Source organism: Giraffa tippelskirchi, chromosome 4 (genome assembly GCF_054371585.1).
Source record: "Giraffa tippelskirchi isolate mGirTip1 chromosome 4, T2T-mGirTip1v1.2.pri, whole genome shotgun sequence".
Lineage (NCBI taxonomy): Eukaryota > Metazoa > Chordata > Mammalia > Artiodactyla > Giraffidae > Giraffa > Giraffa tippelskirchi.
The window spans coordinates 90,445,297-90,688,939 of record NC_137278.1 but is presented as its reverse complement, the minus strand read 5'-3'; the positions used below and the strand labels follow the sequence as shown (position 1 = coordinate 90,688,939).

The 243,643-nt window shown below is 38.1% G+C and overlaps 3 protein-coding genes, 4 long non-coding RNA genes, 1 other non-coding gene and 1 pseudogene across 54 annotated transcripts; 5 read left to right on the top strand and 4 right to left on the bottom strand.

The window, feature by feature from the left end:
• Nucleotides 1-5,065: 5,065 nt before the first annotated feature.
• On the bottom strand, nucleotides 5,066-5,169 carry LOC145504037 (U6 spliceosomal RNA). Its single transcript, XR_014052029.1, has one exon. It is a non-coding gene; the product is annotated as a U6 spliceosomal RNA (small nuclear RNA).
• A 4,499-nt stretch (nucleotides 5,170-9,668) lies between these two features.
• Nucleotides 9,669-19,012, top strand: TPRKB (TP53RK binding protein). Of its 39 annotated transcripts, none has more exons than XM_081483048.1 (8): nucleotides 13,304-13,329; nucleotides 14,135-14,236; nucleotides 14,654-14,695; nucleotides 15,345-15,421; nucleotides 15,735-15,897; nucleotides 16,777-16,899; nucleotides 18,191-18,367; nucleotides 18,885-19,012. In XM_081483048.1, the coding sequence occupies exons 4-8, from the start codon at nucleotides 15,417-15,419 to the stop codon at nucleotides 18,969-18,971; spliced, it is 555 nt and encodes a 184-aa protein (XP_081339174.1). In that variant the 5' UTR covers nucleotides 13,304-13,329; nucleotides 14,135-14,236; nucleotides 14,654-14,695; nucleotides 15,345-15,416; the 3' UTR covers nucleotides 18,972-19,012. The 39 variants fall into 39 exon arrangements, 34 of the variants coding, with proteins under 34 accessions (XP_081339164.1, XP_081339166.1, XP_081339165.1 ...); XM_081483046.1 differs by lacking the exon at nucleotides 13,304-13,329 and adding an exon at nucleotides 13,332-13,443; XR_014051515.1 differs by lacking the exons at nucleotides 14,135-14,236; nucleotides 15,345-15,421 and adding an exon at nucleotides 17,650-17,836 and having other exon boundaries at nucleotides 9,669-13,443; nucleotides 15,798-15,897.
• A 9,717-nt stretch (nucleotides 19,013-28,729) lies between these two features.
• Nucleotides 28,730-32,718, top strand: NAT8 (N-acetyltransferase 8 (putative)). The gene has a single exon (XM_081590478.1). The coding sequence runs from the start codon at nucleotides 32,014-32,016 to the stop codon at nucleotides 32,716-32,718; it is 705 nt and encodes a 234-aa protein (XP_081446604.1). The 5' UTR covers nucleotides 28,730-32,013.
• An 864-nt stretch (nucleotides 32,719-33,582) lies between these two features.
• ALMS1 (ALMS1 centrosome and basal body associated protein) lies at nucleotides 33,583-230,222 on the bottom strand. Of its 9 annotated transcripts, XM_081483028.1 has the most exons (24): nucleotides 229,812-230,222; nucleotides 203,031-203,156; nucleotides 195,418-195,613; nucleotides 191,784-191,901; nucleotides 188,895-190,660; nucleotides 188,536-188,639; nucleotides 188,283-188,432; nucleotides 183,497-183,656; nucleotides 170,017-174,921; nucleotides 168,816-168,949; nucleotides 128,026-129,869; nucleotides 112,051-112,292; nucleotides 106,576-106,701; nucleotides 86,056-86,226; nucleotides 77,212-77,349; nucleotides 75,555-75,725; nucleotides 72,405-73,570; nucleotides 46,189-46,306; nucleotides 44,342-44,545; nucleotides 43,665-43,894; nucleotides 42,760-42,943; nucleotides 37,943-38,006; nucleotides 35,145-35,244; nucleotides 33,583-33,940 (listed from the first exon to the last, which is right to left on the bottom strand). In XM_081483028.1, the coding sequence occupies exons 1-24, from the start codon at nucleotides 230,100-230,102 to the stop codon at nucleotides 33,896-33,898; spliced, it is 12,753 nt and encodes a 4,250-aa protein (XP_081339154.1). In that variant the 5' UTR covers nucleotides 230,103-230,222; the 3' UTR covers nucleotides 33,583-33,895. The 9 variants fall into 9 exon arrangements, 7 of the variants coding, with proteins under 7 accessions (XP_081339154.1, XP_081339152.1, XP_081339157.1 ...); XM_081483026.1 differs by having other exon boundaries at nucleotides 188,536-190,660; XM_081483031.1 differs by lacking the exon at nucleotides 188,283-188,432 and having other exon boundaries at nucleotides 183,497-183,587; nucleotides 190,185-190,660.
• On the top strand, nucleotides 51,299-56,641 carry LOC145503498 (uncharacterized). The gene is made up of 2 exons (XR_014051510.1): nucleotides 51,299-54,940; nucleotides 55,161-56,641. It is a non-coding gene; the product is annotated as an uncharacterized LOC145503498 (long non-coding RNA).
• LOC145503500 (uncharacterized) lies at nucleotides 53,456-58,910 on the bottom strand. Its single transcript, XR_014051512.1, has 2 exons — nucleotides 55,216-58,910; nucleotides 53,456-54,993 (listed from the first exon to the last, which is right to left on the bottom strand). It is a non-coding gene; the product is annotated as an uncharacterized LOC145503500 (long non-coding RNA).
• On the bottom strand, nucleotides 102,241-106,239 carry LOC145503499 (uncharacterized). Its single transcript, XR_014051511.1, has 2 exons — nucleotides 104,049-106,239; nucleotides 102,241-102,273 (listed from the first exon to the last, which is right to left on the bottom strand). It is a non-coding gene; the product is annotated as an uncharacterized LOC145503499 (long non-coding RNA).
• On the top strand, nucleotides 133,771-137,480 carry LOC145503501 (uncharacterized). Its single transcript, XR_014051513.1, has 2 exons — nucleotides 133,771-135,475; nucleotides 136,088-137,480. It is a non-coding gene; the product is annotated as an uncharacterized LOC145503501 (long non-coding RNA).
• LOC145544534 (F-actin-capping protein subunit alpha-2-like) lies at nucleotides 204,453-210,230 on the top strand (annotated as a pseudogene).
• Nucleotides 230,223-243,643: the final 13,421 nt, after the last annotated feature.

The following is a 243,643-nucleotide window of genomic DNA, read 5'->3' as shown; positions in this document are numbered from 1 at the left end:
AAAAGGCTGCTCTTGTGGAATTGTTCCCTCGCATACATCATGAACTCTCACTTGGAAAGAAATTGGAGCAGGACAACTGGTGAGGCAGAAAGAGAACAACCAGGGACAGGTGTGGGATTCCAGCTAGTCTAATATTCTAAGGAGTTCCTTGGCAAGCAGTTTCTGAGGAGGACGTTGCCAGCACACGTGTTGTCATACAAGCAGTGCCACCTTGGAAAACCGTCTTCAATCCTGTTGTCCTCTCTGTCCCCATCTCATTTCAGTTATCAACACAGCTTGTTGAAAACCCTCTTTTCTTGTGTCTCATTTATTCTTCAACACACTGGTTTTGGCTTCTGCTCACATCATACCGCTGAAAGACCTCTGGCTAAAGGGACCAGCAACTTCATCTTTTAAAGCTGTATAGTGGTCTGTTTAAGCTTTTAAATGTTTTATTTTCATCACATCAAAAAACACATACGAGGAAAAAAACACACGTAAGTAAGTACTTTAAAATTAAAATATTTCTACTGAGATTTTTATGAAAAAAGAGTAGTCTTCCCATGAGCACAACTGCCCTACCCCCTGATTGTCATTCCCTAAGGGCAACACTTAATGTATTTTTGCATTATTATCTAATATTTGCCTCTGTTATTCACATACTAGGCTTATATGACCACTTCTTGATTTTTCAGTTTCTAGTACTTTCTGTTGATTTTCTACCATGGAAGATTTTTTAGCTCTTTCATATCGTTTTTCCACATACACACTTCGGTTCCCGCATATTTTTAGTATAGTTATTTTGCAGCTTTTGGTTAAATCAATATTCTAAGTTTATGTTATTTTCTAGGTAAGTGTTCACCTCTGAACCAGGGTGTGCCATGGTTATTCTTACACGACTTTTGCCTCTACATTTTTGTGTCTTTTCCTGTGGACCTAATGTGGATAGGGTAAACACATCAAACTCTTTTTTTGTTTGAAATCTTTCTTGGGTTGATTGGATTTGTTCTTGACTTGGACAAGGTTGGGCACTGTTTGCCAGGGCTGCCATAAAAAAAAAAATCACAGACTAGGTGTTTTAAACACTGGATATTTATTTTCTCACAGCTCTGGAGGCCAGAAGTCCATGATCACGGTATCAGCAGGGCTGGTTTCTTGTGAGGCCTCTCTCTTTGCCTTGTAAATGGCCATCTTCTCTCTCGGTCTATACATGGTCTTCCCTCTGCATCTATGTCCAGATTTTCTTTTCTTTTAAGGAAACCAGTCACACTGGATTGTGCCCACCCTAATGAACTCATTTAAACTTAACTTTTTAAAGACCCCCATCTTCCAAGTACAGTCACATTCTGAAGACCAGGTGGGAAGGATGACATCAACATACAGCTTTCGCAGGGACACAACTCAGCCTATGACAGGCACATAGTGTTGGTTGTTCTCTACACCAGGGGCACAGCTGTTGCCCTGGAATTTCTCTTTGCCTTCGCCTTGGTCATTTCTTCTGTGCCCCTTCTGTTTCCTGGATCCACAGCTGCTGCTTTCATGGTTTACTTCCCTGTGCAGTGGAGCATATGTTCTTCCATGGTTTCCCAAGGATTCAGTCAGTTCAGTTGCTCAGTCGTGTCTGACTCTTTGCGACCCCATGAATCGCAGCATGCCAGGCCTCCCTATCCATCACCAACCCCCGGAGTTCACCCAAACCCATGTCCATGTCCATTGAGTCGGTGATGCCATCCAACCATCTCATCCTCTGTCGTCCCCTTCTCCTCCTGCCCCCAATCCTTCCCAGCATTAGGGTCTTTTCCAATGAGTCAACTCTTTGCATGAGGTGGCCAAAGTATTGAAGTTTCAGCTTCAACATCAGTCCTTCCAGTGAACACCCAGGACTGATCTCCTTTAGGATGGACTGGCTGGATCTCCTTGCAGTCCAAGGGACTCTCTTGTCCAACACCACAGTTCAAAAGCATCGATTCTTCGGCACTCAGCTTTCTTCACCGTCCAACTCTCACATCCATAAATGACCACTGGAAAAACCATAGCCAGACTAGACGGACCCTTGTTGGCAAAGTAATGTCTCTACTTTTAAATATGCTATCTAGGTTGGTCATAACCTTCCTTCCAAGGAGTAAGCGTCTTTTAATTTCATGGCTGCAATCACCATCTGCAGTGATTTTGGAGCCCAAAAAATAAAGTCTGACACTGTTTCCACTGTTTCCTCATCTATGTCCCATGAAGTGATGGGACCAGATGCCGTGATCTTAGTTTTCAGAACATTGAGCTTTAAGCCAACTTTTTCACTCTCCTCTTTCACTTTCATCAAGAGGCTCTTTAGTTCTTCTTCACTTTCTGCCATAAGGGTGGTGTCATCTGCATATCTGAGGTTACTGATATTTCTCCTGGCAATCTTGATTCCAACTGGTGTTTCTTCCAGCCCAGCATTTCTCGTGATGTACTCTTCATGGAAGTTAAATAAGCAGGGTGACAATATACAGCCTTGACATACTCCTTTTCCTATTTGGAACCAGTCTGTTGTTCCATGTCCAGTTCTAACTGTTGCTTCCTGACCTGCATACAGGTTTCTCAAGAGACATGTCAGATGGTCCGGTATTCCATCTCTTTGAGAATTTTCCACAGTTCATTGTGATCCACACAGTCAAAGGCTTTGGCATAGTCAATAAAGCAGAAATAGATGTTTTTCTGGTCCTCTCTTGCTTTTTCGATGATCCATTGGATGTTGGCAATTTGATCTCTGGTTCCTGTGCCTTTTCTAAAACCAGCTTGAACATCTGGAAGTTCACGGTCCTTTTCATTATAGGGGACTGGAATGCAAAAGTAGGAAGTCAGGAAACACCTGGCGTAACAGGCAAATTTGGCCTTGGAGTACAGAATGAAGCAGGGCAAAGGCTAATAGAGTTTTGCCGAGAGAATGCACTGGTCATAGCAAACACCCTCTTCCAGCAACACAAGAGAAGACTCTACACATGGACATCACCAGATGGTCAACACCGAAATCAGATTGATTATATTCTTTGCAGCCAAAAATGGAGAAGCTCTATACAGTCAGCGAAAACAAGACCAGGAGCGGACTGTGGCTCAGATCATGAACTGCTTATTGCCAAATTCAGACTTAAAATTAAGAAAGTAGGGAAAACTGCTAGACTATTCAGGTATGACCTAAATCAAATCCCTTATGATTATACAGTGGAAGTGACAAATAGATTTAAGGGACTAGATCTGATAGAGTGCCTGATGAACTATGGACAGAGGTTTGTGACATTGTACAGGAGACAGGGATCAAGACTATCCCCATGGAAAAGAAATGCAAAAAAGCAAAATGGTTGTCTGAGGAGGCCTTACAAATAGCTGGGAAAAGAAGCAAAAAGCAAAGGAGAAAAGGAAAGATATTCCCATCTGAATGCAGAGTTCCAAAGACTAGCAAGGAGAGATAAGAAAGCCTTCCTCAGTGATCAATGCAAAGGAATAGAGGAAAACAACAGATTGGGAAAGACTAGAGATCTCTTCAAGAAAATTAGAGATACCAAAGGAACATTTCCTGCAGATAGGCTCGATAAAGGAAAGAAATGGTATGGACCTAACAGAAGCAGAAGATATTAAGAAGAGGTGGCAAGAATACACAGAAGAACTGTACAAAAAAGATCTTCATGACCCAGATAATCACGATGGTGTGATCACTCACCTAGAGCCAGACATCCTGGAATGTGAAGTCAAGTGGGCCTTAGAAAGCATCACTACTAGCAAAGCTAGTGGAGGTGATGGAATTCCAGTTGAGCTATTTCAAATCCTCAAAGATGATGCTGTGAAAGTGCTGCACTCAATATGCCAGCAAATTTGGAAAACTCAGCAGTGGCCACAGGACTGGAAAAGGTCAGTTTTCATTCCAATCCCAAAGAAAGGCAATGCCAAAGAATGCTCAAACTACTGCACAATTGCACTCATGTCACACACTAGTAAAGTAATGCTCAAAATTCCCAAGGATTAATGGGATGCAAACTTTTTGAGGCTTTGTATGTCTGAAATGGGTTTATTTTATTCTTTCACCACATTGATAAGTTGATATGCTATACATTTGTAGGTAGGCAGTTTAAAATGCATTTATTCGTTATTTTTTATTTGTGACCTGTAATTTTTATTTCTGAAAGCTTTAGGACCTTTATCTCAAGTGTCTTGAAATATCATGATAGGACTTACCGTGGGTAACATTTTTGGCTGCGCTGGGTCTTCATTGCTGCGTGAGGGCTTTCTCTAGTTGGGGCAAGCAGGGGCTCCTCTGTTGCGGTGTGCAGGCTTCTCTCATTGCTGATCATAGGCTCTAGGGCACATGGGCTTTTTTTTTTTTTTTCTGGAAATGAAAAAGATTTATTTTTGTGTTTAAACATCATTCTCCCATTCTTGAAAACACGGACCATCCCCCACTTCCCTCCCCCTCAACCTTCCCACTTTGAGACAAATTACTGACAAAGACATGGTTTGGTGTGGTTTGTCTGTTCTTCCGACCCCGGGTCTAGAGTCTCTGAATTGTGTGAGCTGGGCCAAGGATCTAAGCCACCCCTGTCCTTGTGAGATCAGAGTTTGTTTGGTTCAATTTCACATTTAAATTTCATGTTATTGGAACAAATTTGGAGTTCATTAACTAGATAATTTTAAAATAGAATCAAAAGGGATAGCGCACCTTTCATTTAAACAAAGTCTTTCCAGACTAAAAATAGATTTATATATATATTTTTTATCCCTCCCTTTTAATTCCCCCCACCCTTTCCCATCATCCCTCCTCCCCCCACCCCCTCTCCCTGTCGTTTCAGCTTGCGGGCTCTAGAGCAGGGGCTCAGGAGTTGGGCCTCACAGGCTTAGCTGCCCCACAGCATGTGGCATCTTCCCAGATAAGAGATCCAACCCATGTCTCCTGGCATTGAAAGGGGGATTCTTAACCACTGGACCACCAGGGAAGTCCCTAGTGTGGGTATTTTTAAAATTCGTAATGCAAATGAGGCCTTCCAGTCTGGCAGGCTATGTGCACCGGTTCTGGGAAAATTTTTTGTCACTTTCTCTTCTCTATATCTTTTTTCTTTTCTAAAAAGTGGAACGCTTCCCCAGTTTGCATGTCATCCTTGTGCAGGGACCATGCTAATCCCTATATTGTTCCAATTTTAGTATATGTGCTGCAGAAGTGAGAACTACCCTCTCTGTTTTCTTTTACGGGAACTTCTATTAGTTGACTATTTGATTTTCTGAAATGCACCTCTTAAGTTAATTGTATTTTTGTCTCTTATTTTCCATTTTTAATCTTTTTCATTTTTTTAATCACAAAAATTTTCTCAGCTTTATTTCTACCCTTCTATTGGTTTTTTGCTACATATTTTATATCTATTTTTTCTTCTATATGTTTTTAATTTCCAAGAGCTAGCTCTTCTTTTCTGAATGGCTATCTTTCCCTGGCTCTTCATTCTTTTATTTTTATTTTAATGAATGCATTATCTTTTCTCTCTTTATAAACGTATCAGTTTTTAAGTTTCTTGTGTTCTCTGTATCAGCTGTTTTTGGTTTTGGTTTTCTCCTGTTTGTTGACACCTTTCTCTCTTGTTAGATGTGATCTTGGACTATCTGGTGATCTTTGCCTGTTGTTTAGTACTTAAGATTTGAGCACTCAGAGCGGATGGAAACTGCTCATGTATGGTAGACTTGTAATAAGGCAGTCACTCACCTTGCTATTTTTGTTCAGCTTCCCTTTGCTGCACAGAATCAGGTTTTATTTTTCTCCATTTTTTTTTTTTAAGCCCTTAAACATTTTTTTTTTTTTTAATTTATTTGTGGCTGTGCTGGGTCTTCGCTGCTGCACAGGCTTTCCTTTAGTTGCAGCAAGTGGGGCTACTTTCCAGTTGCAGTGCACAGGCTTCTCATTGAGGCGGCTTCTCTTGTGGAGCACAGGCTCTAGGGCTCCTGGGCTCCAGAGCACAGGCTCAACAGTTGTGCACAAGCTTAGTTGTTCTGAGGTATGTGGGATCTTCCTGGGCGAGGGATCAATCCTGCATTGGCAGGTGGGTTCTTTACCACTGAGCCACCAGGGAAACCCTATTTTTCTCCATTCTGACAGTTAATATTTTTGAAATTTTTACTGTACTCTCTCTCATCTACCATTCATCATCCCTCCCCTTCTCTTGTGAGTTTTTAATCTTTGGGAGTTTATCTTTTTTGGTGGGGTTTGGGTGGTGAGTGGAGATACAGACATGAGTTCAATCTAGCCAGTATAATGAGACTTTGTCAATTAAATGAGTTTTGGGTTTAACATCAGTCTGGTAAACTTGATTTTTAGGCATCACATCCCAGGATTGTAGGCCACTCAGTGCCCTAAGTCATGATCTGGACCCACACAGTCAACTACAGACACTCCTACTATGGAGAAAGCCCTACCTAGGATCCTGCCTGAACCACCTTTCTAGTGTAATTCTAACAGCTGCCCAGAATTATATCCTAAAACAAACTCATGAAGTGTTATTCCCCTCTTGGAAATTTTGAATGGCTTATGGCCTTTAGAATCCATTTCCAACTCCTTGTCAAGGCCTTGTGTGATCTGACTCCCAGCTGACTTTTCAAAGCCTCTGCCATGTTCCACTCCATTCTTCCGTGTGCCAGCAGTTCCTGAGCACATACACGTTTATGCCACGGTATCTTTGTCTTTCAGATTGTTCCTTGGCTGTGACAGCTCTCCTGCAGCCTCTATGAGCAAATCATTCTCGAAGCCCCATTTCCTCAGTAAAGCCGTCTCTCCCAACCTTACCCACCTACTGATTATTCCTTTAGCTACAAGGTACTTTGCAGGACTATTTAGCATTTATTTCATTTATATCTCCTGTTATGTGAAATACAGATTCCAAGAATGGTCTCCTCCTCCTTCCTGAAAGTGCCATCTGCCACGTGGCCCATGCTCCCCAGTTTTGCCTTTGCAGGCAAACCTAGCACTCCCTAAGCTGACTGGAGCTCAAGTTAGACTCTGGGCCTGCATGGCCCTTACAGCCCCTATATGAAGCCCTCTCTGTTATCAGCCATACCTCCACTTTGGAGTTGGAGATGCTGCATATCAGGCCACAAGCTCTGGCTTTATGAGCTGCCATGGAAGGGTGAGATGATGTACAGAAGTGTAGAGCAGTTGACTTCCATGTGAGGAACCTTAAATATTGAAATGCAGAAGAGAGAAGGGAGCCTGGCAGGTGAATTCCCCCTCCATTCTCCCTTCTGTGGAATATCTTGGAATGGCTTTTCCTTCCAAGCCTTCCAGAGAAGAACCAGCCTACTGAGGGAACACATATACCAAACAACCTATGTCTTTTTGGCTCACTGTGTAGCCTGTTCCTCACCCTCACCACTTTGTTCTCATATACCCCCAACAGAATTGTTATTTAGTCATGTCTGACTCTTTGCGACCCCATGAACCGTAGCCCACCAGGCTCCCCTGTCCATGGAATTTCCTAGGCAAGAATACTTGAGTGGGTTGCCATTTCCTTCTCCACAAGTAGGTGGTAGTGGTTGCTAATACAATGACAACATTAATGATTTCAGAAATCAAGAGTAAAGCAGAACTACCTCATGAGACCAACTGTGACCACATACACAGAGATTATAAGGGAATATTAATAACATCAAAGGTAGCGCATAGAAAATGGAAACATCAGAGCCTTCTTTCCACCTGCCAGAGGTTATGGTCAAGAGAGAACATTTCAACAGCCTGACACAAGGCATTTTTCTATTTCCTTATGAAGCAATTCAGCAAATTTAATTTCCATTTTATTTAAACTAGTTTTTTATTGAAGTATGGTTGACTTACAATGTTGTTAGTTTCTGCTGTACAGCAAAGTGAATCAGCTATACATATATATTGACTATATATTCTATTTCTTTTAATATTCTTTTCCATTATGGTTTATCACAGAATATTGAATATAGTTTCTGTGCTATACAGTAGGATCTGTTCTATATAAATGATGGAATCACGGGATACACTATTTTTATGTCTGATTTTTTTTCAGCATAATTTTGAAATTTATCCATGTTATTGTATGTAGTAATAGCTGATTTCCTTTTTACTGCCAAGTTGTGTTCCATTGTATGGATATACAGTTTGTTTATTCACTTAACAAGGGTTTGGGTTGTTTCTAGCTTTTGGTGGTCACAGACAAGTCACTTTGAACTGGACAATTTTTTTTTATATCTATTTTTTAATTGACTTTACTGAGACATTTTATAAAATGTACTCTTTAAAATGACAAAATTTGATGAATTTTAATACAGGTTCCCTTGTAATTAACACCACATTAGGATATAGAACATTGGCTTCATCACAAAGTTTCCCTTGGATTTTTTTTTCAGTGTCTGCCACTCCCCCATCCCTAACAACCACTAATTTGCTTTCACTCTAGAATAAATCTGCTATATTTGCAATTCCTATAGTTTTGTAGAAATGGAATCATATAGTAACAATTTTACTTTGCTTTTTTGCTGAGCATGTTTTTATTTATTTATTTATTTATTTTTTATAAATTTATTTATTTTAGTTGGGGGCTAATTACTTTACAATATTGTAATAGTTTTTGCCATACATTGACATGAATCAGCCATGGGTTTACATGTGTTCCCCTTCCTGGACCCCCCACCTACCTCCCTCCCCATCCCATCCTTCTGGATCATCCCATTGCCCCGGCCCTGAGCCCTTGTCACATGCATCGAACATGGAATGGTGTTCTGTTTCACATATGATAATATACATGTTTCAATGCTATTCTCCCAGAACGTCCCACCCTCACCTTCTCCCTCAGAGTCCATAATTGTTCCATGCATCTGTGTCTCTTATTCTGTCTCGCATATAGGGTTATCGTTACCATCTTTCAAATTCCATATATATGCATTAGTATACTGTATTGTTGTTTTTCTTTCTGGCTTACTTCACTCTGTATAATGGGCTCCAGTTTCATCCATCTCAGTAGAACCGATTCAAATGTATTTTTTTTAATGGCTGAGTAATATTCCATTGTGTATATGTACCACAGCTTCCTTATCCATTCGTCTGCTGATGGACATCTAGGTTGCTTCCATGTCCTGGCTATTGTAAACAGTGCTGCGATGAACATTGGGGTACACGCGTCTCTTTCAATTCTGGTTTCCTCGGTGTATATGCCCAGCAGTGGGATTGCTGGGTCATATGGCAGTTCTATTCCCAGTTTTTTAAGGAATCTCCACACTGTTCTCCATAGTGGCTGTACTAGTTTGCATTCCCACCAACAGTGTAAGAGGGTTCCCTTTTCTCCACACCCTCTCCAGCATTTATTGCTTGTAGACTTTTGGATAGCAGCCATTCTGACTGATGTGAAATGATACCTCATTGTGGTTTTGAGTTGCATTTCTCTAATAATGAGTGATGTGGAGCATCTTTTCATGTGTTTGTTAGCCATCTGTATGTCTTCTTTGGAGAAATGTCTGTTTAGTTCTTTGGCCCATTTTTTGATTGGGTCGTTTATTTTTCGGGAATTCAGCTGCAGAAGTTGCTTGTATATTTTTGAGATTAATTGTTTGTCTGTTGCTTCATTTGCTATTATTTTCTCCCATTCTGAAGGCTGTCTTTTCACCTTGTTTATAGTTTCCTTTGTTGTGCAAAAGCTTTTAATTTTAATTAGGTCCCATTTGTTTATTTTTGCTTTTATTTCCAATATTCTGGGAGGTGGGTCATGGAGGATCCTGCTGTGATTTATGTCGGACAGTGTTTTGCCTATGTTTTCCTCTAGGAGTTTTATTGTTTCTGGTCTTACGTTTAGATCTTTAATCCATTTTGAGTTTATTTTTGTGTATGGTGTTAGGAAGTGTTCTAGTTTCATTCTTTTACAAGTGGTTGACCAGTTTTCCCAGCACCACTTGTTAAAGAGATTGTCTTTTCTCCATTGTATATTCTTGCCTCCTTTGTCGAAGATAAGGCGTCCATATGTGCGTGGGTTTATCTCTGGGCTTTCTATTTTGTTCCATTGATCTATATTTCTATCTTTGTGCCAGTACCATACTGTCTTGATGACTGTGGCTTTGTAGTAGAGCCTGAAGTCAGGCAGGTTGATTCCTCCAGTTCCATTCTTCTTCCTCAAGATTGCTTTGGCTATTCGAGGTTTCTTATATTTCCATACAAATTGTGAGATGATTTGTTCTAGTTCTGTGAAAAATACCATTGGTAGCTTGATAGGGATTGCATTGAATCTATAGATTGCTTTGGGTAGTATACTCATTTTCACTATATTAATTCTTCCAATCCATGAACACGGTATATTTCTCCATCTGTTTGTGTCCTCTTTGATTTCTTTCATCAGTGTTTTATAGTTTTCTATATATAAGTCTTTTGTTTCTTTAGGTAGATATATTCCTAAGTATTTTATTCTTTTTGATGCAATGGTGAATGGTATTGTTTCCTTAATTTCTCGTTCTGTTTTCTCAATATTGGAGTATAGGAATGCAAGGGGTTTCTGTGTGTTAATTTTATATCCTTTTGCTGAGCATGTTTTTAGATTGATCCATGTTGCAAGTATGTTCATTCCTTTTATTACTGAATAGTATTTCATGACATGAATTTACCACGATTTACTTACCCATTCATGTATTACTGGGCATTGGGTTGTTTCCAGTTTGGGGCCATCATGACTAAAGTTGCTATGAACATTCACGTTCAAGCCTTTGTGTTGGGAGCCGCGGGCATTACTGACAAAATGGAGGCACAGCCCCAAACCCCTCTCCTCATCCCGCAGGCATGGTCCCGGGATGAAGGAGTTAGGTCTTGTGATTCTGACTTGTCCTTTCCTTCCTTCGGTTGAGTTGGCTGGAAAGAATGTTAAGGTGCTTATTGTTCTCACGAGGAGCATGAGAAAGCACAAAGTCTTCTGCAGTTATGCCCAGGAAATAATCCATAAAGTTAACTATTGACATTTGTTCAAGGATCTTTACAAAGAATGTTCCAGGATGAGCACATAGGCCGCAGCTTGAGGCCATGGGAAAGATTGTTATCTGAGAACTGCTTGTGAGGGAAATGTTTATGGCAAAAGAAGTTTGCTGAGTTTAGGGTTTAGGAATAATTAAGAATAGTTAGAAGCTAAAAGTTTAAGGAATGTTGTGGTGTTGGCATATTTTACTATAGCTTATAGAGACTAGGAATTATAGAGATACTAATAGCTAGAAGCCTTTTTAGGAGATAATGAGCTTAAGATACTAGGGGCTAGCAGGATTTAGAAAGATAAGAAAGAAACAGGAACGTGGTATGCAGCCCAGAGACAAACATGAGTTACAATGTAATCACAAGGACACTTAAGAGGGAACTCTGAAGGACAACAATGATTTATGGAGACAGTAAATCTGGGTGAGGGGAAACTGAAGATGTCAAACCTCTGACCTAATGCTTTTGTAAAAGCGTAAAAGCAAACCTGATGCTTAAAATACACATGCAGTCCCGCACTTTGAGTCAGAGGCTGCATCATTCTTCGCTGACACTGCTCATCCCTTCAGGCTGATTCCCTGGCTGCTGGAGCTGGACGCCGGCACCTTTGGGTGGACACGTTTTCACTGCTCCTGGTTAAATACCAAGGAGTGAAACTGCTGCAAACCGTAAGTATGCACGTGCAAGGGAGTGTGCTCAGTTGTTTCAACGTGTCTCTTTTTAACTCTATGGACTGTAGCCCGCCAGACTCCTCTGTCCATGGGATTCTCTAGGCAAGAATACTGTAATGGGTTGCCATGCCCTTCTCCAGGGGATTCTCCTAACCCAGGGATCAAACCAGCAGTCTCTTGTGTCACCTGCATTGGCAGGTGAATTCTTTAACACTAGCGCTATGCATTTAATTTTTTAAGAAACTGCCAAACTCTTTTCCAAAGTGGTTACACTATTTTTATTTTATACTCCGACTAGCAATATGTGAAGGCTCCAGTTCTGAATGTTTGACAACACTTGATATTTAAAATTTTTAAGGTCTTTCAAATTTTAGCATTCTTATGGGTATGTAGTAATATCTCATTATGTTTTTAAATTGTATCTACTTCCCTGATGACTAATGATGAGCATCTGTTCATGTTTTTATTGGCCTTTCATGTATCTTTCCTAAAATATGTTCAATTGTGTCATCTATTCTTAATCAGGTTGTCTCTTACTAATTTTGAATTGGAGTTGGTTATATAATCTGGATACCAGTCTTTCCTCAGAATAATTTCATATATATTCCCACTGGGCTCAAGCCACATGGTTCTCTTTGCTCTTTCTTAAATGAGGCCATATCTGTTCTCAGCCTTTTAACTCCCTCTGTTCCCTGGAATTGCTGCTCTGCAGATAACACACAGAATCTGCTTCCAGACCTCCTCCAGTCACAAATGGCCCTTTTTGGTGAGATCTTAACCATCCTATTTTAAATAGTAATACTCAATGACATTACCCCTCATTCTCTAGTTTTTTCTCCATAGCACATATCTATCCTAGTTATTATTTACCTGTCTTTTTGTTTAAAGAAAAGCATTGGATGGGATGGGGAGGGAGGTGAGTGGGGGGTCCAGGAAGGGGAACACATGTAAACCCAGGGTTGATTCATGTCAATGCATGGCAAAAACTATTACAATATTGTAAAGTAATTAGCCCCCAACTAAAATAAATAAATTTATAAAAAAAAAAAAAAAGAAAAGCATTGACCCAGATGAGCCCCCAAGCATAAAAAACATGAAGAATAACATGTTACAATAACATGGAAGAAAAACATCCATTTAGCGGATGACCTCCTCTTTCGGAGGCTGATATACTCAGGGATGGCAATCAAACTCGTGAGCCTGCTGGATGAAGAGGTTGTCGTGTCACCTCTCTCAAGTACCCGAGGCAGATCGCCGAGCGCTTTCGGCTCCAGGAGATCCTGGCCAAGTGGACCTTGCCCAGAACAAGAAAAAACTGAGTCCTGCTTGCCTCGAAAAGGAACTGCAAAATCTCAAGCAGCGGAGACATATGTAGAGCTCATCGGCGCCATTACTTTTCTTCGCATGGGACGAAACAGGATGTCTAGTTCCAAGCCAAGCAGCTTAAGGACGCGGCGGAGACCCACACTCAGCTTCCGGCCCGGCCGGAGGAGCCTCGCCGCCTCTCTCATTGGAAGTGGCGGACCGAGCCCCTGCTCCCTTTCGGGTCAGCAGACGCGACTCACGCAGGCGAAACCATCTTCCGACCCAGACCTGCAAGGACGCTGCAGGGTCGGGGAGGGCGAGGAAGGAGCGCAGCTGCGGCCGATCTTCCGGAAGTTGAGGGCTTTGTTTCCGTGGGGAAGATCTTACGAGACGGACAGAGACGCGACGGTGAGTACTACCGGCGCTACAGCGCTGGCCGGGTCGGGCGGGAACTGGAGACCAGTGATTTTCCAGATGATACTTGTGATTCTCGGCGCCCTCGTTTATCCAGCGTTTGCCAAGGTCGGGTCCTGGGATCCAGCCCGGTCACTACCGGGTTTCGCCTCCCTTCGAGGGCGGACGATACAGCATTCTGATGAGCCTGAGAGTCACTAAAGTTGTAACAGAGGAGCTCGTAGAATAGGAGACTAGTCCTGGGGTTCTGGGAGCGCTGGTAAATGGGCTCTTACTGGCCAGTCGAAGGGAGGAAGGATTAATTGAGTAACTGCCTGTCCGAGGGGGCGTGCTGGGTAGGGACTGGGGCGGCGGTGGGGGAATGAGCGCGGTCTGCAGGGGTGCGCTAGGAAGCGGGAGAGGGAGGAAGGTCTCAGATCACCGAGTTTGGGACTCCGTAACATAAAAGGACTTTATAGCAGGGCAAGATTTGGTGTACATTTTGAAAAGATCACTTTGACTCCCAGGTGGAGGTTGGATGATAGGAGGGAAGGAATTGTGAGGCGACCTCTTCTAGGAGGTAACCGCTGTTGGGAGAAGGTGGCCAACGGCGGTGGCAGAGTAGGAATGGGAGAGAATTGGACACTTCAAAATGATACTTAAAAATTGACAAGAGTTTGCACAAGATATGGGATTTGAACGTGAAGTCGCTTAGTCGTGTCCGACTCTGCGGCCCCATGGACTGTAGCCTACTAGGCTCTTCCGTCCATGGGATTTTCTAGGCAAGAGTACTGGAGTGGGTTGCCATTTCCTTCTCCAGGGATCTTCCCGACCAAGGGATCGAACCGGGACCTCCCGCATTGTAGGCAGACGCTTTAGTGTCTGAGCCACCAGGGAAGTCTGTATGGGATTTGAGTGGGAGGTAAGGATCCAGCGATGGTTTGAAGTTTCTGACCTAAGTGAGTGAATTATATAAAACAAACCAAAACCATTTTTGACGTTTGATAGGCGCCCTTTTCCCTCTACTTTAAAAAAACAAAAACCAGAAAAAAATTGTTTCCTCCCTGGTTATATGTACTCATTGTATTTTCTGTGCTCACTGTAGAAAATTCAGAACATGCAAAAATATTTTTTTCTAGAAAACAATTATCTGTAATTCTGCTACCCAAGATGGCCATATTTTGGTGTGCTTCATGTTTTTGTTTTCTGAGTCCATTTTTTTGTATAATTGGGTATACATTCTATCTATATATATTTTTTCCATTGGACTAACATCATGATAATAAAGATTGTGTGGTCCTGCTGTGCCAAGGCATTATTCACAATTTTATTTTTCCAGATTGTAACAGAAAAAATCAGATGTAATTCCAGCAAGTCAAAGGTAACATTTCGTTGTTTTTTCAGTAGTTTTCTTTTTGTGTACATTTTTAAAAACCCACATATTATGCCACATTTTGTGTTTTGTTTTCCAATCAGATGTTAAGTACTTAATGTTATTTATTACTATATTTACGCATCCATAACTACTCTTTAAGACTACAGTTTTTAGTGGTTGATCGGTAAAGCCACTATAGTTGGGCCTGTTACTAGTTAGGTAGGTTTTCAGCCTTTACTCTTAGGATGATAAGAAAAACATCTTATTACGTAAATCTTCATATTGGCAAATTATTCCTTCAGAAAAATGGTGGAAATAAAACCTCCTAGGTAAAAGGATAAAGTGAACTTATATAAAATTGCCTCACCTAAATATCTCTGAGACTTTAATTGAAATTGTTTTAAAGATTAGATTTTTGCAGTGTTTAGTTTTTTCATTCAGATAGATTATGTCTCTCCAGTTATTTGTTGTTTATGCTGCTTTTATGTTTTTGTATATACCCTGTCCTTTTCTTGTTAAATTTATGTCTATAAAGGGTGTTACTATTTAAGAATTGTACCTTCTAGGCTTAAATTCCCATGTATGTAATGAATATCTTTGAGTTGTGTCATACTTTCTTCTATAAGATTGTTTTCTGCCTTGTATTTATGTCTAGATCCTGCTAAAATATAAATGAAATGGTGAGATTAGAAAGCTAAAAAGACTAAGTTGGAGTGAGGTTTCCTTAATGCTGTAAGTAACCTGTGGTCTAAAAAGTGTTTGGTATTCTGCTCCTAGTTGTCTGTTGAGAAGATGCCCCTCATCCAGAGCCTGCCTTATCTGTACAACTAGGGGACCCGGTGTTGCCCTTGATCCTTTCCCAGAATGGAAGCTAGAACAGCTTAGCAGGGTTAGGAAGACAGTCTAGTCATGAGGTTGCCAGATGTTTTGGGGTGGATTTTTCAAGTTTAACAGTTATTATTAAAGTTATAATACTTTAATTGTGAGCAAGGGTATTTGTTAGTGACTTACAGTTGTTAACTTTTGGTCTTTTGGTCTTGTGCAGTAGCATCCTGCTTATCTATGAAATGCAGTTAACACATCAGCTGGACCTATTTCCTGAATACAGGGTGACCCTTCTGTTATTTAAAGATGTAAAAAATGCTGCGGGCTTGAGAAAAAAGGCCATGGAAGGTGCCATTGATGGCTCATTAATAAACCCTACAGTGGTAAGTACTCATGGCAATAAGTGAGCTTTATGGGGAGTTTACGAATCTGATGATTTTTCATGATGTTATGGGTTAGCCCAAAATTGTTATCTTCAAGTAAAAAGGACTTGTCTAACCTGTAGAGTGGATTCAGATTTGGCCAGCCTTCAATTTAACAGTGAATAGAAGCCAAGTGCTGAGCCCTGCCCTAGGAGACGTGAAAGGTGGTCTCCCTCTGATACGATGGCAGATGCCTATATATCCATCTTCTTGTCTGACCTAGAAAGTCTCTGTAAAGGAGGCATTGCATAGTGGTAGAATCACCAGGACTTAAATCCCAGTTATGCCATTTATTATGACTTTGAGCATGTGGTAGCCAACCTTCATACAGTGCTTATTTGGTAAGTTCTTTATATATACTGCTAACTCACTTAATCTTCACAACAACTCTATGAAGTAGTGAGATGATTATCTGCTTCTAAAAGATAAAATGCTAAGGAATTTGCCCAGGTTCCCTTGGTGGTAAGTGGCAGAACTGAAATTCCAACCCATTCTTTGCCTTGGTTTCCTCATTTATTGCACATAAAAAATAATAAAGATATCAAATGGGGTAGTTTTGAGTAGAATAGAAAATGAAGTTTAAATGTTGAGAATATGGGCTTTCCCATAATAATAGTCCTCAATAAGTTGTTTCAAAACTTTTTGTATCTTAATTGCCTGCAGCTGTAAAATTCTGTGATTTTTCTAAACACCTAGGCCCTTGAGATTTTGGAAATTTTGAAAATATAGAAACTGTGATGAAGTAAAACAGCCTGACACTGGAGTTACAATGGTACAGGGCATACATCTTCAGAGTACTCCAGATTCTTTGTGTGTAATTCTTTTTGTTCTCTTTGGTAGATTGTTGATCCATTTCAGATAATTGTGGCCGCAAACAAAGCAGTTCACCTCTACAAACTGGGGAAAATGAAGACAAGAACTCTGTCTACTGAAGTTATTTTCAATCTTTCCCCAAATAACAATGTAATTAATATGGAATATATACTTTCTTTATATCTGTTGACCTTGTCATGGTAGCCTGTGTGTGACTGAGTGTTGGGTTGGAGCCTATTGCTGGTAACAAACCAAAATAACAGTGACGATTGAGTGCTAGAGAGAGTTGAGGTTTAGCGTTGCCTCCTACTAGACAAGTAAGCTTTGGAGTCACTCACGTGAAGTTTTGCTAAATTAAGTGAGAATAGTTTTATTTGTCCCTCCTAACATAGAGAGTCAGGAAAATGCTATTTAAATCTAATGATAAAAAATTAGGCACGGGTATTTGTGTGTTACCATGTGCATCTTTCATTCTCCCTATAAACTCTTTGAGGATAGAACCATGTCTTTTCCATATACCAGAAGTCTGCCTGGTACCTAGACTAGCTCTTATCACGTGCTCATACACGCAGTACATAGGAAGAGTTTGTGTTTGAGATACTGATAGTAATCAAAGTTTTTGAGTTAAAAACATCCCACCTGGGCATAAAAAAACAACTAATTTTGCTGACGAAGTTTAATTATTACTACTACTGAACACAATCAAGTGCTGATGTGGAGAGAAAGGTTAGGAAACCTTGGCATGGTTTAAAATACAGATGTTTGAAAATTTTATAAAATGTGTAATAGAATTCCCCAGTATCTTGGGGAAAATGACTGGGTAATTGTTTCTTTGAGATCACTGAAATAACTCAGGAGACTGCAGTTCATAAACATGTGTTGAGCTTGTCCCTGTTCCAGTTCTAGGGTCAGAAGTGTTCCCAAGAAAGGCAGATGAACAAGACCAAGTTGAAATGCCCTAAGATAATTGATACAATGCAATAATAATGCAAATCCGTGGGAACAAAGAAGCAATTCATTCTATAAGGAGGAAAGTGCCAAAGGAGGGACATTTGAACTGGACCCTTGAAAGATGAAGGCAGTCCAGGTAGGGGACAAAGTGCGGGCACAGGCAAGAAAAGTATGAAAGGATGGGCGCCCCAGACAGTCCCCACTGGCTGGAGGGCAGGAGTGCGTGGCTAGAGGTTCTTTGGGTCCAGGAGGAAGGCCATTTGTGCATCCAGTCAAAGTCAAGGCTTGATTCTATGGGAATGAGGTGCAGCTTTGAGCAGGGAGTACTCTAGAGGCAGAGGTGGTAGAGATTAGGAAGGGAAGTTGCAAAACTGTAGGCAGAGAGAACCACTAGGATATGAAAAATAAGAATCTGACCGGGCAAGGCTGCAAATGGGGAGAGGTTTCAGATGTTGAGACTACTGATTTTATTGTCTTTTTCACCCCTTAGATTTCAGAGGCCTTGAAAAAATTTGGTAGTTCAGCAAATGATACTTCAGTTCTGATTGCTTATATTGAAGAGGGTGAAAAACAAATAAATCAAGAATACCTAATATCTCAGGTAGAAGGTCATCAGGTTCCTCTGAAAAAGCTCCCTGAAATAACAAATATTACAGAAGTCAAAAAGGTTTGTAAACCTGTATTTTTAGAAAGAGCATGACAGATGTGGAATAATACTGTTTGCTTATTGATCACCAATGCTTCTATATTGTTTTAACTTTTAAGAAAGGTTAATATAATTAATAAAAATTACTTGAAAAATGATTAGAGATGCAAAGAAATGCATATTTATGTGAGATATAATTAGAAACTTAGTTGATAAAAACATTCTTTTAAAAAGGATAACTTTAAATATCAAGCTTACATTTGAAATGTAAACTATAGTATGAAGTTAATGTCTAGATGTGTGCTTTTAAAATTGGTACAAATGTTTCGATGTTTAGAGAGTTGTCACTATAACTGCAGTTGAAACTTCTGACATAAATGATAAGTTGCTGTCTACTTTGCATACCTTAATCACATTGTGATTCCATCCCATTATCCCAAAAATTGAGTAATAAATTAGGTCACATATGTATTGTATAATGAAAATTAGTAGTGCATGAATATGTCAGCATGTCATAATCTGTCTTTTATGCTTACAGGTATATAAACTATCTTCACAAGAAGAACGTATTGGAACATTATTGGATGGTATCATTTGTAGAATGTCAACAAAAGATGTTTTGTGAAATGACAGAAATATTAAAAGATTTTCAGCTTTTATAAAAAACACTCATTGTTTTTTCTAGATCATAAAATCTATTATGTTGTGTTGTAGGAAGTTTTAAAACACAGAATGGTAACAAAGGACAAAAAAAACCACTCCTGGTCCCACTTCTTCATATTTTAAAAGATAATCATGGTTACTGTTGTTATTGTCTTCTGTTTCTGTCCAAATATATTTTACTTTCATATAATTGGAATAATTGCAAACATTTATTGGAAGTCTACAATGTACTAGGTTCTTATCTAAATGACTTTATATCCATCAACTCATACTCTTGCACTTAATTCTGGCCACTCCAGCATCACTGTTCCAAGCCTCCTGGTTCCAAGTTTTTGTATGCAAGAATTCATTTAATTATCACAGCATTATATGAAGTATATTACTCCCATTAAAAAGTTGTACAAATAATAATGTACACAAGGTCATACAGCTAAAAATCATGTTTTATAAATGGTTTGGGATTTTTTTTCATATTTTGTCTTAAAATATGATTGTGTCAGTTAAGATGGAGTAGGTTACAGGCCATATGTTAATGTTTTGCTAAGTTTGCTTGTTCTTTGTCTTTTCTATGCATGGGCAAACACTTCTGAAATATTTGAAAGTAAATTGCAGTCCTCGGGGCACTTCACCCTCCATTGTATTTAGATGTCATGTCTCAATTATTTTTTAATTGAAGGAGAATTGCTTTACAGAATTTTGTTGGTTTCTGTCTTATATCAACAGTCATGTCTCTTTTAAAGGCTCCTTTAATCTAGAACTATCTTTTTTTAAAAAAGGTGATGTTGACATTTTTTGAAGAGTACCCCAGATGTCTTTCAGAATTTCGGAATGAGTTTGTTTGTGATTCGAGTTAGTTTAAATATTTTGGAGAATTATAGGTAGATTTTGCGTCCTTCCAATTTTACATCATTGGAAGGCACATAATGTCACTTGGCCTCATCACTGGTGATACAGTTTGGTCGCTTCGTTAAGGTGGTACCCCAGACTTCATCATTATGGAGGCATCTTTTCTCCTGAAGCTTAGGGAGAAGTCAAAGCTGCCCTAAAGCTCAAAGTGCCTGTGCTCAGGATTAAAACTCCAAGTGACCCCTGATTCCATGCTCCTAATGACTTCTTCACACTGCCATCACTATCAAACATATTCTTTGTAAAAGTGAGACTTCACATAATGTAATTCTATTTTTATACATTAACATTGCTTTCAGTTTTTCATTTTGCTTTTGCAAGTAAATCTCTGTACACATCTTTTTCTGTAGGATAACTTCCCGGAAGTGGAATTACTGGGGAAGAGGATATGAATTTTTAATACCAGAAAGGTGCCGCTTTGCACTTGAACTAGCAGTGCTCAAGTGTGCCAATCTCAGCACACTCACCAACAATGCCTTTAAACTTCTCAACATTTTCACCATTTTGAAATGTCAGACTACTGGTGAAGCTGAACTATGTTTATTTGTTATGAAGAGTTTTGAAAGGGTTTATACCTGTAACTATATAGATGTTTTTTTAACTCTATGAGCCTTTGGGTAAAGAAGGAAAAAGAAGTAATGCCATTTCCTGGGAAAGAAGTTAACATAAGGTCCACAAACTTTTTCTCTTAAAAAAGTCGAGCCAATTTAGGAATAATGTTCTCTTTGTTCTTAAATTAACCAGTTTGCTTCAGAGCCTAAATGCTCCCCCAGCAAAAGCAACCAGTTGCCGGAGTCCAGCTCCGACAGCCAGGGAAGCACTGAAGGGATGAACGGGGTCAGCGAATGATGCAGCCTCTCACTCATTTGGACTGCATGTTATTTTAAGCATCAGGTTTTCTTTTATACTTTTACAAAAGCATTAGGTCAGAGGTATGACATCTTCAGATTCCCCTCGCCCAGATTTACTGTCCCCATAAATCATTGTTGTCCTTCAGAGTTCCCTCTTAAGTGTCCTTGTGATAACATTGTAACTCAAGTTTGTCTCTGGGCTGTAGACCACATTCCTCAGTTTATTTCTTACGTCTCTAAATCCTGCTGTCCCCTAGTAACTTAAGCTCATCATCTCCTAAAAAGGCTTTTAGCTATTAGTATCTCTAAAATACCTAGTTTCCATAAGCTATAGTAAAATATGCCAACACTACAACATACCTTAAACTTTTAGCTTCTAACTATTCTTAATTATTCCTAACCCCTAAACTCAGCAAACTTGTTTTGCCATAAACATTTCCCTTACAAGCAGGTTTCAGATAACATTGTTTCCCATGGCCTCAGGCTGCAGCCTATGTGCTCAACCTGGAACATTCTTTGTAAAGATCGTTGAACAAATGTCAATAGTTAACTTTATGGATTATAACATTCTTTCCAGCCAACTCAACCGGAGGAAGCAAAGGAAAAGTCAGAATCACAAGACCTAACTCCATCCCGGGACCGTGCCTGTGGGATGAGGAGAGGGGGTTGGGGCTGTGCCTCCATTTTGTCAGTAAAGCCTAACGCGGCTCCCGACAACCAGTGATTATAGCGCCTTTGATGCTGGAAGAGAAGGCATGCAATTTGGCAGGCCACCCTCATTTGGCTCCTTGGTCAAGGGTTATAGGGTTAACAAGGGATACTAAGGCAAAAAGCTAGCTGTCGCTAGGATAACGTGAGGGAAGGGGGCTCTGTCATCCAGGCAATCGTTGCTCCCCATCTCCCCAGTCTTGGGAACAACGAGAGCTGCCACTACAGTGGCAGAATCTTTAATCCCCTGCCCCTCTCCCCACCTCACACTCAGGAAAACTATGAGAATGCACCTAAGCACTGTGCCTTCTTTTTAGGAGCCCTGGGGCTCACAGGCTTTTTCAGGCCACCTGCTGCTGAAGAAGGAATCCATGGGGCCTGGACTCCATCTTAGGCCTGTTTGTTTGGCCACCTCTCTAATGGACTCTGAACTCTGTGCTTAGCGCCTGTGGAAACGACAACAGAAGGATAAGACCCTCTCCGGACAGGGGAATCTTGAAGATTGTATCCAGGTTACTCATCACCTAAGAGAAAACATACACTAATCCCCCTACCTCCAGACAGGTCATAAATTTTTTCTGTCACCTCGGGCTTATTGATAATTGATTGTTTGAACACATAACACATAACACATAAATGATGGGGTTATTGTGATTGTATTTACCATTCCTTTGTTTATGTAAGTCACAAGGAAATGGGGGTGGTGGGTTCAGACACATACACATGGGGTATAAAAGATTTTCACAAATGCTGGTTGGGGTCCTTGGCTAAGAGGAGACTCTGCCTTGGGCCTGCTGGTGTAATAAACTGCACTTCACTATCTGCATCGTCCTTCGGAGTGAGCTTGTTTCCTGGAACGCGTGGCTATAACACTGCCATTCTCATTTTTGCTTTTTTTCTATGAAGACTTTTTTGCTTGTCTGGAAACCTGGAACCTGTGCTAGGGTTGCGGCTGCTTCTCTGCACCTTGTTTTGTTTTGCTGACTGATGTGCTGTCTGCACTGTGTTACAAAACTGAGTAAAGCACAACTCTCGAGGTGACTGGTCTCAGAATGAGCCAAGTTTGTATTTTCATAATCCTCTGTGCCAGTTACCTGCCACTGTTCCCTCCAGCTCACTCTTCTCTCTGCCCTGGAGGCTGACTTACCTTGTACTCAGCAAGAGATCCTCCCTTCCCCTTGGCTTCTGCTTGGGTTTGGCCAGTGTATGGAGTGGAGAGGCTAGCAGGGGAATGAGGCCAAAGGTATTTATTTTCCTAGCCCCTCGCTGCAAGGATCCCTAAGCTGGCTTTGGCCTTGGACCTCTCAGGGTGGTCTGTGCTACTCAACTTCTGGGTCAGGTTCCTGTCCCCTCACCCTCCTGCCTCATTTCAGGCCTCTTGAGCAATAACATACCTGGTTCCCCTTTACCCACCCACACCTTCATAATTAGGCCCTTTGGTGATCTATATAAAATGAGCTTGGGTTATCCTAATTTGAGTGTTGGGGCCTGATAACGTCTCCCTTTTGTTAAAAGGCTAGATTACTTATTTCTATAGAGCTAGAATCATCATTCCAGTATTTCTGAACGTCTTGCCAAGGAGCGACCTATTGGCCCACTTTCTTTCCTCTTAAAATAATTTGCTGTCACTTCCTCTCCCTCGTTCTTTAATTGTGAGTGCTCAGTGGGAATCCAGGGCACTGACCTGAGGCTGGCTTACTGGGAATCCTGAGGAGAGATCAGGGGAGATGATGTTCTTCCAGGACATTTTCCTCCTCTTTCTGAGACTTCCAAAACATTATACTGCTTGGTTGTCCAACTTCCAGTTCATTGACCCATTTCTGGGCTTAGCTGGTCTAATAGGCAAGTGTTCTTCATAGATGCAAGCATGGGATTTCATTGACGTGCTGCTCTCAAGTCCCACAACTCTGGGAGTAACAGGGATTTCAAAAATATAACTACCTATTATAATCAGGTTCCTATAAGGCAATGGCAACCTACTGCAGTACTCTTGCTTGGAGAATCCCACGGACGGAGGAGCCTGGTGGGCTGCAGTCCATGGGGTCTCTAAGGGTCGGACACGACTGAGTGACTTCACTTTCACGCATTGGAGAAGGAAATGGCAACGTACTCCAGTGTTCTTACCTGGAGAATCCCAGGGACGGGAAGCCTGGTGGGCTGCCGTCTATGGGGTCGCACAGAGTCAGACTCGACCTGAAGTGACTTAACAGCAGCATGGGTAATAGAAAAATAAAATAATTTGTCAGGTTACTAGTAACTATTTAACTGTTAATACATTTACAGTTTTTTAAGCAAGTAACAAATTAACAGCAATATAAGTGCTGAATGAGAAGTGCAGTCTTCAAAGGAGGGAGCAGAAATGATCCATCTGGTTGGCAGGAGTCAGAAATCTTGATGGAGAAGGTAGCACTGAACTGGAGCTTGAGCCTTAGTCACATGCTGGATCTTGGTCAAGTATGGCCTGAACATAGGGGCATGATGAGGCTTAGAGATGAATCTTGCATCCCAGCAGACAGCTGGTTTCTTTTGGCACACAGTGCTTTATACTAATTAATAATTCAAACACTTGTCAGATACCTGCCTTTTCGGGTCAGCATGTGGTACTGAAAAAGCAAAATGTTCAGGCCTTCGAGTGAAAACTGCCAAGGCTTGGGTGCCACTCTGTCATGGGTAGTATATCTCAGGTTTGTGAGCCTTGGTTTCACATTTGTAAAATGGAAGCAATATGAGCCTTACCTCTTACATGGTTGTGAATGTCAAATAGTACAGCACAGGAAAAGTGTTTTATCACAGTGCCAGGTATCTAATATCTCAGTAAATAACAGCTGTCTGAATGTACCAGGCATAATACTGAGGCATACAGTAAAATAAGACCCATGCTGGTGGGAAAGTAAAACTTAGGACAACAGCTTGGCAGTGCCTCAAGCTGTTAAAATAGACTTACCATATGACCCAGCAATTCCACTCCTAGATATATACCAAAGGAATTGAAAACAGGTGTTGAAACAAACACTTGTACAGAATATTCATAGCAACATTATTCACAAAAGCCAGAATGTGAAAACAAGAGTCTATCAGTGGAGGACTGGATAAACAAATGTGGTCTATCCTTTCCATGGAACATTATTCAGCCATAAAAAGCAATGAAGTACTGATACCTGCTAGGACATGGGTGAACTTTGAGAACAAAAAAAACAAGAGTCTATCAGTGGATGACTGGATAAACAAATGTGGTCTATCCTTTCCATGGAACATTCAGTTCAGTTCAGTCGCTCAGTCGTGTCCGACTCTTTGTGACCCCATGAACTGAAGCACGCCAGGCCTCTCTGTCCATCACCAACTCCCAGAGTCTACCCAAACCCATGTCCATCGAGTCGGTGATGCCATCCAACCATCTCATACTCTGTCGTCCCCTTCTCCTCCCGCTCCGAATCCTACCCAGCATTAGGGTCTTTTCCAATGAGTCAACCCTTCGCATGAGGTGGCCAAAGTATTGGAGTTTCAGCTTCAACATCAGACCTTCCAATGAACACCCAGGATTGATCTCTTTTAGGATGGATTGATTGGATCTCCTTGCAGTCCAAGCGACTCTCAAGAGTCTTCTCCAACACCACAGTTCAAAAGCATCAATTCTTCGGCGCTCAGCTTTCTTCACCATCCAACTCTCACATCCATACATGACCACTGAAAAAACCATAGCCTTGACTAGACGGACTTTTGTTGGCAAAGTAATCTCTCTGCTTTTAAATATGCTATCTAGGTTGGTCATAACCTTCCTTCCAAGGAGTAAGCATCTTTTAATTTCATGGCTGCAGTCACCATCAGCAGTGAATCTGGAGCCCCCAAAAATAAAGTCTGACACTGTTTCCACTGTTTCCCCATCTATTTCCCATGGAGTGTTGGGACCAGATGCCATGATCTTAGTTTTCTGAATGTTGAGCTTTAAGCCAACTTTTTCACTCTCCTCTTTCACCTTCATCAAGAGGCTCTTTAGTTCTTCTTCACTTTCTGCCATAAGGGTGGTGTCACCCGCATATCTGAGGTTATTGATATTTCTCCCGGCAATCTTGATTCCAGCTTGTGTTTCTTCCAGCCCAGTGTTTCTCATGATGTACTCTGCATATATGTTAAACAAGCAGGGTGACAATATGCAGCCTTGACGTACTCCTTTTCCTATTTGGAACCAGTCTGTTGTTCCATGTCCAGTTCTAACTGTTGCTTCCTGACCTGCATACAGGTTTCTCAAGAGGCAGGTCAGATGGTCTGGTATTCCCATCTCTTTCAGAATTTTCCACAGTTTATTGTGATCCACACAGTCAAAGGCTTTGGCATAGTCAATAAAGCAGAAATAGATGTTTTTCTGGAACTCTCTTGCTTTTTCGATGATCCAGCGGATATTGGCAATTTGATCTCTGGTTCCTCTGCCCTTTCTAACACCAGCTTGAACATCTGGAAGTTCACGGTTCACGTATTGCTGAAGCCTGGCTTGGAGAATTTTGAGCATTACTTTACTAGCATGTGAGATGAGTGCAGTTGTGCAGTAGTTTGAGCACTCTTTGGCATTGCCTTTCTTTGGGATTGGCACGAAAACTGACCTTTTCCAGTCCTATGGCCACTGCTGAGTTTTCCAAATTTGCTGGCATATCGAGTGCAGCACTTTCACAGCATCATCTTTCAGGATTTGAAATAGCTCAACTGGAATTCCATCACCTCCACTAGCTTTGTTCGTAGTGATGCTTTCTAAGGCCCACTTGACTTCACATTCCAGGATGTCTGGCTCTAGGTGAGTGATCACACCATCGTGATTATCTGGGTCATGAAGCTCTTTTTTGTACAGTTCTTCTATGTATTCTTGCCACCTCTTCTTAATATCTTCTGCTTCTGTTAGGTCCATACCATTTCTGTCCTTTACTGAGCCTATCTTTGCATGAAATTTTCCTTTGGTATCTCTAATTTTCTTGAAGAGATCTCTAGTCTTTCCCATTCTGTTGTTTTCCTCTATTTCTTTGCACTGATCACTGAGGAAGGCTTTCTTATCTCTCCTTGCTATTCTTTGGAACTCTGCATTCAGATGGGAATATATTTCCTTTTCTCCTTTGCTTTTCCCTTCTCTTCCCAGCTATCTGTAAGGCCTCCTCAGACAGCCATTTTGCTTTTTTGTATTTCTTTCCCATGGGGATTGTCTTGATCCCTGTCTCCTGTACAATGTCACGAACCTCTGTCCATAGTTTATCAGGCACTCTGTCTATCAGGTCTAGTCCCTTAAATCTATTTGTCACTTCTGTATACTCATAAGGGATTTGATCTAGGTCATACCTGAATGGACTAGTGGTTTTCCCTACTTTCTTCAATTTAAGTCTGAATTTGGCAATAAGCAGTTCATGATCTGAGCCACAGTCTGCTCCCGGTCTTGTTTTTGCTGACTGTATAGAGCTTCTCCATCTTTGGCTGCAAAGAATATAATCAATCTGATTTCGGTGTTGACCATCTGGTGATGTCCACGTGTAGAGTCTTCTCTTGTGTTGTTGGAATAGGGTGTTTGCTATTACCAGTGCGTTCTCGTGGCAAAACTCTATTAGTCTTTGCCCTGCTTCATTCTGTACTCCAAGGCCAAACTGCCTGTTACACCAGGTGTTTCTTGACTTCCTACTTTTGCATTCCAGTCCCCTATAATGAAAAGGACATCTTTTTTGGGTGTTAGTTCTAGAGAGTCTTGTAGGTCATCATAGAACCGTTCAACTTCAGCTTCTTTGGTGTTACTGGTCGGGGCCTAGACTTGGATTATCATGATATTGAATGGTTTGCCTTGGAAACGAACAGAGATCATTCTATCGTTTTTGAGATTGCATCCAAGTACTGCATTTTGGACTCTTTTGTTGACCATGATGGCTACTCCCTTTCTTCTAAGGGATTCTTGCCCACAGTAGTAGATATAATGGTCATCTGAGTTAAATTCACCCATTCCAGTCCATCTTAGTTCGCTGATTCCTAGAATGTTGACGTTCACTCTTGCCATCTCCTGTTTGACCACTTCCAATTTGCCTTGATTCATGGACCTAACATTCCAGGTTCCTATGCAATATTGCTCTTTACAGCATCGGACTTTGCGTCTATCACCAGTTGGGTATCGTTTTTGCTTTGGCTCCATCCCATCATTCTTTCTGGAGTTATTTCTCCACTAATCTCCATTAGCATATCGGGCACCTACTGACCTGGGGAGTTCATCTTTCAGTGTCCTATCTTTTTGCCTTTTCATACTGTTCATGGGGTTCTCGAGGCAAGAATACTGAAGTGGTTTGCCATGCCCTTCTCCAGTGGACCACATTCTGTCAGATCTCTCCACCATGACCCATCCGTCTTGGGTGGCCCCACACGGCATGGCTTAGTTTCATTGAGATAGACAAGGCTGTGGTCTGTATGATCAGATTAGTTAGTTTTCTGTAATTTTAGTTTCAGTGTGTCTGCCCTCTGATGCCCTCTCACAACACTTACCATCTTACTTGGGTTTCTCTTACCTTGGGCCTTGGGTAATTTCTCTTGCCACTGCCGCCGGCCCCCAGCCATGGAACATCATTCAGCCATAAAAAGCAATGAAGTACTGATACCTGCTAGGACATGGGTGAACTCTGAGAACCAAAGTGAAAGAAACTAAACATAAAAGTTCACATATTGTGTGATTCCATTTAAGTGAAACATCCAGAATAGGTAAATCCAAAGAGACAGCAGGTTAGTGGTTGCCAGGGGTGTAAGAGGCGTGGAAATGGAGTGACTACCTACTGACTAAGGGGTTTCATTTTAGGATGATGAAAATGCTTCAGAACAAGACAGAAGTGGTGGTTATACAATACTGTGAATGTACTAAGTGCCACTGAGTTGTACACATTTGAATGGTTAATTTATTTTAATTAATTAATTTATTTTTTTGTTTTATAGGCACTGACATTTTTGTCAGTGTTTTCTTCAATAAAAGCATTTAAAATTCTGTATTATACTGCTGTAGGTAGAGTCATTGAAGTCTAGATTCTGAGTGGTATTCAAAATATTGAATTTCCACAGTATAACATGATACTGGATTTTGCTTTGCCAGGGTTGTTTTGTTGGAGAGGGAAGAATAGGGGAGTAATTAAAGATGAGTTAAGTTGAATGCTGTTTCCAATTTTTTTAGGCTTGACCCCACTGAGAAACTAGTTTTTGTTTCTGTAAATATTGCTTTTAGACTGGAGACAGTGGTTTCTGTAGCTGGCTTCTCTTTTGCTTTTTATTTTTTTTTATTTTTTAATAAATTTATTTATTTTAGTTGGGGGCTAATTACTTTACAATATTGTAGTAGTTTTTGCCATACATTGACATGAATCAGCCATGGGTTTACATGTGTTCCCCATCCTGAACCCCCCTCCCACCTCCCTCCCCATCCCATCCCTCTGGGTCATCCCATTGCCCCCGCCCTGAGCATTTGTCTCATGCATCGAACATGGAATGGTGTTCTGTTTCACATATGATAATATACATGTTTCAATGCTATTGTCCCAGAACGTCCCACCCTCACCTTCTCCCTCAGAGTCCATAAGACTGTTCTATGCATCTGTGTCTCTTATTCTGTCTCGCATATAGGGTTATCGTTACCTGAATGGTTAATTTAAAATAATAGAATAACACACCTGCCTTACCTTCAGGAATTCACAATCTTTGATGAGTCTCTTTAGACCAACTCTCAAGAGTTGGCTGAAGCACATTTGCAGTAATATAGATGGACCTAGAGAATATCATGCTAAGTGAAGAAAGTCAGAGAAGGACAAATACAAATACCATATGATACCACTTGTATGTGGAACCTAAAATAGGACAAAATGAACTCATCTACAGAACAGAAACAGAATCAGACTTAGAGAATACACTTGTGGTTGCTATGTTGGAGAGGGAGGGAGTGGGAATTTGGAATTAGCAGATGCAAATTATTATACACAGAATGGATAAACAACAAGGTTCTGCTGTATAGTACAGGGAACTATATTCAATATCCTGTGATAAACCATAACGGAGAATATGAAAAAGTATATATATATATGTATAACTGAGTCAATTTGCTGTGCAGCAGAAATTAACACATTATAAATCAACTATCATTCAATAATTTTTTTTTTTAAAAGGAGTTGGCTGAGGCAGAGACAGATTCCCAAGCCTCAGTTTCATCATTTGAAATCATGGTCAAGAGCCTGCAATGTGCTGAGACTTCCAGATTTGCATCTCTTACACAGAGAATTACCCATAATTCATCTATCCAGAGATAAATGCTTCCAATGTTTGGTGTAACCACTGAAGACCTTTCTCTCTGCATGCTTGTGAGTATAAATCATATTTTTTCAAAAATGAATGAAAACATACTGTTTTATAATCTTTTATAGCTTGACAATTATTTTTCATGTCAATAAATCCTCATGATCATCATTCATAACTATGAGGAAGGTTAAAAAGCCTAAATGTAAACCAAGGTCACTGGGCTGTGAGGGAGCCACAAAAGTTGGTGAGAATACAGGAAAGGGAGGGCAGGGACAGACAGGACATCTGGCCCCTCAGTTTGACCATTAGGTTTCTGATTGGTTAATATTAGAGACTCATTAGGGTTACTCAGCTATACTTTGGAGCCTTCTATTCTCTTGGTTCCTTGTTCAAATTTGCTTAACATTGAAATGTTAAAAATGGCTTCTTCGCGGTGATCTCTTTCACAACTCTGAGGCATCCTCCTAGTTGCTCTTGCCAGAAACCTAGCTGTCATCTCTGACCCCTTCTTCATCCTCAGATTAGCATTAATTTGTCATTTCTGTTTCCAAAAGATACTTCCAAGAGGGCCAGTTTACATCCATGGCCCCATTCTGGTCCAAGTTACTGCTTTCTCTTGTAGGATCCCCGCTAGCCTAGATAGCTCCTTTGTGAACATAGAACAAGGCACCCCCCTTCAACACTGACACAATCTGCTGGACACATAGTTCAGTGGGCAGTGACACCTTTGAGCAAAATAAGAAAAAGATGCCTTTTCCTTTGGTAAGACAGCTCTGTGCCCAGGGCTCGTGGATTTTAGTTCCCACAAGCCTTCCTTGACAAGGTGATCTTGTGAAGTGAGCACCTGTGTATCTGTATCCAGAGGCCCTTCTGCTTGGACTGCTGCACTAGCCTCTGGGGGGCAGGGGGATATAGACTTCCATTCTGGGCCCTTTCAGTCCATTTTCCACAGGTCACCAGAATCACACACACATACCACACAACCCACCGCTACCTCTGGTTATGTTACACCCCACCTAAAAGAACAGCAGTGGGCTCCTGATGTTCTTAGAACAGAGCCCAAACTTCGTAAACTGGATGATAAGCCCTGCATGGCCAGGGCCCTGCTGACCTCATCCAGCTGTGAAGGACCTTGTATACTGAGCCAGCGGAATTGGACTCTGGCCTGTGATGAGCACAGGGTGAGGGACGAATACTCCAGGGTCATAATAGCTGTACAGTGGGGCCAAGCATGGACATCAGAGAGCACCAAGGTGCCAGGTGAACTGCCATGGTTGGGGGTGTAGGCCGGCCACAAGAGCAAGGACCCCTGAGCTATTCCAAACCCTGCGTGATCCCTCCAAGCTAATTCCCCAGAGTTCAGAGAACAGAGAATGGACTTCTTGCTCTATCATAGCCTAGTCCCTTGAGCTTGGGGTTTATGATTAACCAATATTCAGAAGCCAGCCAATAAGGTACCACCGAGGACCTGGGCCCCAGAAGTGGAACAGGCCCTGCACAGTCTCTCTTGGATGCCAGTCGGATGCTGAGGACAGAGGCCAGGCAGAGGCTGCCCTGGACACCCCAGGCTCTTGTGATAGCAGTTGAGAGGACATGGGTGGAAGGACAGTGCTCTCAGGTGTGGCCTGGAGCTCCGGACTCACCCTGGCCTTCAAGGCTGGATCACTTTTGGTGTTACACTCTTATGTCACCTCAGTAGCCTGAAAATCTGCAATCAAGGGGGAAGGAACCTTTGCTGTTTCCAAGTCTCTGTACTTGGAAACACAGGCTTCCCCCAGTGTAGGAAGGACCAAAAAGGAGGAGGGACCAAAAGGACCAAAAAGGAAGAGGGACCAAGAGGAGGAGGACACATGCGTGGCTGCTGCGTGGAGCACCAATGTGTGGAGAAACTGAGAAGAGAGCTAGGGAACGGGGAAAGACAGGGAGGGTACTTCATAATCAGAGCTTTGTTTATGTTATTTCATTAAATCCTCTGAACAACCTCAGAAGGCAGATTCTTAGAGATTATATAACATGCCCAAGGTCATGCATGAAGTCATGATCAAATGCAGGTCTTTCGGACTCTGCACCTTCTCCCAGTGGCTGTGGCCTACTTCCTCTTGGGTAGAAGCAGAGAGACAGATCTTTGAGCAGGGTCTTCCTGGTTCTGGTAGGTGGGCCACTCACATAGCTTCCTCTTTCTTCCCCAGGGCTGCTGGGCAAGCAAAACGGGACACCTAGCTCTCTCTTGAACGTCAAGATCCAGACAACCAGAAGTCTTCTATGGCTCCCTATCACATCCACAAATACCAGGAAAATGACTGCAAATGGGTCCTAGACATGTTCTCTAAGGCGATGGCTGAGCACATTCCTACCACCTTCCGCCACATCCTGAAGCTGCCCCAAACCCTTGTGCTTTTGCTTGGGGGACTCCTTGCCCTAATCCTAGTCTCTGGCTCCTGTGTCCTGGCTTTCATGGCCAGCCTCGCTCTCCTTGCTGCCCTGAGGTTCCTTGCCAAATACCCCTGGAAGCAGCTTAAAGTCATGTCTTTGCACACAGACATGTCTGACATCACTAAATCTTACTTCAGCGAGCGTGGCTCCTGCTTCTGGGTGGCTGAGTCTAAGGGGCAAGTGGTGGGCATGGTGGGAGCACTGCCTGTTAAGAAGCCCACCCTGCAGAAGAAGCAGTTGGAGCTGCTTCACCTATATGTGGCCCGTGAGCACCGAGGTCAAGGGATAGCAAAAGCCCTGGTCAGGAGTGTCCTCAAGTTGGCACAAGACCAGGGCTATGCTGAAGTGGTCCTCATCACCAGCATGCTGCAGCACTCTGCCCTGGCCCTTTACCAGCGCCTTGGCTTCCAGAAGATGAGGCAGTTTTTCTTATTCACAAGCTGGAGGCTAATTTATGTCTCTCAAATTCAGTTTACCTACTGTCTCCCCTCTGCTCAGGTCTCTCAGGCACTAGAGCAGGGAGGGGGCCTGTGATCTGTTTTCTAGCGGATTAGTCAGGAGGAATCGGCTCTGCTGCAGAGACAAGCAGCCCCTGAAGTCTCCGTGTGATGGCAGGGTAAAAGCTTATCGCTTGTTTGCGCAGTGGCGCTGGTGGTGGGGTGGCTCTGCTCCATTCAGTCTTTTGGGATTGCTACTGTTTCATTTATCTAATGCCAACAGATTGTTGCGTGAAGAACTACCAAAAAACAATAATAAACCTTTTTCTTTGGCTCATGAGTCTGTGGGTCAGCAGCTTAGGCTGGGTCGCCCCTTTGGTGTCCAGGTGTCATGCTGGGGACCCTCCCCACTTTTAGTGAAGGAAATGCGAAATCATGTGAAGAGGGTGTGGAGAAGGCGTGTGAGAAGAATCCATGTGAGAAGGACTCAGGCCAATGATGCCATCAATCTGTTATGGTTCCCAAGGTCTCTGCTGAAGGGGAGAAGGCAGCCAGAGACAGGACTAGACCTAGAAGTGGCACTACCTGCATCTCACTGGCCAGGACCAGGTCATGATTTAAATCCACCTACTGTTGTCTCCTGAGTTGTGTCTACTAAAGGCTAGTGGCCCTGAGGGAAGTTGGAGTGAGGCTACGATGTGGCTCTAGACCCAAGGTGCTTGGGTCTGCTGAGTCTCTGGACCCACTCAATGGCTACCTAAGCAGACACTGTCTCCACAGAATCAACAGAAGGGCTCTCACTACATTACATGGCATTTCTAAAGAAAGACCACATTTTATCTAACAGCCCATTTCCCTCGACTGACACTTTTAGATTGAAGTCTCCCACATACCCTTGGGAAACACTGCATAGCTCCAGGCACCTCTCCAGATAGAAAATAAAAAACCTGCTGCTGCTTGCTTTACTATGAGTCAATCAGAAGTTATTTATTTTCTATAAAAACACATACAAAAAGTGCCTTACTCTTGGCTAGAATTAAGGTAGTATCATTGTAACAAATATCCTTGTGGGTAAGGCCACTGTGGAGAAAGTACTGCTTCTAAACCATTAATAATCTTAGTCATCATTCTATCCAAGATTCTTTAGAAGGTAACTACTTCTACATTACACATGGACAACAAGTTTTATTAAACCAGACTCATAAAAGTAAGGATTGTGTTCCTCCAAGCTGATAAAATATAATTCCAAGGCTCTGAGGAAAATACTCTTTATTTCAGTCCCACGGAACTTTTCTCCCCAAGAGTTGATTGGTCACTTTCTGTGGAAGAAAAGAAAGGGAGGAAAGAAGTTAGATATTCTTGCCATCAGAGGCAGACAGCTGCTCCTCACCCTAGATGTGTTGCTGAAGAGACCAGTGTGGTTCTCCCAAATCTTATCTTTCCCACCTTCAGGAAATAAGGTAATTATAGTAAAAAAATACTTCCTCAAGTGTTTAGGAAAGATGATCTATAGTCTGTTATAGTCTACACGGAAATATTATATTAATATTATCCTAACAGACTAATCCAGCTGTCAGTTCACAAACACACAAGAACGATGAGAAGCCTGGCCTTGTGATGCTGATACACCACACGGCAGCGCAGTAGTGCCTGCGCCTGCCCCCTTGAGGGAGCCCAGCCCGAGCTGTGGTGCTTGCTCCAGGAGCAATTCTCGAATCCCACATGGGTCTCGTGTGAACTCGTCTCTTGGTTCCTGACTTTCGGAGTCCTCTGAGGGTGAAACAAGCGGGTTGGGAAAGAAATGAGAACAGTGAAGGACCTAGACCTTCAGGTCCATCTGCTTTCTCAAGGAATTAATTGGCAGCAAGTCCCCTGGCCTGTGAGGTTCTGGGACTTTTAGCACCATTGATTCTACTGGGGCTATGGGTAGGAAATGGTGGTGGCTTCAAGGCCCCGAGTCCCCAAACTACCAACTTGTATGCTACACTTGGACATTTTCCAATTTATTTGAAAAGTCCTAATGGTATATGATTTACCTATAAGGGACATAAAACTACCATTTGGGACTCAAATGAAAGCCCAACAATTCTGAAGGATGTGGGGATTTCCAGCATGGCATCTAAACTGACACCTAAGTATGAAATTTGGTTTCACTCCAAATGTGTCTGGAAGGTGACTTATTTACCTATTGAATAATTTTAAATAATTAAAAAAAAAATTTTTTTTTTGGCCACACCATGCAGCATGTGTGATCTTAGTTCCCAACCAGGGATTGAACCTGTGCCCCTACAGTGGGAGCAGAGTCTCAAACACATTGGACCTCTAGTGAAGTCCCTGAAAGGAGCCGTTTTCAGATTTTCAGATTTGAAATCTAGTTACAGGTGCTTTTGTCTTCTAAATTTCAGCGGTGGTACAATGTATTTATTAGCTTAAGTTCACTCTCCAAATATGGTTAATTCAAACAGGTCTCGATTCCTCTTTCCCCTGGTAAACCTCGTCAATCCTGCTCTAGGACCGGCTGACCTTTTTATACAGCTGGGCTCGCAGCCGGTATGACTTATATTCTGATCTTCTCTTTTCTTCTTCTCTCTTTTTCTGTACTTCGGGAAGCTGTTCATAAATCCTTAGAAATGGTACCAGTGGAAAGACAGAAAGCAGTGAGGTTACTGACCACAGAGGCACACAATCACTTCTCCCCACATCTCCTAAGCTCTGCTGCTCTCTAGGCACTCAGTCCCTCAGACAGGCTGTGGGCCTGTTGTGGGCCCAGCTTCCTGTTAGACACTTGGACATAAAGAACCCTGGCCTAGAGTGTTCAAGATCTGGAAAGAGATACAGCTAAACAAAAACATAATAAAATCCCGCTGATAGTGGTCACTTCTGGGAAAGGAGTGGAATAAAGGGTGCGATGAACTTCTTGGCACTCTATATGCAAAAATGTATGGTTTCAATATAAGAAAATGACTACGTATTACTACCATACTTCTCAAGATGAAAAATAATGCAAAAAAACTACAATGGGTCATATCTACAAAATGCTACACAGAGTTATAGGAAATGAAAAAAACATTCTGACGAAAGGAGGTCAACGAAGACCAAAAAGATTAAGTTTGAGGTGGGTCTTGAAGAAGTTAGGAGTAGAAAGGAGATGGGAGGAGAAGGGACTGTTGGTAAGAATGGAGTCAAGGTTTCATGGAGAGAGTGAAGGGGAAACAGATGGGGTGAAGGTCTCAAAGTCAAGTGAAAATCTTGGGCTCTGTCCATCACGGATTGGATGCTACTGATTTTAAAGAATCATGTTGTGAGGAACATGATCAAAGATGCATTTGATATATACACTTTAATTGGAAATTATCTAAATTTCCAACAAGAAAACAAATTATGGACTATAATAAAATTATTACAAAGCACAAAATATTTCAAATGGCTTTTATGATATGGGAAAACATTCACAATACTCACAATATAGTGTTAAGCAAAATAAAATAGGCTACAAACTTCTATATATAGTATGATCAACCATTTGGGGAAAAAGAAGTATTGCGTTGGCCAAAAAGTTCCTTCAGTTTAAAAGTGAGAATTAAAGACATGTTTTTCATTTTCACTAAGAACTTCATTGAACAGTGTATTCACTGTTTTGTTCCACTACCTTCTGCCATTTTCCAGGCAACTTCATAATTCCATCCTCCCAAAACTTTTTATCTTTTTGAGTAAAGAACTGTTTCAAGTGCCTTTCGCAGTCTTCCAGGGAATTGAAAAATTTTCCATTAATTTTATAAAGACCAGAATAAATGTAAATCTGAAGGTGCAATGTCTGTTGAATACAGCAGATGAATCAAAACTTCCCAGCCAAACAGTAACAGTTTTTTCTTGGTCAACAAAGAAACATGTGGTCTTGCATTATCCTGATGAAAGATTATGTGTTTTCTGTTGACTGATTCAACAGAATTAGTCTGACTCACTTTTCGTCGAGTGTTGCTTTCAGTTAGTCTAATTGGGAGCAGCACTTGTTGGAATTAACTGTTTGGTTTTCCAGAAGCAGCTCACAATAGAGGACTCCCTTCCAAACCCACCATATATACAACATCACCTTCTTTGGATGAAGATTGGGCTTTGGTGTGGTTGGTGGTTCATTTTACTTGCCCCACGATCTCTTCCTTTCCATATTATTGTACGGTATCTACTTTTGATCACCCGTCACAATTTGTTTTAAAAAACAGAATGTTTTTGTTATGTTTAATAGAGAATCACATGCAGAAATATGGTCAAGAAGGTTTTTTTCGCTTAATTTATGTGGAACCTAAACATCAAAGTGATTAACATAACCAAGTTGGTGCAAATGGTTTTTAAAGACTCAACATTTCATTTGGATACATTCAGTACATTGGCTGTCTCTTGCGAGGTATAAATTGATTGTTCTCAATGTCTCAATTTGATTGCTATCAACTTCAACTGATCAACCTGACCACCTGTGGAGCTTCCAGCAAGAAATCTCCAGCACGAAATGAAACTTTGTAAACCACTTTTGATACATTCGATAAGTCACAGCACCTTCTCCATATATTGGACAAATGTTTTTTTTGCATTTCACTTGTGTTTTTATCGCTCTTGAAATAGTAAAGTATAATATGCTGAAAATTTGCTCTTTTTCTTCCATCTTCAATATTAAAATAGATACACAAAAACTCACCAACTTTGATAAGTTTTAAAATCCATTCTGATATGACAGACAGCTGTCACAATACAACCTAACAAAATTGTTCTGAAAGAAGTTAAAGACAACTAAGTGCTACTAGAGCCATCTTTTGGAAAATACTGAATTTCTGCCAACCCACTATATGCATCTATGTAAGCACAAAATGGTGGCAGTGTACACATGATTCTGAAACTTTATTTCAAGTTTCAAACTTTATTTAGATACAAGCCTAATGCATTGTGTCTTTGAGATTATTTCCTTATCTCTTATTATATAGGATACAATTCCTAGAAAAACGATTGCCTAGATATAGAGCCCCAAATAAGTATTTACTTTTATTTCAAAATATTTTTATTTATATTTAAGTTTCTAACAAAAACAAGCCTGACTAAAGCATAAAAATTAGTGGCAATTCTTTGTATTTTTTATATATGAGGCATCCATACCATGATCTGCTATTTTTCATTTCCTTTTTAGAACCTTAAGTGAGAAACTATTTCTATAGCTAATTTTCTCATACTGTTTTAACTAGAGCATAATGCCTTTATTCTGGGCCAAGCTATAGCTCCTGACCATTTGGTGGCCTGATTTACACTTTTATAGTTACTTATTCTTTTGGCCTTACCGTTTAGACCTCTCAATCATTTCCTTTTTTCCAATAGGCCTTTTCTTCTGGGCTGTCAGGAAGCCTACACAAGAGAAGAGGTTTTTTTAGTGGATTGTGCCATTTTTTCTTTGAAGTGAAGTATAGTTGATTTACAATATTATGTAAGTTTTAGGTGTACAACATAGTTATTCACAATTTTTAAAAGCTATACCCCATTGATAGTTATAAAATATTGGCTCTATCCCCTGTGCTGTACAATGCATTCTTGTAGCTTACTTATGTCTGAATCCTCAATCCCTATCTTGACCCTCTCCTCTTCCCTTTCCCCACTAGCATAACCACTAGTTTGTTCTCAATATCTGTGAGTCTGTTTCTTTTTTCTTATATTCTTTACTTTGTTGTATTTTTTAGATTTCACATATAAGTGATGTAATACAGTATTTGTCTTTGTCTGACTTATTTCACTAAGCATAATAACCTCCAGGTTAATCCATGCTGTTCCAAATGGCAAAATTTGATTATTTTTTATGGTTGAGTATCAAGTGGTGTCATCATACCAGCTCCTAAAAACTGTGGACCTGGGACTTACGTTTCCATACCAGACCCTGAGAGCTGGACATCTGCCCTGATTTATCTCTGTGTTCATTTCAAAAGTACCTGGCATTTGGCAGAGATGTTTAGCAGCTGTACTTTGAGAGATACATGCTTTGAGAGATATATAGTAATCAACTGCCCCAAACGGGTTCTGACTTGACCACCAGAACGAGCCTGTGTGGATGCAACCTGGAAGTGTCCCAAAGTGACTTTTGCTTCATTAACATGCTAAGGTCTCTGTCCAAAGGGGGCATTTGTACTCTGCTAGGCACAAAGTTCCAAAGAATAGCAAGGAGAGATAAGAAAGCCTTTCTCAGTGATCAGTGCAAAGAAATAGAGGAAAACAACAGAATGGGAAAGACTAGAGATCTCTTCAAGAAAATTAGAGATACCAAGGGAACATTTCATGCAAAGATGGGCTCAATAAAGAACAGAAATGGTATGGAACTGAGAGAAGCAGAAGATATTAAGAAGAGGTGGCAAGAATACACAGAAGAATTGTACAAAAAAGATCTTCACGACCCAGTTAATCACGATGGTGTAATCACTCACCTAGAGCCAGACATCCTGGAATGTGAAGTTAAGTGGGCCTTAGGAAGCATCACTACGAACAAGCTAGTGGAGATGACAGACTTCCAGTTGAGCTATTTCAAATCCTAAAAGATGATGCTGTGAAAATGCTGCACTCAATATGTCAGCAAATTTGGAAAACTCAGCAGTGGCCACAGGACTGGAAAAGGTCAGTTTTCATTCCAATCCCAAAGAAAGGCAATGCCAAAGAATGCTCAAACTACCACACAACTGCACTCATCTCACACGCTAGTAAAGTAATGCTCAAAATTTTGCAAGTCAGGCTTCAGCAATACGTGAACTGTGAACTTCCAGATGTTCAAGCTGGTGTTAGAAAAGGCAGAGGAACCAGAGATCAAATTGCCAACATCTGCTGGACCATCGAAAAAGCAAGAGAGTTCCAGAAAAACATCTATTTCTGCTTTATTGATTATGCCAAAGCCTTTGACTGTGTCGATCACAATAAACTGTGGAAAATTCTGAAAGACATGGGAATACCAGACTACCTGACCTGCCTCTTGAGAAACCTGTATGCAAGTCAGGAAGCAACAGTTAGAACTGGACATGGAACAACAGACTGGTTCCAAATAGGAAAAGGAGTATGTCAAGGCTGTATATTGTCATCCTGCTTATTTAACTTATATGCAGAGTACATCATGAGAAACGCTGGGCTGGATGAAGCACGAGCTGGAATCAAGATTGCTGGGAGAAATATCAATAACCTCAGATATGCAGATGACACCACCCTTATGGGAGAAAGTGAAGAGGAACTAAAAAGCCTCTTAATGAAAGTGAACGAGGAGAGTGAAAGAGTTGGCTTAACGCTCAACATTCAGAAAACTAAGATCATGGCATCTGGTCCCATCACTTCATGGGAAATAGATGGGGAAACAGTGGAAACAGGGTCAGACTTTATTTTTGGGGGCTCCAGAATCACTGCAGATGGTGATTGCAGCCATGAAATTAAAAGATGCTTACTCCTTGGAAGGAAAGTTATGACCAGCCTATATAGCATATTAAAAAGCAGAGACATTACTTTGCCAACAACAGTCCGTCTAGTTAAGGCTATGGTTTTTCCAGTAGTCTTGTATGGATTGAGAGTTGGACTGTGAAGAAAGCTGAGCACTGAAGAAATTGATGCTTTTGAACTGTGGTGTTGGAGAAGACTCTTGAGAGTCCCTTGGACTGCAAGAAGATCCAGCCAGTCCATCCTAAAGGAGATCAGTCTTGGCTGTTCATTGGAAGGACTGATGTTGAAGCTGAAGCTCCAATACTTTGGCCACCTCATGTGAAGAGCTGACTCATTTGAAAAGACCCTGATGCTGGGAAAGATTGAGGGCAGGAGGAGAAGGGGACGACAGAGGATGAGATGGTTGGACGGCATCACCAACTCAATGGACGTGGGTTTGGGTAGACTCCGGCAGTTGGTGATGGACAGGGAGGCCTGGCGTGCTGAGGTTCATGGGGTCACAAAGAGTCGGACATGACTGAGTGACTGAACTGAACTGAGGCACAATCTTTACCACGTGCAAAGGACCATGGAGGACTGTGCATGCCCTGGCTGCCCCTGAACATTTCCACCCCTTTCCTCAAGCCCTAATCAACCTATCTGCCTCCTAATCCTTCAATTCCCTTACTCCGCTCCTGTTTAGAACATGAGCTCTATTGGGACTTCCCTGGCAACCCAATGGTTAAGACTTCACCTTCCAGTGCAGGGGGTGAGGATTCAACCTCTGTTCGGAGAGCTAAGATCCCACATGCCTCTTGGCCAAAAAACCAAAACATAAAACAGAAGCAATATTGTAATAAATTCAATAAAGAGTTTAAAAATGGTTCACATCAAAAAAATCTTTAAAGGAAACAAACAAAAAAAAAAACATGAGCTTTCCTTTCTCCATTCTGTGATCAGCGTATAAAGCTTATGTTCTGCTATGCTGAACCTGGTCTCATTCAGTCAATATCTGTGACTCTGGGCAAAGGATCCATTGAGATCAAAAGTTGGCTTAAAGTTCAACATTCAGAAAACTAAGATCATGGCATCCGGTCCCATCACTTCATGGCAAATAGATGGGGAAACAGTGGAAACAGTGTCAGACTTTATTTTTTTGGGCTCCAAAATCACTGCAGATGGTGACTGCAGCCATGAAATTAAAAGATGCTTACTCCTTGGAAGGAAGGTTATGACCAACCTAGACAGCATATTTAAAAGCAGAGACATTACTTTGCCAACAAAGGTCTGTCTAGTCAAGGCTATGGTTTTCCCAGTAGTCATGTATGGATTGAGAGTTGGATGGTGAAGAAAGCTGAGCGCCGAAGAATGGATGCTTTTGAACTGTGGTGTTGGAGAAGACTCTTGAGAGTCCCTAGGACTGCAAGGAGATCCAACCAGTCCATCCGAAAGGAGATCAGTCCTGGATGTTCATTGGAAGGACTGATGTTGAAGCTGAAACTCCAATACTTTGGCCACCTCATGCGAAGAGTTGACTCATTGGAAAAGACTCTAATGCTGGGAAGGATTGGGGGCAGGAGGAGAAGGGGACGACAGAGGATGAGACAGCTGGATGGCATCACCGACTCGATGGACATGGGTGTAGGTAGACTCTGGGAGTTGGTGATGGACAGGGAGGCCTGGCGTGCTGTGATTCATGGGGTTGCAAAGAGTCAGACACGACTGAGCGACTGAACTGAACTCACCCTTAGGGGATCGGTAACAGAGGACTGTGTCTTAAGAAGCAAGGGTGTGTTGCTCAAGAACTGTGAGAGGGAGCAGCTAGGACTTTGTGCCCCTATCCTAGCTGGCAGTGCAGGCTGGTGAGCAATGGCCAAAGCCAGGGTTAGATGATGATGACTATGACAGCAGCCTAAGGCTCCTAAAGACACGACACTGTGGCACAGACTAAACAGTGTGAATTGAAACACTGACCTGTTTACAGGTAAGGCAGTGATTAAAGCATTAGGGAGTACTTTATAGTTTTCACAGCTTTCACATATTATTTCATTGAGATAGTACATCTAGCATAATTGTTACGAGCACAGTCTAGCACCAGCCCACTGGGGTTCAAATTCATTTGCGCAAGGTACTTAATCTCTCTTTGCCTCAGTTTTCTCATTTGCGAAAAAGGGATATTAATAGTATCCACCCCAGAGAAGTGTTGTATGCATTAAACATGAATAATATTCTTGTTTAGTGAGCAGAACATAAGAGCTATGTAAGTATTTATTATTATTATTACCCTTTGAGGGAAGCAAGCCCTGTCAAAACATTATACTTTTGGAACTAACTTGACATGGTGACAGAGCTGTTTTCTAAAAACACCATTCTCAGGAATTCCCTGGTGGTACAGTGGTTAGGACTCCACATTTTCACTGCCGAGGGCCTGGGTTCAATCCCTGGTCAGGGAACTAAGATTCTGCAAGCCAAGCGCCCATTCTCACTCCACACTCTCATTTTTAAGATGTAGTGACAGGGCAAGATTAACTGTGCTTTCTGGATCATGAAAGTGCTGAGAGCTTAATTAGGCAGGTTCTGCTATCTAAGGAGATTTGAGTCTCAACAAGTGAAGAGTCACTTTGTGAACTGTAATTGGCCTGGCATTGAGCAGTGCTGCCTTACGTGAAGCAGACCTTGCCCTTTCTACCAAGTAATCGGAAAGTGAACAGGCAGAGTGTACCTCTCTTACGGAGCAGGTGCACGGGGTCCCGGCAGCCCTGCCATTCTTGCACAGTATTGAACAGTGCCTCCCGTTCACTCTGTAACATATTCTGCAGCTTCCTCTCCTGGACTATTAACTTCAAGCGCTTTATCCGTTCCCCAGAGCGGGAGATGAAGTCCGGTCTGTGAAGCTGAAGTGATTCCTGAGGAGAAGAAAAAGCCCCCCAACCTCATATTAATGATGCAGTCTTTTCTCCAAGGGCCTAGAAAAACAGTACCTGCCCAGCAGGTGTGGAAAGCCTGTTTGTAACTTACAGAAAATACCTAGAGCTGAAGGATGATCTAACAACTCCCCGAGTAGGAGAGTTCCAGTAGGAAAATCAGAGGGATCAAAGAAATGCCTTTGGAATAAGTCAAGAACTAAGATTATGGCAATTACAATTCTCCCCACTGTGGATGGGACAAAGTTTGGCTCACTGTGCAATTTCAAATTTCCCTTCAAAGAAATACATCATTAAATAACATTTTCTTTGGCTCCCAAGTACTTATAAAAAAGAGACTTGGTGTCTTTTAAACCCTGTGCTAAGTTGAAATAGGAGTTATATAAATGGAGGAACAAATATAAGGCTGATGCAAACATCAGGCCTCTACTACACTCCACGTGCAGGTATCTATCGACAAACCCAACGAGCAGCTACACAACACCTTCCCTTCTACTGCCTTGACCCTCTCAGATACTAAGGGTGATATGTGATTTACAATATTAACAGTAATGTAGCCTTTGATTAATGAGTGTGAGAACAGGTGAACTGTGGAGGTGCCAGAAACAAGGGTCACATGACTATACTTCAGAATGCCACGTCATAGGTTTACCCTTTCTTCCTCCTTAACTATACAGCTAAAATTAAATCAATCTCACTGTACCTGGAGGGTTGCTCTCACAAATGGCTTTAGTGGATCTCTGCCTGGGCCAGCTAGTGACCTGTGACTGTCCATGTGCTGTCCCTGCCAGTTCTGTTCCCGCAGTGGCTCCCTCCAAGGTTTGGTGTTGGTTATTGGTGCAAACCAGGAGACACCAGGGCCATGAAGCTTGGGCGTGTTTTCCTTCTTAGGACCAGACTTCATATTTTCCACAGGAACAAACCACGAAACTCCTATAGGAAATATTTTTAAGAAAGAAAAAGATTTTTCATTTTTCTCATCAGAAACATATGCATAATATAGGATCTCAGGGAATCAGCTGTCAGGGGCCAGCAAAATGCCCTAGAGTCTGCTTACTGCAGGTATATAGACTCTAACTGTAGCATTAAATACAGTCAGCCCTCTGTATACATGCATGCAGAATCCTTGCATTTGGGGGACAGTGCTAGGCCATTTTATATAACAGACTTGAGCACCCACAGCCTTTGGTATTCAGGAGGGGTTCTGAATCCAAGCCCTTCCAGATATAGAGAGATGACTGTACTTTGAAAATGTGCCAAGGTGGTGCTGGGGGAAGACGGGGTCAACATTAAGTTGTTTAGAAACGAAGAATCCTAGCATTCCAAGAGAACAGAAATTCACAAGATTTTCTACTAAGAAAGCAGGAATTAGAAACTGACCTTCACAGCAGCTCCTCTTGTTCTTCTTTAACTTTTTGTCCCTAAGATAACTGGTAAGGAGCCTTTTCTCTTCTATTTTTCCTTCTGACCAAGAAGTCACATCACTGTCCTCTTCTACTCTAGCCTCACTAGAACTTGGAGTTGGGAAAGTCATTCCAACATCTCGAGTGTTTTTTCTGACACCATTCACAATCTCCAAGTTACCTGAGGGTAAAGATCACAGACCTCTTTGAGAAAAGCCTCGAGATTTAGTTGGCAGGTACATTTAAGTCAGTAAATGAAAACTTAAAAAATTAATCATTTATTTTCTAGTCTGCAAAAAAAAAGAATTGAGATCTATCATCTTCATAACTACATCTGGTAAAATAGGGAATTCCTGAGTGGGCCAGTGGTTAAGGTTCAATGCTTCCACAACAGCGGGCACGGGTTTGATTCCTGGTCAAGGAACTAAGATCCCACATGCTGTGCAGCGTGGCCAAAAGAAAAAGTAAATAAATAAATAAATCTGGTAAAATATTCGAAACAATCATTGAGACACATTTTTTTTTTCTTTTTTTTTTTTGAGACACATTTTTAACAAGTATCATCATGTAAAAATATTTGTTGAAGACAGTGCACTGAATGAATATAAGCAAAAACACAATGTAAGCAGAGTTGTATTAGAGGGAAAAAACTACTAATATGGATTCACTAGGACAAAGATTTCAGTTCTGATCCCAAGTAAGAAGGACAGTAAATGCAGTCACCAAGGTAAGGAAGAGGTTAACAGATGTAAAGACATGACTTGAAGGGAAAAATAATCAAGGGGCAGGTTTATTTCTGTTTTTTAAAATCAAAAGATATAGGAAGTCATAAAGTGAAAAGCTTCCTTCCCATTCCTGTTCTTTATTAAGTTTATAACCCTGTGATTCCAGAGAATTTTTGCACACATTCAAGTAATTCTCTTCATTTTTCAAATACATGTAGTAGCGTGCTCCATACTGTTCTGTACTTTGCTTTTTCTTTTTAATTATATATCTTGCGGATCTTGACACATTAGTAGGAAAAGCTTCTTCATACTCTGTAGGACTTCATTATGTGTGTTAGTTGCTCTGTTGTGTCCGACTCTTTTGCGACCCCATGGACTGTAGCCCACCAGGCTCCTTGGTCCATGGGATTCTCCAGACAAGAATACTGGAGTGGGTTGCCATTTCCTTCTCCAAAGACTTCATTATATGGATATGCAATAATTTACTTAACAATTTAGCTACTGATGGACATCTAAGTTGATTTTACTTTTCTGCTTATAATAAAACAATACTTCAGAGGTTAATTCTGTCATTAACCACTTGTCATTTTACACATATGCACCATATATCTATAGGCTAAACTCCAAAAGTAAAAGTGCTGGGTCAAAGTAATTTTGATAGAAACTGACAAGTTGTTAGTCATAAGGGTTGCACTCCCAACTTACATGCCTACTAGAATGTACCTATTCCCTTACATGCTTGCCCACAAACTTGCTATCAAACTTAGATTTTTGTCTATCTGATAGGTGACAAATGGCATTTGAGTATATATCTTTTATAAATTAAAAATTTTTACTTATTTATTTTATTGTCTGTGCCAGCTTTTAATTGTGGTGTGCCGGCTCAATAGTTGCCCTGCAGCATGTGGGATTTCAGATCCCCGGCCAGAGACCAAATCCATGTTCCCTGCACTGCAAGGCAGACTCTTAACCACTGGACCACCAGAGAATATACTCGAGTATATTTTTAATCTTCATTTCTTTTGTTGTGAGGTTGAGTGTCTTATCACAGGTTTAAGAGCTACTTATATTAATATTTCAATGAAAATGTTTAATTTACCTGCTTGTACGCCCTTATTTAACATATGTACATTTTGCTTGTTGCAAAGGGTAGAGTTCGAGCTCCAGAAACTACTGGTAGAAGATGAACCAGAGTCAGAGGAGATATGGTCTGTCACCTGGAAAGACAAAAGATCATGTTATCATTACTTGTGGTCAATGGCATAGTTACCTACAGAATAAGAAAATATACAAGTCACCAAGAGCCCTTTTCTAATCCAGTTCAAATTGTTGAGATGCCATCGCCAGGAAGCTTGCAGCAATGTGAACATGCTACTACATATTTTGTGATAGAGAGGTGGATGCTGTAGTTAGATAAGGGCCCAAGCTGTTTTAAGAAGCTAAGACAAGACTGGGTATGTTCCCAGGACTTGAAAACACTCTGAAGAGGGTGCTAGACAAAGATTAGCCTGGTGTGTCTTTAGAATGAAATTCTGAAGTGACACTACCACAAAACTGATAAGAAAGAGGGCAGAGGATAATTAAAGAGGCTCAGTGGTGAACTGCAGAGAGTGCTTTTAAGTAAGATCTGACTTAGGCATTTATTCAAGGATAAATGCCAAAAAGCTGAAAGGCCCTATAAGAAGTCCTGAATGTGAGGAATATTCCAAAAAGCACTTAAATATTTGAGCCCCAAAGGTTTTTTAAGTTATATTCAGAGCAAGTAGAGCAATGAAGGGAGCTGATGGTGGAATGTTTGTGAATAACCAAAAGATTACCAAAATATAGTCCAAAAATTTGATATAAAATGGTTATTTCTTAAACTGCTTCATTAGAACACTCTCCCAAGGAAGGATCCTAACCTAGAACAATGAATTGGAGGTTGCAGGTGAGGGGTCTGAGCATCTATATTTTGAATAAATGCCAGGTGCTTGTCTGATTAAGGATTTTTGGTAGAGTAAATTGAAGCCCAAGTCAGGAAAGGAAACAGTTATCTCCTCCCTGAACTAGATAAACTATATTTTAGGACCTTCAGGGAGCTTGCAACAGATCCTGCAGCAGAAGAGCTATGTTAGATGTCTGGAGATGGGAAATTAATTTCTAAAAAGATAAGCATAGCAAACTGCAGGCTTTAAAAATGATGACTTGTAAAATTCTAGAATGGATCACAAATTTGATTATTTGCAAGCATATGCAGGTTAAAAAAAAAGATCAGCAAATTTTAGCCAAGGTTCACTAAAGCAGGCAGAATAAAACCCTGCAAGGTTAGCCTTGTTTTTCCTAGTAGACATGGTCATTTAACTGGTAGACCAGAATATATAGCAGAGAACAACTAGATTTGAATAAAACAACAAAACTTCTCATAGCATACTTGAGGGCAAGATGGAGTTATAGAGGCTGAAGGATAAGTTGATGGAACCATCTTTCCCATATAAAACATCTGGAAGGGCCTAAAGGGCTGTCAGTATCCCTAACAATAATAGGAATGATAGACCAAATCAAACAAGGGATAATTGTAAAGCCTTACGCATCAGGCAGGAAGAATGGCAATAACTTTGATACAGTAGAAAAAGCTGTGAGTCTGGAGTCCAAATACCTAAACTAGTCTCAGATCTTCCCTTTACCAGCTGTCTCTACTTGAGCAAGCCATAATCTCTGTTGCCAGTTTCCTCATCTAGAAAAGGGAACACCTGCATTCCTGAAATTATGGAAGTGTTAAAAAGAACAAATGATTTAGATGAAAAAAATGTAAAAAGCTAATATAAAATTAGGAGACAAAGTTCACGTTAAAACAGTATGTAAGAAAGTGTGGTGAGGAAGATTTGACTGACTGGTAATACACTATAATTTTTCTGCAGCTGTTTTTTAAAAAAGGGGAGAATAATTTACACTCTAAAATGGACTTTCAATATAAACTGTCAAATACAAAAAGCAAAGTTTGCTGCCATTTTTGTGAAAAGGGAAGAAAATATATGCAATATATACAGTTACTTGCTTTTTATGTATCAAACACCTGTGAAAGAAAAGAACCCAGATTGGAAAGGAAGAAGTAAAACTTTATTTGCAGATGACATGATGCTATCTGTAGAAAATACTAAGGAAGCTATAAAGTATTAAAACAAATAAAAAAGATTAGCCAGATTGTAGAATATAAGGTCAACAAGATAAAAAGTCAGTTGTATTTCTATATTCTAGCAAGGTACAATCTGAAAATAAAATGAAGGAAACAAACTCTATTCACAGTAGCATCAACAAGAATGAAATATCAAGGAATAAATTTAACAACAGAAGTATAAGGCTTGTACAATGAAAACTATAAAACATTGGTGGGAGAAATTAAAGGTCTAAATAAGTTGTGAGATATTCCACGTATGTGGAATGGACAAAAGATTTTAATAGATATTTTACCAAAGAAGATGTAAGAGTGGCCAATAAACAGATGAAAAAATTTCAACACTATCAGTCATGAGGGAAACAAACTAAAGTCACAATGAGATGCCACTTTACACCCACTAGGATGGCTATAACCAAAAAGATGTGCAGTACTAAGTGTTGACAAGCAAGTAGAGAAATTAGAACCTTCACAACCTGCTGCTGAGAATGCAAAATGATACAGCTACTTTGGAAAACATAAACTTACCATATGACCCAGCAATTCCACTCCTAGGTATATACTCAAAAGAAATGAGTCCACATAAAATTTTTTGCGTCCACACAAAAACTTCTACACAAATATTCATAGCAGTATTATTCATATTATTTCTCCCCCCCAAATCAAACAATCTAAATGTCCAACAACTGGCAATCAGATAAAATGTGGTAGAGCCACACAATAGTAATCAGCAATAAAAAGGAGTACTGATACACACTATAAGGGTGAATCTTGAAAATATCCGTAAGAAGCTAGATACAAAAGACTAGCTATTATGTAACTCCATTTATATGAAATATGCAGAAAAAAGGAATATGGGAGGTTGTCTTGGGCTGGGAATATGAATTGGTTATAAACAGGTATGAGACTTTTCTGGGTGACTAAAGTGTTCTAAAACTGAATTGTGGTGATGACTGCACAGCTCTGTAAACTTACTTCAATAAAGCTGTTTAAAAATCTCTAAAGATATGCAAGAACTAGTAATACTGAGTAACTCTGAAAAGATGGGTGCCTGGGGAACAGGAGAGGGAAGATACTTTATCAAATACTTACATATTTTAAGTTTTGTACCATGTGATTGTATTATAAGTTTAAAAAATGAGAATAAATAAAACAAAAATAAGGAAGTGTGGCAATAAAGGTTTAATGGCTTTGATGAGTTCAATAGGAGTAAAACATATGTTAGGCCATAGAAGTGTTCTAGTTTACAGAAAGTGAAAAGTGAAGTTGCTCAGTCATGTCTGACTCTGCGACCCCATGGGCTGGAGCCTACCAGGCTCCTCCGTCCATGGGATTTTCCAGGCAAGAATACTGGAGTGGGTTGCCATTTCCTTCTCCAGGGGATCTTCCCAATCCAGGGGTTGAACTTGGGTCTCCCGCATTGCAGGCAGATGCTTTACCAGTTTAGTTCACAGAAAGGAGGATGATAAATCTGCTGTCACTATCTGAGGCTTAGCATATGTAATTCAAAGGAACATGTTTAAAAACAGGATATCAACAAATAGACCCAGAAGCTGCCAACTTAGGAAAGCGGAGATGACCTGTGAGAACTGGTTCAATGAGTGAAGGAAGACCTGAGAGAAAATTCAGGGAAGGAAGTAGAGGCCTGAGAAGTAGATTAGATCTCTTTTCTGTGCCTTCACAGAGCAGAACTGGGAACAGAGCCAGGAAATCTAATACAGGCAGATTTTGGATCTTTCTAAATTTTCAAAACCTTTGCCAACTAGTGCCTAGACAAATGAAATGAGGTGCCAATGAGCAGTGAGTGAGTGGTGGAGCTGTTGAAGCAGAGGCTGGAGCACCTTATGGGGCACAGGCAGCAGAAGTGTGGACGGTCCTTTCCAAGAACGAGTCTGAGGACCTCCTGCACTTCCAAAGTACACAACTGGTCATGGTATGCACCATTGGGTGTGAAAGAACACACGTTTACATCTGATTAAATGAGGAGTCTTGGTATGCGTGTTTCTGTTTCTAGTTTAAATCTTTCTGATTAAGTTCATTCCTGCCTGTAAAAAGGTAAACATTTAAAAACAGAAAATAGTCTAAAAATCAATTCTTGCTCAACAAGATGTATCTAGTTAACCCTCTGCTGCTGCTGCTGCTGCTAAGTCGCTTCAGTCGTGTCTGACTCTGTGCGACCCCATAGATGGCAGCCCACCAGGCTCCGCCATCCCTGGGATTCTCCAGGCAAGAATACTGGAGTAGGTTGCCATTTCCTTCTCCAGTGCATGAAAGGGAAAAGTAAAAGTGAAGTTGCTCAGTCGTGTCCGACTCTTAGCGACCCCATGGACTGTATGGTGCAAATCAAAAGGCCAGACAAAAACAAGTGTTTTCAAGGATGTGGAGAGATGAGAACCTTCACATATTGATGCTTGGAATGAAAAATGGTAACAATACTTTGCATAACAATCCGGTAGTCCCTCAGATGGTTAAATATAGACTTACCATATGATCCAGTGTCTATCCACTTGTAGGCATATGCCCCAAAGAAATATAAACTATGTCCACATAAAAACTTGTATATGGATGTTCACAGCAGCTCTGTTAATAGTAGCCCCACAGTGGAAGAAATCTAAATGTCCGTTAACTAATGAATAGTTAAGTAAAATATGGATATTCATACAATGGAATATTATTTCATCATACAAAGGAATGAATACATGCTACACTACAGATGAATATTGAAAATATTAAGTGAAAGAAGCCAGTCACAAAAGATCACATATTATGTCCATTTACATGAAATGTTTAGAATAAAGAACTCCAGAGAGATAAAAAAGCAGATTAGTAACACTGCCAGGGCAGGGGCAGGAAGTTGGAAGAAATGACTGCTAATGTGTATAGGGTGTTTATGGTAGGTATTGAAAACACCTTAAAATTAAATTGGGATGATGGTTGCACAGAATTGTGAATATACTAAAACCCACTGAATGGTACACTTAAAATAGGTGAATTTTATGGTGTATGAAACATCTCAAGAAAGCAATAAAATGTGTATATTCATGTATGCAAACTGAAATACAAGAAGATTATGAAGTCTTTATTTGGAGAAAAAATGCTGCTCATGTTTGGTGGTCTTATATCTCCCGTTACTGAATCAGGGATACAAGGACAAAGGAAGGTACCAAGAGTGTCATTTTCATCTTATAGTAACAGTTTTAACAAAAATGTGGGCACTGGATATTGTACATATGGTAGCACTGTATACACACTATGGCTAGAGCTAAATGCAAACTGTTAGAATGATGCAGTCATGCCACGTTGACTTCCTCAGATTCAAACAACAATCACAATTCACAGCCCTGCACTGTGTCTGACAACCTGTGCTGAGGACCCAACATGGGATAGAAGGTAATTTTTTGCTGAATTCATTTACAGATGCTGTTGGTAACCCACAATAACCCATTTTCCTTAGTCCAAGGGAGAGTCTTAGGCATCTCCTACAGTGATCTCAGCATCCCTCATGGCCTGGAGGTGAATCAGCCCACTCAGTTCTCTGCAGTTGGGCTTACACAGAAAGATTTAAGTGACTACAAGTCAACTGACACTACCAGCTACCATGGTTTTTAAGCTTTCTGTTGCAGAGTTGAAAGGAGATACATACTGGCTGGCTTCTTCTATTTTAATTTCTATTATTGTGAGAGTAAACTCACCTGTTGATGCCTGATTACAACTGGGAAAAAAGGAATTGCCACCATCTCAGAGATGTTTCAGGTTTTTTTTTTGTACTTCTTAATTAAAATCAAGGTGAAATTCATTCCCATATTCATTGGTCAGACACATCACCAGATAGACCCAGAAAAAAAAGCTTTTCAAATAATTGTTTTTCAGGTGGAAACTGAGCTTAGGAAAACGTATCAAATGTAGGGAAAAGTCTATGTTTTCTTACAAGACTTTATATGGCGATTCTTCATGTATGAAGATTGTTACTGTTGACCTGCCAGCAAGGTGCCTGCTGAGAGATACTTTTCTTTCAGAATAATGGATTTACGCTAATTCATTTATAACTACTGAAGTTTAGTACTAGAGATACACATTGATAAAGCAGAGTCAAAATCAGAAATACAGTCAATGGTACCCAAAGACAGTCTTTCTTGTGAAAAGTTTTTAGATATGTGCAGCTCAAACTGGCAACTGTAGATTCAATACTAAAACTTATTAAGCAGTAAAAGATGACACAATCACAAAGTGTGTGTGCTCAAAATAACATTTTGGCATAGATTTAATGCTGAGGCAAGATTAAATCTTAAGCAGAACTCAGGTGAGAACTATTATTCACCATGAGAAAATCAGAACTGGTCAATTATTTCTGCAAGTATGGTAGATGGTAACTATAAAATATCCTGCCCCCTAAATTAAAAACGTATTGTGCCTGCAGAAAGGTCCTCAGAAAATTTCTTTTCATACAAAAATGCATAAAGATTGCAGAGATGTAATGAATCTGGATAATGCCAAAATTCAAAGTAAGGCCATGAGACTGTATAGTTAAAATGTAACAGCAGTACTTGTCATCAGAACTGAGGTTAAAAAATCTCCAACAGGATAGTAAAGTTCTCCAGATAATGGTTGGGTTTGGGGTAGAAAAGAAAGAAGACCAAGAGCTGAAGTCCTCAATTAATATATGGGAAAAACCAGAAGGTTAGAAAATGATCATTAAAATTTTATAGAGGGTGGTAGAGCTAGATGACATAAGTCTCAAAAATTATGGTCTGGAAGTGGTCCTCTCACTCTCTTTTTTTCTTCTCTGCATTTTCTCAAATCTTTCCTCTTGGCTTTAATATTTATAAGGATTATGATCACCTTTACATGGATGGCTCTAAAATCTTTATTCCACTCATGAGGTCATATATATCTATGGTTTTAGACGTTTTCACTTGGATGCGCTGATCCAACTTCAAGCTTAATAAATAAAACTCCGTATTTCAGTCAGAATTAGTTTCCTCTTCTGATTGCTTCATTTTGATTACCTTATCACATAGGATTTTAGTTGCTTTGGGCAGAAATTTCAAAAGAACCATGGCCATTAATTACCAAGTCCAACTGATCAAAGCTCAGCTGAAAAATATTAATTTTTCTCATAAATTAACTTGTGAATATCACTATCTTTTTTAAAAATCTGACAATTAGCTAAACATTAGGCAATAAAATTATACCTAGACACACCAAAATAAATTCCACATTGATTAAGGATTTAAGTACATTGTCTTCTACCCTAAACATGATAAAACAACAACAACAAAAAACCAAGGAGAATACTTTCTTATAATCTTGAGGGTGGAGAGACCTTTCTTAGCATGTGACAAATAGAGTTGAGTATACAACAATGCTGTTACACCATTAGATGGTTTTAGATAGTGCATGCTCAGACATGTTTGATTCTTTGTGACCCTCTGGACTGTATGTAGCCCACTAGGCTCCTCTGTCCATGGAATTTTCCAGGCAAGAATACTGCAGTGGGTTACCATTCTCTTCATTAATATCATATAATTAATGCTCAACAATTAATAAAAATTCTTCAGAGAAAAATGTGTGAAGTATATAGGAAGTTAATTCTCAAAATAAGAAATGTAACAAGCAACCTCTGAAATCTAGTATTTAAAAATGTAATTTAAAGTAATGAGTTTTTTCACACATCAGATTAACAAATATTAAAAGGACTGATACTACTCAAACCTGGCAAAGGAATGAAGAAACATTCCCTCATAATTTTGGTGGGCACATATATTTGTACAAAATTTCTGGAGGGCACATAGTTAGGGGTGGGAAGGTCTATAGATTTACTGAAGGTCTTTAAAATTTCTGTTGTTAATGATCTACTTAGAATATTTTCTTAGAAAATCATCCATCTAATTTAGGTTTTAAAATATATCAGCCTCAAGTTGCACATAGTAATCTTTAAGAAAACCACATCTTTGACTGGAGTTATATTCTTCCAACCTATTAACACTGACCCTTTTCCTATGGTCACAATAACTAAAGATTTGGTCTTTTTTTTTTTTTTTTAAGAGCCAGATCTTGGTTATATTGATCAATTTGGGGGACTGATTTTTAGAATGCTTACTTTAATTATTTCCTAGTTGAATTTGCTCAACTAAAATATTAAAGGCTCTATATTTTCCTCTAAATATAGGTTTAGTTACATCCTGTAAGATCTGGATATTGCTTTTACTCTCATTAATGAAAAAAAATTCTACACTCTCAATTTTCACTTATCCTATAGCCCAAAAGTTTAGAATATTTTAAAATGTTTCCTTAAAAAATTTATAGCCATTAAATACCAACCTTACTGTATTGTGGTTAGAGAATATAAGCTTAGTTAGTAATCTAGTTTGGGGATTTATCAACATTTTGCCAAAGTGTACAGTTAATCTTTGTAAATATTCCACAGGCATTTGGAACAATTGTGAATGCTGTGTTTTAAGAATAAAGTTTTATATAGATATTTTAAATCAGCACTGTTAATACTGCTATTTTACCTGCTACATATCAAAATCTGATAAAAAAACAATTAAAATATTCCATCCTTGTACTTTTGTCACATTCCATATTATAATTATGTTTGGATGAACATATGAATGCATTCTGGTTGCAAGCACAGCAGTAACTTTGGCAGTCTCTGACAGGCTCTTTCTTCCCTTGGAAATTACAGAGTGTAGATAGGGTAGATTCTCACAAAAAGTAATGTTTAATTAAAAATGACCAAAAAACCCCAATCTGATAAAAAAACAATTAAAATATTCCATCCTTGTACTTTTGTCACATTCCATATTATAATTATGTTTGGATGAACATATGAATGCATTCTGGTTGCAAGCACAGCAGTAACTTTGGCAGTCTCTGACAGGCTCTTTCTTCCCTTGGAAATTACAGAGTGTAGATAGGGTAGATTCTCACAAAAAGTAATGTTTAATTAAAAATGACCAAAAAACCCCTAACCTTTCAATGGTATAGAAACTTGTATTTCTAATCTGGCAAAAATATAAATTATTGACCAAAAAATCAAAATAAAGGAATTTTCATGCACTGCAGGTAGAAATATAGACTAGAAATTAATTTGGTACTAATGCAGAAAATTATGTATACATATAATTTATGATCCAAGAATTCTACTTCTGGATTTATGTGCCAATGATAGCCCTACAAGGTCCATAAGGCAATATGAACAAGGATGTGCACCGCTGGTGTTTTGCATTGTTGGGAATTGACAACAACCTGGGTGTTAATTACGGGGAAAGGTAAACTGGTAGATGCACTCAATGGAGGACTGTGCAATCATCATAAACATGAATTATATGTATGAATAGTAATGTAGATGCATCTTAAAAATACAATGCTTAGTGAAAATAACAAAAATAACGATATACATTTTACATGAGCTGGAAATACATGACAACTACAGAAAATATATTTTTTAAGAACTCAGATTCTAAGTGAAAAGATATTTACATAATAACGCCAGTTGCATATAGGAGGAGAGGAATGAGGATGGGATGTGTGAATCAAGCTTTTAAAGAGACGCCATGAACCTAGGAGTATATTTAATGTGATCCTTGGCAGCTGAAGTTAAAATTTTATTTTATTTTGGCATAAAAACTGTGTATAGTATTTTTCTAATTCTATTCTTTTACTCTGCTTCTCAAAGGATTTATGGTGTCTAGACTGGAATTCAAATAGGCACTTTAGGCAGAAACTATAACACAATAAGAAGCTTAAGAATTCTGTTTTCCAGCTCTTAAGTAATGTTTTGTTTGTTTGCTCAGTCTCGCTGAGATCACTTTTTGGGTAGTGCCACAAAATTTTTTTTATGGTTTCATATTAGAAAATACTTGATTCTTATTTAAAAAAAACATGAAAAATTAAAAAGAAAAAATGTATCAACACACAATCTTAAAATAACCTGCTAATATTTTTGTTCCAGCTATATAAATAGATGTGTATGTTATAGCTTGCTTTTTATCTCTTAACACATAATGAAATTTATCCTTGGGTTCAAAGATACTGCCTTTGACTGTTTTCTCTCCATATATGTGTGACTGTGAAGAGTGATATGATATTAGCCTGTTTTATAAAAATGTAAGAACACCAGTAAACATTTAAACACTACTAAAGCTATCATTTTATTCTCTCATGGATGTCTCCTTGGTAGTTAAGGTTGTTCATTTGCCCAACTGCTGGTAACATGGTCAGTTGGAAATAATGAGAGGTCAAAAATACAAAAAAATCATTCATCTTTAGCTTTTTCTTCATAAACAAAAACTGAATGTGACTTCTTTTGTACTGACAGTAGTAAACTATTCCTTTTCTTTGACCCCAATGTACAACCAGACAGTGAGAGAGGGGAAAAGAAAGGAAAAACACAGGGAGGGAGAGAGCAGACAAGCGCAGCAAGAGCATGAAAGAGAGAGAGGAGGAAAGGAACAGCTTTCACAAGAGATACACAGCAGAGACAGTGAGACAAGAGCATGAAGTGGGGTGCGAGAGAGCACAAGTGAACAGAATGTGGGTGCACAGAGGCAAAGAGAGAGAACACAGAAGCAGGCAGAGTGCAAAGATACTGTAGTAAGAAAGAAGCATGAATTACAGAGCGTGGGGAGAGCCTGCACAGACGCATCAAAGACAGGCACAGAGAGTGAGCCAAAGAAAGAACAGGTGTAATCAAAGGAAGAGGGGAAGAACAAGCAGGCACTTGTAGTTATTCCCTTCTATTGACTCTTAAACCCTCACATGTACATGTCCTGGAAACACATGCTCAGGGAAAAAAAGCATTAACATATCTAAGGACACCTGGGTTAAAGATAAGATAGGCAATTCAAAAAAGAAATACAGAGAAGAAAATAAAAACTCAATAGGTGTGATTAAAGAAATACCGATCAGGATAGATACCGTTTTTGTGGCCTCTATGGCAAATATTAACAAGAATGCTACTGGCAGGTATTGAATCAACATTTCAAGAGGATAATTTAGTAGTGTGGATTAAATATTTTTCATGTACGTACTTGGTAACCCAGAAATTCTATGTTTAGAAATGTTATCTCTAGGAAAGAAAAATTCATAAAGATGTACCAAGACTACCCATCAAAGTGCAAATTATGATAAAGTGCAAAAAAAACCCTTAAAACTAACTAACTAAATATTGTATTTATACAATGGAACTCATAAAGCTATTAAAAATGACTAATAAATCTTTATTTATGGGCATAGAAACATGTCTATGATATATTAAGTGTAGCGTTTCAAAACAATATACATAGTATGATTTCATTTTTTTTGGACCGTTGTTTTTTCCATATACAAAAATGATTGTGAAGACTAATATGAAATCAGCCAGTTTTATAAAAATGTTAAGAAACACTGATAAACATTTAATTGGACATTAATAAAGGTCTCATTTTATGCTCTCATGGAGGTTTCTTCATTTGATATTTAGTTTCATTAGAATGCTGATCAAGCAGATCCAGGGTAAGTAGTAGGTGTGTGCAACATAAAATATAAACCTGGAAGCTTATTTATGTTAATGTTAATTTATGAAAATGTTAATCATGACTATTTCAGGATGGTGAGAATTATGGGTGATTTCCAAGGTCTTTATATTTTATGTATTAAACTCTTTATATTTAGTTATCTCTTTACTTTTATATTCAAAAGTAATAAAATAATATCTTTTTTGACAAAAATAGGTGTTACTAAAGAGAAGAGAAAGATGTAAAGCGGCTGAAGCATCAACAAAAGCTATCAAGACAGGCAAGTCCTCCACTACAGTCTATGATCAGCACAGTTTTAGTTGAGAAGAAGGAGCCTATAGAAAAAGAAGAAAGTGAATATGAAAGAGAGAGAGGAAAAAAAAAATCCTAAGAAAACACATGATAATGGATTTTGGAAAATATGATAGCACAGAGACAGGCTTAATGAACCTCTTTCATAACTGAAATATACAAACAAAAACCATCAAAAAGTGAAAAAAATATTCAGAATCTAGGGAATAGACTCAACTCATGCCACAAAATTCCAGAATTGATGTCTAAAGAAACAACTTGGGAATAAATTTAGGGAGCCACCACAAAGCTCTTCCTACACAAAGGATCATACAGAAGGGTAAAAGGTGACTCACCTGAATTCAAAATATCCCACTGGTATCTCAGAAAAGGGACTGATTATAATAAGCGGCCCAGGACAAAGAACATGTCTCCCAAGTGGAGACACGTTCCCAGTGAAAAAATCGCTTCTTCTGTCCTAGCCAGAATGGTTTACTGTATACTCTCTTTGGCCAGGAAGAAATCAGAAAAAGGGATAGGAAATAACCTCTTAAGTCTAAAATTAAGTCTTTAGTTTCATTACCAAAATTTGCCAGAAAAAAAATAAGGCCTCTGCTGTATCACTGCCCACACGAAACACAATAATGCTATGAAAGCAGCTACCAGCTGACTTTAGAGCAGTACAACAGCAAAACTCAAGGGCATGTCCTATAGAACCAGATACTTTTCTCACCTCCACACTTAGAAAAGTGGCCATCAGTTTATGTTTCAAAATAATGGCAGAGAAAAATATCACCTGCTGAAGCTGTCCAGAGTCCTAGAATCAATTACTATCTTTCTGCCTTTCCCAAACTCTGAAAGGCAAAAAAAAAAAAAAAATACAAGCCACATACAATCAACCTTCAGGTTCATGTCCTAGGAAGGGGACTCAGTATCTTGTAAACAGGTAATAAGGCAGTCAGAAAGAATTTAACCACATTACTTGGGGTCAAATAAATGGTTTTCACAGAACTGTTTAGAGACAAAGGTAATCTGAAAAAAAGAGAAGATAATATGAAAATATTCTATAGCATTAAAGTGGAAGAAAGGAAGAACAAAAAAGGGGGGAAAGAATTTACTTTGCCAGAAGGTTTACCCATTTCAGTCAACAAAGAACTGGGGACTTCCCTTGTGGTACAGTGGATAAGAATCTGCCTGCCGCAGGGGACATGGGTTTGATCCCTGATCTGGGAAGATTCCACATGCCGTGGAGCAACTAAACCAGAGTGCTGCAATTACTGAGCCCATGTGCTCTACAGCCCACAATTCACAACTACTGAGTCCCTGCTTCTAGAGACTGTGCTCCACAATGAGAGAAGCCACCACAATAAGCCAGTGTACCACAACATAGAGCAAACTCCCACTTAATACAACTACAGAGTGTGGGTGCCCAGCAACAAAGACCCAGTGCAACCAAAAATAAATAAATAAAAGAAAAATAATTTGTATTTTCACTTTAGAGAAAATTTAAAAAGAACATGGATTAATGAAATAGATCCAAGATAAGCTGGGAAAACAGGGAGAGGTTAACAGGTTGTTGACAAAATTAACACGATTCATTAAAAAGTTAATGGATATATGCCATATGTTGGAAAACCAATGCCAGGCATCAAAGGAAAAAACTGAAGATGGTAATTATGTCATTATATCATTGCAGAATTAATTTGTGCAAAATAAAACCAAAAGTTGATTAAAAAAAAATAAAATTTAGCCAGTGGTGCAGAGTACAGTTTAAAAAGGTCTCCTGAAATGTAGGGAAAAAGGTGAAGGGAATGAAAATAATTAGAATGCAAGGAGAGGATTATATATGTGGCACTGGCCCCAACACTCACTTGTAAGACAGAAAACAGGTTGAGAGGAAAGGAAAAAAATTCTAGGATACAATTTTTAAAAGTTTTTGCTGAAATTAAAAGTAAATCTGAATGTACAAGGGACACAGAGTTACTTGGTACCAGAAAAAAATTAATATCCAGAATACATAAAGCAAAAGTAACAGAAATACAGGGAGACAAAGACAATTCAACAGTAATAGCTAGAGACTGCAATATAACACTTTCAAAATGGATAGATAAATTTGACCGACCAATAAGGAAATTGAAGGCTTGAATAACACTATAAATCAAGTAGATCTAGAGACATATACATAATACTCCAACCAACGGAAGCAGAATACACATTCTTCTTGAGGGCGCATGTAATGTTCTCCAGAAGAGACCATATGCTAGGTCAAAATAGTCACAATACATTTACATATCATACACAGTACTAATATGTTCTCTGACCACAATGGAATGAAATTAGAAATCAATAAGGAACTCTGAAATTTCAGAAATAATAGAAATTAAACAACACACTCTTAACTGCCAATGTTCAAAGACAAAATCACAAGTTAGAAAATACTTTAAGATGAATGAAAACGAAAGCAAAACATAACCAAACTTATATGGGATGCAGTGAAGGCAGAGCTTACAGAAATTTGTACCTCTAAATGTATATATTAAAAGAAGCAAGATTTCAAATCTATAACCTCATCTTCAACCTTAAGAAACCAGAAAAAGAAGAGCAAATAAAATCCAAAGCAGGCAAAATGAAGGAAATTATGTAGATTAAAGTGAAAATGTATGAATCAGAAAATCAAAAAAAAAGAGAAAAGAAATCAAAAGTTTGTTCTTTGAAAAGGTCCAAAAAATGGACGAATTTTAGCTAAACTCACCAAGGGGAAAAAAAAGGAAAAGGTAAATCATTATATATGCAAAGATGATGTTCTAACATCAAAATTTTATATAGGCTATAATATCAACTATGTGCAAGAAAAAACATGAAGCTAACAAAGTATCAGATGAAACTTTTTAAAGTGTGGATTCAAGAATAAAAGAGTTCTTAAACCCTAAAAAAAAAAAAAGAATGAACCAGGGGGTGTTACTATCAATCACACAGAGATTAAAAGGGATCATAAGGCAACATTATGAACAATTATATGTCAACAAATCAGATAACCTCGATGAAACAATTTCTTAGAAAAATAACCTACCAAAACTGACTCAAGCAAAAACAGGACGTATGAACAGAACTATAATAAGGAAAGAGACTGAGTCAGTAATCAGAAAACATACACCAAAGAAAAGCCCAAGCCTATATTTCACTGGTAAATTCTAAAAACACCATTTAAAATAGAATTAACAATAAGCACTCACAAACTTAAAAAAACAACTACTTCAAAACAAGAGGGCTTCCCTGGTGACTCAGTGATAAAGAATCTGCCTGCTAATGCAGGAGACACAGGTTTGATTCCTGAGCCAGGAACATCCTACATGTTGTGGAGCTCCTAAGCCTGTGTGTCACAACTATTGAGCCTGTGTTCTAGAGCCCGGGAACCAAAACTCCTGAGCCCACATGCCCCAACTACTGAAGGACACACACTCTAGGGCTTGGCCCTGCAACAAGAGAAGCTACTGCAATGAGAAGCTCACGTACTGCAACTAGAGAGTAGCTCCTGCTTGTCACAACTAGAGAAAACCCTGGGCAGCACTGAAGACCCAGCACAGCTAAAAAGAAAAAAAAACAAGAAGGATCACTTCCCAAATCATCCTATGAGGATGAATTGTATTACCTTGAGAAAAAAAGGCTAAGATATAATAAAACTACAGACCAGTACCCCTTATCAATATAGAAGGAAAATCTTCAACAAAATACTAGGAAACTGAATCCAGCAACACAGAAGAGGAATTATACATCAAAACCAAAAGGGATTTATCTAGGGAAGGCAAGGTTGGTTTCATATATAATTATCAGTCAATGTGATACACAATATTAATAAAGAAAACATATATTATTTCTTATACATAGAAAAAGCATATGGCAAAACCTGAAACCCTTCCATAATAAAAACACTCAACAGGGACTTCTCTGGTGGTCCAGTGGTTAAGACTCTACCCTTTTACTGCAGGAGGTACAGATTAGACTAGCTGGGGAACTAAGATCAGGCATGCTCTATAGTGTGGCCAAAAAGTAAAAAAATAAAAAAAATTTAAAAAACACCAAACAAAATAGGAATAGAAGAGAACTTCCTCAATCTGACAAAGAGCATTTATAAAAATCTCAGAGTAAACATCATCCTTAATGACCAGAAAGATTTCACCCTAAAATCAGGGATAAGACAAGGATACTCATTCTTACCACTTCTATTCAAGATAGTACTGGAAGTTCTAGCAAGGGCAACTAGGCAACAAAAAAAAGAAAGAAGGAAAACAATCTCTATTTGCAGATGACACAATATTTTAGATAGAAAACACCAATGAACACACACAAACTCAAACATACTCAAACTTATAAACAAGTTCAACAAAGTTGCAGTTACCAAGATAAATATGAAAAAATCAGTAGATTCCTGTACAGTTCAGTTCAGTTGCTCAGTCATGTTCAACTCTGTGCGACCCCATGGACTGCAACACGCCAGGCTTCCCTGTCCATCACCAACTCCCGGAACTTGCTCAAACTCATGTCCGTTGAGTTGGTGATGCCATCCAACCATCTCATCCTCTGTCATCCCCTTCTCCTCCTGCCTTCAACCTTTCCCAGCATCAGGGTCTTTTCCAAGGAGTCAGTTCTTCACTTGTTATACTTGTTAGTGTACACTAACAAGGAAGAGTCCTAAAATGAACTTCAGAACACTAGTAATGTTGGTATTAAAAAAAATAAAGAATAAAATACTCAATATACTTTTAACAAAAGAAGTGCCAAACTACAAAGAAGTGGAAATTATAAACATCATTGAAAGAAATTCAAGATGACCTAAGTAAGTAGAAAGACATCCCATGTTCATGGATTAGAAGATTTAATATCATCAGAGTAACAATATTCCCTAAATTCTTCTACAGTTGCAATGCAATCCCTCCCCAAGATTCAAGTTGTCTAGTTTTTTCTTTTGGGCAGAAACTGACAAGCTGATCTTAAAATTCCTATGACCTAAAAATAATAAGATTGAAAAGGAAAAAACAAAGTTGGAGGATTCACACTAATTAGACAGTGTTGTAGTGGAATAAAGATTGACATAGGTTTAGTGTCCAGAAATAAACCCTTACATTTATAACTTTTTTATCATTAAAAAAATTAAAAAAATCTTTTTCCCTTTATGATCAATTGGTTTTTGCCAAGGGTGCCCAGACAATTCAATGGAGAAAAGAATAGTCTTTGCAACAAATGGTACTAAGACAATTGGATATCTACAGGCCAAAGAATGAAATTGTACTACCTCAACACCACATACAAAAATTAACTTAAAAAGGTTCATCAAAGTAAAAGTAAGAACTAAAATTATGAAACTTTTAGAAGAAACAAAAAAGAGTAAATATTTTATAACCATGGGTTAGATAACAGTTTTAGATATTACACAAAAAGAATAAGGAACAAAAGAAATAACAGATAAATTGAATGTTTTTGTCAAAATTGAAACTTTTGTACCACAAATAATATCATCAAGAAAGTGAAAAGCAAGTCACAGAATGTAAGGACATGTTTGGAAAACATAAGGGACTTGTATTCAGAATAGCAAAGAAACAGTAATAAAATGACAAATAACTCAATTTTAAAATAGGCAAAGGATCTGCATAGATATTTCTCTAAAGAAGATATACAAATGGCCATCAGGCATATGAAAAAATGCTCAATATCAGTAGCTGTTAGGGAAATGCAAATTAAAATCACAGTGACATAACTCTTCACATCCATAAGATGGCTATTATCAAACGACAGAAAACAAGTATTGATGAAGATGTAGAAAAACTGGAATATTATCTAGGTGGGAATATAAAATGAAGCAGCCACTTTTGAAAACACTTTGGCAGTTAACTCAAAAGCTTAAACAGAGTTACTACATGATTTAGCAATTCTACTCCTAGGTATATATACACCTAAGAAAACTGAGGAAACATGTTGACACAAAAATTTGTACATTAATGTTCACTGCAGCATTTTTCATAATGGCCAAAAGAGCAGAAACAATCCAAACGTCCAACAACTCATGAATAAACATGTTGTACATGCACATGAAATACTGTTCGGCCGTAATAAACAACAACTGACTCATGCTACAAAATGAACCTTGACAAAATTAAGGGGAGGCTAGGAGATGACTGTTAATGGGCATGGAGTTTCTTTTTGGCATGAGAAGAAAGTTCTGGAATTAGTGGTGATGGTTGCACTTTAAAAGAATGAATTGTAGGGCTTCCCTGGTGGCTCAGTGGTGAAGAGTCCGCCTGTCAATGCAGGGACACTGGTTCAATCCCTGGTCCAGGAAGACCCCCCCCCCGGCCTCAGGGCACCTAAGCCTGTGCACCATAATTACAGAATCTTGTGCTCTAGAGCCCAGGAGTTACAAATACTGAGCCCATGTGCTGCATCTACTGAAACCCATGAACCCGAGAGCCTGTGTTCCACAACAAGTGAAGCTATCAAAGAGAGAAGCCCATGCACGGCAACTAGAGAGTAACTCCCAACTCGCCACAACTAGAGAAAAGCCCGTGCAGCAACGAAGACCCAGCAGAGATAAAAACATAATTAATTAAAAAAAAGAATGAATTGTAAGGTATGTAAATTTTACTTTTTGACCCAACAATGAGACATACCCTGGGAAAGTAAGAAAACGAATTTTAAAAACCTGACAACAATCCAAGATCCAACATAGGGAAAAAAATATCATGGTTGCCCCGGGTACAGATATATTACACATATGCACCCAGAAAGGGGGGAACAAAATTAACTGAGTTTTGAATTAAAGATTATTACTGGGACTTCCCTGGTGGTCCAGCGGTTAAGAATCTGCCTTGCAATGCAAGGAAGGTGGGTTCGATTTCTGGGAGGGAACTAAGATCCCATATGCCACATAGCAACTGAGCCTGAGCGCCGCATCTAGAGTCCATGTGCCGCAATGAAAGATCCCACACTACAATGAAGATCCGTGTGCTGCAACTAAGATCTGAGACAGCCAAATAAATCAATAAATATTCTAAAAAACTGTTTAAAAGTTTTATAGCCAAACAAGTTGTTATTCCTATACAAAGGTGACAGAATGATAATCTCAAATTTGTTAAACTGAAGAGATGCTCACTTCTGAAAAAACTATTGAAAAATCTATCCAAAGAATAAAATTATTTAAATTAATAAACTCAGTTATATTGAAAAGACTTGTGACAAATACTGATGCTTTTAAAAAACATAGTGATTTTGCTTACAATATGGAAGAAAAATGTTATGCTTCTTGAAAATAAAGCTAATCAATACAGGAGTAACACTTTCAGAATAAACATAAAATTCACAAAATAAATATTGGTACGTTGGGGGAAGTGTGTGTATGTGGGGAGAAGTAGGGCAAGCATAACCAACTTCTTAATTCTTCCTATAATGGAGTCAATAGATACTAACTTCATTTCTGACAGTGATAGATTGAGATAGTGGCTTAAGCATATTTGTTAGTTACATGGCTGCTAAATTAGCAAAAAAAACCCCAGAAAACCTCAACTCAAAGAAATCATATACCAATGAAAAAAATTGGAAACTGTAAGAAATCACTAAAAGTGATAAGAAACACTGAAGAACCAAGACAATTTTGGAAAAGAACAACAAAGTTGGAGGATCCACACTTCCAGATTTCAAAACAGTAATACAACAGTGAAATATTGGCATAAAGACAAGTAAATCAATTGACTAGAACAGACAGAAATAAACCTTTGTGCCATATGGTCAAATGATCTACGATCAAAGGATCTCTGACCCTTGACAAGGGGCCAAGATCACTCAATGGGAAAAGAGTAATTTTCTTAACAAATAGTGCTGGGAAAACTGGCTATCCACACACTCTTAAAAAGAATGAAGTTGGAACCTTACTTTATAGCATATACAAAAATTACCTCGAAATGAATTAAAGACTTAAAACCATAAAATTCTTGGAAGAACACATTAGGGGAAAAGCTTCATGGCACTGGACTTGGTAATGATTTCAAAAGCATAGGAAGCAAAAGTAAAAGTCAATAATTGGCATTGCATCAATATTAAAAATTTCTGTGCGTCAAAGAAACAATCAAAAAAGGTGAAAAGGCAACTCACTGATTGGGAGAAAAATTTATAAATCATGTATCTGATAAAAGGTTAATACTCAGAATATATAAAGAACAACTACAACTCAATGACCAAAAAATAAATAACATGATTCAAGAATGGGCAAAGTATTTGGACAGATATTTTTCCAAAGATGATATATGAATGGTCAAGAAGCCTGTAAAAAAAATGTTCAATATCAGTAATCATGAAAGAAATGCAAAGCAAAACTGTAAGATATCACTTCATACATATTAGGATGCCACTATTAAAAAAACAGAAAACAACAAGTGTTGGCAAAGATGTGGAAAAAGTGGAACCATTCTGTCTTGTTAGTGAGACTGTAAAATGGTGCAGCTACTGTGGAAAACAGTGTAGTAGTTCCTCAAATAGTTAAAAACAGAATTACCATATAACTGAACCATTCCACTTCTGGATATATATCCACAAAAATTGAAAGGAGGATCTCGAATGGATATTTGTACACTCGTGTTCACAGCATCATTATTCACAACAGTCTAAAAGTAGAAGCAACACAAATATCTACTGATGGATGAATAAACAAAATGTGGTATACACATACATTGCAGTATTATTCAGTTTTTTTTTTTAAAAGACAATCCTGTCAGATGGTACAACACTGATGATCCTTGAGGAAATGCTAAGGGAAATAAACTTGCTACTTAAGGAAAAATACTGTATTCCACTTACATGAGGCAACTATGTAGTCAAATTCTTAAGACACGGAAAGTAGAATAGTGGTTGCCAGGGGTGGAGCATAAAGTGGTATGTATTTAATATCACTGAACTATATCATGTACAAAAATAAATTCAAAATGGATTTAAGACAGATGTAGGAACTGAAACCACAACCAAAAAACAGACAAAACTTCCTGAAGAAAACATAGGCAGTAAGCTATATGACGTTGGTCTTAGTACTTTTTTCTGGATGTATCTTCTCAGGCATGGGAAAGAACACCAAAAATAAACAAATGGGACTACATCAAACTAAAGAGCTTTTCCACAGCAAAGGGAACTATCAAGAAAAAGAAAAGGCCATCTATTGAATGGGAAAAGATAACTGCAAGCAGTTTATTGGAGAAGGGGTTAGTGCCCAAAATATACAAAGAACTCATACAACTCAACATAAAAAAACTAAACCTGATTTTCAAAATAGGCAAAGAATCTGAATAGACTTTTTTGCAAGGAAGACATGCAGATGGCCAAGAAGCACATGAAAAGATGCTCATCACGAATCATCAGTAAAATAAAAAGCATAAGTACAATGGGATATCATTTAACACATGTCAGAATGAGTTAGCAAAATACAACAAATAAATGTTGACAAGGATGTAGAGAAAACAGGATGCTCACGCACTATTGGTGGGAATGTAAATTGGTGCAGCCATTATGGAAAACAAGGAGGTTCCCCACAAAATTAAAAATAGAACTACCACATGACCCAACAATTAACTTATGGGTATTTTTCAAAAGAAAACAAAAACACTAATTTGAAGAGATAAATCCACTACCACATTCACTGAAGCATTATTTACAATAGCCAAGATATGGAAGCATAAGAATTCTTATCACAAGGAAAATATTTTTTTCTATTTCTTTAATTTTGTATCTATATGAGATGATGGATGTTCACTAAACTTACTGTGATAGTCATTTCATGATGTATACATCATGTGAAATGCCAGGCTGGATGAATCAGAAGCTGGAATCAAAATTGCCAGAAGTAATAACAACCTCAGATACGCAGATGAGAACACCTAATGGCAGAAAGAGAAGAGGAATTAAAGGGCCTCTTGATGAAGGTGAAAGAGGAGAGTTAAAAAGCTGGGTTAAAACTCAACATTCAAAAAACTACGGTCATGGCATCTGATTTCATTACTTCATGGCAAATAGAAGGGGAAAAAGTGGAAACGGTGAGAGATTTTGTTTTCTTGGCTCCAAAATCACTGCGGATGGTGACTGTAGACATGAAATTAAAAGACACTTGTTCCTTGGAAGAAAAGCTATGATAAACCTAGACAGTGTATTATAAAACAGAGCCATCACTTTGCCTACAAAGGTCCGTCTAGTCAAAGCTATGGTTTTTCCAGTAGTCATGTATGGATGTGAGAACTGGGCTATAAAGAAGGCTGAGTGCCAAAGAATTGATGCTTTTGAACTGTAGTGTTGGAGAAGACTCTTGAGAGTCCCTTGGACTGCAAGGAGATCAAACCACTCAATCCAAAGGAAACCTGAATATTCATTGGAAGGACTGGTGCTGATGTGCAGAGCTGACTCACTGGAAAAGACCCTGATGTTGGGAAAGACTGAAGGCAAGAGAAGAGGACAGCAGAGGATGAGATGGTTAGACAGAATCACCGACTCAATGGATAGGAATATGAGCAGACTTCAGGAGACAGTGGAGGACAGAGGAGCCTGGCCTGTTGCAGTCCACGGGATAACAAAAAGTCAGACATGACTTAGTGACTGAAGAACAACAAATAAAAGACAAATCATTATGCTGTACTCAAACTTAAACAGATATGTCAATTATCTCTCAATCAAACTGGAAGAAAAATAACTTATAACACTTGTACACTGACAACTATAAAACATTGCTGAAAGATATTAAAGATCTAAATAAATCAAAAGACATTCTGTGTTCATGGATTGGAAGACAATATCATTAGGATGGCATTAAACCCTAAAGCAAACTACCTATTAAATGCAATTAATATCAAAATTCCAATGACATTTTCAGCAGAAATAAAAAAGCTGATCCTAAAACTCATATGGAGACATAAGACCCCGACTGGCCAAAAGTGTCTTTAAAAAAAAAAAAAAGTTGTAAGACTAACACTTCTCAATTTTAAAATTTACTGGTACTCCAGTGGTGAGAATCAGCCTTGGAATACAGGGGATGTCGGTTCAATCCCTGGTCAGGGAACAAAGATCCCACATGCTGTGAAGCAACTTAAGCACCACAACTACTGATGCCTGTGCTCTACAGCAAAAGATCCCGCATGACACAACGAAGATCCTGCTTGCCGCAACTAAGACCCAAGGCAGCCAAATAAAAACAAATAAATATTAATAAAAAAACTTACTACCGAAACATCAGTAATCAAATCAGTGTAGTAATGGCATATAGATATGCATGTAGATCAAAGGAACAGAATTGAGAGCCTAGAAATAAACCCTCACATCTGTGGTCAGTTGATTTTTAACAAGGGTGTCAGGACCATTCAATAAGGAAAGAACAGTCTCAACAATTGGTGCTGGGACAACTGGATATCTATGTGGAAAAGAAAGATGTTTAACCTCTGTGCTGTGCTGTACTTAGCTGCTCAGTCGTGTCCAACTCTTTGCAACCCTATTGTCCATAGCCCGCCAGGCTCCTCTGTTACTGGGGATTCTCCAGGCAAGAATACTGGAGTGGGTTGCCATGCCCTCCTCCAGGGGATGTTCCCAACCTAGTGATCAAACCCAGGTCTCCTGCAATGCAGGCAGATTCTTTACCATCTGAGCTGCCAGGGAAGCCCAAGAATACTGGAGTGGGTAGCCTATCCCTTCTCCAGGGGAATTGCCTGAGCCAGGAGTCTAATCAGGGTCTCCTGCATTGCAGGTGGATTCTTTACTAGTTGAGCTACCAGGGAAGTCTGTTTGACCCCTACCTCATACCATATAGATAAATTAACTCAGTGTATATCCAAGATGCAAGTGAAAGAACTAAAAGTATAAAATTCTTGATAAAAATAAATGGACAAATCCTTATGACTCTGGATTTGGCAACGGCTTCTTAAATATGACACCAAAAGCACAAGCACAAAAGAAAAGATAGGCACACTGGGGCTTCATTAAATGTAAAATGCTATGCAGCAAAGAACAGTACATAAGCGGAAAACACATCTCAGAGAGTGGAAGCAATATTTTCAGATTACACATCTGATAAGATTCCACAATCCAGAATATATAAAGAACTCTTACAACTCAAAAACATAAAGGACAAACAATTAAAAAGTGGACGAAGACCTGAATAGATATTTTTCTAAGGAAGATATAAAAATGATCAACAAGTACATAAAAAGGTACTTTAACATCATTAGTCGTTATGGAAAGGGAAAGGCAAAGCAAACCACAATCAAAATGACAGCGAGTATGAGATACAACTTTGTACCTACTGGGATGGCAAAAAAAGGTAGAGTGTTGGTGAATGTAGAGAAGCTGGAACCCTTAGAAATTGTTGGTGGGTATGTCAAATGAGGTAGCCACTGTGGAAAACAGTTTGAAGTTTTCTGAATAAGCTTAAAATTATTGGGCTCGCCAGAAAATTCAAGTTTTTCCATAACCTCTTATGGAAAAACCTGAATGAACTTTTTGGACAACCCAGTACCATATGACCCAGTAGTATTTCCAACTCCTACATATATACCCAAAAGAACTGTATGTAGGTGTTTAAAAACTTGTCCACAAATGTTCATGTTAGGTCTATTCATAATAGCCAAAAGGTAGAAACAACTCAAATGTCCATGAATGGATGAATAGATAAATAAAATGTGGTCTAAACAAATATTATTATTCAGCCATAAAAACCAACGAACTAATGACAGATGCTAGGACACAGAGAAATCAGATTATCCTAAAGTCAAAGAAGCCTGACAAAAAGATCACATATGATGTGACTCCAATTAAATGAAATAACCTGAGCAGGAAAGTTCACAGAAACATGAAGTAGACTTCTGTGGTTGTCAGGGACTGGTAGGAAGGAGAAAAGAGAGTGACTGCTTAATGAGGTTTCTACTAGGGTGATGGAAAGTTCTGGAACTAGACATGGTGATAGTTGCAAAACACTGTGAATATATTTAGTACCATGGAACTGTACACTTCAAAATGATAAAACTGTAAACTGTACGCTATATATTTTACTACACTGCCCCCCTCCCAAAAATGCTCTATCTGCATCCTTTCCCCCATCTCCTCTATGGAACAAAATGCCTCAATCATGTCTTTCCCTATTCTTTGCTTACTTTAAAAAAATCTTATTGTACTATTTATACCTGTAAGTACTGTCATTAAATACCTACCAAAAACTCAATTATGAGAAATAATATTTATGGTAAATGTCTGACTGTTTTGTGTCTTCTTCCCACTAAACTAGTGGTCTCCAAATTGTTTTAATCATGGGGTCCTACTGATCAAATATTTGAGCACAAATTATTAGATACTTATAAATTATGTATTATTGCTGTATTTATATATTATAGAATATAGACAAAACATAAACTTTAAAAGGTTCATATTCCAATGAACCATTTTGCAAGTATCCTTATTTGGAGAGCACTTCTCCAAATAAATTTTACCTTGGGTTAAAGTGACGGTCTGCATTTACTGACCCTGTAAAATCTGCCTTTATGGAATTCTTTAAACTAAGGCCATGTTAGCCTCACATGAGTATTGTTACTGAGAACATATTGTAAGGACTCCGCTGAGGATTTTGTTACACCACAATGCCTTCTTGAGGACAGATGAAGTTTCTCTTAAGTCTTTAGAACCAGAGATATCTGTACTGCTCTTGAAAATTTTGTTTTTCTATTAGAGTTCTGTAATTGATCACAACATTCTACCAATATTAACTGGTAGAAAACATAAAGCACAATTTGTGACTCACTTTTGGAACCATATCCACAAGGCGTCAACCTGTCTTCCCATTACTCTGAATTCTTCACTCATTTGTTTTAAAAATCATGTTGAAGCTCACTCCGCCCTGGCTTCAATCTAACTTTCTATCATTCCAATTCTTCCTCTACTTAAAAAAAATCATATTACTTATATATGTATGTGTGGATGTATATATGTGCTTAAAAGAATCTCAAAATTTCTTAAGATAGTGAGGAATGAATAAACAAAATCAACAGGCAAAAATAAAAAAGCAGGCAATATTGTTCAGAATGAAGGTCATTCTAAACTTGAAGTTCCCCTGTACCAAGGGTATATACTTGGCAGATTCTGAAGCATTTAGCCGCAAAGCCTTTCGTCCAAAGGGTAATTTGTAAATGAATGTTGAGGAAAAGAATGACAACTCACAATAGCACTGTACTACACTTTCTCACTCTTTTCCAGTTGGTAAGAATTATTATAGGGAGGAAAGGGCCATTGGCTTTTTTTCACCTGTGTGCAAAGGTTAACTAAAGAAGTCCATGAAAAAGGCAGTCACATCGCCAGATGGAATTTGTAGCCATGTACCTGGATGTGTTTCCTTCTGGTGTGCTCTGAAGTAATTTGGGGATAACCTGTATTCAATGCTTTCTTGTTTTTCTTGCTCCGCTTCTCAAGGTATCTCCTCTGATGGTCGGTGATGCTGCTGTATAATTTAATTCGCCTGGGTGACAAACAAACTCTTTCATGTCCAAAAGCATGGATCAATCGGGCAGTGTCAATGGTGGAAATTGAGCTGCTCCTCTCATGCAAAGTTACTTCCTTATCTGTTTGGGTCAATATATCTGATTCCACAGGAGAAGTGGTGGTAGAAAGGATGTTGGTGGCCGTATCTGTGAGCAGCTCGCTATCCTCTGAGTGTCTAGAATCTGAAGAAGTGTTATTTATATAATGAAAACCTGGCTGTTTTCTCAGAATGTATTTATCAAACTTAAACTGTTCAATTTTAATCTGATTGGACCTCCCAGCTTGATGAGTAGGAAGAATCTTATTTTTTTTAAGATCACCTGTGTTTTTATGGCATTTCTCCAGGCTTTTATACCGTTTCTTTTTCTGAAGCTTGTTTTTCTGCTGTTGCTGTCTATCACTCCATTCCTTGACATCTTGCTCCCCCCTGCTGTCATCCTGTGTACTTTCTGAGGGCTGAAGAGAATGTGTGATGGGATGCTGAAGAAGTTTAGCCAAACGATCAAGTCGTTCCACCAAGGAAATTTCCTTCTTGGCACTGAACTCAGGAGGTTTCTGTTGCTTCTGTCGTTCCTGGTATCTGTTCCAGAGTTCATTCAAACTCACAGTGTGCTCGGTTGTTAGCTCTGGGGTGGCCTTAGGATCTCTTTTTAAATCATTAATTTGTTTGTCAGATTTTGGAAAATCTCCAGCCTGACTTTTAGTAGCATGCTTCAATTCCTTGTTTTCCAAGTTTACATTGATACTGAGGCTCTCTATTCTGGTATAATCTGTCTTTGTCTTTTCCACATTTTGACAAGGGGAAGGAAGACAAGTGTATTCTCTTTGTTTGTCTGGATGATGTTGAAAGAAATCTTTCCAAGAATGCCTCATGAAAACACTTCTTCCTAAGGATTCATGGCAAAAATCTTGATCACTTGATAGATGCACTGGATGATGAAAGTAAAACTTAGCTGACCTAAATACAGAATGGGTAGTATTTTCAAATTCCGAATGACATCTGGATTCTGAAAAGGAGGGAAAAGGGGAAAAAAAAAGATTTTGAAGTACTTTCAAAATATCTGCATTCCCTTTAGAAATAGTATTCACATTTAATTCTTTATACACAAAACAAAGACTGAAGGAAATAATGGTTTACATAGGTCAGGGATGCAGTTATGCAAGAGTGGGCAGTCCCCAACCCTTTCCTGGACTACAAGGCCATGAGCTTGGCGTCCCTTTCCATAGCAGGGAAGGTGGAAGAAGTTAACTACATGATGACCAGACTGTACCCATGAAATAAGCTGCCACAATTCTGAGAACTGACCTCAAAGAAATGGGAACAAATTGACCCTGGAGTTGAAGACTAACTCTACTTAAACTTAAATCAGTCAAGATGATGCTGATCAAACCACTGCATGACCAACTTCAAGACAACTGTCAGAGCTGACTGCAATTTCTGCATGTAGTCCCCTCCTTCCACTTATACACCCTGAAACTTGCCTTTAAAAGCTCTCACCCACTGGTTGTCAGTGGGGGAGTCAGCCTTTGGACATAAGTCCCACTCACCCTTCCCCTGGTCTGCTAGCCTCCAAAATAAAGCAAACTTTCCTTTCCATAAAAAAAAAAAAAAAAAGAAAGAATGGTATATATAAAGATTCAGAAAATTCACTGCCTCTATAAAGGATTCATGCTGTGTGCCTAGTGCCCAGACTGGCATGGTAATACTTCAAGAGACTCAGGGTCAAAAGACCCAGATTCTGGGTTGGATTCTGCCACAAACTGGCTGTATGACCTTGAGGAGGGCACTCTGGTTCTTGGGATTGTAACAGCAGCTGCTATCTATCACTGCTTGCTATGTGTGGAGTATTATAAGATATGGTCTACCTCTGTTTTTTTCTCTCTTATAAAACTGACAGAGAGGTATTATTAATCTCATTTTCAGCAAAGAAACCTGAGACTTCATTTTTATCATCAGTAATTAAACAGATAAGATTTTCAAAAATGCCAACTCTTTACATGTTTTAGAGACTAGGAAAATTTTCCCTTTTTGTGAAATATCTTCACCCTTCCCTCCACGCAGATGATATCACTCTAATGGCTGAAAGCGAAGAACTAAAGAGCCTCTCGATGAGGGTAAAAGAGCTGAGTGAAATTTAAAGACACTTGCTCCTTGGAAGAAAAGCTATGACAATCCCAGACAGTATACTAAAACCCAGAGACATTGCTTTGGCCACAAAGGTCCTTCTAGTCAAAGCTATGGTTTTTCCAGTAGTCATGTATGGATGTGGGGCTTCCCTGGTGGTTCAGATGGTAAAGTACCTGTTTGCGATGCCGAGACCCAGGTTCGATCCCTGGGTCAGGAAGATACCCTGGAGAAGGGAATGGCAACCCACTGCTGTACTCTTGCCTGAGGAATTCTATGGACAGAAGAATCTGGCAGGCAACAGTCCATGGGGTCACAAAGAGTCAGACATGACTGAGCAACTAACATACATGTACAGATGTGAGACCTGGACCATAAAGAAAGCTGAGGACTGAAGAATTGATGCTTTCAAACTGTAACGCTGGAGAACTTGAGAGTCCCTTTAATTGCAAGAAAATCAACCCAGTCAACCCTAAAGATCAACCGTGATTATTCACTGAAGCACTGATGCTGAAGCTGAAACTCCAATACTTTGGCCACCTGATGTGCAGAGCCAACTCATTGGAAAAGACCCTGATGCTGGGAAAGACTCAAGGTAAAAGGAGAAGGGGACAGCAGAGGATGTGATGGTTAGATAGCATCACCAAATAAATGGACATGATTCAAACAAACTCCAGGAGATAGTGAAGGACAGGGATGCTTGGCGTGCTGTAGTCCACAAGGCTGCAAAGTCAGATATGACTTAGTGACTGAACAACAATGCTCACCAGAATTAAGTGGAAATGTGGACATTGGTGCTTGGGTACACACATGCTCTAACTCTCTCTCTTATAGCTCCTACCCCACCCACCACCCAATCCCATTACCTGCAAAATCTATCTGTAAGGATTTCTTTTCTTCTGACCAGGCTTCCTTAGGAACGTTCCTCTTACTATGGATCTCCTCTTTCTGTTTAATGGCTTTAGTGTCTGGCAGACTATCAGTCTTTGTGTCTTGTAGTTGAGTTGAGTGCTGTGAAGCAGCATCAGCCCTGGAACCTAAGACAGGAAAATGAAGACGGCAAGTTGACAAAACTTATTTTAAAATACCTTTCAAGCATCTACCGGGGTTGGAAAGATCCCCTGGAGAAGGGAAAGGCTACCCACTCCAGTATTCTGGATATTCTAGTATCCACAGAAAATTCCATGGACTGTACAGTCCATGGGTTCGTAAAGAGTCAGACACAACTGAGCAACTTTCACTTTTCACTTTCACTAGCGTGAGAAGACAGTTAAGATGGATAAACACTGAGAGTGAAAGAGAAAGACATCTTGGGAAAAGGTGAATACATATGAAAAAAATGGAATCGGGAAAGCAATTCAACATCTAAGAAACAGAACAATTATATAATTTATTTGATTACAAAATTTATAAGCACTGAAAAGTTGTTTGGGAGCCAATTCTACTGTTCTGAAAGACTAGGCTGAAGAGGTTTATTTTTAATTTTTAAGGGCAATGAAAACTTTTTGATGCAGAGATTAACATGATCAAAACTTTTTTTGAAGCACTGATTTAGCTACAGCAAAAAAGGGGGTAAATTTTTGAAGTTTTGCCCAGAATACATATAAGTTCTGAAAAAGAAGTAATACACACAAGAAAGGTAAGTGGCTAATTATACTCCAAAATGTGTTTCAATATTTATAACTGTGGCAGAAACTACCAGCTGTCTTCTGAAATTGACTTTCCTCTTCCTCTAAAATAAAACTGACTTAGCTGGGCATATGTTTACGAGAATAGAGATTATATTTCCCAGCCTCCCTGGCATCACAGGTTGGTGTGACCATGTGAATAACTCTGGCCAACAGGATGGGAGGGAAATGATACATTTAATTTTTGAGACATATTTAAAGGAAGAAATATACTTTTTTCTTTTCCTGTTCTCCTTTCTACTGGCTGGAATACGGCTCTGATGGCTATAGTATGAGAATGGAGGCTAAAACGCTGAAGCAACAGGAGAGAAAGAGCTTTGCTACCTGGTTTTCTATCTTCTTTAAGCCAGTGTCTTTTTTGTTTTGTTTTGCTCTCTGAGAGCTAAAGCTAATCCTAACTTAAACACACTTGAATAGGCATTTTTAATTAGTACAGTCCTACTAAGTATATTAACTGAGTAGGTAGTTAGGAAGTAAACAAACTAAATTCCTGAAGAATAAAAGCCTGTGTATGACAAGGTTATTAAAGAGCTGGCACCTCATGGCACCAAATATTTTTATCAGTAGTGTTTTAAAAAATCCATTATGTGAATTTATGGCAATCAGATTAATTTGTGTACAATATACACAAAGTTCTCAAAAAATATCTCAAAGAAATTTAAAAATGTTAATTTTACCTGCCAGTGCATACCAAAAGTTGCAGCCAATATTCTATTTCAGATATGAACAAGATGGAGAAGGGTTGAAGACAACTGGATAACACTTTTCTATTTATTGATATATTCATTTTAGAAGGCCAGAAGAAAATAAAACACAGATAATTCAGTTCCTCTACCTGTGGTATCTTTCTGCAAGGATTCTTTTTCTTCAGAGCCAGCAGTCTTGGTCACTGCCTTTTTAGTGTAGATCTCCTTTTTTTGGTTTTTGTCTGAGAGGTCCTCATCCCCAGTGATGAGAACTTGAACTTGAGCATCTGGAATAATGATGTAATTTGATCCCATGGAGAAGGAAAAGGTAACACCAGAAAGTAATACACCACCCTCCCCCCAAAACAAAACCTCTTTATATACTAGAGGAAAAAAGCATCTCATAGGCTCAACCATGTAAAAGCTGTGGCAGTTCTGAGGACTTTATAACATATGACAGTTTTGGGGAATCTGGAAAACTTTCCATATTTTTCTGTGTACAATCATTTTAAATAAAATCTTCTCTTTGCTGATTTGATGCAACAGTAACAAAAAAAGGGGGGGGGGGTGTCCAGATCAGGTATCTTTCAAAGAAGAAAAGTAGATCTAAACAACCTTTCAAGTTCTTTGGCCTACTCAAAGTTTTTGTCACTTAAGGGGCAAATTCTGACATTTCATATAATACTAGAAAAAATTTATATCACCTAGATTTTATATACAGTACTCATGTAATTTTTAAAAATCTCCTGAGGTTAAATTTGTCTAATACTATTTCCTTTTTCTTGGTCATATTTGCTAGAGATTTATCTACTTTACTGGTCTTTTAAAGTCAGTTTTTTTGTGTGTATGAGAAAACTCAAGTGCAAAATTATGTTGGTAAATAAATTAAAAATCACCAATACAACTAGGATAGTTACCAAGTTACCACTGTTTTAAACAATGGATTGACAAGAGATTCATTTCCTGTCCCTAAGAACAGATATTTTAAACAAAGCAACAGAAAGGTAACAGAGATTACTAAAAATACCATAATGGACACCAATGTGTCTATCATAGAGCTTAAAAAATAAAACATTACAGCTATAGTGATATAATGATAATGATACCCTATGTGAAGGCTCAATAATACCATTATCAGCAGCAACCTGAAGCTTAATTTAGAATCTGTCAATTTCAAGGATGTTTTTGAATTTAATGTATTGGATTGTTTCGCATGTCTTTCTTTAAACTTTATATAAAGAGTGTAATACTCTGTGTACCTTTAAGTAACTTGTCTTTTACACTCAGAATTGATTGGAGGATTTACTCATAGTGACTCTAATTAATTCATTCTCAATGTTACACAGAATTCTATTCAATTAATGTATTAAGTCATCTGTTGATAAACTTTAGGCTATTTCTAATTTTTTTTAATATTAAAAAGCATTACAGTGAACATTGTTATAGAATTTTTTGTAGGTTGTATGACTTGCAAATATTCTCAGACTGTGTCTTGTCTTTGTTATGATGTTTTTTGGTGTACAAAATTTTTCATTTTAATAATATCACATTTATTTTTCTTTCATGGTCTGTGCTTTGCAGGTCTCATTTAATAAACCAGTATCTCATGGTCAAAAGACAATCATCTAAATTCTAAAAGCTTAAAAGTTTTCCTTTTTACATTTAATATCACTTGGATTACGCTTTTGCTTAGTTTGCAGTAGGGCTTCCGTGGTGGGTCAGATGGTAAAGAATCTGCCTGCAACGTGGGAGACCTGGGTTTGTTTGTTCCCTGGGTTGTGAAGGTTCCCTGGAGAAGGGCATGGCAACCCACTCCAGTATTCTTGACTGGAAAATCCCCATGGACAGAGGAACCTGGCTGGTTACAGTCCATAGGGTCGCAAAGAGTCGGACACCAATGAGTGACTAAGCACACAGCACACAGGGATCTATCAGATTATATCTTTTCTTACATATATAATCAGTGGCCAAAACACTATTGACTAGTGTTTTACCCTTTCTCCAAGATTGTGTACCGTCTGTGGCATATATTAAGTTTCCACGTTCATGGGTGTGTTTCTGATCAACACATTGTTCCACTTTTGTTTATTCCTACATACTAGGTCTTAAATATGTTATATATATATACACACACACACACACACATGCACACAGTAAGTCTTTTGATATCTGGTATGGCAAGTTCCCTACCTTGTTCTTTAAATATACTTCTTGATTTTCAAAAAAAACCTGGAATCAGTCTGTCAAGTCCCACAAAAAATTCTACTGGAATTTTGAGTAGTGATGCATTGAATTTATTTAGGGTTCCTTACTGTATTTCAATGAAGCTTAATCATTTTCTATGTCCTTTGTTAGAGTCATTTCTAAGTACTTATTTTTTGTTGTTTTTAAAAAACGTATCTTAAAAATACCTTTTGCGTTATGTCTCAGAAGACACATACCAAATATTGCAGAGAGAATTCAGTGAATTGTTAAAAAAGTGAACATGTACCAGGGTTTAAAAAAACACCTGGCTAGAAGCATACATGCTCCCCTCATTCTTTCTTCTAATCTCCCCCAAGCTGATGATTAACAGCCCATTTTAAATGCAATGAACTACTTATATTTCTGAACTTTCTGTAAATGGAAAAAAGAGCACATAGCCTTATATCTTGTTTTCTTCTCTCATGTTGTATTTGTAAGATCCATTAAGTGTTAAAACATGTTTGTCCATTACTTAGTCTCATTTTCTGGTTAGTATTCAACAATGTTAATACAATTCATCCATCCTACTGGAAAAATAATGGGCATTTGGTAATTTCCAGTTTGAAGCTATTACAAGAACTGCTGTCAAGTATATTCACGGGTGTCACTTGGTGCTCATGCACATCCTCTTCGGTGGAGTATATAATTAGGATCAGAATTGCTCGGTTATGCTTTTGTGTAACTTAGTAGATAACGGCAATTTGCTTTCCAAGGTCACTCTACCAATTTACATTCTCACTAGTAGTGAATTAATACCGCTTGTTTTATATTCTTGCCAGCACAGTATTAACTTTTTCATTTCAGCCATTCTAATGGGTATGCAGAGAGATTTTATTGTGATCCTAATTTGCAAATCCCTGCTGATGAATTTAGTTGAATATTTTTGCATATGTTCATTGGCTATTTGATATTTTCTTTTATAAAGTACCTATTCAAGTACTTTTGTCCTTTTTGACATTGATTTGTATGAGTTCATTTTATATTCTGGATAGAAGTCCTTTGTGAGATACGTATTGAAATCATCTTCCCCACTCTGTGGCTTGCCTTTTACTCTCTCATTTGGTGGTTAATTAATAGAATACCTTCATTTCATGTGACATATTTGTCAATATTTTATTTTATGGTTACTATTTTTTTGGGCTGGGGATTCGATTTAATAAATCTTTTTCCATTCCAAGATTATGAAGACATACTCCTCTGTATTTTCTTGCAGAAAACTGACCTATTTCATCTACCTATGCCTTTCATATTTAAATCTATGAAGTATATGGAATTGATTTTGATGTGTAGTGAAGTGGGGGGGGAGGGTCAGTGTTGTTTTTTTTCCCCCTAATATCCAATTTACCTAATATCATTTTACTGAAAATGTCATCTTTTTCCCCACAGTACTGCAGTGGTAGCTTTAATCATCAATCAGGTGTCCATATAGTTGTGAATCTGTTTCTGGAGTATTCTCTGCTCTGGTCAGTCTGTTTGTCCTTATGCCAACATCACACTGTCTTGATTACTATAGCTTTATAATAAGTTTTGACACTTGGTAGTGTAAATCCTCTGGATTTGTTCTTCTATTACAATTTTTTATTATTTAAATTTAAGGGTATAACTTTATCCTAAGTATCACTCTGGCTATCTTCTATACATTTTGATATCAAAGTTTTAAATATATTGCAAATTCCAGTATTACTTTAACTTCTGAGTTACTTAGAATTACAGTTTTAAATTTTCAAATACATGGTTATTGTGTTAGTATATAATATTTAAATATTATGTATATTAGTTTCCTAGGGCTGCCACAGTAAATTATTACCAACTGAGTGGCTTAAAACAAAATACATTTATTCTCCCACAGACCTGAAGTCTAGTGTCAGCAGGAACATGCTCTCTCAAAAGGCTATCTGGGTGAATTCTTCCTTGTCTCTTCCAGCATCTAATGATCCCTAGTGCTCCCTGGCTTAAGGCAGCACAATGCCAATCTTTGCTTTTGTCTTCACATGGCCTCCTCTCCTCTTCAGTAAGTACATGAATCACTGGATTTAAGGTCTACTCTAAACCCAGGATGATTTAACCTACAGATTTTTAACTAATTACATCTGCAAATAACATTACATACTGAAGTTCTCAGTGAACATGAATTTTGGGGGAGTACTATTCACTGCTGATGGTGATTGCAGCCATGAAATTAAAAGACGCTTACTCCTTGGAAGGAAAGTTATGACCAACCTAGATAGTATATTTAAAAGCAGAGACATTACTTTGCCAACAAAGGTCTGTCTAGTCAAGACTATGGTTTATACAGTGGTCATGTATGGATGTGAGAGTTGGACGGTGAAGAAAGCTGAGCACCACAGAATTGATGCTTTTGAATTGTAGTGTTGGAGAAGACTCTTGAGAGTCCCTTGGACTGCAAGAAGATCCAACCAGTCCATCCGAAAGGAGATCAGTCCTGGGTGTTCATTGGAAGGACTGATGTCGAAGCTGAAACTCCAATACTTTGGTCACCTCATGTGAAGAGTTGACTCATTGGAAAAGACCCTAATGCTGGGAAGGATTGGGGGCAGGAGGAGAAGGGGACGACAGAGGATGAGATGAATGGATGGTGTCACCAACTGGATGGACGTGGGTTTGGGTAAACTCCGGGAGTTGGTGATGGACAGGGAGGCCTGGCATGCTGCGATTCATGGGGTCGCAAAGAGTCGGACACGACTGAGTGACTGAACTGAACTGAACTATTCAACCCATAACACACAGATTTTTGTTTTGTCATTACAAGTTTTTATTGTTGACTTCTAATTTGGCTACAGTACAGTCAAAGAAGCTGCTCTGTTTGAAGATCAATTCTTTAAAAGCAACAACTTCATCAATTTGAATTTCAAAGTGTTTCACCTGTTCTTTAAAAAAATGCAAAGTTCTCAATAAGTCAAATTTTAAAATTCCATTGTTTAAATCTTCTCTAACTTTAATTTTCTGTTTTTATTTTTTTTTCCTTTTTATTATTAAAACCCTGTGTGGAGGGCTAACATTAAATAGAACTCAAGAAGGGAGCTTCTCTGCTTCTTAGGAAACCCCCACTCAGAAGCAGGTTATCTATGAATGGTTTAGTACCTGACAGGTGAGGGGGTGGCTGCCTTTCTTGCTGTACTGCACTGTCCAGAACCAAGCTAGGCATGCCACACCACACCCCTGGGGATACGGGCAGCCGCCTGCCAGAGGAAGGCAGGTATCTGAACCCACCAAGGCTTCCATGGTGCTGCCTTATGGTTCTACCTCAGTGGGATTCTAGAGGTGTACAGTCTTAATCTCACAGATGGTAGCTTTGCCCAATTGGATCCTCAACCAAGCACATACACTTTAATCCTCTTTCCTGCATCTCTCAGTTTCTGATGGATATGAATTATTGGGTTTACCTATATCTTCCTGTCATTTTTCCTGCATACAAGTTTAGTACATGAAAATAAGCTCAAATTTTACCTTGCTGGTTGGTATATTTGAACCTTTTTTTATTGCGAGGTAAACTCGAGTGTGTGCCTGCGTGTGTGCGCACTCAGTTGCCCAGTCATGTCTGACTCTTTGTGACCCCACGGACTGTAGCCTGCCAGGCTCCTCTGTCAATGGGATTCTCCAGGCAAGAATACTAGAGTTGCCATTTCCTACATATATATATATATTTTATTTTTTGGCCTCGAATTTTATTTTGTCAATATTAACACTGCTCACACCTTTTCTTTGGTTAGTATTTGCCAGATATATCTTTTTCCATCTCTTTCACGTTTTGGGAGGTAACGCAAAAAGAAAGTAATCTAATCAAAATATCAGACAAATGGTTTTGAAAGTCGAATAGTTTCATTAAGCTTATAACAGAAATCAACAGTTTTCAAATACCACCAATTCATTTAGTCATTTCTTCCAGTATCACTATCCTTGTTTCCAAATAACGTTTCGCATTGTTGTATGCCTTTTAGTTCCAGAAAATTTTTTATTTTCTTCCATGATCAATAGGGATTTACCTTTTATAAAACTTTCCTGCCACACCCATATTCCCTCATTCTGTCTTTTGAAGTTTTAACCCTATACTAATGTTCAGTGTTTATATATTATGTAAATAAGAGTCATGATTTAATCAATATTCAGTTTATACGTGATTGTGTTTTGTTTCTATTATTTACAGTTAAACCAACTAGAATACTGTAATCATACTTATTTTATTTTACAATGTTTTGCTTTTCCTGAGGAGTTAACAATTGCCTGTTTTTACATTTGCTAAGTTTCTCTATACCATTCCCTTCATCATCCTCATAAATGTAAACAGAACTGAAAATCTCTTCCAAATACAGTCAACTATATAAGGTAGTCTATCAACTTGACCTTTTTCTTACAGTCCTCTATCTGAGCTTGTTCTAGATCTTCTTTACCACTGCTGCAATGGCAATTCCTTTCCCCACTCTCCTATGTTGACCTTATTTCCTTCATTCTATGTTTTCCTTTAAAAAAATTAAATCCTTTATTTTAATGAAATAATTTTCCCTCAGAATTTCAAGGCATTATTCCTTTAGTTTCTAGTCCCATGTATTACTTTTCTTTTTTTAATTGGAGTATAGTCACTTTACAGTGTTGTATTAAGTTTCTACTGTACAGCAAAATGAATAAGCTATACGTACACATATATCCCCTATTTTGGGATTTCCTTCCCATTGAGGTCACCACAGAGCACTGAATAGAGTTACCTGTGCTATACAGTAGGTTTTCATTACTTACCTATTTTATAGATAGTATCAATAGTGCATGTATTATTTTTAAAAAGTTTAACATCAGTCTAATATCCATTTCTTTATATGGTACTTGTTTTCTTTTTGGAAGCTTTTAGAATCTCCTCTTGCCAGTGTATCAAAATTTCAATCAGTCATGTGCCTTGATGTGGATTTTTATGTACATAATAGTTTCTATTAATATGAAAATTCATATCCTCCAATTTTGGGACCTATTCCTATACTAGTCCTTTGATTCCTTCTTTTTTACCTTCTCTATTTTCTGTATGGAACACCTGTTTTTTGGTGATGACCCTTTGGGGTCAACCTTGAATTTTCTTTTTGTTTTTTTTTTCTTTTCTCTTCTTTTCACATTCTATTTCCTATCAGATTTTCTTACTTTTATATCCCAATCCTTCTGAGATTTTTTTTTCTGATGTATTTAATGTATTCACTTAGCTGTTATACAAAGTAACTATTCAATTTTCCCTAGCAGGTATCTTCTCCCTATCCTTCTTAATCCTTTAAAGTGACAGGTTCTAAGGCTGGGCTTCTCCCGTGGTTAATCAGGAGGGCTTTTCCTTAGGATGTAAAGTCTGAAGTAGACCTACTATTATTGTTGAATAATAGTAACAGCAGATCCCTATAAGAAGTGGGAAGTTACAGGGGTCCCTCAGGTAACAAAACCCAACTTTATTTCAAACACAACATCCTTACCAAATGCAACCTCGAGGTAAGTTATAGTTAGTAAGTTCACTGTGCAGACTTCTAATGGAATTCTCTTAGTCTATCACTTTTTGTTTCCTGTAAATTTTTACATATCCACCTCCTTCACAAGTGTCTAACAGTGGGATCACAGGGTTATCTCTATGTACCAAATTGCCACTAGTATATAGCTAGTATATGAGAGTTTTCATTTATGAACCACATTTTGAAAAAATATTTGCCTTTTTATTTACTTGGCAGCCTCAGTGCTAACTGGCAGATGAGCTTATCTCATTTCAAAAGACCTCAAAATGCTTTTGAGTGCAACAAAAAGTTATCTAGAAGAACGTGTGCACTTTAGCAAGCAGTCTTTCATTTGGTTTCCTCATAAAAGCACTAACACCATCACATGAAGTCATTAACACTATGCCAAAAGTAGAACATAGAGGCAGCAGCCCTTGTTTGAATACTGCCCCAGGATTAGTAGCTCCTATCTGGCTAATAGCTAGGAACATGAATAAAAAACTGTAGATGTAACAAAGTAACATATGTAAGTATACATGTAGAGTTTTCAGTGGCTCCTGGAATTTTCATTTAATAAATACTATTGTGTATCAGTTAAAGAAGCATAATATCAGTGATGCAGAGGGGGAAAAAATCAAGGAGATTCCTGAAGATTAAAAGCTTTTATAAAACATTGGGGCCTTTATCCAAGATGGATGAAAGAAGCAGACTGAGTCTGAGACTCACGCGGACTGACACAAACAAGAATGCATGTCCTCTCTGCAGAGGACAGTCATGCCTCAGGGTTCACTGATAATTGCCAAGAAGGAACACAAGCTGAGTGCAACCAGATATTCTGACTTTTCAAAGGAAGACCAAGATCTTATTTTTAAATGCTGGCAGCAAAATTTAAAAAAATTCAAAACACCATGTAAGCCACAGACTTTCCTGCAGAATCCAATCAATGAGATATTTATACCATCTGACAGATAAATTCATGAAGCATTTTAATCAAGACTTTCTATGGATTTTAGTCTTTAAAACATTTAATTGGATATAATTTCATTTCAAAAGCTGCAATATAGTTTCCATAGTGAAACTAAAGTTTATTGTTTTCAAAAATTTGAAACATTTAAAAAGATCTTATATTTTCCTTCTTGTACACACCCAATAAAACAGCTAGGAGAAAAGTCCGCATTAATGAAGTAGAAAAAAAAGAAAGGATAATACTCCCACTTAGGATGAATATGGGGGGGCGGGGGGGAAGGGCCACAAAATACACAAAGCCACTCCAGTCACCTGCATTATCTTTCTGAAAGGGTTTTTTCCCCATTGACAAGGACGCCTTAGTTACCGCCCTCTTACTGTAGATGCCCTCTTTATGTTTAATGTTAACAGTGTCTGCCAGGTCATCATCCCTTGTGCCTAGCACCTGAGCCGGGAAATCTGGAGCAATGGCATCATTGGATCCTACAGAAAAATGGGAAAGTAGTACAATTAACACAAGTACAGATATGAATTTAAAGAAAAACAAAAAAAAATTACCTCTTAAACCACTTCTATAAAAAACGCCATGGGAATGTTATAGGGTAATTAGGAGGAGATGTCAGTCAAACTGAAACTGTCAGAAATGTACAATATTGCAACAATATAGTGGAGAAGCAAATGACATAAGAGGAGACATATAAAGTAGAATATCAGTTCAGAAGGGAGATCAAATTCTAGCTCAGGAATGTTTTCAGATGAGGAGAAACAGACTGCAAGTAGGGACTTTTTGAAATATGGAGAGGAAGGAAGAAACAAAAGCATTTTAGGTAGAAGTTATGGCATTAGTAAAGACAAGGAAAACAGTAAATAAGAAAATCAGATAGTTCTGTGGTCAGACATTAAAGAGAGTAGTGGGAGATATTAAAAAGTAATTGGGACAAAATTCAGCAGGGGTAGAGAATCCCAAACTAAAGGGGGTAATAATAAAGGGAAACAGAATCAGTCACATTTTAGGAAGGTTAATCTGACAATAATACAAAATGCTGTAAGGAAAATTTTATGTGATAAATATAAGATTTGAATCTAAGATTTTTTTTTCTTTTAAAATACATTTCAATATTAAGTCCACTAATATAGGAACTGATAAGAAGTTTACCCATGTCACAAAGAAGAGGCAAAAGAACATCTCTGGACATATGAGACTTTGTAGTAACTATAAAATTATCTTCTACAAAAATGTTTTGTTTTTTTTTTCCCTTCTTATCTGATACTCCATATTTCATGCACTTTGTAAGCATTTAAAAGGTATATGGCCAAAAAAGCTGAATAAGTATCAGTTCAGGTGGTTCAGTGGTAAAGAATCTGCCTACCAAGCAGGAGATGTGGGTTCAATCCCTGGGCAGGGCAATTCCTTGGAGAAGGAAATGGCAACCCACTCTAGTATTCTTGCCTTGGAAATCCCATGGACAGAGGAGCCTCGTGGGCTACAGTCCCTGGGGACGCAAAAGAGTCAGACGAGACTTAGCGATTAAATTACCACCACCACAAGTATCAGTCCATTAGTATAGTATAAATTTGTCATGAGGAATATTTCAGGATAGACTGCAACAATCCTAATTAAGCCCTCTGGGTCATATGTCCATTGAACTTTTCTTTGCTTCTGTGGCATCATTTTCTTTTATTTGCTCCCCATCCTTCAGGTAAATCCTCACTGTCCTTTCTTCAACTAAAACTCTCAATGCTGGAGTTCCTGAAGGGGTCAGAACTGGGTTCTCTTCTCTTCCTGGATGAACTCACCAATCACCAATGTATGGAACTGTATGTTGATGACCAAAAAATATGTATCTCTAGCTGGAACCTTTCTTCTGAGCTTCAGATTCTAGTACTTAGGACACAACTAGCCTCTACAGCATTTGGGTGAAAAACTGTTGTAGCAAAAATAGAAATGAACTTTTCTTAAATAAAAATGAGAGTTTTTTGATAAACAAGGAAAATAAGGAAACAGTGAACAGGCTGGGGAAACAACATAAACAGGCCTGAAATAGTTAAGCAATCTTGGCTTATTCTTTACTGCTACTACTAACACTTGCAGCTACACTTGTCTTTCACAAAGCCAAGCAAAGCTAATTACTCTTTGACTCCACATGAATTGTACTCTGCACCTAGCATTCTTCTCCCCCTACACTCTCTCAGTAGCATTCTGCATTCCAAAAAGGTTAGGATCAATAACTTGAGGGAGAGGCAGGTCCAGTTGCTGAGCTGCCTGATGCCAGCTGTGGCCCCTTGTGAAATTCTGCAAAGGAAAAAAAAAGAAAATGCAAGGGACATCCAGGGTGGTCTAGTGATTAAAAAGTCACGTTCCAATGCAGGTGATGTGGTCCAGAAACTAAGATCCCACATCAAAGTGAAAGTGGAAGTCACTCAGTCAGGTTTGACTCTATGACCCCACAGACTTCAGTCCACCAAGCTTCCTCTGTCCATGAAATTCCCTAGGCACAAATACTGGAGTGTGTGGCCATTCCCTTCTCCAGGGAATCTTCCCCACCCGGGGATCAAAATCAGGTCTCCTGCATTGCAGGCAGATTCTTTACTGTCTGAGCCACGGAGAAGCGGTGTACCTTGAGGCAACTGGTCCCTTGGGCTGCAAACTACTAAGCCCATGTGCCACAACTAGAGAGAAGCCCACACAGTGCATCTAAGATGTAGCCAAAAGCAAACAAACAGATAAATTTCTTTAAAATGCAAGACCTTTATTGTGATTCTCTATTACCCAAAGAAAAAGGGCATAGTTCTTGAGACACTAGCCTGCTGTATTTTCCCCTTTGCTGGACAATGAAAGAATAAAGCCATCTTTCTCCTCCTCCAAAATTGTCTCTGTATTTCTGTTGGGCATCAATGCACAGAAAAAAAAGAATTTGGCAACAAAATCAGAAAAAGATGTCGTTTCCTCATTAAAAAAAAAAAGAAAATTGTTTTTATATATTATGGAACAAGACAAACAACTGTACATGAGGTTTTCTTCACCACTTCCCTTTATTCTCCAAGAGAGGTGATTATGTCAGGTTCAGAGGTGGGGAAGAATAAAGTTCCTGAGAGCAGCAGGTATATATAAAAGAGAATCAACCTCATTGGAGCCAAGAGGCAGTTGAAAGAGAGTGCAGCCACACAATATATATATGCCATTGAGTGTATGCATACTTATTTTCCTGCATCTGTGTTGGGCTGTAAATGTATCAAAATAAGTAGAGACTAATGTTTGGGACAGGAAGAGAGTCCAGAACTTTAACAAGAGATTTGGAATCTTTACACCCACCTGGATGTTTTCATAAAAAATAGTACATGTTTAAGATGTAAACAGATAAGAGGCGGTCCTAAGATGGCGGAGGACTAGGATGGGGAGATGACTTTCTCTCCCACAAATTCACCGAAAGAACATTTAGACGCCAAGCAAATTCCGCAAAACAACTAGTGAATGCTGGCAGAGGACATCAGACACACAGAAAGGCAGCTCATAGTCTTCGAAAGGAGGTAGGACAAAATATAAAAGATAAAAAGAGAGACAAAAGAGGTAGGGAGGGAGATCTGTCCTGGGAAGGGAGTCTTAAAAAAGAGAGAAGTTCCCAAACACCAGGAAACATTCTCTCTGGCAGGTCTGTGGCGAGCCTTGGAATTGCAAAGGGCAAAATAACGGGGAGGAAAAATAAATAATTAAAACCCAAGGTTTACGAACCCAGCTGCGATTCCGGGGGGGGGGGGCAGTGCAGACACGCCCATCCCCAACTAGCAAGTGGGGGTTGGGCAGGGAGGGGCGGGCTGCATTGCTCTGGGTAAGGACTGAGCCTGAATGCCCCGAGGGCAATCTGAGGGAACTAGATTCAGACAGCAACAGATAGCTTTCCCACGAAAAGCCTTAATAACCTAAGACACCACGAGGCCAGCTCACAGAACAAAGGACTGAGCAGAGTAAACTGGCCACTGACCAGCCCTTCCCCAGCAGGAGACAGGTAGGGGAGGGCAGCCAGAGCCAGAAGGGCGGAAACGCGGCCCCAGAGAGGCATCCTATACCAAACTGCAAACAGACCTCGCTGCTAACCAGGACTTCCTGGGACTCTGGAGGGTCGACACCCGCTGAGAGGGTCGCAGCCAGAGATCAGCTCCCCAGGGGAGAGCACAGCACACCTGGGAAGCTGCACCCATTGTACACCCAGAAAACCGAACGGCTGGGACAGTGGAAGGGAAAAAAGTGCAGCCCCCAACCGTGCTAGCCAAAAACCTGGTTGCCAGAGCTGCTCGGACCTGGGAAGGGCACAAAACCTAGGCTCAACCAAGTCTGCGCCTTTGTGAGGTACCCGGGAACCAGAACCTGAGCGGCTTAGACCTGGAAAGTACAGGCAACCCCAGGGGCCGCATCAGACAGTTCCCAGCAGTGCAACCTAGAGCTTGAGCAGTGTAGACTGGGAAAGCACACACACCGTGAGCAGGGCAAACCCAGTGTGGCCGAAACATTGTGAGCACACGCCAGTGAGATTTATTTGCTGTGTTCCTCCCTCCCCACAGCACGAATGAACAAGTGAGACTAAAAAAAAAAAAGTGACCACCACCGCCCCCCTTGTGTCAGGGAGGAAATCAGATACTGAACAGACCAGCATACAAAAGAAGCTAAAAGAAACAGAGGGAATTGCTTTGGAAGTGACAGATGCAACAGATTAAAACCCTGTAATTAGCACTGACTACATAGGAAGGGGCCCAGAGACAAAGAGAAGTACAAGCTGGAGCAAGGAACTATCTGAAAATGAACTGACCCCACACTGTCCATAACAGCTCCAGAGAAAGTCCTATATATATTTTTATTATCATCATTTTTTAAATTTTTAAAACTTTTTTATTATTATTTTTTAATTTTTTTTAAATTTAAATTTTATTTTATTTTTACTTTTAAGTCCCCTATGACTCCTTCAATTTTCATTCTTATAACCTACTATTACCTTGCAAAAAAAAAAAATCTTATTTTTATTTGTTTTTTTTTCTCTTTAAGACCTTATTTTTAAAGTAAACCTCACATATATATATTTTATAATTTTTGTGACTTTGGTGGGGTTTTTTTCTCTTTTTTTAATATGGTATTGTTGAGAACCTAACCTCTACTCTAGATTTTTAATCTTTGCTTTTTAGTATTTGTTATCAACTTTGTATCTTCAAGAACCCAATCTTCAGCACCCATTTTTACTTGAGAGTGAGATCACTGGCTTGATTGCTCTCTCCCCCTTTTAACTCTCCTTTTTCTCCACCACATCGCCTCCATCTCCCCACTCCCCCTTTTCTTCTCTACCCAACTCTGTGAATCTCTTTGTGTGTTCCAGGATGTAGCGAACACTTAGAGAACTGATTACTGGCTGGATCTGTCTCTCCCCTTTTGAGTTCCCCTTTTCTCCTACTGGCCACCTCTCTCTCCTTCCTCCTTCTTCTCTTCCCTGTGTAACTCCGTGAACATCTCTGAGAGATCCACATGGTGGAGGGCACATAGGGAAGTGATTACTGGCTAGCTTGCTCTCTCCCCTTTTGATTCCCCTCTTCACCTCCTGGCCACCTCTATCTCACTCCTCCCTCTTCTCTTCTCCATGTAACTCTGTGAACCTCTCTGAGTGTCCCTCACTGCAGAGAAACTTTTCCTCATTAACCTAGATGTTTTATCATCAGTGCTGTATAGATGGAGAAGTCTTGAGGCTACTGTAAGAATAACACTGAAAACCAGAGACAGGAGATTTAAGTCCAAATCTTGAGAACACCAGAGAACTCCTGAATCCAGGAAGCATTAAACGATAAGAGCTCCTCAAATGCCTCCATACCTACACTGAAACCAAGCACCACCCAAGGGCCAACAAGTCCCAGAGTAAGATATACCATGCAAATTCTCCAGCAACACAGGAACATAGTCCTGAGCTTCAATATACAGGCTGCTCAAAGTCACACCAAACCCACTGATATCTCAAAACTCATTACTGGACATTTCATCGCACTCCAGAGAGAAGAAATCAAGCTCCACCCACCAGAACACCGACACAAGCTTCCCCAACCAGGAAACCTTGACAAGCCACCTGTCTAACCCCACCCACAGCGAGGAACCTCCATAATAAAGAGGAACCACAAACTGCCAGAAAATAGAAAGGCCACCCCAAACACAGCAATATAAACAAGATGAAAGAGCAGAGAAATACCCAGCAGGTAAAGGAACAGGATAAATGCCCTCCAAATCAAACAAAAGAGGAAGAGATAGGGAATCTACCTGACAAAGAATTCCGAATAATAACAGATCCAAAATCTGGAAAACAAATTGGAGTTACAGATAAATAACCTGAAGACAGGACCAAGAAGATGCAAGATAGCTTTAACAAGGACTTAGAAGAAATAAAAAAGAGTCATTATATAATGAATAATGCAATAAATGAGATCAAAAACACTCTGGAGGGAACCAACCGTAGAATAACAGAGGCAGAAGATAGGATAAGTGAGGTAGAAGATAGGATGATAGAAATAAATGAAACAGAGAGGAAAAGAAAAAAGAATTAAAAGAAATGAGGACAACCTCAGGGACCTCTGGGACAATGTTAAACACACCAACATATGAATCATAGGAGTCCCAGAAAAAGAAGACAAAAAGAAAGACCATGAGAAAATACTCGAGAAGATAATAGTTGAAAAATTCCCTAAAGTGGGGAAGGAAATAATCACCCAAGTCCAAGAAATCCAGAGAGTCCCAAACAGGATAAACCCAAGGTGAAATACCCCAAGAAACATAATAATCAAATTAGCAAAGATCAAACACAAAGAACAAATATTAAAAGCAGCAAGGGAAAAACAACAAATAACACACAAGGGGATTCCCATAAGGATAACAGCTGATCTTTCAATAGAAACTCTGCAGGCCAGAAGGGAATGGCAGGACATACTTAAAGTGATGAAAGAAAATAATCTACAGCCCAGATTACTGTATCCTGCAAGAATCTCATTCAAATACGAAGGACAAATCAAAAGCGTCACAGACAAGCAAAAGCTCAGAGAATTCAGCACCACCAAACCAGCTCTCCAACAAAAGCTAAAGGATCTTCTCTAGACAGGAAACACAGAAAGGGTGTATAATCTCAAACCCCAAATAATAAAGTAAATGGCAATGGGATCATACTTATCAATAATTACCTTAAATGTAAATGGGCTGAATGCCCCAACCAAAAGACAAAGACCTGCTGAATGGATACAAAAACAAGACCCCTATATATGCTGTCTGCAAGAGACACACCTTGAAACAAGGGATACATACAGATTGAAAGTGAAGGGCTGGAAAAAGATATTTCATGCAAATAGATACCAAAAGAAAGCAGGAGTAGCAATACTCATATCAGATAAAATAGACTTTAAAACAAAGGTGGTGAAAAGAGACAAAGATGGACACTACATAATGATCAAAGGATCAATCCAAGAAGAAGATATAACAATTATAAATATATATGCACCCAACATAGGAGCACTGCAATATGTAAGGCAAATGCTAACAAGTATGATAGGGGAAATGAACAATAACACAATAATAGTGGGAGTCTTTAATACCCCACTCACACCTATGGACAGATCAACTAAACAGAAAATTAATAAGGAAACACAAATTTTAAATGATACAATAGACCATTTAGACCTCATTGATATCTATAGGTCATTTCACACCAAAACAATGAATTTCACCTTTTTCTCAAGCGTACACAGAACCTTCTCCAGAATAGATCACATCCTGGGCCATAAATCTAGCCTTGGTAAATTCAAAAACATTGAAATCATTCCAAGCATCTTTTCTGACCACAATGCAGTAAAATTGGATGTCAATTACAGGAGAAAAATATTAAAAACTCCAACATATGGAGGCTGAACAACACATTGCTGAATGACCAACAAATCACAGAAGAAATCAAAAAAGAAATCAAAATATGCAAAGAAATGAATGAAAATGAAAACACCACAACCCAAAACCTATGGGACACTGTAAAAGCAGTGTTAAGGGGAAGGTTCATAGCAATACAGGCTTACCTCAAAACAAGAAAAAAGTCAAATAAATAACCTACCTCTACACCTAAAGCAACTAGAGAAGGAAGAAATGAAGAACCCCAGGGTTAGTAGAAGGAAAGAAATCTTAAAAATTAGGGCAGAAATAAATGCAAAAGAAACAAAAGAGACCATAGCAAAAATCAACAAACCCAAAAGCTGGTTCTTTGAGAAGATAAATAAAATTGACAAGCCATTAGCCAGACTCATCAAGAAACAAAGGGAGAAGAATCAAATCAACAAAATTAGAAATGAAAAAGGAGAGATCACAACAGATAACACAGAAACACAAAGGATCATAAGAGACTATTATCAGCAACTATATGCAAATAAATTGGACAACTTGGAAGAAATGTATAAATTCTTAGAAAAGTACGACTTCCCAAAACTGAACCAGGAAGAAATAGAAAATCTTAACAGACCCATCACAAGCATGGAAATTGAAACTGTAATCAGAAATCTTCCAGCAAACAAAAAGCCCAGGACAAGATGGCTTCACAGCTGAATTCTACCAAAAATTTAGAAAATAGCTAACATCTATCCTACTCAAACTCTTCCAGAAAATTTCAGAGGAAAGTAAACTTCCAAACTCATTCTATGAGGCCACCATGACCCTAATACCAAAACCAGACAAAGATGCCACACACAAAAAAACCTACAGACCAATATCACTGATGAACATAGATGCAAAAATCCTTAACAAAATCCTAGCAAACAGAATCCAACAACATATTAAAAAGGTCACACATCATGACCAAGTGGGCTTTATCCCAGGGATGCAAGGATGCTTCAATATCTGCAAATCAATCAATGTAATACACCACATAAACAAATTGAAAAATAAAAACCATATGATTATTTCAATAGATGCAGAGAAAGCCTTTGACAAAATTCAACATCCATTTATGATAAAAACCCTCCAAAAAGCAGGAATAGAAGGAACATATCTCAACATAATAAAAGCTATATATAACAAACCCACAGCAAACATTATCCTAAATGGTGAAAAACTGAAAGCATTTCCCCTAAAATCAGGAACAAGACAAGGGTGCCCACTCTCAGCACTACTATTCAACATAGTTTTGGAAGTTTTGGCCACAGCAATCAGAGCAGAAAAAGAAATAAAAGGAATCTAGATTGGAAAAGAAGAGTAAAACTCTCACTGTTTGCAGATGACATGATCCTCTACATAGAAAACCCTGAAGACTCCACCAGAAAATTACTAGAGCTAATTAATGAAGATAGTAAAGTTGCAGGATATAAAATTAACACACAGAAATTCCTTGCATTCCTATACACTAAAAACGAGAAAACAGAAAGAGAAATTAAGGAAACAATTCCATTCACCATCGCAACGAAAAGAATAAAATACTTAGGAATATATCTACCTAAAGAAACAAAAGACCTATATATAGAAAAATATAAAACACTGGTGAAAGAAATCAAAGAGGACACAAATAGATGGAGAAATATACTATGTTCATGGATCGGAAGAATCAATATAGTGCAAATGAGTATACTACCCAAAACAATCTATAGATTCAATGCAATCCCTATCAAGCTTCCAACGGTATTCTTCAGAGAACTAGAACAAATTATTTCACAATTTGTATGGAAATACAAAAAACCTCAAATAGCAAAGCAATCTTGAGAAAGAAGAATGGAACTGGAGGAATCAACCTGCCTGACTTCAGGCTATACTACAAAGCCACAGTCATCAAGACAGTATGGTACTGGCACAAGGACAGAAATATAGATCAATGGAACAAAATAGAAAGCCCAGAGATAAATCCACGCACTTATGGACACCTTATCTTTGACAAAGGAGGTAAGAATATACAATGGAGAAAAAATCTCTTTAACAAGTGGTGCTGGGAAAACTGGTCAACCACTTGTAAAAGAATGAAACTAGGACACTTTCTAAGACCATATACAAAAATAAACTCAAAATGGATTAAAGATCTAAATGTAAGACCAAAAACTATAAAACTAGAGGAAAACATAGGCAAAACACTCTCCGACATAAACCACAGCAGGATCCTCTATGACCCACCTCCCAGAATATTGGAAATAAAAGCAAAAATAAACAAACGGGACCTAATTAAAATTAAAAGCTTTTGCACAATGAAAGAAACTATAAGCAAGCTGAAAAGACAGCCTTCAGAATGGGAGAAAATAATAGCAAACAAGGCTACAGACAAACAATTAATCTCAAAAATATATAAGCAACTCCTGAAGCTCAATTCCAGAAAAATAAATGACCCAATCAAAAAGTGGGCCAAAGAACTAAACAGACACTTCTCCAAAGAAGATATACAGATGGATAACAAACACATGAAAAGGTGCTCAACATCACTCATTACCAGAGAAATGCAAATCAAAACCACAATGAGGTACCATTTCACGCCAGTCAGAATGGCTGCTATCCAAAAGACTACGAGCAATAAATGCTGGAGAGGGTGTGGAGAAAAGGGAACCCTCTTACACTGTTGGTGGGAATGCAAACTAGTACAGCCACTATGGAGAACAGTGTGGAGATTCCTCAAAAAACTGGAAATAGAACTGCCATATGACCCAGCAATCCCACTGCTGGGCATACACACTGAGGAAACCAGACTTGAAAGAGACACGTGTACCCCAATGTTCATCGCAGCACTGTTTATAATAGCCAGGACATGGAAGCAGCCTAGATGCCCATCAGCAGATGAATCGATAAGGAAGCTGTGGTACATATACACAATGGAATATTACTCAGCCATTAAAAAGAATACATTTGAATCAGTTCTAATGAGGTGGATGAAACTGGAGCCTATTATACAGAATGAAGTAAGCCAGAAAGAAAAACACCAATATAGTATACTAACACATATATATGGTATTTAGTCAATCGGTAAAGATAACGCTGTATGCAAGACATCAAAAGAGACACAGATAAACAGAACAGTATTATGGACTCTATGGGAGAGGGCGAGGGCGGGATGATATTGGAGAATGGCATTGAAGCATGGAATTATCATATGTGAATTGAATCACCAGTCCAGGTTCGACGCATGATACAGGGTGCTCGGGGCTGGTGCACCGGGATGACCCGGAGGGATGGGATGGGGAGGGAGGTGGAAGGGGGGTTCTGGAAGGGGAAAACATGTAAACCCATGGTGGATTCATGACAATGTATGGCAAAACAAATACAATATTGTAAAGTTAAAAAATAGAAAATAAACTAATTAATAAAAAAAAAATAAGGTGTAAACAGTGCCACATTCTATGTAGTGCACTTGTATACAAACACATCTGTAAACCAACTGTCTAAACTCAACTGCAGATTTAACATCTCCACATGGATGTAGAAGTCTCATTTTTAACATGTCCAAAACAGGTATCTTGACCATCTTTTGCAAATCTGCTTCTTCCTCAGGCTTCTCCATCTCAGTAAATGTCACCTTTTTTTTACCCAGTTGCTTATTCTAGACAACTAGAAAGCATTCTTTTTTTTAACCTCCTCTCCCTCACTTTCCATATTTTGTTATCAAGTCCAGGAGGAACTATTTCCTGAAAATAAGTTGAATGTTTCCATTTCTCTCCATCTCTATCATCATCACTCTAATCCTAGATGCTACTCTTTCTGATACTGACTACTGCAACAGCCTTTAGGTAACTATATCCTTATTTCCACTTCTTGACCCTCACCCGAACTCCCTACTTTTCATTCATAAGCCATCCTCCACGTAGCAGCCTGAAAAAAATTAAAATGTAAATCAAACCATAATTGCCAACTGGAAGAAAGTTCAAATGCTTCAATATAGTTTACACAACCCTGCCTCATCTTGAGCCTACCTATCTTTAACCAAATCTAGCCACAGCTCTGCTCTACCCACACTGCCTTCTTCTCATTTGCCAAATGCATCAAACTTTCCTGTTTCTGGAGCTCTGCCCATATTGTTCCCTCCGGCCAGAGCACTTTCATTCCTCACTCTGTCTGCCTACCTATATCTTCTAGATCTCAGTTCTAGAGTTTCTTCTTTGGCAAGGTCTTCACGAGCTCCTAAAATTAAACCAGATCCTCTTATTCTCTTCGAACTCTTATTCTCTTAATGCATCATTTGTAATTTATGTACTTATTTGTATCTATTTGTTCACATCTATCTCTCGACTTGCACATAATCAGAGGGGACATGTTTATTTTGCACAACCCTATAAATGTAGCACCTAGTATAGTATCTGTCAGGAATACTGGGTCAATACTTAAAAGTAGAATTGTTAGATCATATAGTAATTCTATGTTTAATTTTTTGAGAAACCACTATGCAGTTTTCCACAGTTGCTATACCATTACCATTAGCAATACCCAAAGATTTTCAATTTTCCATATTCCTGCAATCCTTGTTCTTTTTTATTTCATAACAGCCATCCTACTGGGTATCTCTTCGTAGTTTTCACTTGCATTTCCTTTATGACTAATGATATAAAACATCTTTTTGCAGTCTTTTTGGCCATCTGTATATCTTTCCTGGAGAAATGTCTCTTCAGATGCTGTGCTCATTTAAAAATGAGATTGCTTTTTTGTTGTTAAGCTGTAAGAGTTCTTCAGACATTATGGATATTAATCTCTTATCAGATATATATGAACTGCAAATTTTTTTCTCAGTTCTGTGGGCAAACTTTTTACAATGCTGATCATGTTTTTTGGAGGATAAAAAGTTATAATGTTATTAAAGTCCAATTTATTCTTTCTTTTTTTGCCTGTGCTTTTAGTATCATTAGTTTTAGGAAAAACACTCATGGATAAAATGAAACCTCTTTAGTTTAGTCTCTAATATTAAAGACAAAAAAATACAATTGTTTATTCTTTTTGTGCCTTTCATTCCAAAATTAACTTCTGACATTTTCCCTCCACCGTGTAACTAAATTTTCTATTTAGATGAAGTGCTGTGTTAAACTGACCTCAAAGTTCACCACCAGTCACTTTCAGCTTCATTTCTCTGTAATGAATTCTTCATTTTGATTCATCTCTTTGGCTGGATGAGTCTTCAAGTAAATTTTTCAAGAAGGTACAGAGGTTGAATATACTTTCTAGCTCTTGTATACTTGTGAACATGACTTTTCACTGTTATACTGCTTAGTGCATATGCACTGGGTCTATAAATCCTCAAATTATATAATTTTCCCAATGAACACAGACTTGGTTCCATTATTTTTATATTTAGCATTTCAAATAAGCCTGATATCAGATTTAATTTTGTTCTCTTTTTTCAACTGTGTATTTATAGGATTTTTTTCCCTTTTATTTTAATACTCAAAAATCTTTTTCTGGTATGTATCTCAGTCTCTTTCTACTGATTTTTGCCTGGATTTTTATGATAACTGTCAGTCTGCATACAGTGTTCCCTTTTTTAGGAGAGGGATGTTTTCCTCAGTTAAGTCTTTGAATATTACCTTTTTCTCAGCTACAGATAACATTCTTGGTTTGGTTTACTTAGCTATGTTTCTTTCTCTCATCATCTTTTGCAGCATTTTCTTTATTTATTTTTGGTCATGCTTGGTCTTCGTGTTGTAGGTCGGCTTTCTCCAGTTGCAGCAGGTGGGGACTGCTCTTCCTTGCACTGCGCAGGCTTCTCTTGTTGCAGCACAGGCTCCAGGCACATGGGCTCGAGTAGGTGCATCTTGCTAGCTCGAGGGTGCGCAGGCTTCAGTAGTTGTGGCACATGGGCTTAGCTGCTCTAGCAGCATGCAGAATCTTCCCAGATCAGGGATCAAACCCACATCCACTGCACTGGCAGGCAGATTCTTCACTACTGTACCACCGGGAAGTCCCTCACAGCATTTTCACTTTCTTCTTTTTCCTCTGTAATTTTAGACTTTCTCAGATTTGTCCGCATCACTAATTTAACTTCCACCATGCTAATTCCATCCTTTCTTGCCTGCACAATGTATTTTACACCTGCTACCAATTCTTCACAGCTTTACACAGTCTTTTCCTTCATATCATTGCTGCCCCCCTTTTATCTAAACTGAGACAAAACAGAAAATTCACAAATTAAAATAAGTGTACAATTCAGTAGTTCTTGATACTTTCACAACCAATACTGATATCTAATTCTAGAACATTTTTGTCCCCCACAAAGAAATCTTACATATGGTAGCAGTTACTCCCTATTTTCCCATCCCCTACCATTCCCTTGGCATCCACTAATCTACTTTCTGTCTATAACGGATTTGCTTATTCTGGGAATTTCATATAAATGAATTATAAAACATATGACCTTTTGCTATTGGCTTGAAATATTTCTCCCTTTAATAATGTCAGTATTTTTTTCTTCCAGTTCTGTTAGTTTTTATTTATGTATTTGGTATTCTGCTGTTAGGTGCATATACATTTTATAATTGCTATATTTTCTTGATGGATTGACTCTTTTATCATTATAAAATGACATTCTTTGTCATTAATAACAATTTTTGTTTTGAAGTTTGTCTCCAAATAGACACTCTAGTCCTCCTTTGCTATTATTTATAGAGCATATCCTATTCCATTTTTTAACTTTTAACTGATTTATCTTTGAATCTCAAGTGAGTCTCTTTTTTTTGGCCTCACTGCATGGCTTGTGGGATGTCAGTACCCTGACTAAGGGCTGAGTCTTAACCACTGAACTACCAGGGAATTACCAAAATAGGGTCTTTTTCAGAGAAAGACAAACATGATATGATATCACTTAAATGTGGAATCTAAAAACAATGATACAAATGAACTCATTTACAAAACAGAAATAGACTCATAGGTGTAAAAAACAAACTTATGGTTATCAAAGGGAAACCTGGGGACAGGGGGTAAATTAGGAGTTTGGGATTAACAGATACACACTACTATATATAAAGATAAAAAAACAAGGACCTACTGTATAGCACAGGGAACTATATTCAGTATCTTATAATAACTATAATGGAAAATAATCTGAAAAAAATATATAGGTAAAACTGAATCACTTTGCTATATACTTGAAACTAATACAATATTATAAATCAACTATACTTCAATAAAAAATAAAGTGAGGCTTCTGTAGACAGCATACAGTTAAATTATGTCTTTTTAGCCAATCTGTCAATCTCTGCCTCTCTATCAAAGTATAATCCATTTACATTTAATGTAGTTACTAACACTGTAGGATTTAAGTCTATTTTTCTATTGTTTTCAATGTTTTATGCTTTTTTTTTTTGTTCCTCAATTTCTGTACTATGCCCCTTTTGTATCAAACAGCTATTTATTAGTATATCATTTTAACTCCTATGATGACTTCTACTATATATAAAGTTATTTTCTTAGTGATTGTCCTGGGAATTAACATTCATTTGTTAATATAAATCAACAATCTAAATTAATACCAATTTCAATAGTATACATAAACTTTTCTCCTTTATAACTGTCCCCTCTCCTCTTTATGCTATTTTCACAAGTTATATCATTACACATTTTGTGTCCAATAACATAAATTTATAATTATTGTTTTATGCATTTGCCTTTTATGTCATATAGGAGGAAAAAGGGACTACATATAAAAATACCTTTCTGCTGTCTTTTGTACTAACTTATGTAGTTACTTTTAGTACTCTATTTTTTCATGTGGTTTTGAGTTACTATTTAGGTTGAGTTATTATTTCATCTTGAAAAATCTCTTTAGTATTTTCTGTGAGTCAGTTTGTTAGCAATGTAGTCTCAATCTTTGTTTATCTGAGTATCTGAGAATGTCTTAATCTCTCCTTTATTTTTGAAGGGTTTTGCTGGGTACAGAATACTTAGTAGGCAGGTTTTTTTTCCTCAGCCTTTGAATACGTCATTGTAATGCCTTCTGGTCTATATGGCTTCTGATGAGAAATCAGCTTATTAGTCTTAATGAAGAGACTTTGTACATAACTCGTGCTGGCTGATTTAACATTCTTTGTCTTTTGATGGCTTATGATGTAACTAGACATGGATCTCTTTGAGTTTATCATGCTTGGACTTTCTTGAGTTTTTCGGATGCACAGATTAACAGGAGTCCTTAAATTTGCCAGTTTGGGGCCATTGTTTCTCCAAATAGTTTTTCAGTCTTTTGCTCTCTCTTCATCTCATTATGTGTATAACAGATTGCTTGAGTGTAATCCATAGGACTCTGAGATTCTGTTGACCTCTCTTCACTCTTTTTCTATTCTGTTTGTTACACTGGATAATCTCGACTGACCTATCTTCGCCAAGTCACTGATTCATTCTTCTGCCTGTTCAAATCTGATATTGAGTTTTCTCTAGTGAATTTTTTATCTTAGTTATTATACTTTTCAACTCCAGAATTTCTATTTGGTGATTTTTATAATTTCTATCTCTTTTACTGATATTCTCTATTTGGTAAAATACTGTTCTTATACCTTCTTTTAATTGTTAAATTTTTGTTTTTTTATTTGTGGCTGCACTGGGTCCTCCTTGCTGTGTGGGCTTTTCATTAGTTGTAGTGAGTGGGGGATGCTCTCTAGTTGCAGTGCATGGGCTTCTCATTGCAGTGGCTTCTCTTATTGCTGAGCATGGGCTCTAAGGGCACGCAGGCTTAAATAGTAGCACGTGGGCTCAGCAGGTTGGGGCTCACGGGCTCTAGAGCACAGGCTCAATCGTTGTGGCTCAGGGGCAGGGGCTTAATTATTCTGTGGCATACAAGATCTTCCCAGATCAGGGATCAAATTCTTGTCTCCTGCACTGGCAGGTGGATTCTTTACCACTCAGCCACGAGAGAAGCCCCCTTTAGTTCTTTAGATGTGGTTTCACTTAGTTCTTTGGACATATTTTGACTTATGCTATTTTTTTAAAGTAACTTTTCTAAACTAATTCTGTAAAGTCTACTGAAGTTCCCACTCAACTAGCTTAGTGGTAACCTAAGATACAGATATCCTTAAACATCTATAAACAATAAATCTCTCAGTCTTTGCCGAGGGATTATGTGCCAGAGCCTTCAACGCTGAGGGTAGGGAGTTAAAAATTCTGCCTTAGCCTTTCCTTTCCCTGTCCAGAGCTTTAAGGGCAAGCAATGGTTAAAGGTCTCAGGTCTTTCCTGAGCATGCACACAGGCCCTGTGCACATGTGCTAGTCTTCTAGAGTCCTAGGAATATGTCAATGCTTTTCAAAATATCTATGGACATCTCATCTTCAGTTTTTCCTTTAAAGGAGGCTCATACACCTGGATAGCTCTGAGTAAGGTCAGATAAAGACAAGCCTATTGAGTGGAGTTTTGAAAGAGGACTAGCTCTGTTCTACTCCCTCCAATCCTAGAACTACAGGCTGATATTTTTTAAGATTTCTCGTTGAACTGAGTGTGGGGATGAGAATAGAGTAAGTTAAAATGCCACAAGCTTACTACTCTTATCAAGGTTCAGACATTTTTCTTCAATTAATGCTTACTACAAAGGCTACAAGACTTTGGTTTATTTCCAGAGTTTTGGAAAAGTTTTCTATAAAGTTTTGCCAAAACTCTGTTGCTTTTATCACAGGGCAAAATATTTCATGCTACCACTTTTTTCTGCTATAATTTTTCTCTGCCATTTTTTGGCTATAACTTCTCATCTTCTTTTAAAATTTCCAGCCAGTTCTCTCCTCATGGCTTTTTGCTCCTATTGACAGTTAAGTATTAGTAGTATATACATTATTTAAATGTCTCTAAATGAATATAAAAATAACATCTAGACTTTATATTGGTATGAGGTATAAATGTCTTTAAAAACAGACAAGGTACCTATCTTCACAGAACTTACTCTCAAATATAACTAGAACCTTGTTACTATTTCACAGTGTTACTAGACCCAAAGAATGTATTTCTAACATCTATCTCTTTCTTTCATTTCAGGGAATATTGTCACCCTGCTTATTTAACTTATATGCAGAGTATATCATGTGAAATGGCAGGCTGGATGTAGCACAAGCTGGAATCAAGATTGCTAGGTGAAGTGTCAATAATCTCAGATATGCAAACGATACCACTCTAATGGCAAAAAGCGAACAGGAATTAAAGAGCCTCTTGATGAAGGTGAAAGAGGAGAATGAAAAAGCTAGCTTAAAACTCAACATTCAAAAAACTAAGATTATGGCATCTATTCCCATCACTTTATGGCAAATAGATGGGGAAACAATGGAAACACTGACAGACTTTATTTTCTTGGGCTACAAAATCACTGCAGATGGTGACTGCAGCCATGAAATTAAAAGACACTTGCTCCTTGGAAGAAAAGCTATGGCCAACCTAGACAGCATATTAAAAAGCAGAGACATTACTTTGCCAACAAAGGTCCGTCTAGTCAAGGCTATGGTTTTTCCAGTAGTCTTGTATGGATGCAGAGAAGGCAATGGCAACCCACTCCAGTACTCTCGCCTGGAGAATCCCAGGGACGGCGGAGCCTGGTGGGCTGCCATCTGTGGGGATGGACAGAGTTGGACACAACTGAAGCGACAAAGAAGCAGCAGCAGCAGCAGCAGCATGTATGGATGTGAGAGTTGGATTATAAAGAAAGCTGAGTGCCAAAGAATTGATGCTTTTGAACTGTGGCATTGAGAAGACTCTTGAGAGTTCCTGGACTGCAAGGAGATCAAACCAGTCCATCCTAAAGGAAATCAACTCTGAATATGCATGGGAAGAACTGATGCTGAAGCTGAAGCTCCAACACTTTGGCCACCCGATGTGAAGAGCTGACTCATAAGAAAAGACCCTGATGCTGGGAAAGATGGTAGAATGGCATTACTGATTCAATGGACATGAGTTTCGGCAAGCTTTGGGAGATGGTGAAGGACAGGGAAGCAGTCCACAGGGTCCTGTGGGGTCACAAACAGTCAGACACGACTGCGCAACTGAACAACAGCAAATCTCTTTCATTGTGAGATTACCTTTGCCTTGTGTTTTTGTTTTTAAAACGATTTTATGAGTTCAACAGTTTACTCATTCTCAATTGAGAAATTTTTTGGCCCAAATATTTGCAGTGGTTTATGACTTGCCCTCGGCCCCAAACTCTAGTTGTATCTTCCATATATCTATGGAAACACAATATACTCTTTACACAATAGCTATCAGAACAATTTCAAGGCTTTCATCTAGGGTAGCTCTACTGGTGTAAGAGAGTGTTATTTTCTACTGTTAATTCAATCCATTCTCAGAACAGATGGGAGAACATGAAAAAATGACAACCTCCAGTATATAGCTAACAGATCTCTTCTTGTCTAATTGATGAATTCAGTACTTTATTTATAGGGACAATATTTCTCATGATACAATGTACCATTCCTGAGTCATTTTCTCTTCCCACTACTATCCAATTTTTCTCAAAGTTAATGTCTCCAAAGGGAAGAGTTAGGGATGTAAATGAATGGAAGTACACAGGAGACCTCAAAAATACTGGAACACTTGATCAGATTTCTATTGATACATTTCTGTCTTCTGAACTAGGTGGCTGAAAGTGAGACTGAGATCAAAGATTTTCCTACCTACAATCAATTAAGTGAGCTTCTTTTATTTCTGGTAGCCATTAAGTGTCTTTTTAAAATCATAGCCATGCAGGCAGTGAAAATTCTTTCTGCATCTTGGTTATAGGCTTAACAATCAATCCTAACATTGGCATCACAGTGGGAAGTCAGAAGTAGCAGTAACAGGGGTTTTACCTCAGTTACCACTAGACACCAACTAGTTTGGTTTTCCTAAAATCAAATCTGTGTAACACCAGGGACAACTACTTTCTTTTTAATTTCTACACACATAAAGATGTCTACTGACCAGTTATGAACAATTTATATTTAAACTGAATCAAATCATCTCCCGTGGACCAATCAATATGTTATCCCAACAATCAAAACCCCACATCCTACCAACTCAGTATCTTTATAATTTTCCACAGACAATGTTTATTGAGCTCCTCCATGGGGTGCTATTCACTTTCTAAATCTACAGTTCTCTTGTGATGATCTCACAGAGGTGCTGTGAGATATTTTAAAATCCTAGGGAAATAGTGATACTTAATAACCAAATCCCATGGACAGAGGAGCCTGGCGGGCTACAGTCCATAGGGTCACAAGTGACTCAGCACACACAACACACACACTACAAAAACTAGCATCTAAATGTTTCAACATGAGATCCTGCTACATTCCTTTCAATGCTCTTGTATCTTTGCAGAGTTGGGTTTTTGACTGTTTCTGTAACAAAAATAGTAAATGAGAGTGGTTGTATCCTATTTCATCTCATGGTTTGAGAAAGTTTACAGTGCCCAATAGCTGCACATATCTCATCAGTAAGTAATTATGGGTATTTATGAACACAGTAAAATGTTTTCTTTCAAACACAAAACCAAAAAAAAAAAAAAACCAACCTAATATTTTTGCTTATTAAGTTGCTAGATCAAAACAGTATTTTTATGTCCTAATAACACAATAGCTTAGTATTTGAAAAAAAAATACTTCTTGTAATTCTATGCTGCTGATGACTCATATCCACATGTTGACGGGAAAAAAGATCACCCAACCAAATGCTAAGGTCACTGTGAACAGAGAAAACTTGGAAGCCTTTGTCCTAGACGGAATCCACTAACCAAAACATGTAACTGTTCACACAATTTTCTTGAAATATTTATTAAATGTTTGAGTGTAAACAATATATCTGACCAGCTAACTCACCTATCTGAACCAGAGAGACTGATCAAAAATAGTTCCATATTTCACTTAAAAACTAAATAGCAATGAGCTTTCATATGTCATACCTGAGTGTGAGCTCTCAATGGTGGTGTCTGATTTGGAATCCATAGACGAAGGAATCTGTGTTAATTGTGGAACATAGTACATCTTCGTACTACCAGAAGGCTTATATGGCAATAGTAAAGGCTGGCCTAAGGAGATAAAGATCAGAATAATTATTTAGAAAACATTTATTAACTAACTGAATAAATATGAAGTACCCACCCTTCAAGATTTTTGGGATATATTCATGAACTAGCATTCTAGAAGAGGGAGACAAACAGTAAACAATTAGCACACTAAATAAGCAAACCATCTAGTATTTTAATAAATTATTAGTGATATAAAAAATCAGAAAATGCTGGGGAAGATAGGAAGTACTGGAGAAATTGCAGCAGCATGCAGTTTAAATAGAGTGGTAGGGGTATGTTTCATTGAGAAGACAAGATTTTAGCATCTATTCCAATATATAGCAATCTATTCAAATATATTTCTCTAACTAAGAAACACTTTACCTTAAAGTGAACCCAAACCTGGTCACTCTTAACCCTACAACTGAACTTTGGAGGTTCTGCCTCCAGAGTCATAGAAAATAAATCTAATTGCCAGATTTTCAATATGTTTTCTATTATAAAAGTATAAATTCTCAATATTAAAAAAATACACAAAAGTAAAAAAGACAAAGTTCTACAATCAAAGATAGCTATTATTAACATTTTAATGTATTTCCTACATGTCTTTCCTCTGTATTTGTTTACATAGCTGTGTACAGTATCTATAACTTGGACTTCAGTTTTTCCACTTTACCTTAATAAAATTTTCATTTTATTTCACAGCTTCATATTTTTTTTTAAATCATTATACTACAAAATAAGTGTATTTAACCTTTCTCCTAATGTTAAAAATTTGGGGTGAACTAACATTTCAATAATTGAAAATACTGTGAAAAAAGACTTCCTGTTTATAGCATACCTATTCTCCCTTGCTGTCCCATATCACATAGATTTTCTGATTTCAGAGTTAAAAATTATGTCATTTATAAAATTCTTTCTAAAATGTCTGTGACAGTATAACAACTTGATTATTATAGAGGATGAAGTCTTCTTCTATATACTTTTCTTTCATGATGTGGTAGAAACACTCATTCTATAACAGCATCTTTTTAAAAATTAATCAATTAATTAATGGCTATGCTGTGTCTTTATTGCTACTCGCAGGCTTTCTCTAGTTGCAGTGAATGGAGGCTACTTTTTCATCGCGGTGCATAGGCTCAAGGCACCTGGACTCAGTAGTTGCAGCTCATGGGCTTAGATGCCCCAAGACATGTGGATCTTCCCAGACTGGGGATCAGACCCATGTCCCCTGTATCAGCAGGTAAACTCTCAACCACTGGACCACCATGGAAGTCTTCTGTAACAGAGTGCATGTGTGGTCAGTCATGTCCAATTCTTTGTAACCCCACTGACTGTAGCCCATCAAGCTCCTACGTCCATGGGATTGTCCAGGCAAGCATACTGGAGTGGGTTGCCACTTCCTTCCCCCAGGATCTTCCTGATCCAGGGACTGAACCCACACCCCCCCCACTCCTCCCACCATCTCCTGCATTGTAGGCAGATTCTTTACCACTACAACACCTGGCAAGTCCCCTCTGTAACAGGATCTTAATATTCAGCTGGGTACATACTGTCTATCTGTACATTATATTTTCCAATCTCCCTTGCAGCCATGTATGGACATATGACTAAGTCTGGGCCCATAAGTCAAGTGTGAAAATAATGTGTGCAACTTCTAGGCATCCCATTACAATACTTCATCAGCTACTGCTAAAATTTATCCTCTTCATTACTCTTCTTTTTCAGAATTTTCTTTGTTATTCTTCCTGATAAAATTTAAGATCAATTAAACAAGTAGAAAAGAACAATTTCGCTAGAATTTGAGTAGAATTATGTTAAGAGTATAAATTCATTTGGGAATAAATGACATCTTTACAATATTTAGTTTTACTATTCAGAAATATTTCACCCCTTCTTTTAGTCTACTGGTCGTTTCTTTTCTATCCCTACACAGTGAAAATGAACGTAAAAGTGAAAGTCACTCAGTTGTGTCCGACTCTTTGCAAGTCTGTGGACTGTAGTCCATGGCATTTTCCAGGCCAGAATACTGGAATGAGTAGCCTTTCCCTTCTCCAGGGGATCTTCCCAACCCAAGGACTGAACCCAGGTCTCCAGCATTGCAGGCAGATTCTTTACCAACTGAGCCACAGGGAAGCCCAAGAATACTGGAGTGGGTAGCCTATCCCTTCTCCAGAGGATCTTCCCAACCCAGGAATCAAACTGGGGTTTCCTGCATTGCAGGCGGATTCTTTACCAATTGAGCTATCAGGGAAGCCCCATCCCTACACAAAGGTCCTATAAAATTCTTGTTCAGGTTATTTCTGAGTATTTTATGGGGTTTTATCACTTATCTGAACAGAATTTTGTAGACAGCTATCACTTCTGATCAAACAGACCAGCTTCTTCAGTTTATCCTTACAGACCATGATTTTCCCTTGTATCCTGTCATCGCCTCTACATGGACTCCTAGTTACACGTGTCTAGTTTATAAAAATCACTTGATCTTAGCCAAAAGGCCAAGAAGTGATACTCGAGACAGAGTCTGATAGCCCCAGGAAAGAATTCCCTCATTCTGGACACAACAACAACTTGTACATTACTTGGAATTACCACTTCATCATTCTGATGATCTGATATGAAATCCGTATTACTAGTATCCTGCTTCCAACCAAGGAATTGACTTCAGAGTGAAGGAACTGAGACAAAAGGCTGATGCCTAAAGGAATTCACTGTTCTCATCACAAGTTTGATCACTCACAACTATGGTAAACTCAAAAAAAAGAAAACAAAGTGAGTGAACAATTCACTGAAAACCGTTGTGGCACAAGCTGGTGGGTATCACTTTCTGAGGCTGGAATGCTAGCTTACAGAATATGGCATATGCTCAGAACCATGTGTGGTTCTGATACTTCTATCCCACAGACAGAATGCATGTATTCAGGGAAAAAAGGTAGAAGCCTTTAAAATCTTTTCCTTTCCATCTCTGTGACTATGCTTTGTTAGATGGAAGATCTTAGAAATAAGGGAGGAGCAATTCTATCAAGAGACAGGAGCCATCTAGTCATTTTACATTCTTTGTCACTGAAACAATACAGGCAATAGGGGGTCACAATGTTGACTAAACTATGACTGACCTTAACTATCAAGGAGAAATAAGGTTACCTTAAAAAAAAGAGAGTCAATAGGAGTCTGGCTAATACCAAGGGGACCACTTTACCAAGCTTGGTCATAGAAATTAACAAAAAATTATTTTAAACTTATATATGTAGGGCTAGTAAAGTCTTAGCCTACTTAGGAATACTTGTACCACTGCAACAAGCAAAAACCCAGCTAATGAGAACCTGGCTGAATTCAAGGGGAACAAAGAGATGTATAGAGGATGGAAGAATTAAAATAGTAGAACAAATAGGCTATAGCCTTCAATTCTATTTGGACATGCTGTAGTCATCATTGTTAGAATATTGATTTATTAGTTTTCTTCTTCCGTCAGTGTATGTAAATTTAGTTCAAAGTTTGCAGAAAATGGACAATAACATTTGGGCAGAATTACAGTGGGCCTAGAGCAAGAATAGCTATCATGTGAAGATGGAGAATTCTGAGAGAGATAAGTGAGTTTTTGAATTGTCAACAAGTTTACATGTATGGACGCAGAAGTCTTAAAGTGTGAACTGCCTATCTATGGGGGAAGAAGCCACTATACAGCAGATAATAATTGTTCCTGGAAGAGAAAAAAAGGACTGGAGAATGGTAAAGAAGAAAGTTCAACCATAAAATTTACTTCTTCAAAAAACTTGAAAATGGAACTAAATGTAGACATACAGCATACTACCCTTAATTTAATTCAGAACAGTGGATACCCAATCATAAATTTAACTTATTATTCTGTATACTTTTAAATATTTTTGAAAATTTTACTTTTAAATCCACAGAGTTAATCTTTTATTGGTAAACCAAACAATATTTACCTTTTAAAGTAGTCTTTTCTCCCAAGTACCTGTATGTAAAGGTAAAACTATATAAACTGTGGCCTCTATATAGACTGATCCGTTTGATGTCAGAAGAGGTATAAAATATACTTTCATAGCTGGATTTCACCTCTTGTGCTTCTGCCACCAGCATGAGAACACAGCCGAGAGTAGCCTGGCTTTCAGAACAAGGCATGTAGAACAGACTCAAAGCATTTTTGCATCCTGATGCCAAACTTCAATTGACTAGTAAGCCCATGAGTGAGAAAAGCAAATTTTTGCTGTAAAGCTCTGAGATTTTCGAGGTTCTTATATGGTATAACGGTGGCAATAGGTAACTGACACTTTAAAGATTTATTAGACCATACATTTTGGGGGTATATTTTTATATTACAATAAAAATGTATGAGAAATATAACTATCTCAACATATAAACATATTTATTCAAATTAAATTCAGTGCAATTTAAATTCAGAACGGAGTAATTTTCTTTATACATTTAAAGCATATCCCATCTTTATCTACTGATACATAAACTTGTTGCTTAAGTAGGAAAACTTAAAATCTATTTTGAATAGATTTGTACAAGTTACTGGATTCTTTAAAATTAGTAATTTAAAGCTTTCACTTCTATTTAGAGGAAGAATGGGAACTTATTTTTCCAGTTACTGGTCTGCAAAAGAAAATAGCTTGCTATAATTTTGAATGTTACAACAGTATAGGCCCTATCAAAATATCATTGTCAAGATAGCACACAAACACCCTAAATGTAGACCCTATGGTAGAGATTGCTAGCTGTTCACCAAATCTCATTTCTTCTTCATCCTGGAAAGCACACTTAAACTAACCCTAGTCAGCGGAAAGTGATGTGGGCCCAGCCCATAAGAGCCTCCCACATGTGCACCTCCATGTTTTTCACCCTGTGCAGTTGACTATGATGGTGAACCCAAGGTTCCATGTTTTAAAGACAGCAGGATCATAGCTAACCTGGGTCCCTGGTCAATGTTTCACGAGCAAGAAATAGACTGGTATTGTGTTTGCAAAATCTGTTTAATATATTATACAAAATGATAGTTAAAAAAAAAAAGCCAAATCATTTGCCTGCCTCTCTTAAATTGAACCTCTATAGTTTTTCAGCTTTCATGAACTGCTTGCACTCTTATGACAAGTATTATGAGATGAAAATATGTCAACCACAATAAAGCATGCGTTTCACATAGGTTGTTAACTCCAATAGAGTAGAAATAAAAACATAATAAACTATACTCTCCCCATAGCTATGAAAAACAAATGATATAATCATGTACAGCCTAATGATTAAAATTAAAATCAGGTTTTCTAACTAGAAAAACTCAATCAAGAAATTTCTTAATTTCACATGAAAGTTGGTAATATGACCTAAAATGCAATCATATTCTCTTACCATCTGTACCATGAGGAACAGTAATCTGTTGAACTGAAGATGATGAAGCAAACTTGACAGGAACTTTGCCCAACTTCTGGGTATTGAGCTCTGGAATTTCATGTCCATGATCTTCAGCATTAACAAAAATTTCAGATGAAAACGTGGCTTTACCTGGACTTTCTGTTGTTATCTGAGTGACTGCATCAGATGATAATTTTCCAGAGAAGGGAGAAAACAGTGTCTTAATCTCCTCTGGTGATCTGAAGAAAAAAAAAAAGACAAAAGACACAGCAGGTCATATCCTTGGCTTATCACAAATTGTTATTTCTTTCCAAACATCGCTTCAATATTTTGTGGAGACACATCAGACTCCAATGGTTATTTCTGCAATACCCTTTGCTTTTTTAGATGCTTATTACAATGTGATCAAATTTATTTTAAAATCGACTTTTATTTTCAATTCACAATGCTATTTAATAAGGACAAGGTCCTTTTCAGTTGAAGTGAAAATATATCCATTCAAAAATAAAATTACTGGAAGTACACTATAAATTAGGGGAGTATGCTAAACACAGAGTGTACAAAAACAAACAAGAAATAAAATCTTTCCTCAAAAATTTATGTCAGCGGGGGAACTAGAGGTTTTTAAGGTTGCAATTATGTATAAAGATTATAAAGAATACATATTAAGACATAATGGAGTAAATAAATGACTGTATAAACAAGTAAATAATAGGAGGGAGAAGACAAATCATGCCAACAGAAGAATCCCATATGTAGCTAATCCCTTCTTGCCATTAACCTCCTCCCGAAGGAGGTGAAGCTTAATTTTCTCCTTAAGTCCAGTCCTGAGTTCACTGAGTTCAAAAGAAGAGAGCAAAAACGGGAGAAAAAGTAACTTTACAGTGGAGAAACCTGGCAAACACCATGTTATCCAAGTGATGATGGTTCACATCACCAGTGATATCATACAGATATTACATATTCTCTGTTATGATGTAGTGAGAATTCACCTAGGGTATTCTTTGCCAAATCCCCTAACTCCAGTCTAATCATGAGAAAAACATCAGCCAAATTCAGATTGTGAAAAACTCCTCAAAATGTCAGACCAATATTCCTCAAGACTGTCAAAATCATGAAAAACATGGAAGGAATGAGGAACTGTCATAGACCAGAGAAGACTAAGGAGACATGATGACTAACTAAATACAACGTGATATACTGGATTGGGTCCAGTATATTGGGAACAGGAAAAGGTCACCAATGGGAACACTAGTGAAATCTAAAAAGAGTCTGAAGTTTAGTTAATAGTAATATATAAATGTTGGCTTTTTAATTTTTAAAAATATACTTTACTATGGTAAAGAGGTTAACAGAAGGAAAAACTGGGAGAGGAGTTAACTGTGTTATGTTTGTATCTTTTCTACAGATTTTAAATTATTTGAAAATAAAAAATATTTATTTTTTAAAAATGGAGTAATACTGGATTTCCCTGGGGGGCCAGTGGTTAAGAATCCCCCTGCCACTTCAGGGGACTGGGAGGATTCCACAAAGAGTGGGGTGACTGGGGTCATGCTACAACTATTGAGCCTGCACTCTAGAGCCCGCAACACAACCAGTGAGCCCAAAAAAGAAGCCACTACAACGACAAGCCCAACCACCGAATGAGAGAAAGGCCCCACACAGAAACAAAGATCCAGTACAGCAAAAAAATAAATAAATAAAAAGGAGTAATACTGTATTGTATCATATTGATGTAACAGCTGTATGACAAAACCAGAAGAGCTTTTAAATCTCTATCCTTTGTCTACTAGTCATTCATTAAAAGGACAATTACGAGAAAAGACAGTAGGCCCATCTCCCTTATGTATATAGAAGTAAAAATCCTAAAATGTTAAGACAACCAAATGTACAGTGAGTGAGTGAATGTCTGTGTCTGTGTGTGTGAATGAATTCCTACCAAGCTGGTTTACTCCAGAAGTGCAAGGTAAGTTAACATTCAAGTGTCAACCAATATGATTCACCACATCAAAAGGAGAAAATTTGCATGATCATATCAATATAGTCAGATAAAACATTTGATGAAATTCAGTAATTATGTATGATTAAAAACTTGTGGCAAAGGGAAACTACAAAAAACTTTAGAACCATGATCCTATTTATAGTGAAATGTGAAGAATGTCCACTGTAGCATTAGGAACAAAATAAGGATGCCAACTCTTACCTTCTGTATTCAGTATGTTAGTAAAAGTCTTAAATGGCATTAGCAGTAAGGCAGGAAAAAGCAATCAGAGATATAATGATAAGAAAGGAAGGAACAATACTGTCACTTTTCATATTTTATATAATTAGGGATATAGAAAATCCAAAACAATCTATAGATAACTTATAAAATATGTTAAGTTTTCAGAAGAGTTGCCAGATAAGAGAACAAACTTTTAAAAATTCCCCTATATTCTTTGGTACCTGAAAAGTCATACAATTAAAAAACAAAAATATGCAATATACATTATCATCAAATACCTAAGTATAAAAAAGATATAAGAACACTAAACAGAAAATTATTGATACATCACAGAGAGAAATTAAAGGTGGTCTGAATAGATTTCCACTTCCAGTTATGACATACAGGTACACCTCATTCTATTGCACTTAACTTTATTGTACCTTGCAGGTACTGCATATTTTTTTAAACAAATTGAAGTTTAGTTAATAGTAATAGTAATATATAGTTAATAGTAATATATAAATGTTGGGTTCCTAATTTTTAAAAATATACTATGGTAAAGAGGTTAACAACAGGAAAAACTGTGGCAACCTTGTGTCAAGTAAGTCTACTGGTGCCATTTCCCAACAGCATTTGCTTACTTTCTGGCTCTATGTCACAATTTGGTAATTCTCACAATATTTCAAACATTTTCATTATTATACTTGCTACATGATCTGTGATCAGTGATCTTTGATGTTACTATTGCAAAAAGATTGCAACTTTCTGGAGGTTCAGATAATGATTAGCATTTTTAAGGTCTACTTGTAATTAACATATGTACATTATTTATACATAATGCTACTATACACTTAGTAGACTACAGTATAGTGTAAACAAAACTTTTACATGCACTGGGAAACCAAAAATTTCATGTGATTTGCTTTACTAACATATTCTTTTTATTGTAATGGTCTGGGACCAAACCCGTATTTCTATATCTCTACACTAGGTGGCCACAGAAAATCACTCCTATTGCAACAAGTAAATAAAATTGAATAAATTATATAAACATTATAGTTTTAAAATATCATAGAGCTACAGAAGCAATCAAGAAGCAATATCAACTAATACACTAGAAAGGGACATTTAGAAATTTAAGGCAGGGGGGTTTGGTGTAGGAAGACATACTCCTCTGGAAAGAGAAATTACCAGAGCTTTTGCTGAACCCATTTGCTGGCACGATGGAGTGAAATCTAGCAGAAAAGAAAGTCCAGCTGATGGGGGACTGAGTCAAGAAAGCTGAGTGAAATTTCCTGCACAGTCATAGCACTAATGAAACAGAAATCCCACTAGATAAAGGGGCTTGTGACAAACATTAGGCCTCGTTCACAAGACCTTTGCCAGTTTTTGAACCTATATAGGACAGGAAGCTAAACAACGTTTGAGAGAAAGAAATTTCAAAAGTGACAAATCTAAGACCAGGAGATGACTGTGGCTCAGATCATGAGCTCCTTTTGCAAAATTCATACTTAAATAGAAGTAGGGAAAGCCATTAGGGCATTCATGTATAATCTAAATCAAATCCCTTATGATTATAAAGTGGAAGTGACAAATAGATTCAAGGGATTAGATCTGATAGACAGAATGCCTGAAGAACTATAATAGAGGTTCGTAACATTGTATGTAGGTGGCGACCAAAACCATCTCCAAGAAAAGAAATGCAACAAGGCAAAATGGTTGTCTGAAGAGGCCTTACAAATAGCTGAGAAAAGAAGAGAAGGGAAAAGCAAAGGAGAAAGGGAAAGATATACCCATCTGAATGCAGAGTTTCAAAGAACAGCAAGGAGAGGTAAGAAAGCCTTCTTCAGCAAACAATGCAAAGAAATAGAGGAAAAAAACAGAATGGGAAAGACTAGAGACCTCCTTCAAAAAAATTAGAGATACCAAAGGAACAGTTCGTACAAAGATGGGCTCAATAAAGGACAGAAACAGTATGGACCTAACAGGAACGAAAGATATTAAGAAGAGGTGGCAAGAATACACAGAACTGTAAAAAAAGGTCTTAATGACCTGGATAACCACGATGGTGTGGTCATTCACCTAGAGCCAGACATCCTGCAGCTTGAAGTCAACTAGGCCTTAGGAAGCATTACTATGAACAAAGTTAGTGGAGGTGATGGAATTCCAGGTAAGCTATTTCAAATCTGGAAAGACGATGTTGTTAAAAGTACTGCACTCAATACGCCACCAAATTTGGAAAGTTCAGCCTAAATTATCCCAGAGTAAGTAAAGAGGCTTTGACCCAATTAGTAAGAAATTAAAATTAAAATTAATTGGTTGGCACCGACAAACTGGATTAACAGCGTTTGTATATAAAAGCAACAAATAACTAGAAAATACAAAATCTAAAATACCATATACAAAATTATCATAAAACATAAAATACTGAGGAATAAATTTAATGAAAAATGTGAAAGCCTACACAATGAAAATTACAACATCTTACTGAGAGATATCAAGTAAGTGGCAGGGGGGAAGTAAGGGGAGAACATGTTCATGCTTGGGGGGGATGCCAGTATTACTAAGATGTCAATCATTCTCAAAATGACTATAGATTCAATGCAATATTGAACAAAATCCCAGGAGGATTTTTTAAGAAACTAAGAAGACTATTCTAAAATTTATATGCAAATGCACAGAACCTAAAATAGAAAAAAATAATGTTGAACATAAAATAAGGTTAGAAGACATAATCTGATTTCAAGATAATACAAAGCTACAATAATAAAAACATCATGGTATTGCTGCAAAGATAGATAAATAGTTCAAAGGAACAGAGTAGAAACTTAAAAATAAACCCACATATAGAAGGTCAATTGATTTTTGACAAAGGTGTCAACTAATTCAAAAAGGAAACAAATAATTATTTCAATGGTGGTGCTGGAATATCCAGTAAAACAGAATGCTCCTGAATTATGTAAACTAAAGTATGTACAGAAATTAATTTGATACAGATGAAAGACATAAAAAAATAAAGCTAAAACTATTTTCATTTCTAGAAGAAAATGTAGGAGAAAATTTCATAACACGGGCTTGGGCACCATTCTTAGACAAGACACAAAAAAGTACCAAGCATAAAAGAGAAATTGGGTGTCCATCAACAGATGAATGGATAAAGAGGATATTGTATATACATTTATATATACAATAAAATACTCAGCAACAAAAAAAGAATGAAATTTTGCCACTTACAACAACATGGATGGATTGGAGGGTATGATATTAAGTGAAATAAGAGATTGAGAGAAAAAAATGTCATATGATATTGAACATAACAAAAAAGAAACAGACTAATAGATACAGAAAACAATCTAGTAGTTACCAGTGGGGAGGGGAAGGGCAATATAGGAGTAGAGGATAAAGTGGTACAAACTATTATGCATAAAATAAGCTACAAGGGTATAATGTACAACACAAGGAATATGGTTAATATTTTATAATAACTATAATAAATGAAGTATAACCTTTAAAATGGTGAATCACTATATTGCACACTTGTAACTTATACAGTACATACATCAACTATACTAATAGAAAAATTAACAAACTTGATTTCATAAAACTTAAAACTTTTTCTCCATGAAGCCACCAGTAAGAAAATGAAAATCAAACCTCATTCTGTGAGAAAATATTTGCAATACACAGAGGATCTGTTATCTTGAATATATTAAAAATTCTTAAAATCATGACACAATCCAATGGATAAGAGTGAATAGATACTTCATTAAGATATAAAAATGGCCAAGAAGCACAGAAACAATACTCAGCATCATGTGTCATCAGGGAAAAACAAATTAAAACCACAGTAACATATCATTACACACCCACATTTAGAATGGCTAAAATCAAAAATAACTGGAAATACCACATGTTAGCAATGGAATTTGCATATGCTGTTACTGAGAACAAAAAATGATAATTGTTCCAGTTTTGGATAATCAATCATAACCCATTCTGTCTCTATAAAAAAAGCTATAAAACACTATAAAAAAGCTATAAAACTGAGACAGACTACATGGAGCCGTTATTAGAAGAGTTTTGAGAAATAACAGGAGCTGGCAATTTGGTTTACTGGTACATCTGAAGTACCAGTAAAACAAAGAGTTTATTACTGTTTCCTTTGGTATCCAATGACCTGAATTCAATAGAGTCTGACACTTAGAAGTGGACATCAGTACAGACACAAAGATCTTCAGAAGAAGCCTTCTATTTGGGCATGAGAAGTGGAATTGGAAATAGTGTGAAAATCCCCTCTCTCTTTCTAGAAATCTCAAGCACTCAAGTGATTACATGGTGGCAGCAATACAGCAGTGACAAGGAGTTTAAAATTCTGACAGAGGGAAACCCTCCTCTTCCACTAGAGGAGGTGTGGTCTCAAGAGGGTGAGGCAAATCTGTGATGCTTTTTTTTTCCTCTGTACTGAACATCTTGGCACTGATAGTCACAGGAAGCACACAAAAAAAACACACAGAAGAAAGGGCTAAGTTAAGCCCCTGCTTTCTGCTCTGACAACCTGAAAAGAGGAGCTCAGAGTGAAACATATAAAGGAAAGCATCTATTATAGTGGTTAACACATACTGACAGTACCACAAATTGGTGAGAATGGAGAGTAACTGAAACATCTGTACATTGCTAGTGGGAATACAAAGACACAGCCACTCTGGAAAAACAGTTTAGCATATTTTAGTTCTAAACAGTTCTTGTAAAGTTAAACACACACACATACCATGTGACTCAGCAGCTCTCACTATATATACATATATATGTATATATATATATATATAAATATATTCCTATTTTTTAGCAGCTCTAACTATAATCAGCTAAAACTGGAAACAAACCCAAATATCCTTTAAGGAGTCAATGTACATAGATAAACTGTGGTGTTTTTTTTTTTTTTAACTTTTTACTGCTTTATGCTTGTAAAAAGTAAAAAAGTAATTAAAAAGTAAAAAACTATTGACTTACAAAACAAGATGGACAAATCTTAAATACACTTTGTAAAATATGCCAAATGTAAAAGGCTATTCTATATTTTATGATTTCATTTATGTGACACTCTGGAAAGGCCAAACTTGGACTGAGAGAAATGCTTTGTGTGGAACTGTGATGTGGATTAATCAAAACTGATAGAACTAACCTTTTAATCACAAAAAGTGAATTTCAAAGTATGTAAATTTTTAAAAAATTAACCAAGTTATTGAGGCAAGATGGAACATAGGATGTAAGAAATGAATCTAACAGTATTATAAATGAATCATATCATCATACTAAAGCGTATAGGGAAGAAAATAACTAACCTGGGAAACAGCAACAATGTCTGGACTGAATACTATACATAAAAAACCTATACTCTAGTTGGAGAATTTGTCTCTCACCTGGGTATGGGATAAGAATACTGAAACTACATATACTAGGGTAAATATACTGTAGATAATGAGAGCCAGGTTTATCACTGTTGGAGAAAGAAGTTTATAAATAAAAGAAAAAAGCTAGAATCAACCCCATGGTTCTGGACTAGCTGGAGGTATCAACACTGACTTGTGATTTTTAAAAAAATACACACACATAAATACATACACACATTACAATCAAGACAAAATGACTATAGATGTAGACACATGTGTGAGTTAATGCCTATAATCTTTAGCTTTATTCACTCAGCAGGGCAAGAAGCAGTGTCATCCTAGTATGTCTTAAAAAAATCAAAACAGAAAGCAAAAAATATCTTGAAACAAATGAAACAGTGACCAAAACATATCAAAGCCTATGAGACAAAAGCAGTTCTAAGGACATTTATAATGATAAATGCCTTCATTAAGAAAAAAGAAAGGCCTCAAATAATCTCACACCTCAAGGAATTAGGTGTGAGAATGGACTAGCCCAAAGCACACAAAGAAAGGAAATAAGAAAGATCAAAGTACAAATAAGAAAGGTCAAAGAAGAAAAAAAGATCAGAGACCAGAAAAATAGGAAAGATCAAGATTAAGAACCTAATTTTTGATGATAGACAAAAATGACAAACCTTTAGCTAGAGTAAGGAAAAAGGATTCAAACAGGAAAGATCAAGATTAAGAACCCAATTTTTGATGATAGACAAAAATGACAAACCTTTAGCTAGAGTAAGGAAAAAGGATTCAATCAGAAATGAAAGAGACATGACAATTGATCCACAGGATCATAACAGATTATTATGAACAGTTATATGCCAACAAATTGGATAACCTAGCAGAAATGGAAAATTTCCATTATCCATAAGATACATACAACTTACCAAGACTGATTGATGAAGAAATAGAAAATATAAACAGACCAATGGAGTAAGGAAATAAAATCAGTAATCAGATCTTCCCAACAGATGGTTTAAGTGGTGAATTCTAACAAATGTTTCAAAAAGAAATAATACCAATCCTTCTCAAACGTGAGAGGAACATTTGCAAACTCATTTTACAAGGCCAGCATTACCCTGATGGCCCAAAGCTAGGTGAAGATACAGAAAACTACAGACCAATATCTGATGAATACAGACTTAAAACTTCTCAACAAAATATTCAGTTCAGTCGCTCAGTCGTGTCCAACTCTTTGCGACCCCATGAACTGCAGCATGCCAGGCCTCTCTGTCCATCACCAACTCCCGGAGTCTACCCAAACCCATGACCATCGAGTCGGTGATGCCATCCAACCATCTCATCCTCTGTCATCCCCTTCTCCTCCCGCCCCCAATCCTACCCAGCATTAGGGTCTTTTCCAATGAGTCAACCCTTCGCATGAGGTGGCCAAAGTATTGGAGTTTCAGCTTCAACATCAGACCTCCCAATGAACACCCAGGATTGATCTCTTTTAGGATGGATTCATTGGATCTCCTTGCAGTCCAAGGGACTCTCAAGAGTCTTCTCCAACACCACAGTTCAAAAGCATCAATTCTGCGGCGCTCAGCTTTCTTCACCGACCAACTCTCACAACCATACATGACCACTGGAAAAACCATAGCCTTGACTAGACGGACATTTGTTGGCAAAGTAATGTCTCGGCTTTTAAATATGCTATCTAGGTTGGCCATAACCTTCCTTCCAAGGAGTAAGAGTCTTTTAATTTCATGGCTGCAGTCACCATCAGCAGTGATTCTGGAGCCCAAAAAAATAAAGTCTGATTTTGTTTCCACTGTTTCCCCATCTATTTCCCATGGAGTGATGGGACCAGATGCCACGATCTTAGTTTTCTGAACATTGAGCTTTAAGCCAACTTTTTCACTCTCCTCCTTCACCTTCATCAAGAGGCTCTTTAGTTCTTCTTCACTCTCTGCCATAAGGGTGGTGCCATCCGCATATCTGAGGTTATTGATATTTCTCCCGGCAATCTTGATTCCAGCTTGTGTTTCTTCCAGCCCAGCGTTTCTCATGATGTACTCTGCATATAAGTTAAATAAACAGGGTGACAATATACAGCCTTGATGGACTCCTTTTCCTATTTGGACCCAGTCTGTTGTTCCATGTCCAGTTCTAACTGTTGCTTCCTGACCTGCATACAGGTTTCTCAAGAGACAGGTCAGATGGTCTGGTATTCCCATCTCTTTCAGAATTTTCCACAGCTTATTGTGATCCACACACTCAAAGGCTTTGGCATAGTCAATAAAGCAGACATAGATGTTTTTCTGGAACTCTCTTGCTTTTTCGATGATCCAGCGGATATTGGGAATTTGATCTCTGGTTCCTCTGCCTTTTCGAAAACCAGCTTGAACATCTGGAAGTTCACGGTTCACGTATTGCTGAAGCCTGGTTTGGAGAATTTTGAGCATTACTTTACTAGCATGTGAGATGAGTGCAATTGTGCGGTAGTTTGAGCATTCTTTGGCATTGCCTTTCTTTGGGATCGGAAGGAAAACTGACCTTTTCCAGTCCTGTGGCCACTGCTGAGTTTTCCAAATTTGCTGGCATATCAAGTGTAGCACTTTCACAGCATCATCTTTGAGGATTTGAAATAGCTCAACTGGAATTCCATCACTTCCACTAGCTTTGTTTGTAGTGATGCTTTCTAAGGCCCACTTGACTTCACATTCCAGGATGTCTGGCTCTAGGTGAGTGATCACACCATCGTGATTATCTGGGTCGTGAAGATCTTTTCTGTACAGTTCTTCTGTGTATTCTTGCCACCTCTTCTTATATCTTCTGCTTCTGTTAGGTCCATACCATTTCTGTCCTTTATCGAGCCCATCTTTGCATGAAATGTTCCTTTGGTATCTCTAATTTTCTTGAAGAGATCTCTAGTCTTTCCCAATCTGTTGTTTTCCTCTATTTCTTTGCACTGATCGCTGAGGAAGGCTTTCTTATCTCTCCTTGCTATTCTTTGGAACTCTGCATTCAGATGAGAATATCTTTCCTTTTCTCCTTTGCTTTTCGCTTCTCTTCCCAGCTATCTGTAAGGCCTCCTCAGACAGCCATTTTGCTTTTTTCCATTTCTTTTCCATGGGGATTTTCTTGATCCCTGTCTCTTGTACAATGTTACGAACCTCTTGTCCATAGTTCATCAGGCACTCTGTCTATCAGGTCTAGTCCCTTAAATCTATTTCTCACTTCCACTGTATACTCATAAGGGATTTGATCTAGGTCATACTTGAATGGTCTAGTGGTTTTCCCTACTTTCTTCAATTTAAGTCTGAATTTGGCAATAAGCAGTTCATGATCTGAGCCACAGTCTGCTCCCGGTCTTGTTTTTGCTGACTGTATAGAGCTTCTCCATCTTTGGCTGCAAAGAATATAATCAATCTGACTTTGGTGTTGACCATCTGGTGATGTCCACGTGTAGAGTCTTCTCTTGTGTTGCTGGAATAGGGTGTTTGCTATTACCAGTGCGTTCTCGTGGCAAAACTCTATTAGCCTTTGCCCTGCTTCATTCTGTACTCCAAGGCCAAACTTGCCTGTTACGCCAGGTGTTTCTTGACTTCCTACTTTTGCATTCCAGTCCCCTATAATGAAAAGGACATCTTTTTGGGGTGTTAGTTCTAGAAGGTCTTGTAGGTCTTCATAGAACCGTTCAACTTCAGCTTCTTTGGCGTTACTGGTCGGGGCATAGACTTGGATTACCGTGATATTGAATGGTTTGCCTTGGAAACGAACAGAGATCATTCTATCGTTTTTGAGATTGCATCCAAGTACTGCATTTTGGACTCTTTTGTTGACCATGATGGCTACTCCATTTCTTCTAAGGGATTCTTGCCCACAGTAGTAGATATAATGGTCATCTGAGTTAAATTCACCCATTCCAGTCCATCTTAGTTCGCTGATTCCTAGAATGTCGACGTTCACTCTTGCCATCTCCTGTTTGACCACTTCCAGTTTGCCTTGATTCAACAAAATATTAGCAAACCGAATTAAACAGCACATTAGAATTATACACCAGGATCAACTGGGATTTATCCCTGAGACATAAGGATAGTTTAACATATAAAAATCAATAAACATACCACTTTAATAGAATAAAAGACAAAAATCATATGATTATTTCAGTAGATGCAGAAAAAGCATTTGACAAAATATATCTTTCTTGATAAAAACTCTCAACAAATTGGATATAGATGAAACATCCCTCAACATAATAAAGGTCATGTATGACAAACTCTCAGCTAACATCAAACTCAGTGGTGAAAGGATGAAGCTTTCCCTCTGTATCAGGAACAAGATAAGAGTGCTAGCACTTTTATTCAACACAGCACTGCTAGCACTTTTACTGCTAGCACTTATACTCAACACAGAACTGGAAGTCCTAACCAGAACAATTAGGCAAGAAAAGGAAATAAAAGGCACAAAGGAAGAAGTAAGCTGTGTTTCTTTGCACATGATATGGTCTAACATCTAACATAAAATCCTAGAGACTTCATAAAAAAAAAATGTTAGAAATAATCGATGAATTCAGTCAAGTCACAGGATGCAAAATCTACAAAGAAAAATCAGTTGTACACTAACAACAAAATATCTGAAAAGAACTGAAGAAAATCCCATTCCCAATAGTAACAAATCAATAAATACCTAGAAATAAATTTAACCAAGGAGGTAAAAGATCTGTTCACTGAAAACTAAAAGACTTTGATGAAGGAAATTGAGGAAGACACAAACAAATGGGAAGACACATGAAATGTGTTCCTGAACCAGAAAAATATTGTTTAAACATCCATATTCCTCAAAGCCATCATTATACATTCAATTCAATTCCTACCAAAATTCCAATGCCATTTTTCATAGAAAGAGGAAAAACAATTCTAAAATCTGTATGGAGTCACAAAAGACCCTAAACTGCCCAAGCAATTCTGAGAAAGAACAAAACTGGAGGTATCACACTTCCTGATGTGTATAATACAAAGCTACAATAATCAAAACAGTATGGTACTGGCACAAAAACAGCCACATAGATCAGTGGAACAGAACAGAGAACCTGTAAATAAACCCCTAAATATGCATTCAACTAGTATTTTACAAGGGAGCCAAGAACACTCAGTAGAGGAAAAATAGTCTCTTCAATAAAAGATGCTGGAAAAACTAGATAATCACATGCCAAAAAAATGAAATTGGACTCCTATTTTAATACTGACAAATTAACTTGAAATGGGTTAAAGATTTAAACATAAGACCTGAAAACATAAGCTCCCAGTAAAAAACACAGGGAAAAACTCCTTGACATAGGTCTTGGCAGTGGTTTTTTGGATGTAACATCAATAGCACAAGCTACAAAAGCAGAAGTCAGTACACAGGACTACATCAAACCCCAAATTTTCTGTACAGCAAAACAGTCAACAAAATGAGAAGGCAACCTACATTGATGGACTGTGGCAGCATTATGCCAAGTGAAATAAACCAGACAGAGAAAGAGAAATACCATGTATCACTTACATGTGGAACCTAAAAAAGAGGACACAGAGTGGAATGTTGTTTACCAGAAGCTGGAGGGCAGGAGAAATGGGGAGATACTGGTCCGAGAGTACAAGCTTCCAGTTAGAAGATGAGTAAGTTTTTGGGATCTATGCACAGTATTGTGATGATAGTTAAAAATAACGTATTAATATAGTTGAAAGTTAAGGTGTATGTTAAATTTTCTCACCACAAAAAAAGTAATGATAATTATGTGATGTGATGCAAGTGTTAGCTAATGCTATCACTGTAATTATTTTGCAATATAAGTGTATCAAATCAACACACTGTAAACTTAAACAAGGTTGCATATCAATTTTATCTCAACAAAGCTAGGGGGAAAATTCTATACTCCAAAAAAGAAATAAGTATTCTTTGGGGAAATGACTGATTTCAGGGCTGTGACTGGGTACAGGAGCCAATCATGTTTTTAATTGCTAAAACTGAATCAATTTGATTAGTACTGGATTATAATCCAAAGGATGAAATAAATGCCCCTGAGTACATATTAATGTACTCCTTTAGAAAACTAAAGGAATAAAAAAATGGGAGGAACAACAGCTCTTGCTTACAGAAGAATTCCAAGTAATAAATGTATTAAGAATGAAGGAAATTATTTACCTACCAAGATTCTCTCTTTACAGTGGAGAATCTTGGTAGATACCACTTTTGTCAAGTAATCAAGGTTAACATCATCAGTAGTTGTGTATCAATTTAATGTGCTTCCTGTTGAAATGCACTGAAAATGGATAACCTCAATTTAATCTTAAGACAACATCAGACAAAGCCAATTTGAAACCAAAATAACTAATTCTCTTCAAAGGTTGTGAAAAATATGGAAGTCTGAGAAACTGCCTTCAGTTTCTCCAGGAGATTAAGGAGACAGAACAACTGGAGGAGATTAACTAGAGAGAACAACTAAATGCAAGGTGAGATAGTGGGATGGATCTGAAACAGAAAAGGTTCATTTCTGGAAAAACCAGGTGAAATCCAAATTGGTCTACACATTTAAGTATAATTTTGTATGATGGAGAGTTTCTTAGTTTTGGTAAATGTTTTATGGTTGTGATGTTAGGATAAGATGTTAACATAAGGGGAGATTTAGCAAAGGGTATATTGACAATCTCTAAAATATTTCCCCAACGGAACTTCCCTGGTGGTTCAGTGGTTAAGACTCCATGCCTCCAATGCAGGGGGTAGTCTGGAAACTAAAATCCCCCATGCCACACGGCATGGCCAAAAACAAACAAACAAAATCCCCCAGTAATCTCTGGTTCCTGGTATTCATGCATTTGAGTAATCCCTAACCCTTGAGGGTTGGCCAGAAATACTAATTCATTTCTTTCTAGTATTAGAATGTGGCAGAGGTGGTGAGATTCACTTCCAAATGTATAAATTGAGGTAATAATATCTACCTATGATGATTATACTAAGTATAAAATGATATAAACATCGACTACAGTGCCTAGCATTTAGTACATTCTGGAACAAACAGCATTGTTATTAGTTCATATTTATAATAAGCTATAATTTTCTTTCTCATTCAAAGAATTCAGCTCCAATAACTTGACACTTTATCACTTAGAAAAGTTTAAGTATTATATGCAAACTTGTCAATCTTTTAATTTCTAAACACTTTTCACACCCCAAAAGGATCTATTTATAATACTATGGAAATCAGAGATTGACCTTGTTTTTATCTGCCCCAATCCAATTCTCAGTCACTAACTTTCAGAGCTATAATGGACCTTCAAGCTTCCCAACTATTTCTTCCCACCAATCATCCATATATGAGTGCCAAAGATATTAAATGACTTGTCCAAGAGCACAGTTGATAGGATAGTTTAAGTTTGGCTCAGGATTTGGGAGACATGGTAATGTAATAAAAAGCGTTTGCTTCCATTGAACAGACTGCATTATTTGAAACAACTGCTGCTTGCTGAAAAAGCAGCAATGTCAGTGTTTTCCAGAGAGCAAATAAGGATACCATAACCTACCTTATAGGGTTAACAAGCATTAAATCAGGTAACATATGTAAGTCCCTCACTGTCATGACTACCACATGTGGATGTTGATTAAACATTTTTTCCCTTGTTTTCAAGGCTCACCACTATGATCTACTACCTTCTCAACTATAACGTGGAAACATTACACACAGAGGGTAAGTGTTTAGCCATATAGTAAAGGACTCATTAATGTAAAAGTGAATTAATGATAATCTTAAAATCGGTCTGAACAGTATAAATCTAATGCATTTATCCCTAAACTGGGTTTTCATTCCTACAATCATTGTGAAATAAGGTATCACATTAGGGACCACATTATCTTGACATACATTACTCGTGATATTAACCTTGATAACTTGGTTAAAGTGATGTCTGCCAGGAATTTTCACGGAGAAATTACCGCTTTGATGTTCATTTAGAGAGGAAACATGAAACAGAAACAGAGAGAGGGGGAAAGGGAGCACATCCATGCATGCATCCCCTTCCAAAGCCTGGTCTTCAGCATATCTCCAATGTAATAAATAAGGAATTACTAAATTGTACCACTTGGTGATCAAAGATTCTTCAGAGTAATGTTTTAAAATACTTGATGTCAAGTTGTTTTGCAGAAGTCTTCTGAGAGTATAAATACATTACATTACATTCAGATGTTTTCTCTTACTTAGGTGTTCATTCCTTGAAAGATTTCTAGATTAGGCAGAAAACAACCTCCCCTAAGAGAAATTATCTGCCTCTCCCCCAAGAACTTACAGTTGCTTAAGTATTTTAAACAGTTTATCATAAATTTCATCAGCTTGCTTGTCATCACAATGAGACTCACCGATCTGCAGATATCGGAGTCCCTTCTGGATTGGAATATTCTTCCAAATCTGAACTGTTCACTTGTGTTTGCCTTGATGTTACTATCTGGCTATTCTGATAAGGTATGGTTTTCAAGTCCTGAGTAATAACATTACTATCTGGAAGAGGAGATTGTATGACTTGAAAGTCCGATGAAGATTTAGGTCCTAGAAAATCTAAAGATTCTTGATTCTGTGCTACAGGTTTACTGATCAATAATTTGGAGGTTGGTTCCAATGATCTTGAAGATATAGTTTGTAGGTCAGAGTTAAACTCACTATTCATCCTTGTTTTAGAGGCAGGATCCAATGAATGAAATCTTTTATCTAAGTTTCCACTATCCAACTTGGAAGGAGTCTTGGGACAAAGAGTTATACGAATACAAGAAAGTGCTTTTCTATTTGAAGGTGGAGTAGATGCAGATGTTACTACTGTACATTGATTTGGGACTGATTGGGAGACCATATCACTGAATTTGGCTTCAACATCTATCACATCAGAAATGTGTAATTTAGGCTTATGTTCATTATTCTTTTCTACTACACAATCCTGACTTTGAGGAAGAGGGGAATGGAGTTTTCTCAGGTGGTGATCTACATTTGGGGCTTTGCTTTGTTCAAAGAGTTGACGCTGCTCAAGAAAAATGGAAGAAGGAAGGTCTGAAGGTATATAATCCTGACTTTGAGGATTAAGGGGAGAGTGGTTTTCTCTTAACTGATCTACACGTGGGACCTTGCTCTGTTTAAAGAGTTCTCGTTTTTCAAGAAAAATACGACAAGGAAGATTTGGAGCTACATAATCCTGATGTTGAGGAGGGGGAGAATGGTGTTTTCTCATATGGTGATCTGCGTGTGAGGCTTTGCTTTGTTCAAAGACCTCTTGTTCAAGAAACATGTGTGAAGGAAGATCTGCAGTAATAGTTACATTCTTCTCTTTTACTTCTACTGTGGAATTTGGTCTGCCCATGCTAATGAGAGTATGATTGTCAGAAAAATGAACTTCTTTGAAATTGCTATCATTTGCACTGGTATTGGGCTTAGGATGACTGCTTTTAAAATCTGATCTTTCTAAGGGTTTTTCTTCTTGGTAAGAATGTTCAACAGATAATTTTTGGCTTTGGCTACTATTTTCTGCTAAAATAGTCACAGCTTTATCTGGTGACTGACTAATGATTTTAAATGATGAAGGGGAAGAGGTTCTCTGTTTTAGATCTCTAGGAGGATTCTGCTCTTCAGTGAAATGAGAATTAACTACCCCCACTGATGCTCCAGAACACTGGCTACCTTCAGTAACACCAACCTTAAGAAAAGAGGAATCTGAAAAGCATTTAGAATGTCGGTGAGATGAGAAAGTGATGGAGGTAGTAAACTTTTTCATGGGTTCTGGGGGCAGCATTTGTGATGAAGAATGACAATCCATTTCTTCAGGTGGCATACAAGCAGGTTCTACTAATTCTGACAGCCAAGGGTCCAACTTTTCATGAAATGGCATTCGAAGGCCCTTGCTAATTTCCAAGTCATCACTGATAAAGTTTTGAAATGGGGAATGACTTTGTAACTGCAAGGAATTCCAAACTTTGAACTGGGAGTTGTTCTGGTCCAGTGACTTGGAAAGGTTGATGTGCCTAGTTCTCCATGATGATGGGCTCCGTTGTCCTCTGATTATTTCTGAGGGTTCAGCAGATCTAAAAACACAAGGGTGGCTGTCCAATCGGGGTCGTTCAGCTGTTAGAGTTCTGAAACATCCTTTTTCATGGCTCTCAATAATAATGTGACTACAAACAGCTTCTGGCTTGCATCCTATTCCCCGTGGACTCTGTAAATCCTAGAAGATATAAACGAGTTCTTACTTGAAGTAGTCTGAATAATTATAAAAACACAACAAGAAAAAGATAGCTAACTATAGAATAAAATGGCTCATGATAACTAAGACCACAGTTAATTTCTTCTAAAAGTTTTCACTTAAGTTACAAAAGCAAAGACTTTTGCTCACCTTTTTTGTTTTAGTAACAGGGGTCCCTTACCCAAATTCTGCTGGTCACATGACTACCAAGCAGAGACTCTTCTTTTGCAGCCAGATATGATCATGTAACTAGGTACAAGCCAATGGGAGGTGAGCAAAAGCAGTAAGTACAACTTGTGGCTCTTGTCCTTAAAAAGTCAAGTTCTTGACCTCCATGTTCTCCTACTACCACCTTCAATCATTATCATCACTAATACTCTTTTTTGGGGGAGTACAACTGCTTTACCATGTTGTTAGTTTCTGCTATACAACAACCCATTACCATTACTCTTGCCAAATGAAAATGGTGATGTCTAGAACAACCCTGGGAGGCCACACGTAATGGCGGCTCAACTGCCCACCCAGCTTGGTTCCTCAGAAGATTTCAAGAAGCAAAGTTACTTCCTTACCCTGGACCTGAAAGAGAAATACAATTCTACCTTATCTGACCCATTGTATTTGAGTCTCTATGTTACAGAAACATGGCCTACAACTTAATATTTACCAATAAAAACAGGAAAAAAGAATTAGTACTTCTTACTAGGGTATAGGATCAGTGTCTAAAGATACCATAAATATTTAACATTTCTTTGAGATTTCTCTGTTTTACCTCTAGAATTATAACCTGGCATTCTATTTAATTTTAGTGCCACATGTGATTTCATATAAAAACATTTTAAATTGCATTGCCACTTCTCACATAATAGAGATGTACTTTTCCCTATTCCTCCTGTGAAGTACAACTAAAAATCCTGGACTTTATATACAGAACAAACTTAAGAAGAATCTGAAAGGTAAAGAGAAAAAAGGCAGACTGGCTAGGGACTTTGGGATCAAAGAATAACAAGGCAGTGATCTCTGGGTTTTCTTTTTACTTCAAATATCCCAGACTTTGAGTTAAAGACAGCAACCATGAACGAAGAGCACAGAAGAATACAAAGAGCTCTAACAAAAACCTGCTCTCATTAGTTAAAAAACAAGTAAAGGTGAAGTTCAACAAGACAGAAAACTTTTAGACAATAACTGCTCTCTTCCAGCCAAACACCACAGAAAAAAACTATGGCCTCACCCATACCCACACCAGCAAAGGCCAAGTGAGAAGCCTAAAGTTCCATCCTTGGAAAACTCTAATGTAGAAGAATCCCAACATCCAGGCCAATGTGGTATTAGAGACAGTCAAAAAATTATACAACTACCATATGACCCAGCAAAGCAATAAAGACTGATGTTCATCAAAAACCTACATAGGAATGTTTATAGCAGCTTTATTTGTAATAGCCAACAACTGGAAAACAACCAAGTTACCTCAATCAGTATATATTTAAACAAATTGTGGTATGTTCATGTCATGGAATACTATGCATTAGTAAAAAATGAAGACTATTGATATTGAATATTGTCCAGAGAATTATGCTGAGTGAGAAAAAGCCAATACTAAAAGATTGCATACAGTATGATTTCATTTATATGACATTCTTAAAAGGACAAAATTATAGAAATAGAAACTAGATTAATAGTTGCCAGGGGTTAAGAAAGGAGTGGGAATAAGACAGAAGTGTATATAGTTATCACAGGGAAACATAAGGGACCCTTGGGGTGGTGGAAACATTAAGTATCCTGACTGTATCAGTGTCATTATCCTGGTTGTAATATATTATTACATATTTGCAAGACATCTTCATTTTTGGAAACTAGGTAAAGGGTAGAAGCAATCTTTCTATATTATTTCTTACTACTTTATGAGAATCTACGATTATTTCAAAATAAATGTTTAAATTTTAAAAAAGTCAATAAACTAAATACCACTGGACAAAACATTTTAAAAATGTGATTTTAATTCCATGGCTTCTTACTATCCTGACACTGCCACACATATAATTGGGAAATAAATACTCCAATTTGAGAATCATAAACTTAGTCCAGCTTCTTAAAACTGGGCATGATTAGATTTACATTCTTCCCAAAAGACATTTCTTCTTTCTTCCCAGCAATCCGTATCTTATAATTTTTTAGAATACTCCAAACCCTACAACCATCTATCACCTCCTTCAAGCTTTTTAATAATTATAAACAGCTTTTCTTTTTTTTTTTTTTATTAATGGACTACTAAGAGATGACAGAAGGAATCAGATCAGCTTATCTGAAGTTTATGTTTGCATAAAGATAGTTTACATTCTTTTATCAATCAAGGGAGGGAAGTCGCTCAGTCGTGTCCGACTCTTTGCGACCCCGTGGACTCTAGCCTACCAGGCTCCTTCGTCCATGGGATTCTCCAGGCAAGAATACTGGAGTGGTTTGCCATTTCCTTCTCCAGGGTAAACAGCTTTTCATAATAACTTTTCCAGTTAAAAATTTTTTATAGCTTTGGTATTGGGCAAATCAATTTTAGTATTTTCATACAACTTTCTCCAGATATAGCCATAAGAACTTATATTACATCCCAACAATGTATCCCTTGATATGGAATAGGCTTTTAAATGTGGACTTCCCTGGTGATCCAGTGGTTAAGATATACCTAACAGAAAATGGCTAAAACAAATGCACTTCCAATGTGGGGGACCCAGATTCAATCCCTGGTCAGGGAACTGATCCCACATGCTGTAACTAAACATCCTGCACGCCACAACTAAGACCTGGCACAGCACACTAGCCCCTCAAAAGGCTACTGTTTGGCTCACAACCCTCTTTAATGATAAAATCATTCAGCAAACTATAAATGAAAGGGACTTTCTCAACCAAATGAACAGCATTTACAAAAGATGCACAGCTAACATTATAGTAAATGGTAAAAGATCAGATGCTTTTCCCTTAGGATAAGAACAATATAGTATGTACATACTTCCTCTTATCATAATGGAGGGTCTAGCCAGACCAATCTGGAAACCAATTAAAAGAAATCGAGAAAGGAAAAGAAGTAAAACCATCTTCATTTGCAGATGACATGATCTTCTACACAGAAAATACCAAGGAAACCATAAGAAAACCAACTAGGACTAACAAACAAGTTCCTTAAAATTTAGGATATGAGTTTAGCAGACAACAGTCAACTACATTTCAAACCACAGTGAACAACCCAAAAATGAAATAAAACAATTCCATCTACAATAGCATAAAAATAAAATACTTAAGAATATATTATCAAAAAAATGAAGACTATAGCACAGAATACTATTGAAACAAATTATAAAAGATCAAAATAAATGGAAAACTGGCCCAATGAAATTGGAAGACTTTAATATTGTTAAGATTGCAATACTTCCCATACTGATCTATAGATTCAAGGAAATTCCTAACAAAATGTCAGCTGGCTTTTTTTCTTTGTAAAAATTGATTCTAAAGTTCATTCGGAAATTCAAACGAGACACTGTAGCCAAACCATCTGGAAAATGATGAAAGTTGGAGGACTCACATTCTGATTTCAAAACTTAACCACACAGCTACAGTAATCAAAACAGAGTGGTACTGGGTAAGAGAACAGAACTGATAGCTCAGAAATAAATACTAACATTTATGATGAATTGACAAGTAAGCTAGAAAATTCATGAGGAAAGAAGTCTTTTCAACAAACAGTGCTAGGATAACTAAATATCTATGTGTAAAATAATGAATATGTACTCCACATATAAATAAATGCCATTTCAGCTACTACATATATGGATTATTTTTATATTTAAAGTTTTGATACTTTGGTATATAAGATAGGAGATATTGGTATAACCTAACCTTTTTTTTTTTTAGAAGTGGCAAGCAGCCTGATTCATGAGAAGTGAACTTTCTTGGCCATGTGTGACTCCATGAGATCCCATGACCTGTAGCCTACCAGGCTGCTATGTCCATGGAATTTTCCAGGCAAGAGTGTTGGAGTGGGTTGCCAATAACCTAACTTTTTCATAAGTGTTTTCTATTTCTTTATAAATCCATTATTTTGCTTAAATAAATAAACAAATAATGCCTCTAAGTGGATAGGCAACAAAAGTAAAGATATACGCATGCAGTTGTCCGTGTCTCCAGCACCACTTATTGAAGACACTGTCTTTTCTCCATCATATATTTTTGTCTCTTTTGTCGCAGATTACAATAAAGGGCCACAGGTGCATGGGTTTGTCTCTAGACTTTCTGTCCTGTCCCACTAATCTCTAATCTATATTTTTGTTCTGGTGCCAGTACCATACGTTTTGATTACTGTAACTTTGTAGTATAGTCTGAAGGGAGCCTGATTCCTCCAGGTCCATTATTCTTTCTCAAGATTGCTTTTACTATTCAGGATTTTTTTGTGATTCCATATAAAGTGTAAAAAATTTTGTTCTAATTCTCTGAAAAATGCCCTTGATAATCTGATAGGGTTGGCACTGAATCAGAATACTCCCTAACAATATACACAAAAATAAATTCAACAATGCTTATTCGCAATCAGAAACAGTCACAGACATAGGGAACAAAGTTATGGTTCAGTTCAGTCGTTCAGTCATGTCTGACTCTTTGTGACCCCATGGACTGCAGCATGCCAGGCCTCCCTGTCCATTACCGACTCCTGGGGTCTACTCAAACACATGTCCATTGAGTTGGTGATGCCATCCAACCATCTCATCTTCTGTTGTCCCCTTCTCCTCCTGCCTTCAATCTTTCCCAGCGTCAAGGTCTTTTCCAATGAGTCAGTTCTTCACGTCAGGTGGCCAAAGTATTGGAGTTTCAGCATCAACATCAGTCCTTCCAATGAATATTCAGGACTGATTTCCTTTAGGATGGACTGGTTGATCTCCTTGCAGTCCAAGGGACGCTCAAGAGTCTTCTCCAACACCACAGTTCAAAATCATCAATTCTTTGGTGCTCGGCTTTCTTTATAGTCCAACTCTCACATCCATACATGACTATTGGAAACACCATAGCTTTGACTAGACGGACCTTTGTTGGCAAAACAATGTCTCTGCTTTTTAATATGCTGTCTAGGTTGGTCATAACTTTCCTTCCAAGGAGCAAGCATCTTTTAATTTCATGGCTGCAGTCACCATCTGCAGTAATTCTGGAGCCCAAGGGGGTAAACGGGTGGTGGGATCAATTGGGAGATTGGGACTGACACAAACATACTACCTTGTATAAAACAGATGACTAATGAGAACCTATTGTAGAGCACAGGGAACTCTGCTCAGGGCTCTGTAGTGACCTAAATGGGAAGGAAATCTAAAAAAGAGTGGATATATGTATATGCATGACTGATTCACTTTGCTGTAAAGCAAGAGACTAACACAACACAGTAAGTCAACTATATGCTGACAAAAATTAATTTGAAGAAATATATCCCAAATTTACTGATGCAATTATAAGCGAAGGCTTCTCTGATGGCTCAGATGGTAAAGAATCTGCCTGCAATGAGGGAGATCTGCATTCAATGTCAGGAAGATCCCCTGGAGAAGGAACAGCAACCCACTCCAGTATTCTTGCCTGGAGAATCTCATGGACAGAGGAGCATGGCAGGCTACTGTTCATGGGGTCGCAAAGAGTTGGACACGACTGAGCGACTATCACTTTCTTTCACATTATCAGTTCAAAGACCCTTCTCCTCAAAGAAAACTAATGTTAATACTTCTGTTGTTTTCTTAAAGAGAAAAATCTTAATTTCTCTAATCTCTAGATTAAGATTGAGAGGTACAATTTGAATCTTTCATATATAATCATTCATATTTTAGTTTTAACAACAAATGTACAAATTTTAGTTTAAATCAATCACAACATTCAATGGCGAAGTGTTTCACAGAAACTCAAATTAACTCTTTTGATTTACTTTAGTAGGAATAGTAAAAACTCAAAGAGTTTTAAATCAAAATTTAAAACTGTATCAAAGTACACAATTAGAGAGCTAAAAGACAACCAACAGAAAGAGGAAAGTATTTGGAAATCATGTATATGATGATGGGTTACTATCTAGAATATTGGGACTTTCCTGTAGCTGAAATGGTAAAGAATCTGCCTGCAGTGCAGGGGACCTGGGTTCGATCCCTGGGTAGGGAAGAACGTCTGGAGAAGGGAATGGCAATCCACTCCAGTATTCTTGCCTGGAAAATCCCATGGACAGAGAAGCCTAGCAGGTTACAGTCTGTGGGGTCACAGAGTCAGACATGACTGAGCTACTAACACACAGATCTAGAATATATAAAGAATTCTTACAACCTAAACAAACAAACAAAAAAAACAACCTAATCCAAAAATGGGTGTAGGTCTTGAATAGACATTTCTCCAAAGAAGATATATAAGTGGTCAACAAGTCCATGAAAAGATATTCAAATCAATAATCATCAGCAAAATGCAACTCAAAAGCATAATAAGGTACCAGTTTATATCTGCAACATGGCATTATGAAAAAAAAAACCCAGAAAATAATAAGTGTTGGTGAGAATGTGAAAAAATTTAAATTCTTGTGCATTATTGATGTTAATGTAAAATGGCTGCTAAAGAAAACTGTATGGCAGTTCCACAAAAACAAAAGTAGACTGACCACATGATCTAGCAATTCCACTTCTGGGTCTATACCAAAATACTAAAAGAAGGATCTCAAGGAGATATTTTTGTATGTTCATATTCACAGCAGCTCTATTCACAACAGCCAAAAGATAAAAACAATTCAAGTGTCCATGGATGGATGAATGTATAAACCAATGTGGTACATACATACAATGAAATACTACTCAGCCTGAAAAGGAAAGATATCGTGACACATGCTACCAAATGGATGAATTCTGATGACACAATTGTCAGAGAAAGACAAATACTATATGATCCCACTTTTATGGAGCTACCTAAAGGAGTGAAATTCAGAGACAAATTATAATGGGGACTGCCAGGGGTTGGAGAAAAAGGGAGAAGGGAATAGGAGATTATGGTTTAATGAATATAGAGTTTCAGTTTTATAAGAAGAAGAGCTCTGAGGATTGTTTGACAACAATGTTACAGTTAAATACAGTCAAATGCACGGTTAAAAATGGTTAAGATGATTAATTTTGTTATGGACATTTCAGAAAATTTTTAAAAACAAAAATAGTTTAAAATTGCCTCAAAGGGGTTCATGGACCTAGACATAAGAATTAAAACTAAATCTCTTTGAAGATAATGTTAAACCTTTGTGACTCTTAGCTATGCCATGATTTCTTAATATGACACCAAAAGCACAAGCAATAAGAGAGAATTATAAGTCAGAGTTTGTCAAAATAAAAAAACTTGTGCTTTGAAGGTCACAACCAAGAAAGTGAAATGACAGCATACAGAATGAGAGAAAATACATGCAAACAATATATCTGATAAGAATCTAATATCAGAATATACAATTCAACAGCAGTGGTAGTGGTGGTTTGGTCGCCAAGCCATGTCCGACTCTTGATACCCCATGGACTGTAGCCTGCCAGGCTTCTCTGTCCATGGGGTTCTCCAGGCAAGAATAATGGAGTGGCTTGCCATTTCCTTCTCCAGGGCATCTTCTTGACCCAGGAATCAAACTGGTGTCTCCTGCATTGCAGGCAGATGATTTACCGACTGAGCTACAAAGGAAGCCCACAGTAAAGAGGGAATTCAACAGTAAAGATAATTCAATTTTAAAATGTTCAAAAGATCTGAATAGAGATGTTTCTGCAAAGAAGATAAACAAATGACAAGCATGTGAAAAGATGTTCAATATCATTAATTATTAGGAAAATAAAAAACATGATGATACCATTTCATACTCATCAGAATAACTATAATCAAGAAGACAGAAAATAGTTATGTTTAAAAGTATATGGAGAAACTAGAACACTCATATACTGATGGTAGGAATGTAAAATAGTACAGTTACTTTGAAAAACACTTTATTAGTTCCTTAAGACGTTCAACAGACATTAAACGTTATTAGTTCCTTAAGAGTTACCACATGTCCTGGCAATTCCACTCCTAGGTATATAGCCAAGAGGTATGAAAACATGTCCAATCAAAACCTCTTCACTTATGTTTATACTAGCACCATTCACAACAACCAAAAGTGGAACCAAATGTCTATCAACTAGTGAATGGATAGATAAAATATATCTATACAGTGGTATATTATTTGGCAATTAAAAGTACTTAAGTACTGATTCACGCTACTATGCAACATGCATGAATATCAAAAATGTTATGCTAAGGAAAAGAAAGCAGTCACAAAAGATCACGTATTATAGGACTCCATTTATAAGAAATATCCAGAACAGGCAAATTCATAGGGAAAGATAGTAGATTATTGGTTCTAGAAATAGAGGAATGGGGGTAGAATGGTTAAAAAAAAAAAAAAAATGTTCTAAAATTTAGCGACTGGATAATTCTGTAAATAAAGAAAAAAACCACTGAATTATATATTTTAAATGAGTGATTATTACTGTGTATATATTATAGTGAGATAAAGCTGTTAAAAAGTAGTTTATTCTCCATGAGCCTCTGTTTTGTATGTTCATTTATATTATTTCTTTTTAGATTCCACATATAAGGGATGTCATATGATATTTCTTCTTTGTCTGACTTACTTCATTCAGTATGGTAATATCTAGGTCCATCCATGTTGCTGCAAATAGCATTATTTCATTCTTTTTAATGGTTGAGTAACACTCCATTATATGTATATATGTGTGTCTATATATATACACACACACATACATAGACACCACATGGTTGCTGGGTGGGGGAGGACGGAGGAAAGGATAGTTACGGAGTTTGGGACGGACATGTACTCACTGCTCTATTTAAAATGGAAAACCAACAAGGACCTACTGTATAGCACATGGAACTCTGCTCAGTGTTACTTGGCAACTGAAAACAAGGGGAGTTAGGGGAAGAATGGATTCATGTATACGTATGGCTGAGTCCCTGTGCTGTTCACCTCAAACTATCACAACATTATTAATTGGTTATACCCCAATACAAAGTTAAAAAGTTTTCTTTTTTAAAGTACAGTTAACATATGTCCTTTATGAATTTCCAGAGACTATTTCTCAATTAAAATTTCTACCTAACAGAGCTGTTTGAGTTTTATCAGATTATTCTTATTGTTTAGTTTAATATCATAAATCACAGACCTCATGTAACAAACCAGAAAGAAAATAATAGTTCCTCCCTGTCACATAAAACAAACAAAACTAAACACAAACATACACATATGTACACACACACACAGCCATGCAAACACAGTCATCTAGCACTAAAAGTCAAAAATCTACTCTCTACAAACAAATGAAACATGGATTACTATTTCACACAAAACTCCCCTGAGGAAATTTCCTCAATCGAGTGGTTAGGACTCTGTGGTCTCACTGCCAAGGTCCAAGGTTCAAATTCTGTTCAGGGAACTGAGATCCCACAAGCCACATGGTGCAGACAAATAAACAAATAAATAAAGTATTAAAAATAAAACTGGACTTTCTTGGTAGTCCAGTGTTTAAGAATATGCCTCCCAATGCAGGGTACACTGGTTTGATCCTTGATTCAGGAAAATGCCACCTGCTGCAGGGCCACTGAACTGATGCTCTGGAGTGCACCCTAGAGCCAGTGCTCAGTAATAAGAGAAGTCACTGACTCAGTGGACACGAGTCTGAGCAAATTCCAGGATGACATGGAGGATAGCAGAGTCTGGCGTGCTGCAGTCCACGGGGGTCACAAAAAGTCAGACAAGACTGAACAACAATAACAGCACTAGACAATCTGCATCTGCTTAAACCCATGGATGCAGAAGGACAACTGTGAAATTACACGTGAATTTTCAGCTGAATGGAGCAGGGTCAGACTCCCTAACCTCTGTATTTGTTCAAGGAGCAACTGTACTGTGTCTCAGTGTGGGGAACTTTTTCAGTTTACCCTGCTCGAAGTTAATTAAGCTTCTTGGATGTATGTCTTCTATCAAATTTGGAAAGTTTTCAACAATTACTTCATTAAATATTATTTCTGTGCCTTTTCTCTTTTCTCTCCCCCTGGGACTTCCATTATACACATGTTGGTATGCTGGGTGGTATCTCACGGCTCTGGTAGTTTTTTTTCATTCTTTTCTCTTTCTGGGTTTTCAAAGTTGATAATCTCAACTGATATATTTTCAAATTCACGGATTCTCTGTTTGCCTGCTCAAATGTGCTACTAAAACCTGCTAGTAGATTTTTCCTTTCAGTTACTATATTTTCAGCTCCAGAATTTCAATTTGGATCCTTTTTATAATTGTTATCCATTTTTTGACATATTTCTTTGGTGAGACAGCTTTTTCTTGGTTGTCTTCAGTTTGTTGACATAGCTACTTTAGCTCTTTGAGCACATTTAAAATCTTTTTTTTATAATTCCTGGACTTCCTCAGGGACAGTTTTTATCAATTACTGTTGACCTTTGAACAACTTGGATTTGAACTGTGAGGGTCCACTTATGTGATTATTTTGCAACAGTAAATATCAATACTATAGTACATCATGGTCTGTGGTTGAAACCACAGATGCGGTAAAAAATCACAGAAACGGAGAACTGAGTAAAGTTATATGGGAATTAATCCCTGCATAGTGTTACTGTAAACTGTATTTTCCCCCTGACAACAGCCATATTCTGTTTCTTTAAGTATGTCACGATTTGTTGACAACTGGACATATCAAATATAGTGTGGCAACTCAGGATACCAGATTCTCCCCCATAGCTGAAATTTGGTGTCACTATTTGTTGTGGGTAATTGTCTTGTACATTCTTTGTGTGTGACACTGAAGTCTTGTTAGCTTTGCTTAACTGTCAGCTATTATCTTGACAGAGTTTCCATAAATATCCGCAGCCAAAAAGAAAAAAGAAAACAACTTTCCCCAGTCTGTTCTGACTTTCTTTATGTTGAAGCATTCCAACACTTTAGCCAGCTCTGTACTTTCACTTACAGCCTGTGCAATGTAAGTCTGAAAGTTTAGCCAGAGATGAAAGCTTAAGGTCTTTTGGGGCCTTTTCTGAGAATGAGTCCAGCTTTGGGCATGCACATGGCCTCAGCTCCCTAGTATAAGCAGGACCTTTAAAAAGTCCTATTCCCCTAGTATCTCGTTTTTCAACTGCTTTCTCCTCAAGTTTTACAATGTTCCTATTGTTTATCCTGTTATCCCTAGACCTAGTCTGTTACAGTCAATACTCCAGCCAAAAACTGGCAGGGAAGTTGTTTCATCCTTGGAAAAGCTCTTGGTTGAGTGAAAGCCGCCACACTGGTCCTTCAACGAGTTGTAAGACAGGTTGAAACACCTAATGACAATTTTTTCAGAGTAAGGTTTGTACTGCACCCTCTGTAACTGTTAACTCGCATTAGGAGTGTGGTCTGTCATCTTCAAAGCTACTATAGATTGGGGGATGGTTATGCAGGTGATTTAAGAAGCCTCAGTCAGTGTTCTCCTATAGAACAATTGCTCTTTACTTCAGTAATCATTCCCTAGTTTTTTATTTTTAAGTTCTGACTAGATTCCAGAGATCTACAAAAGTTGGTTCTGATAAATTTTGCTAGCTTGTTATTTTTGTGCAGAAATGGAGCCTTGGAGATCCCTACTTGACCATTTATGGCAACATCACTTACAAATGTTTTATATGTATAAAAAAAGAGTCTATGATCTTTGATTATGCTGACTGCTAATTTCAAATACATATTTTTTTTTATCATATTGAGGCATTACTGGCCTACTCTAGAGAAATATTTTTAATTGAGAACAGATTTTTACTTTTTATTTTTATTCCCAAATATCTTTTTGGAACACAATGAAATAACTACAGTTTTCCTGCTATGTAAAACATGTTTATAAATTTCCTAAGACTAAACTATCTGCTTTGCTGGCTTAAGCTCTACTTACTCATGATACATTATTGATTTTGAATACCAAATATTAATATTTATTTTAAATATTTTTCATCTATTTGCCACATTCGGTTCTTTTTTTAATATATAACATATATTGTGTTAACAACACTTAATACGAGACCCACCCTGTTGACAAAGAGTACATCTCTTTTTTAAGTGCAAAAAGGAATATTATTAACTATAAGCACCATATTGCAGAGTAGGTATCTCTTTAGGATTTATTTTACATAATTGAAACTATATGCCCACTGAACACCAACTTCCTACTTATTATTCCCTACAGCCCTGACAACCACCATTCTACTCTGCTTTTATGAGTTTGGCCATTTTGGAAATCCCATATATGCAGAATCATGTAGTTGTCCTTCTGTACCTGGCTTATTTCACTTAGCATAATGTCTTCCACATTAATTCATGCTAACGCATATGGCAGGATTTCCTTCTTTTTAATGGCTATGTATTTACTATTTAACTTATCCATCAATATACTGCTTCCCTGGTGGCTCAGACCCTAAAGAATCTGCCTGCAATGCGGGAGACCTGGGTTTGGAAGATCCCCTGGAGAAGGGAAAGGCTATTCACTCCACTATATGTTTACTGTTTATCCATCAATAAACATATAGGTTATTTCTGCATCTTAACTACTGTGAAATCTTGCAAAGAACATGGGAGTGCAGATATCTCTTTGAGATCCTAATTTCAATTCTTTTAAGTATCTACCCAGTAGTAGGGATGTGGATCATATAGTGATTCTACTTTTAACTTTTTGAAAAAATCTCTACACCGTTTACTATAGTGGCTGCACAATTTTATATTTCCTCCAACAATGCACAAGGGCTTCAATTTTTTCACATCCTCTCCAACCCTTGTCTGGAATTTTGATAGCAGCCATAAGGAAAGTTATGACCAACCTAGATAGCATATTTAAAAGCAGAGACATTACTTTGCCAACAAAGGTCCGTCTAGTCAAAGCTATGATTTTCCTGGTAGTCATGTATGGATGTGTGAATTGGTCTATAAAGAAAGCTGAGCACCAAAGAATTGATGATTTTGAACTGTGGTGTTGGAGAAGACTCTTCAGAGTCCCTTGGACTTCAAGGAAATCCAACCAGTCCATCCTAAAGGAGATTAGTCCTGAGTGTTCATTGGAAGGACTGATGTTGAAGCTGAAACTCCAATACTTTGGCCACCTGATGTGAAGAACTGACTCACTGAAAAAAAAAAAACCCTGATGCTGAGAAAGATTGAAGGTGGGAGGAGAAGGGGATGACAAAGGATGAGATGGTTGGATGGCATCACCAACTCAATCAACATGAGTTTGGGTAAACTCTGGGAGTTCTTCCTATGCAAGAATACTGGAGTGGGTTGCCATTTCCTTCTCCAGAGGATAGTCCCGACCTAGGGATCAAACCTGCATCTCCTGCACTGGCAGGTGGATTCTTTACTACTGAACCACCAGGAAAACCCAGTTAAAGCATATACCTAAAAAAACAAAAATTTGTAAATCGCAAAAGATGACAGATTGCTATCAGAAGGAAATCTGATGCTTTTATCTCACTGCTGCTGCTGCTGCTAAGTCGCTTCAGTCGTGTCCGACTCTGTGCAACCCCATAGATGGCAGCCCACCAGGCTCCCCCGTCCCTGGGATTCTCCAGGCAAGAACACTGGAGTGGGTTGCCATTTCCTTCTCCAATGCATGCAAGTGAAAAGTGAAAGGGAAGTCACTCAGTCGTGTCCAACTCTTAGCAACCCCATGGACTGCAGCCTACCAGGCTCCTCTGTCCATGGGATTTTCCAGGCAACAGGACAATATAAATTACATTTTCCCCAACATTTTTGAGTCCCCTTACAGATTTTAAAATATCAATCATCTTGCCTTTTAACACTCACCTGGGCCCTGATAGGTACTTTAGCTATGAAAGCCCTTGGTCAGAGAGAGTCCTGCCCCATTAGAGGAACAGGACTCACTAGGAGGCTGCTGGACTACACTTAACCAAGTAACTTGATATGCAAATTTCAACTGAGATTCCAATGTACAGTGAGTGCCTTCAGTAGACAGTTCATTTCTCCCAACAATACCTCCTACTAGGAAGTAGAAATAATTAACCCTGGATCCAGTGAAAGGATGGTGTGGGTAGAAATCAAAAAGGGAAGAAGAGGCACTCAGGTTGACACCAGCAATTTCAGAAGATGACATCATGGTGATACAATCACACCTGGCCCTATCTCACTTTGGAGGAAGCCACCAATAAGATACTGACCCACGACAGCCCAATAACCAATTATCACAAGGGGCACTCAGAGGGCAAGCACAAAACTATAAAATGTAGATGCCTGCTATTGTTGTCCCTATTCTGTGACTTTCATGCCATCTGGGTTATGGGGCTTTCTCCACGACCCCAGGAGACAATATCAGAAAGTTACTGGAAGACCACAGTACTCATACACAACTGAACCCCAGGATGGAGGGATGGCATATGTTGGAAGTCAGCCCAAGAAGGGCTGGGCCCAAAATGCCACCACTGAGTGATTCAATCACTGAGTGATTCAAGCACTCTATCTTAAATGGGACCAAAGCAGAAATGCTTCAAGGCCACCAGCCTCACACTGCCCTAATTTCACCCCTAACTGGCTGATAGGATTACATAATTCAAACCCATCTCTGGTAATACGAGACTAAAGATTAAATTGTCAGAAGCAGATAACTAAATTTTATTTAAACCAAGGGTACACATGTACCTCTAACCTTTACTATTTACAATGGTGACTTCCTATGCCTTGAAGAAGGGCACCACTTAATCATTTGCGAGATTCACCCCGAGACCCCCAAAATTTACCAAGAACTTGAGCTAGCAACAGACACCCCCAAAAGTGCAAGCAAACCTTAATCAGAACATCCCAGCTATATGCAAACCTGTTAGACCCTATGGGCCTTCAGTTCCCTTCCTCACTGACTGGAGAGCAACCTGCTCTAGAATGGCTCCCTTCACCTGCAATAACACTTGATAATGCCAAACATGATGATCTGAGATAACAATGTCTCAGTAGATGACAGCATGGGACCCAACTTCATTGTGAACACTGCCGCCACAATTTTCCACCATGGAAGAGGTGACACCCAGGAAAGCATGGCGGCTGATGATGGCAAGCACTTCCCAGATCTTGGCTGCCAAACTGAATGCCTAGTTATCTAAATTCCCAGCTGATGACCCATTTTTGTGGCATTTTGTACGGTTACCCCAAGGTCTCCTTGCTTACTACACTTGCTACAATGTGCGGTGGCACTTTGACTGCAGGCTGCTCTACACTACACCTTTAAATTTTGATAGGTTAAGGTATGTGCCAAGTCTCAAAACCCTTTAAGAGTCTGATTAAATGCTTCATATAATTGCTTACCCTCACCACACATCATTAGATTAATCCACATTATGTGACCTAATTGAGGGCTAGTAAATTTAATTCTTTTGAGAGGACTCCTCCCTGGGTATAGATGCTACAATCACCATAGGACTCCCACATCACTCCCCTACATACACACTCTCCAGAACTGCAGCCACAGGGTCATCTCCTTACACAACATCAAGGGAATCTTTTCCCACTGTCACCACAATCTTCTCATTCAAGTCCTCCCACTGTCTTAATATTTTTATACAATGGGCAGAAACCAGTGCTTTTTTTCCCCCCTGAGCTGCTGTAATTGCTGACATATTATCAAACTCAACAAAGGCTTCTTTCCTGAGTCAGTGGCCTACTTAGCTAATTTCTTGACCCTACCCCCATTTTCCCAATGGAAGCCATCTCCTGCATCTCCACGGCTTACCCAGCTCCTCTCAATAGATCAACTGTTCCCATGCAACACTTTGCAATACAGTATGTGGCACTTGATAATGCACCATGTCTGTCCATGCACTAACACACTCCACCTGTGACACCACATGGTTGAATACGACCTATACCTCTCATCCCAAAGAGCACAATTCCCATGGTCTTGAGTCTCATGGTTCAGCCTCCCCAGGAGAATCCCAACTTATTTGGATATACCCAGTTTAACAGTCGGTGTCCACTGTGGGTTTAGTACCCAGGAGCAAACACATATACATGGTTCCTCATATATGCGCTTCTCCCTTCCTCAGCCACCAATGCATCTGCCTCCTTGCCAGCTCCCTGGGAAGTCCTGTCTGTTCACACGAAGATAGTTAAGTCTCCCTGGGACTATCCTTACAAATCAATGAATAGGATCCCCAAAATGTCTCTTTTTAAACCACCTCATGTCAAAAACGTTCAGTACTCACGCCCATTATGTTGGGAATACGTCTGCTACTATCCTTCATGGGAACTGAGTTAGGCACCATAACAGCAGGCAAGCAACAACAAATTATTAAATTAGATTATTACAGCAAACACCAAACTTTCAGCTACCCTGGCTAAAAGCATTGGGCTGTTACACCAAAGCCCAGCCTTAATGCAGTAACAGTACAATTCTTCAGTGTAGATGGTTTTGGACAACCATTTAGCTTTAGGTTACTATTGGCCAAGGAAGGGGAAACTGCAAAGGGTACCTCTTGTTGCATGTATATTAATAATTCTGGACAAGCTTAGACATTTACAAATGATATCCCAACAGGTACAAGTATTTCATAATCTCACCCAAGTTTTAAATCAAATACCTACCTTAATCTTATCCATGAGCTTTATTTTCTGGGCTGAACCCCCCAAAATGGGAGGAAATGGTTATAGGCAGGATTCCAAACCACCATTTGTCTATTTATATTGCTGAGTGGCATTTTGCTTTGCTTAGATGTTTCATGTGCTGGGTGACCAAAATCCTGCCAGCAGCTTTTAGTATCTCCACCATCTAGACAGTGCTCATGATTTTCCCCAAAGACTAATGCCTAGGCATCACAGGGTCAATTGTGATGAGAAAACAGCTATTCTGAGTTGCTACATAAGCATTTTACAGTATGACAACCCTGCTCACATCCACAGACTGGACAGATAAGGACCTGAGCTTAGGACTCCTGTGACAAGTTCCTGCTTCCTTTTTCTCAGAGCACCTTTTAAAATAACCACGTAGAGTTGAATTCACAAAAAGGTAGCAAAATCTTCCCCCAAACTCTTTTCAACTAATAGGTACTTGCTACCCTGATCTCTATCTTCTGCTCACTTGTGACCTGGGACAGAGGACTGCCTTTCCTAGGCATCCCATCCCCCTTTCTGGGATCTGTAAGAATAAACTTGTGACTTTACTCCCTTGTAGCGTGTAGTGCCATTGTGTCTTCAATCAAAATGACCAAGTGTTTACACTTCCTCAAAGTGAAAGCTCAGGTGCTAACAGAGCTGTATGTCGACCCCATGTGAATGGCTTGTGCCCACTAATTCATCCAGTTATAATGTGAGTATTCTTAATTTAATACAGAAGTCATAGGCCCCACAAAAGAACATATTTACAAAGCAAAAGAAAATTACACGAAGAGACAGAGCGAGTATCAAACCCAGATATGGAAAAGATGCTGAGATTATGAGACCAGAAATTTAAAACAACTATGATTAATATGTTAAAGGCTCTAATGAATAAAGTGGGAAGCATTCAAGAATAAAGGGACACTATAAGCAGAAAGATGAAAATCCGAAGAAAGAATAAAAAACAGATGCTAGAGATCAAAAACACTGTAGCAGAAATGAAGAATACCTTTGATGGAATTATTAGACTGCACAGGATTCAAGACAAGAAACCTGAGACTAAGCACTGAAACATATATCTTACCATATGTAAAACAGATGACAAGTGCAAGTTTGATACATGAAGCAGGGCACTCAAAGCAAGTGCTCTGGGATAACCCAGAAGGATGGAGTGGGGAGGGAGGTGGGAAGGGGTTTCAGGATGCAGGCACACATGTGCATCTGTGGCTGATTCATGTTGATGTATGGCAAAAACCATCACAATATTGGAAAGCAATTATTCTCTAATTAAAATAAATAATTTTTTAAAAAAAGAAAAAAAAAGAGTATCTCAACAAAACCTCTGAAAATATAAAACAAAGAGAACAAAGACTGAGCATAAAAAGCTGGAGAGAATATCAAAGAACTCTAGGAAAACTACAAAAGGTTTAACATATTAGAATGAAAATACTGGACAAAGAAAAGGACAGAAAAAATCATTGATGCAACAATGACTAAGAATTTCCCCTAAATTAATGTCAGACACCAAACTGCAGATTCATGAAGTTCAAAGAACATCAGGCAGAGTAAATGTGAAGAAAAAATCACTATGCATAAGTATAATGTAACATTTTCAAAGTACAGAAAATCAAATATAAAGAAAAAATCCTGAAAGAAGCCAGAGAGAGAAAAATCTAAAGAGAAGCAGAGAATTACTTCCAACTTTTCCACAAAACCATGTAAACAAGAAAATAGACTGAAATGTTAAAAATGTTAAGAGAAAAACTGCACCAACTTAGAATTCTAAACTCTCCCTATGAAATTATCCTTCAAATCGATAAAGAAATACATTCTCAGAAAAACTAAAATTGAGGGAATTTGTTACCTGTAGGACTGCCATATAATAACTGTTAACAGAAGTACTCAAGAAGAGAAAATATAGTTCAGAAACTCAGATCTACATAAAGATAGGAAGATTGTCAAAGAGGAAACAAGGATTAAAAACAACAACAACACAACTTCTTTTCATTATCCTTAATTGGTCTCAATAGTTTACTCAACAAGTTTCTTGTACATCTTTTTTAACCACAATGGCATGAAACTAGAAATCAACCACAGAAAGAAAAACAGAGGATAAAAACTACTACATGGAGCCTAAACAATATGCTACAAAAAAATCTTCTTTTGAGTCAACAATGAAATCAAAAAGGAAATAAAAAATACCTCGAAGCAAATGACAAAAAAAATATAACTACACAAAATCTATGGGATGCAGCAAAAGCAGTCTGAAGAGGGATGTTTATAGCAATATAGGCCTCATTCAAAAAACAAGAAAAATCTCAAATAAACAATATAAAAACCAGAAAAAGAAGAACACTCAAAACCTAAAGTCATCAAAGGAAGGAAATGATAAAGATCAGAGAGGAAAAAAAGAGATTAAAAAAAAAAATCAATAAAAGCAACAGCTGGGTTTTTCAAATGATAAAATCAAAAAACTTCTAGAAAAGCTCACCAAGAACAAAAGAGGACAAAATAAACAAAATGAAAAATAAAAGAGAGGGAAAAAAATGACCAACATCATAGAAATACAAAAATTCATAACAATATACTATGAACAACTATAATACTTTAAGACAACAAGATAGACAACCTAGAAGAAATGGACAAGTTACTAGATATAGAGCCTGCCAAAACTGAATTAAGAAAAAACAGATAATCTGAACAGAGCAGTCACTAGAAGTGAAGTAGAATCTGTAACTGAAAAACAAAAAACAAAAAAAATCCCTACAAACAAAAGTAAGGACCGAATGACTTCACTGGGGAATTCTACCAAACAACAAAGAAGAAAACAACTTAAACCTTCTGAAACTCTTCCAAAAGATTAAGGGGGAAGGAATACTCCCAAAGTCATTCTATGAAACCACCATCATCATACTAATATCAAAACCCAACACACTACCAAAAAAGAAAAATATAGGCCAATATCTTTTATAAATATAGATGTAAAAATCCTCAACAAAATATCAGCAAACCAAATTCAACAACACATAAAAAGGATCATACATCATGACCTAGCTGGATTAATACCAGGGTCACAAGGATAGTTCAACATATGCAAATCAATCAATGTGATATACCATATCAACAAAAGAAAAGACAAAAACCTCATGCTAAACAGATGCAAAAAATTCAACATCCATTTACGATAAAAACTTTCACCAAAGTGAGTTTAAAGGGAACATACATCAACATAATAAAAGCCATTTATGACGAGCCCACAGCCAACAATGCTCAACAGTGAAAACCTGAAAGTCTTCTTGCTAAATTCTGGAACAAAACAAGGATGCCTACTCTCACCATTTCTATTCAACACAGTATTAGAAGTCCTAGATACAGCAATCAGACAAGAAAAAGAAATAAAAGGTTTCCAAATTGAAAAATAAGAGGTAAAATTGTCATTAGATGCAGATGACATGATAGTTTATACGGAATACCCTAAAGATTCCACAAAAAAACTATTAGAACTAATAAATGAACTCAGCAAGTCAGCAGGATAAAAGATTTATATATATACATATATATACATACACACACACACACATAAATCTGTTGCATTCATTGTTTTACACTGTGAAATGCTAGAGAGAGAAAGTAAAAAAGGAAACTTATTTAAAACTGCATCAAAGAAAATAAGCTTCAGAAATCAAACAAGTGTGGTACTGGGACAAAACCAGACATATAGATCAACAGAACAGAATAGAGTGCCCAGAAATAAACCCAGAAACCTACACTCAATTAGCTTTCAAAAGAGGAGGTTAAAAGCTACAATGGAGAAAAGACAGTCTTTTCAGCAAGTAGTGTTGGGAAAGCTGGACAGCCTCATGTTAACCAATAAAGTTAGAACAGTCCACCACACCACACACAAAAATAAACCCAAAATGACATAGAGGCTTAACTTCTAGAAGAGAACATTTCCTGGGGGGAAAGAAAATCATAGCAATATTTTCTTAGATCAGGCTTGCAAGGCAAAAGAAATAAGAGCAAATTTAAACAAATAGGCCCTAATCAAATTTATAAGCTTTTCCACAGCAAAGAAACCATAACCAAAATGAAAACAACCTACGGACTGGGAGAAAATATCTGCAAATGATGCATCAAAAAAGAGATTAATTTCTAAAACATACAGGTAATAAAAATCAGTATCAAACGAACAAACCAATCAAAAAAACTGGCAGAAGACCTAAATAGACATTTCTACAAAGACATATACATGGCCATAGGCATACGAAAATATACTCAACATCCTAATTAGAGAAATACAAATCAAAACTACAATGACCTCACAACAGTCAGAATGGCCATCACCAAAAATTGTACAAACAATAAATACCACAGAAGGTGCAGAGAAAAGGGAACCCTCCTACACTGATGGTGAGAATTTAAATTGGTGCAGCCACTATGAAAAACGGCAAGGACTTTCCTTTAAAAACAGAGTTACCATATGATCCAACAACCCCTTGCTTGGGTATATAGCCAGAAAGATGAAAACTCTAATTCAAAAAGACACATGAATCTCAATTTTCATAGAAGCACTACTTACAATACATGGGAGCAACCTAAGTGTCCACAGACAGACGAATGGATAAAGATGTGGTGCGCACACACACAGAGACACACACAAGGAAATATTACTTGACCACCAAAAAGAATGAAATATTGTCCTTTACAGCAACATGAATAAATCTAAAGACTACCATACTAAGTGAAGTAAGTCAGACGAGAAAGACAAATATCATATGGTATAACTTACATGTTAAATCTAAGAAATAATAGAAATGAACATACAAAACAGAAACAGACTCAAAGACATAGAAAACAAACTTACAGTTACCAAAGGGTAAAGGAGGAGAGGAGGGATAAAATAAGAGTATGGGATTAACACATCACAATATATAAAGTATACAAAAAACAAGGGTTTACTGCATAGTACAGGGAATTATATTCAGTATCTTATAATAACGTACAATAGGAAAGAGTCTGAAAAAGATTCCATAATAGGAAAGTATAATGAAGGTATATGAATTATTTTGCAGTATACCTGAAACTAACACAATATTCTAAGTTAACTAGAATTCCTGAAAATTTTTCTAATAAATTAAAAAATAAATGCCCAGAAATAAGAAAATAAGTAAATGAAGGTGTATTTATGAGATACTATACTCTACTACACTGTAGCTCAAACTATGTATGGTCTGTGGGTTGAATCCAGTCAACTGCCTATTTATTTTTTCCTGCTTTTGTCAATAAAGTTTCATAAGAACACAGCCACACACAAAAAATAAAATTATGTCTTCATTATATCTGAGTCAGACACGACTGAGCAACTGAACTGAACTTCATTATATACTACTTTAAATAATTAAGTAAACTTAAAAATTCTTTTGGAGATGGGAGGAAAAATGGTAGCAATGATAAAAGAAATAAAACAAAAGAATTGGGGTTGTTCTGTTATTAGAAGGTACTCATACTACCTGTGAAATGCTGTAATGTTATTTTAAAGTATACCTGAACTGGGTACAAAGATATTTTATAAATTCTAGGACAACTACAAAAAAAATTTTTTTTAAAGAAAACCCTATAACATATACACTAAGAAAAGAGAGAAACTGTAATCACATAGATGCTCAACTAAAATGAAAGGCATCCACCAGAGGGCAGATAGCACAAGTAAGAACTACAATCCTGCAGCCTATGGAACACAAACTGCAACAACAGAAAGTTAGTAAAAATGAGATGGCAGAGGAATTTGTCCCTGATGAAGGAACAGGATGATACCTCAGAAAAACAACTAAGTGGAAACGGCCAGCCTACCAGAAAAAGAATTCAGAATAATGATAGTGAAGATCATCCAAGATTTCAGGAAAACAATGGAGGCAAAGACTAAGAAGATGCAAGAAATGTTTAACAAAGACCTAAAAAACTTTAGAACAAACAAACAGAGATGAACAATACAATAACTGAAATGAAAAATACATTACAAGGAATCAATAGCAGAGAAAGTGAGGCAGAAAAACGAATATGTGACCTGGAAGACAGAACAGCGGAAATCACTCCTCAGAAAAGAATAAAGAAAAAAATGAAAAATGAAAAATGAAAAGAAATGAAGACAGTCAAAGGGACCTCTGGGATAACATTAAATGCACCAATGTTCACATTATAGGAGTCCCAGAAGGAGAAGAGAAAGCCCCTGAGAAGATATTTGAAGAGATAATAGCTGAAAAGACAAAGAAAAAATACTTAAAGCAACAAGGGAATAACAACAAATAATATAAAAGGGAATTACCATTATCAGCTGAAACTCTGCAGGCCAGATTTTAATATATATTAAACTTAATATATATATTTAAGTGATGAAAGTGGCACAATATATTTAAAGTGATGAAAGGGAAGAATTTACAACCAAGAATGCTCTACCCAGTGAGGCTCTCACACAGACTTGATGGAGAAATCAAAAGCTTTACAGAAAAGCAAAAGCTAAGAGAATTCAACACCACCAGACCAGCTAGGCAACAAACGCTAAAGGAACTTCTCCAAGGGGGAAAAGACCAGAAACTTAAAACAACCTTGTACATTATAAAGGCTGCTACACCAAAACTTTATGGTGAACAGCAAAGCCAAAAACTACAACAGATACACACACAAAAAAGAAAGAGCAACCCAAGAATAACACTAAAGATGGTGCTCAAACAAGAGACAGGAACAGAAGAGGAAGGGAAGAAAAGCGACCTCCAAAAACAAACCCAAAACACTTAACAAAATGGCAATGGGAATATATACACCAATAACTACATCAAATGTAAATGGACTAAATGCTCCAACCAAAAGACACAGACTGCCTGAACAGATACAAAAATAAGACCCCTATAAAAGTTGTCTATAAGAAACCCACTTCAGGGACTTCCTTGCTGGCACATTAGATAAGAATTCGCCTGCCAAGGCAGGGGACACAGGTTCAATCCCTCACCCAGGAATATCCCACATGCCAAGGAGCAACTAAGCCCATGTGCCACAGCTCCTGAGCCCATGCTCTGCAATGAGAGGAGCCCCCACTCTCCACAACTAGAGAGAGTCTGTGTGCAGCAACAAAGACCCAGCACAGCCAAAATTAAGTAATTTTTTTTTTTTAAAAAGAGATCCCATTTCAGACGTAGGGATATGTACATACTGAAAGTAAGGGGAAGGAAAAAACGTATTCTGGGCCAATGGAAATCGAAAGGGTGGAGATGAAAGGCTCTTATCAGACAAAACAGACTTTAAAACAAGGACTACTAAAACAAAGCAATGGACAAACAATTAATCTCAAATATATACAAGAAACTCCTGCAGCTCAATTACAGAAAAATAAACGACCCAATCAAAAAGTGGGCCAAAGAATTACACAGACACTTCTCCAAAGAAGACCTACAGATGGATAACAAACACATGAAAAGATGCTCAACATCACTCATTATCAGTTCAGTTCAGTCACTCAGTCGTGTCCGACTCTCTGCGACCCCATGAATTGCAGCACGCCAGGCCTCTCTGTCCATCACAAACTCCCAGAGTCTACCCAAACCCATGTCCATCGAGTCAGTGATGCCATCCAACCATCTCATCCTCTGTCGTCCCCTTCTCCTCCCGACCCCAATCCTACCCAGCATTAGGCTCTTTTCCAATGAGTCAACCCTTCGCATGAGGTGGCCAAAGTATTGGAGTTTCAACTTCAACATCAGTCCTTCAAGTGAACACCCAGGATTGATCTCCTTTAGGATGGATTGATTGGATCTCCTTGCAGTCCAAGAGACTCTCAAGAGTCTTCTCCAACACCACAGTTCAAAAGCATCAATTCTTCGGCGCTCAGCTTTCTTCACTGTTCAACTCTCACACCCATACATGACCACTGGAAAAACAATAGCCTTGACTAGACAGACCTTTGTTGGCAAAGTGATGTCTCTGCTTTTAAATATGCTATCTAAGTTGGCCATAACATTTCTTCCAAGGAGTAAGCGTCTTTTAATTTCATGGCTGCAATCACCATCAGCAGTGATTTTAGAGCCCAAAAAAATAAAGTCTGACACTGTTTCCACTGTTTCCCCATCTATTTCCCATGAAGTGATGGGAACAGATGCCATGATCTTAGTTTGCTGAACGTTGAGCTTTAAGCCAACTTTTTCACTCTCCTCCTTCACCTTCATCAAGAGGCTCTTTAGTTCTTCTTCACTCTCTGCCATAAGGGTGGTGTCATCCGCATATCTGAGGTTATTGATATTGTTCCCGGCAATCCTGATTCCAGCTTGTGTTTCTTCCAGCCCAGCGTTTCTCATGATGTACTCTGCATATAAGTTAAACAAGCAGGGTGACAATATACAGCCTTGACGTACTCCCTTTCCTATTTGGAACCAGTCTGTTGTTCCATGTCCAGTTCTAACTGTTGCTTCCTGACCTGCATACAGGTTTCTCAAGAGACAGGTCAGATGGTCTGGTATTCCCAGCTCTTTCAGAATTTTCCACAGTTTATTGTGATCCACACACTCAAAGGCTTTGGCATAGTCAATAAAGCAGAAATAGATGTTTTTCTGGAACTCTCTTGCTTTTTCGATGATCCAGCAGATGTTGGCAATTTGATCTCTGGTTCCTCTGCCTTTTCGAAAACCAGCTTGAACATCTGGAAGTTCACGGTTCATGTATTGCTGAAGCCTGGCTTGGAGAATTTTGAGCATTACTTTACTAGCATGTGAGATGAGTGCAACTGTGCGGTAGTTTGAGCATTCTTTGGCATTGCCTTTCTTTGGGATTGGAAGGAAAACTGACCTTTTCCAGTCCTGTGGCCACTGCTGAGTTTTCCAAATTTGCTGGCATATCAAGTGTAGCACTTTCACAGCATCACCTTTGAGGATTTGAAATAGCTCAACTGGAATTCCATCACCTCCACTAGCTTTGTTCGTAGTAATGCTTTCTAAGGCCCACTTGACGTCACATTCCAGGATGTCTGGCTCTAGGTGAGTGATCACCCCATCGTGATTATCTGGGTCGTGAAGATCTTTTTTGTACAGTTCTTCTGTGTATTCTTGCCACCTCTTCTTAATATCTTCTGCTTCTGTTAGGTCCATACCATTTCTGTCCTTTATCGAGCCTATCTTTGCATGAAATTTTCCTTTGGTATCTCTAATTTTCTTGAAGAGATCTCTAGTCTTTCCCAATCTGTTGTTTTCCTCTATTTCTTTGCACTGATCGCTGAGGAAGGCTTTCTTATCTCTCCTTGCTATTCTTTGGAACTCTCATTCAGATGGGAATATCTTTCCTTTTCTCCTTTGCTTTTCGCTTCTCTTCTCTTCCCAGCTATCTGTAAGGCCTCCTCAGACAGCCTTTTTGCTTTTTTGCATTTCTTTTCCATGGGGATGGTCTTGATCCCTGTCTCCTGTACAATGTCACGAACCTCTGTCCATAGTTCGTCAGGCACTCTGTCCATCAGGTCTAGTCCCTTAAATCTATTTGTCACTTCCACTGTATACTCATAAGGGATTTGATCTAGGTCATACCTGAATAGTCTAGTAGTTTTCCCTACTTTCTTCAATTTAAGTCTGAATTTGGCAATAAGCAGTTCATGATCTGAGCCACAGTCTGCTCCCGGTCTTGTTTTTGCTGACTGTATAGAGCTTCTCCATCTTTGGCTGCAAAGAATATAATCAATCTGATTTCGGTGTTGACCATCTGGTGATGTCCACGTGTAGAGTCTTCTCTTGTGTTGCTGGAATAGGGTGTTTGCTATTACCAGTGTGTTCTCGTGGCAAAACTCTATTAGCCTTTGCCCTGCTTCATTCTGTACTCCAAGGCCAAACTTGCCTGTTACACCAGGTGTTTCTTGACTTCCTACTTTTGCATTCCAGTCCCCTATAATCAAAAGGACATCTTTTTTGGGTGTTAGTTCTAGAAGGTCTTGTAGGTCTTCATAGAACCATTCAACTTCAGCTTCTTCAGCGTTACTGGTCAGGGCATAGACTTGGATTACCGTGTTATTGAATGGTTTGCCTTGGAAACGAACAGAGATCATTCTATAGTTTTTGAGATTGCATCCAAGTACTGCATTTTGGACTCTTTTGTTGACCATGATGGCTACTCCATTTCTTCTAAGGGATTCTTGCCCACAGTAGTAGATATAATGGTCATCTGAGTTAAATTCACCCATTCCAGTCCATCTTAGTTCGCTGATTCCTAGAATGTTGACGTTCACTCTTGCCATCTCCTGTTTGACCACTTACAATTTGCCTTGATTCATGGACCTAACATTCCAGGTTCCTATGCAATATTGCTCTTTACAGCATCAGACTTTGCATCTATCACCAGTCACCTCCACAGTTGGGTATCGTTTTTGCTTTGGCTCCATCCCATCATTCTTTTCTGGAGTTATTTCTCCACTGATCTCCATGAGCATATTCGGCACTCATTATCAGAGAAATGTAAATCAAAACCACAATGAGGTACCATTTCACGCCAGTCAGAATGGCTGCTATCCAAAAGACTACGAGCAATAAATGCTGGAGAGGGTGTGGAGAAAAGGGAACCCTCTTACACTGTTGGTGGGAATGCAAACTAGTACAGCCACTATGGAGAACAGTGTGGAGATTCCTCAAAAAACTGGAAATAGAACTGCCATATGACCCAGCAATCCCACTGCTGGGCATACACACTTAGGAAACCAGACTTGAAAGAGACACGTGTACCCCAATGTTCATCGCAACACTGTTTATAACAGCCAGGACATGGAAGCAGCCTAGATGCCCAACAGCAGATGAATGGATAAGGAAGCTGTGGTACATATACACAATGGAATATTACTCAGCCATTAAAAAGAATATTTTCGAATCAGTTCTAATGAGGTGGATGAAACTGGAGCCTATTATACAGAATGAAGTAAGCCAGAAAGAAAAACACCAATACAGTATACTAACACATATATATGGTATTTAGTCAATCTGTAAAGATAACCCTGTATGTGAGACATCAAAAGAGACACAGATAAATAGAACAGGCTTATGGATTCTACAAGAGAGGGCGAGGGTGGGATGATATGGGAGAATGGCATTGAAGCATGTAAATTATCATATGTGAAACGAACCTCCAGTTCAGGTTCAACGCATGATACAGGGTGCTTGGGGCTGGAGCTCCGGGATGACCCGGAGGGATGGGATGGGAAGGGAGGTGGAAGGGGGGTTCTGGAAGGGGAAAACATGTACACCCATGGCGGATTCATGTCAATGTATGTCAAAACAAATCCAATATTGTGAAGTTAAAAAATAGAAAATAAACTAATTTAAAAAAATTTTTTTAAATAAAAAATAAAACAAAGGTCACTACATAATCATCAAGGGACCAATGCAAGAATTAAGATATAACAATTATAAATATATATGCATCCAACACAGGAGCACCTCAATATATATGGCAAATACTAAAAGCCACAAAGGGAGAAATCAATGGTAACACAACAATAGCGGGAGACTTTGTATCACCCCACTTTCATCAATGCACAGACTATCCAGAGAGAAATCAATAAGGAAACACAAGCCTTAAATGACACATGAAATCAGATGGATTTAATTGATAATTATAGAGCATTCCATCCAAAAGAAGCAGAATAAACATTCCTCTCATGTCCACATAGAATATCTTCAGTAATGATCACATGCTGCGCCACAAAGGGAGTCGTGGGTAAATTTAAAAGGACTGAAGTTATATCAAGCATCTTTTCCAACCACAACTGAGATTAAAAACAAACTACAAGAAAAAAAACTATAATACAACACAAACAGGTGGAGGCTAAACAATATGCTAATAAACAGCCAATGGATCACTGAAGAAATCAAAGAGGAACTCAGTGGCTTCCCTAGTGGTCCAGTTGTTAAGAATCCGTCTGACAATGCAGGGGACATGGGTTTGATCCCTGGTCCAGGAAGATACCACATGCTGCAGAGCAACTAAGCACATGAGCCACAATTAGTGAGTCTGCACTCTAGAGCCCGCAAGGAGAAACCACTGAGCCCACCTGCTGCAACTATTGCTCTGCAACGAGAAGCCACCACACTGCAATGAAGAGTGGCCCTTGCTCGCTGCAACTAATGAAAGCCTGTGCTCAGCAACAAAGACCCAGTCCATCAAAATAAATAACTTTTTTTAAAAGAGGAACTCAAAAAATACCTAGAGACAAGTGAAAATGAAAGCCCTGCAACCCAAAATCTGTGCAATGCAGCAAAAGGAGTTTTAAGAGGGAACTTTATAACAATACAATTTTATCTTAAAAAAACAAACAAAACAATCTGAAATAACCTAACTTCACATTTGAAACAACCAGAGAAAGAAGAGACTAAACATAAAATTAATAGAAGGAAAGAAATCAGAGATCAGAGCAGAAATAAATGAAATGGAGCCAAAGGAAACAACAGCAAAGACACATGAAGCTAAAAGCTAGTTCTTTGAAAAGATAAACAAAATTGATTAACCTTTACTAGACTCATCAATTAAAAAACAGAGAGCACTCAAATCAATAAAATTAGAGATGAAAAAGGATAAGTTACAAATGACACCACAGATATACAAAGGATCATAAGAGACTTTTACCAGCAACTGTATACAAATAAAATGGACGACCTAGAAGAAATGGACAAATTCTTAGAAAGGTACAATCTCCCAAGAGCAAACCAGGAAGAAATAGAAAATATAAACAAATCACAAATATTGAAATTGAAACTGTGGTTTTAAAAACTCCCAATAAACAAAAGTCCAGGATGAAAAGTCTTCACAGGCAAATTCTACCAAACATTTAGAGAAGAGTTAACATCTATCCTTCTGAAAGTGTTCAAAAAAATTGCAGAGGAAGGAAAATTGCCAAACTCATTCTATGAGGTCACCATCACTCTGATACCAAAACCAGACAAAGACACCAAAAAAAAAAGAGAGAAAATTATAGGCCAATACAACTATTGAACACAGATGCTAAAATCCTCACCAGAATACTAGAAATTCGAATCTAGTAACAGATTAAAAGGATCATACATCATGATCAAGTGGGATTCACCCCAGAGATTTTTTTCAATATCACAACACAACTTAATCAGTATGATACACCACAACAATAAATTGAAGAATAAAAGCTGTATGATCATCTCAATAGATGCAGAAAAAGCTTTTGACAAAATTCAATACCCATTTATGAAAAATACTCTCCAGATTAGAAAGTAGGCATTGAGGAAATCTATCTCAACATAACAAAGGCCATACACAACAAACCTACAGCTAATATCATACTCAATGGTGTAAATATGACAGCATCTCCTCTAAGACAAAAAGGTCCACTCTCACTGCTTTTTGATCAACATAGGTTTGGAAATCCTAGCTACAGTAAACAGAGAATAAAGAAAAATAAAAGGAATCAAAACTGGAAAGGAAGAAGTTAAAATGTCATTTCTTGCAGATGACATGATAAATAGAAAATCCCAAAGACATTACCAGAAAACTACTAGAGCTCATCAGTGAATTTGGTATAGTTATAGGTTACAAACTTAATACACAGAAATCTGTTGCATTTCTATATACTAATAATGGAAGATCAGAAAGAGCAATTAATGAAACATTCCCAATTACCATCATATCACAAAGAACTAAATACCTAGGAATAAACCAACATAAGGAGACAAAAGACATGTACTCTGAAAATAACACACTGATCAAAGAAACTGAAGATGACACAAACAGATGGAAAGATATATCATGTTTTTGGAGTGGAAGAATCAGCTTCCACTGAGTCAGCTCTTTGCATCATATGGCCAAAGTATTGGAGTTTCAGCTTCAGCATCAGTCCTTCCAATGAATATTCAGGACTCATTTCCTTTAGGATTGACTGGTTTGATCTCCTTGCATGCCAAGGGACTTTCAAGAGTCGACTCCAATACCACAGCTCAAAAGCATAAATTCTTCAGTGCTCAGCTTTATGGTCCAACTCTCACATCCATACATGACTACTGGAAAAACCACAGCTTTGACTAGGTGGACCTTTGTCAGCAAAATTATGTCTCGGCTTTTTAATACGCTGTCTAGGTTTGTCACAGCTTTTCTTCCAAGGAGCAAGTGTCTTTTAATTTCATAACAGACTTCAAAACAAGGAAAGTTACAATGGACAACAAAGGGCATAACATAATGATAAAAGGGTAGTAGTTTCTTCAAAAAGACAAAACAATGTATATGCAACTAACAAGATTATCAAACTACATGAGACAAAAAATACAAAAGAGAATTGCAAAAAGAAACACATGACTCCACTATTATAGTTGGAGACTTCAATACCTTTCCATCAGAAGGGAGTGGATATATGTATACCTATGGCTGATTCATGTTGAGTTCTGACAGAAAACAACAAAATTCTGCAAAGCAATTATCCTTTAATAAAAAAAAGAAAAGAAATGAACAAATTCATTAGGCAGCAAATTTATAAATCAAGTATAAATCAGTCAAGATTTATACTTGACTTCAACGAATTCATCAATAAACTGGGATATACTGGACATCTATAAACTACTTCAGCCAATAACAGCAGACTACATATCCTTCTCAAGCTCACATGAAACATTAACCATGAAAGGCCATGTACTGGGCCATAAAACACACCTTAACAAAATTTTTAGAAAGTAATACAATGGCTGCTCTTAGATCAGAATGGAATTAAACTAGAAATGACACTAAGACAGCTGGAAAACTCCCAAATATGTGGAGTTTAAACAACATGCTTCTAAATAAAATATAAATCAAAGAAAAAATATAATAACAAAGGAAAATAAAAATACAACTTGTGAAAATTTGTGAAATGCAGTGAAAGCAGTACATGGAAGGAAATTTATGCACTGAATATATGCACTGAATGCATATATTGGAAAATAAGAAAGACCTAAAATACATAATCCAAATTTCTTCCTCAGGAAATTACAAAAAGAGCAAATTAACTCTAAAGTAAGATAAATAAATAAACCAATAAGCCTCTAGCCAGGCAAACTAATAGAGAATGAGCACAAAGTACTACTACAAATAATGTAAGGGTGGATATCACTACAGATCCCATGGACATTAAAAGGAAAATAAAGGAATACTATGAACAACTCAAACGCCTACAAATTTGACAACCTAGATGAAATGGACCAATTTCTTGAAAGATTCAACGTGCCAAAACTCAAATGAGAAAAAAAAGACATTCTGCTGCTGCTGTTGCTAAGTCGCTTCAGTCGTGTCTGACTCTGTGCAACCCCATAGATGGCAGCCCACCAGGCTCCCCCGTCCCTGGGATTCTCCAGGCAAGAACACTGGAGTGGGTTGCCATTTCCTTCTCCAATGCATGAAAGTGAAAAGGGAAAGGGAAGTCGCTCAGTTGTGTCCGACTCCTAGCGACCCCATGGACTGCAGCCTGCCAGGCTCCATCATCCATGGGATTTTCCAGGCAAGAGTACTGGAGTGGGGTGCCATTGCCTTCTCCAAAAGACATTCTGAATAGGCACTAATTTAAGAAACCGAATCAGTAATTTAACAACCTTTTAAAAAAGAAAGCACTAGGCCCAGGTGGGTTCACTGGTAAATGCTACCAAACATTTGAGGAAGAAATTATACCAATTCCCTATTCATCTATTTCAGAGAATAAAAGGAGAAGGAATATTTCTTCCTAATTGATTTTATGAAGACAGTGCTACCCTAATAAAACAACCAAAGACATTTCAATAGAAAAAGGGAAGAACTACACACCAATATATTTTCTCATGAATATAGTTGCAAAAATCCTCAATAAAACCATCAGAATATTATAAAGCAACTATCCTCCAATTAAAATAATTAATTTTTTAAAAGGATTAACAAATAGAATCCAACAAAGTATAATTATAAGCAGTGACCGAGTGGGATTTATCTCAGGTATCCCAATTAATGCAATCCGTCACACTGAAAACCTAAAAAAGAAAAATCACATGAGTATATCAATAGAGGCAAAAAGTGTATTTGAAAAAATTCAACACCCATTCATGATAAAACGATCAGTAGGGCCTTCTCTGGTGCTCTAGTGGCTAAGACTCTGAGTTTCCAATGCAAAGGCTGCAGGTTCAATCTCTGGTCAGGAAACTAGATAACATTGCAAAAAAGAGTTTGCATGCCACAAAGAACTGATGATCCCTCGTGCTGCAACTAAGACCCAGCACAGTCAAATGAATATTTAAAAAAAAAGCTATCAGTAAACTAAAAATAGAGGCAAACTTCATCATATTTAATGGTGAGAAACTATCCTTTTATTAGAAACTAATTAAGGATGCCCAATTTCTGCTGTTGTTCAGTGGCTAAGTCATGTCCGACTCTGCAACTCCATGGACTATAGCCCATTAGGCTCTTCTGTCTTCCACTATCACCCAGCATGCATGTGCTCAGTCTCCTAGAGTTTGCTCAAATTCATGTCCACTGAGTCAGTGATGCCATCCAACCATCTCATCCTCTGTCTCCCCCTTCTGCTCTTGCCTCAATCTTTTCTAGCACCAGTGAGTCAGTTCTTTGCATCAGGTGGCCAAAGTATTGGAGTCTCAGCTTTAGCATCAGTTCTTCCAATGAATATTCAGGGTTGATTTCCTTTAGGATTGACTGGTTGGATTTCCTTGAAGTCCAAGGGACTCTCAAGAGTCTTCTTCTGTACCACAATTCAAAAGCATCAATTCCTCAGTGCTCAGCCATCTTTAGGGTTCAACTCTCACATCTGTACATGACTACTGGAAAAACCATAGCTTTGACCATCTTTGTTGGCAACAAAGGTATCAACAAAGGTATCAACACGTACCTCACCAAAAAAGATATACAGATGGCAAATAAGTATATGAAAAGATGCCCCACATTACATCATGAAGAAAGCGCAAACTAAAATAACAGTAAGACACCACCATACATCTATTAGAATAGCCACAATTGAGAAAACCTTCAAAACAAATGCTGGTGAGGATGTGGAGCTACAGAAGCTCAAATTTACTGTTGGCAAGAATGGGAGATGATACAATCACTTAATAAGATGGTTTAGCAGTTTCTTACAAAACTGAGCATACTCTTACTATACTATCTAGCATCTGTATTTTTCCTTGATATTTATCCAACAGAGCTAAAAACCTATGACGACATATAAACCTGCATCTGGACACTACAGCAGACTTATCAATAACTGTGAAAACGTAGAAGGAACCAAGATATCTGTCAGTAGGTGTAGAGATAAATTCTATTAAGTAGACAAATGGATAAACTGTGGTACACAGTAGAGAGTGGAATATTATTCACTGCTAAAAGAAATGAGCTGTCGAGCCATGACAAAATGGAAGAATCTTAAATGTATATTACTAATCAAGAGAGCCAATTTGAAAAGGCTACAAAATATATGATTCCAACCATAAGACAATGTGGAAAACAGTAAAGTATGGAGACAATAAAAAGATCAGTGGTTGCAGTCAGGGTGGTAGGCTTGCACAGATGGAGTACAGAGTAACTTTAGGGTGGTGAAAATAGTCTCTATGTTATAATGATGGGTGGACATGTCATTATACACATCCATACATACAGAATATAAAACACTAGTTATGAACCCTAATGTAAACTTTGGACTGAGGACGCTTAAGACACGCCAAAGAAATATACCACTCTGTTGGAAATATACCACTCTGTTGGAGGATGTTGATAGTGGTGGAAGAAATGCATGTAATGGGGTAGGAGACATCTGGGAAATCTCTGTACCTTCCTTGTAGTTTTCTTGTGAACTTACAGCTTTAAAAAATAAGTCTTTAAAACAAAAGTTGTAGAATGTTAAACACTTGAATTTGAACAAAGAATTTAAACACTTAAATTTGAACAAAAATAATCAAAGATATACCCTGCTCACGGATTGGAAGATTAATATTGTTAAACTGACCATATTCCCCAAGGCAATCTACAGATTCAAAGCAATCTCTGCCAAAATATCAGTGGCATTTTTCACTAAACTAGAAAAAAATAAATCTAAAATCTATATGGAAACACAATTTCAAATAGTCTAAACAGTCTTGAGAAAGAAGAACAAAGCTGGAGGTACTGGTAGTCTTGATTTTAAACTATACCATAAAGCTACAGATACCAAAACAGTATGGCACTGACACAAAAATAGATCTATAGAACAATGGAACAGAAAAAGAGACCCAGAAATAAACCCACACTTATATGTTCAATTAATATATGACCAATGAGGCAAAAATAAACAATAGGAAAAAGATATTTTTTTCACTAAATGGTGTTGGGGAAACTGAACAGCTAAAGGCAAAAGAATCAAACTGGAGCACCTTCTTACACCAAATATGAAAATAAACTCAAAATGATTTAAAGACTTAAATGGAAGACCTGAAACCATAAAACTTTTAAAAGAAAACATTGGCAGTACACTGGGATCAGTCTTAGCAATATATATTTTTTTATCTCCTTAGGCAAGGGAAACAAAAGCAAAGATAAACAAATGGACTACATCAAACTAAAAAGCTACCAAACAGCAAAGGGAACTACCAACAAAACAAAACAGGCAGCCTACTGAATAGAAGATATCTGCAACAATGAATGTATCTAACAAGGGATTAATATCCAACATATACAAAGAATTCATACAACTCAAATCAAAAATTCAGACAACCTAGTGAAAAAATGGGCAAAGGATATGAATGACATTTTCATAAGAAAAAAGACACATAGATGCCTAACAGACACATAAAAAAATGCTCAACATCACTAATCATCAGGGAAATGCAAATTTTAAAAAGTCACTAAAATATCACCTTATACTTGTTAGAATGGTTATGAAAAAGAAAACATATAAGACGTGTTAGTGAGGATATGAAGAAAAAGGAACACTCGTGCACTGTTGTTGAGAATGTAAATTGGTGTAGCCACTATGGAAAACAATATGGAGATTCCTCACAAAATTAAAAAAATAACTATCACATGATCCATCAATTAACTTATGTGTATTTTTCCAAAGAAAATGAAACACTAATTCAAAAAGATATATGCACCCCTATATCCATTCCATCAGTATTTCTAATAGTCAAGATAATCTAAGTATGTATATACATATACACCACATGGTTAATAGACCATAAAAAAGAATGAAGTCTTGCCATTTGTAACAACATGGATGGACCTAGAGGATACTACAGTAAGTAAAATAAGTCAAAGACAGACAAATACTGTATGATTTCACTTACAGAATCTAAAAAACAAATGGATAGACATTAAAAAACAAATGGATAGACATAAAAAAACAGAAATAGTCTCATGGACAGAACAAACACATGGTTGCCAGAGGGGAGGAAGACAGGAGGGAAGAGCAAAAATAGGTGAGGGAGGCTAAGATGTACAAAATAAATGAGTCATGGGGATGAAACATACAACAATAAATAAATGAGTCATGGGGATGAAATAATATATCAACATGTAAAATTAAAATCCAATCTAATTTATACTTTAAAAAACTGATAACCTTTTCAAAACTAATGAGCTATGTACAACTAAAATTCAATCTAATTCATAGTTTCAAAAACTGATAACCTTTCCAAAACCGATGAGCTATGTAAAACTAAAATCCAATATAATTTATAGTTTCAAAACTGATAACCTTTCCAAAACTGATGAGCCAAATAATTATGCTATATCACTGACAATTTTCTAAGACACTGTATGAATTAAGCCATTAAGTGTACATATCTGATAGCTATATCAATTTTATAGAATTAATAGCAGTTATCAATTTAAAATAGATAACCAACACGTCCTACTGTATAGCACAGGGAACACTGCTCAATGTTATGTGGCAGCCTGGATGGGAGGGGAGTTTGGGGGAGAATGGATACATGTACTCTCTGGAACTCTCTGGCAAGAGAGTTCCACAAAAACATCTACTTCTGCTTTATTGACTATGCCAAAGCCTTTGAGTGTGTGGATCACAATAAACTGTGGAAAATTCTGAAAGAGATGGGAATACCAGACCATATGACCTGTCTCTTGAGAAACCTGTATGGAGGTCAGGAAGCAACAGTTAGAACTGGACATGGAACAAAAGACTAATTCCAAATAGAAAAAGGAGTACGTCAAGGCTATATATTGTCACCCTGCTTATTTAACTTATATGCAGAGCACATCATGAGAAACGCTGGGCTGGAAGAAGCACAAGGTGGAATCAAGATCGTCAGGAGAAATATCGATAACCTCAGATATGCAGATGACACCACCCTTATGGGAGAAAGTGAAGAGGAACTAAAAAGCCTCTTGACGAAAGTGAAAGAGGAGAGTGAAAAGGTTGGCTTAAAGCCCAACATTCAGAAAATTAAGATCATGGCATCCGGTCCCACCACTTCATAGCAAATAGATGGGGAAACAGTAGAAACAGTGTCAGACTTTATTTTTGGGGGCTCCAAAATCACTGCAGATGGTGACTGCAGCCATGAAATTAAAAGACACTTACTCCTTGGAAGGAAAGTTATGACCAACATAGATAGCATGTTTAAAAGCAGAGACATTACTTTGCCAACAAAGGTCCGTCTAGTCAAGGCTATGGTTTTTCCAGTGGTCATGTATGGATGTGAGAGTTGGACGGTGAAGAAAGCTGAGCACCAAAGAATTGATGCTTTTGAACTGTGGTGTTTGAGAAGACTCTTGAGAGTCCCTTGGACTGTAAGGAGATCCAACCAGTCCATCCTAAAGGACATCAGTCCTGGGTGTTCATTGGAAGGACTGATGCTGAAGCTGCAACTCCAATACTTTGGCCACCTCATGTGAAGAGTTTACTCATTGGAAAAGACCCTGATGCTGGGAAGGATTGGGGGCAAGAGGAGAAGGGGATGGCAGAGGATGAGATGGCTGGATGGCATCACCAACTCGATGGACATGGATTTGGGTAGACTCCGGGAGTTGGTGATAGACAGGGAGGCCTGGTGTGCTGCAATTCATGGGGTCGCAAAGAGTCAGACACGACTGAGCGACTGAACTGAACTGGATACATGTACACAACATTGTTAACTGGCTACACTTCAATATAAAATTAGAATTTAAAATAGTAACAGTTGTCAATTATTGAGCACTACCTAGATATCACACATCCCAGCATTTTATAGGCATTATCTCATGTAAGCCATAGCAAAACCCTGTAAGAGAGATATATCTCATTACTATTCATAATAGCAGACAAATGCCCCATGCACAACAGAAATGGATAAACTATGATGTATTCATACATTGCAATACTTACAGCAATAAAAAGGAATGCATTAAGACAACTACCTAGAAGAACCTCAAAAGCCAAAGACTGTGTGAAAACTGCAATTCTCAGAAGAATATATAACATCTTTAATCCATCTACTATACAGTTCAAAACCATACTGAGCATCAGGAAAACCAATACATGTCAGGATAAGAAGTAAAATTGACATCAATGGGAAAGAGGACAGACAAGTGATATTTGGTAATATTCTACTTCTCAAGCTGGATGGCCAATAAAGATGAATTATTTCTATTTTTCTCTTTTTTAATTCATATGTTTCATATATACTCATTGCCATGCATGAAACAGTTCACTATAGATGGAAAATTAGTACTATTAAAAAGAAAGTCATTGAGGGACTTCTCTGGTGGTCCACTGGTTAAGACCCCACCTTCCAATGCAGGGATTCAGGTTCAATCCCTGGTCAGAGAACTAAAATCCGACATGCCAGGGCAACTAAGCCCGCGCAAATAGAAACTATAGAAGCTCACACCACTATAAACAGCCCACACCCCACAACTAGTGGGGTGCAGCCAAAAAAAAAAAAGTCGCTTGTACATAAGCTGATAGCTGGGTGCTCTTAAGCAGAGAATATATATCTGAAAATAGGTGAACTGAATCTGTATCTCAAGATACCACCCTCAAGAAAAAATAAAAGTGATAAAAATAACTGATAAAACAAGCAAATCCATTCCTATTTTTCTAAGACAAAAACTTTTAATTGATTAATTTGGAATTAATCAAAACCTATAGAATCAAATTCTTAAATCTTAACTTTTGAAGACTTAAGACTCCCAACACTTTAGCCAAAGACTATCAGTGACTCAGCAGGAGTCATCAATGCCCAGGTAAGAGATTCAAATTACACACCCTTTCTGTCACATTTTGTCTTCTAACTTTTAGATTTCTTTTATACCTTGGACAAGTCAGTTGTTCTCCCATGACCAAACAGCTTTGCTTTGATCTCTTCTACTTTTCTCCTGTCATCTTCATTTAATTCTGAAATGGAGTAGCCATATTCACGAGCCATATTAAACTTCAGATTCCAGGCTGGAGAGAAAAGATAAAAGCATTCGAGATAATACAGTGCAAAAGTATCAGTGATTACAAGAGCAGAGAAGATCATCAATATAGCCAATTTAATGCCTACCACAGTGCTTAGTAAACAGTGTGTGCTCTCAATTTTATAACAAACTATTAGAAGTTCTTAAGAGAGATAATTTCACTGAAAAGTCAGATTTAAAAACAAATAAAAACATATTCTACAGACATTTCTCCAATGAGGCCACTTGAAATATAGTATTTAGCCAATTTCATCTTAATCTTCCTTCCAATCAAAAGAGTCCCTTTGTCTCCCCTATTAGCTCCTGCTACAGTCTTTGCCACTTCCACAATTGTTAATATTTTAAAATAATAAATAAAACCTGGGAGTTTCTGGAGACTCAAAATAAGCACAAGTGATCAAAGGAATGGTATAGGAAGCTAACCTCAAGAGATTTCAAGGTAGGCCTGAATTACTTAAAAGTTGCCTTCTAAAATATATTTATTTGCCATGTTATCATAAAGATTTTTTTTCTTTTTTAATGGAATTCTACAATTTAGAGATTAATAGAATTTAACTCTAACCCAAGTTTTAGTGTTAAATACTTAGACTCAGTTTTTTCTAATGTCTATTTAAGATCTGCTTTAAGAATATTATTAGAGAAGGGGATAAAAGTATACATAAGTTTTATGAAACACAATGACTTAGAGAATTTTATTTATTCTCTAAGTCAAATACTCTAATGAGTATTTTATTGCCTCCACAATGAGGACAGTACAATGAAAAGATTAGGAAAACATTCAAGCTTTAGGAGTTTGGAAACTCAAATTATATCCCCTTACTTTTCTTCAGACACCAGAACTTAAATCTCCTTAAGACCTCAAACTAGCACTATTAATACTATGACTTCATTATTGGTTAAATGAGTTTATTCTGGGTTGCCAGTAGATAATGTAATCAAACAGTTCTACAAGAAGAGTTCTACAAGAAAATTATCTAGAGCATCAAACATTTAACTTTAAGCAAATTATTAAACTATAATGACCTGCCTTTATAACAAATTGTCTTTTCCTACCTCGTGCTCGTACCCGAGATTCCTCTTCCTCTGCATTTTTGAGTATTTGTTTAGCATGGTTCAATGAGGATTCACATTGCAGAAGGTTTTTCACATGTGCAGCCAGTGAATCTACACTGCTTCCACCACCATCATCACTCTCTAACACCCCCTCTTCCTCTCTGCTATCTGTCATGCTTGTCTTGGGTGAAGAACATGGAAAGAAGTTTAGAAGCACATCAGAAACTGATTCCAAGGAATTACTGTCCCATGAGCAAGAACTTGCATCACTACTTGAATCACTTTTAATGAAGGTCATCATAGGGATAACAATCTTATTCCCAATGGTTCTACTATACTCTTCAGGTTCAGATCTCATTACAGATCTGGCTGCTTTATATTGTTTAAGGGTTTCATCAAATGCCACTCTGGCTTTGCTTTCTGCCTCCTGTAAAGGACTTCTAACTGTAGTTGAACTAATAAACTCCCAATTTTCAATGCCTCTCTGGCATTTCAGATTCGTCTGTGTGCTAATATCCTTCTGTATGCACTTGTTGCTTGGACTTTCTTCTGTGAATGGCTGTCTCTGAGACAAATCATTAGATTCATCAGTTGTGAGGGGTTCTTTGAAGCAAACCATCTTCTTAGATTGTATAAATGAAATGTCACTAACATCTCTGAAAGGGACAAGGGGAGCAGGAAAATTGTATCTTCTTAGTGCTATATTTTCTGCTTCCATTAAAAGTGTCTGAATCTCTTTAAGAGTTTTGGAACGGTTTTCTGCATCCCGGATTTCCTCAGAGCCAACATCTTCAAAACCAGAAGATTCTGGCTTCTTTATTACAACTCTACCATCAGCCTGAGAATTTAAAGGTATATTGTTTGAGATAACACTGGTGTTAGAAGAACCCAAATTATCTGTTAGCCTTTGGACATGATCTGAAACAAGTTTGTGCTTCTCACTATGTGAATAAGTACCAGGGTGAACTGTTAACCCATTAATCTGATCAGCTTGCCCAAGACTGCTTGAGAACTTCAGGTTATCTTCAGTTAGATGTCTTTCTGGGAAATCCTGATGGTACAATATAGCTGGTTTCTCTCTATGCGAAAAGGAACTAGGAGGAACTGCTGGCAACACAGTTTTTTTGTCAGCTGGTCCAGGAACTGTTGAAATCTTCAGTGAATCTTCACTTAGATGTTTGTCTGGCAGTTCCTGTGGGTAGAAAACATTAGATTTCTCTCTGTGTGAATAGGAACTAGAAAGAGGTACTGGTATCCGAGAATTCACATCAGTGGGCTCAGCAACAGGTGAAATCTTCAGAATATCTCCACTTTGATGTCTATCTGCCAATTGCTGTTGAAAGAAAATACTAGGCTTTACTCTCTGAGAATAAGAATTAGGAAAACCTGTCAATAACGGAGTCTGCTGGTCAGCTGGTCCAATCACAGTTGAAGTCTTGGGCTTCTCTCTATGTGAGTAGGAACCAGAGGGAGTTGATGGTAACTCAGTCTTTTGATCGTCTGGTAAAATCTTCAGTTCCTCTTTATGTGAGTAAGAACTAGAAGGTCCCATTGGTATCTCAGCATTCTGATCAGCTGGCCCTGGAAGAGCAAAAACTTTCAAAGCTTCCGCAGTAAGATCTGGTAACTCCTGCTGGTAAGAAAAGATGGGACTCTCTCTATGTGAATAGGAGGCAGGGGGCACAATTCGCACACCAATGGTCTGGTCTGCTTGTCTAGGAACCCCTAAACCTTTTAAAGCATCTTCATTAGCATCTGGCAACTCTTGCTGGTAAGAAATGATGGGCTTTTCTCCACATGAGTAAGAAGTAGAAGTTACTGGTGGTATCCCATTCTTCTGGTCAGCTGGTCCAGGAACCTCGAAAACTTTCAAAGCCACCTGAGTAAGATCTGGCAACTCTTGCTGGTAAGAAACGACGGGCTTCTCTCTATATGAATAAGAACTAGGTGGTACTGTAGGTATCCCAGTCTTCTGGTCAGATGGTCCAGGAACATCTGAAACCTTCAAAGCCTCCACAGTCAGTTGACTGTCAGGAAAGGCTTGTTGGTAGAGAATAATGGGTTTTTCGTTAAATGAGTAGGAAGGAGAGGTTACTATGGGTATCCCAGTCTTCTGGTCAGCCTGTGCAGGAGCATGTGAAACATTCAGAGCCTCTTCAGTAAGATATGTATCTGGTAAGACCTGCTGGTGGAAAACAATGGGCTTCTCTTTCTGTGAGTAGGAAGGAGAGGTTACTACAGGTATTCCAGTTTTCTGGTCACCTGTTTCAGAAACACCTGAATTTTTCAGAGCCTCTCCAGTTACATGGCTATCTGGCAACTCCTGTTGGTAGAAAATACTAGATTTCTCTCTATGTGAGTAGGAACCAGAAGGTTCTGATGTCGAAGTCTTCTGATCAGCTGGCCCAAGAACAGTCGAATCTTTCAGAGTCTCTTCAGATAAATGACTGCTGGGCAAGGCCTGTGGGTAGAAAATACTGGGCTTCTCTCTATGTGAGTAGGAACTAGCAGGTAGTAAGAGGATACTAGTCTTCTGGTCACTTGGTCTAGATGCAGGTGAAACTTTCAGAGCTGCTTCACTTAGACTACCATCTGGTAACACCTGCTGATAGAAAAGACCACTTGGCTTCTCTCCAAGTAAGTAAGACCGAGAGGACCCCGTTATTATCCCAGTGTTCTGGTCAGCTGTTCTAGGAAGAGCTGAAACTTTTAGAACCTCTTCAGTTAGAAGCCTGCCTGGCAACTCCTGCTGGTAAAAAGTAATGGGCTTCTCCCTATATGAGTAGGAACTAGAGGGTACTGTCTGTATCCCAGTGTTCTGGTCTACTGGTCCAGGAATAGCTGAAATTTTCTGAGTCTGATCACTTAGATGACTGTCTGGCAACTCCTGCTGATAGAAAAGACTGGTCTTCCCTCTGTGTGAGTAGAAAGTAGGGGGCGCTATCGGTATTCCACTCTTCTGATGAGCTAGTCCAGAAACAGCTGGAACTTTCTGAGCCTCTTTAGTTAGATGACTGTCTGGCAAATCCTGTTGGTAGAAAATACTGGGCTTCTCTCTATGTGAATAAGAAGCAGAAGTTATTATAGGAATTCCAGTCTTCTGCTCAGCAGGTCCAGGAGCAGCTGAAGCTTTCTGAACTTGTTCAGTTAGATGACTGTCTGGCAATTCTTGTTGGTACAAAATACTGGGTTTCTCTCTATGTGAGTAAGAAGTAGAGGGTATGACAGGAATCCTAGCCTTCTGCTCAGCCAATCCAGGAACAGATGAAACTTGTGGAACCTCGTGAATTACATGAATGTCTGGCAACTCTTGCTGGTACAAAATACTGGGCTTCTCTCTATGCAAATAGGAAGTAGAGGCTACTGTTGATATCCCAGTCTTCTGCTCAGCCAATCCGGGAACAGATGAAACTTTCTGCGCCTGTTCAGTTAGACGACTCTCTGGCAACTCTTGTTGGTAGAAAATATGAGGTTTCTCTCTATGTGAATAGGAAGTAGAGGGTACAGTAGGAATCCCAGTCTTCTGCTCAAGGGGTCCAGCAGCAGTTGAAACTTGCTGAACTTCTTGAGTTAGATGACTGTCTGGCAATTCTTGTTGGTAGAAAATACTGGACTTCTCTCTGTGTGAATAGGAAGTAGAGGGTATTGTAGGAATCCCAGTCTTCTGCTCAGCCAATCCGGGAGCAGCTGAAACTTGCTGAACCTCTTGAATTAGATGACTGTCTGGCAACTCTTGTTGGTACACAACACTAGGCTTCTCTCTATGTGAATAGGAAGTAGAGGGTATTGTAGGAATCCCAGTCTTCTGCTCAACCAATCCGGGAGCAGCTGAAACTTGCTGAACCTCTTGAATGAGATGACTGTCTGGCAACTCTTGTTGGTACACAACACTAGGCTTCTCTCTATGTGAATAGGAAGTAGAGGGTACTGTCAATATCCCAGCCTTCTGCTCAACCAATCCAGGAGCAGCTGAAACTTGCTGAACCTCTTGAATTAAAGGTCTGTTTGGAAATTCTGATTGGTAGAAAATACTGGGCTTTTCTCTATTTGGGTAAGAAGTAGAGGTTACAGTAGGAAACCCAGTCTTCTGCTCAGCCAATCCAGGAGCAGCTGAAACTTTCAGAGTCTGCTCAGTCGGATGACTATCTGGCAATGTCTGTTGATAAAAAATATGAGGCTTCTCTCCATATGAGTAAGTAGAGGATAGAGTAGGCAACCCAGTCTTTTGATCAACCAGTCTAGGAGAAGCCAAAACTTTCAGAGCTTCTTCAGGTAGCTGACTGTCTGGCAAGACTTGATGGTAGAAAATACCAGGCTCCTCTCCAACTGAGTAAGAACTAGCAGGTACTATTGGTTTTCCAGTCTTTTGATCAGCTAGTCCAGGAAGAACTGAAACATTTCGAGACTCTTCAGTTTGATGACCATCTGGCAATGCCTGTGGGTAGAAGATACTGTGCTTCTCTCCAAGTGAGTAGGAACTTGGAGGAACTGTAGATATACCTGTCTTCTGGTCACCAAGTCCAGGAACAGCTCCAACTTTTAGAGCCTCTTCAGTTAGATGACTGTCTGGCAAGGCCTGTGGGTAGAAATTATTTGGTTTCCCTCTTTGTGAGTAGGAACTAGAGGACACTGCTGCTATTCCAGTCTTCTGGTCAGCTAGGCCAGGAATAGCTGAAATTTTTAAAGTCTCTTCAGTTAGATGACTATCTGCTAATGTCTGCTGGTTGAAAGTATCAGTATATTCACCAATATTCTTCACTTGAGGAGACCTTCCAGCCAATTGAGCAAAGTCCTCAGGCGACAAGGATAAATGAGATACAGTGTCTGAATCTTCAGGAGAGGTAGTGATGCCTGGTTTAAAGGTGGATTGAGGAATTTCAGCTATGCCTCCTTTGGAAGTATCCCCTAAAGAAAAAGGGATTTGTTAATATTTTTAATATTATATATAAATACACACACACACACATATATATAGAATTAAAATGTATTCCTTTAATGTACTAAAAGAAATCAAGCAAGCTTTTCTCCTTTTGGCCTTTACACTACCAGAAAGGACTCCAAAAGAAATAACTCACCATCAGAAGAAATAAAGCTTCACAGATAAAGATTTTAATTACAAAGTGATTTATAACAGCAAACTAATGTGGAAATAAATATTCAATGAGAGTAATTTTTTAAAAATAGCAGTATATATATTTTATGGAATATTATGTGGAGCTTAAAATTTAGATTTTAAAGAATTTTCATTTTGATGAACAAATCTTATCTACTATGGCATCTGATTTCATGCTGCTTATAAGCTAATAAGTTAGCCTGTTACTCTGTCATGTATGTTGTCAGAAGACATAAGATTTTTCAATCAAAGACAAAATACTTTATTCCATGGGATAGTAAAGGAACATCAACTTATTTTCATGAAATCCCCTTTCCCCTAAGTCATATGAGGGCAAAGCAATATAGCCCAGGTGGATGCTATACATGCAATGGATTTAAATGACTCTCCCAATAAACACACCATGAATAAAATATGTATTTTTAACTACATGAAACTCTAAAGACTCTAAAGGTTACACTAAAAAGTTTGAAACTAATTCTGTATGACATGGGGAGTTGTTGACAGATCTGATCAGTACTGCAGAAACAGATTCAGGATGAGTGGAACGAATAAAAGGGTAAGCAGCACTATCTAAAAGAACTTTCTGCAACAATGGAAACATGCTATATTTGTATTATCTAATGTGCTGTGCTTAGCCATTCAGTCACGTCTGACTCTTTGTGACCCCATGGACTGTATGTAGCCCACTAGGCTCCTCTATAAGGGGATTCTCCAGGCAAGAATACTGGAGTGGGTTGCCATGCTCTCCTCCAGGAAATCTTCCCAACCCAGGGATCGAACCCAGGTCTCCTGCATTGCAGGTAGATTCTTTACCATCTAAGTCACCAGGGAAGCCCAACATTGCTGGAGTAGGTAACCTATCCCTTCTCCAGGGGATCTTCCAACCCAGGAATCAAACCGGGGTCTCTTGCATTGCAGGCAAATTCTGATACTGTATTATCTAATAGAGTAATTCTAAATGAAAGTAGTTCTGAGTAGCAGTGAAAAGTAAATAACTGCAATAAAAAACAACAAGATTTGACATTCATTTTGTGATTCAAAAAAATGAATGTTTACTGTGTTCTAGCCACTGTTCTAGATACAGGAAATAGAGCAGCAAGCAAACAAAGCTTGGATTTCAATTCTGCCTCACAGAGTTTATATTCTAATAGAAGAAAGCAGACAATAAATTATTAAAACTTGGTATGTCAGATGGTGATGAGATGATTAATATATACAGCAAATATGATCTATACCTTACACAGAGGGAAAGTAAGTTTCAAAGATGATGAAGCAACAGTGTTTTTCATTGAGAAGATCTTGTTAACTTGCAGATTCTGAGTGAGTAAGTAGGTCTGGGATGAAAGCTGAAATCCTGCATTTCTAACAAGCTCCCTGACAATGCACAATACTACTGACCCTCAGATTACATTTTGAATAGTTGTACATTAACTGACAAAAACAGGCCCTTTAACCTTTTAATTCTAACTCTAAATTCTGAACTCCTTTCACTAAAATGAACTGCCATTCTAAAACCATTAATGAGTTTTAAAACAAAAAAAAGTAGCTGAATATATGATGAAACAGGTTGAGTTAATGACTAATGATTGCAAGGTAAAGAACTAAAGTACCAAGCAATAACTCTTCAAGAAAACTAAAAAGGAACAATATAAGCTACACAGTAACTTGAGAAGGAATATGGGTTACAGAAATTTTTGTGAGAAGAAAAACAGCTAGAAAATTAACAAACCAACACAGACTGACAAATGAACAACGAATGGGTCAAAGAAAAAATCAAAAAGGAATTAAAAAATACATACCTGCAGACAAATGGAAATATGCCATACTAAAACTTAGAGGATACAGCAAAAAGTTCAGAGAGACGGTTATAGCAATAAATAACTGCGTCAAGAAACAAGAAAAACAGCAAATAAACATCTGAACTTTACAACTCAAAGATCTAGAAAGAGAAAAATAAAGCTCCAAGTTAGAAAGGAAGGAAATAACAAAGATCAGACTGGAAATAAATAAAATAGAGACGAAAAAGACAATGTAAAAGATCAATGAAACTAAGAACTTGTTCTTTAAAAAGATAAATTGACAGTCCTTCAGCTAGATTCTGAAGAGAAAAAAAGGGACACAAATAACTAAGAAATGAAAAAGATGTTACAAATAATAGCACAGAAATAATAAGGATAAGAGACTACTATGAACAATTGTGGACTAACAAATTTGACAAGCCAGAAGAAATAGATAAATTCCTAGAAATATATCAATACAATCTACCAAGTCTCAATCATGAAACAGGAAATCTGAACAGACTAGTAAGGAGACTGAATCAGTACTCAAAAGTATCCCAACAAACAAAAGTCCAGGTCCAGAATTTATAGAACTGAAGTCTATAAAGCATTCAGAAAATTAAAACCAACACTTATCAAATTTTTCTAAAAAGTAGAAGAGAGAACACTTCCAAACTCATTTCACTAAGCCATCATTACCCTAATACCAAAACCAGACAAGGACAATACATGAAAAGAAAATTACAGGCCTGATAAATTTATATCTAAATTTAAGACTTGATAAATTTAGACCTAAAAATCCTCCACAAAATATTAGCAAACCAAATTCAACAGTACATGAAAGGGGTGCTATACCATGATAAAGTGGAAATTATTTCAGGGAACATTAACAAATCAATCAATGAAATACACCTTGTTAACGAAATGAAGGATAAATTATATGATCTCAATATACACAGAAAAAGCATTTGATAAGATTCACTACCCACTTATGATAAGAATTCTCAACAAAAGGGATATACAGTTATTATAAATATGCTCAAAGAAGAAAAGAAAATCACGCTTAAAAACTAAAAGAAAGTAATGGCAATGTCTCATCAAATAAAAAGTAAGGTTATAGAAGTTATAAATGAACCAAATGGAAGTTCTGGGGCTGAAAAGTACAAATGAAATGAACAGAGGCTCAACAGTAAATAGGGACAGACAGAAGAATCAGTGAACATGATGATAACAGAGATTATGCAAGATGCTGTTGCTGCTGCTGCTAAGTCGCTTCAGTCGTGTCCGACTCTGGGCGACCCCACAGACGGCAGCCCACGAGGCTCCTCCGTCCCCGGGATTCTCCAGGCAAGAACACTGGAGTGGGTTGCCATTTCCTTCTCCAATGCATGAAAGTGAAAAGTGAAAGTGAAGTCACTCAGTCGTGTCCCACTCTTCGCGACCCCAGGGACGTAGCCTACCAGGCTCCTCCATCCATGGCATTTTCCAAGCAAGAGTACTGGAGTGGGTTGCCATTTCCTTCTCCACTATGCAAGATGAAGAATAGCCCAAAAAAAAAAAAGAATAAATGAACATGAACAAAGGCTCACAGAGCTATTAAACAAGATTAAGTACATTGAAACATGTATAATGGGGGATTATCTGAGGCAGAAAAGAGCAAAAAAAATACTCAAAGGAAATAATGTTTGAAAACTTTCCAAATTTGATGAAAAACATCCTATGTATCTGACAATCCAAGTGAACTCAATGTAAGATAAACAGACACATCATAATCAAAATGTTGAAAGACAAAGAGGGTATTCTGAAAGCAATAAGAAAAACCAAATCACATACAATGGAACATTAATAAGAGTAAGAGCTGATTTCTCATCAGAAACAATAAATAAAGGCAGAATACAGTGGAAAGATATATTCAAGGTGCTGAAAGAAAATAACTGTCAACTAAGAATTCAAAACCCAGCAAAACTCTTTTAAAAATATAAAAATATTTCCAGATATATAAAACTGAGAGAAATTGTTGGTAGCAGGCCCATCTTACAAGAAATACAAAAGGAAGTTCTTTAGGTTGTAAGCAAGTGACACCAAACAGTAATTCAAACTTACATAACAAAACAAATAGTGCTAGTAAAGATAATTACATTAGGTAATTACAAAAACACAAGATACTTGCATATTTTCCAACAAATTTTAAAAGAAAGTTTACATAAAACAATATATCTAATTGTATTATTGGGGCTATAACACACAGAAATGGGACATATTTGACAATAACAAAAGAAGGTACATGAGAACAAAATTAGAGCACAGCAAGGAAGTGACACTGGATGATAACAAGTCCACAGGAACAAATAAAGAATAAAAAATGATAAGCTCAAATACAAATGCAATGAGCCCTAATAAACAAATGTTTGCTCTCTCTACTTCTCTTAGTTTCTTTAAAAGCCATAAAATTATATAAACAATTATAACAATGTAATAATGTACTCCTTGGTTTTAACATATAGGTATATTATACATCAAAATAATAGCAAATACAGAGAGTAAACAGATCTATATATCAGAAACACCTCTGTATCACACTAGAATTCAGTTAGTATAAATTTGGGGCATATTCTGGTAAACTAAAATAAAATTTGTAAGTCCTAGAACAACCACTAATAATATAACTTTAACAGTTAGATAGAAAACTATTAAAGAAATTAAAATACTGGAAAATATTCACTTAATGCAATGGAAGCCAGTAAAAGAGGAAATAAAAAAAAGACATGAGACAGATGGAAAACAAAAAATAAGTCAGCAAATATAAACCCAATCTTCTCAATAATTACATTAAATGTGAAGGGATTAAACAATCACATTAAAAGGCAAAGACTATCATTCTGGAATTAAGAAATAAAGATACAACTGTAAGTTACTTGTAAGACACAAACCTGAGCTTCAAAAATATAAGTAGGCTAAAAGTAAAGGGATGAGTCAAGATATGATATTCAAGCAGCAACCATAAGAAGTGGGATGTCAACACTGATATAAGACAAAACAGACTTTAAAACAAAACAAAACAAAATGTTTCTAGAATTAAAGAGGGACACTGTATAACAACAAAAAGGCCAATTCATCAGGACCATATAGCAATTAGAAACATAAATTCACTTAGTATCAAAATATAATATCAAAATATAAGAAGCAATTCTGACAGAAAAGGGAGAAATAAACAATAACAGTTGAAGACTTCAATACCCTACTTCCAAAAATGGAGAAAATTAGCAGAAGAACAACAAGGATACAGAAGACTTGAACACTATCAACCCACTGGAACTAAGACACATGTATAGAACACACTGCCTAACAACAACAGAATGCACATTCTTCTCAAGCGCACATCATACATTCTACAGGATAAACTACATGGTAGGACATAAAACATGCCTCAATCAAGTTTAAAAGAACTCCTACGATCATATTAGGGAACAGTTTAGATGAATTAAAACAAAAACACAACAAACCAAAAATTAAGGCATGCAGTTAGTCTTTAGAAATCTATCAACACAAATACCTATATTAAAAAGAAAAATCACAAATCAATAACCTAACCTTTCATCATAAGAAACAATAAAAAGCACAAACTAAAACTGAAGCAAATGAAAGAAAGGAAATAAAAAGAAACTAAAATGCAAATAAAGATTTAAGAAGCAGAAAAAACAGAGATTAGAAAAAGAGGAGAAATCAAAATTTCTTTGAAAAGATCAACAATAGGGACAAAATTTAGCTAGACTCACAAAAAAGAGAGAAAGAGAAAGAAAACTCAAATTATTTCTAACTCAACTTGTGACACTAGTGTTACTTTTGTACCAAAACCTGACCAAAAAATAAATAAAAGGCAAGAAATTTACACATCAATATCTATTATGAATACAATCACAAAATTCCCCCCAAAATCACTGGTAAAATGAATCCAACAGTACACACAAGGATTATACACCATAACCGAGTAGCATTTATAATCAAGAAAGCAAGGTTGACTCAACATCTGAAAATTAATTAATAATGCATCATAATATTAGAATAAAGAACAAAAATCATACAACCATCATTTTAAAAATACAGAAAAAGCATCTGACAAAATCTAACACCCTTTACATGATAAATGCACTCTAGAAACTACAAATAAAAAAGAATTTCCTCAACCTGATAAAGGGCATCTATAAAAACCCCTCAGCTAACATGATAAGAGACGTTCCCACAAAGAGCACCACAAGACAAGGAAGACTGCTCTTGCCACTTAAAGGCAACGTTGTACTGAAGGTTCTTGTCAAGGCAACTGAGGAAATACATAAAAAAGAATACATTCTAGAAAGGAAAAAGACATCTCTATTTGCAGATGACACTGGCTTGTATACAAAAATAAGAAAACCACAAAAAAATTATTAGGAATAACAAAGAAGTAGGTCAGCAAGGTTGCCAGCTACAAGATGAACATACAAAATTAAACTTTATTTCTATACACTAGCAGTAACTATTCCAAAAATGAAATTAAGAAAACATTTCTGTGTATAGTAACATCAAAAAGATTTAAATATTTGAAATTAATTTAACAAGGACATACAAGAGTTGTATGCTGAAAACTACAAAATATCATTGAAAGAAATGAAGACCTAAATAAACAAAAAGAAATCCCACGTTTGCAGATCAAAATATGCAATATTATTAATATGGCAATATTCTCAAAAAAATCTACAAATTCAAAGAAATCTGACACCTGCTACACCATGAATAAAACTTAAAAAACATTATTCTAAGTAAAATGAATCAGTCACAGAAAGACAAACTTATATGAGGTACCTAGAGTAGTCAAATTCACAGCAGAGGTGAAAGTAGAACCATGGTGGATGGGGAAGTAGGAGGGAATGGGGAGTCACCATTTAATATTTAGATAGAGATCCAGTTTTAGTAGAAAAGAGCTTTGTGAATGTATGACATTGTTTACATGACAATGTGAATGTATTTAATGCCAATGAACTATATATGTAAAAATAGCTAAGATGAAACATTATCAGTATTTTACCACTATTTAAAACTAACTTTAAAAAAGAAGAAAAACAGATAAAATAAGACTTTATCAAAATTAAAAATTCTGTGAAGTCAATACCGTCAAGTTAGTGAACAGATAACCCAACAAGAGTGGGAGAATTTTTGCAAATAACATATCTAATAAGGGACCTGTATCCAGAATATACAAAGAACTCTTAAAATGCAGTAACAAAAAGTTAATAACCCAATTAAAAAGTGAATGAGGATTTTAACAAGACATTTCTCCAGAGAAGATATATAACTGTCCAATAAACACAACAAAAGATGTTCAACATCATTAGCCATTAGGGAAACATAAACCAAAACCACAGATACTACTTCACACCCACCAGGAGGGCTAAAAAAGACAGAAATGCAAGTGTTGCTGAGGATGTAAAGAAATCAGAACCCTCATAATGTTGTTGGGAAGGTAATATGGTACTCATTCTCTGGAAAACAGTTTAGCAGATATCCAAAATTTTAAACATTGTTACCATGAACGAGAAATTCCCACTCACAGATACATACCAAAGAAAAATAAAAATAAATACACAAAGCCCTGTATATGAATGTTCATATAGCAGCATTATTCTTAACAATCATAAAGTGGAAACCCAAATGTCCATAAACTGATGAACAGGCAAACAAAATGTGATATATCTATACTATGAACTATTATTTAGCAATAAAAATGGTTCTGATATATGCTATAACATGGATAAATCTTGAAAATGTACTCAGTAAAAAGAAAGGAAAGGGAAGTCGCTCAGTCGTGTCCGACTCTTTGCGACCCCGTGGACTGTAGCCTACCAGGCTCCTTCGTCCATGGGATTCTCCAGGCAAGAATACTGGAGTGGTTTGCCATTTCCTTCTCCAGGGGATCTTCCCGACCCAGGGATCGAACCCAGGTCTCCCACATTGGAGGCAGATGCTTTAACCTCTGAGCCACCAGGGAAGTCCCAGTAAAAAGAAGCCAGCCACAAAAGATCTCATATTGTATGATTTCACTTACATGAAAATGTCCAGTATAGTCATCAACCCCAGCTTGTAGAACTACCTGCCTATCCATTGTTTTAACCTTGGTCAGTTCCATCCCCTACTCACTTTAACATCAATTTTAAGCCTTCACCAAGCCATTCTCCTCAAATCCCCTCACCCACCTCCACAACTCTCTACCTACCTCAGCAGACAATCTTGCTTTCTACCTCAAAATTAATTTCTCAGTCTCCTCTCTATAAACTTATATCTGCTCCTGTGTTCATTCAATTCCCTTTTTCCTTCAAGTCTCAAAAAGGAATATAGAAACAAACGGACTCTAATATCAGACTCCTCCATGTAATTCAGTTCTAAACATTGTCATGAAGAACTCAACGAAAAATCAAATGGTTCATCTAATAAAAGATCTGAGGATTTATAAATATACCTAATCCAAAGTTAACATCATTGCAGTTCAAAAGTTAAAAATTAATTAGGCATAGCAAGCTAGTTATAAAGACACAATACATCCTTCTCTACATACCTGTCAAATGTCTGAGAGTCCTTGACACAGTGTCAGGAGATACCCTCAACATTCTGAGATTTGAAGAGTGATACTCCAAATCTCTAGTTGGCTCATGAGGAACAAATGGAGGCAACACAGATGAAAAAGATTCATTAATGTCCATATTAGCAGGACATACCTATGAAAAAAGAGGAAGATTAATTTTAGATTTCATCTACTAAAAAATAAACCTCATTTTTATGAAAATGAATGTTAAACAGTTATACCAGTTCCTTAAGATCATACTCTTAATTCTCTTTAGTTCATATATAGGTCATATCTTATTTGGTTAATTCCAAGAAGGCTCTACAAATTATTCTGAGGGTTTTCAAGTCAGTTTGTACAGAATGTTACAGATAGGAGACATAATAGTGTTCTATTACTCAGAAGTTTGATCCTTACAAACTGTATGAACACTGCGGGATTTGAACTATTATAATATTCTTGACAAGCTCAAGGATTTTTTTTTTCCTTAAGTAGGAAAGATATGCTAGGGTAAGGAAAGAGATGAGAACAGAAATATTTTCAAGAAATCCACAAATGTTTAGAAGAAAAATAAAAGCACCAAAGAACTGGATCTGTGATCAGTTACCAAAAAACTTAAGTCCTCAAATTTCTTGAAACAAAGTAGTAGGAAATATAAATTGATGAAATAAAAGTTAAATGCTGAAAAAGAAGTTCCTGAAGTTTCATGGCATTCCAGCAAGTCCTTGCTAAAAAAGAAATTAGAAACTATTATTAGCGATGTTGGTACATAAATATATACAACTTCACCAAATTCACAGTATACTGCCATATATGAGTATACATATACTCTCATATAAAAACAACATATCACTTTTAGGTTTATTTTCCTAAAACATTATTCCAGTGCTGCCCTCCGAGGACAGAGTCTGAAATTTTTCTATCCTCTTTATGAATTTTTCTATCCTCTTTATGAAAGTTTTTTCATTGTGTAGTAACAAACATTCTTATGAAGCTGGCAGAATGTGAAAATAAATAATGCTACTTCTACTGCCTATATCGTTTCTCTAGACCCATGGTTTTCAACTGGGGAAGATTTTGCACTCCCTCACCTCCCCCACCAAGGAACATGTGGCAATGCCTGGAGACATTTTTCTCTGTCCTAACTTTAGTGGAGGTAATGCTACTGACATTCAGTGAATAGAGGCCAGGGATGTTACTAAACATCCTAAAATGCACAGAACACTCCCACACAACAAAGAATTAGCCAACCCCAAACCAATAATGTGGAGAAACCCTGCTCTAAACATAACACAAAGTTCTTAGTTTCCAATTCTCTTACTGCTGAAGGAGACACACAGCTCACTAACATACAGTTGACCCTTGAACAGCATGGGTTTGAACTGTACTGGTCCACTTATACATGGATTTTCTTTTTTCAACAGTAAATACTACAGTACTACACATGATCCATGATTGGATGAATCTGTGGATGTGGAAGAATCCTGGATTTGGTGGAATCAGGGATACAGGAGCCCAACTATGGATTTTCAACTTCACAAAGGGTCAGTGCCCCTAATTCCCACATTGTTCAAGGTCAACTGCATATATCACATATGTGATAGACGAATACTTGTGTGTGCACACTGTGTTTAATAGCAGTTTCCCCCTAAAGCTTCCAAACATAGGGAAAACAATTTCTATTCCAATTTTAACTTCAATAAAATTTCAAAGCTTCAAAATATACAGATATTAGAGTAGGTAATTAAAAAGAAAATGCAGAATGAAAAAGATGAGACATATTTAAGAGATCAAGAGATATTTATCACCAAAAATTAGGGGAGTTAGGTGGAAAAAAAAATCAAGATTGGTTTATCTCCTGGTTTATAATCAACAATGAAGATAGAATCAATGACAATAAAGAAACCAAGAAATGTTAACACCTCTAGAAGAACAGAAAATCTGTAAGTCACTCTAACTTTAGAAAAAAGAGACGTTATTCTGATTTGGGCAAAGTAAATTTGAGATGATGGGAATATTCACAAGAAAATGTCATACATGATAGTATACGGGTCTATGTAGGAGAAATATTAGGGTCTAAAAATGGAGATGATAATCATCCACACAGAGAAAAGCATTTAAATCTTGAGTGGAAACAAATTCTTTGAAATGGGTAAGTGTTAGTCATTCAGTTGTGTCAGACTCTTTGTGACCCCATGCACTGGGGGACAGAAGGCTCCTCGGTCCATGGGATTCTCCAGGTAAGAATAATGGAGTGGGTTGCCATTTCCTTCTCCAGGGGATTTTCCCAACCCAGGAATCGAACCCAGTTTCCTGCAATGTAGGCAGATTCTTTACCATCTGAACTCAGGGAAGCCCATGGAATGGATAGGGAACCAACAAGACAAAAAGGAAAGAGATCTAAGGAGTCAACCTTAAATAATAGTTAAAGAGTTATACAGCCAAAGTAAGGGATACTAAAACAGTATTTTATTATAGAGGCTAAAAGAATGTAATATACTTCCAGGAACAAGGCGAGAGAAAGAACAAAATAACAAATTAGAGTAAGAACCCCCTGGTAATAGCCTGATCTGATTTCAGTAAAATAAAGGGAACTAACAGCCAGGCACTGTATAAATGCTACATACCTTACCCCATTCAATATAACAATGTTTGAGGTTGATTATTACTGCTTATTTCCTTATGTAGACAAGGAAGGAGAATGATCCTCCAAAATCATTTGACTAAGGTACAAGGCTAACAAAGTAACTGAACAGGGTTTTGACTCCAATTCTCCACACTCTCTTTATAGCCCCAATCTACATCACATGTAAGTGGATAACGCAAATAATCATTCAAAGAATGATGGATAGGTATCAGTGAGACAAACAAGCATGAATGACTCTTCTGAGACATAGATGAGAATAAAGAAGAAACTAAACAGTAGGCAGACCTCCTGAGAGCAAGTTGAGCCATGTAGAAACATGATTACCATGTTTGGCTCATTGCTTCTCTAATATTTAGCATATGTAAGTCCCAGACCATAGTAGAGACCTAAAGAATGAAAGACAACATAGAAAACAGCATCCTCCTTGGACTAAAAAAAAAACATACTTAAAGTTCCAGTTAAGGGCAAATAAAATTTGGAATTGTGTCAGAGTTAATCTCAGCACATCACTATTAACTAAATAGATATATATCTTCATGTCTTCAAATATACTTTATCTATATGAAAAGTTGACTTAAGTTACAAAAGTAATTCTATCAAAAAAAAAGAAATTTAAGTTTAAATATAATTAACAGTGCTGTTTTAAAAGAGTAAATCCTAAGAGTTCTAATAATAGGAAATTTTTTTTTCTATTTCTTTAATTTTATATGTTTATGTAATGACGGGTGTTCACTAACTTTACTGTGGTAATCATTTCATGATGTATGTAAGTCAAGTCATTACACTGTATCCCTTAAACTTATTATACCTCAATAAAACTGAAAGAAAAAGAACAAAAAGAAACTCTAAGTTTAAAATTGATATTTTGCTTCTCATTCTTATTAAAACTAACTTTGACCTTCATTCTTGCCAAAACAATGCAAAATCTTGGCTTTGGTGTCACTGAAGAACAGTTAAACAGGGAGGCAGTTTATGGTAATATTCATTAAGTATATATACAAGGTTAGTTTCAAATACTAGTTCCCCTACTTGCTAAATGATTATCAGCAAGTTCCTTAACCCTCTAAATATTAATTGTAAAATGGGGATGATAATAACTCCCTATAATCAATCCTACCTGATAGGACTGACCAAAGGACTAAACAAATTGAGGTATCATATATAAAGTAAATCTATTAGCATAGTATTTGATTGCAAAATGTTAGCTATCATTTTCATCCCCATTGTTATTAAATTGAAAATTAGAAGTAAACAATGTCTAGAATGTTGAAGAAAATGAAACTACCTATAAATAAATTCTACTATCTGTAAATAAATGCAATAAACTGAAATAAAAGGAAAAGTTCATCACAATATTTTTGTTCATTTTCTCTTTTTAACTACCCAAACCTACAGGTCAAAATATAACTGCAACTCAAACTAGCAGCTTTCCAATGACATATTTATCTTATACATGGGAAAACAGGAAAAGGAAAGTTACATTAAGTACACCATACGTATGACCTAACTGTATTTAACAACTAATAGAATATGAGGATATATTATCAGGTAACAGGACTCAGGGTGGGGCTGACAGTATCAGACAAAACCAGATGGGCAGAGAACCATTAAAGCCAAAAGATCCAAGGATTCAAGCCAATCAAGCCTTGTATAAAACAAAATTTTGACTTTAAGATATCTCTGAAATTAAAATCTTTCAGGGGCTTCTAAACAGAAATACCTGAATATTTCAGGGCCTATTCCAAGGGCTGTTACACTGAAGGCCAGAGGGTGGAAAAAGCACAATTGAGTATCTCCATGAATGAGTTTAATCTTAACACCATCCCAGAGGTTCTTGCTAGCACAATTTGAAAGAGTTAAGATATTTCAAGATGAAAGGCCTGGATGCTCCAAAGGCTGGCCTTTTTTCCCAAAACACCATAGAACTTCCTGAGTCTCATGGTCTACAAAACACAAACATTTCTTTTAGCCAACCTCAAATAAATTAATGCAGCATACTCCTGGATATCAGATGAAAACCAGATTACACATCACAATTTGGTATTGGAGGATATAAATAGCCCTTTACTCTCATCCCCATTTTTCAAATAAAATTTCTTTCCCCACCACGTAAGAAATGTCAAATAGACTTACAGAATCTTCAAAACTGCTGTCTTCCTTAGATGGTAGCTGTACAGTAGACTGCCAGTGCAGGGAGCTGTCACAAATCTCTAGATCATCAAGCAAATTTTCTAAACCTGCTAGCTCAACACACTCACCAGTCAAGTCACCTTGGTCACATATCTGGGAAACAGTAAAAAGTAAAAGTAAAAACAAACAATACCATTTCCTAAAACAATAATGAAAAAGACCATGTCTCTCCCCAATAATCATTTTATTGTCTCACCTCTTGTCTTTTACTGCATACAACAGCATTTTCATCTATGCTACAGCATTCAGTATCATCATCCAGAGTACAGATGTCAGATTCAGCCTTCCCCTGCAGGCCCTCTACAAAATAGGAGTCATTTTGCATAATTGTATGTATAGTAAAACTGGACTTGGCTCCCAAAGGCCAAGGAATTTCACCTTGGCCTGTATCAGCTTTCAGCAATGTCTTTTGGCCAACTGCAATTAATGGTGCATTACTGATCATTTGTAAAGCACCTTGTGACTTTGCATCACATGCCACCAAGTTTGCTGAAAAGCTGCTTCCTACAGCTGCAGATGGACCTTCAATGATGTAACTAGAGTTTACATTCTTACCCAAAATACAGTTTGAGGAATCTGCAACTTCTTCAAAGGTGTGCTGCTTTAAATCTTGTGAAACCAAAGAATCTGAAGTCCATACTTGCATTGGGTAAATAATGTTTGAAGATCCTAACTTCTCTGTAAGGTCAAGGGCAGAAACAGACTTTATCTTTCCAATGGGAAGAAACTGTTCATTGTCTATACCATACTGAAATAAAGTTGACCGTGTTTTGCCAGGACCAACAGCCTGTCTGAGAGATTTTTCACTTAAAGAAGATGATGACTTAAGATCTGAACTAAGAGAAAGTGGCTTAATGAATATTTCGTGAGGAGCACTGGGGATTGATTTTAAATTGCGATGCCAGTACAGGGAGCTATCACCATCATCTTTTTTATACAATGGTTTTGAAGCTCCTGATTCAAACACCCCAGGAATAAACTGATAGCGTGGATGATTAAGTTTATCAAAGAAAAAGTTTTCATCGTAATTTAACAGGGAAGGATCTGGACTTTTTGGTTCACTTTCTTGGCTGTCATTTGTTAAAGATTTGTTGATGTCAGTTTGGATTTCATTCACTGTACTCTCATTCTTGGAAGGTTCAATAGAGGCAATAACTGCCTGAAAAGTTATATTTTCCGTAGCATCAACATTTTCCCCATCAAAAACAGAAGTTGCCTTTCGGTTTCTTTCTTCTTGAAAATAGAGTTGTTCTGATGTCTCATTCGAGTTGGATTTAATAGTCTGAAGAGGACCACCAGAAATCTCCATTGTGGAGGTATCAAGCCCCCGGGAGAGTATATGTGCTTCTGAAACTGCTCCAGAATTATCAGGAACTACAACATTCTCAATATATTCTATTTCTGAAGATCTGGGATGCACCTCTGAAAACACTAAAGTATTTCTATTCTCCTTTAATTCAAAACATTGAGATAATCCTTTCCCCAGATCATCTTCATTTCTTTTATAACTCTCCAAAGAATCCATCTTTTGTTTCACTTCATTCTCAACAGGAGCCCTTAAACAAACACTCTCAAAATAATGACTATCAGACATCAAGGGAACCTCGCTTCCTCCTGATCCCAACAAACAATGCAAGAAAGAATGTGGCATTTTATTATTAAAATGAGGAGCAACTTCATGTGGAAAAGAAACATGATCCTTACTGATTAGATACATTTCTGGATGGTGTGAAGCTCCCTGCTTGCTCCAGGGCATATTCGAAAAAGAGAAATTGTCACTTTCCTTAGGAATTTTATTTCTATCAATTGTGTCAGATGAACCTGAATAAGAATCACGGTCCTTACTGGCTAAATATTTTTCTGATTGTTGTAAAGTTCCTTGGTTCCCATACTGTGCATATAGACAAGAAGCATCAAAACTGTCACTTCCTTTAGGATTTATGTATTCATCACTTATATCAGATGCAGTTGAAAAAGAAACTTGATCTTTATCAGCTAAACTGGTTGCTGGCTCCTGTACAACTTCTTGTGTCTCCCATGACATATATGAATAAACAGCATCATAATTACCAGAGTCTTTGCAGGTTTTCAGATCATCAAGTGTATTAGATGAAACAGTCTCTTCTTTAGTCCCTTGTTCAGTAGTTAATAAAGAGTGCTGAGACTTAACAGGTGTACTACCTATAAGTGGGTGCTGAGATATACTAAAGCAACTGTTAACTAAGTCTGAAGCTACTCCTGAGGCTGCCTGGAATAAAGCTTCACTAACTTCCGACGGTCGAGAAAACCATTCAGTGTCTTCAGACTTACCAGGAATTCCCCTGAAAATATACAGTTAAAAATAAATAAATAACACATTAAAAACATTTATCTTTTTTAAATACTAATATGAAAAAATGCAAAACTGGTTACTAAAATTGAGGTTATTTGAAACATATGTGGAAAAAAGTTCTAATTTCAAATTCCTTTAGAGTGGCTGATGATTGAATACAGCAAATTTTTTGTAGACAGAAGGTGAACCACCATCCTATGACCTGATATTTTCTCAGGCTTCTCTCAAAACAATACTACACCCCAAACATGATTCTTTAAATGAAAATTTCAAAATTTACCATTTAAAATATGCAATTTATTACCTATCATAATTTAATATTCATTTAACATGCATTAATTCTTTTACTAGTTATTATGTTCTTAAAAACCACTTAAGTGATCTACTCTCCAAACAAAACATAACCTAATCACTGGTTGACTACTGTGTACAGAACACTTTTCATAACAGTAATTTTAAAGTAAAACACAGCATGAGGGCAGGTTTTTAACTCTGTAAACATTTTATAGCTTTTCATTTATGTTGTCTTTTTTATTTCTAAAAGAAGAAAACATATTCTTGGATAATTCCAAATATGATTTGAAGAATTTGAGACTTGTCTCTCATGATGACTAAAAGACATTAATTTGGAATAACTTAATTTAGATGCATCTATTAGAAAAATCATGCTACTTCATTACTTCCTATTTGCACCTCCTACACAGGAAAGAGAGATAACTAGTTTCACTCAATATTGGCTGACAAAAATGAGAAAGACAAGCTAGTGATCATGAAATGAATGCTTTTTACAGAATGGGAGTGGGCTGATGGATAGCAAGTCAGCAGATATATAAAGAAGAAAATCGAGTATGCTTTCTAAACTAAAATATGCCTAATATGCTAAAATACATTAGAAATTATTTTTAAATAAACTACACTCCCCTGCCTCATCTTTACACGTGTTATTCTGCCAAATTAACATGTACCATGTCTGAAGGCCTTGTTACCTTCAGAGTGTGTACTGAGAACATCACCCCAGAGTCTCACTAGAAGTCATTAATTTAGTAACAACTTAGAACAAGAAAAGAATGAGTAAAAAAGTTGTATGCAAGTACAAAAATAAATCATCCTACCTCAGAGGTGCAAAATCTAGTTCACTTTGATGAAACAAGGCATCAGCCCCAAACTCTTGATCTTCTGTCAAACATGTCAGCAAAGGCAAATCAGGAGAAGCAAAATTGTCCTGTAGGACTGCAAAGTTTCAAATATAAAAATGTTGTGAATGATAATTAACTGCTTAGCTTATATAATATTTTAAAGAACCTAAATGTTGCCATCTGGAAGTTTCTACAGCATTAGTATGATAATGTAACAACAGCAGCAAATACCATTTATTAAGATCCAAGTTTGGAGAAGAAAATGGCTACCCACTCCAGCAATCTTACCTGGAAAATACCATGGACAGAGGAACCTGGTGGGCTACAGTCCATGTGATCACAAAGAATCAGACACAACTGAGCAACTAAACAAGATGTAGGCACTTAAAATACAATATTTTATTTAATCCTCATAACAACCTTGAAGTATAGGTATTATTATAGTCATCTTATAGATGAGGAAACATGATCATAAATCTCAAAAAATATTAAGTAATTTGTTCACATTCAAATAGCTTATGTGCCAGAGTACAGTCTAGCCCTAAACACTATATTTTTTAGCAAATGCTCCTAACAATTATGATGGTTTCTTTCCATCTTACATCAAAGTGTGGTTCACAGGCTCCCAGGCACCCTTAAGATACTCCCAGAAGATGCCTGGGTCAAAGTGATATTCAAAATAATACTAACATATCATTTGCCTTATTCACTCTCATTATCTCATAGGGATACCATGGAATTTCCCAGAAGCTACATCACATATGATAGAGCAACATACTGAAGGCAGAAGCAGACATCAGAATCTGTTTGTCTTCTAATAAGTCAGACATTACACATTTTTAAGTAAAACAACATTAGTCTTCTAAATATTTTTGATTTGGAAAACAGTTATTTTTCTAATAAACCAGGTTAATTTATAACATCAATGGAGTTGCTACTTTTGAATGAATTGATAAACTCATTTTTCAAGTTTTTCAGTTTAATAATTTCTAATATTGGAAAACATCAATAAGCCACATCAACAAAAGTTCTCAGTAACTTTAAAGTGTGTCAAGGAAATCGTGTGGCCAAAAAGTTTGAGAACCGCTAATTTAAAGGAAAAAAAAAGCTTGTGAATACCTGAACATCACCTTAAGTAAGTTCTAACACCCCTAAATATGTACAACTAGGTATAAACTCCTTATTCCTTATACTATTTATACAATTACAAAAAAACAAAAAATTAAACATTAACAGAAACAAATCTATAAAACCAATAGTTTTCTATTTCATATTAATTTAACTGGACAAGTGATGTTTTGCTAAAACTGAAATGTTCTTTAAATACGAATGTAATACTGTGACTACAGCATACCTTCTTGATTTCACAATGCCTATAATAATACTGCATTCCTTTCCTATCATAACTGTCACATTCTTGTTTTAAACTTCAGTCTGTTTGCTTCCCACCTAGATTACCAATTCCATGTCTGCTTTATTCAGAGCTATATCCTCAGTGCTTAGCAAAATACCTACTGCAAAGTACCTCCTACATTTAGTAGGCACTCAGAATACAATTATTTATGTATTAAATGGATCAATCAAAAATGAGAAACTGAAAGATAACAATAACATTTACCACCAAGGACTAATTGGTACAATTCTTCCTTGGCTCTGGCTTATAAGCTCAGTCTTAAACCTTCATAACAGAAATCTTTCATTCCTCTAAGAATTGTGAAGATTTTTAAACAAAGACCCCACATTTCCTCACACTTGGACAACTGTTGCTGGCCTGGATACTCTTTTTTGAAATATCTAACCGTTCTGGTCCCAGTCATCATCATGGCATTTGCACTAGTGAGATCCACTCTACAATGACTGGATTCAAGCCTAACAAAATCACAATGATGAAATTTCCTCTGGTCATCAGATCCCAGGACAGATCCTATAATTAAAATGCTCTATTTTATCTACAGTAAATGAGTAACTGGAGTTATAAAACTCAAGTTATGTAGCAGAATCTCCAACCCAATGCTTAAACTATTCTATTACAGAACCTCACTTATTTGCTGTGACATAATGCTCACTTTTTTTAATTACAAAGCTATATAACATTATTAGCTATATTATTATTATTAGCTATATTCCATTATTAAATGGCTCTACTAGTTGAAAACAGCCTCCCTGTAAGTTCTGTAGTCTCATTTTTAACTCTAGAGTAGGAATTGGCAAACATTTCCTATAAAAGGTCAGTGAGTAAATATTTTAGGCTTTGTTGATCACACATGGTGTCTCTGTCCCATGTAATTCTTTTGTTCATTTGTTTTTTACAATCCTACAAAGATGCTAAAACCTTTTTTAGCCCACAGACAGTACAAAATCAGGCTTTGGCCTGTGACTGGTAGCTTGCAGAGCCCTGCTCTAGACCATTATCCAACTCATCCTATGGTACTATTATTTTCCTTTTATTGTATTGTCTTTCCAAAAGACAACATAGCTTTCTCTATATATCCCTAGCATATAACACACAATAGGCACTTAGATATTTGCTAAATAAATGAACAAATGAAAAATAAGTTGCTTCATCTTTAGCATGATAGTCCTTCAAATATCTGATCATAGCAAAGTCTTTTCTTTCATATGCTATCAATGTTACCTCCTCTTACAAGGCAACTCTAACTCTTGTCAACATCTTTCTTAAAATATAAAACTAAAACTGACTTTGATGATCTACATCACTGAATACATTGGCACTGATACTTTTTACTTGGATAGCATTTGCTTGTATTTGAAAGGAACTTGTTGGATTAACTAATTCATGTTCCTCTACAAAATTCTGTTAAAACACCTCCATGGTTGACTCCCATGCTCTTGACAAAGGTTAACTGTAAAATCTGTGGTTGTTGCATTTTCTTAAATTTTTGAAAATAAAAATCTGAAGCAAACAGAAGGAAAAACAAAATAATATTTGAACTATGATGTAGGCATAAAAAAATTGAAATTACCATATTGCCTAAGTATTCCTATGTATATATAACAATCTAAAGTAATGATAGTATAATTCTACCTCCTACCTTGATGATTTGAAAAGGACTTAAAGTTTATCTTTTGTTAAGAGCAAATAAATTAGTTCCATATTAAACAGAGGAAAGCAGGAAGATCTGCCTCAGACAAGTCATTTAACCTCTTTATCTCAATGTTTGGATCTAAAAACTTAGGATAATAATGTATGTCTTAACTAGTTTTAAGAATCTAATTAGGTAAGCTGAACATTTGTTTTTTGTTTGGTTTTTATACATCATGGAGCCCCCATTTCTGAGAGTAGTAGTCAAAGGATAATATATAGTTACACCCAAGAAAAACTCCACAAAGTCAGGACCGAGGAGGCATACCCATTAGAGAAAGTTTTTTATGCTTTCTAAGAGCAATAGGGAATGATAAAATGAGGAGCAACTGCACATTTAACATAACTAGACCAGCTGGCCAGTGTGAAAAACCAGAAACAAGCTAATACGTTTGAGTACAGTTCTACAGAGCTCAACTCAAGGATTTAGATGCAAGATTTGCAGTCCCCCATATGTATTTTGTAAATGTGAGGTATTACTATTAGCTAAAAATAAAGAGGTATTACCTAGCAATGGAGAACATAAGAGGTCTCTGTTGGTCTTCTTTCCTTGATTTTCTGATTGGGTCAATATACCTTCCTCCAAAGAGGCGAAGTCGGTCACTTCAGTCCCTTTCTCTCTCACATTAAACCCAGTCTGGGCTGTATCCAAGGTGTAGGATGAATCCATTTCTTGAGGAAGACATTGCCAAGATTCTGTTCTCTAAAACAAGAATTTTAAAGGAAAATATGCTAAATCATAAATTGCATTATCATACATATTAACATTTAGATTAAAATGTCCATTTACATTAGCATATAGCTTCTTATTTCACATTTTCATCAAAATTTCAAAAAAAAATCAAAGCTGTTCTTTTTTTCACAATATTAATAAGATTTTTTACCTTTTCCCAATATTACACATCTTTTAACGTGTTGAACCACTGGCATTTCTGCTATTCTTTAATATTACTTCTCATCATTAAAACAATAAATTTGGTTCTTCATGATGAAATCCTACAATATGATAATAAAATTGAAAAAAAAATTTCCAAATCTCAAGCTACAATATTCTCTACACGTGACCACTTTACTAACTCTTACTTGCTATACTAGTTTCTAGCAGACCTCTTGATACAAAACATCATGTGATTTCATGAGGCGTGAGTGGTACATTTGTCTCTTTCAAATGTTAACTCTTATATTAGTGGCATGATTCAGAACAATGTCTCTCAAAATACCTATGGGAAGGATCAGTTCTTCCTACTTCCAACTCATTACAGAATAACATTTTATTAAAATACTAATAAAAATTAATAGGTAACTATTAAATAAAAAATAAATTAATTTACAATGTAGGTAAAAAAAAAAAAAAAAAAACTAGGAAAATGAAACTGAAAAGGTATATAAGCCCAAAATACAAAACACATGTCTAAGTGTCATTTTCTGGTACTAAAAAACATCAACTTGCTATAAAAGGTTCTAAACACTTCCCCTCAATTCTTTTTATTTCTTGACAGTAACAGGCAATTCATGGGCTGGTACCAATCCACAAACCACACTAAGGAGCCATGTTGAACTAAAGTTGAATTAAAGACTAATGGTAACCAGTTTTATAGGCATTTTCTGTTTAAATCTGGTTACTTAAAAAACAAATTTAGTATTAGCTAATAATTTGGAATATTCTTCCTGTCATGCTATTAAAGTATTCCTTTATTTTCATTTTAAATTAATTTGATTAGGAATGGGCACTAAATTTGATCAAACAGATTAGAGCATCATTTTTTCCCAATTACATCTGATAAAATACAGCAATAAATTTCTTCATAAAGTAACAACTTCACAGTATAGGCAGATGGTAGATGAGACCTTTAATTAGATTTGCTAGCAGTCTTTAACATTTTCACTCATTAAGATTAATCAGTATTTTTAAATGCTTTTGTTCTCTAACCTTGTTCTGTATATATTTATACATGGAAATTTTGTTTTCCTTAAAAATATAAGACTTCATCAGTGAATTCATTAGATCCAGAAACCTTTTTGATAGTTAGTACTATGATAACATTCTTGATTTCCTTAGTTCTAGTTCAACTCCATAAGCTTTGATAGGTTTGTTTTAAGTCTATTTCATTAAGCTATTTTTTTTCTTGACTGGATTTGCTAGGAATGTATACATTTTTTCTATCTTCAGTGTAACAATTCTACTTTCTAACTTATTTCTGCTTTTCTCTTTACCATGTTTCCTCTACTTGCAGTTTTTCATTAATTATACAAACAAAATTTTTTGTTAAACAATGATTTTAACCCATCCGTTTAAAAAGATCAGACAATGACATTATATTGATGGCTATCAACAGGCTTAGATATATAATGTACTGATATTCATTATTTTCTTCCTCAACCAAGTCAAATTTTTTTAATTCCCAAATGACCCACATATAAAAATATATATTATAATTTAGGAAGATTTCACAATTTCAGCAAGAGTTTAAAGGATTATTTCCATTAGTTAAACTTCTTTAACCAAATGTGCTTAAGTGTAAGCTTTAAAAAAAAAGGATACACAGCTATCCACTACCTAATATCAGCTATAGAAAAATATACAGAGAAAAATATTCCAAAATATTAACACTATCCATCTATGGCTTACCAGATTATAGACCTTTGACATTCCAAAATATACCAATCCCCTCTATGTCAGATAAATTAGTCAAATCCATAACATCAAATTGCTATTGGAAACACGCTTTATACATTTTTCATACTTGAAAAATAAAAAGGAATGTGAGAATTTTTTTTTTTTTCTTTTGAGAGCACTCAATTCAATAGAGGATAGTGGGCCAATGAATAGTTTGAAAGCAAGGGAATTCCAGTCATCTTGGGACTCTCATTACAACAAAATTTCGGGTCCTAACTCATCTCTTAGCCCCGTTGACCAGGGTTTGAGCCTCATCACATAGTTTATTCCTCACTACAGATGAAAGATGTATTCATTTGCTCTCCTGTCAATACTCTGACCTCCACCGATCACTCTAGCTCCTAAACTTCAATAATTTTGCAACCTTATGAAGACAACTATCCTATCACATTTACACTCCCCTGGTAGCCCAGTTGGTAAAGAATCAGCCTGCAATGCAGGGGACCCAGGTTCGATCCCAAGGTCAGGATGATCCCCTGGAGAAGCAAATGGCAACCCACACCAGTATTCTTGCCTGGAAAAACTCCATGGATACAGGAGCCTGGTGGGCTACAGTCAATGGGGTTGCAAGGAGTTGCACATGACTGAGTAACACTTATTAACTGCATTTTCTTCTTTACCACGCTTAAGTGTTCATCAATTCAGTTCAGACGCTCAGTCGTGTCCAACTCTTTGCAACCCCATGGAATGCAGCACGCCAGGTTTCTCTGTCCATCACCAACTCACGGAGCTTACTCAAACTGATGTCCATCGAGTCGGTTATGCCATCCAACCATCTCATCCTCTGTCGTCCCCTTCTCTTCCAGCCTTCAATCTTTTCCAGCATCAGGGTCTTTTCCAATGAGTCACTTGTTCGCATCAGGTGGACAAAGTATTGGAGTTTCAGCTTCAGCATCAGTACTTCCAATGAATAATCAAGACTGATCTCCTTTAGGATAGACTGGTTGGATCTCCTTGCAGTCCAAGGGACTGACTCTTAAGAGTCTTTGCCAGCACCACAGTTCAAAAGCATCAATTCTTTGGCATTCAGCCTTCTTTATAGTCTAACATCCACATCCATTAATGACTACTGGAAAAACCATAGCTTTGACTAGATGGACCTTGTAGGCAAAGTTATGTCTCTGCTTTTTAATATGCTGTCTAGGTTGGCCACAGCTTTTCTTCCAAGGAGCAAGCGTCTTTTAATTTCAAGGCTGCAGTCACCATCTGCAGTGATTTTGGAGCCCAAAAACATAAAGTCTGCCACTGTTTCCATTGTTTCCCCAACTATTTGCATTGAAGTGATGGGACCAGATGCCATGATCTTAGTTTTCTGAACGTTGAGTTTTAAGCCAACTTTTCACTCTCCTCTTTCACTTTCATCAAGAGCTCTTTAGTTCTTCTTTGCTTTCTGCCATAAGGGTGGTATCATCTGCATATCTGAGGTTATTGATATTTCTTCTGCCATCTTGATTCCAGCTTATGCTTCATCCAGCCCAGCATTTCGCATGACGTACTCTGCATATAAGTTAAATAAGCAGTGTGACAATTAACAGCCTTGATGTACTCCTTTCCCAATTTGGAACCAGTCCGTTATTCCATGTCCAGTTCTAACTGCTGCTGCTTGACCTGCATACAGATTTCTCAGGAGGTAGGTAAGGTGGTCTGGTATTCCCATCTCTTTAAGAATTTTCCACAGTTTCTTGTAATCCACACAAAGGTTTTGGCATAGTGAATAAAGCAGAAATGCATGTTTTTCTAGAACTCTCTTTCTTTTTCGATGACCCAACAGATGTTGGCAATTTGATCTCTGGTTCTTCTGCCTTTTCTAAAACCAGCTTGAACATCTGGAAGTCCTTGGTTCACGTATTGTTGAAAACTCGCTTGGAGAATTTGGGGCATTACTTTACTAGCGTGGGAGATGAGTGCAGTTGTGCGGTAGTTTGAACATTCTTTGGCATTGCCTTTCTTTGGGATTGGAACGAAAACTGACCTTTTCCAGTCCTGTGGCCACGGCTGAGTTTTCCACATTTGCTGGCATATTGAGTGCAGCACTTTCACAGCATCATCTTTTAAGATTGAAATAACTCAACTGGAATTCCATCACCTCCACTAGCTTTGTTCGTAGTGATGCTTCCTATGGCTCACTTGACTTCACATTCCTGGATGCCTGGCTCTAGGTGAGTGATCACACCATCGTGATTATCTGGGTCGTGAAGATCTTTTTTGTACAGTTCTTCTGTGTATTCTTGCCACCTCTTCTTAATATCTTCTGCTTCTGTTAGGTCCATACCACTTCTGTCCTTTATCGAGCCCATCTTTGCATGAAATGTTCCCTTGGTATCTCTAATTTTCTTGAAGAGATCTCTAGTCTTTCCCAATCTGTTGTTTTCCTCTATTTCTTTGCATTGATCACTGAGGAAGGCTTTCTTATCTCTCCTTGCTATTCTTCAAAACTCTGCATTCAAATGGGAATATCTTTCCTTTTCTCCTTCGCTTTTCACTTCTCTTCTTTTCACAGATATGTGTAAGGCCTCCTCAGACAGCCATTTTGCTTTTTTGCATTTCTTTTCCATGAGGATGCTCTTGATCCCTGTCTCCTGTACAATGTCACGAACCTCCGTCCATAGTTTATCAGGCACTCGGTCTATCAGATCTAGTCCCTTAAATCTATTTCTCACTTCCACTGTATAGTTGTAAGGGATTTGATTTAGGCCATACCTGAGTGGTCTAGTGGTTTTCCCTACTTTCTTCAATTTAAGTCTAGATTTGGCAATAAGGAGTTCATGCTCTGACCCACAGTCTGCTCCTGGTCTTGTTTTTGCTGACTGTACAGAGCTTCTCCATCTTTGGCTGCAAAGAATATAGTCAATCTGATTTCAGTGTTGACCATCTGGTGATGTCCATGTATAGAGTCTTCTCTTGTGTTGTTGGAAGAGGGTGTTTTCTATGACCAGTGTGTTCTCTTGGCAAAACTCTATTAGCCTTTGCCCTGCTTCATTCTGTACTCCAAGGCCAAATTTGTCTATTACTCCAGGTGTTTCTTGACTTCCTACTTTTGCATTCCAGTCCCCTATAATCAAAAGGACATCTTTTTTGGGTGTTAGTTCTGGAAGGCCTTGTAGGTCTTCCTAGAACCGTTCAACTTCAGCTTCTTCAGTGTTACTGGTTGGGGCATAGGATTGGATTACTGTGATATTGAATGGTTTGCCTTGGAAACGAACAGAGATCATTCTGTCATTTTTGAGATTGCATCCAAGTACTGCATTTCAGACTCTTTTGTTGACCATGATGGCTACTCCATTTCTTCTAAGGGATTCCTGCCCACAGTAGTAGATATAATGGTCATCTGAGTTAAATTCACCCATTCCAATCCATCTTAGTTTGCTGATTCCTAGAATGTTGATGTTCACTCTTGCCATCTCCTGTTTGACCACTTCCAATTTGCCTTGATTCATGGACCTAACATTCCAGGTTCCTATGCAATATTGCTCTTCACAGTATCGGCCCTTGCTTCTATCACCAGTCACATCTACAACTGGGTTTTGTTTTTGCTTTGGCTCTGTCCCTTCATTCTTTCTGGAGTTATTTCTCCACTGATCTCCAGTAGCATGTTCTAAATTAGTGGTTCCCAAAATCTGGTCCGAAGATCCCTAGGGGTCACTGACATCCTGTCAGGGAAGTTACATGGGCCTCCCTTTTCTAATTATGTACTATATGTACTATATAAGGTTAGATTTTCTTCACATAATTTAAGCAAAACAATATATCCCAATGGACTAAATGCAGAAAGCAAATCTGAAAATTCAGTTATGACAGTTACTTTTATGTGTCAACTTGGCTGGGCCACAGGGTGCCCAGATATTTGGTTAAACAATCTGGGCACTGTGAAAGCATGTATGGATGAGGTTAACATTTGATCCACAGACTTAGTAAAGCAGACTGCCCTTCCTGATGTGGGCAGGCCTCACCTAATCCATTAAAGGCCTGAAACAGAACAAAAGGCTAGGCAAAAGATACTTCGCTCTCTGTCTGATGGTCTTCAAGCTGGGACAACAGTTTTCTGCCTTTGGAATCAGACTTGGCACAGAACTTACACCATCCACTGGCCTGTCATCAAGCCTTTAGACTTGGGTTAAAACATATACCATCAGTCACCTCCTAGGTCAAGACTGGAATTAAACTATCAGCACTCCTGGGTCCCCACATTATAGACCTTGGGATTTCTCAGCCTCCATAATCACATGAGCCAATTTGTTAAGGGAAACGCTGACTGAAACTGCCTGCCATGTTGCTATCTTAACAACAGGAGGTCCTGGTAAATAATGGGGAAGTAACAAGCTACCACCATCAGGAAGAATTTGGAAAAGGTCAAAAGGAGAGAGGAGACACCAGCCCAAATGTCCTACCAACCTCCCAGGATCCTTCTCTTGGCTGAGCTATGCGCACACCACCAGGAAGGACCCTGAGACAGAATGATCAACCTAGAAACTAAACCCCATCATCATAAAACCAGAGACTGCAAGCCTCATGGCAGAGTCATTTCTCTTGGGTTGCCTTACCCTCCTGCTCGCCACCTGGGTGATTTTCCCCAGCAAAATCTCTTGCTTTGTCTGCAAGTGTGTCTCCTTGGATAATTAATATCCAAGTGTTTAGACAAGAGCCCACTTTTGGGCCATAGAAGGGGTCCCCAATCCTGCAACAAATTCCTTTTAATACACACACAGACACAAATATAGATATATATATACATATATATATATATATGTGGGCTTTCCTGGTGGTTCAGACAGTAAAGAATCTGATTGCAATGCAGGAGGCCTCGGTTTGATCCCTGGGTCAGGAAGATCCCCTGGAGGAGAAAATGGCTACCCACTCCAATACTCTTGCCTAAAGAATTCCATGGACAGAGGAGCCTGGTGGGCTACAGCCTATGGGGTTGCAAAGAGTTGGACACAACTGAGCAACTAACACTATTGTAAATACATATGTATTATCTCCTATTGGTTCTATTTTTCTGGAGAACCCTAATTCAACAACTGTCTTCCAGTAAGGCTAACATTAAAGAGATATGCAAAAATGTAAAACAATGCCATCCTTTCAATCAATTTTTTTTGCTTTGGAAAACAGTAATTTTTCATTTTAAAACACATTTTTATGTTAATATATAATGGGTTTGTTATTTTTAAATAAATATTCTTAGAATGATTTAATTTTAATAAGTTAATATTGATATAGACAACCCTTATAAACAAAAGCTCTTTAAAACACTTTTGAAAAATGTAAAGGAATCCTGAGACCAAAAAAAAGTAAACTGCTGTTCTATGTAATTAAGGCTGCCAAAGATCTACTAGAAAAGTGGAATATTAAACTAATTCACCTCTTTCCACTCTTCATAGCTAAATCAGAATTTCTCATGCTGCTTATCAAAAGAAAGACAGTTTTCCAGTTTTACAAGACATACCTGATCATCCCCAGAACCGCACTGAGCTGTATTTCCCAAAGAGGCCACGTTAGTATTAGAAATCTGTGTTCCACTATCGTTTTGATATAATGGCTGTTGCCATAGATGACAGGCCAATGGAACAACCTGAAAATCAAAGGCAGATTTAAACAGAGTAATAACACAATCCCTATGACTAAACAATAAACAAATTTAACATTTAAATTATGTTTGTCAGTTTATAAAGCACTTTCACAAATATAACATTTAGACTTCATAATCACTGTCCAACTTATTATCTTCACTTAAAATTAAGGAAACAAAGGACTTTCCTTGTGGTCCAGTAGTTAAGAATCTGCCTGCCAATGCAGGGGACATGAATTTGATCCTTGTTCCAAGGAGATCCCACATGAGAGAGGGCAACTAAGCCCATGCACCACCGTTACTAAGCCCAAGCTCTAGAGCCCCTGGGTCACAACTACTAAAGCTGGCACGCCCTAGAGCCATGCTCTACAACGAGAAGCCACCACAAAGAGAAGCCTGCGCAACCCAACTAGACAGTAGCCCCTGCTCACCTCAACTAGAGAAAGCCTATACACAGCAACAAAAACTCAGTGCAGCCAAAACTAATTAGTTATTTTTTAATTAATTAATTTTTTAAAAAAAATAAGGAAATAGTGATTTTGGTTACACAGTAAGGACTTGACATATTCCAACAAACCACACCAGTTCTTTAACCTCCTATGCTTGTAGCTGGAGAAGGTAATGGCAACCCACTCTGGTATTCTTGCCTGGAAAATCTCATGGACAGGGGAGCCTAGTGGGCTACAGTCCATGGGGTCACAAAGAGTAAGACACTACTGAAATGACTTCGCACACATACTTGTAGCAGTAAAAGAAGCAAGTAGAAGCAAGCAAGTTACCTATTTCACAATCTTACTAAAATAACAGGAACTAAAATCATCTGAGAGCATGGAAAATGGGGACAAAGTTGGGCTTATTTTGTGTAATCAGAGGTTTAAGCAGGGCTCTCCTATTTGTGAAAGAAGGCAATAAAAACTGAAGCAATGCACATGGAAACGATCAGAGGCAATCAAACAAAAATGACCTCAGTCACATCAAGTCACCTACTGGTTCAGGATGGGTTACTGAGATTTTCCCCAATATTCTTGGAGAGTAAGAACCCAAAGCTTCCAATGTAAAACCTCCTTTTAAAGGAGATGCAAGGGGCAAGGTGGAGACAACCACAAAAACACCAGGTAGAGAAGAATGTACCAAAAGATAAAACAAAGTAACACTCTTGCTAAAAGTGAAATTATAAACTATACCTTTCAAAGGTATTTCAAGACTTCAAAATAAGAATATCTCAGACTCTTAAAGAGACTTTTTAAAAAGAGACACAATGCCCATAAAAAGAGATTGATAAAAATAAAACAGGCAGCCATGAGTCAAGAAAAGATGCATGCTCACAAAACCACAGATGTCAAAGAACCTCTGAAGGAAACTCAAGGTCATAAGGTAATTTTTCCCCCCAGAATTAAAACAGTTACTACACTAACAAAACATTTTACAGAGCACATACAACAATGTGCTTTTGATGAGAAAGGCAAGCTTAACTCAAAAATCTATTCAACAACTAAAGAGATTTCTATGGTATAGACTCTTTCAAGAGGTTTTTCTCAAAAGGTAGAACACCATGGAGCACACCCACATGCTTCAATGGCATTTTTTGAGGAATGAAGAACAAAAAGCAAAGAAAGGCATTTTGCAAATTCATTTTGACAATTTGAAATCCCTAAAATAAAAAGAGAGCCAATGTTTTGGCACAGTTAGTATTCCATGAGCCCTCCAGGAAAGAAGAATGCCAAAATGAATGTTCATAATGGCTATTCACTGGAACTAAATAATGCTGGGTGTACAGCACAGGGTCTTGCCTTTGAAAATAGCTGATTCACATTAGCTTACAAAAAGAGAGTTCAATTTCCTAGGATATTTGTAGAACACTAATGATACAATATTACGAAACCAACACTTTGACAACTAACCCAGTGTGTGAGAAAAAAGAACACACTCTCACTTTCATCAGCTAAAAAAACCCTAAAAGTTAAAACTAAATGTTAAAAGTTCTTATTGTTGTTCATTCGCTCAGTTGTGTCCGACTCTTGTGACCCCATGGACTGCAGCATGCCAGGCTTCCCTATCCTTCACTATCTCCCAGAGTTTGCTCAAACTCATGTCCATTGAGTCGACGATGACATCCAACCATCTCATTCTCTGTCACCCCCTTCTCCTGCCCTCAATCTTTCCCAGCATCAGGGTCTTTTCCAGTGAGTCAGCTCATTGGAAAAGTTCTTATTAAAAAATACATTTCCCAGAACTTGTGTTTATTACCTACCTGATGGTTTATAGACTTCATTAAGGAAATTAATTTCTAATACATTCCCGTATGTTTGATCAGTTTTCCCACAGTTGCCTCGGAAAGTGGTATAACCCAAACACTTGAAAGAGAATTCTTAAGATGAATGCTTTAAAACTAAGCAGGTGCCATCAGCAACTCTGATTTGAGGCTAAAATGCCTTCTGGTATAAACAAACAGTTTCAGAGCCCTTCCCTGATTAGTTTTTAATATTAAAAGTTTGTGGTCTTTAGTGGTCTTGCAACTACATGCTATCTATCGAAGAAACATTTTAGATCTAAGGATGCATATCAGTTAAAAGTAAAAGGCTAAAAAAAGATATTTCACCCAACAGTAACCAAAATACACAGGAGCAGCTGTTATTAATTTCAGACAAAATGGACTTCTAAGTCAAAAACTGTTACAAGAGACAAAGAAGTAAGTTATATAATGATAAAAGGGTCAATTCACCAAGAAGATATAAAAAGTGTAAGTATTTCTGCACCAAACCTCAGATCTCCTAAATTAACGAGGCAGATGTTCAAAGAACTGAAGGGAGAAATACACAACAACCTATTGAATAATGTTCTTTCAATAATGAGCAGACCAACCAGTCAAAAGAATAAGAAAACATAGAAACTGAACAACACTATAGACCAATCAAACCTAACAGATATATATAGAATACTCCATCCATAAACGGCCGAATACATTTTCTCAATTACACATGAAACATTCTTCAGGACAGAACACATGTCTAGCCATAAAACTAGCCTGAATAAATTCAAGAAGACAGAAATAATACACAGTACCTTTTCCAATCACAATGTAATGAAACTAGAAACAAATAGCATAAGAAAAAAATGGAAATTTTACAATATGTGGAAATTAAACACTACACTCTTAAACAACAAGAAGTCACAAAGGAAATCAGAAAATACCTTGACACAAATGAAAATGCAAAATACCAAAAAATTTATGGATGCAGTTAAAGTACTAAGAAGGAAGTTTAAGCTATAAATGGCATGCCTTAAAAAAAAGGCAAGATGTCAATTAACAATCTAACTTGTACCTCAAGGAACTAAAAGAAAAACTAAAACCTAAAGCTGGCAGAAAGAAAATAAATAACAGAAATAACAAAAATTGGAGCACAGATACATGAAATGGTCAACAAGGAAAAAAAATCATGAAACTACAAGTGATTTTTTTCAGAAAACTGACAAAATTGACAACCCCTTGGCTAGACTCACTAAGAAAAAAAAAACAGACTCAAATAATAAACTCAGAAATGCAAGAGGGAATATTACAACCAATGCCACAAAATAAGGATCATAAAAGAACATTATGAACAACTGCACACCAACAAACTGGACACACATTAATCCCTAGAAAGATACAACCTACTAAGACTGAACAGTGAAAAAATAGAAAATCTGAAATATATAACTAGCAAGGGGATTGAATCTGTAATCAAAAACTTGCCAACACAGAAAAGCCAAGGACCAAATGGCTTCAATCACCCTCAAAAATGTTAGCACACAGAATTCACAACACATTAAAAGAAGTATACACCATGATCACGTGGGGATTAACCATGGAACGCAAGGATGATTCAACTCATAAAAATCAATCAATCCTTCACATTGACAGAATGAAGGACAAAACCACTGATCATCTTTACCAATACAGAAAAAGCACCTGAATACTCAATACGCTTGCATGATAAAAGCACTCAACAAATTAGGAACAGAAGGAAACTAATCAATATAATGGGGCTTCCCAGGTGGCTTAGTAGGTAAAGAATCTGCTTGCAATGAAGGAGACACAGGTTCAATCCCTGGGTCGGGAAGGTCCCCTGGAAGAGGGCATGAAATCCACTCCAGTATTCTTACCTGGAGACTCCCATGGACAGAGCAGCCTGGTGCGCTACAGTCCACAGGGTTGCAAACAGTCAAACATGACTTAGGCCACTTATGAGGACCCACAACTAACTCATATCATACTCAATGGTGTAAAACTGAAAGTTTTTCCTCTAAGACCAGGGACAAGGCAAGAACGCCTACTGTTGCCATTTCTAATCAACACAGTATTGGAAGTATCAGCCAGAGCAAAGAGATCCCAAGAAGAAATTCTCACATATATATGGTCAAATAATTTTCAATAAAAGTATCAAGTTCATTCAATGGGAAAAGGATGGTCTTTTCAACAAATGCTGCTGGAAAAACTGGATGTTCACATTCAAAAGAATGAAGTTCCACGCTCACTTAACATCATATAAAAAAGTCAACTCTGAACGGATCAAAGACTTAAAGACCTAAAACTATAAAACACTTAGAAAAAAACTCAGAGCAAAAGTTGCACAACAATAGGTTTGGCAATGATTTCCTGGATATGATACCAAAGGCACAAGCAACAAAAGAAATAACAGACAAACTGGACTTATGAAAATTGTAAAATTCTGTATATCAGAAGACATCGCCAACAGAGTAAAAAGGCAAACCACAAAATGGGGGAAAATATTTGCAAATCACATATCTGATACGGGATTAACAGCTATAATATATAAAATCCTAAAACTCAAAAACAAAACAAAAAACCACCCAATTAACCTATTATCAAATAGGCAAAGATCTTGCAGAGCCATTTCTCCAAACATATACAAATAGCCACTAAGTACAGGGAAAGATGTTCAACAACACTAATCAAATCAAAACAGTAACACATCACCTCATACTCATCAAGATAGTGAAAGTGAAAGTCACTCAGTCCTGTCCAACTCTTTGCGACCCCATGGACTGTATCCATGGAATTCTGGACTGTATCCATGGAATTCTCCAGGCCAGAATACTGGAGTGGATAGCCTTTTCCTTCTCCAGGGGATCTTCCCGACCCAGGAATTGAACCAGGGTCTCCTGCATTGCCAGCAGATTCTTTACCAACTGAGCTATGAGGGAAGCCCACTCATCAGGACGGCTACTATCAAAGAAAAAAAAAAGAGAGAGAGAGAGAAAAAATAACAAATGTTGGCAAAGATGTGGAGAAACTGGGACCCTTGCGTAGTGTTGGTGAAACTATAAAATGGTGCAAATACTATGGAAAACAGTAGGGAGGTTCCTCAGAAAACTAAAACTAGAACTACCACCATGTTCTGGCAATCCCACTTCTGCATATATATCCAAAAGAACTGAAGGCAAGGTCTTGAGATATTTGCAAACCTATGTTCACAGCAGCACTACTCACAACAGCTAGTAGGCAGAAGCAATCCAAGTGTCTTATCAACTGATAAGGGATAAACAAAATGTTGTACATACATACAATGGAATGTTCAGACTTAAAAGGAAGGTAATCTGGTCACTACTACAACATGGATCAATCTTGAGGATTAAAGTGAAAATAAGCCAGTCACAAAGGACAGATACTGTATGGTTCCACTTAAAAGAGGTGTCCAGAATAATCAAATTCATAGAAACACAAAGCAGAAACATGATTGCTAGGAACTGAGATGAGGGGAAATGGGGAGTTGTTTATGGTGCAGAGTTTCAGTTTTGCAAAATGAAAAGAGTTCTGGACACTGGTTGTACAACAGTGTTAATGTATTTAACATTATCAAACTATACACTTTAAAATGGTTAAGATGGTTAAGATATTAATGTGTATCTTATCACAACTAAAATTCTTTTTAAAATTTTCAATCCCCAGATAAATCCAAACAGAAAATTTCTTTATTTCTTTTACAAGAAATACTAAGGGAAGTGCTTCAGGATGATACTAGAGAGTAACTGAAATTTACACAAAATAACAGAGAATTAATTAAAGCAATTACACAGGTAACTGCAAAAGATAGTGTAACTGCATATTTCTTCTCCTTTCTTCCCTTTGATGATCTAAAAAGCCTTTCACTGGCAGGATGTGCAGCAAGGAAGACCGGGTGGAAAGGGGTAAGTCAGGCTGTCACTGCCACCATCAACAGCACCCTAGTTTGCCACTGAAAGGAAAACAGCAGATCTGGAGGAGCAGTTGTCTGGTGAGAAGGTATGCATAGCAGCAAAATTCATCATTCATGCCCCTCTTGGAGAATTCAACAAGGTGTTTAATGATGTTCTGTTACTGCTTAATAATGACACTCTTCTGAGGGAAGGGGCAACCCATGCATACCAGTCTACCTCAGTAAAAACTGAAGGTTATGAAGATCAGGTATTGAAAACAGAGCATGTTAATGGGAAACGGAAAGTTTTTGGAACCAAAAAACTTGATCACTTAGAAGAGGACACAACTGATCCAACACCGTGTGAAGCAGAAAATGCAATTGAACCATGGCAAACTTCAGTAATAATTGCTCTCTGAGCTTATATAAAAAAAAATGTTATCTGAATGGTGTCAGTACTGTATATGGTTAAAAAAAAATAGATGGACAGCAAACAGTTATTGCATGCATAGAAAGCCATTAGTTTCAAGCAAAAGACTTTTGGAATGGTCATCAGAGGTCAGAGTGGACGTTTACAATCAGTCCTTCAACTACTCAGGTGGCTGGCATCTTGAATTCAGGTTCATTATTATGAAAATAGTAAGGTTCACCTGTGAGTCATAAAGATCTACAAGATTCCCTAGGAGTGTCTAATGAGGTGCAAGCAACAAATGAATTTATAAAGATTGTAGAGGCTAAAAAGAATGAATATCAAACTGTCATCAGTGAAAATTATCAGACAACGTCAGACACAACTTTCGAAGCCTTATCTCGACAGCTCCCAATTACTCACACAAAGACTGATTGGAACAAAATCCTTAACTACAAGATTAGCAAAGAAACGAAGAACTCATTAAGATAAACACTGCATGACCAGATCATTTTAGTGTCTTTGTGTTTTGGAAAATACTCATTACAAAAGTATTTAAAACTGTCAAGCTCGCCACCTAGTCAGATGGGCAGCTGCCATTTAAAATCACTGTAATTAATTAGTTTGATTAAAGCACAAAGTTTAGTAATCAAGCATTATTTTCTATTTCTTTTGTTCAAAGAAGACTGAAAATCAGTTTAGTTTAAATGTATTTTACTTTCTGTTATGCCTTTCTTTCTTATAATGAAGAGATGATTTCTCTAATGGCAAACGTTTTTGAAGTGTTTCAAAAATTTTTTACTTACCGTAACCCTAAAATTGCTGTCTTTGGTTTATAAAGTGGATAAATTTTGATATTTGCCCAGGTCGTTTTAATGAAGTCAGTAATGGACACTACAGTTTAAGGAAGTTGATGTACTTAGCCATACACGCTAAAGAAACTGTCTACGTTTTCCCCCTCATCTCTTTCTCTTATGTAAGATTGAGATTAGAGGGAAAACATTTTCTTTATCAATTGTGTTTAAATCTTTCAAGAAGGTCATTTAGCTAGCTTAGCATTTAAACTTTTTTGAAACAAGGCCAATGTCTAATGCTGTCTTGACATTCTGAATTAAATGAAAATACTTATTTCAGAAATACATTTAATGCTTTTTTTCCTCGTGACAGTTATGCAAATTAGCTTGGATTACAAGCTATGTCCCCAATTTATATTTATCATAAAGCCACAACTGTATTATAACAAGGCAAATTGTAACATATATAATCCTGAACTCATGACCATGTCTCAGTTTATTTTTCTCTTGTACTGAGAAGTACTAAAATTCAATGTCTTCCCTGGTGAGCCAATGATTGGGAATTCACCTTGCAATGCAGGGGACACAGGTTCAATCCCTGGTTGGGGAACTAGGATCCCACATACCACAGAGCAACTAAGCCCACATGCCACAACTACTGAGCCTGTACACCACAACTAGAGTCTGTGTGTTGCAACGAAAGATCCCGCATGCCTCAGTTGACCTGACAGCAAAGTAAAGGAAGGAAGGAAGAAAACAGAAACAAAAGTAAAGTACTAAAATTCAATGTGACAATCAAATGAAATTTTTCCTATTTCAAAAAAAAAAAGAATTGTATGAAACAATATATATCTAATTGTACTGTTGGGCACATAAACATACAGAAATGTATTTGACAATGACAGCACAAAGGAGATCAACAGGAACTGATCTGTGCTGAAACAAGGAAATAATACCAGATGATAACTCAAAAGAAAGGAAGAAATGAGTACAAAAAACACAAGAAATTTCATATAACTAACTACAAAACATCTGCTTGTTATTCTCCCTTCTCCCAGATTCTTCACAAAACCTATTACAGAAAGTATTAACTCTGACAATACATCACTTGGCATGTAACATATGTAGACATATGTTTAACAGACTTCCCTGGTGGCTCAGAGGTTAAAGCGTCTGCCTCCGACGCGGGAGACCCGGGTTCGATCTCTGGGTTGGGAAGATCCCCTGGAGAAGGAAATGGCAACCCACTCCAGTATTCTTGTCTGGAGAAACCCATGGACGGAGGAGCCTGGTAGGCTACAGTCCATGGGGTCACAAAGAGTCGGACACGACTGAGCGACTTCACTTTCACTTTCACTTAATAACATTAAAGGGGCAGGGTAAGGAATGGGGTTATATAGGCATAAACCTTCTATATTTTACTGGAATTTAGTCCTAATGAATCTGAAGCAGATTCTGATAAATTAACAGTGTATATTGTAAGCCCCAAGAAAATAATTCAATAATTATAATTTTTAAAATCATTAGAATTAAAACAACACAAGAGAAAAATATCTACTTAAAACCAAAAATGGCAATATAAGAAGGTCTAAAAGGACAAAAAGACACGAGATAAATAAAAAACAAAAAATTAAACAGTAGATATAAATCCAAACATATCAATAGCATTTAATGTGAGTGAATTAAACAATCCAATCAAAGATACGTAGTTGTGTTAGACTACATGAAAAACAAGATTCAACTATATACTCTCTACAGGAGACAAAGTTTAGGCTGAAAATACAAACAGGTTGAAAGTAAAAGGATGAAAAGCAGATTTATAATCATAAAACATGTAGAGTGGCTATTGTAATATAAAAATGTATTAACATAAAAAAGGTTACTAAAAATAAAGAAGAACATTTCAGAATGATAAAAGGGTCAATCCACCAAGAATAATCTAATAATTCAAAATATATATTCACCTCGCACCAGAGCTCCAAAATACCTTAAGGAAAAACTAACAGAACTGAAGGAAAAAAGAGACAATCCAACAATAATTAGAATTCAGTACTCCAGTTTCCCAAAGTAGTGGATGGATATTTTTTGGTGATACTTGAACATTTAAAAAAACAAACAACAACAACAAAACCAGAGCAAAGTCAATGGGTTTCCTATATACCAGCAATGAACGGTTAGAATTTTAAATTAAAAACACAGTACCATTGGGACTTCCCTGGCAGTCTAGTGGGTGAGACTCTATGTGGTACCACTGCAGGAAGTGTGGGTTTGGTATGTGGTCAGGGAACTAAGATCCCACATGATGCACAGGGGGGAAAAAAAAACCATTTACATTAGCACCCAAAAAATGAAATAGGTATAAATCTAAACAAATATGTATAAAATCTATATGAGGGCAACTATAAAACTCTGGTGAAAGAAATCAAAACAGAACCAATTAAATGGACAGATAGTTCATCTTCATTGTTAGCAAGACTCAATACTGTCAACATGTCAGTTCTTCACAACTTGATGTATATAATTCAATACAATTCCAGTGAAATCCAAGCAAGTTATTTTGTGGATATCGATAAACTGGTTCTAAAGTTTATATGGCAGAGAGCCAAGGTGGCGGTGAGGGAAGGCATGCAGTCTGTGTCTCCCCACCCCTAGGATATTCACCAGGCAGTGGTGGGGGATTTCCTGTGGACAGGCTGAAGGGAGGAGCCCTGGGGGAGACCAGGTACCAGGTAGGGCCAAGCAGGCGTAAGCGCAGGCCTGGGGACCAGTGACTGAGGAGCTGCTGGGGGAGAGGGAGCAGTTTTGGCACCAGAAGTGGCTTGGGTGCCCAGGGCAGTCTGGGCGCCTTTGGGTGCTAGAAGCCACATGCCTGCTTGCCTGGGAAGGGTCGGGATCCTGGGGGATCAGAAGATCCACTGGGAAAAGCCCCTGGGGTTCCTCTTTCACTTTCCAGAGACAGAAGGGCTGCGGAGAGAGGGGTAGCAGTTTTGGCATCGGAAGCAGTTTGAGTGCCAGGGACAGTTTGGATGCCTTTGGGTGCTGAGAGTGGCATACCTGTTCTACCAGGAAGGGGAGGGACCTCGGAGGGGATAAGAAGTCCCACTGGGGAAGGCCCTGGGGTTCCCCCTTCACTTGGCCCCAGGGAGCCTTTATGGGGCCCAAGGGCCTGGTATTCTGCCCTCTGGGACCCTCTTGACTCTCCTGCAGAGATCTTTGCCTTCCAGGGTACCTTTTGCTCTTCAAGGACTCATCCACCTGGATGGGTCCTGTGGATATGAAAGAGAGGAGGGAGGCTCCTGCAGGGAGAGAAGGCCACCCAGCTTGGGAGGCACCTGCAGGGTTCCAGTAGCAGGGAACTGCCTAGTGTCCCCCTGCCCACTCGGCCCTGGAGAGCCTCCTAAGACCACCACCTCCAGGACCCCCTCGACCCTCCAGGGGGCCCCCTTCCAGGCCCTCTCCTCCCTCCAGGGCTCATTCCTCCTTCCAGGCCAAGTCCTCAGCCATCCGGGGTGGCCTCCCACCCTTCAGAGTCCCCCTCTATTCTCCAGTTTCCTCTTCCCTCCAAGGTCTTTGTCCTTTGTGGGCCCCCTCACCTCCCCACCCACCAGGGGCTCTGTCTGCCCTCTGGACTGGGCCTTCCACCATCTGGGACCCCTTCTCTACCCTCTGGCTCCCTCCTCCTTCCAGGGGCCCCCTCTATCCTTCAGGAACCCTCTCCCTCCAGAGCCACCTCCAAGGGCACCCGCTGCCCACGTAGGTCCTGCGAGTGCAGAAGGGAGGGAAGACAAAGCAGAGCCAGCAGGAGAGGGTCCCTCTGGATGGGGAGAAGAGGGCCACTGGGCCCCAGGGAGGCTCCTGGAGACCCAGGTCTTATCCTCCCCACCCTGAAGCCAGAAGCACTGCAGAAACTTGGGTGGAGTCCAGGCCACCTGCCACGCCCTACACAGAGGCATTGCAGAGGCTTTCTCAGTTTGGGTAGAGCCCCCTCTCTAGGGTCTTTTCTGGAGGCTTAGGTCCTGAATCAGGACCCCACCCCCATCCACCCACCCCCGCTAAATCCTACCTCCACCCAAACAACACCACATAAGTCATCCCCCACCTAAGCACAGCCCTTCACATTCAAGGTTTTTTCTGTTTTTGAGGTTGTTGTGTTTTTTCCAGTACTTTTTTTTACTATTTACCAGCGGAGTTCAGTTTTACCCTCCAGTGGTTGTTTCATACATATTCTTATTTTTTCTACTATTTGTTAGTTTTCTAAATTTATTTTATTATTTTTTAATCTTCATTATTATTCTGCTCCCTCTTGTTTTTTATCTTTCTTATTTTTTATTTTTATAGATATAATTTTTTTTCTTCTCTCACTTTGCTACTGGAGTCCAGTTTCACCCTTCAGAGGTTATTTTTTACTCTTTGTTATTGTTCTCTCTTTTTTTTTTTCCTTTTTCTTCCTTTTCTATATTTTTCTTTTCCACAACCATGGCTTGTGGAATCCCAGTTCATGGGCCAGAGATCAGGACTGAGCCCCAGGAGGCAGGAGTGCTGAGTGCAAAAGGCTAGAGTAACAGAGAAAACTTCAGGTGCCAGGGAATATTAATCAGAGTGAGGTTTCCCAGAGGTCCAGATCTCAAAACAAAGACCCAGCTCTACCCAACTACCTGAAAACTCCACTGCTGGAAACTAAGGCTAAACAACTTGTGAGACAGGAACGTAGTTCCAACCATCAAAAAAATAAAGAAATGACAAAAAAAATGTTACAGATGAAGGAGCAAGTTAACAACTACAAGACCAAATAAATGAAAAGGAAATAGGCAACCTATGTGAAAAAGAATTTAAAGTAATAATAGTAAAGAAGTTTCAGAATAGAAAAAAATACAAGAATCATTTAACACATTTACTTAAGACCTAGAATAAAAATAAACAGAGATGAACAACACAATCACTGAAATTAAAAATAATCTAAAAAGAATCAACAGTAGAATAACTGAGGCAGAAGAATGGATAAGTGAACTGGAAGACAGAATGACAGAAATAACTGCCGAGGAGGAGAAAAATAAAAGAATTGAGGAGACAGTCTCAGAGACCTCTGGGACAATAATAAATGCACCAAAATTCAAATTACTAGCATTCCAGAAGAAGAGAAACAAAGGGTATGAGAAAATATGTAAGGAGATCATAGTGGAAAACTTCCCTACTATAGGAAAGGAAATAAGCACCCAAGTCCAGGAAGCCCAGAGAGTCCCATACAGGATAAACCCAACGAGAAATACAACAACACACATATTAATCACACTAAAAAAAATTAAACACAAAGAAAAAATACTAAAATTAGCAAAGGAAAAGCAAAAAATAACATACAAAGCAATCCCCATAAGGTTAACAGCTGATTTTTCAGCAGAAACTCTGCAGGCCAGGGAGAGTGGCAGGATATATTTAAAGTGATGAAGGATAAAAACTTACAACCAAGAGTACTCTACCCAGCAAGAATCCCATTCAGATTTGAAAAAGAAATCAAAAGCTTTACAGACAAGCAAAAGTTCAGTGAATTCAGCACCACTAAACCAGCTTTACAACAAATGCTAAAGGAACTTCTCTAGCAGGAAACACAAGAGAAGAAACAGACTAAACAATCCTAAACAATTAAGAAAATGGCATTAGGAACATATATATATATATAACTACCTTAAATGTAAATGGATTAAATGCTCCAATCAAAAGACACAAACCGGCTGAATGGATACAGAAACAAGACCTGTGTATATGCTGCCTACAGGACAGCCACTTCAGACCTAAGGACACACACAGACTGAAAGTTGAGGGATAGAAAAAGATATTCCATGCAAATGGGAATCAAAAGAAAAGTGGGAGTAGCAACACTTATATCAGACAAAACAGACATTCAATAAAAACTGTTACAAAAAACAAGGAAGGACACAAATAATAAAAAAGGGACCAATTCAAGAAGATATAACAATTATAAATATTAATTCACCCAACATAGAAGCATCTCAATACATAAGGCAAATAACGACCACAAAAGGGAAAACTGACAGTAATATAGTAATAGAAGGGGACTTTAACATCTCAGTTACACCAATGGACAGATCATCCAGACAGAAAATTTATAAGGAAACACAAGCCTTAAATCACATACTAGTCCAAATGGAGCTAACTGATATCTTCAGGACATTCCATCCCAAAACAGCAGAATACACTTTTTTCTCAACTGAACATGGAACATTCTCCAGGATAGATTACATCTTGGGTCACATATCAAGCACTGGAAAATTTAAGAAAACTGAAATTGTATCAAGCATCTTTTCTGACCACAATGCTATGAAACTTGGTATCAATTACAGGAAAAGAAAAAAAAACTGTAAAAATCACAAATACATGGAGGCTAAACAACACACTTCTAAATAACCAACAAGTCACTGAAGACATCAAAAAGGTTATTTAAAAAATACCTAGAAACACAAAGACAATGAAACCACAACGACCCAAAACCTGTGGGATGCAGCAAAATCAGTTCTAAAAGGGAAGTTTATAGCAATACAAGCCTATCTCAAAAAAACAACAACCACCAAAAAAATCAACAACCTGACTTTACACCTAAAGCAACTAGAAAAAGAACAAAAAACTCTGAAGTTAGCAGAAGGGAAGAAATTAGAAAGATCCGAGCAGAAATAAATGAAAAAGAAACGAAGGAAACAATAGCAAAGATCAATAAAACTAAAAGTTAGTTCTTTGAGAAGATAAACAAACTTGACAAACCACTAGCCAGATTCGTCAAGGAAAAAAAGGGAGAGTACTCAAATCAATAAAATTAGAAATGAAAAAGAACTTACAGGAGACAACACAGAAATACAAAGGATCTTAAGAGTCAACGACAAGCAACTATATGCCAATAAAATGGACAACCTGGAAGAAACGGACAAGTTCTTAGAAAAACCTTCCAAAACTGAATCAGAAAGGAACAGAAATCATGAACAGACCAATTACAAGCACTGAAATAGAAATTGTGATAAAAAATCTTCAACAAACAAAAGCCCAAGGCCTGATGGCTTCACAGGTGAATCCCACCTAAAGTCTAGAGAAGAACACCTATCCTGCTAAAACTATTACAGAAAATTGCAGAGGAAGGAAAACCCCCAAACTCATTCTAGGAGGCCACCATCACCAAAACCAGACAAAGATACCACCAAACAAGAAAATTCCAGGCCAATATCAAAATCCTCAACAAAATTCTAGCAAAAAGAAGGCAATAACATATTAAAAGGATCATACATCATGATCAAGTGGGATTTATCTCAGGGATGCATGGATTCTTCAATATATGCAGAAAAATCAATGTGATACACAGTATCAAAAAACTGAAAGATAAAAACCATATGATCATCTCAACACATGCAAAGAAAGCTTCTGACAAAATTCAACACTCATTTACGATAAAAAAACTCTCCAGAAAGTAACCATAGAAGGAACCTACATCAACATTATAAAGGCCATATATGACAAATCCAAGCAAATATTCTCATTGGTGAAAAACTGAAAGCATTTCCTCTAAGACCAGGAACAAGAGAATGGTACCCACTCTCATCACTATTATCCAACATAGTGTTGGAAATCCTAGCCACAGTAATCAGAGAAGAAAAAGAAATAAAAGGAATCTAGATTGAAAACAAAGATAAAACTTTGCTGTTTGCAAATGACATGACACTATACATAGAAAAATCTAAAGATTCTGCCAGAAAATTACTAGAGTTAATCAATGAATATAGTAAAGTCACAAGTTATAAAATTAATACACAGAAATCCTTTGCATTCCTACACACTGACAATGAAAAATCAGAAAGAGGTTAAGGAAACAATCCCATTCACCACTGCAGCAAAAAGAATAAAATACCTAGGAATAAACCTACCTAAAAGAAATAAGACCCTATGCAGTAGAACACTGATGAAAGAAATCAAAGATGTCACAAACAGATGGAGAGATATACCATGTTCTTGAATTGGAGAAATCAATATTGTGAAAATGACTATACTGCCCAAAGCAACCTACAGATTCAATGCAATCCTTATCAAATTACTAATGGTATTTTTCTACAGAACTAGGACAAAAAATTTCACGATTTGCATGGAAACAGAAGACCCTAAATAGCCAAAGCAATCTTAATAAAGAAAAACAGAAATGGAAGAATCAACCTTTCTGACATCAGATTATACTACAAAGCTACATTCATCAAGATAGTATGGTATAAGCACAAAAACAAATATAGATCAATGGAACAAGACAGAAAGCCCAGAGATAAATTTACACACCGATGGGCACTTATCTTTGACAAAGGAGGTAAGAATATACAATGAAGAAAAGACAGCTTCTTCAGCAAGTAGTTCTGGGAAAACTGGACAGCTACATGCTAAAGAATGACAAAGAAGACTTCCTAACATCATACTCAAAAATAAAGTCAAAATGGATTAGACTTAAATGTAAGGTCAAGTATAAAGCTCTTAGGGGAAAACACAGGCAGAATACTCCTTGACATAAACCAAAACAAGATCCTCTATGACCCACCACCTAGAGTAATGGAAATAAACATAAACAAATGAGACCTAATTAAACGGAAAAGCTTTTGCACAACAAAGGAAACAATAAACAAGATTAAAAGACAACCCTCAAAATGGGAGAAAACTGCAAATGAAACAACTGACAAAGGATTAATCTCTAGAATAGAATAGAATAGAATATAGATAGAATATAGATAGAATAGAATAGAAGCAGCTCATATAGCTCTATATTAGGAAAACAAACATCCCAATCAAAAACTGGGTAGAAGACCTAAACAGGTATTTCTCCAAAGAAGGCATACAGATGGCCAATCAACAGATGAAAAGATGCTCAACGACACTAATTATTAGGGAAATGCAAATCAAAACTTCAATGAGCTATCACTTCACGCCAGTCAGAATGGCCATCATCAAAAAATTTACAAACAATAAATGTTGGAGAGGATGTAGAAAAAAGGGAACCACCCTACACTGTTGCCAGGCTTCAGCAATACGTGAACCATGAACTTCCAGATGTTCAAGCTGGTTTTAGAAAAGGCAGAAGAACCAGAGATCAAATTGCCAACATCCGATGGATCATCGAAAAAGCAAGAGAGTTCCAGAGAAACATCTAGTTCTGTTTTATTGACTATGCCAAAGCCTTTGAGTGTGAGAATCACCACAAACTGTGGAGAATTCTGAAAGAGATGGGAATACCAGACCACCCGACCTGCCTCTTGAGAAACCTGTATGCAGGTCAGGAAGCAACAGTTAGAACTGGACATGGAACAACATACTAGTTCCAAATAGGAAAAGGAGTACGTCAAGGCTGTACGTCACCCTGCTTACTTAACTTATATGCAGAGTACATCATGAGAAACGCTGGGCTGGAGGAAGCATGAGCTGGAATCAAGATTGCTGGGAGAAATATCAACAACCTCAGATATGCAGATGACACCACCCTTATGGCAGAAAGTGAAGAAGAACTAAAGAGCCTCTTGATGAAAGTGAAAGAGGAGAGTGAAAAAGTTGGCTTAAAGCTCAACATTCAGAAAACTAAGATCATGGCAGCTGGTCCCATCACTTCATGGGAAATAGATGGGGAAACAGTGGAAACGGTGTCAGACTATTTTCTGGGGCTCCAAAATCACTGCTGATGGTGATTGCAGCCATGAAATTAAAAGACACTTACTCCTTGGAAGGAAGGTTATGACCAACCTAGATAGCATATTTAAAAGCAGAGACACTACTTTGCCAACAACAGTCCGTCTAGTTAAGGCTATGGTTTTTCCAGTGGTCATGTATGGATGTGAGAGTTGGACGGTGAAGAAAGCTGAGCACCAAAGAATTGATGCTTTTGAACTGTGGTGTTGGAGAAGACTCTTGAGAGTCCCTTGGACTGCAAGGAGATCCAACCAGTCCATCTGAAAGGAGATCAGTTCTGGGTGTTCATTGGAAGGACTGATGTTGAAGCTGAAACTCCAATACTTTGGCCACCTCATGCGAAGAGTTGACTCATTGGAAAAGGCCCTGATGCTGGGAAGGATTGGGGGCAGAAGGAGAAGGGGACGACAGAGGATGAGATGGTTGCATGGCATCACTGACTCGATGGACATGGGTTTGGGTAAACTCCGGGAGTTGGTGATGGACAGCGAGGCCTGGAGTGCTGCGATTCATGGTGTCGCAAAGAGTCGGACATGACTGAGCGACTGAACTGAACTGAACTGAACTGAATTAACGCATATATACAGAATCTACAAAAATTATATTGATGAAGCTATTTGCAGGGAAGGAATGAAGACAAAGATGCAGAGAATGGACTTATGGACACCGTGGGGGAGGGAGAGAGCAGGATAAATGGAGAACGCAGCATCAATATATATACATTGTCCAGTGTAAGCTGGATAGGTGCTGAGAACTTGTGTGGCACAGGGGGCCCAGTCTAGTGCTCTGTGATGATGTGGAAGAATGGGATGAGTGGTGGAGAGAGAGGCTAGGGAGGGAGGGGATGTACGTACAATTATGGCTGATTTGCATTGTTGTACAGCAGAAACCAACACACCAATGGGGGAAAAAAAAAGTACTTTAAATTTAAAAAATAGAGTGCATATGGAGAGTCAAAAGACCCAGGAAAGCCAAAAAAACAACAAAATTGAAGCCAAAGTGGAAAGACTGACAATATCTGACTTAAAGGCTTACTATAAAGCTACAGCAATCAAGACAATGTGGCACTGGTGAAAGACCAGACAAACAGATCACTGTAACACAACAAAGTCCAGAAATAGACAGAAATAAAGACCACTGATCCTTGACAAAGGAACAAAGGCAACATAATGGAGCAAAGATAGTCTTTTCAACAAATGATGCTGGAATAACTGGACATACACACACAAAACATGAATCGAGACAGATCTTACACCTTTCACAAAATTTAACTCAAAATCAGTCATAGATGTAAACAGAGAATATAAAACTGTAAAAACTGTAAAACACCTAAAGATAATATAGGAGAAAACCTAGATGACCTTGGCTATGGTGATCACTTTTTAGGTACAATACCAAAGGTACAACCCTTGAAAGAAATAACTGATAAGCTGGACTCATCAAAATTAAAAACTTTTGTCCCATGAAAGACAATGTCAAGAGAATGAGAAGACAAGCCACAGACTAGGAGCAGATATTTCCAAAAGACATAACCTAATAAGGACTGTTAACCAAAATATATTACTGAGCACACACGCAGATAGTCATCAGACTGCCTGGTACTGACCCAAATGGATTGAAACCATGGTTAGTCTCTCAGTTGTGTCTGATTCTTTGTGGCCTCACACACTGCAGCCCACCAGACTCCTCTGTCATGGAATTTTCCAGGCAAGAATACTGGAGTGGGTAGCCATTCCCTTCTCCGGGGGTCTTCCTGATGCAGGGATTGAACCCAGGTCTTCTGCATTGCAGGTAGATTCGTTACTGTCTGACTCATCAGGGAAGTCCAACTGAAATATCCTTTAGTAGATGAATGGACAAAATAAACTGGCTCATTTAGACAATAATATTATTCAGAGCTAAAAAGAAATGAGCCACTAAGTCATGAAAAGACATGGAGAAACTATATTGGTAAATAGACGCCATTATACATTTGTCAAAAACCATAGAATGTATAACACCAAAAGTGAGCCTTAATATAAACTCTGGCTTTGGATGTCAATGTAGGTTCATCATAACAAATGTATTACCCTCTGACGTGGGATATTGACAGTGGAGGATGCTGTGCATGTGTGGGAACAGGAAGTAGATGGGAAATCTCTGTACTGTCCAATTTTTTTTGGAACCTACAATTGCTCTAAAAAATGATCTGTTGAGGAAATTCCCTGGTTGTCCAATGGTTAGGACATCATGCTTTTGCTGCCAAGGGCACAGGTTCAATCCCTTGTGGGGGAACTAAGATCCCACAAGCTATGAAAGTGAAAGTGAAAGTCACTTTGTGGCCCCATGGACTATACAGTCCATGGAATTCTCCAGTCCAGAATACTGGAGTGGGCAGCTGTTCCCTTCTCCAGGGGATCTTCCCAATCCAGGCATCAAACCCAGGTCTCCTGCATTGCAGGCAGATTCTTTACCAGCTGAGCCACAAGGGAAGCCCAAGAATACTGGAGTGGGTGGCCTATCCCTTCTCCAGATCTTCCTGACCCAGGCATTGAAGCGGGATCTCCTGCATTGAAGGCGGATTCCTTAACAACTGAGCTACTAGGGAAGCCAAGTTATGGAGCATGATAAAAACAAACAAACAAAACCACAGTCTGCTGAAAAACAACTAAAACAAAGCTCTGGTCCAGCATGCAAGGAGTTAGGAAGTCATCACTCCCAACCCTACAAAAAGAAAAAAAACCTAAACAAATTGAAAATCAACAACTCTTCATACATCCACCAGAGAACTGAAATTAAGGGCAAACTACACTCCCCCAAATCAGAGACAAGCAGATAATAGACAATCACAACTAATGGGACAGAATTTCAGAGCAGATACCACCAAGGAAAGGGAAGGAAAGCCTAAACTGTAATTGACAAATTATTAGAGGCTCAGGATAGAGAACTCTGAGATTTAAAAACTCCAGGGAAAGTCTGAGAGGGGCTCCCACACTTTTTGAGTTTTACTTCCAGGAACTGCACCAGGTTTCACAGTTAAGATTAGAGAAAAACCTCTTGCTCTGGCAGGAGAAGAGGGAAAAGTAGTCATTTTGAAATAAGCCTAGAGCATTTTGTCCTTAACAAGACCTGCCCGCAAAAGAAACTATTTTACCAGACTGGCGTTTTACCAGAGACTAAGTGATGTAGCAGAGGAACCTGGAATGTTATGTCCATGAATCAAGGCAAATTGGAAGTGGTCAAACAGGAGATGGCAACAGTGAACGTCAACATTCTAGGAATCAGTGAACTGAGATGGATTGGAATGGGTGAATTTAACTCAGATGACCATTATATCTACTACGGTGGGCAGGAATCCCTTAGAAGAAATGGAGTAGCCATCATGGTCAACAAAAGAGTCCGAAATGCAGTACTTGGATGCAATCTCAAAAACAACAGAATGATCTCTGTTAGTTTCCAAGGCAAACCATTCAATATCATGATAATCCAATCCTATGCCCCGACCAGTAACGCTGAAGAAGCTGAACTTGAACACTTCTATGAAGACCTACAAGACCTTTTAGAACTAATCCGACCAGTAACGCTGAAGAAGCTGAACTTGAACAGTTCTATGAAGACCTACAAGACCTTTTAGAACTAACACCCAAAAGAGATGTCCTTTTCATTATAGGGGACTAGAATGCAAAAGTAGGAAGTCAAGAAACATCTGGTGTAACAGGCAAATTTGGCCTTGGAGTACAGAATGAAGCAGGGCAAAGGCTAATAGAGTTCCGCCAAGAGAACACACCAGTCATAGCAAACACCCTCTTCCAACAACACAAGAGAAGACTCTACACGTGGACATCACCAGATGCTCAACACCGAAATCAGATTGATTATATTCTTTGCAGCCAAAGATGGAGAAGCTCTGTACAGTCAGCAAAAACAAGACCGGGAGCGGACTGTGGCTCAGATCATGAACTCCTTATTGCCAAATTCAGACTTAAATTGAAGAAAGTAGGGAAAACCACTAGACCATTCAGGTATGCCTAAATCAAATCCCTTATGATTATACAGTGGAAGTGACAAATAGATTTAAGGGACTAGATCTGACAGAGTGCCTGATGAACTATGGACAGAGGTTCGTAACACTGTACAGGAGACAGGGATCAAGACCATCCCCATGGAAAAGAAATCCAAAAAAGCAAAATGGCTGTCTGAGGAGGCCTTACAAATAGCTGTGAAAAGAAAAGAAGCGAAAAGCAAAGGTGAAAAGGAAAGATATTCCCATTTGAATGCAGAGTTCCAAAGAATAGCAAGGAGAGATGAGAAAGCCTTCCTCAGTGATCAGTGCAAAGAAATAGAGGAAAACAACAAAATGGGAAAGACTAGAGATCTCTTCAAGAAAATTAGAGATAGAAAGGGAACTTTTCATGCAAAGATGGGCTTGATAAAGGATAGAAATGGTATGGACCTAACAGAAGCAGAAGATATTAAGAAGAGGTGGCAAGAATACACAGAAGAACTGTACAAAAAAGATCTTCATGACCCAGATAATCACAATGGTGTGATCACTCACCTAGAGCCAGACATCCTGGAATGTGAAGTCAAGTGGGCCCTAGAAAGCATTACTGCGAACAAAGCTAGTGTAGGCAATGGAATTCCAGTTGAGCTATTTCAAATCCTGAAAGATGATGCTGTGAAAGTGCTGCACTCAAAACGCCAGCAAATCTGGAAAACTCAGCAGTGGCCTCAGGACTAGAAAAGGTCAGTTTTCATTCCAATCTCAAAGAAAGGCAATGCCAAAGAATGCTCAAACTACCGCACAACTGCACTCATCTCACACGCTAGTAAAGTAACGCTCAAAATTCTCCAAGCCAAGCTTCAGCAATACGTGAACCATGAACTTCCAGATGTTCAAGCTGGTTTTAGAAAAGGCAGAAGAACCAGAGATCAAATTGCCAACATCTGCTGGATCATCGAAAAAGCAAGAGAGTACCAGAAAAACATCTATTTCTGTTTTATTGACTATGCCAAAGCCTTTGAGTGTGTGGATCACGATAAACTGTGGAAAATTCTGAAAGAGATGGGAATACCAGACCATCTGACCTGTCTCTTGAGAAACCTGTATGCAGGTCAGGAAGCAACAGTTAGAACTGGACATGGAACAACATACTAGTTCCAAATAGGAAAAGGAGTACGTCAAGGCTGTACGTCACCCTGCTTACTTAACTTATATGCAGAGTACATCATGAGAAACGCTGGGCTGGAGGAAGCATGAGCTGGAATCAAGATTGCTGGGAGAAATATCAACAACCTCAGATATGCAGATGACACCACCCTTATGGCAGAAAGTGAAGAAGAACTAAAGAGCCTCTTGATGAAAGTGAAAGAGGAGAGTGAAAAAGTTGGCTTAAAGCTCAACATTCAGAAAACTAAGATCATGGCAGCTGGTCCCATCACTTCATGGGAAATAGATGGGGAAACAGTGGAAACAGTATCAGACTTTAATTTTTTGGGCTCCAAAATAACTGCTGATGGTGATTGCAGCCATGAAATTAAAAGACGCTTACACCTTGGAAGGAAGATTATGACCAACCTAGATAGCATATTTAAAAGCAGAGACATTACTTTGCCAACAAAGGTCCGTCTAGTCAAGGCTATGGTTTTTCCAGTGGTCATGTATGGATGTGAGAGTTGGACGGTGAAGAAAGCTGAGCGCCGAAGAATTGATGCTTTTAAACTGTGGTATTGAGGAAGAGTCTTGAGAGTCCCTTGGACTGCAGGGGGATCCAACCAGTCCATCTGAAAGGAGATCAGTTCTGGGTGTTCATTGGAAGGACTGATGTTGAAGCTGAAACTCCAATACTTTGGCCACCTCATGCGAAGAGTTGACTCACTGGAAAAGGCCCTGATGCTGGGAAGGATTGAGGGCAGGAGGAGAAGGGGACGACAGAGGATGAGATGGTTGTACGGCACCACTGACTCGATGGACATGGGTTTGGGTAAACTCTGGGAGTTGATAATGGACAGGGAGGCCTGGCGTGCTGCGATTCATGGGGTCGCAAAGAGTCGGATACGACTGAGCGACTGAACTGAACTGAACTGAATCCTGAATGAAATTAATGTGTCCTATCATTTGGTCTCTTCCTGTGAATGCTGCTGCTGTTTAGTCACTATATCATGTCTGATTCTTTGCAACCCCATGGACTGTAGCCTACCGGGCTCCTCCGTCCATGGAATTTCCCAGGCAAGGATACTGGAGTGGGTTGCCATTTCCTTCTTCACGGGATCGTCCCAATCCAAGGACAGAACCCACACCTCCTGCTTGGCAGGTGGATTCTTTACTACTGAGTCACCTGGGAAGCCCCATCCTTTGAAGACACTAATTAAATACTACACAACAAACTCATCTTCAACAACTTATAGTTCATAAATTTCTAGCAAGAAACATATAAAAGTTTCTCCTTTAAACATTTTCCAATTTATGCCTGCAAATCCTAATATATTAGTAAATAAATCTTAATATATTAGTAAGCAAAAGAATATCCTAATACATTTTATATCACTTTAAAACTACCTTTAATACAGCACATCACCCACACCTGCATAAACCCTCCAAGGTAAACAAGAGAATATCCGATTTCTCTCAAAAAAAAAAAAAAAACCTCTATGGAAAAAATACTCTGGGCTCTAAAAAGCAGTATCTTCTATTACACAGATAGATCACTATTAAACAAAAGAATAATCCTGTCACGTTGACTGTAAAGAGGTAAAATGGTTTAATTAAAATCTTCAAGGAATATTAAATTTAAATATTAACAGTTATTCAAACAAGAAGTCACAGAACAAAATTAAAGCTAGGAGATCCCGTCCACAAGTGTGGCTTTAGTTCTGGTCCATATGTACATAGATAACTTACAATTTGAAATGTCTAGCCCAGATCCCTCCTCTGATCTCCAAAGCTAAACCCATAATCTTAACACCCATCCCAACCATCTCATCACCCTACTCCATGGCCACCACTTCTACCGATAATCTTGGCCATTTTTCAATATTTGGTACAACCATTTATCCAATAACCTGATACCTCATCATCGTGTTCCACATCTAATCCATTATTAGTGTAATAATAATGTAAAATTAGTGTACCACTGTGATTATTTTACTTCTTAAATACCTCTTAAATCACTCTACTTTTCTATATCCACCAACATGTCCCTCTTACAAAATATCATCAGTTCCCAGTAATACTGCAATAACCTCCTAATTAATTAGCATGCTTGATTTATTATTGCTGCTCCCCACCCTGCCCAGTTATCAGAGCTGTTCTCTACTCTGCTACAAAGTGATCTTCCTGAAACACAAATCTTATCCTATATTCCTTTGTTTCAAAACATTTCAATGACTTCCAGGGATAAAGTTTCCAAATCCTTGACATACAACAGAAAGCCTTCAAGTCTGTGATCAACCCATATTGGCCCCTAGTTCCTTGAAAATGCCCTACTCTCTTACAGTACCTTTCCATGTGCCTTTCCCTGAGCTGGAAAGCTTCTTTTCCCTTTAACTAGTTAATTGTGATGTGTCTTCAGATCTCAGCTTGTCATAACCTCCTCAGGGAAGCTTTCCCCAACTTCACTGACAAAACAGATTCCTTTACTAAATGTTTTCAAAGCACATTAGGACATACCATTTTTACTTTTCTTTCTTCGGCCAACTGAATTTTGTCTAGCTCCCTCTTTAAAGTGCATACGCTATAAAAAAAGAAACAACAAATATTTCCATTCATCAAGATTCCACAGCGTAAAGCACAGTGTGTGGCCCATGATGAATGCTCGATACATGCTCGATGAACTGACTACCGACAGGAGTAATTACCAAGCAAAACAACTATTATTCCTTAATTATCAACAGCCTACAGCAATAATGTCAGTCGAACTTTCTGTAATGATAAATTATTCTACATCTGCACTGGCCAATTACACAGCCACTAATCAAGCAAGGCTACCAAGCACTTGAAAAGTGGTTGGTACAACAGAGGCACTGAATTTTTAATTTCATTTGATTTTAACAAATTAAGGTGTAAAGAGTCAAACATTGCTATGACTACTGTATTGAACAGCACAGGTCTATATAGTCTTTTCTCTGTCTTTTCAAATGTTGCATCTTGTTTCACTCTACCCAGCTGACACCTTATCTAAGGAGCAGTCTTGAACAATAAACCCTAGACTTCTTTTTGTCCCCACAATGTTCCTCTCACAGAATAGAAACATAATGTCTGATGACTAGATGTCCGAATTGTATACCCTTCCCTTCTCCCTGAAAAATTATCAATTAAATGCAGTTATTTTCAAAATGACCTTCAGGAGCCAGCCATAAAAGCAGCTCTTTCTGGTTTTCCAGACTGTTGGGAGCTACAGCATAATAAGCCTCCTGCATTTCTAAGCCCCTCCTATCTGCTGGGGACCCCTTTAAGGCTACTAAGAAGCTGAAGAAGCACAACTGGCCAGAAGCCACTAGAGATTACTATTCAGGTAGTGTACAGAATGGGGAAACAATGAAAACAGTGACAGACTGTATTTTCTTGGGTTTCAAAATCACTGGAGATGATGACTGCAGCCATGAAATTAAAAGACGCTTGCTCCTTGGAAGAAAAGCTATGACCAACCTAAACAGCATAGTAAAAGGCAGAGACATCACTCTGACAAAAAAAGGTCCGTCTGTTCAAAGCTATGGTTTTTCCAGTAGTCATGTATGGATGTGAGAGTTGGGCTATAAAGAAAACTGAGCGCCGAAGAATTGATGCTTTTGAACTATGGTGCTGAAGAAGACTCTTGAGTCCCCTGGACTGCAAGATCAAACCAGTCAATCCTAAAGGAAATCAATCCTGAATATTCATTGGAAGGACTGATGCTGAAGCTCCAATACTTTGGCCACCTGATGCGAAGTACTGACTCCTTAGAAAAGACCCTGATGCTGGGAAAAAGTGAAGCAGGAGGAGAAGGGGACGACAGAGGATGAGATGGTTGGATGGCATCACTAACTCAATGGACATGAGTTTGAGCAAGCTCCGGGAGTTGGTGATGGACAGGGAAGCGTGCAGCAGTCCATGGGTTCGCAAAGAGTTGGACACAACTGAGCGATTGAACTAACTGGCGTGCAGAATCCACACTGCTCCCTCAAGCGGAGTCCCGCCCTTCAGGCAGATAATCTCCTGTCTCCCCAACAACAGAGTCCCTGGGCAACCATTCTCTTTCCTACACCGCTCTTTTCCTCTCCCTCAGGGGATAAGCCCCACCTCCTCCCTAGAGCGTTTCTTAAACCTCAATACTGACTCCTCTGAACATCTGGTGTAATTCAAAAAGCCTGGGGCCTGGGGCGGGGTACCGTGTGGAAGAAACAAGAGATCTTTGCCTGAAAGAACGGGAGACTTGGAGTACTCGGCAAGAAGCCTGGGCAAGAGTTGGGGCCCAGGAAGCGACATGGCCCTACAAGCCTTTAAAAGCACACGGGCGGCGAGCAGGAGGCAGACGGCGGGGAACAGGCAAAGCGCTCAGGGACCACCCGTTACCCTGCCCGACGGCGGCCCATACCTCTCCCCGGCCCAGCTCACCTTCCTGGGGCTGGTCAGCTCGCTCTCCGAATAGCGGTGCCTTGGGAGGGGCGCCTGAGGCAAAGTGGCGCTGGGGTGCGCTTGCAGCCAGGCTTTGGCCTCCTCGTCGTCCTCGTCGTCCGTACTCTCCCGACGCTGGCTCTCGTAGTTAAAATCCGCCTCCGGCTCCCGTCTCTCCTCTTCCTCCATCTCCTCCACCATCACCACCTCGTCCTCCTCCAAATTCTCCGCCTCCTCCCCCTCCTCCTCCTCCTCGAGCTCGCCGGGCCATGGTAGGTCCTCAGGCTCCATATTGGCGTCTCTCTCTAGGAGGCTGAGGAGGAGGAGGAGAGAGGAGGGGAGAGGGAAGGGAGGGGAAAAGAGACGACTGGCGGTTTTGGCTGCGCGCAGGCGCAAAGACCGCCGACGCCTAGCGCCCGGCCGGGTGTTGGGCGGACAGGGCGGGGCCGGCAGTGAGCGCTCGTTGCTAAGGACGCCCCGAAGGGGCTGGCGGGAAGGCCCGCGGCGCTGAGCGGCAGGCTGGCTAAGCTGACGCTTAGCCTCCGTCACGGGCTGAGGTCTTGCTCACAGTACTGTAAGCTCACAATAAACCCAGACTGAGCTCCTGTCTGAATAGGGAAGAATCCAGTCCTCGGCTGGGCCGGGCCAAAACTGAATTTTCCCCTGCTCTGAGGGGCAATCAGACTCTGGGACAAGCCCAAAATAATCAAACCTGCAAATTATAAATTTTTCAAAGTTGAGTGCCCAATGTATGACAGGCTGTATCATGGACACTTGAACCCAACAGTGGAAAAGTGTCAGAGGCAGTAGAGGGATTAAGTAAGACTGGACTCGTATCCGCCGAAGAATTAATGCTTTTGAACTGTGGTGTTGGAGAAGACTCTTGAGAGTCCCTTGGACTGCAAGGAGATCCAATCAATCCATCCTAAAAGAGATCAATCCTGGGTGTTCATTGGAAGGTCTGATGTTGAAGCTGAAACTCCAATACTTTGGCCACCTCATGCGAAGAGTTGACTCATTGGAAAAGACCCTAATGCTGGTTAGGATTGGGGGCGAGAGGAGAAGGGGACGACAGAGGATGAGATGGTTGAATGGCATCACTGACTCGATGGACATGGGTTTGGGTAGACTCCGGGAGTTGGTGATGGACAGAGAGGCCTGGCGTGCTGCAATTCATGGGGTCGCAAAGAGTCGGACACGACTGAGCGACTGAACTGAACTGGACTCGTATCAGAAAGATGGGAGCTTGAATCCTAACATGGCCTCCAATAGCAGTGAGACTAACCCTCTTTGAAACGAGGATAATAATAGGCCCTTGCATAGGACGGTTGTGCTAAATAAGGGAGATAACAAATGTGAAGGGGTAGTGGTGTGTATTATTTGTTAACTACTGTATAGTAACATTAAATACTTACAGATTTGTGAGACAAATGTTTTTACCATTTTGTATTTGAAGAATCTAAGGCTGAGAAGAATAACTTGCCCAAAGTCTCTTACCTCATAAGTGGTTGGTAATGCCATCCCAGGTCTTCTGTAAATCCAGTAATTGCTTTTGCCCAGATCTACAGCTAATAAAGAATAAAGTAGAAATATTTATACTGATAATACATATGTTTGGGGGTTAGTCAATGATTTTTAAATGCTTTAAAAACAAAGATTTCCCTATCACTTAAGAACTCCTATAAAATGAATGGAAAATTAAAGAATCTTGAGATCCCTTGTTATCATCTAAGACGATAGTCACAACTAAAGTGGAGTCCAGCAAAAATTCTTCATGGTATTGTAACAGGAGGGAAAGGGGCAGGGCACAGCTGACAGTGGTGGCATAATTTAGGGGTATTGCCAAGAATAAAGGTCCTATCTGCCAGTGACACAATCCTGGGAAAACTATAAAGGTAGAATATGGAGGCCCAAAGCCTCAAGACTCCTTTGAACACCTCTAAATGAACTTTGAGTACATATAAGTACAATTCTTCTTATGGTGGGTTTGGGCTTTTCCTTGCTGGAGAGCTATGGCTGTAAAGTTAGGGAAAAAAATGCTTGATTTTATATTTTGACTTGAGAAATCTCAGTGTACCTCTCCAGTAACAGGATCACACATTTCGTTGAATCTGTTATTAAGTGATTCTGTAAAACTTTTCCATTTACTTAGAAACCCCACTGTCCTTATCATCCACAAATGTCAGGGAGAATAAGGAGAACTAAGGGAATTATAAAACTAATTATCAAAGCTCTCAGAAATCCTCAAACTTCCAAGGCCCAAAGAACTTCTATTTACCTTGATAGCAATAACATGAACCTCTCTAGGATATATGTATCTCCTTCTGAATTAATAATAGGCTGCCTCCTGTATTTAGGAACTGCTTTCAGTACTAAATTCTACTTTGATACAATCTGATATGACTAATTGCTCCAGGAGCCCACATAATAATTCCTGCTTTATCAACAATAAGTAGAATCTGCATTTCCAAATCATCCACCTTAGTAACCTTTGCATGATCTGAAATCTGGAAATTTGATCTTTCTGAAAAAAACATCAGAAGAAAACTTCCCTTGAGCCTCAGTGGAAAAGACTTTATTAGGTACTGCTAACAAGTGGACCAGCAGTAAAATTCCAAGGCATTGATCTTGGGTCCGGGTTTCCCAGCCAAAAATACAAGCATCATTTTTTCCTGACTATAGGAAGTCCATTCCATTAGAAGACCTCAAACTGAAGATTCTTGGGAATTCTCCAGAAGCTGCTGTTTATAGAAGTGGACAGCTTGTGCCCATGACAAAAAACAAGATTAATTTTCTGATTCTTCAGCATCCTTAACCTACCACTAATCTTACCTATTATTGTACTTTGATGACTAACAAAATGATTTCTCAGAATGATCTACCTTATCTGTATCTTTTTACTTTTGACTCCCTGTACTTTTCTGCTGCTTAAGAAAAGCAATACTTGTGGTATATATTTCTCAAACTGTAGCTATGCTCTTAATCAAACTGGCTGTTGACAAAATTCAGTAGCTTCACTTTTAAGCACTTCATTGTGTAGGTTTTCTTCTATAGGCCCCATCTGGTTCTTAAGCTTTTCTCATGTAATTAATCCTTAACTTCAATCTTGTAAAAATTAGACCTTGATCCACACCTCAACAAAATGTTTCTCTGAGGGTGAAGGTCATTCAGTCATGTCTAGCTCTTTGCGACCCCATGGACTGTAACCTGTCAGGCTTCTCTGAGGGTATTACAACCTTAATAGAAAAACCTAGCTCTTCAGGAATGGCAACTAATATTGGGGCTATCCTTGCTCCAACAGTCAGTTTGTTCTCTTCAGAAATACTGCAGCCCACTTTGCAGAAACCTATTTTACTTAACCAAGAAATCTGCCCATCTTGAGGGACAAACTACTGGCTTGCTCCTGATATGCTTATACTCCCAGTGTAGTCTGTTCCCCCACTAGAGTACTGCTTCTTACGTAAACAGCAGGCTTACACACTCTTACTAACTTACGCTGTATATTGAATCTAATTGTTAGAGGTTTTCAGGTGCTTAAAATTACCAGTCCTCCAGTGGCTCATATTTCCCTGAGAAAGATACCCAGAAACCAAGCAAATGAGGCAAGCAGAGACTCACAGACTACGTGGGAGAACTCCCAGGAGGGAAAGCTGACTTTCTCTGTGTATGTCCTCAGTGAATGAAATTCCCACAGCAAAATTAATATAACTGAAAAATATGTTGCAAACATTTTTCTCTGACTTTGTTATTCAGACTTAGCGACTGAAAAGTCGTGTCCAACTCTTTGCGACCACATGAACTGCAGCATGCCAGGCTTCCCTGTTCTTCACTATCTCCCGAAGTTTGTTCAAACTCATGTCCATTGAGTCAGTGATGCCATCTAACCATCTCATCCTCTGTTGTCCCCTTCTCCTCCTTCCCTCAATCTTTCCCAGCATCAGGGTCTCTTCCAATGAATCAGCTCTTCACATCAGGTGGCCAAAGTATTAGAGCTTCAGTTTCAGCATCAGTCCTTTTAAAGAATATTCAGAACTGATTTCCTTTAGGATTGACTGGTTTGATTTCCTTGCTGTCCAAGGGACTCTCAACAGTCTTCTCCAACACCACAGTTCAAAAGCATCAATTCTTTGGCACTCAGTCCTCTTTATGGTCCAACTCTCACATCCATACATGACTACTGGAAAAACCATTGCTTTGACTAGATGGAACTTTTTTCATCAAAGTGATGTCTCTGTCTTTTAATATGCTATCTAGGTTGGTCATAGCTTTTCTTCCAAGGAGCAAGCGTCATTTAATTTCATGGCTGTAGTCACTGTCCACAGTGATTTTGGAGCCCAAGAAAATGAAAATCTATCACTGTTTTCATTGTTTCCCCATCTATCTGCCATGAAGTGATGGGGACAGATGCCATGATTTTAGTTTTTTGAATGTTGAGTTTTAAGTAAGCCACCTTTTTTACTCTCCTCTTTAACCTGCATCAAGAGGCTCTTGAGTCCTCTTCACTCTCTGCCATTAGGGTGGTATCTGAGGTTACTGATATTTCTCTGGACAATCTTGATTCCAGTTTGTGATTCATCCAGCCCAGCATTTCCCATGACTTTAGCAGACATTATAAATGACAGAGCTTCTACTTTAGAAGCTCAACCAATTAAATTTGAATGCATTAGCCAGAGTTTTTATGGACAATCATATAGGCCTTGATTTCCTTCTAGCTAGCCACAGGGAAGTTTGTGTTCAGTAATACTTATTCCTGCATCAGTATCCTTCAGGGTAGTAGAACATGCCTAAAAGATAAAACCTGAAACAGAGTCAGCTGGATTATTCTGGGCTATACTTTCATTGCCAGGGTTTTATAATCTGGGCCTCTGACTTCCAGACTTACAACGAATGTGAATAAGCATTTTGTTTCTGGAAACTGCTTTTTTTGGTCACTGTATCCTGTCCAGAGTACTAAATGTTACTACACAGTCATTGTCACGGCATATGATTCAATAACTTATCCTACAACAGGAGTATGAGGAGAGATTAATCCTAGTCAAACTACAGCCCATTTTCTGACTCAGCAGAATCTCAGCAACAGTAAAAAGAAAAGAAATCTGAATATGATGTATTAACATCCCATGGACTAACTTTTCCTCTGACTCAAATTGTTGGGTAGGGACACTCAGAAAACAAACCTCTGGATCTGGAAATGGTCTGACACTAATAACTAAGCCTCAATGCTGTTAGGAGCTGGCCTGTCAGTTGAAGCTATGCCGTGACACTTTCCTATTGAGCATAATCAATTTCTTAGAACACCAGCATCACACAAGGTCACTCTATGACTGTGATGAAGGGAGACAAAAAATAAGACCACTTGTCTAAGCACAGACAGAAACGCTGTTACTCTGCAAACCACAAACATACTAAACATCTGTCTTTTCCAACTAATTTGGGTGACTGCTACTGTTTTATCAATTATACCTCTAGCCTCACTCCGTTCTTCTAGATAAGATTCATTAATGTACTCAGTCATAGAATTATTCCCTTGTCCTGACATCATCTGATTCACAGTAAAGCCCTGCTTCTCTGAACCTTCCTCAAAATCACTTGACACAAGCCCAGATTCTATAGATCTTTACATCTTCTTACTGAGGTACTCTTTAATTTCACATGACCTAAATCAAATCCCTTATGATTATACAGTGGAAGTGACAAAGAGATTTAAGGGACTAGATCTGATAGAGTGCCTGATGAACTATGGACAGAGGTTCGTGACATTGTACAGGAGACAAGGATCAAGACTATCCCCATAGAAAAGAAATGCGAAAAAGCAAAATGGCTGTCTGAGGAGGCCTTACAAATAGCTGGGAAAAGAAGAGAAGTGAAAAGCAAAGGAGAAAAGGAAAGATATTCTCATCTGAATGCAGAGTTCCAAAGAATAGCAAGGAGAGATAAGAAAGCCTTCCTCAGCGATCAGTGCAAAGAGATAGAGGAAAACAACAGAATGGGAAAGACTAGAGATCTCTTCAAGAAAATTAGAGATAGCAAGGGAACATTTCATGCAAAGATAGGCTCGATAAAGGACAGAAATGGTATGGAGCTAACCGAAGCAGAAGATATTAAGAAGAGGTGGCAAGAATACACAGAACTGTACAAAAAAGATCTTCACGACCCAGATAATCACGATGGTGTGATCACTCACCTAGAGCCAGACATCCTGGAATGTGAAGTCAAGTGGGCCTTAGAAAGCATCACTATGAACAAAGCTAGTGGAGGTGATGGAATTCAGTTGAGCTATTTCAAATCCTCAAAGATGATGCTGTGAAAGTGCTGCAATCGATATGCCAGCAAATCTGGAAAACTCAGCAGTGGCCACAGGACTGGAAAAGGTCAGTTTTCATTCCAATACCAAAGAAAGGCAATGCCAAAGAATGCTCAAACTACCGCACAATTGCACTCATCTCACACGTTAGTAAAGTAATGCTCAAAATTCTCCAAGCTAGAGTTCAGCAATACATGAACGGTGAAATTCCAGATGTTCAAGCTGGGTTTAGAAAAGGCAGAGGAACCAGAGATCAAATTGCCAACATCCGCTGGATCATCAAAAAAGCAAAAGAGTTCCAGAAAAACATCTATTTCTGTTTTATTGACTATGCCAAAGCCTTTGACTATCTGGATCACAATAAACTGTGGAAAATTCTGAGAGATGGGAATACCAGACCATCTGACCTGTCTCTTGAGAAACCTGTATGCAGGTCAGGAAGCAACAGTTAGAAGGGGACATGGAACAACAGACTGGTTCCAAATAGGAAAAGGAGTCCATCAAGGCTGTATATTGTCACCCTGCTTATTTAACTTATATGCAGAGTACATCATGAGAAACGCTGGGCTGGAAGAAGTACAAGCTGGAATCAAGATTGCCGGGAGAAATATCAATAATGTCAGATATGCAGATGACACCACCCTTATGGCAGAAAGTGAAGAAGAACTAAAGAGCCTCTTGATGAAAGTGAAAGAGGAGAGTGAAAAGGTTGGCTTAAAGCTCAACATTCAGAAAACTAAGATCATGGCATCTGGTCCCATCACTTCATGGGAAATAGATGGGGAAACAGTGGAAACAGTGTCAGACTTTATGTTTTTGGGTTCCAAAATCACTGCTGATGGTGATTGCAGCCATGAAATTAAAAGACACTTACTCCTTGGAAGGAAGGTTATGACAAACCTAGATAGCATATTTAAAAGCAGAGACATTACTTTGTCAACAAAGGTCTGTCTAGTCAAGGCTACAGTCGTCATGTATGGATGTGAGAGTTGGACGGTGAAGAAAGCTGAGCGCCGAAGAATTGATGCTTTTGAACTGTGGTGTTGGAGAAGACTCTTGACAGTCCCTTGGACTGCAAGGAGATCCAACCAGTCCATCCTAAAGGAGGTCAGTCCTGGGTGTTTATTGGAAGGACTGATGTTGAAGCTGAAACTCCAATACTTTGGCCACCTCATGCGAAGAGTTGACTCATTGGAAAAGACCCTAATGCTGGGAAGGATTGGGGGCAGGAGGAGAAGGGGACGACAGAGGATGAGATGGTTGCATGGCATCACTGACTCGATGGACATGGGTTTGTGTCAACTCCGGGAGTTTGTGATGGACAGCGAGGCCTGGCATGCTACGATTCATGGGGTCGCAAAGAGTCGGACACGACTGAGTGACTGAACTGAACTGATGTGTGTTCTCCCTTGGTGCAACAAGTAATAAATCCACCTTTGTTTTAACTATAGGTGTGTTTCCAGGGGTCACTGGCTGGAGAGCACTGAAATACTAAACTAAGAAACTATATAAGTTCTATGCTGATTTTAAACTTATGAGTGGGGAGCATTCCCAGTTACTAGAATTCTGGTTTCTGCTCTGAAGCACAAATCTCTCGATCAAAGATTGATTGCTTTGCAGGTTCAAAGCGCTGTGCTAGAAAGTAGGAATGCCATCTCCTGTCATCAATCCTTCTATGGCTAAGCAAGCACCCCTCTTGATGTTTCCTTCTAGCAGTAGTAGTAGCCGGTTTTAAAGGTGGTGCTTCCATAAGACAGGACAGGAGCTGAGAATGCTTTTTCCCTGAAAGCACAGAGAAACTTGGCCCCTACCATGGTAGATTAAAACCCAAGCCTCATCATTCAGATTCTTCCTATTCCCTAGGTTCTCCATACTATTTCCCAGTTGTTATCTCTTTAGGGAATTCAACTTTTGCCCAAATAAAGATTCAGAACTTTCTGTTTCTCTGGGAAAGAAGAAACTAGGTAAGAATGCAGTCAATGCAAAAGCAGAGGGCTTTAGTCACAAAAAGAGAGTGACGATTCTGTTCACATTATGCCTCCTAAGTCCTAGTTCCATCTCCCACCATAGCCACCTTAGACAGATATTTGAGGTCTTATAGAGGAGAGATAGTACAGAGAAGTTTGGAGACATCATAAACCACATACACATGGCTTCCCTGGTGTCCACCAGGGTTGAGAGTGGCAGGTTGAGAGTCCACCTGCCAATGTGGGGCATTCAGGTTCCATCTCTGGTCTGGGGGGATTCCACATGCTAAGAGGCAACTAAGCCTGTGCAGCACAACTACTGAAGTGCATGCATCTGGAGCCTGTGCTCCACAACAAGAGAAGCCATGAAAATGAGAAGCCTGCTCACTACAACTAGAGAGTCTGAAGGGTATCCCCTGCTTGCCACAACTAGAGAAAGCCTGTGAGCAGCAACAAAGACTCAGTGCAGCCAAAAATAAATAAACAAACATTAAAAAAAAAAAAAGAAAAAAATAAACCATACACACACACACTTTTATCACCCATAATACATTGTAGTGACTCCAGCTCTAGCTAAGAATGCTGTGCAAATATTGTTTATAGATTAAGTACATAGATACATAGTAAGTTTACCTTACATACTGCCTGAGATTGTGGCAAAGGGTCTTAGATAAAAATGTTAAGTGTAAGTTAGATACTGATATTGTACTCAGAAAAAAGAAATCATTATTATCTGTGATAGCCATCTATTGAGGCAGGGTCCCAAAGGATGGAAAAAGACAGATGGAGACCTATGGGGAAGGTGAGGCCTACTCATACACCTTGAACAGAGGGTCTGACAGCTGAGACTCACAATTCACATTCCTGGCTAACACTTCCTATAGCAGGACTACACAAATGAGGGCATAAAACATTGGAGTTTGCCAATTCTAAATGGTTTGAATTCCTACAACAGATGTCTAATGTGCCCACAAGATTGAGAATCTGCTTAGACTAGACATGCCCACTCATAGGTCATGACCCCTTCTTCATCTAGGAGCCAGGAAGCAGTGAAACAGGGTTAAGGGCATCACACCCTCCCTTCCCCTCCCATATTCATTGTTGTTGCCTCACCCTCCTCCACATCCTTTCTTCTTCTCCTTCTCCTTTTCTGGATAAACGAGGTGAAAAAAGCAAAAAGTTGTCTACTAGGGAGGAAAGAAATCTTAATTGGGATTTTGAAGTTCAAATATAAAGCAAAAGGCAGAATTTAGTAAAAAGTGAAAAACATCAGATTCATTAAAACCACAAAACACTCGACCACATGCAAACTGCAACAAAGTCTTTGCATTTGCTATCCCCCCAGATACCCGCTATTGCTGACTCTTTTACTTTATTAAAAGTAAAAGACCTCAGACATCAGAGATTTTTTTCTGATCATCTAAGATGGCATTTATATACCCACCTCCTCCTTCATTCTCTTACCACTCTGCTTTATTTTCCTTATTATTAATACATCAGTCATTAGCTAACATTGTATATGTTTGTCTGTTTTCTGTTTCTACCCACTAGAATATAAACTTAATGAAAGCAGAAACCGTATATTTTTCACAACCTTAACACTTGGAATTATGCCTGCTATATAGTTGCCCTTAATATTTGTCCAGTGAATGAATAAATGAATGCTATTTTGGTGATCCTCTCACAAAAGGAATTTAAAAGGAGCAAGACACAATCTCACCTATTCTGCTATAGATATTTGGAAAATCAGATATGAGGGCTTCCAGACTTTGGTGGTGAGGTTTAGAAATGCTCAAGGCAGCTTTTATGCCCACTGAAGACCACGGGGCCTATCAGGCAATAGCAGAAACAATTATAGTGTCTAATGAGGGAGTTAGTGTTCCAGAGATGAACAACCTAGGAGAAACTACAGTCATGCCCAGATAAGGCAGTGTAACCATGGGAGAGGCTCTCCCTTGCTGTTGGCAACAATGCCCTGCACCCATCACATAACAGCTAGCTGGGCTTCTTGGGAAAGTCATGAATGACAGACTGACAACTTCCAGAAAAATCTGGAAGCAGGGCTGATACTCATCTGATGTGTACAGGTACAGCCATATTGGTTGGTAGAATATTGAAATATTTCCATATTCACTGGTAATTAGCCAGGGCTTCAAGCACCCTTCTCATCTCCACTCCCATTACCTTCTGCTACCCCAGACCTGCCTTCCTAGGATGGAAAAACTAAAGGGTTAAGGCCTATTATATCTTGAGCTTCTGGTTTGATTGTAATATGCCCTCACCATTCCAGTTGTTGAAATACTTTTAATATCACCACCACCTGAGGACAAAGGGGAGATGAGGGACTATGTGAAGAAGGAACAGAACCGAATTGGGAGATTACTATTAACTTGGACTTACCTGGAGTCAGAGGCTGGTAAAGTTTTAGTTTGTAAAACTATCATGAATCTCCAGCTTGCCAGAGCTGTGCTAAAGGAAATCCATGGAAAGAGTCTCCAATGACCACTGAGACAGAACATTTGAAGCATGTAGGCCAGTATGGCAGTGACAGGAGTCCTTAAACTGACCCTACTGCCTATGAAAGATGAAACTCAGGGGGCTACTTCAAATTGTAGAGTCAGCTGACTTTCTCACATCAAAGGATTCACTTTTCAAACAAAAGCCTTTGAAAGTTCAAGTTTTTGTTTTTAAATTGGGAAAAAGTATACATAAGCAGATTACTCCCAGATAGTCAGGTTACAACATGGCTAATCAAATTACATCCCTTTTTAGCTCCCTGTCAGTCCTGAGGCTGTGCCTTATCACATTGGTGGCTCTGGATCAGCCTCAAGTCTCCAATGGCATTTACTCAACAAATATTTATTGACCAACTACTAAATGCCAATCACTTTGCCAGATATTAGAGTAACAGAGACTGAATGACACTTTCTCTGCCTTCAGAGGAGTTACAATCAGTAGGGCCACTTAGCCAGACTTGCCCCTTTGAAATCAATGTCCAGTCTTGCTTGTATTTCATTTTCAAAACATCCCTGGGCTCAATCATGGGATATTTTTCATGAAACCAGTAATAAAATTATGAATTGAGGAACTTCAGTAATTCTTGTAATAGAGTTAACCATAACATACTGTACTTAAATTTTAAGAGGGTAGGTTTTGTGTTCTGTGAGTTTTACCATAATTTTTAAAATTTTTTTTAAGTCACTTTAATTGCTGTCGCTATCTATAGTGTTTGAACCAAGACTGGGACTGGTCAGTATAGCAGAGTTCTCATTGACTCCTTCTGCTGTGATTGTATACAGTGGCTTACTTTCTCCAAAGATGACTCATCAAGAATGTATAAAGTTACGTGTAAGTGAGAAAAAAATTACTGGATAGCTGATAGCTGGTGGCAAGCTATCCCAATGTTTACATCTGAAATGGTTAAGCCTGTCCAGCAGCTTTCACATTCCAAGTGGACAGTCTGAAAGACAAACTTGAGTCTGAGATTTTCAGAGAATAAACTGAAATCATCCTTCAACTACAGCATCCTTTAAACAAATGGTTGCATCTTTGAGTTATACAAATATGTCCCTATATCTTTTCACCCATTATCCTTAGAAATAAAAGCATATGATGATGTGAAGAAAAGCCCTGGTAAAAAAAAAAAAAGGAGATCCCCTAAGGAAGTTACAACAGTACTTTAGATGATAATTGAAAGAACACAGAAAAGGAGAGGAGAAAACAGATGCAAAAGCTACATAATGAGCAACATCAATAGTATCTAGTGACTGGACGTGGGGAAGAGAGATGGAAAGGAAAGAATAAAGCTAAATCCCAGATTTTGGTTTGGGCAACTGAGTTGATGATAGAAGTAGGAAGATGCATCATTTCTCGGCCTTTTGGGTAAGATCAAGTGTAGAAGTCGGAAGATGGCAGGCCTGAAGGGGAAAATCACAGGCTCAATTATGAGCATATTGAGTTTTAGTTGCCTAAGAGATATCCAGGAAGAATGTTCAGTTAGCAGTTGTATACATAGGTCTAGGACTCAAGAAAGAGGGAGGTCTGTGCTACTGACAAGGAGTGTATATATGTTAGAGGAAGTCATAACTCAAGTATATGTGCCAATATACATATCCCCAAAAGAGGAAAAACAGAACGCAGACTAAGAAGGAACTGCCAGAGAGATAGGAAGAAAACAGAAAAAGACCGGTGTCATGGAAAGCGGGACATCAAAGGGTTTTAAGACTGGAGAAACCAACAGGATCAAACGCAGCAGAAAGATAAAATAAGGACTGAAAAGAGCCTGTTGAAATTAGCATTAGGACATTTATTGGTAACTTGCATAAGAACTTATTTTGATGGGATGGTGAGAGGAAACCCCAGATCCAGCAGTTGAGAAATGATTGGGGGGTGAGGAAGGTGAAATATTGAGTATAGAAAGGAGGAATTTGGCCATGAAAGGAAAGGAAATTGATGAGGTAGTAGCTAGGGCAGGAAAAGAAATATGGGAGTTTGGAGTTTTTTAGTATGGGAGCGTACGTACATTGGTATGCTGAGAAAACTAACCCAAAGGAAAGAAAGACATTGAAAATAGCAGGTTGCCCGAAGTATGCTCCTTCCAGGCTGCAGGTAGGAAGCTCTCAGAGGTGAGTGGAAATACCAATCCTTCTTAAGGCCACAGGCATTCCTTCTGTACTTTATTGACCAAAGCAAATCACATGGGCCCATCCACTTCATATTTCTCCCATGGAGGTTGATGGAGGAGAAGTAATAAATATTTATTGAATGATAAACCTAATATATGATACCATCCCTTTTCTAAACTTGTCTTCCAGCTTTCCCACTGGTTCTAAGAACCCTACACAATCTCTCTAGGAGGTTCCTTTTCTGCTGCAGCTAGCTAGAGCCAGCTTCTTTTGCCTGAAACCAAAAACTCTCACTGACTGATCCACAGGAGGAAATCTAAGACAAATGGGGAGAAGGTGGCATCCCAGGATGCAGCTGTCAGACTTGGAGAAGAAGCACTTGAAGACTGAGTGCACGTGATGGTGAGATGGCATGAAGGGGTGAGTGGAGAAAGAGGAGGTTTTGACTGGAGACCAAGTTACTGGTGTTTAAAAAGTCCAGGGTGTGGCTACAGGAGTTGAAAAGGCTTCAGGTGTGTATAATAGTGTGTTCCTAAAAGGGGTCTCCTTATGTGCTCATTAAAACCCCCTAGGATGGAGACAGAAGCGGAATTAGAGAGATTGATCAGATGCCACATTCTCCCTGCACACCACCCAGATGAGTGACAAGGAGGGCAATACGAACATCCAAGGGACAGGGGGAAGGGAAATCTAAGGTTTTCTGAGGGCCAGGCACTATGATGAGTATTTTACAATCATTGCCTCCATTAATCTTCATAATTTGGCAAAGTAGTTTACAGATGAGGAAACCAAAGTCAATAAGTTAAACAATTTGCCCAATATAACCGAGTCAGTAAGAGGGAGTGAAGTATGGCTCCAAGTCCAGTCTGACTATACAGTCTATGCCCCTTCCTGTTTAACCTTATGATATAGAAGCTTCCAGTGGGGCAGAAGCGG

Bases quoted from the DNA above. Each gene is read 5' to 3' on its own strand.
- TPRKB (XM_081483038.1), top strand. From the start codon at position 12,796: ATGGCAATCAAACTCGTGAGCCTGCTGGATGAAGAGGTTGTCGTGTCA. The intron at 13,444-14,653 runs GTCGGGTCCTGG...TTATTTTTCCAG, and splicing joins TTTATCCAGCGTTTGCCAAG to ATTGTAACAGAAAAAATCAG. The intron at 14,696-15,344 runs GTAACATTTCGT...ATTTATGTCTAG, and splicing joins GTAATTCCAGCAAGTCAAAG to ATCCTGCTAAAATATAAATG.
- NAT8 (XM_081590478.1), top strand. From the start codon at position 32,014: ATGGCTCCCTATCACATCCACAAATACCAGGAAAATGACTGCAAATGG.
- ALMS1 (XM_081483026.1), bottom strand. From the start codon at position 230,102: ATGGAGCCTGAGGACCTACCATGGCCCGGCGAGCTCGAGGAGGAGGAG. The intron at 195,614-203,030 runs GTATGTCTTGTA...TTCTTGTTTTAG, and splicing joins GCGGTTCTGGGGATGATCAG to AGAACAGAATCTTGGCAATG. The intron at 190,661-191,783 runs GTAGGATGATTT...GTATATTTTCAG, and splicing joins CTAGATTTTGCACCTCTGAG to GGGAATTCCTGGTAAGTCTG.